Source organism: Heterocephalus glaber, unplaced genomic scaffold (genome assembly GCF_053883595.1).
Source record: "Heterocephalus glaber isolate CG9 unplaced genomic scaffold, H.glaber_assembly_v1.0 deba00000546, whole genome shotgun sequence".
NCBI classification, from domain to species: domain Eukaryota; kingdom Metazoa; phylum Chordata; class Mammalia; order Rodentia; family Bathyergidae; genus Heterocephalus; species Heterocephalus glaber.
In genome coordinates this window covers 40,684,579-40,972,936 of record NW_028258147.1, presented here as the reverse complement: position 1 = coordinate 40,972,936, position 288,358 = coordinate 40,684,579, and the positions used below count along the sequence as shown (strand labels likewise).

Genomic DNA, 288,358 nt, shown 5'->3' with positions numbered 1-288,358 from the left:
GTGTTCTATGTATTCCTTGCTTTCTAAACAATAGAGTATACAGTATTCTAAAAAGATGAAAGACCACAAGGCTGTCTATAAAGCAGAAGCATAGTGTGGTTTTAGGTTAATAACTTGTCTCTCTGTGCCTGCAGCTCCATGTTTAACAAGTGGAGGTGATGTTATCAGATGTCTATCTTACAAGGCTCTTAGGTGATTAATTAGATATTGTTTTGAGTGTCTGCAATTTTAAGTCTGAGACTTTATGAGAAGAATATTGTCTGTGAAGTGGCTGTATTGCTTTAACCTCATTTTATAAGTGAACAAAGTCATGCAGTGCAGGCTTAAGTGCACTTCAACAAGGATTGGCAAAGTCACTGTAGCCTGTCCTTCTCAGGATGGAAGGAACAGGTCTCTCTCTCTCTGCCTAAAGAAAGGATTGCACTGTCTCTGGCCATCATGAGATGTGGTAAAGTCCAGAATGACCTCACCTTACCCTAGAAGCAACCTCCAGCTTCCTTGGCTTTGGTATCTTTGACACAACTACAGAACTGGTTGGAAGGACCATGTTACCTGGATCCTTGTCTGCCTTCTCCCCAGCACATATGGTGTCTACTTCCTTCTATAACCCCTATATTTTCTAGATCTTTGTTCTAGATCTGAGCCTAAATGCACATGTGAGACTCAAGCCCATCTGTTCAGCACAGGATTCAAGACCCTGAGTAGAGCCAAATTTTAAAACAAAACAAAACACGAAACACTTGTATTTATTTTTAATCTCTTTCCTACCATCGTCACTCTTCTTGATTACTGTTTATTTTTTGGTATTTCTCAGCAACACAGTAATTTTGTTTGTACTCTGTTTCCTATCACTTTTCTCCAGACAGCCAGCCACAGGGAATGAAGCAGATGTAAGACTGCCATCTTGTGCTCAAGATGGTTATCATTCTTATCACTATTTCTTCTAAAATCAAAGGTGATTTGTGGGGTTTGAAAGAGGAAGCCTTGGAGTCCAGCTTTGATGTTCCCTAACCTAGATGTTCCTGGAAATGTTTGAAACTTCCCATCTTTGACATACTCTTTCTTCATCTTCCCTCTCTGGAGCACCACGAATCATCCCTTAGTTGAAAGGCAATTTTTTCAATGATTCCAAGTGTGACTTCGAAGAATCATAGCGCAAATGCCACTATTTACACTTTGCCTCAACTTGGGAGGGTAGGCACTTAATAACTAAGGCATGAGCTATACAGCCCACTCCCACCTGAGAACCAATGACTCACAGATGATGTGCTGCAATGTCTGAACTTCACACTGGCCAGAAATCCTTTGGGGGTCAGCACTCGACAGGACCTACGAACTCAGCAAAAGGCCACTCTTGAGTGACAACTTTATGACCAGGCAAAGTTAAAATTGGACTTGATAACTTAAGAAAGGAAGAGCAAAGGTGAAAGGTAGGGGAAATGGAAAGAAAGCGTACCAATCCAAGAAGAGAACCCTAAGGTGCAAAGGTCCAAAGGAAGTAAAGAGATCTTCACACGGGAACAAGCAGGGGTCAACTAAAACAGTACTGCAAGAAAAACAAAAATGAATGATGCAGAGACAGATCTGTGTTAGGGGGTAGGTAGGGACTGGTGGTAACTGTGGGGAACAGAAGAGTGACTATACTGTCCAGAAGGATACTCCAACTCATAAGCAGGCAGGAATGTGATTCTACTGTCACCAAATCTGATTTTTTTAAAAAAAGAACCCTTAAATCTGTATTTGTACATAAAATCTTGAAGTGTCTTAACTTGGCTTACAATATTTTAAATTTATTTTATTTTAATTTTCTTGTTTGCAATAGACATAATATTTGTGCATATTTATGGAGTACAGTATAATAGTTCAATGCAACTATATGATGTGTAATAATCAAATCAGGATAATTGCATTACCCTCTCCTCTAATATTTTTCATTTCTATATGTTGTTGAATGTCAAACTCTTCCAGTTATTTTGAAATGTATAATAAATATATATAGACTATAGTTACCCTACTGTGCTCTAGAACAGTGGAACTAATTTCTTTTACCTAATGATATGTAAATTAGTACAGCCATTCCAGAAAACAGTATGAAGTTTCCCCCTAAAAATGAAAATATAACTATCATATGATCTACCTCTCCTTCTACTGGGTATATATTCAAAAGAAATGAAGTCATCATTCAAAGTATTTTTTCAAACATTATGTGGGACAAGGGGCTGGGGATTTAGCTCAGTGGTTCTGCTGCCTGCCCTGCAAACACGAGGACCCGAGTTTTATCCCCAGTACCAAAAAACATTATGTGGGCCAAATATAACAGAAGGCTACTTTTGGTCTCTGACTGATTATTTAAGATCCTCCTCTAATTAATTTTATTAATATGTAGGTACATAACTAGATATCATGACTTTCCCTCCATGCAGCTCCCTGTCTCTCATTCAAGAGAGTTTATGAAAACTCAAGTAAGAGAATGTCATGGATATGGAACTAGCTATTCTCATTTCTTTTCATAAAGCATTTGCACAATTGGATAGCCATAAGCCATAACAAAATGAAATGCAACCTAAACCTTATACCTTGCAAAAAAATTTAGACAAAATGGATTGCAGACTTAAACGGAAAATTATAAAGTGTTTAGGAAAAAGGGATGGAAAAAAATCTTGAGAACTATGGTTAAATGAAGAGTTCTTGGTTTTGAAATTAAAAGCATAATTCATAAAAAATGATAAACTAGGTATCATCAACCTAAAAAAATATGTTAGTTCTATGAAAGATCCTGTTAAGAGGATGAAAAGGAAAATTGGAAGAATATATTTGCAAACCACATAGCCAAAAAGAAACTTATTATATTTAGACCATACAAAGAACTCTGAAAATTCAAACAAATAATTCAATTGGAAAATGGAGCAGGCCATAAACAATTATTTCACTGAAGAGGAAATACAGGGAGCAAATAAAGCTGTTGTATTTCACTAACATTAGAAAAAATTAAACCTATCACACTGATAGCAATACATCCCTCTGAAAATGGCTTAAAAATAGTGACAACATCAAATATTGTCAGGGTTGCATGGAAAGTGCTTCACTCATAAATTGTTGGTTGGAATGCAAAATTGCACAGCCACTTTCTAATATAGTTCAGCAGTTTTCTCTAAAACTAAAAAATGCACTTGCTGTATAACTCAATATTTGAATTTTGGGGAATTTATTTTAGAGAGAAATTAAAACCTATGTTCAAACAAAAACTTGTACATAAATGTTCATAGCCACCTTAATCATAATGGCTGAAAAAATAGGAGCACTCCTAATTTTTTCAGTGAGTAAATGGTTAAATAAACTGGTTCCTCTACACTATGGAATACTACTCAGCAATACAAAAAGTTGGACTCTTGATACACATAACAACCTGACTGGCTCCCATGGGAATTATGAGTGACAAAAGTCAAATTCAAATGGTCAACTGCTACATGGTTTCATTTATGAAAGAGTCTCAAAATGAGATATTTTGGGGACCGTTAGAAATTGGCTATGAACTAAGACTGATTCCAGAAGACCGCCAATGTCACTGTGTCCAGTCAAATCACAGGTGTGTAAAGGTCAGGTGAACAGTGGATCTTTGTTCAGGCCCATTTCACAGTGGGTCCAGTAGGTCTTTAAACCCATCCTGTGGCTCTTTCCCCAGTTCCAGAATGCATAGAGTTGATCCAATTAGAGCTCCAAGACCCCCTAAACTGTTTTCCTGAGCTGTAGAATAAAAGCTGCTCTGGTGGAAAAGGCCAAGCAGAAACTATTAGAACTCCACTACCTAGAAAAAATAGTAAATCCGGAGAAATACTACTTAACTAGAGCATTTTCAGCAGTCAGTCCCACCATGGAGGACTGGACAGACATGGAGCCAGTTATTCCCTCCACATCCACTGACTGTGCCAAGGGATCTGACCGAAGACAGTTGAGTCTTAGAGAATGACAGTGAATTATCAGAGGCTTAGCCAGGCACTGCCCCAATTGGTGCTGTGGGTTTCAACACTTTAGCTAATGAATATCGCCCATGGTGTTGGATATGCAGCTGCTAGTTAATAAATGAATGTCCTTGTCTCTAACTCTGTCCATAAAGTCCCCTAGAAACAGCTTGTTGACAAAGTTAGCAACACCAGAAGTAGCCCTCTGCTGTCTTACTCAGGTGCTTAAAAAATCACCAGCCTTGTATGATAATTTAGTATGCAATGACACTTTATTTTTTACTTTTAACTGACATATATTTGTACTGATTTATGGGATGTAATATTACAATTCAGTACATATATTCAATACACAATGAACAAACCAGGGTAATTGGTATATCCTTCTCCTTAAATATTATCATTTCAATATGTTGGAAAACTTGAAACTCTTTTTCCCTAGTTATTTTGAAATGCATAAGAAAATTGTTGTGGACTACAGTTATGCTATTATGCTTCCGAATGCTAGAACTCAGTCCCCCACTTCTTTTTTGGCACCTGTAGTCCACATTCTCTTACCCTCCCTCCTTTCTGTTCTTCTCATCCTCTGGTGTACTCTATTCTACTCTTCTATGCAATCAGTGATTTACCACATGAATTAAAACATGTAGGATGAAGAAAAAAACATGTAGTATGTTTCTTTCTTTGCTTCCTTTACTTCACTTAACATGATGTCCTCCGGTTCTATCTTCATACAAATAATGTAATCTCATCTTTTTCTGATGTGATAATATCCCATTATTGTTCTATACAATTCCGTTTTTTTTGAAACCCATCAGTGGACATCTCAAATGATTCTATATTTTTGTTATTGTGAATAATGCTCAAAAACATAATTGTGCAAGTATGTATTTCATATAATGATTTTATTTCCTTTGGACATTCATCCAATAGTAGGATTGCTGTATTAAAGAGCAGCTTGATTTTCAGATTTTTGGAGAACCTTCATACTATTTTTCAGAATGGCTGTACAAAGTTACATCACCACCAGTAAAATATAGGAACACCATATAAAAGTTCTCCTTTCTCCATACCCTTGCCAGTATTTGTTATTTTTGTCTTCTATGACAATATCTTTTCTAAATGGGACAAAATGATATGTCAGTGTAATTTTGATTAGCACTTACCTGATTATTAGTGATACTGAGATTTTTTAAATGTTTTTGTTGGCACTTTATTTATATTCTTTTAAGAAATACTCAGATCTTTTGCCCATTTTTGTTGTTGTTATTTGGGACAGGGCCTTGCTATGTAGTTCAGGCTAGCCTTGAACCCACCATGTATCCCAGGTTGGCCTTGAACTCACAGCAATCCTCCTGCCTCACCCTCCCGAATGCTGGGATTACAGGCATGTGCCACCATTCCTGGCCTTTTGCCCATTTAAAAACTAGATTATGCCAGGGGAACTGTTGAGATGTCTGTATTTCTTATATATTCTGGATATTAGTTCATCAACAGATGGGTAGTTTGCAAGCATCTTCTCCTATTCTTCAAATTGTCTCTTCCCTTATTTCTGTGCAGAAGGTTTTTGGTTTGACACAATCCCATTCAGTTAGATTTAGTTTTGTTGCCTGTTGGGAATCTTACTCGAATAATCTTTGCCTCTACTAATATATTATGTTAACCTGTAGGGATTTCATAGTTTCAGGTTTTACATTTAGGACCTAGATAAATATTGAGTTGATTTTTGCATATAGTGCAACGTGTGGCTCTAGTTTCATCTTTCTGCATATATATGTCTAGTTTTCCCAATACCACTTATTGAAAAGACTGTCTTTTCTCCAATAGATTGACTACTTTGTCAAAAGCCAGTTAGCTGTAAATACATGAATTAATTTCTGGATATTCTGTTCTGTTCCATTCTTCTATGTGTTGATTTTTATGCCAATAGCATGCTGTTTTAATTATTATCATTTCATAGTATTTTTGAAGTCAGTTATTATGATGCCTCCAGCTTTGTTCATTTTACTCAGGATTGATTTTGTTATTTGAGTTGTTTGGGATTCCACATGGGTTTTGAAATTGTTGCTTCTATGATGGTGAAGAATATCACTGGTGTTTTGATGGCAATTACACTGAATCTGTAGATTGTTTTGGGTAGTGTCGAGAGCAGCTTTACATCATTTTGGGGAAAAATCATTTCACAATTAAAATTATGATTAGGCCTACTTTTCCTGCCTACAGGCTGGCTATGGCATGTTAAGACAACTCCATTTTAGCCTCCAGTCATGGCTAAAACCTCCATGGTCCGGTGATGCTTTGATGCTCCAAGGCGGAATTGTACCAGCTAAAGACATCCCAGGGTGGAACAAAATCTTCATCTGTATAGTTTCTTATTGTTCTAGGATTTTCACCACTGCTGCCCTCTGAGTTACCTATTACCCCGCTGCTCTCTGAGCCACCTGTTCCATTTGTTATTCCTGATGCACTGAATAAATGTGTGGCAAGCTTGGAGGCTTTCTTACTTACTGCTCAGAGCAGCACTGATCAGGCTCAAAGCTCAGCTTCTTCTCTAAGTCTCACTTTTCTGTCTTTTCTCTCTAATTAATTAATTCGCCTTGTGCTGTCATGGCTCACAGGAGACTAGGACTTACTGCAGAGGTTCTAGTAACATCCCCTTTCCCTGTTCCCTATAGGGTAGCATGGACATTTTAACAATATTAATTCTTACAATGCTTAAGCATAGAATTTCTTTGTGAGTGTGTGTGTGTGTGTGTGTGTGTGTTCTATAGTTTCTTTCATCATGTTTTATACCTTTCATTGTAGAGATCTTTCACTTACTTGGTTCAATTTATTTCTAGGCACTGTTTGTACATGTGTTTATTGTAAATGGCATTGGTTTTTAATTTCTCTTTAAACCAGTTCATTATGGGTATATAAAAATGTTACTGTTTTCTGTATGCTGACTTTGTATCCTACAATCTTGATTGCCTTTCCCTTCCAGAAAACATCACATTGATCAATTACATTGGTGAAATTATTCTGATTTGACCTAGTAAGCGAGAAGAGAAGTAGTAACCAGTCTAGGCTATTGATGAGGCATTTGTGTGTCAGATTGTGGGAATTAAATCTGACTGAAATTCAGAGGCCTTTTGAAAATATCCCCACTGAAATACAGATATAAAAATCCTCAAAAAATACTAGCAAATTGGATTCAATAGCAACATACCAAAAGGATCCTTCTCTATGCTCAAGAAGCATATATCTCTGTGATATAAGAATAATTGAACATATGCAAAATTTAAAATTATATACACTTATATATATCAGATTAATCAAATAAAGGACAAAAATCATCATCATCTCAGTATGGTTAAGTGCCAAAAAACATTTGACAAAACTCAATATTCTATCACAATTAAAAGCTATGGACAAATTAAGTATAGAAGGAATGCAACTTATTACCATAAAGTCACATATGACAGGTTCACAGCTAACTATGCAATACTGAAAAGTTGAACATTTCCTCTAAGTTCAGGAACAAAACAAATATTCCCACTCTTACCACTTCCCTCCAACATAGTACTAGAGGTCCTAGCTAATGCAATTAGCAAAGAAAAAGAAATCAAGAGCATTCAAATCATAAAGAAAGTGAAATTGTCCTTGTTTTCAGATGATATGATCATAATGTATATATAACTAAAAGCTCAAAAAAACCTGTAAGAACCAATAAATTTAGTAAAGTTGCAGGACACAAAATTAATATGCAATCAGCATCACTTTCATAAACTACCAATGCACTATCCAAAAAGGAGATGAAAATAATTCCACTTATAATAGCTATCATAACAATAAAATACTTAAAAATAAATTTAACCAAGAAAGTTAAAGATTCATATACTGAAAACTATAAAACACTGATGAAAGGAATTGAAAGAAGATACAAATACAGTGGATCCTTGACTTAAAAACTCAATTCACTTAATGAACAAAAAAACCAAACAACAACAAAAAACACCGAATAGTATACTTTCAAAAGGTAGATTTTATAGTATGTGAGTTATAGCTCAATAGGGTGGTTTAATAAAATAATAGAATAAAAACTCAATTCATTTGTAACTCAGGTTGATCAACTGAAGGCTCAGGCTCCTCAACACAGCCTTCAAAGTCTCTCTCCTTTGTACAGGCAGATCTCAGTGTCATTAGAGAGACACTGGCCCAGGATTTCTCAATTAACCCCACACAGGAAAGAATGTTTTAATGTTTCTTCCAGAATTCTTTAAGGGTTAAATCTGTATCTGAGACCATCTGGAAGCACAAGGGACAGGCATTTGTGTTGCAACTCAAGACTTTGTTTGTAAGTTAAAACTAAAATTCCAGTTATAATCCAAGTTGTTCATACGTTTAGGCGGGTTATAACTCAAAGGTTCACTGAGTGGAAAGATAGCCCATGTTTATGGATTGAAATAATTAACATTGTTAAGACGTTCATACTACCCAAAGTGATCTACAGATTTGACTCAATCCCCATCGCAAGTCAAATGGCGTTTTTCACAGAAAAAAAGCATACTAAATTTTCATGAAATCACGTAAGACCCTGAATAGCTTAAGTAAAAGACAAAGCTTGAGACATCACACTACCTGATTTCAAAATCTACCACAAAACTATAGGAATCAAAACAGCATCCTTCTGGCATAAAAACAGATACATAGACCAATGAAGCAAAGCAGAAAACATAGAAATAAAATCCACACATTCACACTTTTTATAGAAATGCCAAAACACACAATGGAGAATGGAAAGTCTCTTAAAAATATATTTTTTGGGAAAATTGAATATCTATATTCAGAAGAATGAAATTGGACCCTTATCTTACTCCATATACAAAAATCAACTCAAAATAGATAAAGACTTAAAAGATTCAAAACTGTAAAACTACTATGAATTCTAGTGTACATTATGGACCTTATTTACACTTTTGGTTTCTTGCACCAGAGAAACAGTATGATATTTGCACCTGTGTGTTCAATTTTTTTCACTTAAGAATATAGTCTCAAGGTGCATCCATTTACCTAGAAACGTCTCAAGTTTATCCTTCTTTATGACTAAGTAGTACTCCATTGTATTTTTAAAATAATCTTCTTTATTCATTTATTGGTTAATGATCTGTTTGCAAGATTTAGCTACTATGATACAGGAGGAAAATGCTCAAATGGGAAAGGAACTAAGAAAGGGAGAGGGAGAAAGGAAGGAAGGAAAAAGAAAAAATTGAGAAAAGAAGGCAAAAATAGAAACAAAGCTTTTGTAAATAAGGAGAGGGAGAGGGATTAAGTGAAGGGAAGGGGAATGGGAAAAAAAGAGGAAATAAGATAGATCATGTACAGGTACAAATTGCCTATGATGAATGTAATCATTATGTATATCTAAAATGTACCAATAAACTTAATTTTTAAAAACTACCTTGAGAAAACACGTGAAAACACCATAACTTTGATCTGAGCATGAATTTTGGGGGCAGGATTCTAAAGGCACAGGTAACAAAAAGCAAAAATAGACAAATGAGATTATATCAAACTAAAATATTTTTGTACAGGAAAGGAAACAGCAGAATGAAGAGACAAGCTAAAGAACTGCAGCAAATGTTTGTAAAAATATATACCTGATAATAGGTTTACATTCTCTATCAGTTAGGGTTCACTAGAAGAACAGATTTAATATAAAATACATGTAATATATAAAGAATTTACAAGACAGGCTTACAATGGCTACCTGCAGAATCAGAGGTGAAATAATGCAAAAGGCCATCTGCCTGCTGGAGAGCCAAAATGTCCAGTCAAAGGTTGAAGTTCTGGAGCTCAGTGAGTTCATGTGAGTCCAGGTCAGAAGCTGAAGGGTGTTTGCTGCAAAGTCGAAGAGTCCACACTAGAAGCCTGAAGGAAATGGAGATAAGTGTCCAAAGGCAAGGTAAAAACTTGAGCTCCTCCAAAGAAGGAAAGGTGAAGACTTCCTTCTTTTTTATCTTGTATTCTCTCCAGGCAACAAGGTTATTAGTGACACCTACATCCAGGTAGGTCTTCCCTCTTCAATTTGGGGCTTACATGTCAGTTATCCACAGATACAACCAGAGCTTTACTAATCAGCGAGGAGGTTCTTACAAGTCATGTTGATATATCACAACTAACAATCACACATCCCCAAAATATAAGGAACTCAACAATCAGGAAACTAATTTCATTTTAAATGGACTAAGCATCTGAATTAACATTTCTCAAAAGACGATATACAAATGACCAAAAGGTACATAAAAAATGTTCAACATCACGAATTGTCAGGGAAATGCAAATCAAAAACCACAATGAAATATCACCTCACACCTATCAGCATGTCTGCTATTGAAAATACAGAACATAGTAAGTGTTGACGGGGTATGGATAACAGGAAACTCTGCCACACCGTTTGTGGACATGTAAAGTAGTACCGCCATCATGGAAAAACATAGGGTGGCTTCTCAGAAAATTAAAAATAGAACTATCATCTGATCTAGTAAGTCCCAATATTAATTTATACCCCCAAAATGAAACTATTATGTTGGAGAGATATATGCATTCCCATTTATTTTGGGTTTTTTTTTTCTTTTGGTATGGCGGAGTTGAACTCAGGACTTTGCACTTGTGAGGTAGGTGTGACACCCCTGAGCTAAACCCCTGGCCCTGCAATCCTGTTTATGGCAGCATTGTGCATGACAGCCAAAATATGGAATCAACCTATAGATTACAGGATCTAATCCATTCCTTCAATGGATCAATGGATAAAGAAAATGCAGTACATACATGGTATGGTACATATGTGGTATGCAGAATATAATACTATTTGGCCTTTAAAAATAAGAAAATCCCATCATTTGCAAGAACAAATTTGAACTTGGAAGACATTGTGTTAAGTAAGAAAAACAAATACCGTATGAGCTCACATGTATGTAGAGTTTAAAAAGATCAGTTTATAGGAGCAGAGAGGAGAATGGTGATTATCAGAGGCTGGGATGGGAGAGAGAGCTGGGGGGGGGTTGTTCAAGGGATTGGGGAGTTACTGGTCAGATAATACAAAATCTCACTTAGGAGGAATAGGTTTAAGAGATAGTTAATAACAATGAATTGTATACTTAAGAATTGCTAACCGAATAGGTTTTTAAGTTTCCTTACCACAAACAAAAAATCTAGTCTCTCCAACAGGTAGGAAAGAGGCACAGTTCCTGATGGACCTATTTGGATTTGGGAGCCACCATATTCCTTCCTTGGTTGTTGCTTTGGCCCACTTACTGAATGACTGGAACAGTCTTTAGTTTTGTGTAGGGCTCAGAAAAGGAGAAAGCTCTGCAATAGGTCCAGCCCATTGTGTAGATGATCCAGCAGATCCAATGGTGCCTGAAGTGGCAGAGGCAAATAGGACTTCTGTTAGGACCCTTAGATGCTCAGGCCCAATCTTCTGTATACCTCTTCCATTTGATGAGACAATATTGCTATGCATGCTAAACCTAGTGGCTTGGTGGGTCAGACAACATACAGTTCATTATGACCAGTTCAGGTCACTTGATAATTTGACAGCCCATGGTCAAGTGCTCAAGTCTCTACCAACACCCAATAATGGGCCAAGAACTGTTCCTCAAAAGGTGAGTAATTATCTGTGGATGAGGGCACAGGTGCACTCCAAAATCCAAAAACCTCTACCACATCTTGGACTGATCACCCAGCAACCAGGTGACAGACAAATTACATCATGGAACAGGCAGCATCTCACACTTACTAGACACAGCATTACCTCTGAGGAACTTACTTCACAGCAATCAAACTGCCACACTGGGCCATGCTCAGAGTTCATGGATTTTATTGTGCTCCTCATCATCCTGAAGAAGCTAGCTTGATACCAAGTAGTACGGCATTTTGAAGACTCAGCTAGATGGTACTCCTTTGTAGGGCTGGGACCTGGTTCACCAAAAAGTGATCTTCCATAGCTGAGGATTCAAAGGTCCAGGAACCAAGGGGTAGATGTGAGGGTGGCATCACTCTCTATTACCCCTAGTACTTACTAACAGAATGTTTGCTTCCTGTTCCTTCAAGCTTATATTCTGCTGGCCTAGATGTCTTAGTTCCAGAGGAGCAAATGCTTCCCCAAGAGACACAATCATGATTCTACTGAACTTAGAGATAAGACTGCCACCGTGTCCCTTTGGTTGACCTCTGAGTCAACAGGAAAAGAAGATTGTTACAGTGGATCTTTTACTTATGAATTCATTTTGTTCACAAGGGTTGGTTGTAACTCAAGTTGATCAACTGAATGATCAGGCTCCTCTGCACAGCCTTCAAAGTCTCTCTCCTGTATACAGGAAAATCTCAGTGTCCTTAGAGAGACACTGGCCCAGGATTTCTCAATTAACTCCACACAGGAAAGGATGTTGTAATGTTCCTTCCAGAACACTTTAAGGGTTAAATCTGGGTTTTGTTTTGTGGTTTTTTTTGGTACTGGGGATCAAGCTCAGGACCTTGCGTTTGCGAGGTAGGCGGTGGAACCACTGAGCTAAATCCCCAGCCCTTTTAAGGGTTAAATCTGTATCTGAAATCAATTGGAAGTACAAGCAGCAGGCATTAGTGTCATAACTCAAGACTTTGTAAGTTTAAACTAAAATTTCAGTCATAACCCAAGATGTTTGTACGTTAGGCCAGTTGTAACTTGAGGGTCCACGGTATGGTGTTACCTGGGATGATTGATCCAAATTACCAAGGAGAAATTGTGCTACAGTACCACAATGGGGTAAGGAAGGGTCTTTCTGGAATATAGAAGATCCTTTATCACTTTTTGTGACTAAAGACAACCCAATACAAGCAGGTCTATTAGTGATCAGGCCCTCCAGGGATCCAAGTCAGGATCACCCCACCCAGTAAGTCAGTATGACCACTGAGGTGCTTGCTAATAGCAGAGGGGTAGGAGATAATAGTTAGACTATGATTGCATGACCTGTTACAAAAATGAGCACTGTGAGCACTCCCTGTTTTGATGAATATTTGTATATATATATATATATATATATGAGGCAAATATTTTTTGTTTCTCTCATTTCTTTATATGTACTCATAAGATGTATTGGTTTTATGCCAGTATTTCAATTTTACAGAATAATATTTAAATTATGGGCTATCAGGACAAGAATAATCACTACAATATTGTAGCATTCTTTGTGGGGAAGAGATAAGTAAGATACTTGTTTTACACAATATAGTTGTATCCTATTAGGTAGAATTATGACCTTCTTGTCTTTATTTGGAGAATAAATATTGTTTAAGGAAAAGTTAATGGGTTCAAACAGACAGTCCCTGAAATTTTGATGGCTAATTTTAAATGCTAAATTTCCTGGGCTAAGGAGTGCACAAATTGATTAAAAAACACTATTGCTGGGTGTGTCCATGATAGTGGTTCTGGAAGATTAGTATTTGGATTGTTAGGTAAGTATAGAGGACTCACTTGTCAACAGTGTGGGAAGACATCATCTAATCTGGCAGGGACCTGACTAACTAAAAAGGAGAAAAAGCTGAATTCCATCTCTCTGCTTGACCCATTTCTTCTGTGCTTGGACACAGAAGCTCCTTGATTTTGGGTCTTTGGATTCACCCTCAGACTTTTGCCATCCACTTCAGTGGTCTTGAACCTTCAAGTTTGAACTAGAACTCCACCACCAGTTCTCCCCAGTCTCCTGCTTACAGACAGCAAACTTTGGGAGTTCTTAGCATCTGAAATAATATGAGCCAGTCACTTACAATTAATCTTTTTCTATGTCTCTTTTTATATCTGTTCTGTTTTTCTGAAGAACCCTGACTAATACAGACTCAAGGAAAGTATGCTGAATGGCAAAAGTCAATCCCAAAAGATCAAATACTTTATTATTCCAATTCTGTACAATATTCTCAAAATCACTCAGTTAGACAAGGGGCATATTAATGTTACCAAGAATTGGGAGTGGGTGGGTGTTAGATTCCAGGTATAGCTATAAAGGATTAACATGAGAAAGTCTTTTGGTGATGGCACAGTTTTGCATCTTGATCATGAATGGTAGTTACATGAAACTACACATAACTGAATTCCATGGAACCACAACCCAGACACAAAGAGTGCATGCATAAGTGGTGAAATCAAATCAGCTCTGTAGACTGTGCCCATTTTCAATTTCCTGGTTTTGACATTGTTTTATAATTAAACAAAGTGTCAACACCAGAGAAGGCAAGGTGGTGTCCATAGAAATTTCCTGTACATTTCTTTGCAATGTTCACGAAGTCTATAATTACTTCAAACAAACTTTTAAAATTCACAAACTTTAGCAAGTTAACCAGTACTAACAGTAAATCATTTATGCTGTACCTGGCAGCAGAATGCATCATAGTACCTCAATTGAAAATCCAAGCTAGCTCATCTCCTTCCCACCAAGACAGATTATGCTTAACCTCATACAGTGGCTTCCACAACTACTAACTAATCCAGCAGTCTCAGAAAAAACTAAACCAAATACCCAGGGACAAAAGGGACTTCGTGATTCCTAACAATCCAATAGTTTCAGAACTTTCCTTGTGTTAAATGAACTATGAGGCACCTGCTTTAAAGATGAATGGATGAATAATGAATGTTCACAAAGAGAGAGGCATGAGTGGCCTAATGTACTAGACAGGATAAACTCGCTGCTCTAAGACACAACTCCACATTCCAAATGGCCTGACACAATAAAAGTTTTTTTTTCCTCACTGCACAAAGTTCAAAGGCTCAATCACTGATTGGGTGAGTCTCTCCCCATAATGACTCAGGGATCTGAGCCTCTCCTGTGCTATATGTGTCTTACTCTGTCTTCAGTGTGAGTTTGCCTTGACATCATTCCACCTGCAAAGACTGGGGAAGAGAGGAGATGCACTGGCTGGAACAGGGCTTTTTCACCTTTGAGAGGCCTACACCATTGCACTTAGAAGCAGGGGACTGGACAAGGTGTTTCAGCTGAGTGCCCCAGAAGAAGAAAGCGATTTAGTGAACACAGAGCAAATCTCCTCCACACTAACCTTGCTAGGGGCACTTTTCCTGAAAAGTAGAAAATGCCATGCCTAATCTCATATCATAGGTCATAGTAAAAACATAGGTGCACTAAAAATATTGTGTAAAATTATCTTCAGGCTCTTCTAAGGTGTATGTGAAATTTAAATAAATTTTGTGCTTATATTCGGGTCTCATACCCAACATATCTCACTTTGTACATGTAGATATTCCAAAATCTGAAAAAGGCCAAAATCTAAACTATTTCTGGTTTCCAGCATTTAGGTATACTCAGTCTAGACTGTGACCTCAGAAGTCAGACAACAACAGCAGGCAGTAACAACAGCAATGGAAGCCACAGATAAGGAGGATTCTGGGAGGCCCTGCAAGGCAGGAAATGGTGGAGTCACACACTCATCTCATTAGCTGTATCTGTGTGGAACAACCACAATGCAACACATGCATTTTGGAAGAGAGTGGATGAGTCAGTGATCAAAATGGCCCTTTAAGAACCTGACTGGAATTAAGAAAAATGAGCTTAACATGGAAGAGCAGTAGAAAGAAAACTAATAAGATATCACTGGAAGCAAAAAAGAAAAAGAAAAAAAGCTCCCATCCTTAAGAGATTGGGAAATGGTTTTCAATATGTGGCAATCAGTGAGGCCAGAGAGGTAACAGCAAATCATTGTCACCTACAGACAGCCTATATTCCGTGATTGTAGCACAGACTCCAGAAATTTGAGAGTCAATGTACTCTCCATGTATTAGCTTTACTGTTGTGGAACACAGCCCTGAACACTCACAAGAAGAAGAGGTTTAATGTGGCTCTTTTTAAGGGGATTTGATCCATGGTCAGCTGATTACAAAGCAGACACATCCTGGTGGAAAGACATAGTGGAGCAAAGCCCTGGATGGCTTCCAAGCCAATTCAGTTGACACAATTGGCTTTAGCAGTCACACACAAATTGCCCTCTTAAGAACAAAAAAAGCGTCATAGCTTTTGGATGAGAAGCAATGACCTTACAAACAGTAGATGCTCAGGGATTTTTCTTCACATATCTATATATTACATAGATTTTCCTGCTCACTAAAGTTTAAGGTGCCACCTCCTTGTGAAATTGGAGGGATTGGTGAAAATATATAGTGGATATACCAAGTCTACACATACCTAAAGTGATCAGTCAGTCATATCTTGCTACAACAATGCAAAGAAGGGCTATAGCTTGTAATAATTTAACAGAAACATATGAAGATCGATATTGTAGTTTAAATTGTTCTTGTTTTGTTTTGTTTTGTATGCTAAGCTACATCCACAGCCCTTTTCAAAGTTGCTTTATTTTTGAAACAAGTTCTCTCTAAGTCATTCAGTTGCCTAGGTTGGGCTTGAATTTCCCATCCTCATGCCTCAGCTTCCCAGAGTTCACCATTCCTAGCTACTGAAATTGTTTTTAAATGGACATGCAGTTGCTCAATAAAGCCATGAAAAAGTAAGTGAATAAGCAAATCACTCTAAGTCAACATCAGACAATCTCCTTTTCTTCCACTTGTACTGTAACAACATTCACCCAATCGACTGTTTTCTTTTAAGATCTTATTGTGAGAGGGGATGTCAGAGACTTGGCCTGCCATGGAACTCAAGGAACAGAGCAGAGACTTGGGCTTACAAAATTATATGGTGTCTGTTTAAAAAATAGTCCCATTTGCATGTAAAAAAATCAAGCATAGGGAATTCTTGTGTAAACACATATCATTTTCAAATTTCTATCCTTGACTCATAATTGAAAGAATATAATGCTTTTTTTTCTGTATTTTGGTTGTGTGTGTGTGCATGTGTGTATGTGTGTGTTTCTTGGCACACTGACCTCACCAGTGCACTATTGATTAAAATATAAAAATTTACTAGCATTATTTTATAAACTCATTAATCAAAAACTCATTATAGTTCTCTACATCTGTTCAGGTGTCCTCTTAGATACAAAATGGTTTTCCATTATCAAGAAACTCATATCAATGACAATTACTCTGAAAATTTCCTTGTGTAAGACACTGACTCACTCAGCTTGTACTCCAGTGCCCTTCATCATGCCTTCCCATTATGCAGATAATGGGGAGCCAACTACATTTACTAGACTCTCTTGCAGCTAGGGCTCCAGAGGTGATTCTGCTGTTGCTTGGCTATGCCAAAAGGGACAATCCCATGGAGGCCTAGATCTGTCTGTAACTGGAGGAGTCATTCCTGTAAAATCAAGCTATAGCCTGTTTGTCAGTTCTTCCAATGATAATGTGAGCTAGATATATTCATCAATCTAGGCAGACAGAATTCAATTCTGTACCACAAGTTGAACGTTACTAAGTTGAAAATATAAAATCAGAAGTACCTTGAAATATAAAACTTTTCTAGTACTGACATAATGTTCAAACGGTTTCAGATTTGGGGGCATTTGGGATTTTGGATTTTCAAAAGTGTTCAGTGTGTTCCCGGAACTTGGGAGACTGAGGTAGAAAGATTGCTGTAAGTTTGAGGCCAGCCTGGGATACATAGTGAGTTCAAGACCAGCCTGGATTAAACATTGAGACTGTCTCAAAAAAAAAAAAAATAGAAGTGCTCAGTGTTTAAATTTTATGCAGATATTCCAAGGTCCAAACACTCCAAACTCTAAACCACTTCTGGATTCCAATGTTTTGAATAAGGGTTACTGAACATGTACTGTGACTTGACTAATATTAGGAATGATATTAGGAGATTACTATCAAACACCTGTAAAATTATATATATAGAGAAAGAGAGAAAATGAAAGATTAAAATCTGTATCATGTTATATGTAATATGATAGAAATTTTAATGACAATAAATCTTTAAGACCTAAAAAATTTCACTTTTTTCATTTTTAATTTTATTAGTTCAATTTAGATTTACATAATGATCACATTCATCATAAGGAATTTGTACCTTTAAATGATGTATCTTGATTCCTTTTTTTCCCATTCTCCTTCCCTCCCTTCAACCCCTCTTCCTCTTCCTTAGTTACAAATGGGCTGTTTCCATTTTTTCCTTCTTTTCTCATTTAAAAAGAATGTACTTTGATAAAGTTAAATTAAAATTTAAAATTTTAAGAATTTTCTAATTATATCTAATTTAGCAGGTGGCTCCTAACAAGGAATTTTTTAAAAACAAGTTTACTTCAGCCAAATATCAGAAAATGATGGATTTATCACTGCAACCTCAACATTTTCTTATACCAAAATTGCACTAAAGACAACAAAATGACTGGATGACATATCAAATTTTGAGTTTAAAATATCTCTAAGGAGCTAGATGTTGTGAGGAATGAGGCTAAATTCTTAGGCTGATTGGCCCAAGGATCTGGCATGTTCATAAAGAAGTCTCATAGTAGGCAGATGATAAAGACTACAGAAACACTGAATAGGTTCCACAAAGCAGTAGTGTTTTATTGCCACACTTACCTGAATGGTTCTAGAGGCACAAATAAGGCTGTTATATTTGTCCAATCACATATAACATTTACCCAAAGGAATAAATTATACCTATCTCTTGATCAGTAATTTTAATTATCCTCTTATGAATACAGTTATATGATGTTAAGATTATACCTACATCCACCCATAATGACCTTATGCAGAATGCACTAGAACATGCTCCAACTCCTCTTTACCTCTATTACTTCTCTTTTCTTCATGGACATGTCCCAAGCAAGGGAATATGATTATACTACATCAATGGTCACTGTTTTTTCTTTTTTTTACTTAACCCAAGACTTTACATTCCAAATATCTATTCATAATGTGTCAGCCTCAGAACTGGCTTTAACTTTTACCAACAGCCAGTTTCCTGTCTTCAGCAATTCCTAACAAAATGTCAGGAAATTTATTATAGTACATGTTAAAATGCTTATAATTCAATTTCCTGGTTTATAAAATATTAAAATAATTGGTATAATTATTTTCTTAGAACCAGTAATTTAATATTCCTTTTAATACATAAGTTGCATTGTTGCCACATAAGATTGGTTCCCAAGTCCAGGATTGGGAAAGGAACAAAAAAATCCACAATGTGAAGAGAAAAACAAAAGAAAACAAAATTCAAATACCTAAAATTGCAATGGCATTTTGAAGGCATCATTTTTGAGAGAAAGTGTCATCTTTGGAATTGACTACTAATTTCTCAATTGTAACAGTGGTTTCTGAAATGAACTTCAAAAAACACTTGATGTGACTAATGAATAAAAAGAAGGAAAAGCATAATTGTTCCTCATTACTTGGACATAAACACTAAAGTCTGATGTTGCTCATTTCTGATGGCTATGGAATTGCTCTCTGATCACCCGCCACTTATATTCAGAATGAAAATAGGACACAATATACATTATTGACCATTTTTAAAAATCTGGCGAGAATGTTCGCTTCACTGGCAAACTCTGGGGGCTGCACATTTTCACAGTGATCTGCAAATGCACTATGCCCATCTGGTTTAGATTCCCTCAGCCAGTTGAGTCATCCGAATAGTTTGCAGAGTGATATTTTAAATAATTATCTCTAAAACTTGATTTGTTAACATTTATACATTGGTGAAATAAAATCACTGCTAAAATGTTCAGATAAACTTCTAACTCAGTAATTTTAAACAGATTTGGGGGAGCAAAAATCTCCAATTTCTAGTTTACAGCTATAGATTTTAAAATTTATTTTCTATTTTATTTTTTCATTTAACTCATAAAAATTATACTCATTTATAAGGTGCCATGTGATTTTTAAAATACATATATACATTATATAATGTTCAAATCAGGGTAACCATATCTCTTAAAACACTTATCATATCTTTATGGTCAAAACATTCCAAATCCTTTCTTATAGCTTTTTTTGAAATATGCAGTACTATCATGACTTATATCCAGATGTCTCCAAAGAACCTCATGTGCACATAGGTGGAGCTTTTGGAAGGTTGATTATGGGCACACTATAGTTGGCTCGCTGTTAGGAGGTTGGGACTGGTTGCAAGAGACAAGTCACTAGAGGCATGATTTAGAAGGCTATATCTCATTTTTGGCTCCTCCTTCCACTCTCTGCTTCCTATCTGCCATGATGTGAGCACCTTTTCTTCTTCTGTGCTGTTTCTTCTTTGGAGCCAGGCAACCACAGACTAAAATGTGAGTCAAAAGAAATCTCTCCTACTTTAAGTTGTGAATGTCAGGTATTGTGTTTCAGTGACAAGAAAAGTGCTTAAGAGAAGTACATACCATTATCTAAAGACACTTTATGTTGCAACTGAACAACAGAACTTATTCATCTTATCTAACTATAACTTAGAACCGATTGACCAACCTTTCCCTGATGTTTTCATTCTTATACTTTCCCTAGTCTCTGGTAACCACTATTCTACTCTAAACTTCTTATGAGATCAACTATTTTTCTTAAGATTGCACATATTAGGGACATCACACAGAATTTGTATTCTGGGCCTCTAATTTAACAGAATGTCCTCCAGTTACATCCATGTGTCACAAATGAGAGGACTTTATGCATTGTTATAGCTGAATAGCATTCCATTGTGTTTACAGACATTTTCTGTGTTCATCAGTTGATGGACTTGTAGCTATTATGAACAGTGCTGCCATAAACACAAAAGTGCAGATGCCTCTTCAGCAAACTAAGAAGACATTCCTTTCAGATGTATACTCAGTAGTAGGATTTCAAGATCATACAGAGTCTTCTAATTTTTTGAAGAACCTCTATATTGTTTTCCATAATGTCTGTACTTTTTATGTTCCCATAAATAGATCATAAGAGTTCTGTTTTTACACATCCTCACCAGACCTTTATATTTTTTATCATTTATAGTATCCATTGTAACTGTAATGAGGATGTATCTTATTGTGGTTTTGATTTGCATTTCTTTGATGATTAGTGATATTGAGCATTTTTCATATAGCTGCTGGTCATTCGTATGTCTTCTTTTGAGAAATGTCTAGTTAGGTCTGTTGTCCATTTTTAATAAGATTATGATGTTTTCCTACTGAGTTGTTTACATTCCTTATACATCTTCAATGTTAACCCCCATCAGACATATAACTTAAATTTTTAGATTTTAAAATAGCCAGTTAAAAGTTCAACAATTTGAAAATCTTTTCACTTTCTTATCTTCTTATTAATTCAACTTGATATTCCATAAATGATCTACAATAGGCCCATTTTGATGAGGCATTAATAAAACCCTCTAATCTCTGGATTTTGATTTCCAATGTACTATCTGGAAAAAGGTCTCTCGTCAACACATCGAACTCAACAAGACCAAAATTGAGCTCATCTTTGTCCTAAATCTGACTCTCTCTCTGATCATATCTCTGTTTGCTCAAGAGACCTCTGCTTATCTTCAACATTTTTTGTTCTTCTATATCAAAATAACTGACAATTCCTATTAATTGTTTCTTTGAAATAGCTCTTAAATTTACTTGTTTGTTTCTGGCCCACTGCTATTGCTTCAATTCAAGACTTTATTACGTCACCAAAAGAAACTTCTTACTTGTTGTCTCTTTTTCCTTTCCATTTAACTACTGACTCAGTTCTTATCTGCTGCTCATTATTGGTTTCTCATTCCTATAAAAACTTAACCTGGCCTCAAGACTTGCCAAGATCCAGTGATAACATCTTAATACATTATTTCCACTCTGTCTCTACGCACACCCTCACCCAAACTCAGCAAATCATGGCTCAATTGACTCTGACAAAGAATTGTTAGCATGACATTAGGATTCAGAAAAATTCCAATCACTGATGAAGAATGATCAACACATTTTTAAAGTCTGTTAAAATTACTGAAGAAAAAGTTTGCTATTCAAAGCTAATGTTTATATATAAGAAAACGGGAACAGCAGATCAATGAGAATGAAGAGATGAGATGTTGTCATGGAAACAGCCTTTTCTAACATTTACCTTTGGAGGACTTTTGAGGATCTCATCTACATTGAATTTTTAATAATTTTCCAGATGTTACCCTTTTGATGGACACTGTTCATAATTGGAAGAACAGAGTGCTGTGTTGAGTTTGGGTGTCAATAGCTATAATTATAAGACTCTCAATGAATTTCTTTGAAGTAAAATTTTGGGCACAACACTGCTTGGAGATAGAGACAAATGTATATGGAAAAGATAGTTTATTAACCCATATTTCCTTTAACCCAAGAACAACAGCAAAAGGAGATGGGGAAGGGTGTGGAAACAGTAAAGGCCTCAGGGAGTTGGTTGTAAGTTCAAGGGACTTCTCAGGACATATGACAGGCAAAATGGGGTTTCCCTCCCAATCTACATGAAGCATCCTTTCAGCCTCCAAGAGAAAGCTGCTCCATTGGAGGAACTGAAGTTCCCATTCAACGGAGATCATCTAACAGATGAGGGGCTAATGAAGGTTAAGCCCATCTTGGGCCTGCCCATTCCCAGCCACAGCCAAAGCCTCCCAGTCCATTCCTGGGGTGTCAGGTAGGTCACCTCTCTTGATATATGGTCCTTACCTAATATGCACATGCCTCTTCTCTGCTTCTGCTGCTTCTTTTTCTGCTCTGCTTATGCTGACAGCCCCAAGGTATTCTGAACAAACTTAGTTCACTGAAGAGAAACTTTATTGTGTTATTCACGAATATGGACTCTGAGCTAAACTCCTTGGACTCAGATCTTGGCTCCACCACAAGTTGAGTGACTAGGAGAGCAACTCAGCCACTCAATGCCTCAGTTCCCTTATTTAGTAAAAGGGGTGAATAATGCTAACTTCCTCAGAGGGGTGTTGTGAGGAGGAAACGTGAGTTAATAGAAAGATGTTTATGTGTTTAAGGGCTTGAAATTTATATTTTTTCCAATATCTTCTCGGAAATCATTTGGAGATGTTCACAAAAGTAAAGTGGTATCCATCTACAGTACTGACTAATTATATACAAGTTTATCCTTTGGAATACACAAAAACCCGCTTCTTAACATTACTTTCATCCTACAGCTGAAGTGAAAGTGAGATAGTAAAAACAATACGGATAGAAGAAAGTGGCCCAGGAAAAGCTGAGGCTGTCCTCCAAACCATCTTTGCCATAAGTGTTGCTGCCAGACGGAAGAGGCAGCCTGGCAGAAGCTCAGCTCAGATCTATACAGCGAAGAACTGGCCTGAGGCATACAGAAGCTGGGAGCTAACTGCCCTCAGAGTTGGCTCTGGGCTCACCTTGTTCTCCCACCCAGGTCATCTCTCGTGGGGCCAGGCTCCTGGACCAGGGATGTGCAAGGCAGGGGCACAGGGCTCAGCAGGGCCCAACGTGATACCTGTTGAATGGGCATCTGGGCTCCAGTGCTTCCCAGGTGCAATCAGGTCCATGCCAGGAGGGGGTGCCTTCTTCTGCCCAGTGCTGCTTCCTCCTCTACTTCTGCAGATGTCACTGCACCCCTAGGACTGCCCTAGCCCTACTTCCATGGAAACCCAAGCCAGCGCAGGGTCTTTTACCCATCATGTCACCAGACACACATTTTAAAACACCTCAACCAGTCTTGCTACTGCAGGAAAAAAAAAAATCTCCCAAAAGGAAGTGTTCAGCATTTTATTGTTTAAACCTTTAAAATTTGCTGATTAAGAAAGTAATTGTTTTCTTTATAGGAAATTCAAACACAGCAGAAACTCATAATGTAGAAAGTGAATGTGTTTTGTGATCTCAAACATAACCATGAGGTGCACATCTTTCCAGGGTTATTTCACATGCATATGCTAATGTGTCTGCTTGGTATTATTTTAGAAAACAGAATAAAACTATCATGTTTTGTAATATGCTTAAACAGATATATGCCACCAGTACATATTATTATCTATCCCCATATATACATATCTACCTCATTTGACTGCTAATCACAAAGTGTCCCTTTGTATGAAAAGTCCACTATTTATGTGAACATTTCTGCACTAATGGGCATCTGCATGCTCAGTTCTCCATTATTACAAAAGAGCTTTAATTCTATTTAGTTTGAGTCAACATAGTGAAATGTCTGTGCAAACATATACTTTAGATCCATTTTAATTTATTTGCAATCATCTATTTTGTTCTTTCAGGGGAAGGGATATAAAACAGGATTCCAGCAACTTAGCTCACCTGTGTAATTTGCACCTTTAGGCAGTAAGTGTTTGTGATCATTTTCTGCTGAATGGGGTTTTGTCTGTAGTGGTGAGCAGTTCTAAGGTCCATCCACCCTCTTTCCCTCACATACACTGGACTTCTGAGGGCAGATTCCTGAGGGCTGGGACAGCAGTGTGGCCCCGTGCAGAGGGACAGGTTTGGATTGCTACCAAATTGAAAGATAGACCCAGTCCCTGGCTACATAAAGGGCTCCTCCCTGACAGATCTTAAGGGGTTTGTTTTTACAGAGCTCTCCTGCAAACACAGTGTGTGCAATAATATTCTAGATTCTATGGAGAATGTGTTGACCTCTTCTTAGAAAAGTAAGTTTGTTCCCTTAAGAACTTCTATTGCTCAGAAAACTCATTTCATCAAACCTTCAGGCAAGAAAACAATGACCAATGGCAAGGATATTAAAGCTACAAGCTCAATCATTGTTGGTGTCACCACCAATTGAATTTGTTTGACCAGTGGATCCAGTGATTTTGCCAAGGTGAATTCAACATGTCAGACATCCCCAGTTTTAGAGATAGCTTAAGAGCTGCTGCACAATTTCTGGCAGAGCAAAAATGTCTTTGACTTGCAAATATCATGGGCCTTTGTTTGGTTAAAGAACACAGACAACCCTTGGGACCAGCAGAAGGGGTCTCTCAAGAGAGGATGGAGGGCTGAAAGGCAAAACTATACAAATACCAATAAATAGAGACCAGGAAGTTGACAGCATTTACTCATCAGTGACTCATAGATGGCTTCATTTTCTTTAAACAGCTCTTTGGAAATAATTAGAAGCATTTAAAAGTCTATTTTTTAAAAACCTAAGCCAGTATTGTATTGCTTTTAGTTTCTTCCCTAATTGACTCAGATAAAACAGCTACGTAGATTCTAAATTTTTAAATTTATGTATCCATGGAGCCAAATACAATATAGACTAGGAAAAAAGCTACACCTACGGAGATCCTCAGGTTTCAACTTGCTAAGATCTACCCAAAGATCTCACCATCATGGCAGATGTAATGGTCTCAATGCCAGAACTCTGATTTAGTATGCCTACAGTGGGACCCGGGAATCAGCATTCAATAACCCCAGGTGATTCTCATATGAGACAAGGAGACCACACCTTGAATTGGCTGAACACTGCCCTAGAGCTTGCATAACTCTTTTTTCTCTTCTTAATCTGCTAGTGAGTTTCTGCATAGCTTTCAGCCAAGTCACATTTATAGGGTCCCAATTTCAGTCTATAAAGTAGGCTGATCATAATTGCCACTTACCTCATTACCATCACATGAGATAATGCCTGCGAAGTAGTTTAAATTCCTCAGTAGAAAGGCACTATATTTCAAGTATTATCAAGTACTTATTTCTAGTATTACAGTTACACTTTGTCAGGGACCCACACAAAGTGATACCATTGCTATAAAAATGTGCTATTAAGACTACTACTCTACAGGCAGAAGCCCATTAAATAACTTGAAAGAGAATGGATATCTGCATCAAATTTGACTTAAAATCTCACTGGGAGCATGATCAATATCATCTTTTAGCTATACATGTGGCATATCAGAAGTCTACCAGAGAAATAGAACCAGGAAAACACACACACACACACATACACACACACACACACATACACATACATGCATGTGGGAGGGGTGGAGATTCTGTTATGGCGAGTCTGCCTGGGTTAGTTGGCAGGCTGGAAATGGGCAAGATCTCATTCTGCAATCTTCAGGTGGAATTCCCTCTTCCTCAGGGAAATTTGGTTTTGCCATTTATGCCCTTTCTACTGATTAGATAAGGTCCACCTACACTCAAGGACAATTTCTTTTACTTAAAGTCAGTTGATTGTGAATGTTTGTTAGTCCAAAATACCTTCATAGGAAAACCAGGGTTAGCCACTGAATAACTGGATGCTAATGTTCAGCCAAGGTGATATGTGAAAGTAACCCACACACATAGTTTCCTAGTCTTTTTTTTTTTTTTTGCTTGCCTAAACAAATTTGAGTTATGTGCTCGTAATTTGCCACTAAGAGTTTCTCATCACATTAAGCTCCTTCCAGTTCTGCCTCTTTACATGTGGGACACATTCCTGATGAGCTTGCTCTGAAGAGAACTGAAAAAATAAACATTTCTTCTCCCTCACCCTTGGGCCCACTTTTCAGCCAGTACTGTGATGTTCCCAGGAGTTCAGCTCCCAAGGGGCAGCCAAGGTCATCCCTAGGTCTGTGGCTGAGCCAAGCAGAGACCTGCTTTGAGGGGTCACCCTCACTTCTAGATGGCATCTCTGCTGGGCACTCACTTCTGCAGGTGACTCAACAGGGAGTGAAAAAGATGTGCAGATAGGACAATTGCCACATCTTATATCTACCTCTGTGGGTACCTAGACCAGCACCAGCCACCCCAAAGTTGTGCTAGAAGGGAGAGAAAGGGGAAACATAGAAGAAAGGGAGGAAAAGGAAGGGACAATTTGATGGAAATAAAATTGTATTAAGTTTCTACTCTATGCCAGGTACTGTGCCAAATACTTCTCACATACATCATCTTGGATCTGCGCCATGTTCTGTAAAGTTCTATGAAGTATTTCTACATAGTACTTATTATCATCTTCACTCTAATCAGTGACCAAATAGTCCTGTAGAACCTAACAGATTTTTGTAGTCACATACTTACAGTGGCAGTGACAGATCGAAATTTAGACATGACTGTTGGATTCCAGTATCTTTGTGTGTATCTTGCTCTTTGAAAACAGTCTTTGAAGAATTCCAAGATGAAAAAAACACAAAAATCGGGGTGGCTGACAGCTCTCCCTTGCCTGCTCAACTCCACAAAAGAGATGATCAACAACAGCACAGCTGCAAAAACACAGTCAAGTTTGATGGCAAAATATCTGGACTGTTAGGACTCAGCTGAGACACTAGACATTTTTCTGTAGTAGCAGAAGGTAAGGAGGATAGAACAAATTTTTTAAAAGAGGTCTCATATTCCTTCCAATTCCTTCCAACTATATAAAGCTAGATACATTGTAGGTGCTTAATCAATATTTGTTGAATGAATACATAAACAGCACCAAATGATAAACTTGAATATTTATAGTAAGAATAAAGGAAAATATTTACTTTCCTGGTTTTATTTCTCCTTGCAATAACAATTTTCCTCAAATTTTGCATTGGACAGTATTCTCTAATGCTGGGGTTTTGGAGATGGTTTGCTGGAAGATTGCCTGATAAGATATGGCGTGTGCATTATCCACACTCCATCTCTGGTCTTCCTATCAGATGAAAGGATGTGGAAGGCTTTTAAATCACTGAGGGAATATGATAAGTAGGAGTGGAAGGAAGTACTGAATAAAAAGCAAGGTATGAATGTATTTTCTTGCAATTCTAATGACAGCATCTATTATCTTATTAAACAAAGTTCTTATATGCCCTTCCAGTTGGCACAATTATGAGAAACATGTTTCAGAATGGCATTCCATGTGTTTGGATGCCAGAACAGGACTGGAGCTACCTACCATGTATGGAGTGCATCCCGTGGGCTGGCCACTACTGTGGCAATTGTCCTGGTATCCACCTACCTGTCTCCTCAAGGGCAAGCATCCAGATTTTTATAAAAGGAAACACCTTTCCTCTACTATTAGCTCCATTCCCTCTCAGGAACCATTGACTCCACCCCTGGCTACAGGACAGGGCAAACACCTGACTAATAAAAGCAGCCAATTGCCCCAGGTCTTAGTGATAGCATCAAGGTGAGGCACTTGACTCCATACACAACAATGAGCTCTAATCCCACTCATCCCCAGATCTGAGCTCTTTTGCACTCACATAAAAACTGAGAAGTAAGCCAACATATGGAAGAGAATGAAATGGCACTGAAAAGTGGAGAAACCACAGAAATAAAACAGGTTAGACCCTTTGGCCATGAGTCCATCTGAGGACTGAGACTGAGTCCACCTGAGAATTGTCAGGTACGGGAACAAACAACTCTCACTTTTTTACTAAAATCAATTTAAACTGGGTTTTTAGTCATCTGACAAAAAGGATTTTTTATTTATTGGTTCAATTAATATTGACTGCTGATCTTTAAAAAATTTTATTAGTATATATTTGAGATACATATTGATTACATTCATCTTAGGGAGCTTCATACTTGACAGCCCTGTAAGGAGAAAATTATTATTTCAATTTTACAAATAAGAAAATCAAACCTTGGAAAGTTTAATTTATGTGTCTGAAGTCACACAGATGGTGTCAAATCTAATGTTAAGAAATGAAGATAATTCCTAATATCCTTGACTATTCAAAATCCATGTACATGGTGCTGTCAATTACTGCTAAGAAGAATTATCTGTTCTGATTTTAAGGATGGATAACTTGACACTTCACTTTGAGATTCTTAAAGTAACAATGTGCATGTATGTGTGCATGCGTGTGTGTGTGTGTGTGTGTTCAATAATAACATATGGTCTGGGATATGGTTAAGACGTTGGACACTAGAACCAAGCCCCCTAGTTCAAATTCTAGCTGTGCTTTATACTAAAAATCTGACTTTTTAACTTTGGACAAAATCATCTCCGTCCTTGGTTTCACAGTCTAAAAATTGGGATAATAATAGCATTCGCTTGTGTTACTATTGAATTAGCTGAGCTAACATTTGTGAAGTGTTTGGAAAGTATCTTGCATAGAATCTGTGCTCGTATTATCCTTAATATAAGCTGTGTTCCCCATATATATTACAAACTATAAAAATTTATGCTCTGTTATTATTATGTTGCCCTAAAAGACATAATGATGCACATACTTGCCACTTATTTCTCCCAAGGCCTAGTCTTCCATAAGCCTTTTGTACACCAAATACAAGACCGGTATTGTCAAAAGGTGTCCAAGTTATGGAACCATTCCAAGACTCTCATAATGTATTGTCTTTATCCATAAATTAGAAATATTTTCCAAGTGCTGTATCAGCTTCTAAGTAGGAGTCATTTTCAAGAGACACTATCACTTGCATGAAGAGGAAGCGACTACATCCCACCCCAGAAGGCAGTGATGAGATCCCTTACTACTGCAGTAAGTGCAAATAATTTCAAATCCTTCAGTGTAACTGCCATCCTGCTGCAATGTACAATTTCCTATTCTTAATATGTCCATGGACTTCAATTCTATCTACTCACAGAAGCTCTTAGCTTCTCTCCCAGTACACTCACAGAGGTAGCTTATCAAAGGAAGCCTATATTGCTATCAAAGATCAAAGTGGACATCTTTCCCAAAGCATCCTTCCTGCCCCTACCATCCTCATCATCTTCATTTTTGACAGCCTGTCTCTCTAACTGGACCAGGAAGTGAGACTGTTGCAGAGCTTGGCCTCTGCTGATAGCAGAGACCCATGTCCCAACCCCTCAGTTCCAGGAAGTCCAAGTACCTCTGTACCACTGCCCACACTATCTTGGCCCCCAGACTCTTCAAAGCAGCGACTCCTTGGCCCAACACCCACCAACCACCTCACATGCCCAACAAACCCTCCAAAAAACCTTTTGCTTTCTTCCGGCTCAGGGCTGACTCTTTTTTCATACTCAGCCCACTCACACCAAAGTATAATAAACAGCCTCATTGCTCACACAAAGCCTGCCCAAGTGGTCTCTCTACTGTCCATGCCTTCACTACACTCTCCCTCTGGGGTAAGAATAAAGCTCACTTTATAAGCACCCCAAGACCTTCCCACTCACCCTGTTGGGGTGCAGGGGGAAGACCCTACCTAATTCTTATTATCCATCACAGGAAATGTAGCAATCTGATTCTCTAATCAGAATAGTAAAGGCCCTTAGAAGAGGTACAAATAATTGCAAATCCTTCAGTGTAACTGTCATCCTGTTGCAATGTGCAATTTCCTATTCTTAATATGTTCATGGACTTCAATTACATCCACTCACAGAAGCTCTCTTAGCTTCTCTCCCAATACACTCACTGAGGTGGCTTAGAGACCAAGAAATGGAAACACCTAGAAAAGTGGGAAACTTCCCCTCTTCCTCTAACATGATGGGAAGGAGTCAGTTGGGTTAAGGAATTGAGGGAGAAAATTCAAGCAGACTGATCATCTCCACTGTGATTTAGATAGGATTTCTCCAAGCTGAGTTGCTAGCCACAAAATGATTTAATTGTTCAGTGGGTTTTGCTTCTTCCCAATTTAAACTGGATAATACACTAGGGGTCATTTGGTATAACATAGATCAGCTATGATTTGTTTTAGCTGTATGTGATATAAAACACAATTTAATTGTCACTTAAAGTAGCTGAAAGTACATTTTGCTATTTAGCAAACCAGGACCCATATTACTTTGAATGAGGACAAGGATTGAGGCACTTTCTCATATTTTGCTCTATCATAGTTCCTCGTGATCCAAGATGGCTGCTTGTTCACCAATCATTATTTCAACTGCAGCCAATGGGAGGGAGTTACACCAGAAGATGGGACAAGGAATACATGTTAATTTTTTCTTTTACAAAAAAAAAATTTATTTGAGACTATCTCATGACTTCTATGTAATCTTCTTTATGAACACAGAGTAGTCACATGCTATAATGAATAGTGTCTGGTCCAATAGATCCTACACAGAGCACGTACATGTGCCCAGGGCAACTTCCTCTCTGAATGACAGTGCTGCCTTAGCCAAATTTTCTTTCCTAAGGTGCTAGACATGGCCCACATGGAACAGCTGGCCTTTAAAGCCTGCATTAAAGTTAACAATCTCTCTCTCTCTCTCTCTCTCTCTCTCTCTCTCCCTTTCTCTCTCTCCACCTGTCTTTCTCTCTTTCATTATAAAATAGACTTACTCTCATCTCAAAACTTCGTCTTTTTCAAACTATTACTATATCTTTATAATATCAATATAAATAATATTGCCACCATGACATTTTAAAAATATCACCTTTATCATTTAGAAACCAAGAAGGAAATATAAGATGTTTAGACCACAAATCCTTCATAGTGACCAAAGCTTTCATATTCATATTTGCCATAGAAAACCTAATTGTTTAAATCCCCCAGCTACCTCCCGAATCTGCAAGGCTGGAAGGGGAAGAGGGGCCCAGCACTTTCTAATCCTCTATAGCACTTGTGAATAAAAAATAAAGATTCAAATTTATATTGAGCCTAGTGGACATTCCTACATGAATGGTTACTTAGCGATGGATGTTGTGTGAAGTGTGGCATACTGATTATGATAAGAAGCTTTACAGATAAACAATCTGGGCTCAGAGCTCAACTCTGCCCTTTGCAGAGTATGTGATCTGGAATGAATTACTCTCTATTACTACTTATTACTTTTATCTGTTCTCTGTCTCAGGTGTGTAATTTACAATATATATATATATATATATATATATATATATTTGTATATCCTTTAATTGGTACATTTTAGGTGTACAATATAATGACATTCATCATTGGAGATATGCACCGTTACATACTCTCTTGGTTCCTATTTTTTCTCCCTTCCCCTGCCCTCCCTTCAACACCTCCGTCCCTCCCTATTTACAAAGGCTTTGTTCCCATTTTTTCATTTTCTCATATTAATTCCATTCCCTTCTTTCCTTTCCCCTACCCCTCCCACTTTCCCCTCCCCTTTGCCCCTTTTCTTCCTATTTCACATTATCTATTATACCTTTTAGTCCTTATTAACCCTTTTAGTTTCTCACACTAGAGAAACTATTCGGTATTTACACGTGTGTCCTGCCTATTTCACTTAAGAGTATTGCCTCAATGTGCATCCATTTAGCAATAAATGCTCTAATTTCTCATTTTTGATAGCTGAGTAGCACTCCATTTTATAAAAAAACTCACATTTTCTTCATCCAGTCTCCAGTTGATGGGCATTTGGGCTGTTTCCAAGTTTTAGCTATTACAAACTGTGCTGCTATGAACATGGGTGCACATATATCACTGTGGTATGATTCTTTTAATTCTTTGGGGAAGATCTCCAGCAGTGGAATAGCGGGGTCAAATGGGACTTCCAGTCCTAGTTCTTTGAGGTATCTCCATACTGATTTCCACAGTGGTTGCACCAGTCTACACTCCTACCAGCAGTGGAGCAGGGTTCCTCTTTCCCCACAGCCCCGTCACCATTTGTTGTTGGTTGATTTCATGATAGCAGCCATTCTTTCTGGATTGAGGTGGAATCTCAGCTTTGTTTTCATTTGCATCTCTCGAATGACAAGCGATGTTGAACATTTTTTCATATGTTTATTTGCCATGTCTACTTCTTTGACTGAGAAATGTCTGTTCATTTCAGATGCCCATTTTCGGATTGGGTCTTTAAATTCAGAAGGTCTGATCTTTTTAAGTTCTTTATAGATTCGAGATAGTAGACCTTTGTCTGAGGAAGAGTAGGTGAAGATTTTTTCCCACATTGTGGGTTGTCTCTTTACACAGCTGGTGGTTTCTCTTGCTGTGTAGAAGCTTTTTAATAAGAAGAGATATCACTTGTTGATTGTTTGTGCTAGTTCACTGGCAACTAAGGTTTTGTTCATAAAGTCTTTTCCTACCCCAATGTCTTAAAGAGTTCTATCTAAGCTCTGTTCCAGCCTGTTCAGTGTTTCTGTTTTTATATTTAGGTCTTTAATCCATTTCAATTTTAGATTAGTGCATGGTGAGAGATATAGGTCTAGTTTTAGTTTTTGGCAAGTTGAAGCCCAATTTTTCAAGCACCATTTATTGAAGAGACTATCTTTCCTCCAGAGAGGATGTTTGACTCCTTTGTCAAAGATGATGTGGCTGAGTGTGTCTGGAGTTGTTTCTGCATTTTCTAATGTGTTCCACTGGTCTTCAGGTCTGTTTCTTTGCCAGTACCATGCTGTTTTTATCACAGTAGCTTTGGAGTATAGTTTCAAGTTGGGGGTTGTAATACCCCCTACCATGTCTCTGTTACCTAGAATTGCTTTTACTATGCTAGGACTCTTCTCATTCCAAATGAATTCTTGGACTGTTTTCTCAAGGTCTATGAAGTATGCTGCTGAGATTTCAATTGGGATTGCATTGAACCTATATAGCAATTTTGGAAGTATGACCATTTTCACTATACTGATCCTTCCTACCCAGGAGTAAGGGATGTCTTTCCATTTTCTGATATCCTATTCAATATCTTTTTTCAAAGTGCTATAGTTTTCAGAGAAGAGGTCTTTGATTTCTTTTGTTAGGTTGATTCCTAGGTATTTCAGTTTTTTGGATGCTATTGTGAAAGGAATTGTTTGCCCTATTTCTCTCTCAGTGACTTTGTTGTTGGTTCAAAGGAAAGCTATTGATTTTTGTGTGTTGACCTTGTATCCAGCTACTTGACTGAATTTGGTTAATAAGCCTAGAAGACTTTTGGTGGAGTTCTTGGGGTCTTCTATGTAGAGTATCATGTCATTTGCAAATAATGACATTTTGACTTCTTCATTTCCTATCTTTATTCCTTTTATTTCTTTCTCTTGTCTCATTGCTATGGCTAATGTTTCCAGAACTATATTGAACAGGAGTGGTGACAGTGGACATCCTTGTCTTGTTCCTGATTTTAGTGTGAAAGATTTCAGTTTTTGACCATTTAGTGTGATATTGGTTGTTGGTTTTTCATAGATGGCTTTTATCAGACTGAGGTAGAGACCATCTAGTCTGATTTTTTGTAGGGTTTTTATCATAAATGCATGTTGGATTTTATCAAATGCTTTTTCTGCATCTATTGAGATGATCATATGGTTTTTGTCCCTGGCTCTATTGATACAGTGTATTACATTAATTGATTTGCATATATTGAACCATCCCTGCATCCCTGGGATGAATTCCACTTGGTCAGGGTGTATGATCTTCTTGATGATCTTCTACATTCTGTTTGCCAGTATCTTATTAAGGATTTTTGCAACTATGTTCATTAGTGAGATTGGCCTATAGTTCTCTTTTTCAGTAGGGTCTTTCTCTGCTTTGGGGATCAAGGTGATGCTTGCTTCCAGGAATGATTTTGGGAGTATTGCTTCCCTTTCAATTTCATTGAAGAGTTTAAACAGTAATGGCATTAGTTCCTCTCTAAATGTCTTATAGAATTCAGTGGTGAAGCCATCAGGACCCAGGCTTTTCTTGGTTGGTAAGCTTTTAATTACATTTTCAATTTCATTGATTGGTATTGGGTTGTTTAGAAGTTTTAGGTCTTCTTCATTCAACTTTGGTAATTCATATGTATCTAGGAATCTGTCTATTTCTTCTGTGTTTTCCATCTTATTGGCATATAGGTTCTGGAAGTAGGTATTAATGATTCTCTGGATTTCTGCTGGGTCTGTTGTAATTTCACCCTTTTCATTCCTAATTGCATGGATTTGGGCCTTTTCTTTCCTTTTTCTGATAAGGTTGGCTAAGGGTTTGTCAATTTTGTTGATTCTTTCGAAGAACCAACTCTTGGTTTCATTGATTTTTTGTATTGTTTTCTTAGTCTCCATTGGATTGATGTCTACCCTGATTTTCATAATTTCCTCCCTTGTATGAGCTTTGGGTTTGTCCTGCTCTTCTCATTCTAGATGGTTGAGGTTCAGCATCAGGTTGTTTAATTGGGCTCATTCTGTTTTCCTAATATGCATATTCACTGCTATGAATTTCCCTCATAAGACTGCTTTCATTGTGTCCCATAGATTCCGATATGCTGTATTTTCATTGTCATTTAATTGAAGGAACTGTCTGATTGCTTCTTTAATTCTCTCTGTGACCCATTGGTTATTCAGAAGTGTGTTGTTCAATTTCCACGTGTTTATGAAATTTTTTGAGTTTCTTTTGCTATGGATCTCCAATTTCATCGCACTATGGTCTGATAATATACAGGGGATAACTTCAATTCCTTTGCACTTAAGTAAATATGTTCTATGAGCAACTATGTGGTCTAGTTTGGAGAATGACCCATGTGCAGCTGAAAAGAATGTGTATTCTGATTTTGTGGGGTGGAAAACTCTGTAAACATCTATTAGGTTCATATACCTTCAATAGTTTGATTGAGTTCTAGTATTTCATTACTTGTTTTTTGTCTAGTTGATCTATCTATTTGTGACAATGGGGTATTGAGGTCCCCCACTACTATTATATTAGTGCTTATATGGTTTTTCATGTCCATTAGTATTTGTTTTATATAGTTGGGTGCACTAGTGTTTGGTGTATAGATATTTATGATTGTCATCTCTTCCTCTTGGATTGTTCCCTTTACAAGGATATAGTGTCCTTCTTTGTCTCTCTTAATCAGTGTGGGTTTGAAATCTGCTTGGGTCTGCAAAGAGGATAGCTAGTCCTGCTTTTTTTCAGGCTCCTGTCACATGGAGTATTGTTTTCCACCCTTTAACTTTCAGTCTATGAGTTTCTTTTCAAACTAAGTGTGTTGCTTGTACAAAACATATTTTTGGATCTTACTTCTTGACCCATTCTGCCAGTCTATTTCTTTTGATTGATGAGTTGAAACCATTAACATTGATGGTTATAACTGATATGTATTGAATTATCATTGCCATGACTTTTTCTTTTTGTTTGATCCTCCCCCTTTGCTTTTAATTTCTTGTCATGCCCAGTAGATTCATTCTGCTGGGCTTCCTCACATTGTGATCCTTGTTGTCTTTTCCTAGGATTTTGTCTAAAATTTTTTGGAGTGCTGGTTTGGTATTCATGAAGTTCCTAAGGTGCTCTTTGTCATGAAAGTATCTTATTTCACCATCAATTTTGAGAGATAGTTTTGTTGGATACATCAATCTGGGTTGGAGGTTGTTTTTCTTTAGGGCTTGAAACACATCAGTCCAGGTTCTTCTTGCCTTGAGGGTTTGCACTGAAAAGTCTGCTGTGATTCTGGTGGGCTTTCCTTTGTATGCGATTTGTTTCTTTTCTCTAACTACTTGTAGAATTTTGTTCTTCTGTTGGGTTTCTGGAATCTTAACAGTTGTATGCCTATGTGTAGATTTTTTTGATCAAGGCTATTTGGAGTCCTATATGCCTCGCTTATCTGTATGTCAAATTCTTTTCCCCTGCTTGAGAAGTTTTCTGCCATCACTTCTGTAAACAGTTTTTTTTATGTCATCTGCAGTCTCTCCTGTTTCTTCATTGATTCCAATCAGTCTTACGTTATTTTTCTTTGCATCATCTAGCAGCTGCTGGATTGATTTCTCATGGTCCCTTAAAATTTTAAAAATTTTTTTCTTTTCCTGGTCACTAATTGCAATCTTGTCTTCTATATCTGAAATTCTGTCTTCACATTGGCTCATTCTGCTGCATAGACTTTCAATGGAGTTTTTGATCTCCTGGAAATCTGTTTGCATCTGTTTTATGGATTCAGTTTGTTTCCTATGTTGGGATTCCATCATGTTCCTCAGATCCTATATTTTTTTATCTATATCCTCTCTAGATTTATTAATCATGTCTTGCACTATGGGCACAATCTTTGCTGATATATGAGAAATTATTTCTGATTTCATTTTGTCCAGATCCTCTTTTGTTGCTAGTTCTGGGAGTCCAGGTAGTTGAGTATCAGAGTGTTCCATCTCGTTTCCCTTTGGGGTTGCTGTAGGTGATCTGGAAGATCTGGAAGTCTGGTTCTGTGGCTTGTTTATCTGTCTTCTCATTTTGACATGGGGGGGGTAGAGTGGGTGTGTGTTCCTGGCACCTGTGTGGCTCACCTCCTCTGGGCTCGGAGCCATGGCATGTCTACCCAGAAGCTTCCTCTATGCTGGGAGCCACAGCACGCCTACCTGGAAGCCTCCTGCTGCCTGGGAGTGGTGGCACACTGATCTGGAGGTCTCCTCTGGGCTCAGAGCCATGGCATGCCTACCCGGAAGCTTCCTCTATGCTGGGAGTTCAATATATTTTTAATATCTCCCCATCTTACAGTCATTGGAGAGAGGAAATGATTCCACAGGTGTAAAATGTTTACCAACAAGTACCTGACAGATAATGATGTGCTTAGTAAATGTTTGATGCCATCATTAGTGTATACCCTGGATGCTGCCTCTATATGAAAACCTTAGCTAGACAAATTTTTCATCTTTGGGATAATTTAAAAAATTCAATCAAAAATATTTATTGATAAATTACCTTAGGTTTTCTCAGTTAAGCACTAGGAAGGATCACTTCATCTATTATGGTAAAAAGGAGAAAGACGGTAGAGAGGAAGAAGTAAGAAGAAGCAAAGGGCTGGCAGCTGGGCAAGCAGAGCTTGTGGCAGATGGCCTTAGAATGTGTACTGGTGACCTGAGGCCATTGCTGAGGAAAAGAAAGCATCCCTTCTTCAAATTGTTCTACACTTTCAGTCCCTCAGGAGAGGATTCTCTGCAGCTAATGGCTGTGTGCACATCCAGGCAGGGAGCAGGTTGATGTACATGGACTATTTAATAGCCACCAACAACCTTTAAAAATTCAATAAAACAAAGACTTTTTAAAAAAGAATTAAGTTGTGTTCTGTACATGTACCAACTCCCACAATGAAAGTAATCATTATGTACCACAAACGTGTACTAATAAAAAGAAAAAATTTGAAAGAAAAAAAGAAGTTTCTAGGTATACATAACAAAACCAGAATCACTTAAGGCCCTTCTTGGTGTGGGAGAACACATTATCAGCATGACTGTCATCATTATTGTCACCTGTATCACCAATAACAAGGCTCCCTGATAAATAACCAATAACCAAGACATGTCCTATCCAATCCTATGTGTGAGGCAGTTCCAGACAAAAGATAAAAGCATCAGAAGCCTGTGGTGGTGAAGGCAGAGACGTTTGTAATGAAGCACAGTAGAGTATGGTGAGGATTACATAAGGAAAATGAACTCAGGTCCATGGAAGAATATGGTTAACAGTCTGTTTCTTGCTTGAGGTGGGATCTTTTTAACATCAAATATTCAAGAGCAAAGGAAACACCCAACAATATTGCAGTGGTGGGACAAAACAGATGAACACACCTAAGTGCAAAGGAATATCCTGCCCCCCCCCGCAACGCCCAGGTATAGATTCAATCAAATGGCATACAGAAGAGCTAGAGAGGACAGGCTTTTTTCTCTTGCTCTAAACAAATAGTGGATTAAAAATAACCATTTATAAACACATTCTAAGCTGAATTCAAACTACAGTCTTAAATATCCTCAGGCACCAGAAATAAAAGGTGAAATTAAGAGCTACAGAGTTATATCGCAGAGATGGTGCCATGGCTTTTGAAGGAGGAATGATATATCAGATGGGACCTGGAAATGCTTATGCCCACAAGGGGACAAAATTGGGCTTGTGCAGGCCCTAGAAGACTTATTTGCTTCAAGAAGAGGCCACTAGGAAAATACTCTCTAGTTGTGCTTACCCATGGCAAGGAAGTACATCTTCTGGATCATTGGTGGATGGAACTAAAAACTACAGACCTGAAAAGTCACCCTTTGGTGTTTGTGGAGGACAGTTCTAGGGTCCAGCAAATATCAAGATCCATGGATGCTTGAGTTTTGTATAAAATGGCATGGTATTTGCATACAAGCTACACACATGTTCCCATATACTTCTAAAAATGTATAGGTTACTTGCAATACATAATACAATGAAAATGTTATCCAAGTAGGTATTGTACTGTGTTTAGGAAATAATGAAAAAATCTGTACATATTCAGCATGGGTGCAATTTTCCCTTTTCCAAATATTTTTGGTTTGCAGTTGGTTGAATCCATGAATGCAAAACCAATGGATAGAGAGAGACTGACTCTAACATGTGTAAACTAGGGATTCTCTGCATGGTACCATAATGGAAATACCAGAAAAAATAGTTCTATGAAAGTAAAAGCAATTAGACATCTAGCAAAACCAAGGATGCCTACTCTGTAAGGACACTTACACATTTCAGGGTTCAGCAACTTTCACACAGGAAAAAAAAAAACACTAAAGTGAGCATATAACCAAAAATAGTGACCCATAGTAGGGAACTCCCCCCATGAGGGAAACCCAGCAGATGCAGATACGGCCATGGAATAGTCCAGACTACCATCCAAAAGAGACTTTAAAAACTGACAAAACTACTCATACATGGGTGTTTGTGTACACACCAACTTTGCATACTGGTTTATTTTACACAGCTGAAAAGCTGAACAAGCAAAGTTGATCCAATTAGAAAAGTCTTCATCCAAAGACCACCACCCCTTTGGTGTTTAAATTCCAGCTTTACATAAATCATTTCTTTGTATGAAACAATTCTTTCCTTCAGGTATCCTTTTAAAATATACAAATGTTCCATGGAAAATTAATACAAAGGTTTTTTTGTGTAAATTTCACTGTGCTCTTTCAAAATGGATCCTACCCATGATGTTCCGATTTAAGTAGATTGCAGGGAATAGGAATCTGCATATTTAACTAGTGTCCCACATGATTTCCTGTGGCTCAGGAAAGAAGTACAGAGAAAGTTTGAGCTGCTGGCCAAGTAGTCTATTTTAAAAACTGTGTAAAGGGTGAGAACCAACTTGGATGGGAACACTTAATTAAGAACTCTATATTCTGGTTCAGAATAATTTTTTATATAGAGCTACATATAGTCCATAGTTATTCTTCTATGTGAATATTTTTAAGTTATATTGGCTTTTTGCCTTTCATTTAAGGTTATATTTTAGCATATTCTTATAGCTATTGATACTAGAAAAAAGAATGGTAAAAGTGTGAAGGGGAAAGTTGCTAAACTAAAAGTTAAGAATTAGTAGGTACAGTGAAGAATACTATGTTTATTATGTCTACTTCAAGAACTGCTTCAAGTGTCAGAGACTTGTTGCTTACCAAAGAGATTCTTCCATGCTTCCAAACTCGCTGGAGTGAATGGGGCCATATTGCTAGTTCTGGCCAATGGGAAGCAAACAAAGTACTACATGTCTCTTACAGAACTAAACTTACAAGCTGCATGCATGCAACTGTCTGGCACTGTGGTCTCCTCTTCCCCAGCATGAGGGTCAGTTGCCTGGAGATTCACTTGCCCCAATCAGGCCTGCATGAACCAGAAATAAATATTTGTAGTGTTAAGTCACTAAAAATGGCTAGAGGGTGTGGAATGCAGGTGTGTGTTTGTTATAACAGCATATCTTAGCCTTACACATCAATCTTTAAGAAAGGGAAATAGGGCCAGGGATTTAGCACACAGTGGTTCCACTGCCTGCTGTGCAAGCGCAAGGACCCAAGTTCGATCTCTGGTACCAAAAAAAAAAAAAAAAAGAAAGAAAGAAAGAAAGAAAGGGAAATAGAGTCTTGTTAAAGAAAATGGCTCCCCATGCTCAACCTGGTGCCTACCAATGAAAAATTCTTGCCTTCTTCCCTCATTAGCTAATTTCTATCACTGCTTCCAATACCTTTAAATTTCTAAAGATACATAATGATCGCAATAAAGTCCAGGATAATAGCTTTTCATTTGCTTTTCCTACCACCTTCTCCTTTAGGCAGAGTTCCATGAAGTATGATGAGTATCTGTGAGAAGGTTCAAGTTTTTTATAGGAGGTGAAAGTCCTGCAATTTTTGGTTCATGTAGTGGGAAAAATAATACAAGCGCTTACTAGCAATGTGCACATTTTACTGACCTCTCTAGAGTGAGTTTCCTTTTGGTATAAAGAGAATAACAGAACCAAGCAGATGTCCAGGCCACTCTGCAGCTGTTTGATTTACAATGTGCCTGAAAATTTATGGAATCAGCTGGGGAACCCTATGACATCCTAAGGCTTCAGAAAGGGAAATTCATATGTTTGAGTCAATGCCGGTTCCATGTTGTCAAGTTTTCTGCAATGGGAAGTTGTCAGGTGGTCCCCAAAGGACAGCCATGGAAGCCCAGGAAGAGGGTGCAAAAGAAACATAAAACAACATCCTCCTTTCCTTGACAGGACCCATAGAAGGAGCAAGTGGAGGAGGAAGCACGGAGCAGAATCTCAAAAAGGAAGGAGAGAAAGGCCATTATTCAAATTGATGGCTTCCCCTCAGTTTGCTTCTCCACTCCTACACTATTATGGGTGAGTTCAGGAAACATTTTTAATGCAGTGAGAGAATGTCTGCCCTGGGGTTCATAAAAGTTTGCACCATTCCTACTCTTACTGCACTCACAATTAAAAATGGGGTCTCTGTGGGCTGAAAAGTGGTCTGCTTTGGATATTAGTTAGCAAAAGAGAAACAAATAAAGTTTGAAAACATCAAAGTGGAGAAGCCTGTCACTAGGCAACATACAGAGTCATTCATAATGAGTTTCAGTGCGGAAACTTGCAAAGATGTACCTTTAGCAATCTAGCATCTTCTGCTGCTAAGTGAAGAGCATGATCATTGTGCTTTAGAAGGTCCCTCTGAACTATCTTGCTTTTTAAAAAACTTACAACATCATCAGCCATAAAGGTTGCCCATCACCTTTGTGACTAAAAAGAAAACCAAAAACTAAATGTCACCTATGCATTATATGTATTAAATAATGAAATGGGTGAAGATCCAAGAAGAGAAAATAGTAGAAAATACAGTTTTAGATGCACTGAGCTGGAGATGCTAATTGAAATATCCTATAATAGACTGACAGATTTGAATACATAGAAATTTTACTTCGGTATGACAGAACCACAGATAAAATTGAGAGGCAAGCAATGCATTAGAGGAAAGCACTCAGTGTCCTAGATAAAGGGCTACTATCCAAAACAAGTAAATACCTACAGTCTATAAAAGGCCCATATCTTTTCTTCTACCCCTTTACTAAAGGAAAGAAGGGAATGGAATTAATATGAGAAGATGAAAACATGGAAACAAAGTCTTTGTAAATAGGGAGGGATGGAGGGGTTGAAGGGAGGGCAGGGAAAGGAGGAAAAATAAGAACCAAGAGAGATTATGTAAAGGTGCAAATTTCCAATGATGAATGTCATTATACTGTATACCTAAAATATACCAATAAAATAAAATTTTTAAAATAAAGTGAAAAAAGCCCATGTTTCAATAGTTAAATGATCAAAATCTATAAAGCAGTAATTTTCAGAAGAATTACAAATGTGAAAAAACAGGTGGTGAAATGTCAAGAAAAAGATGACAAATCTTATGAATAATAAAAGAAATGCCTATGAACAACCAAGATATTCTTGGCTGTGTTGTAACAGTGAAAAGTGGAAACAATTCAAATATCTATCAGTTGCTGGAGTGATTAAGTACATTGTGGTATATCCACATAAAAATTTATACTGCTAATTCAAAAAAATTCAGATTTTTATATGCTGAGATGGAAAGATATTTCAATCAAAAGGCAAGTCAATTGGTAAACTACAGAACACATGAGCTTATTAATTACATATAAAAAGTACTGGAAATAGAGCATAAAGCTATTAATATCAGTTTCCTTTGGGATAGGCAATGGTTATTGGAAAGGTTGTACTTTGTGATACTTTGATATTTTACTTCAACCATTTCTGTATATACCATATATTATGGTGTATTCCTGAATAAAACTGGGAACTTTAGGCAACAGGACACCAATGTAATAGAAGGCAAAAGAATCCATTTGGTTTTGTTGCTAAAAGTGTCAGAACAGTGCAGTAGTTAAAATCATGGACTAGATCAGACTACCTGTCCTGTGTTCTACTTAAATAGTAGTGCCCCCATGGAGCTGGGGATTTAGCCCAGTGGTTCTGCCGCCTGCCTTGCAAGCGCTAGGACCCGAGTTTGATCCCTGGTACCAAAGAAAAAAAAAAACCAGTAGTGCCCCCAACACACTGCTATCCTCAGAAAATATTTTCCAAGACCTCCTATAGAGTCTGGAAACACAGGCAGAACCAAACCTTCTATCTTCCATGTTATTTTCCTGTGTATCCATAGCTTTGCTGAAGTTTAACTTATAAACTATGTACAGTAAAAGATTAATAATGATTAATAATAAAATAGAATAGTTATAACAATGTGCTATAAAACAGGTATATAAATGTGGTGTCTCTCTCCTCTCCCAAGACATGGTATTAACTGTACTCACATATCTTCTTGTGATATTATGAGCTGATGAGACATCTTCATGACAACACAGGGTGAGGTTATTGGTAAAGAGATTGTAGTGTGATGTAGGCTACCACTGATTTCTCCACTGCTCATCAGGAAGCTACTCCATCTTGCCCAAGATGTATGTCACTCCTTTATCCAAACTATCCACATTGTGTACACAATCCACCCATTAGTCACTTAGACGCCATCCTGATATTTTCATGGTATTGTAGTACTTGTGTACAAGTTATCTTCAGAACAGCACATAACTTAAATGTGGAATTCACCATTCACTGTTTGGACTGCAGCTGAACATGGGTAATGAAACCACTGGTAAGAGGTTTTATACTGTGGGATCCTTGGACAACGTTCTTGGGTCTCTGTACCATCTTTAAGTGGGCCCGGTGCCTTCCCAAAAGTATCATCATCATTATTATTGTTATTGTTGTTATTGTTGTTGTTCTGAGTGGCAGAAGTTTAGTTTATATTTCCTTTTCTTGGAGTTCAATCACAACATCTTGGCAATAAATAATACATTAAAATATAATAAATTTTTATCATTATTAATATTTAGAATGACAAATTATAATTAATGATGATTAATTATTCTTAGAGAGTTGAAAACATGTTATTAACATTGATACTATAAAATAATCATTACTTTTTTACTTCACCTATTTTTATTAAAGTAATCCATCAAGTTTTACTAGCTCTTTTTTTTATTAGTCCATGTTTGCAATACATAATGCTTACATTCCTCATGTGAAGTTGGTTCATGTACTCAACCCATCTTAATTCCTTTTTTCATCCACTTTCCTTCCCTCATCTCTCCTTCCTCCATCTGTAAAAATAATCAAAAGAGAAATTAAATTTAAAAGAATAATTGAAAAATGGAAAAAGAGGAGTTTACTTACATTAGTTAATTTGGGTTGTTTCAGCTAAAACATTCCATGTTCAAGGGTCACGAGATCCTACCTAGAGTCAGTCAGTCAAGAAATAGAGGTGTAAGTACTTTATGTAAAGTACAGAGCTAGACACCAAAAGCACTAACAAATGATTGATTCAAAGAGTTTCCTAAAAGGAGAAGGATCAAGGAAATCTTTATTTTTTAACTAATATCTTCTCATGCAATTTGAATTTTGTAATGCAATGAATTATTTTCATAATGTTTAAAAAATAAGAGGTTCTTGCAATAGTGGGAACTTATTATGTGTGTGGCAACTATTAATTGTATACATATTCAATAAATCAGAATTAAATTCCCAAGACTGGTAGCAGTTGACTCTGGTGAAGGAAGTTGGGTGCCTAAAGGAGAGATATAAGGTAAATACTTTATCCTGAATTTCTTTCATATTTTTTAAATTTTATGCACTATAACTGTATCACTTATATCCAAAATAATGATTTTGTAAAGCTTCATCTTTCCAGTATGTGGCCTCACCTACAAAGGCAGAACTCTGAAACTTCCAGATGAACAGTCTTGCCAGGATTTATATCATTTGTTCCAGTTCTTCGGTCCAGAATCACTGTGCCCCTCCCTCAACCCCATTGGTGTCCTAATTCACAGAAGCTTCCAGGAACTCCAGGAAAAACAGACTGCACCACTTTGGACAAGGGTAAAGACTCTCACTTGACCTGTTGCATTGGACAGACTTTCACTGCTATGATAAAACACCATGTTTCAGCTCATGTTTTCCAAGGTGTGGGCTTCATTTCTTTGAGGCTTGAGGTGAGGCAGAATATCATGGCAGTGGGAGCATGTAGGAGGAGAGGCTGCTCATCTTAGGGTAGCCAGGAAGTACAGAGAGAGGGAAGGAGCCAAAGACAAATACACCCAGAAGGATATATGGTGTAAGATTGAAAAATATGGCACATTTTAAAGAATGTATTACAGTAAAAGACTCGTTAATCTCCCTCAGAGTGCTCCACTTCACATAGACCTATCTCATCATTCTTGCCACATTCTGAAGCAGTTCTGCAGGGCCCTTTGCCTGAGTGTCTTTATTTGTGCTATCATGGCTGCTTTAATGTCCTGAATGAATTCAAAGCATTTATCTTTCATGGTCATTTTGACTTTGAGGAAGACGCAGAAGTCACACAATGCCAGATCTGGTGAATATAGTGGACAAAAACAGACCAAAATCTTTTCACAAACCTGCTTTTCCACCAGATGGCACACAGCAACATTCACTGTGCTATTGATCATGCCTCATGAAGACCCTCACAAGGGAGGACTTCCAGAAGTACTGCAGAAAGTGATAAAAATGATGGCATAAGTGTGTTCAAAGCAAAGGGAAGTATTTTGACAGATAGCAATGCAACTTTTACTCTAATCAATTTTTAAAACTGATTTATTTAGTTTTATTCACTGTATTTTTAATCACCCCTTGTATGCCCCCAGTGACCTATTTCCTCCAATAAGCTTCCCCTTCTTAACGTAGCCCACTCAGCTATAAACTAACAAACAATTCATCTACTGATGAAATTGACACCCTCATGATCCAATCACCTTCCAGAAGCTGTACATCTGAACACATGAACCTTTTGGGGGCATTTTTGGTCCACTTGTCCACCTTTCAAAACATCAAACAATGAAAATAACTTACCTTGTCCTACAGTTTGGTTAATCAACAGTACAGAATAGACAATAATGCAAAGTTATCCCTGTGAATGGTGACAAAATGAGAACACAAGACTGATGGGCTGGCAGCAGAACCTGACCTGTGACAGAATTCCTGGATAACTACCCAGTTATGTAAGACGTGTGGCTGCAAACAGGAATACTATGTTCACATGCCATCCATAGCATGTCTGATAACTACTACATTTCACAGTAGTGCTGAGAACAGACGGTATTTCAAGATACCTGCAGCTGTAATAACACAAAAATATCATTGTCTTTATTTGCTAGTGTAGTCCCAGGGTACTGATAATATTTGTGGACTTTTTGTCTACATTCATAATTGAAGGAAATACTGTACTTCATTTAGAGATTGGTGAAAATAAATACTGCATAAAATTGCGCCACTCCAAGACCATGAACACCCAGACTGCTACCTAAGCTCAGATGAGGATTCCCTGACATAAATGCAAGTGGACCCCATAATCTTGAGTCTTGTTTGAAGTGGTCTGTTTGAGGCCTAGACACATTTTGGGAGCTGTTGCATAGGAAACCACATGTCAGATTAAAGAAGATTTCAGCCTAGAGAGGATTCCATGAAGTCTCAAAGTCTAATTCATTAGAATTCAGACGAAATCTGGACTTCCAGAGGGATTTCCTGGGATGTGTAGACTATCTCAATGTTTTGAGTGATTAAAATTTTTTGGTTCACTTTCATTCCCTAGATTGGTGATTAAAGAAACCACAACTAAGAGATATTTTGAACTTTTTATGAAAATTTACTCCTTTAACTGAATAGCCTGTTTTAGCTATGTGCACAGGAATGACTATTAGGGCCAATTTGTACACCATTTAAAATATGCCTCTAGGTTTTTGAAGTTCTTCCCATTAAGAGGTGGGGTCTAGGTCCCTTCCTCTTGAATCAAGGGAGGGTTGCAGCTATTTTTGACCTATGGCAACAGAATTGACACCACTCAAATTCTGGTAGTAGATCATAAAAGATTATGGAGCTTCTGCCTTAAGTGCTAAAATACTTGTTTTTTTTGGTTTTTGTTCTTTTTTAGAATAGGAAAAATTTATTGAGAGAAATATAGCTTCTGTCTAAGAGAGACAGAAGGGGGACCAGAAAGTGGGTTGCCCACCCACCCCACTTTTCAAAGACGTTTTATACAGCAAAGCCATGTGGTGAGGTGGGTACAAAGTGGAACAAAACTATAAGACCCAATGGAAATTTACAAGATGGGCATGAGGTGGGACAAAACCATGACCAACCAATAAGATTACATGTACAGTCACCCTGGTAATATTGATTAAATGGGGGTCAAGTGGGGGAGCAAGTCATGTAGCAAGCATACAGGGATTTTCAGTAAGGGTGGGGGTCAGAGATATTTCCTGGAGAGGCTGAGTTAAGACCTTGACCCCCCATCCAGGTCATTGATACCTATTTAGAATATCAATCACTGCTATTTATCCCCAGGGGAAGCACAAGGGTGTGTAGTTTCTCTCCTACAATTCTGGCGTTCAGTGAAGGTGTCTTGATTGTCCTCCATGTTGGCTCCTCCTGGGCTGGCCCTGTCTAACTGCCTAATATCTAATTATCTAATTAAGTTACCTAACTGCAATAAAGCCACAGCCACAAGTCCAAGTGCCTAAAACAACATGTTACGTTTTACTCATGAGTTACCTTACTCCTGGCTAAAACAACATAGCAGGGATGTCATCCCCTAACAGGGATGACAGCTTGTTCACTAAGATTTATACTCATTGTTCCATAATACAGTTGTTCCTGGAGAGTAGTTACCTGGAATGTTTTTTTATCTCCTTTGAAATTAAGTGGGACTATTAACCAGGCCCTGCCAATAGAATAGGTGTAGAAGTGACGGCTGTTGCTCCTGAGTTAAAACAGTTGAAAAGCTGCCCCTTCTAGAACCGTGCTCACCTCCCCATCCACCAGCTGTATACATGAGACTCCAAGCCCACATTGCTGAGCCATGAGAGAGAAACAACCTCTGTCCTGGAGGACTGTGTAGACAGAGGATGTGCACTCTCCAGGGATCCTCCATTGGAGGACCCACATGTGTGGGTGTGTGCTTCTGTACATTAGATACTGAGCCACTGAAATGTCACAGTTTATTTGTCACAACACCTGCCATTTAACAGATACAACAATGATACATAGTGGCTCACACTGAACTTCAGTGTCAACAGAGAAAGACTATGAGAAACCTGAATATATCAGTCCCAATTCAGTGCCACCTGATTTTTGCCATGTGAGGGAAGCTATCAATACAGATATTCTATTTGCCACTTTAATGGTAAATTCCATTCAAAAAATTTCCATGAAACCAAGCAAAACACACCTTAAGTCCATTATGCAGCAATGCCCTTTGAGCTCTTCATCAGGATCGCTGAGATTCCCATGTAATTTCAGGGTTAAATGACAGAATGCTCTTTTCTGAATGTCTATGTATGCCCCAAATTCATAAGTTGAAACCTAATCACCAACATAATGGGCCACAGAGGAAAGACATTTAGGAGGTGAGTAGCCCATGAATGCTCTGCCTGAATGAATGGGAGGAGTCTGTATACAAAGGGAGACTGCTTTCCCCTGCCACCCTGTGAGGGTACAGCAAGGAGTCATCCATTAACCAGAGAGCCTTCACCAGACTTTGATTCAGTTGGTGCCTTGATCTTGGGCATCCCAGCCTCCAGAACTGTGAAAAGCAATTGTTACAGCAGCCCCAGAAGACTAAGATATATCTCTGACTTCTATTAATAATCAACCATGCCATATAAGACATGCATCCCATATGCCATACCTTCAGTAAGTTGCATCTCAGAGCAGCTCATCTCCTCAAAAGCCTTCCATTTCTTCAGAAAGAAGATGTTAGCTCAGCATTTGAGGCATTCCAAACCCTTTCCCAACCTAATGTACAAGATCTTTTCCAGCTGCATCAGACACCTTCTCCCACATACCTCCCAACTCTGTGCTTCGCTCATGCTGCCCCATGCACCAGTATAATGCTTCTGCTGCTGTCACTCAAAAGCAGCCCAATCAGTGCCCAAGCAATTAGCTTTATCTGTATTACAATAACATTTTTAGGAACAGTGAAAATTGAATTTCATATATGACATAAAAGATTTTTCTTTTGACTTTTTCAACCATTTAAAATGTAAAAATCATTCTTCCTTTGTAGACTGAACAAAACTATTTGGCTGGAAGATGTAACCATTTGCCTACTGAACTAGTCCTTGGCTTTGTGACCCAATCCTAGAGTTTTTCTGAGTGGCTTCTGGGAAACCTGCCCTGCCTATTTCAAAGAGATACAGGGCAGGAGCACACTTTTCTTGAACCAGACATTGTCTCATCTCTACCTCATGTAGTCTTGAGCCCCAAGAAGCAAGGTTGTTAGCCAAGATGTTCAGGGGGGAGTGAAGAACAGGAAGCTCCCTGGTTTTGTCATTTTTGTTAAGCTGCCAAAGCAACCCTGAAAATAACTGACTCCAGACCGTGTTTTGTGAGACAGTGAAGTTTCCTCATTGCTTATGCTACATATAGGTGCCTATTTTACAGGTGTACCAAGTAAGGTGAAGAGTGGGGGGGGGGGGATCTGCTTGGGTGCCTGACACACAGCTACTTTAAAAACAATATAAAACCATTTAAAAATCCGTCATCTATTTATTATCACTCTGCATCAGCCATTCTAAAGCATGTCAATGATGAATACTTGCCCTTGTCCTGGTCAACTCCCATCACACCCCATCACTCAGCACAGTGTCAGCTTCACAAACATTTTGCTGAAAGATGGAACAACCCATGAGCCACACATGCTCTGGAGACATATATGACTCCATGTCACAGTGAGTCATGTTATAATTGCTTATACTGGCTTAAGGAAGTGAAGAGGGTCTTAGGTTTCTGCCACTGGACATCTCTAAAATCCACAGTGAAATCATGAAGCCTCTACCTATAGAGATCCCCAGAGCTCAACATCATTTCTCAAGACATTCCTGAAAAGGCTGCACATCGATAAACATGTGCACATATGTAAACTCATAACACACAAACACAAACACATGGAAACACACTCATATGCACAGACATAAATACAAAGACACATGCATGTGCACATTACACAAAATAAATTTCACAGTCCTCAGCCCCTGCATATTAATGTTGTTGTTTAACTTAACATAATAGAGGTGCTAAGAGAGACTCAAAGCTCAGAACAACCTGATTTGAAACCTGACCCTTTATGGCCTTAATTGAGTAATTACTCAACTTCTTTGAACCTTAGTTCACTAGTATAAAGTGGGAACAACAAAAGTCCCTCTCTGACAGAATGACTGTGAGGATTACAGAAGTTGATGTTCATAAATAGCACAGTCCCTGTTACTAAAGTACTAAAATGTTCTGCTCTTCCTCATCCTCATCCTCACTCTCACTTCCTCTCTTCCTCTTCCTCTTCTCCTCCCTCTCCTTTTCCTCCTCCTCCTCCTCCTTTTCTTCTTCTTCTCTCATTCACTTCTAGGAAACCACATACAATAATCAGGGATAAGACTTGAGACAGTGGCTGTGGCTTACCTGGTTCATAATGACAAAAGAACCGTGCGGTTTTGTATGGCCTATTTATGGAGTCACTAAGGGCACATTCCTCATTGGCAGAAATCTGCTGATGCCCCCTTCCTTCCCAGGATGCTCCACCTTCTCTATGTTCAGGCGCTGCATACACCTGCAGAGTAGCTGCTCAGGCTGTGCACAATGTTGTATAGATGCTTCTCCCAAGCATGGGACTATCTGCCTCCAGATTGACTCCACTGATACACATTTCCATGGGCCAGAGCAAGCAGTTCTTACCTTCGAAGGGCAATGTGGTTTTACCTAGAAAGAGAGCAGATGTCCAGCTTGAAGTCTTTGGGCTTTCAGCAAGAGTAGCTGAGCAAGAAGGAGGGGACATGGGGACTCTCATCCTGTGGCCTAATGGTCAAGGGAAGATGCAGACATCAGCCAGAAAAGCCCATTCCACATTGAGGGATCAGTCCACACCAGCAAAAAGAATCAAGGAATGAGAGAGAAGAAATGGTGAAAGGCAAGTTAGGAAGTGATGATGAGAAAAAAACACAGAATTGTCATGGAAATGTCTTAAAACCAGTTTAGGGTGGATGCTTTTATTGCCAGAGATGTATCTATTTATTTTCAAAACAGCAGATTCTTTCTGTATCTCTCTGTCTCTGTCTGTCTCTGTCTCTGTCTCTGTCTCTCTGGCTCTCTCCCTCCCTCCCCCGCCCTCCCTCTCTCTCTGTCCTCATTTTCTCTCTCTTCTCCTATTCTTCCCTGGAAAACACATTCAAAATCTTGCTATGTTTTCCTATTTATTCCTGAACTAAAATTAAAAATAGGTTTAAAGAATAGTTTATTATTAAGTGAGCCAAAACATTTGCACTTTAAGCAAAAATTCTGCAATAAATAATCTGATGCTATTTTACCTTTTGGGAGTTTTTTCCTACCTAAAAGTGCATTCTGTCTTAAAATTTTGTTTAAGACAGATACACACTAAATAAATAAATATATCAAAAATAAACTATTGAAAAATAAAATTCAGTGAGGCAAATCCCAAAATAAATTGGCTCTCTTAGCCTCCTGAAGGGCAAGAAGGATTATTGTCTTTTGGAAATTGCCTTAATGCCTTCTATTTATCTGAGGCTCATTAGCCTTCCTGAAATTTACAACCATTTCAAAATGTTTAGTGAATATGGATAAAACATGACTGAAATGCAACAGCAAAGTACTTTCAATTCGAGATAATGGATCCTGAGCTCCTTCTGAGCCAAGGAAGAGCTTCAGCTGGACCCTCCCAGGAGACAGACAGAAAAGCTAGAGGACAGACATTTGTGCCTAGGGAGCAGTGGAAGCCTCCAAACAAAGGCAGGAGGGACTCATTTTTATTGATTGTTTTCCATTTTAAAACAATAAGCAAATGTGGAATTTGAGAGTCATCTAGAAAAATATGGTTGCAGACACAAATTTCCTCTTTTTCTGTGACTCTGCTCCATAAGCTGAGTTCCATCCACCCCATCAACTGATCAGTACTTCTGCCTGGCACCCATGAAGGCCCTGCATGCTAGCTTTACATTAAGAATGATAAATGCCTCCACTTATCTACCCACAGCCATGAAAATCTTTACATCTCAACTAGGTGACTTACCTGACTAGTATAGCCAAGACTGTCTTACCCAGGAGAGATAAAACAGGGCCTGCAAAACTGTTCCCCTGCAGGAATTTTTTCCATTAAAGACTTAGCAAAGAGCTAGGTGTGGTAGCATGTGTGTAACTCAGCTATTCAGAATGTTCAGGCAGGAAGATCACAAGTTCAAAGTCAGCCTGCAGGGCTTAGCAAGACCTAGTCTCAGAATTTAAAAAAAAAAAAGACCTGGAACTATAGCTCAATGGTAGAGCACTTGCTTAGCATTCATGGGGCCCTGGGCACAATCCCCAATACCAGAAAAGGAGGCCAGGAGACTTAGCTAGGATCTGGTAAGCAGCAGCAAAATTAATCTCTTCCGTCAAACTCAGCAAAGGCCCTCTGGAAATCTGTAGAGAAAAGAATGTGGTACTGTACACATTAAAAGGAACAGAATTAAAGATTTCACTTTAGAAACTGAGTGGTAGTCTTGACATGATATAATGAGAATATATCAATACCTCACTTCTGGGGTCTTTCTCCCAGTACACAGAACCCTGGGATTAAACATGAGGAAACATATGACAGAGCCAAATCAAGAAAGTCTGCAAAATTCCTTCCCAGTACTTCTCAGTGTTGTGAAGGTCATGGACAACAAGAGAAGTCTGAGAAATTGACACAGGTTAGAGGAACCCAAGGAGATGTAACAGCTAAATATAAAATGGTATCCTGGTTGGGATCTTGGAACAGAATAAGAATGCTGAGAGAAGCTAATGAAATCTGAATAAAGTGTAGAGTATAGTATTAAAATGTAACGTTGATTCCTTAGCTGGGACAAATGTACTACAGCAATGTAGGTGTAAACAGCACAAGAAACTGAGTGAGGATGTACAGGAACTCTGATCATCTTTGCAGATTCTCTATACATCTAAAACTGTTAAAGTAAGAAGTTTATTTTTTAAAAATTGGTGGTAGTAACTTGGTGCCCAATGTGGGGCACATTTTTTGAAAACAGAAATTCTCTGTAGGAGGTGAAAACCTTCTGTTGCCACTCAGCATGTTGAGATCTTCTTGAAACTCACTGTATGAGGGCAGAAAGCAGAACTTGTGAGGTGAAAAACTAAGAGAGAAAAAGTGAAATAACCTACAGGTACAATTCAGCATAGAAGTTGGACCTCCCTAGTCTGGAAAAGGTCAAGGACATGTCCAACTCAACCTGGAAAGGGATCAAAGATGACTATGAAGCAGCCTGGCACATCTTCAACAAGGCTTCAGCCTAGGTCTTTTCAACCCAGAGATCATCAATGTCTAATTACTGGATAACATTTCTTCACATACTCTCTCTTATCTTTAGTTCTTGTTTTCTTATTTGTGTTACTATCATGGGTCAAACTTTGTCTAAAGAGGAAAAGCATTTTAAGCAACACTTATAATGTCTTTTTAAAATATCTAGATGCAAGGTTTCAAAGCCTCAGCTTACTGAATTGTTAATTGTCATTAACCAGTACTGTTCTTGGTTCCTGTTGGAGGGTAGCTTGGACGCAGAGGACTAGAAACAAATTGGTCGCAAATTGAAACAATATTTCATCTTAATGAAGGATACTCACCCTGCTCCTTGGAGTCTTTGCAAGCTCACTATTTACTCTATTCAAACAAAGGAGGTTCCTTTACAAAGCTTCCTCCCTCCCTCTGTTCCCTCTTAAAGTCCCCTTCTACCACTGATCCCCTAAGGAATCAAAAGAGGTGTCCAAATTAGGGGATCTCTAAGTTACCATACCATACACCAATTATCTGTTTAATTTGTGCCAGAAACTAGTTACAACACCAGCTGCTTTGCTTGAACTCAACAATTTCTTTCCTTTTTTTGTGACTCTTTTGAAATTTCCATAAAAACGATTTGTATGGGCTTTCAGATACATCTCATCTCAAATGCTTGATATCAAGACAATTGATTTTGAAAATGCACTGGTTATTATTGTCTATATGCAATAGTTTAAAAGTTTCTTATTAGTTACTTTTTAAAACTCCAGAGATAAACACAGAAAAAAAAAGAAACTAAACATCCTATGATAGGGGAAGGACTCTTATGAACTAAAAATACACACACACAGTTTCTCAACTCTGGCATGCTTATCAGCACCACTCTTATAGTAGTATAAATCAAACCCTGGCTTTTGCTGCCCCTGGAGTCCAATTTGGATCCAAACAAGTAAATTAATTCCTTTCACAAACAGATTTTCCCAGAATATTCTGTGCATGTGTGTACTGGGTCCTGGGAAAGAAGGAGACACATCCCATCCCATCATCAGGTGACCCAATTTATCTAGGACTTTTCATCTCTGCACTGAAGCTATAGAACACCTGAGGCAGTTATTTTAAGAACAGTGAAACAAACACAAGGAAAATAAAACAGACACTTGCAGTGACCAAATAACTTCATGCACAAGCCAATATCAACAATTAGACTATAAATACTGCCTCTTAAATGTAAGAGAAAGCTGCTATCAGAGTACACATGAAAACTTCATTGCAAGAGATTACAGAAAAACTCAGTCACAGGAACAAACCAAAAAATAGACATTCTAAGTCTTAGGAAACAAAAATTAAAAAACAATTCTTCCTAGGACTTTGCCTGAGATAAATGCCATTTCCTGAATTTACAAGAGCCCATTGTTACAAATCTTACCTAATTTATGAATTTACTTTTGGCTTTCAATTTAAGTTGGTATTTTTGTTTAATTGATGTGCTTAAAACATTTCTTGTGATTTGTAACTTCTTAAACTGAAATTAGAGGGTCAATTGGTTCTGCTGCTGCTTCAGTACAGAAAAGATCACCTGATACATTGGCAGTCAACAGAAGTTTGTTGGCCAAATTTATAATGTAACAATTTGAGAAAACACACAGGCACTGTGGGTCCCAAATAGCCACAACCAAGTTTGTTATAGACAGAAATAAGCAAGTAGAACAGAGAGAAGCATATGGAAAAGTGGTTTAAGTATAATAGATGTATTTTGATGTGAAAATATTTTTAATAAGATTTTTGATGGCAATGAAACTAGAAGGCTTAAGTATGTCAAAAACAGGTTTGTAGAGGGTGAAGTTTATAGAAAGAAATATGTACATTTGCATGTTGGTCTAGTGAAGCCCAAACTACTCCTTCCAAAAGCTCCTTGTTACTCAAAGATGATTAGGTGGCTATGGCCCTGATTCTTATTAGTCACTTCTCCCCGTGTCTCAGTCCTCTTCTCCAGTTTAACTGATGACAATGGCTTTCAGACAATGGATATAACTCTCATTTTTGAGATTACTATTAAACATGAGCTTTTCTGCATAACTAACAGAGATACCTATATTGGTCAATAACAAAAAACTCAAGACAAACCTGCCCCCTGGGCAATTCCAACCTAGTTTTTAACATCCATTATTACTAGCTTTATAGTATAGTAAACATATGTATATCTTCCAAATGTACAGGTCTTCAAAGATACAAAACTAAAAATATCTTATCACATTTGTGATAACCAGACTAAAATTATTTATGATGATAAACTTTTACACTCAATAGTCTGAGTTTCTTGTACTGTGTTCCAAATATTGGTGATAAAGTAAGCATGCCGATCCAGTATGAACAGCCATCTCTTCTTGGCCTTTTGGCTAAGATCAAGTGCAGTATGGACAGCCAGCCAAATAATACATATACTTTTTTAAGGTTTACAACATTTGAGGATGCTCAAACACTGTGTAGTCCAAACAATGACACATAAAATACATCTATAGACAAATGCATTCTTCTCAGATAATGCTCTATTTAAAAATCTCAAATTTGGATAAAAATTTCTCCATGTCATTTAATAAAATGATGTTACCATGACTGTTATGCTAATATGTTATATTTCCCTTGATCTCAAGTTTACTCTATAAAGGTTTATACTTGTTATCTGTTAACATCCTACAGAAGTTCAACTTCTAGGACAGCCATGATTGATAGCAAATAACAAATCCCGAAATGACCCCTCAATATTGTCAATATTTGGCTTATGTTGTGAGAATCCTACAGTTTATTAAAACCACCCTTATTCACAATGGTAATTATGAAATCTCTTCCACATGTTTATATACCTGCATGAATTAATTAGACACCACACTACACCTTTTTCTGTTATACACATAATGCTGTCATTTTAATCTTCCTGTTCTCTTAATAAGAGGACAATACTCATGTTGATACTCTGGTTATGCTTTCTACTTTTTTAAAAGAGACTCTTACCTCACATCAATTTTTTTCACAAAAAAATTGCTAAAAGTACTCATTCTTTCTTTTAATCTTACACATATATAAACAGACAGACTCAAAAAATCATTCACATTTGCCCTGACTGCCAAAGACAGATATAATTCACTACTTCTACAAGTATCAATCCCCATGGTTTAGAAGGTAATGAAATTTGACTAAATAAACTAACTCATCATAACCCTTTGGTAAACTTAAATATATTTTTATAAATATCTAATATATGTAGATATAGATTTATGGTTATAGATCTTTACAATCAAGTGAACCTGTAAAACACGTTAAATGATATTTACTCTCATGTTTTTCAGTAATGGGATTGCCTTTATGAATTAAAACTGATAATAGACCTGCATGTGTTTCCAATTGTCTTTGAGCTTTCTTTCAATTCTGCCATATTAAACATATCACAGGTATACCTTATAACCCTACAGGTCAAGCAATAGTAAAACAAGCTAATGGGCCTAAAAACACAATTATTAAAGCAGAAAAGGGGGAATACAGAGACACTCCCTCAACAAGAGCAAGTATCTAAAGCACTATTTTAAATTTTTTAAAATTGTGATTCAGAAGTTTTCACTGCAGTAGAGAAACATTTTATTCCCACAAAGGACAACTCTAAACCATTGGTCCTTTAACATTACCCATTGTCCAGCCCACAATGGCTGGTCCAACAGAATTATTAACCCAGGGGAGGGGATATACATCTGTTTTATCACCCACAGGCCCTCTTTGGGTTCCTGCAAGGACTATACATCAATACCACATGGCACCAAGTGATGCACTATAAAACATGAGAAATCTCTTCACTTCTGTAAACCTGTTTCCTCCAGTGATCATGCAAGTCACTTGTCACTTCAAAATTACAAAGGTAAAAAGATTCCTTAGCTTTCAAGTTTGCTGACATATATTCTTCAAGTAAGTGACATGATTTATTGGGCTCGTGTTCCTGCCTCACCTATTTTTGACAAAATTACATGGGGAGATCCAAAACCTCTTTTTCCTCTAATGACATCTCATATACAGCCATATACAGGCAGAGTTTAACTACCACCTCCAGAAGCCCTAAAGGGACTATGGCTACTCTGTCTATTCCACTGGTTAATACCACTGGCATAGTATTTCCTGGCAGAAAAAAATCTCCATTATGTATAGTCACCAATACCACCAATAATAGTTACTGTGTTTCCTTTTGTCCCCAATGGTATATGACCTATAGGGGATGGCTTAGATTTGGAGTGGACCTCATGCTGTTCCACCAATCTCTCCATTATTCATCTTGCTTATAACCTAACCCTGGAAAATTGAGACCCTGTAATTTTACAGTATTAGAGTCTAGTTCTTCCTGGAACTATGTTTTGCTTTTTAATACTATGGCAACCCATCTTCATGGAATCCTGGGCTTATTGGACCTTTGTTACACCTCTCCTCAGGCATTCAGTTTTCCCTATCAAAAAATCCTTCTGGCACCTAGCCATTACCTTTTTCCCTCACACAATTAGAATTGGTAATTATCAACACATAGATAAGCTCAGATGGATTGCTCACAATACTTCTGACCATGTTATGATCTGCACTTGCTGCCCACATATTCTAGCCCTCATTAATCAGGAACCCAAGATAACTGAATATAATTCCTCTGATCATTGTTATAGACCCTTAGAAGCACTTAATATCTCTTTGCCCACTAATGCCACCTGATTAACTATTTGTACTGCAAACAATAATATTTCTTAACTGAATATTACATACAACATGACAACAAACCAAAGCCTGACCCCCCATCAGTCTCACTGACTCCTTATCTGGCCTGGTTAACCTGACCAAAACTCCTATAAATATATTGTAATTGATTTTCTTCTACATCTTTGTTCTCATGTCCTTGAGTTAGAAATAACCACAGAGGTCTCAGCTGGCTGCTGTTGCCCTGAGGCTGTCTTCTGCCCAACAGGCAGCCCCTCTGAGTCCTTGGTGCTTGAACTAGATCTTGTCTCTGAGTACACTGGTACCTCGGTTCACAAACATAATTCTTTCCATGATTCTGGTTGCAAATCAAATTGGATGACCACCAAATCAAATTTCCCCCGAGGTCAACATTAAACCAAACCACTGAATTTGATTCAGTTCTCAGTTTGTGACCAGAATTTTGGAAAGAATTAAGTTCGTGAACTGAGGTACCAGGAATCTTCATCCTCTGTGCAGACCTGGTCACACACTGTGACAGTAACTGATGGGAAGTAAAGTTTATCACTTCTCGGCCTTTTGGCTAAGATCAAGTGTAGGAAGTAAAGTTTGGTTAAAAATAAACAAAATTTTAAGAGCTAGCAAATTGTTCCTACATCCTTGTTTTCCAAATTTTTCTCCTGGCCTTTCTGTGGTTTAACTCACTCACCTGATAGCCAAGACCTCAAGCTGTGGTCTCCCGAGCCGAGCTTTCTCCTCTGTGCCCACACCATGGTCACACTGGGTGGCGCCCCCATTCCCCTCCTGTTTTTCTGCCCCTCGGGACTGCTGAGCTCACTCTAAGTCCTGTGTGTGGAGCGTTTGTACTGCACAGAGCCTCCCTTCCTGGCTCTCTGTGTGGCTGGCTTTCACGGTCACATTTTACAGGCAGTTTTTCTTATAAAATGAAATCCATTTTCCCTACTTTCCAACCCTCTCTCTGTTCTTCTCTGAAGATGCATACCACTCTCTCTCTAATTGTGGGGATCTATCTTATTCTAGCCCAGGGTTATAAGCTGGTTTAGGTTTTAATTCATTTCCAACCCCAGCTCTTTGCCATTCACAGCATTTTCCACACGGGCTTTGCATAAACTTTGTTGGCACCTGACAGCCAGCACACACAAAAACTGTAGAATATGATGTTATCACTCAGTCAGCTCCACATACCTGCACCACAGGGAAAAGGGCAGCAAAGGTGAATGCTGTGGCAGCTGTTGGAATTAGCTGCACAACCTTCCTGTCAGCTAAGGAAAGCAAAGCTGGACCATGGGGTGTCACCACAGCAGAATCAAAGGGGGCTCCCCCAGCTTGCTGAGCCTTTGAGAGAGCTCAGAGGTCTGGCACTAACCTCTTCCTCAGGTGGCCACTGCAGAACATCGTAAATCAAGGATCGGGCTGAACCGGACTCCTAGGGCCACAGTGACACGTTTCGACCACTCTGCCTTGGACTTGGGTGAAGACGAAAAGAATTGTTTAAAAAAAACTGTTTAATCCTCCATCTCCCCCATCTATGAGCAAGTCTACCATTCCTTCCATATTGAGAAATATTTTTAATGTGGAAAGAAGAAAGGGAGGGAGGGAGGAAGGGAGGGAAGGACAGAAAGAAGGAAGGAAGAAGGAAAGGAAGGAGGGAGGGAGGCAAAATTTAGCTGATGATGTGTTCTTATATCCACCACTTCTTGACTTCCGATCTGTTTTGTCCACCATTTGATGGGTCAGAGCTAACTGCTATGCATTTTCACCTGGAGTCTAATGATGCCCTTACTATATCCAGCTGTTCAGATATTTTAAGTTGAGAAAACTGACATTGTCTGTTTATAAAATCACAGGCACTTCTAGCACTTCTGAATGGACTTATTAGAGCCCTGTAGGACCCTGATTGCTGCCCACCTTGGCTTTATAGAAAGAGTCTTCCTGCATCTCACTCGGCAGAAGAGTGGAGAAGCTGCTCTTAGGTTAATGCCACCGGACAAGCAAAACAGCCAGTGAAGAGGGGGCTTCCCTCGGGCTTTAGGATGCATTTTGGGCAAGTTGAGGAGTAGTTCCAGTCTCCCAAAACTTTGTCTAGTTTCAAATAATATTCTCCCCTTCATTTACACCCTTATTTCTTTTCAAAAGGAACTAAATTTAAACAATGTGTTATAGTAATTAAATAAAGGTCTCAGTGATACAAACACTAACATTCTTGTCTGAAAGTAAATCTCTCTTGGCTTCTAACACCTCCAGAAAACTTTTAAAAGAACTGCATTGCCTTAGAACTAAATTTTCACAAAGCCAGAGAGAGAAAATTCCATAGGAATTTTCATCTCAACAGGTCATGTGGAGTCTGTGGCGGGTGGACTTGCTTTCCTTGCCCTCATCTACTCCAGCTCATGTGTATGCTGAGGAATGACATTCTGTGACAGCTCCGAAGCCAAGCAACCCTTCATCTATGGTAAGCCCACAGCACAGCCCATCACATCTACTGCAGAATTATGTCACATTGTTCCATAAATCCCCACACCAGCCAGGCCACATGAAAAAAGTGCTGGGAATGTAGCTGTGTTAGTTAATCAGCATCGATGCTCATGAAAGCCACTGACAACCGAAATGATTGGTTAAAGGTTTCACTCCTGGAAAGATATGAATTTTTAAATGAAAACACAGGATGAAATGAGAATGCTTGGAGATAATTGAAAAACAATGAAGAAAAGGTTTTGAACTCTCATCTCAAAGGAAGAGGATTTACTTACTCAAACACTTCGAACCTTTTAATTCCAACTTCCAACACAAATAATCTAATTTCAATTCTTCCCTGACTTATGGAAGTGTTATTGTATCCCATTTTACAGGTAAAGATTTGGCAAGTCTAAAGGAGTTCATGAGTTGCCCCCAGATTATACGGAAGTGAAACTTGAAAACAAGTCCTTCTATTTTAAATCCAACTCCTTTTCTGTTGTCCCGCAGTATCTTGGACTTGAGTGGAAATTTCTGTTATTTCTAGTAGTCATTATTGTTGATTTATTACCTATCTGCTTTTCATGGGATCCAGAACAAAGGTCAAAATCTGGGAACACCCATTACAGATTCAACTTCAACTCAGAAAGTGTTTGTTCTCCAGGAGACACTGTGACTCAGTCTGAGGTCTCGGAAGGTGCCACATCCAGCACACTAAAAGAACTATGAATTCCTGGGGTGAGCAGGACAAGCATCCTCAGAGAATTATCATCTACTCAGAAGATTCTGGATTTTTCCTTTAGGATCTGATCACATGCGTGATTCCATAAATATAAATATGTACTTTAATGGCAGTCTCCTCTAGTTCTATGTTTTAAAGGAAAAAACCTTTTAATTTCATGTTCACGCCTTTGTGTTGAGCTCAGAGCATACAGTATGGAATATAGTATACCTCAAAGTCTTTTCGATAGATAAACAAATCCACAGCTGAAGTGTAAGCTCCTTAAAGGCATGAAATATGTCTTATTCACCGTTTCATCTTGCACACCTACCACACAGCCAAGAACACATTAAGCTCAAAATAAACATTTTTCAATGAATGAACTCTGTTCCATGGTGTTAGCTTTATATTTTACAAATGTTCAGAAATAAGAAAGTAGTAAGTAGGGAGGTTTGAAATAAGAAACATTATATAATGGAGTTCTTTTTTAAATGAAACCTTCAGGTTGATTAGTTTGAGTACATGATTTGTATTTACCGCCACTGCTGAGAGAGCTGAGCATTGGGTTCACATGTGAAAATATAATCTTCAGCTTAGCAATTCTTAAATAAAATATGATCCTGACCTAAAGTTTAGACTTCATCTATGAATATAGATAGGAATTTTCTATGCTGAAGATGGCTTAAAGGTCAGTTATTGTTTGGTTGTTGAATTGTATGTTCTTCCATTACAGTGCTATAAAAATAAGCAGGACATTTGTTTTGAGTTATCAGAGAATTTAAATCTTGGCAGATTTCACCTCTGTTATACATAGGATCTCACAGCCATAAGTTACTATCTTAGACATTTTCTAAAGCTGCACTAACTTGTTCAGGCAAGTGGGATGTGCCAAAAACAAATGGAGATGCTTCCTTGGGAAAACTATATGGCTGAATATGTCTGGAGGTCTAAGCTCAAGAAGAGAAAGCCCTGGGTGTGTGCTGCATGTAGAAGAGTAATCATACCTTAGTGGTAAAATACAACTAAATGTGAAGCCGCAATACAACCTTAAAATTTCTAAAAGTAAATTTCTCTATGTATACTTAGGGACATGGCATGTGTCCATAAAGAGACTGGTCTGCTGAGACTAAGTATGAGAAAAAGTCTTGTTACTTTGAATTAGTGAGTCATAATGTATTCTGTGGAACCCTCCTCCAGGACAATCAAGAAGGAAGGAGATCTTACAGTCCTTCCTGGAGATTCTTTCTGCATGCAATCACATTAAAAACGCCTCTGGTAAGGAAACCTGAATTTCCCAAAATTAATGAGAAAGAAACCTTTCCCAATGAAACATCCTGCTGTCATTTGTCATATTTTGAACACTGGGCATCTGAAGCATTTTCTTACATTTGGAGACTTCCCAGCAGCATGAGTCTTACTGGGAGGCAAGACCCAACTCTTACTGCAGAAGGTCGAAAGAGAGTCATCCTGCTCCACTTCATGTGAACCAGGTATCATAGCCACTAGACAAGACAAGTTGGACATGCCTTCCTAGGGTGTTGATTCTGGAGAAAGCAGCAGAGAAGCAGGGGCAACAGTGATTTACTAGGATGGCATGAAGGAGGCAGTAAGCTCAGAATTCAGTGCTATCGGTACCACAAAGGAAAGGTTAGGTGTCTATAGGTGGTGGCAGGAATGTTCCCACCAGACCGTCCTCAGGGAGTGATTTGGGCTGTGATTCTGGCTACCTGCTTCTCCTTTGACTCTTGCCTATTTTCTTATCCTTGATTTCCCTGAATTGACATATCTTCTTTGCCTATTTAGTCATCCAGGATCAGCTTCTGCTACCCATTACTTATCTATCATTTAACATCTGGCAAAATTGGTATTTAGCAGGATGACTTTGAAATATGATGCATTCTTATTTAATAAGACTGACCTAGTAAGTTAGATACTACTAAGATCCAAGATGATGTATACCTTTACCAACTTCGTGATGGACATGTTAACATAGCTTCCAAAAGCCATCTTTAATAAAAATAGCTATGTCTAGCTCATGAAAAAAATGGCTCAAAAATACCTCAGAAAGGATTTCATTGTCTATCTCACCCCAAATTGTTTAATAAATAGGTCCCATTTAGGCACTCACTTGGATGCCTCTGATTTGACCATGACTGATGCTCCTCACCCTGCCCCACACCAGGATCATTTAGTAATGATCATTCCTTCTGTCCTTAAACACAGTCTACCCCTTCTGCCTTCATGCTTAAGTAATGTGAGGCCTGTTCTGATTATGTAGACTTCAAAACCAAAAAAAAAAGATAATTGTGCAAGATAGATATTGCAGCCAAAGGAAGACTATAAGCTATTGAATTCCAAAATGCTGAAATTAAAAACAAAATATAGCAAAAAAAAAAAAAAACTTTCTAAGAGTAAAATCCAAGTTCCAATGGACCACGTGAGAAGCAAAAGGAGTTGAAACCCACCAGCATTGCTGACAAAGGCTGGGAGATAGAAACATACAGGTGAATATAAACATGAGCACTAGGGATGTATTTTTTCTCTTTTCCTGCTGGTGAAAACAATCTCATAAACTTCTGCTTATCTTGTACAATGACATGAGGGTAAATATGACATTTTTTGTCGAGTGACTAACATCTGGACTTCTGTTTGAAATAAGCTCTTGTGAAGTCTGCTCACCATCCATAGTGCTAACTTTGTCACTTGGTCTACCATTTCTCTTATTAAAAGGAAGTGTTCCCATCTCCACTCTTAACTTTGGCAAACCTTGATTTCTGAGCATCATCTATCATTTCTATCATCAATACACATGAGGTGACTTCAACCTACTCCCTCATCCCACTGGTTCTTACAAGAACACAAGGAATTCTAAGCTTTATCCTTTGAAAAGCTCCAACTAAAACAAAACATCGCTATCCAGTTCAGCTTTTTACTTTACACTCACAATATAAGCACTAGAAGAATTTGTTTATTTGGAGAGGTGATACTTTGAGATGTTAACTAGAATGTCCTTTTTCTTTCTCCTTTATCACCTTCACTTGTGTGTAAAAGATAAGGTTCTGAGAGAAAACATAGAACAAAATCCTCCAGTTACTAAATGTTGAGATCTAATGCTAGGGGTTGTGGAACAAAGAAAAGAGAATTGGGAGGTAGATGTAGGAGGCATAGCTGGTGTCTTTTCCCTTTCAAGCACCGCTGAGCACTTGATAAGCACAAGGCTGCATCCTGGGCAGAGTGGCTGGTTTTCAGAACCAGACAGTACAGACTCAAAGATAGTAGTAGGTAACCTTCCTAGGTGTAGCAAAATGGCCCTCAACCCTTCTCAAAGCTCAACAGCAAACTGAGGGACAATAAGAAAAAGCAAATCCCAAAGGCAGCTCTCTTTTTAACCTGAAGTTGACTAAACTTGGAAGAAACAAGATCCCAGTTCCTGAATTAAGAAAAATAACAGCTCAAAGGCAGAAATAACATTTTAATTAGCAAAACTATGCTCTACTTTATATAACTGAACTTGAGAGCTGTGGAGCCCATTTAAGATGTAAAGTGCCTAGGTGCAAGTTCAGTTTGGTCAGAAGCAGCCTTCCCATCAGCCTGAACTTCTCAAGGCCTCAAAGTTGTTCAATTGCAAAAAGAAGAGAGATGGGAAGGGTGTAGTGGGACACAGCAGCACCTGAAAAAGCTGCAGTACATCCAAACTGGAAACCAGGGAAGGAGGGAAAGGGGGACATGGAGAAGGCTGCAGCAGCATCTGTCGTCTCTGAAATCCCACAGGGAGGGGACGACTCCCTTGCTCAGCACTTACCCAGGCTGTGGGACAGCATGGAAGGGAAAGGTCAGGAGTTCCTGGCCAGTGCAGCAATGAATGCAAATGATGAGGTGGGGATCGGGGGAGATTGAACATGGGCTTGGGCTTGGCAGAAAGCATGTAGCTAGGACATTGTTTGAGAAACTTGGTAATAAAACATTTTCATGCATAATAATGTAATAAATACATTCGGTGAAAATGGGCAATCAAAATAAGCCCAATTCTCCCTCAAATAGAGCAGACAGAGGGATATTATCATCACCCTGGACCAAAAGTCCGATCATTCATTTCTGGCATTCTGGCCCAGACACAAGACAGGTGATTACATTCTACTTACCTAACTGCCCCAGGACACCTGTTAAGTATGTTTCCCATCCCTCTGCCCCATGGTTATTCCCGATTCTAAATCTGTTGTACCAATGGGATGGTAAGCCAGTATTCATCATATACCTGGAGATGTCACAATGAGAAGTGCCATAAAGTGCAAATTGATCTTAGCAAGAGCAAGCCAGCATTCCTTAGGTGTTAGACAATGCAACTCATTTCTCCTTACATATGTCTCCCCTCCTTATTTTGAGTACTCCATATTTATCTGAATCCTTTCCAATTCCCTTAGCTGCAAGTATAGCAAATTGACAGAGTGAACTTGCCCTTTATTTGTTAGCTGCCAGCAAATGAGAAATATGCCATAAAGCTCAGTGACAGATTACTTAATCACATGTTCACAGATCCACAGCAGGGTCCTGCCTCCTAAGCCCCATCATAAAATCATAGCCCAGGATCTTCTTTCCCAACAGCTTCCAACACATCTGCACTAAGGTAGATATTAAATGCTGGTTTTCCTTGTTATCTGTAGAAAACTAAACAGTAAAGAGAAAAACATGAAAAGATGGATGGATATTGTGAGCAGGATGGGAAAGAGAAAGCTCGCTAAGGCATGAGACTTAGGGAATATTGGTAACTATTTGAGATTTTTTTTTTTTTTTTTGGTACCGGGGATCAAACTCGGGTCCTTGCGCTTGCGCAGCAGGCAGTGAAACCACTGAGCTAAATCCCCAGCTACTTGGTAACTATTCTATTTGTATCCAAGAATGAATGAAGAGGGCCCTTAATCAATGGGCTCTTTCTAGTTACAGTGACTGATACCCAGTTAGAGCACACACAAAAATGTACTGGCCCATAGAATCTAAGGAAAGCCACATTCCCCAGACTGCGCTGAACAAGATATAGTCAGCTGGGCTTCCAGAGCAAAGGGAACCAACCATACATGCAGCTTCATTCTGCTTTCTTCTGTTGAATTTCTAGACATACTCTACAATAACTCCTACATTATACCCATAGTTCATTCATCGCCTGGAGAGACTGATCCTAAAATGAACCTCAGTAAAAATGACTTTGAAAAGTGTTTCTTGGCCCAGCTTGGATTGGGTGTTCATTCAGGGTCAATCAACTGTGACAAAGAGGTGGATACAGTACTGTTAAGTGGCAGCAGCTCTCTCTGACACCATATAAAGCAGTTCCATGAAAGCATGAAGGAGGAGACAGGGTGGAAGAAGATGCTGGGTGTATAATCTCAAAAGCCAAGGGTTAACTAGAGGAGTAAGCAAAGAGTTACAAATGGATTAAACAAAGGCTAAAACCCTAGAAAGGATTGGTTACACTTTAGCCTAACATTCTGGCCATATCAGATGGATAAGGAAGTCTTGATGGCTTGGCCTTGTCTTTGTGCTCACAGATGCTAGCTGGAGAACACCAAAACTTCAGGTCACACTGTGCAGGCTTGACGGGACACTAGAGAAGCCTCCATCTCTTGCCTTTCCCAGATGCTTAGATGATGAGTGAAGAGGGGAGGAAACTCCAGCAGAAACTGAGATCAGGAGAGGCTGCCTTCTGGGAGCGGTAAGGTGTTGGCAGGGACACAGCAGACACACATTTACTGCTAGCTCTGAATCTCTCTTGCCTTCCTTTAGCCCTGGGACTCCCAAAGGTTTTGAGAACCACAAACCGAGGCTCCAAGAGATGCTGAGCTTCCATGAGGGAACAAGTCACATCCTTGACTTCAAAGTCCTCCTTTATAAAACTGCAGACTGCTCTTCATAATTCCTGTGGACTCTTCTCTCGCTGTATAGTTATAGACATTTTCCTTGTGATACCAGCTGACCTGGGCAGGTGGAAAGATGTATAAATTAACAAGAAACATTGCAACAAAGACAAGAAAGATGGCAGGCAATGTTTTAAAACTCTTTTAAGGTACCATTAAAATCTATGGCCAATTCTGCCTCTGTTAAATTCTGACCGCATTTCACGGTCACCCCATTCCTACGACTGTAAAATCTTTGGTAAAAGTAGAGAATTCTGAGACCTGTATACAAGCCCTGCAATGATTTTGGTTTCATGAGATAAAGCATAAAAATTACTGGTCCCACAGTGATTAACTAGGGTTTTATAGGCAGCGTTTCAAACAAGCACTGGGCTGCATGTGTTCAGTTACTGTAGTTATGATTTCATTAGCTTCTCTGATAAATAATGCAACAAATTTAATGATGCATTTCCTCTTTTGAAAAAACCCACCATGGAAATTCCATTTCATAAAGCAAGGAAGAACAATGGCTTCTGTTTTCTTTTTATTACTTTTAAATTAATCTGTAAGGTTTTAAGAAATGAATGAAGGGGAAAAATGGAAAGAAAAAAGTTAACCTGTTTAAAAGGTGCAATCATTTCTGGGTGAGTGCAGAATGGATGTAGGTCAAGAATCAGCATGAAAGCCCCACCTTCCTCCACCAAGCCCTCTCTCAATCACAAAAGGAAAGTGGTCCTGCCAAATTAAAATGCTCCATAACAATAAAACCTGATTTAATGCAGTCATTATTTGTACATTAAACCTGAATATCATCTAATGCATGGGTGTTATTTTAAACCTGCCACACTAATGCAAATCCACTATTTCTTATAAATCAGACCAAACATCCCATCGGTTGTCATTACTGCTATTGACAATCACCATCCCTCATCCCCAAAGACATCATCCCCTCAGCCTTGACTCCTGAGACGGGGAGGGGAGGATAGAGGAGCTGCACTGTATCATTCCTAGTGCAGAGCTGCTTACTAGAGTGTAGTGACGCTGTCAGTAACCCCCTGGAAGTCTCAGCTTAATTTGGTTCACCATGTAACCCTTGTTTCTCCAGATCACACTGGGCAGAGGGAAAAATGTAATGCTCGGATTAGGAAGAGAGAAATCCTGCAAGTATGCAATGCAGAGGAAAGGCAGTGCTGGGAACTGGTGACGTGGGGGAGAGGATGTGTACAAAAGAGTTGAGAAGCCAAACGGGAGGGGAGCGACGCGGGCGTCTGTTACCACCCTGTGGCTGGCCAGACAGAGAGAAGAGGAAGTGGACCAGGATCCACGAGGCAGGAGCACTGGGAGGACCCTGGGATCACAGCAGGCCTGTGTGGACTCAGAGGAGTATTGCCACTGATTGACAAGGCCCAAGCACAGGGCAGGACCAGTTCTGCGACTTCTTCCTTTTCCCTACCCTTTGTCTCCTTCCAGCACCTCCATGGGCCAAACCCAACTCAGAGCCAACTGCCACAAGAGCCTGGGAAATGCAGTCTAGGGACGTCTGTTCTCCAGAGACAGGAGCCAAGCAAAAGAGTAAGGAGGGGCATGAGGAAAAACACCTTTGCTCTGACTTGAGAGTCTGCATGCCTATGCAGGGCAGCTCCAGACCTGGCTTCTAGCTCCACCACACACCCTCTGCTGAGAAGTGCAGATATTTGTGGGGGGTCTGGCCCCCAGTGGCAACCCTTCCAATCAATATTAAGCTGCTGAACTTCCATGTATTACAGTTCTTTCTACTCCCAAGGAATCTGGGATAGTGGGTTTCATGGTTGATGCCCCAGTGCTTAGTCTGTCCTCTATGGAAAAACCATATGATCTGGGCAGAATTGTCCCTGGCCTCCAGAGTTGGGACTCAATTGCTTCTGCATAAGTTGCAGCCCACCCCCAGGGACAGAGTGAGGGGTGGTCACAAAGTGCAGGTCTGGGCAGGCCAGAGCATAGCATCACCTCATCCTGGAGGCTGAGCCAGGGCAGAACCTGTGTGGATTCAATCAGGGTATACATAATATATTTATATATGGTATGTATATAATATATATATAATATATATATGTGTGTGTGTGTGTGTGTGTGTGTGTATAGTACTTATATGTTTTCCCAGGAGGTTGTGGAACAGTTGATGCACAGGACAGAGTTGGAGGATGAGCCTGATGCTTCATGTCCAGCCTGGTTCTGGCACTGACTCCCTGTGGGAACCATGCAAGCCATTTAACCATAAGTAAACTCATTTCATCAAAAACCTACATTTCATCACCTGTAGATATGAGTGTTGGGTCAGGTGGATATTTTTTTTTTCTTTTTAAACTTTCTGTTCCCTATTAAACACATCTGAATGAGCACTTACGTGTGTAGGTACAGGGAATAAAAAGACGAACACTTAAGAAGGCTAACCACTCTTCAGACCCCTCCCTAGTCCACGTCCCTCACATACTTTCATTGCCATCATTTTCGTGCTTCTTAGAAATTTGACCTAAGTTGATATATTGCATAATATATAAACACAATGCTTAGTTTCCCAGGTTTTGAAACATGCCTAGTTGGATTTGTGCTATGCATGCCTCTCTTAGTGCACATTTGTAAAAGCTTTGTCATTGAATATGCCTTAGGAGTGAAATTGCTGAATATTTGGGTTTATAATTTCTAAAATTTACTATAGTATGACCAATTGTCTTTCAAATGATGGATTTTTGGATGAAAATGTAAACTACTCCTCAACCACTCTATTAGTTGAAATTTTGAAATATATTTTCATACAAATATAGGCCATCTTACTCTCCTTTTCTGGGAAATTTCTACTGTGCTGTCTTTTCCTTATTGAGTCATAAGTTTTTTTTTAATATATTCTTCATAAGCACCCTGTTGTCTGTGGGCTGTGTGCTTCTTTTCTCCTGTGGCTTTTCTTTTCCCTTCCTTCCTTCCTTCCTTCCTCCCTTTCTTTCCTTCTTTCCTTCTTTCTTTCTTCCTCCCTTTTTCTTTCTGCATTTCCCTCCCCCCTTTCTCTTTCCCTGAATAAATGAAAATTCTAAATTTTAATGTAGAAGAATTGTTCTTTTCATTTGTTTTGACTTGTATCTTAAGAAAATTGTTCTTGATCTCTGGGAATACTTCCAAATGTTTGGTGCATTTGCCTTTCATTTCCACATTGAGACTACCCCGAACTAGTTTAGTATTTGGTATAGAGAAGGTCTCAGCTTCCTTATTATTCATATGGATAACCAAATGTCCTTATACCCATTAATGAAAACTCTTTTTATCCACTGAACTATAATATTATTCCTGCCAAATGTCTAGTGCTCATACGTGTGGCTCTATTCCTGGGTTCTCTTTCTATTCCAGTTGTCTGTGTCTTTATTGCTATGCCAATATCACATTGGTCTCATTTCTATTGCTTTGCAATAAAGGTTGCTACTTCATAGGCTAGTCCCTAATCTTCTTCTTTTAAGGAATTCTCTGGCTATTCATGGCCCTGTGCATTTCCATATACACTTTAGAGTTAGTCAAGTTCCATTTAAATAAAAAATGATGACAATAGCAAGAAAAGGAAACCTGTAACATTGCTTATCTATAGAACAATCTAGATATCAATTTTAGACTTGAAATTTGATAATGTTAAGTCCTGAAAACTATGAAAATATACTCTGCCTTCATTTAAGTGGATTTTTTTCTGTAAAGATTTATACTTTTCTCACTAGAGATATTACCTCTATTATAATAGGGTTCTCAGTTACTTGGTATTTGTTGATACTGTATGTTTTAAAATGCTTAATTTTTTTCTGTTGCTTGTGTACAGAATAGCAGTTAGTTTAGTCTTCATCAACTTTGCTAGTATATCTTATTAATAACTATGTATAGTTACTTTTCATTTTTTACGTCAACATTTCTACAGTTATGTGCTTCCTGTCTATTTGTTATATGTGTGATTTCTCCATATTGCCTTGTTTCAGTAGCTAAGCCCTCATACACAGTAGAGAAAGAAAATAATAAAGAATGGTGCCCTTTCTTCTTTTCTTTCTTTCTTTGTATGAAGTATGGTGTTGGCTGCAAGCTTTTTTCTAGTTATTTTCCCCAGGTAGAGAAAAGTTTTAGTCTATTCTAGTATGATAAGCATTCTTTAAAATCATAAATGGGTGTTAAATTCTATCAAGTGTTTTCTCCTACATCTATAGAGATGATTAGTTTTACCTATTTTTCTATTGCACTGAATCACACTAATCAATGTTCTAATGTTAACCCAAACTTTCACATCTATCACAGACCAAATTAGATAAATGCTGTGTTTCTTATTACATGGAATTTAATTCACTGATACTTTGCAAAGGGTCTCTTCTTCTACATACATGTGCAAGAGTGAGAGCAGCCTGTGGTTCTTTTTTCATTTAATTTCCTTTTCTGGTTTGGCATCAACATTATGCTAGCCTCCTTAAAAGAACTCAAAAAGGTTCCCAACTCTGTATTTTTGGAAACATTTGGGTAAGATTGAAAAAATCCCTTCCTTGTGAGTTAGAATCTATCAAATCATGTAGGCATCTTGCTATCCTTGAGAAGATTTTTCACTACTAACTAATGGTTACCAGGCTACTTAGCTTTTCCATTTCTTGACTTGTTTGTGGTAAGTTTTATATTTTGAGTAGTTTTCCTATTTCATCTAACTTTTTAAACATTTTTATTATAAGGTGCATTCACATTTTCTTATTCTTCATAAGCTCTGACCTATCTGTAGCTATTTACATATTTGGCTTATATCTTCTTTCTTGTTCCTCTTGCCAGGATTTTATCAATCTTATTGGTATTTATAAACAAACATCTTTTGGTTTTATTGATTCTTCCTCTCTGTTCTTAGTTTATATTTCTACTGCCTTGGGTTTGCTTCACTGTGCTTTAGCTCTTAAATTTTATACTGGACTCGTTAATTCTGGGCCTTGTTTTTCCTGAAACATAAATTTATGACTTTAAACTTACCCTCAAATCCTAGTTCAGCTGTGTGTAATAAATTCAGATATCTTATTAATATTTAATTTCATATATATGAATTACTTAATAAATATATTTTTCAAAAAATTCTACATATATGAATTTTTCTACTTTTTATAATATTGAAGAGTAACAAAACATTAATTTTGTAGTCAGCATGCTCTGTATGTTTTCAGTCTTTTGAAATTTGTTAAGACTTGCTTTACAGGCTAATAGATGAGAATTTTTCACAAATTTCCATATGTGCATTAAAAGAATGTTGATTTTGGAGTTAATTATAAATATAACATTTGATCCAGTTTAATTATGTTATTCAAACATTCTATTTGTTTATTGGTTTTTAATCTGTTTATTGATTACTAAAACTGGTGAGTTAAAACTCCCACTCTGGTGGTAGACTTACCTTTTATTCTTCATATTGTTTTTTCTCCTCATATTCTTATCAGCCTTTGCTTTAGATATGATCTGATTAAATTATGTAAGTTTAAAATTTAGTGTCTTCTTGGTGATTTAGATCTTATATATTATGTTGTGACTAGTTTTGTCTCTACTAAACATTGTTTCAAGTTCATTCTGTTAAATAATTATGTAGTTCTGCCCGCTTTGTTGTTGTTGTTGTTGCTACTTGCCTTTTTTCTCCCTTAGTGCTGGAGATCAAAGTCAGGGCCTTGCACATGCTAGGAAAGCAATCTATCACTGAGCTGCACTGCCACAAGTGCTTTTACACAATCAAATAATCTTTGTCTTTTATCAAGATTCATGTTTGCATTGATTAGGGTGACTAGTATCTGGATTTATTGCTATTATTTTATTTTGTGCATTCTATTTGTTCTAGTCTATCTTTCCCTCTGGTCCATCCCAGCATAACTTGGAAATTACAGGATATATGATATTTTTTCTTTTTTGAGAGGTAAAAGATGATGATTTCCCTAGAATTTCAAGCATGAAAACTTAAGAAATCTAAAACTGATCACTATTCTTACCTTTGTCAGAATGAATTCAAGAACTCCAGAACACTTGAATTTTGATCATCTTAGCAGTGAGCCACTTGCAGTCCGTGCTTTGTTCTATTGTTTAATCCCATTTCGACATCATCAGTGTTTGATCCAGTCAATATGTCTTTATACTGACTTTCATATTTGCCAATTTGCATGTTTTCTTTTCTTCCTGCACCTCAGATCTTCTATCTGGAATCATTTGTATTCTTTCTGAAATATATATTTCCAAATTTCCTTCATACCCGTCTGTGGATAATAAGCCCAATTTTTGTTTTTCAATAGTTTTATTACATATATATTGTTATAAATATATTTATAATAAATTATATATAAATATAGTGCATATACAAATACATGTAAAATGTAGTGCACAGATAGTCACTAGATATATAGTCAACATTTTATAATATTGGTTTTTAATCTGTTTGGCTTCCATTGATACTATTAAGTAAGCTATAAGTCCAGTATCATTCTTTTGTAGATCATTTGATTTTCTCTCTAGCCTTGGGTTGGTTTTTTTTGGGGGGGGGGGTACTGGGGATTGAACTCAGGACTTCGTGCTTGGCCTGCTGAGCTACATCCCTGGCTTCTCTTTAGCTTCTTTTGATTTTTTTTATCAGTATATGATTCCTGAAGTTCCCTTGTGTTGCTTCTAGATACAGATTTTCCTTCATGTTTCCCATTTGGGATTTATCAGGCTTCCTGAAAATGGGAATTGGTGTTTTATTCTTGAAATACTGTCATTTTTCACTTTGAATGTTACTTCTTACTCATATTCTTTCATGTATTTAACTTATATTAAATCTTTGTTTTCCATTTTCCACATTTTATTTTATTATCTTCTACACCAACATACTTCAAGACTTTTGTTTTTAACACTTTATCTTATATCAAATCCACAAACAAATCGTGTTGGCTTGACTTTTTCATTTACTTTATTAGTACATATTTGTAGTATACAATGTTTACATTCCTTTTTGGTTCATGGGCATAACACATCTTAATTTCTCTTTACTTCCCCTTTCACTCCTCCTCCCTCCATCTCTTCATCCCCTCTCCTTTGAGAAAGATTTACCTCCCATTTCTTATTATCTATCTTTTATTTTGCTCTTTATTTATACATTGAGTTTCTCATATAAGAGAACCCATGTGATATTTAACCTTGTGTGTCTGATTTATTTCAATTAGCATTGTGGTCTCAAGGTTAATCCCTTTTCCTACAAATGACTGAAGTTTATCCTTCTTTATAGCAGAGTGGCACTCTGTTGTGTGTAAATACTGCATTGTCTGTATCTGTTCACCTGTTGATGGACATATAGGCCACTTCCAAGATTTAGCTATTGTGAATTGTGCTGCTATGAACATGGGTATACATGTGATACTGTAATACGACATCTTTAATTCTTTTGGGTAAATACCTAGAAGGGGAATATCTGGGTCAAATGGAATTTCTAGCTTCAGCTTTTTGAGGAATCGTCTACCAATTTCCATAGTGGTTGTACTAGTTTACATGCCCACCAACAGTACAGAAGGGTTTCTTTTCCCCACAGCCTCACCAGCATTTGTTATTACCTGATTTCTTGATGATGGCCATTCTTTCTGGGGTATGATGGAAACTCGGTGTTACCCTAATTTGCATTTCTCTAATGGCCAGCGATGTTGAGCATTTCTTCATGTATTTATTCATCATTTGCACTTCTTCTGTGAAGTGTCTATTCATTCCTTTGTTTTTCTTTGCTATAATTACAGAATTTCTTCAGCTGTCTCTCTGATTTCACTTATTTTCTCTCCAACTGTGTTTTAATCTTGTATTGAAACCATCTAAGACCTCTTGAATATCAACTGTGACATTTTTCAGTCATAGAATTTCCATATGACTCATTTTCATATCTGCTTACTGACTTTAACAGTGTTTCTTCATCCTTGTAGTTCGGTCCCTTTTTAAATTTTCACTGACTCTCTGATCTGTTACTCTACCTCTCCCCCTTGCTTACTTCACCTTCCACTCCTGACCATCTATGCCAGACCCGCGCCCACCCCAAACCCTTGCTCTGGCTCCCACTCCCCTCCTCTCCTCTCCTCCCTCTCCTCAAGTAGAGTGCTGCAGCATGAATACCCTCTGAGGCCACAGGACTTGCTTTATCCTTTCCTTCAAGTTCATGTTTACCTCTTACCTTGTCCTGCACACACCATATATGCATGCCACACTATACTTTTCTTTTTGGCATTTTTCATTCTGAGATTACTATATAGTTTATTTATTTAACCTGAATGTTAATATATAAAGGCAGGGCTATTTTTTGTGTTTTATCTTCAATATGTGGAACAGTGCCTTACATGCAGTGGACATGATATAAGTGTTTGTGAGTGAGTCAATACTAAATATGCTTCTTTCCTCCTCTCAATCATGATTCTTTGTTTCCTTGTGTGTTTCATGATGTCTGTGGGTTCATGTTTCTTGAATGTGTGTATATATATATGTATATATATATATATATAGAGAGAGAGAGAGAGAGAGATGTGCATATATATATGTATATATGCATTTTTTGTCAGCCCTAAGATTCACATTTGCTCCTGCCAGACTCTTAGATTGCAACAAACTCATAGCCTTTCTTAAATAATTTATTTGTTTGCAATTTTTCAGACCACATACATATTAGTTAGCTTTTCACCAACATAATGAAATACTGGAGACAGCTAACCTAATAAGAAAAAAGAAAGAAAGAGATGATTTATTTAACGCACAACTATGGAGGCTTGAAGTCCAAGCAGCATGTCATAGACTCTGGCGAAGACTCAGTGTCAAATAGTGGGAGCTGGTGGGGCAGTTGAGTCCCATGATGAGTCAGCAAACACAGAGGAAGGGGTAACACTTGCTCCTTTCATAACAACTCTCTCATGAGGACTCAAGGGTCACCTGAGAAATGCCTTACTCCCTTTGAGGGCAGGGCCCTGGTGACCCAACAACCTTCCACTGGTCCCCACTCTTAATTAAGAGTTTCATATCACTTTCAGCACTGCCAGCCTTCTCCAATAACATGGACCCACAGGGGCATACAAACCATAACCAAATCACACAGAATACAGTGTTCTTGCTGGATGTCTAAATAAAAACTTGGAAAAATACAAATAGCAGGGTATTCAATATATCTCAGGATACACCTTAAAGTCAAAACATAAGTAAAAATATAGAGTAATTAGTACATATGTAATATCTCACATCACTGAATAGAAAATATTCTTATTTGTATGTCCAAAATAAATCCTTGGTTACAAAGAAAACTTTCATAAAAGTTGAAGTAGGAATTGTAGAACTCACGTATTCAACAATAAGCTAATAATTTCAACTTGTAAATTAATAAATATTCCTAACCCTTGCAGCAAATATGAATTAAAACTGAATCTTCAAACTATCTACAAAGCCATTAAAATAAAAGTATTTCTAGCAAAATCTATATGACCCAGCAAAAGAAAAAAATGCCTTAGTTTCAAATATTAAAGATTCTTAGGACTTACTGCTTGCTGACTACTTCTACCTGCCATGAACTGTTTCTCCTCTGTGATAGCCTTCTGCCTAGGAGCCAGCCAACTATGGATTTAAACCTCTAGAAACTATAGATACTTAGGAGTGAAGCTAAGCCAGTCCCAGCACCCGGAAGGAAGCTCCCCACCTCCATCCCAGGCTCATAGGGCAGTGAAGCTCAGCCACTCCCAGCACCCGGAAGGAAGCTCCCTGCCTCCATCCCAGGCTCCCAGGGCCAAGAAGGTGAGCCGGTCCCAGCATCTGGAAGAAAGCTTCCCCGCTACCATCCCAAGCTCCTAGGGCAGAGAAGGTGAGCCACATGGGTGCCAGAAGCACCCCTCCTCCATGGAAATGAGAAGACACATAAACAAGCCTCAAAAACAGACTTCCAGATCACCTACAGCAACCCCAAAGGGAAATAAGATGGAACACTCTGATACTCAACCACCTGGACTCTCTGAACTGGCAACAAAAGAGGATCTGGGAAAAATGAAATCAGAAATAATTACTCAGATAACAGCAAAGATTGTGCTCATGGTGCAAGACATGATTAATAGATCTAGAGAGGACACAGATAAAAAAATAGAGGATCTAAGGAACATGATGGAATCCCAACATAGGAAACAAATGGAATCCATAAAACAGATACAAACAGATTTCCAGGAGATTAAAAACTCCATCGAAAGTCTGTGCAGCAGAATAAACCAATGTGAGGATAGAATTTCAGATATAGAAGATAAGATTGCAATTAGTGAGGAAGAAAAGAAAACTTGCTTTAAAATTGTAAGGGAACACGAGAAATCAATCCAGCAGCTCCTAGATGATGCAAAGAAGGATAACATAAAACTGATTGGAGTCAATGAAGAAACAGGAGAGAGTGCAGATGGCATAAAAAAACTCTTCACAGAAGTGATGGCAGAAAACTTCCCAAGGAGGGGAAAAGAACTTGACATACAGATAAGTGAGGCATATAGGACTCCAGCTAGCCTTAATCAAAAAAAATCTACACATAGGCATATAATAGTGAGGATTCCAGAAATCCAACAGAAGAATAAAATTCTACAAGCAGTGAGAGAAAAGAAACAAATCACATACAAAGGAAAGCCCATCAGAATCACAGCAGACTTCTCAATGCAAACCCTTAAGGCAAGAAGAGCTTGGAGAGATGTATTTCAAGCCCTAAAGGAAAACAGCCTCCAACCCAGATTGATGTACCCTGCAAAACTATCTTTCAAAATTGATGGAGAAATAAGATACTTTCATGATAAAGAGCACCTCAGGAACTTCATGAATACCAAACCAGCACTCCAAAAAATTTTAGACAATGCCCTAGGAAAAAACAATGAGGATCACAACCCCAGGAAACCCAGCAGAATGAATCCATTGGGCATGACAAATTAATGCAAAGGGGGAGAATCCAACAAAAAGAAAAACTCATGACAAGGCTTTTAAAACTTTTGACTTCATCTCCCTAATGAGAGTATAATTCAATCTTGTTATTGTACTGATTAGTATTTTTCTGATTCTAGAGTTGCACACCATTCCTTGTGCTATACTGGCTATTTATCATCTTCTTATGTCTACATTTTAATTGGGTTGTCTGTTAATGAGCTCTAAGAATTCTTTGTATATTCTTCTCATAGATTATATGTATTGTAAATATGGTCTGTTTAGGGACTACTTTTCATTTTAATGATGTCATTTAAAGTTCTAAATTTTGATGGAATCTCATTTATCAATTTTTTTCTTTTATACATCAAGTTTTTGTATCCTAGGTAGTTCTTGCCTACCCTAAATTCATAAATATTTTCCCTTATAATTTCTTCTTAAGGTTTATACTTTTAGGCTTTCTTATTTAGGTTCATAGATCCCTTCAAGTTATTTTCATGTATGGAAAAAAAGGGTTGAGATTAATTTTTTATATATGGATACCAGGTGTTCCAGTGCCGTTTGCTGAAGATACTATCTCTTCCTTGGCTCTTGAATTGAGTTTATATTCTATAAAATTCTAATATTAAATAATCTTTCAAAACTCAGTGGACCATATATGTGTGGTTCTATTTCTAGATTCTCTGTTTTATTCCAATGATCTATATGTCTTTCCTTACACCAACACTGCCTTAATTACTGTAGCTTTAGAAGAAGTCTTAAAATTGGGTACTAAACATCTTCCAACAGTGTTTTTGTTTTTGTTTTTGGCTTTTCTGGGTCCTTTGTACTCCTATATAACTTTTAAATTTCAATATCCAGTTCTTCATTTATAGCAAGTATACACAGACCTGAACTTTTATATATACCTTGTGTTTTCTAATCCTGCTAAATTCAAGTAGAAGTTCTAGGGGCTCCTAGAGATTTCTTAGTATTTTCTCTGCAGATGATCATTTCATCTACATATAAAGATTTTGCTTCTGCTGTGCCAATCTTATCCTAGTTGTGTCATTTTATTGCCAGACTATTTTGGTTTAGACCTATGTTTCAAAGTCTAATGGACAGATGAAGAGTAGGCATTATCTGCCCTTGTTCCCCACTTTAGGGAGAAAACATTGTATCATCTCTATTCATAGAAGGAGTTTTTGTTGGAAGTATGGAGTACATGTCTTTGATCTGTTGAGAAGGTTCTGTTCTACTTCTAATCTCCTGATAGCTTTTACCATGAACAGCTGTAGTATTCAGTCCAATACTCTTTCTCCAGCTAGTGACAGGATCATATGGCTTTTTCCTTTCCTCTGTTAAAATCATGACTTCTGGGGGTGGATCTTCCAATGCTGAACCAACACTGCCATCCCTATAATAAAGCCACTTTCTACATACTGCCAGATCTGACTTCTAAGAGTTTGTTTTGTTAAACAAATTTCTATCTATGTTCATACATTTTTCTTCTATTATCTTTATCCAGTTTAAGGATTAGCACAATGTTGATTTCCTAAAATGAGGAGAGAAGTGTTCCTTCTTTTTTCTGCTTTAAATGTTTGATATAATTTATCAGTTAAAATGTTTATGAGCCTGCTGTTGTCATATAGGTAGGTTTTCAAGCTAGGAATATACTTTCTTTAATAGGTGCTATTCAAATTTTGTATTTCCTCCAGAGTTAATTTCATTAATTTGTCTTCTAAGTTACTTCTTAGAAGTTGTCAAATTTATTTCAAAACAGATTTTTGTAATATGCTTTCTATATCCTTTTAAATTCTGTAAAATCTGTGATAATGTCTCCTAGATCTTAATATTGTAATTTTAAAAATGTATACCTGATATTGTGTAACAGGAAGAAAAGGTCTAAAAGAGCAGGGGAATTGGGAGGGGTAGGGGAAGGGAAAAAAGGGAAAGGAAAAAATATAAGAGGAAAAAAATGGAAACTAGGTCTTTGCAAATAGGGAAAGGTGGAGGGGTTGAAGAGAGGGCAAGGGAAGGGGGAAAAAAATAAGAACCAAGAGACTTATGTAATGGTACAAGATCCCAATGATGAATGTAACTATATTTTATACCTAAAATGTACCAATAAAGTTAATGGAAAAAAAAAAGATTCTTAGAGTACACAGAAAAAAATAGCAAAAGGACAATAAAATTAACTGGAGCTAGAGAAAGAGAATTTATGAAAAAAGAAAAAAAGACAAATAAAACCAAAACTGGTCTTTTTCTGAAAAGACCAATAATAAAAGATAAGCCCTGTGAGGAGAGAGAAAAATATTTAAGAATAAGAAATAAGACACAATCACAGATATAGAAGAGATCAAAATAAGAACACAGAATATTCTGTTCAATTTAATAGCAATGAATTTTAATTTCCTAGCAAACTTTCAACAGAAAACTTGTTTAGAGCAGTTAGAATGGAAAAACTGGAAAAGGAGTCCAAGATCCTCTTTCAGATGTGACTTCACCACAATAAAACCCTGCAATTTGGGGTGGGGGGAGCTGGAGAGAGGCAGCAGGGTGACTCCAAAGATAACATCTCCATAGAATAATGACGAGCACTTGTCTCTGAAACACCATGTGACTGTTAATTGTGAACTTGACTTGGGTAAGGAAGGGATGACTAGAAAAACCCTGGTTGTGTCTGTGGACGATTAATACGTAGACTGAAAACTGAGAGCAGAAGACCCAACCTTGACGTGGATGGCACCAACTAATAGGCTTATAGTCTGGATGGAACAAAAAGGGAAAAGTAAGGAAATGTTCCCTTTTTGGAAGAGCTTCTGTCTCTGGTCTCCAGTTTCTTCAGACTTCAAACACAGATTCTTCAGCCTCCCGATGCAGACTCACACTCAAGGCACTACAGTGAACTTCCAGGCCTCCAGCCTTTGACCGCTGATGGATCCTCTGGCTCTCCAGTGCACAGATGGTCATTTTGGATCCTTCAGCCTCTGAACCCACAGGTGGCCATAGTGGCTTTTCCACCTCAGATCCTGTAAGCAGACCTAATAAATCCTTTTGTATGATTGTACATATATTTTATATTGATTCTGTTTCTCTACAGAAATTTAGTGCACTGTGCAAATCCAAATTAGGATTGTCCATTTCAAGAATACATAACATTGCATCTTACTGAAAGCCCTGGATATACCAGAGCCTGCTCTAAACAGGTTAATTGGAAGACCTTGAGAAGATAATCTATGATGATGTTGATTCCCTATGGAATCAATACAAAGAATAAGTTATAAGCTTCAAAGAAATCCGAAAGTTTGATTCCTCTGTCTCCAAGGTCTCACTTGACAATTCCAACAGTTTCTCAAGATTTACAAAGCATCAAATCCAACCTTGTCAAAATTTACATTCCTAAGCTTTTGTTGATATTGGCCACATCTTGGGAGAGTGCCAACACCATGTTCTTTTCATGACTGTTCAGATGGAGACATTTAGGAACTCATGGAAGGAGAGATCCGTGACAACACAGTCTCCAAAATCAATGGGACGCATTTCAGTAAAAGTTTACTTCCTTCCAAAACAGAAAGTGACACTGAACCATAGTTTTTGGTGAGCAGTTGGAAAAGTAAATTGAAAAGCATATCAAAATGTGCTATCGAGCATATTCACTACAAGGGGAAATAATTTTTCATGAATACACTCTCACCACTAAACTATAAGTATTGTGATCCTGAAGCAATGAATCCAGTTAAATTGTGCCCAGAGTCCCAAATCACATAAATATGAGACAATAAATATGTGCATTGCTTTAAACTGATGGATTTATGATAATTTGCTATGCAGCAATACAAAAGTAACGCACATCTCCCTAACTCTCTTTCCATACTATTCTCACTCCCCATACAGCCTCTTCCTCTTCCTTCAAGACAAATAATTTCTACTTGCCATTTAAGGTTCAGTTCAAATGTCATCTCTTCCAAGAACACTATTCTTTATTTCTTAACCCTCCACCCTTCTTCTTAAGCTCTATAATACCTACAGGTAATTATTATTATCCCCATATATTACAACTATATTTGAATCATCTCACTTATCTGTCTTCTTCATCAAATGTGTACCCCTTTGAAGCAAGACGCTATGTCCTTGCTCTATTTATATTGTCAATGTCGAGCACAATGCCTGCCACATAGAAAATATGCAATAAATGTCTGTGTGGTGTATGCATCTAAGTCCAAAAGTATCTCATTTGGAATAAGTCAATAAAATTACAAACTTCAAGTCCCTACTTCACTATGCTGGCAGGAAATATACCCTCAATCTACCCTTCATTTCCTTTCTCCTTCCTAAGTATCACATCAAAAACCTCATATCTCACCTTGTCGCACAGGACTATACAGAGAATTCGGCCATCTGTCAACCCTGGTTACTGGCGTCTCTGATTCTTCTGCACCCAGCTTGGAGGCAGGGATTGGGTGTATCACCCAACCATTCCACTCTGAAGACATCTTATCCTGGGAATCCCTCACAGGAGAGAAGACCTGGGTCCCCAGCACTCCCTGTCCATCATTCACTCATCTCTTTCTCCCCCCAGCCAAATCTCCTTTCCATCTAGGGAAGACATGCTATCGAGAGTCACTCCACCCTTTGTATCTCCTTGGCAAAGCCTCTAAACCCCTAAGGGATTAGAATTTTAGGGGTAAAAAAGCCAGAAATCCATTCCAGCTTCTTCTGCTTTCAAACCTAAGGGGAATCTTCTCAAGGGAAACAAGTATAAGCTCCTTGTGTACTTGAAAGGAAGGAAAGCAAGAGAGAGAAATTGCATAAGTATTCATTTGAACATATGAACCAGCCTCACTTTGGACTATCGCAATTCATTGATTTAGAGAAAAAATGATAACAATGCAAGGATATCTAAGCAGAAGAAAATCAGTATCAATAGAGTAGTAATCATCTATTCCAAGATATAAATCATTGAAAAAAAATCATTGTAGACAATCAGATCAACTTCTTTCCCAAATGTAAGAGGAGGAACAGTGATAACACGGACAGGTCAAAATCTCCAGGTGCCTGCTGTGGCGATGAGTTTAATTGAACATTATTTACTGGTTTCTTTCCCCGTCTCTATCTAACTTTTGATACTCTGGATTCTAGGAAGCACTTCCAAAGAAACTACCTGTCTCAGGCTCTGCTTTTTGAGAAAACCAAACTAGCACTACCATACACAAGGTACTTCTGGGAAAGTATCAGTGAAAACTGACACACCCAAAAGTAAGTACAGACTGCAGTGGGCATGGGGAGGTGAGGTAGGGATGGATAGCTAACATAGGAAAATTGGATGATCAGCTACACAGCCACCCAGTGATGGACTGTAACTGGCCTCAAAAAGTTCATCTGTGCAGTGTCAAGTTTAAGAGCAGGAGCACACTGCCTGCAGGATCCTGGTATCCACAGACCACAGACCACTGACCACTGACCACAGGTGGATGGGGGAAGTGCAAGCTCAGGCCCTGACAGTGCTGCTGAAGCAATGCAAATGCTGATGCACCAGCTACACTCTGACCTCACCCAGGCCTCTCAAAGTGGGGCAGTGAGAGGAGAAGATGTTTAGGCAGCTCTCTGGGAAGAGGAGCAATGCCAGCATGTGCTGAGAGGTGTAAGCAGTGAGCTGCTGGGAAGGATTAGAGTGCTGGAGCAAGTCAATGAGCTCCCAGTCAAGGAAGGGTAGAGAAGGAAGGCCTGGGGTGGGGTGCTTACCGAGCCTCTCCAAGGTGTTCACTGTGTAGCCCAGGTTTCCCAGGCCACAACAGTCCAGGGTTAACCATGGGCACAATAGAAAGAACTGCATTTAACCTCTCTGCCACCTGTCTGTTATTGCAGAAGATCCAGCTCCCTGAAATGGTTGCCAGTTTACTTCTGGTATGTCCAGTGAAGTAAAACACACTCAGCAATCAGTTTTGGCATTTTCCCACAACAACTGCCACTCTCTTCCTCTCCTGCTTTAAGCACTGTGCCAGTGAAAGCCTACTTGAAGACTCCATATTTGGCCATAGCCTCCGGGTTCCCATCAAGCTACCTTCCACTAGCTCCAAGCCCACTAGCACCATGGCCAGTTCTGCTAAGTATCAGAACTTTTGCTGTCCCCAGTATGCACATTAGATATCTCTGTTTCTATCAGAGACTTTCTTTCAAAAGGCAAGGAAATGGAATCTCTCCAGATCCTCCAGAAAGAATGTGGCTCTGTCAGCAACTTGATGATAGACCAATTTCTGACTTCTGACCTCAAAAACGGGAAGATGCTACAGTTGTGTTGTTTGGACTGCTAAGTTTGTGTTGCTTGGCTACTGTAACCATAGGCAACTAATTCAACCAACTTCTCATCCAAGAACTCTACACACATTATCTCTCTTAATCCTCCATGCAACCAGAAACAAGGAAAGTAGAACAACCACTGTCATATTCCCTGGAAGTAAAACAAATAGGGAAGTACATAAATTTAAGCACGGAAAGTTGGGGTTAATTGTTTACAGTATCACAAGTATCAAATAGCAGTGCCCAGGCCCTCACCCAACCCTCACCCAAGCTGTCTCTCTCCAGAATCACTTACTACATGACAGGGCCTCCTAGCCACATAGGAGACTGCGCCCTCCGTTTTGCAGCATTTTCCATGAAACAGTGGTGGCTGCAGCATGCCCAGGCCTCACCTGGATCTCAAAGGATGTACCTTACCAAGCCAGGTCAAAACTAAGGGAGTCAGCCCTCTATTCCTATGGCCTTCAATTGTTTCATTTCCACCCTTTTTAGCCAAAGTCTTCTAAAGAAAACAGGACTGTAACTGCTGCCCTACCTTTAGCCTTACCCATCTTATCTTGACCAATCTTGTGCAGTGTGTACAGTTCTTTACTGATGATGGCTGGGAAGATCTCAGAGGGAAGAACCAGCACTGGAGCTTTATTGAACTTACTGTTCTTTTGGAACTCTCAGGGGAAAGTCTTACAACCTGACACCTTTTAAAGATGAGAGCCCAAGGCTTGTGCTCCCTTCTCTCATGGTTTCTGGCCAGCCTCACCATCCCTCTGTGTGGTCTCCTCTTCCAAGTCTCCATGGATCCACGGTCCCCCTCCCTTAGGATACTCTGCCTTCCCTCATTCCTTCTTATTGTGTCCACAGGGAGAGAATGAACGTGTATAGGTTGCCTTCCTGGCCACTCTCTCGGCTAAACATGTGGTTCCAAAAGTGTGAAACCAAAAATGTAGTTCCTCATTCATTTAGCTTACCAAAAAGAATGCTATTGTTCTTAGAGCCAGCCCTGTCTAGTCTGATTTGAGGGGCTTGTTCGTCTTGGCAAGGCCCTGATTACCCCTAGGCAAGTGAATGTTATAGTTGAATCTGGGACATCTCCCAGAGGTCCATGGGCAGAAGCCACAGTGCAACAGTTTTGGGAGGTGGTGGAGTCTTCAGGAGGAAGTGGGCCTAATGGAATCAGGTCATGACCTTAAAGGGGACTGCAGGACCTTAGCCCCTTTCTGTTCCTTTTTGCTTTCCATCCCTCATACGGTAAACAGACTACCTCCACCCTCCCACCATGACATACAGCCTGGTCACAGACCCAAAGCCAACAGAGCCAAGAGCCCGTGGAGTGAAGCTGTGAGCCAAAATAAAGCTGTCCTCCTTTTAAGTTGTTTATCTCAGGTATTTGTTGCACCTATGGAAAGCTGACTAAATCAACCACCCTTCTTCATCCTCGGGCTGAGGATCACCAGGCATTGTCTGAGGTCTGACTTAGATGAAACATCAGACTAGCTGTAATGGTTCTTCTTTGGACATCCTGAAATGCAACAAGATGCTACTTTTGTTGCTATAGGAGACAGGTAGGTGGGTTGCAGAAAGGTTTTGCAGTTCATCCTTACTCACCTTCCTACAGTGTCTCTTTGTAGGCTTGGCCAGGAAACAGATGTGCTGTCCTTGGACGGGGCCTTCAGTTCTGGGCCAAACTTGCCTCCATATTCTTCCTGACTTTGAGCTGTGTGCTCTGGGGAAGCTTCTTATCTTCTCATGTAACACAGATGACCACAGGCCTTGTAAATCTTTGAAGTTCCTTACACAGGTCTTTAGTCCTACACTTCTTAGAAGGTAGAGAAATTAACCTTTGCTGTGATTGTTGCTAAATTAGTGGTGGCTGTCATTTTTAATCACTCAGGTGATTATCTTGGACTCTGCTTCTGGGGATACTGATTTTCCTACACTAAGAAGCCCTAAGATAAGAGTGTGAGTGCATGTGCATGTGCGTGTGCGTGTGTGTGTGTGTGTCTATGTCTGTGTAAAATCTTCTTCCAACACCCCAAGAATCCTGTGAGTTGGTTTTGACAGTGGCCATACTTCTAGATTCCCTACATGGGAATCTGATGCCCACCAGAGCCACCTGCTGAGGAACCACTATCCTTACCAAGCCTCCCTCAAGTGCTGGCTTTGGCACCCTGAGGTGAGGACAGGGGGAAAGGAGAAGCAGCTCTCTTAGCTCAAAGGCCTGAGCTTGTACCCACACGAGTTGGTCATGTGAACTTTCCGTATCACATCTTCCTCCCTCAAGTTCACCCTATTGGCTTCCTCCCTGAAAATCACTCACCTGCCTCTCACCTTCTGGCTGAGCCTTACTTCCATGTTTGGGACAAGAGAGACTGGGTGAAGACCAGCTTCTGGCCAGGACCTAGTGGTCAGAAACAGTGCCTCCCACCATCCTGGACCTTGAGTCTCATGTTGGCATGAGTGACATGGCTGTGAATCTGGTGGGCTTAGCAGAAGTTGTGGGGGAGACAGGAAGTTCAAAGGAGGACCTCAGAGGGTTGGAACATAGGAAAGGATGGGCTGAATCCACGTCAGACACTAAGTGGGGCCACTTTTTATGCTCCAACCTGAACTTAGGAGTGCAGGCGGGTTTATTCTCACAACAAATCACCACACTTCCTCCTAAATTGCTTCAGATTCTTCCTCCTTGCTGTAAGCATGCTTTTCTTTATTCGACATTCTTTCTCTTTTTAATTCTTATACACCATAAGAATTGGTGGGAGAGCTTATCTGTTACCTGTGGCTGCTCTAACAAATTACCATGACCTTGATGGGCCTAAGCAGCACAATGTGTCCTCTCTCGGTTTTCAAGGCCAGCAGTCTGAATCAGTTTCTCTTGGCTGAGGAAGGGACACCTGCACCCTACATTCCCTCCGGGTGCATTACTCTGCCTTGTCTGGTACCCTCCAGCACTCCTTACATCCCTCATCTCATGGTCCTTCCCTCCATCTTTTCTCCTTCTCTTTCCATCATCATTATCAATTGCCTTCTTCCTCTTCTACATCAAATATCTCTTTGCATCCTTCTTATAAGGACACTTGTAGCCAGGCATGGTGTCTCATGCCTAAAATCCCAGCACTCTGGGAAGCTAAGGCAGGAAGATTACAAGTTTGAGCCCTCTCCAGGCAATTTAATGACTGAGTGCAACTCTCACAAAACAGAAAGAATAAAAAAATAGAAAGAAGAAAAAGGGCTTGGGAGGCATCGCAGTGTGAGATGCCTTCAATCCCCAGTACACCCCCCACCCAAATGACACTTGTGATTGCATTTGGGAGCCATCTGATAATGCAGGACAACCTCCCCATGTTACCATCTTTAACTCATTTGTATTTCCACAGGCTCTTTTTCCAAATAAAGTAACATTCCTGGGATCCAGAGATTAAGACCTGCTTATCTTCAAGGTCCACCACTCAACTGCCACAGAGATAATCCCACCCCCCAGAGGCCCAGAGGGGCAGATTCACACCACGATTGCCTCATACATGGCAGCACTCAAAGCCCCTCCTTTAGCCTTTCAAGCCCAAGCTTTTCTCCTCCATCATACTACTTCTCATGCAATCATTGTGAACTTCTGGATGTAAGGAACTACAAATTGACCTAGGATCCCCAGGTGGAATGGATCCCTGAGCTCTGGAACCACTTAGAAGCAAGTGCTTTCTTCTTACCCCTGGGGTAACAGAACACCCAAAATCCCTCTGTGGTCTGTGACCATGGCAGTTGAGGGGAAGTTGTTCCAAATCCCCAATGGTCAGCAGAGCTTCACCCTGGCCTTAAAGATACAATAGTGTCAGTTATCCTGAGAGGAGTATGTCAGGAGAATCCTTTTCACTGAGGCAAGAGAGTACATTTATTACATTATAAAAATACCTGCATGGGCTAAAATGCTAAGTCAAATCATACTGTGTCCAGGCTCTGCCCTTTCTGTATGTCATCACATGCAAATCTTACTTTCATCAATCTCACATGTATTCAGTTTACCCCTTTAAATTGTTCCCAGACCTGCAATTTCTCTCCATCTGTGTGAGCAAAGCAAAAGCAAGCAGTGCCTCCCTCCCGATCATTTGGAATTTCCAGTAAACATAAATTCGATGTAGTCTATGAGCTTTTTTCTGCTGCTATCATTGTAAAAGAAACAACAGAGCTTGACTTATAAATATCATTACCTACAATGGATCTGCAAGCAGTGTGGAGAAATGTTGGCAATAATATTCCATCTCAAGGAGTCTTATTTTCCATCAGACAGGTGTACTTAGCTTTAACAGAAGCATTCCTAAAGACTTGGCCCTTCTGTATATTTTGTAAAGCAAATCTCATTTTAACATTGATTTCCATTATGTCGGGGACGTTCTCCCAAATCTTTTGCTATTACTGCTTAGCTTTGATGACTGCGCACACAAAGAGAGAGGGAAGAGATTCTTAAGCTCCAGATGCCTGCCTGGAAAGGACAGTCCAGCAGACAGGCAGCCTTGAGCTGCAGTATGCTTCTGAATGCTCTTATAGAACCCAAGGCCCACTACAAGTCAGAACCTTCAGTTCCTTTGCTCTACCATGATACTGATGGTGAGGAGAAAGGAAGCAGAGACTTATCCTGCACAGATATCAGACTAAGTGATATTCTGGTTTCCGCAGAGATGCAGGAGCTGGGGGCAGCTCAGAGGGCGCAGAGTCATGTAGGGCAGCGGTTGCAGTCACCTGAGTTGTTGAATTAGGAGGGCAGAAAGATGCAGTGAGAACTCTTGGAGTTGGGTCAGAGTAGCTAGAAGTCATGTGCAAATTTCCTTCTGGCCTGTTGTGCTCATTGTCAGGCAAATCAGATTCCTGTCTGAGCCAGTTCCCCCATAAGTATTTTTTAAAACTGCTTACCTAGCAAGTAGTTGTGGAGACTGGACGTATTCTGCAACAGAAGGTAGCAATTTCATCGTAAAGGGCCAAACAATGAATATCTTATGCTTTGGAGAATGTATAATCAGTCTGTGCCACAACTACCCAGCCACACATTGCAGCGCAAAGGTAGCACAGGCTATATATAAATGAATAGGTGTGGCTGTGTTGAGTAGAAGAAAGAAGATTGGACATGACCCATGGGCCACGGTTTGCCAGTCCTCCTAGAGTGCTTGGTACACAGCTTCGTCGTGATGCTGGGCCCAAGCCTGTTTGCTCTTAGATCCATTCTCTGACCTTCTGTGCACCTGTCTGAGCCTCTGAGGGCTAAATCCCTGCCAGATGACTGCCACATGGATGTACCCAGTTGAAGGTGGGGAGCAGAGCTGGCAAAGCCAATCCCTCTTCCACATCCCCAACTCTCAGCCCCGGTAGGGGGGCCTGGCCTTGGGGCTATGGCAGCACCAGGCCTTGCTTTTCTTCCACCCACCTTGGAGTGCCAGTGGTTCATCTCTGGGCTGCCTCACGTCACCTGCTGGCTTACTGCCTCTGCTGTAACCATGTCCAATATTCAGTTGCATCTGTCAAACAAACTAGATTGAGCTCATTGATTTTTCAGACTGAACCATAACTAAAAGAGTTAGTTCTCTAAAAGTGGTTGATTTCTTAATGTATGCCTCTTAATAGTCTAGATATTTCAAATTTTGTGAAGTAGCATTTCTGCATGATAAATGTCTATGAACATGTTCTTACACAGTAGCTATGTGAAAAAATGCAGAATCTCAGTCATTTAGTAAACAAATACACCATGAGCACCTACTGTGTGCAAGGCACTATTCTAAGCCCTAGAAACACAACAATACATCCAAGAGTATACAGTTGAATGAACAAGTCAATGACTTTATCTTTCACTCCATCCAACCTTTACATATCACATGTTACTGAAAATGGCCCCCTAGGTAATCTTAACTAATGTTTATTGGGACTTTCATTTGTGCCAGGTTGTCGTCTAAGCATATTACATAATTTAACTTATTTAACTCTTTTTTTATAATGTGAGATTACTATTTCTTTTATTTTTTATGTTTTAACTCTTACAGTAACCAGTGAAGTAGATGATATTATTTTTATTGAATAGATGATAAACTAAAACATAGAGGTAAAATAACTTATCCAAAAACATATGTTTAGTATCTAGTATCATATCTCAAGCACATAACTGGAACATATACTGCCTTCCTCCCAAAAGAGTGAAAGCTGTGTTCAAGGCCATGGTTAGTGACAAAGTCATGACAAGATCCAGGTTCTAAAGTTCTAATTATACATTCCAACGATTAGTAAACTGGCAGCCACTGATTGAATCACCAAGATAGCAGCAAGCCCCAAGAGAAGGAGCAATGAGAAGGAATAAAAAGTCATTACATTTCACTTTATAGTCTTCAACAGACTCCACAGGAGAATGTAAAAATCAATAAGGAAGCTGCCATACCAGCCATCAACACTTTTCAAAAGGTCCAAAACCTAACAAACACTGGAAAATCACAAAATCAGAATTTGGTAGGTAGGAGATGGTCTAGTTTAGGTGTTTTTGTAAATACTTAAGCCATGTATTCTTTTTTCAAATGGATCCCAATATGTGTAACAGTTCACAGTCTAAAATGGATCTCCATTTTTTGGAAGGGTGGAAGATTCTAGAAACCAGTTCCCCTAACTCTAGTTCCCAACAGCTTCTGAAGAAGACCCCATAGAGCCCAGTTTTAAGGCCGTCATTCTAGTTCACTTTAGTCTCTTTGAACCCCTGAGAAGTAACATGATTCACCAAGGTCATTCGAGGACATCACAGTAGCTTCAAGGTCCAAGCTAGGGCTCTGAGTCCCCTGCCAATGCTCTTTTCTACATCACCTCTGTATACTCTTTAGATTGGTTTTCCAGGAACCATGAAAATCTTGGCAGCAGGTAATTGTGTGTCTTTTGAGCCCACTCACATGGGCAGTGATAAAAAAAGCTGAAATGGCCAGCAGAGAGTTGGCAAACTCAATGGTCCAAGCTTAATTCCTGAGAGTCTCATGTTCCTCAGCTATGTGGTCAAGGTTGCCCTGAGATAGATAGAGAAGAAATCAGCTCTCTCATCTACTTGGGGGAGCACTTAAAACTGCCCAGCAAGAATCATTTCCCACAATATCAAAAGCTCTCCTTCCTAAGACTGCTGTGAGCTGTGCAAGTTGCTGATGCAAATCTCTGTCCCCAGGCTTGTTGCTCACAGTTGTGTTTAAGATGGAACAGCAGGACTCCAACAGCACTGGAGCCCAAGTGGGAGGGCCGCCTTTCTCAGAGGCTTTCCCTTAATGGAGCCAACAAGCTCTATCTGCCATCTAGGCTATGTGGGGTGTCCAGTTCTCAGAATGGAGAAAGGAAAGCCCTGGAAACCTCAACTCTGAGACAGCACACTTAGCCCAGGATGCCAACAACTCAGAAACAAATTCCTGAGCACAGATGGCTAGATATAGGTAGCAAGGGATAAAACTTGGTCACCCTTAACCTTGTAGGGTAAGTTTTTTATCTGGGGATGTATACTCCAGCTCAATGGCCAGAGCAAGGTCATCATAATAAACCAAGGGAGTTTCACCTCCAAAACCACCAGCTGGGTTTCACATCTGCAGACATATCCCAACTCTTTGTTCACATCTCTTGTCCTTCTAAATAAATTATATTATCCAGATTCAATTGCTGCAGATACTAGAGTGAGGTCCACTGTTCCTTTTAGGATTCTTTTCTTGGAAAGGTTTATTTTCCTTGCAATTAAGTGAAACTCAGGAGTTGTGCTTGAATTACCATCCAGCCAAGTGTTATAAAGACATAGGGACTGACAGTTTTCCATTGATGGATTAGACACTCATTATTTTTCCTGGCTTTTAACAGCTTTTCAATCTCACTTGTCATTCTGATCTCTCTTCTTCCAAGATGACAGTACAAATTGGACACAGACTGCACTTACAGCTGCCCTTCCAGAAACCCTGAGCACCTAATGGTTTGTCAAGTTATTGGCTTTTTTTGTTTTGTTTTTTCTAGTAAATTCTTTTTTATATTCCAGGAAATTGGTTAAGTTCATTCCTTAAAGAGAAAAAAAGTCAATGTCCTTAATTGTTCCCTCCTTTTAGGGTGTCTCATTCCCAGAGGAACGAGCTGTATTGGTTTTGGCCAAGGGTCCAACATCATCTGCTTTCCTGTAGTGCTTCAAATGCCCCACTTCCTTTGGACAGAAGCCTGCATGGAGTCACCAGCCTGACTTGGAAGAAATGCACTCACCCTGCAACACAGCAGGATCTACTGTGCCCCACCCTCAATGTACCTGGGTCATTGCTCAGCTCCAGATTCTTCCTTTCTTGGAAAGATACAAAAAAAGGCAGTGTTTATCTCTAATACATGGAATTTGGGGAAGGTTTTGATTTTCTTTTATTTTTTTTAATTCTTTCATGTATTTTCCAATGAAATAAAGAAATCACTGTCCTTCCCTTTGTGACAATCATTCCCTTGCATCTCATTCTGAGCTTACAAACTATTTATACATCCCCAATGTGTTAATGTAAGTCATTTTTGAAATTTCTTATGAAAACCATCATACTTTTTCTAAGGTTTTTAAAATAAAAGACAAAAGTGTGATGCTGTCTAGAATAACACTGTTCCATACCACAGCCACCAGCCATAAGTGGCTGCTGAGCACTTGTCCAGTAGAGAAGCACTTGATGTCCAGCAGAGATGAGCGGGAAAAGTCAAGCTGCACTGTCACACTATTTGTTTTGCAGGGTGAAGAAGAACATAGTTAAATCATGGTAGGTTCTTACTGACTAGGTAGCTTTCCGTATTTTCCTGGCCCACATGGTATAACCAATTCTTTCCTCCCTCTGGGCTGTTGTCCTGAGTATGAAGTCAACAGACAGAGCAGTGGGGAATGAACCATGTATATTTTATTAAAGACCAAAGAAGAACTCACATTAACCGAGAGGGCCTCCAGGGGAGGATACCAAGGAGCACCCAAGTTCAAGGGTATATATGCACTTTGTTGTTAGGTTACTCAGGTCCCTATCCTAGCTGGCTAATGTTTGTTCATCTCCTTGTCTCGATCCCCTTCAACAGCGGTGTCCTTAACTACCGTAGGGATAAGGGGCCATCAGTCAATTTGGCTGCTTCTAGCTGAGAGGGGCCATGGCAGGGCTACAATCAAGGTCCTCCACCATGGGGTCTATCTAAGAGCCCTGAGTAGGAACCAAGAGGAACATCTATCAATGGGTCTGACTGCACCACCATTTTTAGCTTCAAAGCTGTCAAACAGGAAGAAACAAATCTGACTAAGAGAATGAGTGTGCATGGTCCAAACAATAAAGCTTTTGGCAATGGCCCAGCTAAGGCAAGAACTGGGCAAGTCCAGTCCAGATTTCTGACCAGGATCTCCATGACACAAATAACTTTTGGCAGATCTTAGTGGTAGGTCAGCTAGCTGTCATGCTGTAATAGCTTTTGTGTGTTCTGGGAACACTCTTTCCCCCAAATCCCTTTTTGGAACACTCACTTTCACAACACTGTCCATAACTGTCTCCTATTGAAAACCTTCTCCTGGGCCTAACAAAGAGGGAGGGGAGAATCTAAAACTAGAAATAAGGGGAACTAATCTAAAATTAACAGTCACTTTTGGATACAACTGGGAGCTGAAAAGACCTTCTGATATCATCTTTCTAGTTTTGACTGTGATCATGGTATGTGACAAGTTTAATTTTCTGCACTCTCTGTGTTCTATGTGAATGAATACCACTGCTCCTAAAATTCCAACCATCTTTTCATTTACCAAATATATATTTTGTTTTCTAAACAGGCTCACATAGAACTATATTGTCACCAAAATGACTGAAACAAGGGAATTGGAGGTGGTTTATATCTGGGATATACTACATAGTACTTTGAAATTGCAAGTTATTTTTTTTTACCTAGGAGTAAATTCTCATCATTATTATTTGCTAGCTTGGGTTTTTCTTAAAGTGAAATAAAATGCCTCTGAGTCATCTACCTCTACCTTGGACTTACAAGTTTCTGTAAGGATTGCTACTGTCTTCAACTTCTTGAGGCTGTTTTTCAGACCTGGCTAACTGGAAATTCAACAGAATAACCAAGAAAGGGGCTGTTAGGAGCAAATGGGATGCAGGGCTTCTTGTCTGGTACAGGACAGGGAATATGTTACCAGACTTGAGAGCATCCCACGTGTTTCCTGAAGCTTATGTTTTGGTAATTCCATCTTAATGGGAAAAATGGCTACCATACTTAGTCTACTCCGACAGTCCAATTCAAATGTCTGTGGCAGAAAAATCTACACAGGGAAACTCTGTCCTTGGTCATGGCCCTTGGCCAGAGATCAGAAAACTGTGTGATTAGTTAAAAAGAGACCAGGACAAAAATGTATGAATTGGTCATATGACCCATCCTCTCAGTCAGGGAAATAAGTCAGGTATCAGTCCCACTGGCAGTGGCCACCTCAGGAGGGAGACAGCCCACTCTGTGGGGAGGCAGCTCAGGTCCTGCGAGGGTCTTTTCAACCACATCCATGCACCTGGCTGCTGGATTTCATCAGCCGCACCATCGGGAGTATGAAAGGCCAGAAGTATAATAGAAACCACTTGTCCCTGCAGTCGAGAAGAATGGGGTCTGAAAAGCAGTGCAGAGTTGGTTCTTGTCCGGACCAGTGACTCACTGCGACGCAGAGAAAAGGGAAATTGTCTGTTATTATTTGTGGGAAATAAAACAGGAGTCATTATACCTAGAAACAGCACCAAAGCTCCCACTGGTACAAAGCATTCCTAAATGTTCACATCCCTTCTTCAGTTCATAGAGGATCCCCAGGGGAAGCTGCAGTCTCACCCTTTGATTGCTCTGCTGATACGGTTCCTCAACTCCTGCCTATTGTTCAGCATCTTTGCCCTTTGTGCCCAGAAAGATACCCTGTGCTAACCTTTGCCTGCAGGAAGCACTTTTAGAAACTTCCTCTTCCCACACTGACTCCACTTACCTAGACCAGTTTGTGTTACAGGAGGAGAAATAGGCAACAGGAGATCCTTCCAACACACACACACACACACACACACACACACACACACACACACACACACGAAGAGCCTTGGCCTAAAAGCCTCAGGGCAAAGAAGAACATTTCCAAGCCCAGCCACTATCTGAGTAAAAATAACTTTACAATTAGAATTCCCACTTCATGCTTTACACAGTGTTGTAATGGCAGAGACTTGTGGAAACTGCCTGACACACAACAACACATGTGAAATGGAGGTAAAAAAGAAAAGATTAAATGAAAATACATATTTGAGCTGCTTATTAGGAACAGTAACATTTCCAGGAATGGGCCACATGGGGAAACAGTTGATTTGGCTGGGGATAAGCAGGGCCTCTTAGGTACGCCCTGCAAAGATGTGATCATAACTTAATTTTAAATCTGAGGATTGTAATAAGGACTGGATTTTTAAAGTCATTGCCAAAGAAAAGAGAGCAAGCACAAGCCAGCCCCCAGAGGACGAATTGTGAAATGTGTGGCATTATCTGAAGGTTAGGAGGAGGGGCAGGGACTAGCTAAAAGCTAATTTCCACTTGTCTTTTCAAAGGCTCTAGCAGTGGGAACTCTGATTATATGGTCATCTGCTGCAGAGGATGCAACAGTGAGCTCCTGAGATCAGTTAATCAGGGGGCAAAAAGGAGGGGAAAAGATTTTTCTTCTCTGCAGAGAGTGCTCTGCTCTGCTTGCTAAGAGGTTTCTATTAGATGTTGGTAATCTGATGCTTTAGGTCTTAATCTTCCCATTTATGGGCTGATTTCACATTGCTGGAGACAGTGTCCCTCCCCAACAGATGTTATTTTTGCAGAAAGAAGGCTACACAATAGACAGCAAGACAGTTCTCTTTCACCCAAGTTGGACTCTCAAATTTGAAACAGTGGCTGTTTTCTTTCCTCCTTAAAGAGCTAAATCACAGCTTTGGTACTTACACTTAGTACTAACAATGCACTAAAATGAGCATATTTGATCTCTGCCGAGGGTGGGAAGTGATGGCTTGGTGAGGACCTCCTTGAGAAACCATTTCCTGCAACTGTGCTGGGAAGACCACAGGACAGCCAAGTGTTCAGGAGTGCTTGGAAATGAATTTAGAACGAACACTTCCTTGGTTACAAACTTGAGATCAAGGGAAAGCCAGTGAAAGAGTAATTTTACCTTTTATATCAGATTCATTCATAATCAAGGCCTTAATTTTATATAATGTTATAGAGTATAAATAAATAATATTTCGTATAAACTTCCCAGAGATTAAAACTGACCATAATAATCTCTCTTTAAAATATATTTGTATTTCTAGAAACACAAAAGAAAATGCTATAAGTCACAAAAGTATGAAATTTTAAAGTCAGTTGATACTATTACTCGGGGTTCCTAGATACCAAATAAAAATATCCCATTAATCTGTGTGTGTGTGTGTGTGTGTGTTAATATCCTGCTTCCCTTGCCTGGCTACAATTCAATGACCTTCACATGCAATATCTATTGTTGCAGTTACTTTCATCTTTACCTGAGTAAAGCACAATCAATGTTCTTGTCCAGCAATTCCAATTAAGCCACTATAGACAACCATGCTGAATCTGCAAACTTTGGATTTACACTGAATTAATGAAAGCTGAAAGAGGTTTCCATGTTATAGCCACACTTAATGCATCCTTGTCAAAAGGAGATGTAATTACAGTATTGCCTACACATAGCAGGTTGATCAACTTAAGCAAGGTGACAACCATGAATTGATCATGTGGGAGTGTCAATAAACATCCCAGGAGCTATTATAAAATGTGCCACTTTTAAATTAATTCCCTAGAGCCTGAATGGTTCAGGTAATTAGTAAGGAATATACATTTAGAGTCATTTATTTCATGTCAGTGATTTAAATAGACCTAAGGGTGCACCACCGGCAACTACCCCTACCAATTAGTCTTCAGTAGTTAGATAAACCATAGGTCTTAACTTAAGCATTTTTTTCTACATGTAGAAACAAAAAAATATTGTTCACATTTAATATTTAGGGGAAAAGTACATTATCTGAAAATAAAGCAAGGTAATTGACAAGACAGAGAAGGTAAAGCAATATTCACATCTGCTGTTTTAGGACTTTCCTGACTTAGACATTAGACACACCTTACAACATTAGCTTTTATATGAGTTTTTTTTACTTACTGGATTTAATTAAAGAAAGAAAAAATACAAACTTTAAAGTGGAAGGAGAAAAAAAGAGGTACATCTGGTTACTTAATTGCTGACATACACTAACCTATGTAATAATGTTGATTGTTGTTTGGCAAACTTGACTACTTTTTTCATCAACAATATTTGTTAACTTCTTATTTAACATAATAGAGAAAAGATATCTCTAGTTGCTCTTCTCCTCTAAACTAACAATGAAAACCAGGAATCACTCCTGTCCCAAGCCACGGTGCATAAAGGGCTGCTGAATGCACGGAGAGTGTACCCATGGAATGGAGGACTTAGAAAGAAAACATGAGTTTTGCAAGTTCAGAGCTAACAAGGGGTTCTCCCTAGCAGATGGCCCAGTGGAGGAGTAAACTGAGGTACTTTGATGGAAGCAAAAATCTCAGAATGTGTAGGCAACTGGAGGGAGCTCCCCACAGATAGGTAGAAAAGTTATGTTTGTAAGAAATAGGCTGTTTGTAAGAAATCAGCGAGGCTAGATTTAGAAACAATCTGGAGGCACATAGAGCAGCAGCCTTGATTACCTAAAGGTAAACAAAATTTAATTACCAACCAATACCTGTGACCATGGGCTTAAAGTGATTTTCCCCCACAGGAGTTGAAAGTCACATCAACAAAGCAGGAGGCTAGTGATGAAACATTCAGAGATGATTTAACAAATGTTTCTGGTATTCCACCTTATCCTTCTTCTTTTGTTCTACAAACAGTTGGTCTAAGCATTCAATAGTGGGAAAAAGCATGGAATTCATACAAACAAACTTCCAGGACTGTTTTAGTTACTTTCCCATTACTGGGACAAAATACCAACACCTGCAATTTAGAGGAGGAGAGCTTTATTTTATTTTGACTCACAATTTCAGAAGTTTCAGTCCCTGGTTGACTGGCTCAAACCCAGAAACAGCATGGAAGGGCCTGCTGGGAGGAAAGTTGCTCAAGACATGGTGGTGGCCAGGAAATAGGAAGCAAAGGGAGGGAAGGTGATGCACCCTTCCGGTCATCCCCCAGTGACCACCTCTTTAGACCAGGCTGGGCCCCTAACAGCACACTCAGCTGCTGAACTCATTAGCAGATGAATCCTCTGATGAGTCTGGCCCCCTAAGATCCTATCACCTTCCAAAAGCTCTGCCTTTGAGCACATGAGGCTTTGGGGAACGTTCTTGATTTAAATTATTAACAAGAACCGAAGGAGGAAGTAACAGTATGAAACAAGGTGAGTGAAGAATAAATATCAGAAAATTATGTTCCAGATCAGATTACAATCAAATATCTTCATAGAAATCAAAGGAATTAAATAAACATGGCTGCAAATAAGGGCAAAAAAGAGAAAACAAGGACTTAGAGGAAAAAAGTTTTTTTCAACGCTGAGGATGGAACTAAGAGGCTCTATACTACTGAGCTACATCTCTAGCCATTTTTATTTTTTATTTTGAGACAGGCCCTGGCTCAGTTGCTTATATGGGACTTGAATTTGCAATCCTTTTGCCCCATCATCCCTCAGTGCTGGGATAATAGGTGTGTGCCACTGGGACTGACTAAAGTAATACATTTTTTTTAAAAAAAACATAAGATGATAGATAAAATAAAAACATAATAACAGTAACATTACAAATAAAAATTACTAAAGAAGAGCTAAGAACACATAAGGAAAAGCTTTAGAAAACTGAGTATATTAAAAGGAAATAAAGTAGGCTTTTTAAATTACTAATGTAAATATTAATTGCAAAAGATAGCTAAAGGAGAGATGCCACTGTATTTTGAAGAAGATAACTAAAAATCAAACAGAAGAAAATTCAAAGATAAACCAGAAGACTCCCATACAGGAACTTAAATAACTTAAAATTAAACAAATTGATTAATTTGTTTATTTGATGAAAGACCACACCAAGTCACTAGAAAGCAACTGGGTATGGAACACTTTTCATAAACCTTTCCAGAAAAAAAGTACTATGGTACAATCTGCAGCCACTTAAGAGAGGAATAAAGAACTTCATTAAAAAGAATGGCAGTGATTAGTGCATCAACTTAATTGTCAAAGTACTGTAATTATAAACATGTATAAAAATTACTGTTATACTGCAGAACATAAATATTAGTAAGAATTTTTGACAAAGCAGAAATAATAATCCAATTAGAAAAACAGGAAGAAAAGTTGGAAAAAATGGCCAGAAGAAATACTCAAAGAAACAATGGTTGAAAGTTTTCCAGAATTAAAGAAAAGCAGTATTACAAAGAACATGTCAAACCTAAAGAAGGTAAATATGCAGAAATTAACACTTACTGAAAAATTGCAAGATAGCTAAACCACTATTAAAGAAGTATTAGGTAGGAGGATAGGCCTTACTAGATTGTGTGTGTGTGTGTGTGTGTGTGTGTGTGTGTGTGTGTGTAGTGGGATCAAACCAGGGCCTTATACATGCTAGGTAAATACTCTACCCCTAAGCTATCCTGCTAGCCCCAGATATAGTAAGTTCTAAAAGTGTATTATTGGCAGAGGGATAAATATCTAACAAAATGAAATAAAGAGACCAGAAACAAATTAAGAATGTATCGAAACTTGACATATAATTATGTGATAAGCCATCTCTATGGTAAAAAGAAATGACTATTCAATAAATGGGGTTGACATCACTGGTCATTTGAGAGATGCAGATGAAAACAACACTGAGATTCCACCTCACCCCAGAAAGAATGGGTGCTATCAAGATATCAACCAATAACAAATGCTGGCGAGGGTGTGGAAAAAAAGGAACCCTTCTCCATTGTTGGTGGGAGTGCAGACGGGTACAACCACTGTGGAAATCAGCATGCAGCTACCTCAAAGAACTAGGACTAGAGGTCCCATTTGACCCAGCTATTTCCCTGCTGGGGATCTTCTCAAAAGAATTAAAAGAATCATATCACAGCGATACATGTGCACTCATGTTCATAGCAGCACAGTTTGTAATAGCTAAAGCTTGGAAACAGCCCAAGTCCCCATCAAATGGAAACTGGATAAAGAAAATGTGATTTTTTTTTTATAAAATGGAGTACTACTCAGCCATTAAGAATGAGAAACTAGAGACATTTATAGCTAAATGGATGCACATTGAGGCGATACTCTTAAGTGAAATAAATAAGACACACGTGTAAATACCGAATAGTTTCTCTAGTGTGAGAAACTGAAAATGTAAATAAGGACTAAAAAGTATAATCGATAATGTGAAATAGGAAGAAAATGCCCAAAGGGGTAGGGGTGGTGGGAGGGGAAGGGGAAAGGAAAGAAGGGAACAGAAAAATTATGAGAAAAGAAAAAAAAGTGGCAATGAAATCTATGTAAATAGGGAAGGGTGGAGGGGGTGAAGGGTGAACAGGTAATGGGGAAAAACTAAGAACCAAGATATCATGTACGGGGACAAACACCCAGTGATAAATGTAAATGTATTGTATACCTAAAATGTACCAATTAAAGAATTTAAGAAAAAAATAAAATAAAATAAATGAGGTTGACGATGTTTTATCCACATGAAGAAAAATAAATGAGCCTTGCTTCACACCATTCTCAAATATTAATTCCAGATGGATCAAGGAATTAAATGTGAGGAGGAGAAAACCTCTTGTAGAGGACTTCAGCTTTCAACTCTGACACAAAAAGAGCTTACAAGTCATTAGTGCTAGAATGAAAAATTCCATAGGCCTGCAGTCCAGGATACCTCACAATTTCCTGAGCTTTACTTCTAGGAACTCTATAACACTCTCACAGTGAAAAGTCAAGGAAAACTTTTATTTCAAGCATAAAGATAATTTAAAAATCTCCAAATATACCCACCGCATTCTCCATAACAAAGGCTTACTCTGAAAGGGAAGAGAATTCACCAGAGCCTTATCAAATGTAGGGGAGAGAAATCACCCCACTTCATCCTTCTACTCTCTTTGTCTCCCCAAAGGGAAAAAATGTTGAGCAACACTAGTGCAGCTCACAGCTATACCCTCCACGTGACAGAAACCAAATCGCAGGACCATCGAGTGTTCCTCTTCCTCTCATCTCATCATATCATCAGGGCACACTGACTATGTTTAAGGAGATATTAGGGAAACTCAAACACAAGGTGAGGGACAAAAACAAAGACACTAAACGAGACTGAAGCTTCTGAAACCACCAGCTACAGCAACACTAAGCATGGCAAACTTCTAGTCAGATAAACATACAACCTCACACTAAAGGTCTATTGACTTTTATTCTCACTGCTGAATATTGGATACCCAGCTTCAATAAATAAATACAGGTCCTACATACTAACAGGCAAAAGACAAACTGAAGAAACAAAGCAAGTATCAGAACTAGATTTGGATATGGCAGTGGTTTTTGAATTAGCAGATGAGGAATGTTTTTAAATCTATGATTAAAGATTCTAACAGAAAAAGTCACCAACATGCAAGAACAGAGGAGTGACGTGAGCAGAGAGGAAAACCTTAAGAAAGTGTTAAATTAAATGCTGGAAATTAAAAAAATGCCCTAGAGAAGTGAAGAAAGTGAAAGGTCTATGGAAAGTGAGTTGAAAAAATATCAATAGACAATTCCTGAACTGAAAGTAAAACAAAAAAGTGAATGAAAAATAGCAGACATTCCAAGGACTGTAGCACAATTTCAAAAGGTATAACCCATTGGCTTAATATTGAATTAATAAAGGAAAAGAAAGATACTGGAGAAGAAAAAATTGAAAGAATAATGCAGAAGAATTTTTCAAAACTAATGATAATACACCAAACCACAGATCCAAGAAGTTCAAAAAACTGAACAGGATAAATTTTTAATATCTATACCTAATCATATTATGGCAAACTAAAGAAAATGAAAACCAAAAAAAAATATTAAAAGCAACATACTGGCCCGGGGATTTAGCTCAGTGGTGCTGCCACCTGCCTTGCAGCAGAAGGTCCCGAGTTTGATCCTGGGTACCAAAAAAATAAAAATAATAAAGCTCCGTACCTTCTGCCTTTTACAAAAATTACTAAAACTTCAGTCTGGGCTGTTGAGGTAGAAGGATTGAAACTTGCAGCCCAGTCCAGGCAACTTAATGACTTAGTGAGACTCTGTCTCAAAATAAAAACAAAAAAGGGCTGCAGATGTAGCTTAGTGCAAAGACCCTGAATTCAATATCCAGAACCACCAATAAACAAATAAATAAATCTGAAAATGAGCATAGCCTTAAAAATAAAACAATACTATAAAAATTTTAGAAAAAAATATAGGAAAATGTAGATAAATTTTTACATACACTCAAATGTACAATATATGAATTTTTTCAATAGTTAAAGTGAAGTTGTAAAAATTCTATCCACAATGTCTTCAAAGACTCTTTTAAGACAATAAAAACATAAGTCACACGCAGGGAGCAGGTATTTGCAAAACACATCTGTTAAAGCATATGAATCCAAAATATACAAAAAATTCTTAAAACTAAATAGTAGAAAACAACCCAGTTTTTTACAGTTTTGAAAAAAAACTGAACAAATAGCTCACCAAAGAAGCAAAGAGTTGCCAGATACAGATATGAGTGTGAAAAGATGTTCTTCAACTGCTATCAGTGGAAAATTGCAAGCTAAAACATGACCAGCATTGCATATCTATAAGAAGAGCCGAAGCCCCAAAAATCTGAACACCAATGTTAGTGAAGATACTGAGGAACTTTCACTCAGTGTCTGTAGAAAGGCCAAATTCTGCTTTGGAAGACTGTGGCAGTTTCTTAGAGAACTAAACATAATCTGATTATATGATCCAGCAATCACATTCCTAGTATGTACCCACTAGAATTGAAAATTTAAGTCTATACAAAAGTCTGTTCACAGATATTTATAGCAGCTGTATTCATAATTTCCAAAAGTTCGAAGTGACCAAGGAGTCCTTCAACAATGTATTATAAATTTCAAGCAGGATAAACAAGCATAACTCCACACAAAAACCTATAAAAGTGCAGTCATAAAACTCAAACATTTTTTAAATCTCAGAAGCTTCCAAAAAGGGAAAAATAATCTTTCAAATAATCCAAACAATCAGACTGATTTCAGACTCCCACCCACAATAGATAGCAGAAAACAATTAATACAAAAAATTTTAAAATTATTTTAAAATTATTTTTAAGAATTATTAACAATTATTAAAATTATTTTAAAATTATTTTTTAAATTAAAATTAAAATTATTTAAATTTATTTAAAATTATTTTTAAAATTATTTTTAAGAATTCTTAAAATTATTTTAGTTTATTAGTCCCTGTGTGTACTATATAATGTTTTCATTCCTTGTGGAAAGTTGGTATACAGACATATCACATCTTAAACAATTAAGTAATATCTTAAACAAACTGATGGAAATAACTGCCTGACTATAACTCTATCAATCAAGCAGGAAGAGAAAATAAAAGCATTTTCAGAAGTATGACAATCAAATAGTTCACACCTCATGGACCTACCATGAAAGATTATTAACAACTAACACAATAAGAAGGAATTTGGAAGGAGAAACTAACTAGATGCAAGGTGCACATCTGAGGAAAGCATATTGTTAGCCTTAGACTTCTTAGATGAGGAATGACTAAATTTATAAAATAATCACCAAGAAATTAAAATAAAATTTATAACTTACAAGTCTGTACAAGGGGGAAAAGTTAACCTAAAACAATAGACAAGTAGTAGCTAAAATGGATGCCATCTGAAATCTGGGAAACTGAACTTTTTAAAAATTCATTAATTTTATTGGTACATTCTAGGTATACAATATGCTGACATTCACTATTGGAAATTTGTACTTTTACATAATATATCTTGGTTCTGATTTATTTCCCCATTCCCCTGCCTGCCCTTCAACCCCTCCACCCCTCCCTATTTACAAAGACTTTGTTCCCATTTTTTCCTTTTCCCATATTTATTCTTTTCCCTTCTTTCCTTTCCCCTACTTCTCCCACTTTCCCTTCCCTTTTGACCTTTTCTTCCTATTTCACATTATCTATTACACATTTTGATCCTTATTTACACTCTCAGTTTCTCACACAAGAGAAACATGATACTCTATATACAAGACCCCAAGAACTCCACCAAAAGTCTTCTAGACTTAATAACCAAATTCAGTAGAGTAGCTGGATACAAAGTCAACACACAAAAATCAATACCCTTCCTGTACATGAACAATAGACTCACTGAGAAAGAAACTGGAGAAACAACTCCCTTCACAATAGCATCCCCCCAAAATGAAATACCTAGGAATCAATCTAACAAAAGAAATCAAAGACCTCAACTCTGAAAACTACAGCTCTCTGAAAAGAGAGATCGAAGAGGATATCAGAAAATGGAGAGATCTCTTTTGCTCCTGGGTTGGAAGAACGAATATAGTGAAAATGGCCATACTTCCAAAACTGCTATATGGATTCAATGCAATCCCACTTGAAATTTCAACAGCATACTTCACAGAACTTGAGAAAACAATCCAAACATTCATTTGGAACCAGAAGAGATCTACAATAGTAAAAGCAATTCTAGGCAAGAAAGACAAGGTAAAGGGTATCACAATCCCCAACTTGAAACTATACAACAAAGCTACTGTGATTTTAAAAAAAAAAATCAGCGTGGTACCGGCAAACAGATCCGAGGATCAGTGGAACAGATTAGCAGATACAGAAACTGAACTTTTTTTTTTTATATGCCCATTCTTTCTAGAGCATTCCAGAGCATTTGCTTCACTTTGCATTTGTAAACAGGCTGAAAGTGAAATACCAATGCTAGACCCTAATGGCTGTCTACCTGGCTCATTTGAGAGAGCATGTGAGTCTTCATACTCATATCCTGCACATCAGTTTATGAGTAGAAAATCGTAAGTGAAAGTAAACCCATTTAGTGGGAAAGTATATATGAGGTCTGAGTAAGATTGTGTACATAACAGAAACTCAATAAATGTATGATCCCTCCCACTGTGTAGCAGAGACCACTAACTGTACTCAATGTTCATTCTGCCCATTCTGCTTAGTAACAGAACCCCCAAGTTTTTACTTGACATCTAGGATGGAAATGACTGATTGTAGTTTCTACTACAGCTGAGTGTGGCCATGTAAATTCCAGTCAGTGACATGCAACTGGAGGACACATGAGTGAATGTGGAAAGTGGACTTAGCAGAACAAGTGTGCTCTTTCCTCTGCTTTTCTCCTTCCTATTGGCTGGGAAATGGATAGGATAGAAGCTCACAGTTACCTTGGAAATGAAAGTCACAAACCATAGAGCAGAAAGCTGAAAACAACCTGCATCTTTGACAAGTTTGGATGCCATCCAAGCCCTAAATCACCTGCCTGGACTTGGACAAGAAAAATGTACTTTTGTCCTCTCTAAGCTATTATTATTTGGATTAAACAAATATTAGCCACTTGCAACCAAATCTAATGAAAATAATATATTCATAAATATTAGTTCTTTTTAAAATATATGTTTGGCTCTTTTATTGTATATTTCTTCTAAGAAACTTCAAAATAATTGTAGGATAAAATAGGGTTTATGATTTACTTAATTTTTACCCAAATAAGAAGATAATGCCTTAGAAATGTGCCTAATTATTAGAAGAGAAGTGACTGTCTAATATGTCTTTGAGCACAGCTCCAATATTTATATTCATGTTTCTCCTCTATTTCAATGCAATTTTATTATATAATGGAAAACACAGTGTATGTTATGAGAACACAAGGTACTATGGGAACACAGTCATTTATGGGGTTAGGGTAGGCTTTATAAAAGAAAAAAGGTATGAACTTGATCAAGACAAGGAGTAATTCACTGGGCAGAAACGAAGGAAAGACACCCAGGGAAAACAGCATGGTTGGACCTGAGAGACAGAAGCAAAGCAGAAAAAGTACCTGAAGAGGAAAATTGCTGTGAGAATGGGTTCGAAATCCTGTTACAGAGTACAGATCACCACAGAGTAGGAGATCAGTATGTAACACTGAGTCCACTCACTGAATTAAATATCATGGCAGCACACAAAGATTTGCAAAAGCCATTGTAAGATGGAAAATCTTAGTATTATAATTGTTAAATGAAAATTGCAGGAATTTGAATTACATATTCTGGGTAATTATAATTCTGGAAAATTACAGTTCCGACAGGAGACAGGTTTCTTCTGGCTAGGCATCAATGAGAACTGAATCATGCACTGCAGTAGTCTCTGTCTGCCTATTAGAAGAATTTTCCACAAACACGCTAACTTTTGATTTGAAAAACACTGTTTCCCAGCCAGCACTCACTTGTCACTGAGTTAGGCACCAGAGAACATGTGTATAGCAATACAACTTCTGACCCTCCAGTGCTGAGTCACAACACAAGACAGGTCAGCAAAAAGCTGCATTCCTGGGTGTCACATCCACAGAAGTGGCTGCTAGCCATTTAAACATAGCCCACTAAACCCCATATCAAATGCAATACACAACTCAACTGCACTTAGCTGGGTCCCCCAAATCCCTTCTGCCCCCTCATCACCACTTAATGTGAGAAGAAGTGAGATGGATGGAAGACTAATTGGAAAAACAGCATTTCTAAACATTTCAGTCCATTATTTCACTTTTGGAAAGTTTGCAGAAATATGTAACCATGTGAATACATTGCTAGTGTCTCTTCCCAGCCCGGAGAAGGGTTATCTGCAAGTGAGACCCCCGAAGTTAGAGATCTATGGCCTTCACAGTAAATACACCTCCAACTTCTTGAGGAACAAAGGAAGTAATGCATAAGAAACAATGAAAAGGAAGTACTCCTAAAACATTAGTAATGTTTATAGTTAAGTGGTATTTTATTTTTTGAGTGGATTTTATTTTTTTTACCTACTTTTCTATATCATCAAAATTTTTTAAATGACTGTCTTTTAATACTAGAGCAATTAAATTAGTTTAAGTAATATTTCTTCTGGCTTTTGTTATGCCATGGGCTATAATCTTTTGATTTATTTTTATCCAGGTAAGGTTCATGAAAGATGTTTAGGTTCCCAAGAAATCTCAGCCCTTTAAATAATGTTGTTTCCAGTCTTATGAATTACTTATTTATAAGTAATAACTTCTTAACTAAGTCTTTGCTAAAACACTGTATAGTAGCATACACAGTTGCAATAGTACAACTCCACTGATAACTAATAATGAAGAGTAATAAAGACAAGACTTTATGAACAGATTGCCATAATTTTCATTTGTTAAGAAATAAATATATTCAAAACTTTCTCCTCTGATGCATGTGTAAAATGTTTATAAGGAGCAAAAGTGACCTCAAGTTTTCTTTCATGAAACACAGTAATATTCATGTCCAACTACATGTACCAAAGTTCTCCTGGATGAATCCAAGAACAGTTTTATTTAATCTTAGAATGAAGTTTAGATCATTTTGCTTAAACTACATAAAAATGCTATACTTTCTCATCATGAATACATTAATAAAGCCTACAAATGTTTATATATGGTCATCATTAGTCAATGAGTTTAGAGAAAATTTCTCAAACTAATACAATAGACCCTTGACTTACAAACTCAATTCATTCATGGGGGCTGGTTGTAACTCATGTTGGTCAAGTGAAGCCTCGGACTCTCCTCTACACAGCCTTCAAAGTCTCTCTCCTGTATAATTTTAGGCCAACATTTCTTCCAGGCGGATCTCAGTGTCCATAGAGAGACACTGGCCCCAGATTTCTCATTTAACTCCTCACGAGAAAGGAGGTTGCCATGTTCCTTGCAGAACTCTTTAAGGGTTAAATCTGTATCTGAGACCATCTGGAAGCACAAGCAGCCAGTATTCGGGTTGTAACTCAAGACTTTGGTCATAATTTAATACTAAAATTCCAGTGTAACCCAAATTGTTCATGTATCAGGCCAGTCATAACTCGAGGGTCCACTGTATTACACGGAACATTTTTTCAAAAGGTTTTGCACATATGGTGTGAAAAAAAAATTCCTTCTCAGACTATTTAGTAAACACTGGGTTAAATGGGCAGGAGTTTTGTTAGCATTTTTTTATTAACTACCTGACTACTGACTTTGGTGGGTAAAGAAGTATTGTAAATTGTTTTAAAAGAATTATGAATTGTAAATTAAGGATCACCATGGACTTAGATTGTTGATTTAAGTTACGATGTTTGTTCTAATGTTGAATTTTATTCTGATGTATGTTCCAGGGTCCTATGAAGTGTAGCATATAGAATTGTTGAAAATATTTATCATTTGTTAACATTGAAAACCAAACACAACATTGCTACTAGAGAATTTGTTTACCTTTGCTTGAAGGTAAATCCCATATTTTAGCATAATTCAGTCTGGAACATTGATTCCAAGATAGGGGAGAAATCAATCACTCCAGGGAAGTTACTGTGGAGACATACTAAAAATAAAAGGAGGGGAGAAGGGAAGTTTGAAACAGAATTAATAATATTCAAGATAAAACTATAAGATGCATTTACAAGTATATTTAGTTAAAGGCATGTCTACCAGTTACCTACCACTTTCAAGTATATAAAAACTTTCTAAAGGAAAAAGAAGGAAAAATTTCACATTTATTTTTCTCCAAGATTTTCAGATACTGGTATGTAGAATTTCATGGAGTAAATGCTGCCACTTAATTAAGTAACAGAATACTATCAACAACACAATTTAACATTCAGGAAAACCTTATGACATGCTCAAATGAAAAGAAAAAAAAATGTATCATTCCATCATATCTATGAAAATAATATAGTGGTAAGGCAACCCAGCTATGAGGTCCAGTGTGCACTACATTACAAGACTGAATATGATACCAAATAGATGAAATGTAAAAGCACTTGGTTAGCAAAATTATTCTAGAAAGGCAAACAAATACCAGATGGAGATAGCAAAGATAATCAAAATTCCAGTGAAAAAGGACACTTCATATTGGAAAACAGAAAATATGCAAGGGCCCACAGTAATTTATTTGAAAGCCATTTATAGTTTTCTAAATACAAGTTATATATCCTTTTCAAAATAAGATTCCTGGGACCATTTATCTCTATGTATTGTGCATTAGATGACTTGTAGGCAGATTTTATCACTTGCCATTAGATCTCTCTCCTGCAGCTATCAATTGTCTGGTATCTGTCCAACACTCAAGCTCAAGACCTCAAGTTTGTTTACTTACTGGTTATTTTTTTGGACTGCCAACTCTTTGAACTTTGAAAATTCAGTTTCAGAATTATCAGCCATAAGTGAAATAAAAGCATCAATTCATATTTTAAGTGATACCTGTATAAAGTAATCTAATGGTGGATTAGAGATAGTCTTATGTCTTCCCAACTCCATTCTCAGTAACATGGAACCAGCAATAGCTTGAAATCAACTGTGTTGAAAACAGTTACATTACAGAAATCAGCAAGCACTATAAATACAGACTTCACCTTTTGGAGAGCTGATTGTGCAACACTGAACCTGCACAACTCTGGCAATATCTATTAGTGTTCCACAGTTTCCTTGACTGTTTATGAGCTTTCATTAAAATGTCCAGGTTGGGCCGGGGATTTAGCTCAGTAGTTCTGTCACTTGCCTTGCAAGTGCAAGGACCTGAGTTCGATCCCTGGTACCAAAACTAAATAAATAAATAAAATAAAATAAAATAAAATGTCCAGGTTGACCTGATGCTTTTACCTAGATTTACATTTAGAAAATAATGCAAAGGAGTAAAGTTATGTTAAAAGGTCTGGCATTTCTCCAGAGTTCTGCTAGAGGGGATCCTGAAGGTATCCTTTCTAAAAACCACAGTATCATCTAACACAAAAAAATAACAAACTTCTCTGACCAGAGTCCAAGCACCAGGAGAATTCTCGCTATTGGTGGAGGCACCAAATAGGAAACTCTTTACTGAGGCATAACAAGCAGGTATTTGGACAAGAACTCTAGAAGTACCACTGGTGAATTTTAATAAAGTAGCAATTATGTATAAGCATCGATTATGTTAATCATCACTATTAGTGACCCTTAATAATTCACTTAGTAAGGTTACCGGAGCAGGAACTGGGTGTTATACTGGTCTTACGTGCTTCCCAAAAGTGCCTGCACAAAGGAGTAAGTAGGCTCTGAAATGCATCTGTCTCCACTTGCAAAGTGTAGGGTATAGCCACCAGAAATCTTGTAATTTTTACAAAGGTGTATTCTGTCCTAAGTACTACCCTGATGAAAAAGAGCCACTGATTACAGGTAAAAGACTGTATATTGTGAAGGACTGTAGTTTATATACTAAAGGACTACAGAATTGGGAGTCATTGGAACAATCATCTACCACATAACGTTCAGTCAAGGACAGATGGCATATACAGATGATTATGTTTCTTAGTGATGTCGCAGCCATCCTGGAGTGGTCCACCACTAAGAGTGGTGTCTTAGAGTAAGTACATGCCAAAGAGTTGGCACAATGACAAAATCATTCAGTAACCCATTTTCAGGAGGCATTATATTGTTAAGTGATGCATGACTATATGCAAGGTGTGATCAAGTCATATGGTGAATCTTTAAATTTTTTAAAGTTTATTACAGTAAAAAAAAAAAAACACATTGCCTTTAATTCCTCTCAAAATACTGGCCCTTGCTTCAAACACTTATCCCATCATTCTTGCCACTTTCTGAAGCAGTCCTGGAAGTCCTTCCAAGTGTCTTTAGTTGTGTCGTGGCTGCCTCAGAGCCCTGAACTGCTTCAAAAAGTTTACCTTTCATGGTCATTTTGACCTTGGGGAAGAGCCAGAAGTTGCACAGCACAGTATTTGGTAAATAAGGTGGATGAGGACATGTAATAATGTCTTTATTTGACAGAAATTGCCATAAAAATTTTGAATCAATTCAGAACATCAAGGCAGCATGAAAAGACACTCTCAAAAGAGGACTTCCAGAACTCCTTCAGAAAGGGGAAAAATGATGAAATAAGTGTTTGAAGTGAGGAAGAGTATTTGAGGGGTATTAATGGTAATGTATTTTTTACTGTAATAATGTTTTATTTATACTTTAAACATCTACCATATTTTTATAGTGCTGCCTAAGAACAACAAGCAACAGCAAAATACTTGAACTTTGCAATCAGGACTCCTATCAACTCCTTAAGATATTTTTTAAATTATTCTGGAGAGGGCTGGGAATTTAGCTCGTTTGCCCCACACCTGCCTCGCAAGTGCATCATCCAGAGTTTGATCCCCGGTACCAAAAAAAAAAAAATTACTCTGGAAAATTCCACCAAGTAGAGGTTAGATATTTCAAGCTCTGACATACTTCTGCCCCTGAATACACAACAATAATAGATCATAAAAGAAAAAGTAAGAAGTCACAGCCAGATCCAAACACAAGACAAACATGTCTGCAGGATAGACATGGATGAGAGTTACAAACAATGGACAGTGCTGTAGTCCTGGCAAAGGAGCAGGCATGAAGGGCAAGCAGAGGAGGAGTGAGACATGGATGAATGGAGAGAGGTGCGCCAAGGGCTGGATCTGCAGATACAGATGTGCGGACAGGCAGACAGCACAGAAGGTACAACTATATCCTATACAAACTGACAAGACAGGGTGTCAGTCAATGAATTGCTCCAGCATATGGAGGTTCGTGTCACCTCTAGCAGAAGGATATACACATGTAGCTGGGTGTGGTGGCACACACCTATAATCGCAGGGCTCGGAAGGCTAAAGCAAAAGGATCTCCACAAGTTCCAGGCCAGCCTGGGCTACACAGTGAGTTCAAGGCCAGTCTGAACTACATAGTGAGACTCGATCTCAAAAAAACAAACCAAAAGGATAGACCTGGCAAATAAGCCATGTTGTTAACAAATCATATTGTTAAATATGTACATGAAAATGCTAAAGGTAGCCACTAAAAGAAGAGAGATATAATTAAAGTTGCAAACCAATAGAGGAATAAAAGAAAATACAGCAAAGTTTATTGGTTCATTTATCTGAAGTCATTGAAAGAGGAAAAAGAAGGATGAAGTAAAAGAATATGAGAGCACAAAAGAAGGTGGCAAAAATAAGTCCAACCTCAGCAGGATGCACAATTAAACTCTCTATTAAAAAGCATTTATCTGAATGCATTAATATTAAAGAACTTGTGCTGGTTACAAAATGCATACCTAATACAAAATCACACCAAAAGGCATAAAATGAGATGATAGGAAAATAAATATATAGCAAGCAAAAAAATCTAGCCAAAGTAAAGCTGGTATACCAGTATTAGGATTAGATGAGTAGAAGCTAAGGGGAAGTATTGAGAGGAACAATGAACAATTTCACTTGTGACTAGAAAATATGATGCAAAGGCATTTTATATATATATATATATCTCCATATACAGTTACACCTCGGTTCACGAACTTAATTCTTTCCATGATTTTGGTCACAAATTGAATTGGACAAGAGCCAAATCAAATTTCCCATAAGGTCAACGTTGAACCTGACCATTGAATTTGATATTTATACAAGTATATAACTAATAACATCCAAAGACAAACAAAATATATAGTGACTGTGGGTAATCTTAACTCCCTCTGATAGATCGAGTACACTAAAAGTTAGAAAAGATACAAAAAGAAAGTAGACAAAGAAAAGACACTGCAGATTGGAACACCAGATTGAGAAATTTGACCTAGTGGATATATAATTCTGTACTAGCAAGAATATACAATCTCTTCAAGTAAACATGGAATATTCATGGAAATGCACCATGTATGGTCACAGAGGAATCCTCAACAAATTAAAAAACTAGATGTCGGGTCAAGGATTTAGCTCAGTGGTTTTGCCCCCTGCCTTACAAGCGCAAGGTCCCGAGTTCGATCCCCAGTACCAAAACAAAACCAAAACAAAATTAGATGTCATATCAGCCATGATCTTCTACAACAAAGCAATTAAATTACAGAGAAATAATAAATTTAAAAAAGAGTCACTGCTAAAATGAGAGGGGGAAAACAGACTGTGAATTCTAAGACATATCCTGTACCTATGAATTCCAAGTCCAGTGCTTGCTTGCTAAGGGTCCTTTAGCAAGTCACTTCCCTTCAGTTTCTTGATATGTCATAGGCTATGATAAGATTAAGTGAGGAACTATCTGTAAAAGAGCCCAGCACAGGACTTGCCAGAAATTCAAATGTTAACTTCAGCCCTTTCACATAATGTGTGTTCAGTAAACATCTATTGAATAAATGAATACCAAGTAGAGGTAAATATACATTCTTTTGCAAATGGAATATAGAATAGAATTAAATTAATCAACAAGGTCCTATTTTAAACAGAGACAAGAAAAAATATGACACATTTTATGTTTTTAATTATCCTCCAATTCAAAAAGAAAGAAAAGATTTTTTTTTTCTGGGCCTATGGAAAAATCTGATGCTACAGCCTGTTTGTCCCTCTCCTGTTAATTTTTATAATATCCTTCAATCTTGAGGTTACTTTATCCAAATAAAAGAGATTTCACTTGAGAACAAAGAGTTTAGAGGGCAATTTCTGGTGTCATGCAGCATGCAAAAGGGATCAGTTTGCAGAGGAAACACAACAGAATTCAGGGAGCGTAAGTCATGGACATGAAGGAGAACTCCCTGACAATCAGGCCTGCCGACATCCTGGCAGGCAGGGCCTGTTCAATTGCTTTCCAAGTGTGATCTTGCCAGGCACCCTGAACCTGACACAGACAGCGTGGCAAGCTTGAATCCACCCACCTGCCGTATGGAGTTGGAGTTAATGAGGTGTGTGCAGGAACAGGACACTCAGACAGCCTCATGGCTGTCACCCTTTTGTTAGCTCTGCTCCCCAGAAGGCTTTCCACATGTGTTCAAGACAGTTATTTGTTTAGGTACTTCACTTCTACACGTCTCAGAAGAATGGTTTTGCTCCCTTCATTTCTTCACTGATGCCAAGAGCATTTCAATTTAATTGTTCTATAGAACACAAAATTCCCAAGGTCAACATCAAGACTTTGGTCAAAGAAGAAAATGTTTCCAGATCTTAGAGAAAGATGACAGCAGTGTCAGGTTGACAAGAACAAGATGGACAGCTGAGGCATTCGGTACTGCCACTGTGAGCTACAGCTGATGGTTAACTCTGTTCTCAGCCAAAACACACGATATTTGGGGTTTTTTAACCCCACTGAAAGCGCTAAACATTTAAAATCATCAGAAAACACAGCTTAATTTGGAGAAAAAATAAGCATGGCTTATTGGTCTTAGATAAAAATAAATGTTGGGTATACAAAATATTTTAATATAAAATTAATATAAGTAACTACTTTTATATTCTCATTGTTGCAGGGGGAACCTTCAAAGCTTACGAGAAAATACAGAACCTAAAAGGAAAGTTTTAAGCACATAAAACTTAAAACATTCATGTGGTTAGAAAATTACACAAAAAGTCAAGACAAATAACAAATGGAAAAATGTTTTGACATCTATGACAAAATTCATAGTGTTACTATATAATATGATCAAAAATACAAGGAAAATGGAAAGTAAGCATGCTCAGTCACTTCCCAAGCACAAAGTAATGAACAAGAAAATGCGTTAAAACAGCAAAATGTTTTAGTTTACTTATTGCCTTGGTGAAAACTCAATATGGCATCGATTGTTGGTAACAATGTAGAGAAAGGAACACTCTTTACCAGGCTGATGAGAGCACAATTTTTGTTGGGGAAGGAAACATGAAATAACATGGTATATTAAAATGCTTAAGAACAGGCACAATCTTTGATTAAAGAGTTTCACCTCCAGGAACTTATCCTAGGAAAATAATAAAACAAGACTACATAGGTCTACTTTTAATCATCCCTTATTTATTGTACCAATAAATCAAATACCCTAAATGTCAGTCAATAGTATAGCTTTAAAGTAAATTGTGAGACACACAATACAGCACTTTGTAACAATTAAACAGGAAGATTTAGAACTCTATGGACATGGGAAAGTCTACATTGCATAGAGAAAAATACAGGTAACAAGGATTTGTATAATTTGATCTATTTTCTCCAAAACTGTAATCTACATGTATATGCATATCGCTATAAATGCACAAGAAAAAAATTTAAGGGATATATAGTGAAATTTGCATAGCCACCTTTTTCTCAGTAGGATTATAGGGAATTTTCATTTCTTAATATTTTTCTATTTGTCTAATTCTTTTGCAATGAACATGTTGTGCTTCAGAAAGCAGAAAACTCAAATCAGGTAATTTATTCCAAGGACTATCAAGAAAGCTGGAGTTCAATTGAGCAAAGAAATTCTAAATTTGGGGACTTCTGGGTTTTGCTAAATCTCTTCAGTCTATGAACTTTAAAAAATATTTTTATTTTTCAACTGACAAATAGTAATTGAATAATTGCATGTATTTTTGGAGTACAGTGTGACATTTCAATACATGTATATGACGGGCAATGAACAGGAGCCCTATTTTTAAAATATCTTAAGGTATCTCATGTAGCTCAAGAACATTTTTCTACTTTTTCTTTTTCATGGAGCAGTAACTCTGTGCACTTAGTAGATGACTTCTCATCCATTCCCACTAACTGCACTTTGAGGCAGAGGTTGGGCTCCATTTAGCCTTAGAAGAGCTTGGGGATGCACACTGAAGTGCTGTACCCTGAGTAGGTGGGGGGAAAGCCCAAAAAGCATCTCTTTTTACCTCCCTTTCTGGGAAAGATGCTTGGTGTGACGTTCATCACAGACTCCCAGATACTTCAGGTAATCACTTTACCTGGCAGTGTGTGAAATAAAGGTGACAGAAAGAGTGCAGCTGATTGGCTCCAGGGCCATCCACCCTCCTTCAGGATACTCAAGTCCTCAGATCCTTAAGTCTCTTCTATAAACAAGCACAGGATTTGGATATCCAGTGTTATAATTTATATTATCCCTAGATTACTTATAGAACCCAATACAGTGTAGTGCTATGGTTGATATACCATCTTGTTTAGGGAACAATGGCAAGAAAAAGTCTTTACATGTTCAGTACAGAATCAATTATTTCAAAACATTTTCAATCCATGGTTGGTTGAATCCAATGATACAGAGTCAGAAGATATAGAGGACCATGTATGCCTTCCTTACTAGTTTGTTGCCAGGGCTGAGTATATGTTAGGGACTTAGATCAGCACTTGGCACATTGGAAGTGCTCTTGGCTTGTTGTGGTATTATCCCATCCTGACTCAGTCTCCTTGCTTCCTCTCACAAGGGCTGCAAGCCAAATCTATCTATTACCTTTGAGTTACCACCAAAGCCCTGTTACTGCAAAGGAAATGTTTGCAGGGAGCTGCTCACCCTGTTCCTCCCATTGTCCCCTCACCTACCAGTCCTGAATGCTAAGTGTAAATGCCTGCATTCCGCATTCATTCAATAAAATGCAGGTCAGGGGCCATGCAGCTAGCAGCAACAGAGCTCAAACGCATGGCCACCTGCTTCCCCACACCCACCATCTTTGTTTGACCCCTGGTTCTATGAAAGAAGGTGAAAGTAGTAGCAGACTGGCAGGTCAACAGAAACAAACATTCAATGTGTACAATAGCTTGCAGCATGCATCCTGTCTTGTGCTTGTTCTTTGTGGCACCTTAGTTCTTCGTGACAACTACTTGTGGGATTACCAAAGAATTACCTTTTAAAAGATAATATAAAGAAGTGGATTTGTGTAAAGGGCCCCAACTGATAAACAAAACAGAGGCAGCCCCACACTGGCTGCCTGGGGACAGCTTCCTGTAGCCCTTAGGGTCCTATTTTGGAAACACTAGCCATGGATATTTTATAGATCATGGCTAAGACTTCAAAAAAGCTTTTGATTCATGTTTCGTGTTTTTTAAAAATTGATACAATTGGGCCGGGGATTTAGCTCAGTGGGAGCGTGCCTGCCTTACAAGCCCAAGGTCCTGAGTTCAATCCCCAGTACCAAAAAAAAAAAAAAAAAAAACTGATACATTTACTGACTGCTGGAAAATGTTCTAGTTCACCCCCATCACACTGATATCCAGTAGTTTCTATGGACATGTGTTCTATCATATAAAGCCTACAACTTTTGAAACAAAAATCAGGACATGCAGTTTGACAATCAGGAGTCTATTTATAGGAGCAGGATAGTTAGCCAACCATAAAATTCAGGCCATGTGCACACCATTAACTATATATGATAAGTGATTCATATGAATAATGTATGGCTATACAGGCTGGAGAATGTCTTTCAACTGATCATTAGACAAAAACCACCTTTCCGAGGCCAGATAATAGTCACTGTATTGCTTTTTCTCTTCTTTCCAATTTTTTATTTAATTGATTCAACTGTCTTCATTAAGTTATTTAATCTGAATAGTGATAAGTTGTCCTTGTATTAGGTCTTCTCTAACACAAATACAAAATTATGTTTTTAAATCTGTTAAACCTGCCAGAAGACTCACAAGAATTGTTACATGTCTAAGCCATTAGTTTGACAATTGTGACTAGAGGAATAGTGCACTGATTTTCTGATCTCTAATGGATAAAATAAAATCATGGTGACCTTCTGACATATTTTGAAATTACACATATTTTAATAGAAAATAAACATGCCTGTGTATGTCTATGTTCTGACCCCTTGATCTAAACAGGAGTGCATATTAGCCAAAGAGCAGATGAATGCTGCCTAGGAGGGAAAGAGGGGGCAGTCATTACAAGCCAAAATCCGCATGCTGTTCTGTGGGTTTACTGAGGTGATATTTGTAATGTGCTTAAAACTCATAAATGCTAAGTAAATACTGTCAGCAGTGTTGGCTTGAAGGTGAGATATTAGCCTTCTTTTCAAAAGTCTTTTTGAAAGACTTGTAAAAAATTTAGCTAAAGCTCAATTTTGATACAAAGTGTTTTTCTACCTTTTAAGTGTAAACTCTGTGAATTATCATCATGGAGCAAAACTCACAACCTACAACTCTGTGTGTAATGGCCTGGAACCAAATCTTTGCCTAAACATGATCTGCCATTCCCTTATTCTGGCCAGTGCCCTGTCAAGACACAACAAGTATTCACACAGGCCTCTCCTGTGTCTAAACATGGACCCAGAGCAAACAAGACACATATAGGAAATCTTGAATACACTAAACATTTTAAATAAGTTTGGTTAATTACAATACAAACAGGCTTCCGCTGTACTAAATGAGTCACTGATTCTCCCAGATGGTCTGAATAAAGTTCAAGCAACATTAAGAGAAAACAAAGTCTGTTCTTAGATGTGCACAGAGCTGAGGTGGATGGGTGGCCAGGGAGGGGTAGTCAACATGTTCTGCCCTGGGGAAGAAATGTTTGAGCCTGTCTGATAAACTAGTTGGGTGTGGCCTCCAAGAAAAATTTATTCCAGGAGGCCCTAAAAAGTTTCATGGGAAAGGCTTTGAGGGATGAGGCACTGGGTCTCCTTGAGCATGCAGAAAAAGCACACATAGTTCTCCAAAGATGTGTCTCCAAACCTTAATCTGCATCCAAATGCTTTGTGGGTGTGTGACTGTGTAGTTGTGTTAGCTTTTCAACATGGTGGCAAAATGCCTATCACAAACAATTTAAAGGAAGAGAGATTTATTTTGGCTCCTAGTTTCAGAGGTTCCAGTCCATAGTTGGGAGGCTCCATTGCTGTGGGCCTGAGTGAGGCAAAACACCATGGCAGAAGGGTATGGGAAAACAGAGCTGCTCACTTCTTGGTAGCCAGGAAGCAGGGAAGGTGAGACAGAGAGAGAGAGAGAGAGAGAAAGCGCCAGAAACAAGATACACTTCTACATAATGACACCATGATCTACATTCTTCAGTGAGGCCCCAACTACAGGCTGTCTAGCTAATGGATGAATTCGTTTATTAGCCCATCAGTGAGGTTAGCATCTTCATTACCCAATCACCTGTCTAGGCTCTACCTCTGAACACAGCTGCACTGTGGATCCAGCCAGGGATGCACAAGTCTTTGGGGACACTTCATATTTAAATCATAGCAGTGGGTGGGGGAACATAAGCAATGAATACAAAGAGTATCCCCCTCATCCACTGTTTCACTTTCTGCAGTAACCTGCGGTCAACTGTGCTCTGAAAATATTCAATGGGAAATTCTTCATTTCCAGAGAGGGAGAGTCTATGTAAATATAACTTATTACAGTGTGTTCTTATAATTGTTCTTTTTTATTATTAGTTACTGCTAATCTCTGACTGTGCCTAATCTATAAATTAACTTTATTGTAAATATATATAAATACAGGAAGGACACTGATGCAAGTGCTATCCCAGCAAACAACGTGGGAGCCTGAGGCATGAGATGCACAGCCAGGATATTTCTCTAACAAATCCACCATAAGGAAGTTGGGGTTCCTTTCCCATGGATTCACATAATGTCAACCAGTTGGGCAACTTGAGGTGTGTGTTCCAGGACAGGTAGCTTCTAGGTAAGGCAGAGGAGGAACAAAGAGGCAGCCTATACATAGGAGTAGAGAGAGTGATGCCAAAGTGGCCATGTCCAGCAGATGGGCCCAGAAGAAAACGACCTGTGAGAATACATAGACATCACCAGCAGCAATGTCAATGGATGAAGATCTGCTTCACCTAGCAGAGCAATGGCCCACAGAGGGGGTCACCAGCAGGCAGAAAATGGATCAGCAAAGTTGAAGATGGGACAATTGAAATTATCAAGTCTGAGGAGCAGAAAGAATGAAGAAAAGTGAACATATACATGTAACACACTGAACATCTAATATAACCTTCCCTTCCATTTAAATATGTGCATACAAATATTTATGCACGGTGGTTTCAAAAGTCAATAGAATTTTTAAAAATGAAATAATCAAATGAGTCACTTATTATAAAAATTTTGGACCAAATAATAACATTCTACAAGTAGTTTATCCAGTGTCCATCCCACATAAGTTATTCTGTGCCCTGGGGGTGCAGAAGTGCACAAGACAGAGAGATGGGGGCCAGGGTGGGGTCACAGAGTGTAGCCTGTGTGGCTTCATACTGCACTCTACTGTCACTGTCTTGAAATTCTTACTTTTTAAACAAGCGCTCTGCATATTCATTTTGCCCTGGGACACTACAAGATATGTAGCCAATCCTGAGGCTCACACAAATAAATGAGTAAGAGAGAGAAAGGGCCAACACAGATAAATGATGAGAGCCCCAAAGCGGGTTGCCTGATCCAGCCTGAAAGACAAGGCTGGGTCAGGCCCAGGTGGGGCGTGAGGTGAGGGACTTTCCTGGAGCAAGTCCTTGCTTAAGCGCAAGAGGAATTAGCCAGAACTCTGAGTCTTTATTGCGAGTTAAGCTGCAAACAGTTTAGCTTTGAGATTAAATGGCCTTTGCCACAACCACTCAGCTTTAGCAGAGGAGAACAGAAGTAGCCACAAACAACACAGAAATCAACAGGCTGCACAGAGCAGTCTGCTGGCCAGAGTGCAGCTTACCACCCTGCCAGGGCATTCAATTCTGACTCCCCAGCTTCCCTTAATTCCCCTACATGTAGTTAGGATTTTCAAAGTAATGTTTTCCTCTAAAGCCAAAGGAAAGCTACAATAGAAAGCAGATCACCTGCAAGGGAAGCTGCCACCCACGCTCCTGGGATTTCAGCCTGCATGCACTGTGCTGACTTTTCTCAGAGACAGGTACAGAAGGCAGGGCAAAAGAAGCAGTGGTGTGGACTGTACCCTGTGTTGCCCACTCGCAGGCTGGTGTTCACAGTGACTCCTCACCAGGACAGAAAGAAGCACAAGGGTTTTATGACATGTGCTTGGATAAGGTAGGCTGAAAACTACTCTGGACAATAGACATCTAGCCAGGAATATAAAGGAAGGGACAGGTTGCTGATGGCTTCTCTATTCCTGTCCATTACTCTCCACACCTACACCAATAAACCAACAAAAACTCATACATAGTAGCTTTCTATCAAAACTAGAAGGTAATAATAAATAAATTAGAAGGAAAGAATTTCCGCAGAATATCCATTAGTTGCTTTCATTTTACATTGTCACCATGGGTTTCTGACATGATTGTTTTAAACCAATAAGTTGAAAAAGAAAAGAAAAAAGATAAGATGGAGAGGGCAGTACTGGGGATTGAACCCAGGGCTTTCACACTGAACTATATCCTCAGCCCTTTTTAAAACTTTTTTTTTTGAGACAGGGTCTCACCAAGTTGCATTGGCTCAGCTTGAATTTGTGATCCTTCTGCCTTAGCTTCCTGGATTGCTGGGGTTACAGGTGTGCACCACTCTGTATGCCTCAAGCTTTAAAAAAGACAGAGGGGCAGCTCCATGTTTATCATCATACATGATACTGCTTGTGTGGATCATTTTAAATGAGAAAATCCTAAGCATCCCTCTTTACTTTAAATCTCCCTCCCCCAAAGGCATCTCACAGATAGAACACAAGGCTCTTACATCTTAATTAGTTTGTTCCAGTTTTGTTACAATTCAGCTCACTTGCCCTCCTTATGTACTCCTGCTCTGGGTGTTTCCACAAGCTTATTTTCAAGTGTTCCTCTTAACTACAAGTGCAAGGGGCAAGAATTTCAAACTGGTAGCAACAATCAAAACACAGCAGATTGCATTAACTGAGCATGAAAAAAGCCGAATGCATCCACCTTGTTGCTGTCTTTGAAACTACTTCCTTTTTTGAAAAGTTATACAATAAACAATACACAGTGAATTAAAAGGGTATTTAAATTTATTTATGCACACATATATTTACATACATGTTATATATAAGTATATATATGATATGGGTGTACAGCCTGCCATGGCTTCTGAAGTTGCATATTCAATGAAACTTTGAGAATATTAAAATAAATTGGCATTTGTACTCAACAAGTACAGATTTTTTTTTGTCATGATTCTTTAAATGATACAGTATAAAAATTCTTTAGATAGTGCTGGCATTGTATTGGTAATACAAATAGTATGGAGGGGAATTGAAGTATACAGAAGATTCCTATACATTACATGTAAATACTACACTGTTTTATACATGCGACTCTTGGATCCGTGGATTTAGATATCTATGGGAAAGGGGACTAGGGGCCCTGAAATGAATCCCTACAGACATCAGGAACAATGGGTAATGTAAAATTCAGCTGACTACACCACACAGTCTTTCTCACAGTCTGAAAGATGTGTATGCCTCTAGGCCAAGGAGCTCAAATAGAGTAACCTAATGGCATTCTAGACCCATGGCAGGTAGAGTCCCATACCACAAGCTTCCTCAACCAGAGAGCACCCTCTCTTGTTATCCCAAATTGTATGTGTTCTATCCTATATCTTGCTTACTTTACATGCATTTGTATTCTGGTGATCAATACTTATCCATTCTGCTAATGAAAGTTGTGCAGGTCACTCAAGATGTGAAAATGCAAATTTTATGGCAAGTGAAAGAGCCTTCAAGAAAATTTTCAAGGAAACAAAGTTCTAAGAGTCTTAAAGGCTTACCAAGATTTTTGCTATTAAGCTAATGCCAAGGAAAGCCTGAAAGCAGATGTCCATTTCCATATCAGAAATTCCCAGTGCTACATGAAAATTAGAAGAACGTCTTCCCACTGCAGGGGACCTCAAAGAAAGGTACCTGCACAGTTGCCAAATACAATTCAAATTTAAGAGACTCGGTGCATGTGAAATCACAGAATTTCCCTTGATCAGCTTGACCTGATTTCCAAATCCTCACAACTTGTGCACAACATACTCTGAGATTACAACCACTGCCTGTGCCAGGTGCTACGCTTTTGGCATGCTGTGGGCCCCGGGCTTCTGCACTGAGCTAATCAACAGTGGTGTAGTATTTTCTTAATTTTTTAAAGTTTGATTGAACTTGGATTTCAGAGTGCAGTTTAACTTTACATATGCACACACAAAGAAGTACTGTGATACTGCTTTTTTCCTTTGTAATTGTTTGTGTAGTGCCTTCTTATGCTGAATATAGTTTGTACAGAAAAACATATATACACATTGAAAATGCACACAGAAATACTTAATGAAGAGCCAGGGTTATAATTCACCAAAATTTCCTTTGTCCCCTTTTGATGAGGAAAGTAAGACAAATACTCCTTCACTTCTTCACTGGAGCAGATCAGATGGCACAGCCTAACTTTTGAAAGATCGAGTGTTCCTGTTTGTTTACATGGCTCCTCTAGGTCATCAACAAAGTCCCCCTTGGCCAACCCTTTTCTCTGAGCTCACCTGTGGGTGTTCTCTGAAGCACCAGCTACTTCAATCCCCTTTCTCCATCTGCTTTCCTGACTTCAGTGTTCTGGTTCCTTTCAACATCTGTATCTACTCCTCAGGTCTTCCTGAGCTTCCTCCTTCTTCTCTTGGTATATTAAATCCAGATACTCCCTGAAAGATAGTACAGTAATGGTCCTATTTATTATTTACGCTAGGGTGTACTTTTGCTCTTTGCCATGTCACTTCAAATTCCTCAGCATTATTAAATTATCATGTTAAGGGGAGCATGAAAAGGAAGGAATAAAATCCTATGTAATAATGCATCATGGAAGTCATAGCTATGAGCAACATAGGATCTTTTCTGCCAATACTGTACCTCTGGATCCCCCTGCATTTATCTCCTGGTTTCCACCTCCTTTGAGAATCTTCAGGGACCACTGGCTACTATGTATCCTGCTAGTTGAGTGCTGTGCCGTGACTGCACTTGAGGCAGAACATTGAGCATTAACTGAAACTATCCTCTGCTACTGCAGAAACCAGGACATGGCCCACAGATGTAACGCAGGACACAAGGTTGTGCAAGATCCTGACACTGCTCACCCAAAATCGACACATTTGCCACCACACCTATCCTTAGCATGGCTTGGAATTTGAGATTTGATTTTAGGTAACAATTCTAGTGTATTTCTAATCCACTTCTCCCAAATTACGTGTCCCTTATCCAATGCTTAGTTCTTGCAGTTACTCCCTTGCAGGGCTGTCGTACTGAATGCACAGCGCAAAGTATGTCCTGGCCAGAGTGCACAGCTGCTCTTTAAAGTATAAATGTTACCACGGTTAGCCATCAGGCAGCAATAAGTTAGAAAACAGGGTCCTAAAAGGAGTTCAGGAAAAGATTGGGGTCAGGAACAGTGCCTCCCAGATGCAGACAGATGGAAAAGAACTTGCCAGGTCAACCTGAAGGTCATTCTAGATGAGGTCCCGTATTGGGTGGAAGTGTGTTCACTTCATGTGAAGTCATCACTTACTAAAACTGTCTAGGATTTCCACTCTGTCAGGGACATCTAAACCCAGCTTCCCTATCTCCAAATCTCACCTTTTTTCCCCTACTCCTGAATGAGTCCTTCTCCTGTGGCATGTTTGGGGTTTTCAGGATGAATGGGCAGCCTCTGGCCCTCTCTGTGATTGTTCCAAGACTCATCTGTGGGGAAGGGCTCACTTGAGGGGAACCAGCCTCCAGGGACAGAGCAGGAGCCAGATTTGCAGAGCAGGAGAGGGTATCCTGGGGATCACAGTTCTCACTGGTCAGCCTGCTGCAGGGGTGAAAGCCTCTCTAAGATGCCTGGGGTGTTCCTGCTCCTTTTCTGGGACAGTTTGCCTCTGTGTCTCTCCCTCCACCTGTGTGGAGCTCTCTGGGAGCTTCTTCAACCCAGGGCTGCAACTCTTCTTTCCCAAGTCTGCCCAGCAGGATTCAACGTTACTGTATTTTCCTGGGTATTTCCAAAACAAAAGCGCCTGATCCTTTTCTGATCACTTTCCCTGCCAGTCCTCAAGCTCCTAGAAGAAAAAGAGCATAGCAAATGCAAAGCTCCTACAAGAAAGGAAATTATAAAGATCCAAGCAGAAATCAATGCAATGCAGACTAAAAGAATGATACAAAAAAATCAATGAATCAGAGGGTTTTTTTGAAAGAATAAATAAAATCAATAAACCTTTAGCAAACCATGTCAAAAAAAGGAAAGAAAAGGCTGAAATCCGTGCAATTAAGAATGAAAAAGGTGAAGTCACAATGGACCCAGTAGAAATCCAGAGGATCATCAATACCTACTTCGAGAACCTGTACTCTAATAAAATGGAAAACACAGAAGACATGGACAGATTCCTAGATACATATGAATTGCAAAAGTTAAATGAAGAAGTTATAGAAATTCTAAACACCCCAATTACAATCAGTGAAATTGAAAATATAACAAAAAATTTACCAATAAAGAAAATCCCGGGTCCTGATGGCTTCACTGCTGAATCTACAAGATATTTAAAGAACTATTACCATTACCCTTTAAACTCATCAAAGAAATTGAAAGGGAATACTTCCAAATTCATTCCTGGAAGCAAGTGTTACTTTGATTCCAAAACCAAGGAAAGACCCAGCCCAAAAAGAGAACTACAGGCCAATCTCCCTAATGAACATAGATGCAAAAACCCTCAACAAGATACTGGCAAACAGAATGCAGAGGGTCATCAAGAAGATCATACACCCTGACCAAGTTGGACTTGTCCCAGGGATGCAAGTATGGTTCAATATACATAAATCAATAAATGTAATACACTATATTAACAAAGTCAAGGACAAAAGCCATGAGATCATTTCCATAGATGCTGGAAAAGCATTTGACAAAATCCAACACCCATTCACAATAAAAAAATCCTACAGAAAATTGGAATAGGAGGTCTTTATCTCAACCTGATTAAGGCTATCTATGAAAAATCAACAGGCAACATCATACTAAATGGTCAAAAACTGAAAACTTTCGTGCTAAAAGCAGGAAAAAGAAAAGAACGCCCACTATCACCACTCCTGTTCAATATAGTTCTGGAAACATTAGCCACAGCAATTAGACAAGAGAAAGAAATAAAAGGAATAAAGATAGGAAAAGAAGAAGTTAAATTGTCATTATTTGCTGACGATACAGTACTTTACATAGAAGACCCAAAAAACTCTGCCAAAAGATTTTTAGACTTAATTGACAGATTCAGTAGAGTAGCTGGATATAAGATCAACACTCAAAAAACAATAGCCTTCTTATACATAAATAACAGACTCACTGAGAGAGAAATTAGGGAAACAATTTCTTTTACAATAGCATCCAAAAAAATGAAATATTTAAGAATTAATCTAACAATATCAAAATTTAGAGGACATTGCCACAGATTTTACAGAATTTAAAAGGATGTAGAAAGCATATTACAAAAATCCTTTTTGAAGTAAATTTGACAACTTCTAAGAAGTACCTTGGAAGACAAATTAATGAAACTGACTCTGGAGGAAATATGAAATTTCAATAGTATCTATTAAAGAAAGTATATTCCTAGCTTGAAAACCTACCTATATGACAACAAGAGGCTCATATGCATTTTAACTGATGAATTATATCAAATATTTAAAGCAGAACAAAGAAGGAACACTTCTCCCCTCATTTTAGGAAATCAACATTGTGCTAATGTTAAAACTGGATAAAGATAATAGAAGGAAAAATTATGAATATAGATAGAAATTTGTTTAATAAAATACACTGTTAAAAGTCAGATCTGGCAGTATGTAGAAAGTGGTTTTGTTATAGGGATGGCAGTGTTGGTTCAGCACTGGAAGATCCACCCCCATAAGTCATCATTTTAACAGAGGAAAGGAAAAAGCCATGTGATCCTGTCAGTAGTTGCAGAAAAAGTATTGGACTAAATTCCACAGCTGTTCCTGGTAAAAGCTATCAGGAGACTAAAAGTAGAACAGAACCTTCTCAACAGAAAAAACATGAACTCCGTACTTCAGCAAAAACTCCTTATATGAATGAAAAAGATACAATGCTTTCTCCCTAAGATGGGGAACAAGGGCAGATATGCCTACTCTTCATCTGTCCAATAAACTTTGAAACATAGGCCCAAACAAAAATAGTCTGATAATAAAAAGAAATAATTAGCATAGGATTGGGAAGGTATAAGTAAAATCTTTATATGTAGATGAAATGATCATCTACAGAGAAAACACTAAGAAATCTCTAGGAGCCCCTAGAACTTGTATTTGAATTTAGCAAGATTAGAAAACACAAAGTATATATAAAAATTCAGATCTATGTATACTTGCTATAAATGAAGAACTGCATATTGAAATTTAAGTTATGTGAGAGTACAAAAGACCTAGAAAAGTAAAAAGAAAAAAACAGTGTTGGAAGACATTTATTACCTATTTATTTTATTTTGGTAACGGGGATCAAACTCAGGACCTTGTGCTTGTGAGGCAGGCATCAGAAGCACTGAGCTAAACCCCTGGCCCTTACTACCTAATTTTAAGACTTCTTCTAAAGCTACAGTAATCAAGGCAGTATTGGTGTAAGGAAAGACATATAGATCATGGGAATAAAAGACAAAATCTGGAAATAGAACCACACATATATGGTCCAATGAGTTTTGAAACATTATTTAACATTAACATTTTATAGAACATAAACTCAACTCAAAAGCAGAGGAAAAGATAGTGTTTTCAGCACATGATACTAGAACACCTGTTATCTGTATGAAAAAATTAATCTCAACCCATTATTTTCATACATAAAGATACCTTGAAAGAATCTATGAACCTAAATATGAAAGACTAAAACCATAAAACTTTTAGAAGAAATTATAAGGAAAAATATTCATGAATTTAGTGTAGGCAAAAATTTCCTAGGATACAAAAAACATGATGTATAAAAAAAATTAATAAATGAGATTTCATCAAAATTTAGGACTTTAAATGACATCATTAAGAAAATGAAAAGTAGTCCTTAAACAGACCATATTTGTAATACATATAACCTATGACCAGAATATATAAAGAACTCTTACAGCTCGTTAATAGACAACGCAATTAAAACTTAAACACAAGAAGATGACAAATAGCCAGTATGGCACAAGGAAAGATGTGCAACACTAGAATCAGAAAAATACTAATCAGTACAATAACAAGATTATATTATACACTCATTAGGGAGATGAAGTTAAAAGTTTTAAAAAAACAGATGTCAGCTTAGGTGTGAACCAGTTAGAACTTTTGAATACTGCAAATGTGAATGTAAAATGATAAAACCATTTTGGAAAACAATATAGAAATTACTTGTATTACTGTTAAGAACCAACAGTTCTGTTCTTAAGTTTTTACTTAAGAGGAATGAAAACACATGTTCACAATAGATTTGTACATACAAGTTGACTATCCCTTATCTGAAATTCTTGGGACCAGAAGTGTTTCAGATTTTCATTTGAAATCCACTTGATCTGCAAAAAGGATAGCTACTCCTTTTTTTTTTCAGGTTCCTGTCACATGGAGTATTGTTTTCCACCCTTTAACTTTCGGTCTATGAGTTTCTTTTCAAATCAAGTGTGTTTCTTGTATGCAGCATATTGTTGGATCTCACTTCTGGTCCCATTCTGCCAGTCTCTTTCTTTAGGATGGTGAATTGAGACCATTAACATTGATGGTCATAACTGATACGTATTGATTTATCATTGTCATGACTTTTTCTTTTCATTGGATTCTCCCCCTTTGGATTTAATTTTTTGTCGTGCCCAATGGATTCATTCTGCTGGCCTTCCTGGGGTTGTGATCCTCTTTGTCTTTTCCTAGGATATTGTCTAAAAGTTTTTGGAGTGCCAGTTTGCTATTCATGAACTTCCTAAGGTGCTCTTTGTCATGGAAGTATCTTATTTCTCCATCAATTTTGAAAGATAGTTTTGTGGGGTACATCAATCTGGGTTGGAGGCTGTTTTCCTTTAGGGCTTGAAATACATCACTCCGTGCTCTTCTCACCTTGAGGGTTTGCGTTGAGAAGTCTTCTGTGATACTGATGGGCTTTCCTTTGTATGTGACTTGTTTCTTTTCTCTAACTGCTTGTAAAATTTTGTTTTTCTGTTGGGTTTCTGAATCCTAACTATTATATGCCTATGTCAAGTTCTTTTCCCTTGCTTGGGAAGTTTTCTGCCATCACTTCTGTAAACAGCTTTTTTTAATGTCATCTGCATTCTCTCCTGTTTCTTTGTTGACTCCAATCAGTCTTATGTTAGTCTTCTCTGCATTACCTAGCAGCAGATGGATTGATTTCTCATGGTCCCTTACTATTTTGAAGCAATTTTTCTTTTCCTGGTCACTAATTGCAATCTTATCTTCTATATCTGAAATTCTGTCCTCACATTGGCTCATTCTGCTGTGTAGACTTTCAATGGAGTTTTTAATCTCCTGGAAATCTGTTTGCATCTGTTTTATGGATTCCATTTGTTTCCTATGTTGAGATTCCATCTTGTTCCTCAACTCCTCTGTAGATTTATTAATCATATCTTGCAGTGTGAGCACAGACTCTGCTGTTACGTGAGAAATTATTTCTGATTTCATTTTTTGCAAATCCTCTTTTGTTACTAGTTCAGGGAGCCCAGGTGGTTGAGTATCACAATGTTTCATCTTGTTTCCCTTTGGGATTGCTGTAGGTGATCTGGAAGTCTGATTTTGAGGCTTGTTTATGTGTCTTCTCATTTCGATTGGGGGGGGTTGCTGCTGGTGCCCACACAGCTCACCTCCTCTGCACTGGGAGCAGTGCTATGGCAGTCCAGGAGCCTCCTCCTGGGTGCTGGGAGTTGCTCACCTCTTCTGCCCTGGGAGCAGTGGTATGGTGATGTGGAAGCTTCCTCCTGGGCAATGGCACTACTATATAGATTTAATGCAATGACAATTGAAATTCCAACAATATACTTCACAGAACTAGAGAAAATAATCCAAAAATTCATTTGGAACCAGAAGAGACCTAAAATAGCAAAAGCAATTCTAGGCAACAGAGACATGGCAGGAGGTATCACAGCCCTCAACTTGAAACTATACTACAAAGCTACTGTGATCAAACAGCATGGTACTGACAAAATAACAGAACTGAGGATCAGTGAAATAGATTAGAAGATGCAGAAACCACTCCAGACATACTCAGCTACCGCATCTTTGACAAAGGAGCCAACCACCATCATTGGAGGAAAGATACCCTGTTTAATAAATGGTGCTGGAAAAACTGGATTTCAACTTGCCAAAGATTAAAACTAGACCCATATCTATCACCATGCACTAAACTAAGATCAAAGTGTATTAAAGATCTAAGAAACACTAAACTTGCTGGAAAATAAGTTAGGTAGAACTCTTGAAGACCTTGGCATAGGGAAAGACTTTATGAACAAAAACTCAGTAGCACGAGAACTAGCCCAAAGATTCAACAACTGGGATCTCATCTTATTAAAAACTTCTGCACTGCAAGAGAAACCACCAACAGAGCTAAAAGACAACCTACAATGTGGGAAAAATTTTTAGCAGCTGTACCTCAGACAAAGGACTACTATTTAGAATATATAAAGAACTGAAAAAGATCAGACCTCCCAAATTCAATGACCCAATTCAAAATGGGCATCTGAAATGAACAGACATTTCTCAGACAAAGAAGTACAAGCAGCAAATAAATATATGAAAAAATTTTCAACATCACTGGTCATTCGAGAGATGCAGATGAAAACAACACTGAGATTCCACCTCATCCCAGAAAGAATGGCTGCTATCAAAAAATCAACCCGTAACAAATGCTTCTCCATTGTTTGTGGGAGTGCAGACTGGTGCAACCACTGTGGAAATCAGTATGGAGATACCTCAAAGAACTAGGACTAGTTGTCCCATTTGACCCAACTATTCCCCTGCTGGTTGTCTTCCCAAAAGAATTAAAAGAATCATACCACAGCAAAATATGTGCACCCACATTTATAGTGGCATAGTTTGTAATAGCTAAAGCTTGGAAACAGCTCAAGTGCCCATCAGCTGGAAACTGGATAAGGAAGATGTGGTTTTTCTTATAAAATGGAGTACTACTCAGCCATAAGGAATGAGAAACTAGAGAGATTTATAGCTAAATGGATGCATAGGAAACACATGTGTAAATACTGAGTAGTTTCTCTAGTGTGAGAAACTGAAAGTGTAAATAAGGGTTAAAATGATTAAAATAAATAATTGATAATTTGAAATAGGAAGAAAAGCTCCAAAGGCATAGGGGTGGTGGGAGGGGAAGGGAAAAGGAAAGAAAGGAAAGGAAAAATTATGAGAAAAGACAAAAATGGCAATGAAGTCTATGTAAATAGGGAAGGGTGGAGGGGGTGAAGGGCTCACAGGTAGTGGGGAACAAATAAGAACCAAGATCCATCATGTACAGGTACAAGCACCCAATGATAAATGTAAACATATTGTATACCTAAAATGTACTAATAAAAGAATTTAAGAAAAAAATTTTAAAAAGAGTACGGAGGGCAAAGACTGGATTTTTAGAGAGAAATTATGAATTCCTGGAGGCTGAGTGAGGTGGAAACAGTGGGGGTAGGCATGAGAGGTGAAGATGGGCAGCCAACATCGGTACCTGTACACCTCACCTTCTGAGAAGTACCTTTCTGAAGTACCTTCTCAGCAGGAAGCACGGCTCAAGTAGAGATGTAAGAAGTAGCCTCTTTGAGCAAAGGGTTGTCCCTTATTACCCATCACATTTCATGAACACTTTCTTATGGGTGGGTCTGTACCATGATACCTCCACAAGGCCATCTGATTTCTGGCTAACACTAGCATCAGCAGACTCTAAGGTTTGTCAGTAACATAGTCATGGAAATGGCCACTGGCTACCTGCCCTAGCCAAATAATACTTCACACTGGCAACTAAAAAATTGTAGCTAGTTTCCTTTATGGAACATCCAAAGCACTACACTGAGGAAACAGACTATGAGGTTGGAAATTTTTAAAGTTGATCTAGTGACATTTATTTTGGAGTCATTTCACCAGGAATTACAAACCCTGCAAAGAGTAATGAGAGTATTAGAAATCCTAAAGAGTGATATATTCAGACTAACACCCAGGCTGAGGAACAAGTATGTGTCTGTAACACTTTGACATCTTACTTGGATCACTGTTTGACTCTGCTTTCTTTACCAAACTGTGACCTCAGGCTGCACCTGGGCTCCTACATGCATTTTCCAGGACTCATGCAATCACTGTCTTGCTCTTTCCAGGATTTTGGATGCAAACACTATGATGGTCCCACATCTTTACTGTTTCTGCTGTTGAGAGATGGGGTCCAGTTCCCATCCCCTTGAACCAGGCTGACCTTGATAATTTGCTTGACAAACAGGATGTGGCAAGAGTGGTGTTCTGGAACTTCTGAGACTAGATCCTAAGAAGCTTTGAAACCTCCACTTACATGACATGGGACATGCTGTGAGGGGGCCTGTGCCATAGCACAAAGGCTTCCTACAAAAAGAACATGTAATTTTATTCATATCATGAACAAAATGATGGATTCTTTGTTTTTAATTTGTTAATTAATTTGTATTTATTAGTACATGTTTGCAGTGCATAATGATTACATTCATTGTAGGGAGTTGGTACTTGTACATAACACTTCTTAATTATTTTTTTATCTCCTACCCCCTCCTCCCTCCTTGCTCCTTCCATCTGTTGGTCCCCTTCCTATTTGCAAAATATCTCCCCATTTCCTATTATCTGTCTTTTATTTTGCTTTTTATTTATGATTTGGGTTTCCCATATAAGATAAACCATGCAATATTTAAACTTGTACATCTGATTTATTTCACTTAACATTATGGTCTCAAGGTTCATCCATTTTTCCTACAAATGCCTTAACTTTATCTTTCTGTATGGCAGAGAAGTACTCCATTGTATATAATTTTCTTTATCCATTCATCTGTTGCTGGACATATAGTTCACTTCTAAGATTTAACTATTATGAATTGTGCAGTTACAAACATGGGTATACATGTGTCACTGTAATGTGATTATTTTACACTTTCAGGAAAAAAAACTTAGAAGGAGAATAGCTGGGTCGAGTGGAATTTCTATTTTTAGTTTTTGAGGAATCTCCACATTGATTTCAATAGTGGTTGTACTAGTTTACATTGCTACCAACAGTGTAGAAGGGTTCCATTTTCCCCCACAGCCTCTCCAGCATTTGTTATTATTTGATTTCTTATTGACTGCCATTCTTCCTGTGTAAGATGAAGTCCAAATGTTGTTTTAATTTAATTTAATTTCTAATGGTCAGTGATTTTGAGCATTTCTTCATATATTTATTTGGTCATTTATACTTCTTCTGAGAAGTGTTTAATCATTTCACTTGCTCAGTTTTTGATTAGGTATTTATTTTAGGGAGTCTGATTTTTTTGAGTTTTGTACATATTCTACACATGAGTCCTTTGCAAAATAGCTAGCAAATATTTTTCTTATTCTGTAGGTTGTCTTTTCCATCTGTTTATTGTTTCTTTTGCTGTGCAGAAACATTTTAATTTGATATTATCTCATTTGCTGCTTCTTGGTACTATTTTCTGTGCAACTGGTGTTCTGTTCAGAAAGTCTTTCTCTACACTTAGAATTTTAAGAGATTTCCTATTTTATCTTCCAACAGGTTAAGTGGGTTTTTAAAAAATATTTGGTTCTTTCTCCATTTTAATTTTAGATTAGCACATGGTGAGATGGGTCTAGACTTTTACATGTGTATCAGCAGTTTTCCCAACAGTGTTTATTGAAGAGGCTGTCTTTTTTCCAATGTATGATTTTGGCTCCCTCGACAAAGATCAAATAGTTAAATCCACTTAGGGTTGCTTCTGCATCCCCTCTTCTGTTCCATTAACCCTCATGTCTGTTTTTGTGACTTCTTGATAATACCGTTATTTCCAGAGAAAAATGGAAACTCGGTGTTATTTCAATTTGCATTTTCCTAATTGCCAGTGGTGTTGAACATGTTTTCATGTATTTATTGTCTATTTGTACTTCTTCTGAGAAGTGTCTATTTCAATTGCTCATTTTTTGATTGGGTCTTTTATTTGAGGAGATCAAATTCTTTTGAGTTCTTCATATATTCTAACATTAGTTCTCTGCCTGAGGAATAGCTGACAAAAAGTTTTCCCATTCGGTAGGTTGTCTCTTCTTCTTTTGGTTGTTTCTTTTGCTGTGCAGAAGCATTTTAATTTGACATTATCCCATCTGTTGATTCTTATATTATTTCTTATGCTATCGGGGTTCTGGTCAGAAAGTCCTTGCCTGCACCTATGTCTTTAAGAGTGTTACCTATTTTATTTTCCAACAGGTTCAGTGTTACTAATTTAACATTTAGATCTTTGATCTATTCTAATTTTAGTTTAGTACACAGTGAGACAGATGGGTTGAAACTCAATTTTCTGCATGTAGATAGCCAGACTTTGCAGCACCATTTTTTTCCATAAAGTTTATTGGTACATTTCAGGTATACAATACAGTTACATTCATCATTGGGATCTTGCACCTTTACATGATGTATCTTGGTTCTTATTTTTTCCCTATTCCCTTCCCTATTTACAAAAACTTTGTTTCCATTTTTTTCCTTTTCTAGCATTTTTTTCTTTTTTCTTCCCCCTAATGCTCCCACTTCCTCTACTCCTTTAGATCTTTGCTTCCTGTTTCACAATATCAATTATACATTTTGATTCTTATTTATACTTTTAGTCTTTCACACCAGAGAGACTATTCGGTATTTACACATGTTTCCTATTTATTTCACTTAAGAGTATGGCTTCAATGTGCACTACATAGCTATAAATGTCTCTAGTTTCTCATTCTTTATGGCTGAGCAGTACTTCATTTTATTAAATATATATATATATATATATATATATATCTTCTTTATCCAGTTTCCAGTTGATGGGCACTAGGGCTGTTTCCAAGCTTTAGCTATTACAAACTGTGCAGCTATAAACATGGGTGGGCATATATCACTGTGGTATGATTCTTTTAATTCATTTGGGAACATACCTACACAGCAGGGGAATAGCTGGGTCAAATGGAAACTCTAGTCCTAGTTCTTTGAGGTATCTCCATACTGATTTCCATAGTGGGTGCACCATTTTGCACTCCCACCAAGAATGAAGAAGTGTTCCTTTCTCCCCACAACCCCACCAGCACTTATTATTCGTTGATTTCTTGATAGCAGCCATTCTTTGTGGGGTGAGGTGGAATCTCAGCTTTGTTTTCATCTGCATCTCTTGAATGACCAGTGATGTTGAACATTTTTTCATATATTTATTTGCTGCTTGTACTTCTTTGTCTGAGAAATGTCTGTTCATTTCAGATGCCCATTTTGAATTGGGCCATTGAATTTGGGAGGTCTGATTTTTTTCAGTTCTTTATATATTCTAGATAGTAGTCCTTTGTCTGAGGTGCAGCTGCTAAAATTTTTTCCCACATTGTAGGTTGTCTTTTAGCTCTGTTGGTGGTTTCTCTTGCAATGCAGAAGTTTTTAATAAGATGAGATCCCAGTTGTTGATTCTTTAGGCTAGTTCTCGTGCTACTGAGGTTTTGTTCATAAAGTCTTTTCCTATGCCAATGTCTTCAAGAGTTCTACCTAACTTATTTTCCAGCGAGTTTAGTGTTTCTTTTTAAATGTTTAGATCTTTAATCCACTTCGATCTTAGTATAGTGCATGGTGATAGATATGGGTCTAGTTTTAATCTTTGGCAAGTTGAAATCCAGTTTTTCCAACACCATTTATTAAAGAGGCTATCTTTCCTCCAATGATGGTGGTTGGTTCCTTTGTCAAAGATGAGGTAGCTGAGTATGTCTGGAGTTGTTTCTGCATGTTCTAATCTATTCCACTGATCCTCGGGTCTGTTTCTATGCAGTACCATGCTATTTTTATCACAGTAGCTTTGTAGTATAGTTTCAAGTTGAGGGCTGTGATACCTCCTACCATGTCTCTGTTGCCTAGAATTGCTTTTGCTAGTCTAAGTCTCTTCTGATTCCAAATGAATTTTTGGATTTTTTTTTCTCTAGATCTGTGAAATATACTGTTGGGATTTCAATCGGGATTGCATTGAGTCTGTGTAGCAGTTTTGGAAGTATGGTCATTTTCACTATATTGGTTCTTCCTACCCAGGAACAAGGGATGTCTTTCCATTTTCTTATATCCTCTTCAGTCTCTTTTTTAGAGTGTTGTAGTTCTCAATGTACAGGTCTTTTGCTTCCTTCATTAGATGGATTTCTAGATATTTCATTTTTTGGATGCTATTTGAAAGTGATTGTTTCCCTAATTTCTCTCTCAGTGAGTCTGTTATTTGTGTTTAAGAAGGCTATTGTTTCTTGAGTGTTGACCTTGTACCCAGCTACTCTACTGAATCTGTCAATTAAGTCTAGAAGTCTTTTGGTGGAGGTTTTTGGGTCTTCTATGTAAAGTACTGTATCATCAACAAATAATGACAGTTTAACTTCTTCCTTTCCTATCTTTATTCCTTTTATTTCTTTCTCTTTTCTAATTACTGTGGCTAATGTTTCCAGAACTATATTGAACAGAAGTGGTGATAGTGGGCATCCTTGTCTTATTCCTGATTTTAGCATGAAGGTTTTCAGTTTTTGACCATTTAGTATGATGTTGGCTGTTGGTTTTCATAGATAGCCTTTATCATGTTGAGATAAAGACCCTCTATTCCAATTTTCCGTAGGGTTTTTATCATGAATGGGTGTTGGATTTTGTCAAATGCCTTTTCAGCATCTATTGAGATGATCATAGGTTTTTGTCCTTGGCTCTGTTAATGTAGTGTATTACATTTATTGACTTATGTATGTTGAACCATCCTTGCATCCTGGGGATAAATCTGACTTGGTCAAGGTGTATGATCTTCTTGATGACCCCCTGTATTCTGCTTGTCAGTATCTTTTTGAGGCTTTTTGCATTTATGTTCATTAGGGAGATTGGCCTGTAGTTCCCTTTTTGGGTTGGGTCTTTCCCTGGTTTTGGAATCAAAGTAACACTTGCTTCCAGGAATGAATTTGGAAGTATTGTTTCCCTTTCAATTTCATTGAAAAGTTTAAAGAGTAATGGCATATTGCTTCTCTAAATATCTTGTAGTTTCAGCAGTGAAACCATCTGGACCTGGGCTGTTCTTTGTTGGTAAATTTTTAATTACATTTTCAATTTCACTGATTGTAATTGGGGTGTTTAGAATTTTTATATCTTCTTTGTTCAACTTTGGTAATTCATATGTATCTAGAAATCTGTCCATGTCTTCTGTGTTTTCCTTTTTATTAGAGTACAGGTTCTCGAAGTAAGTACTGATGATCCTCTGGATTTCTGCTGGATCTGTGGTGACTTCACCTTTTTCATTCTTCATTGCATGTATTTGCACCTTTTCTTTCCTTTTTTTGATAAGGTTGGCTAAGGATTTATTGATTTATTTATTCTTTAAAAAAAACAATTGTTCAATTCATTGATTTTTTTTGTATCATTCACTTAGTCTGCATTGTATTGATTTCTGCTCTGATCTTTATAATTTCCTTTCTTGTAGGAGCTTTGGGTTTGTCTTGCTCTTCCTTTTCTAGGAGCTTAAGATTCAGCATTAGGTTGTTTATTTGAGCTCACTCTATTTTCCTAGTGTGGGCATTCGTTGCTATGAATTTCCCTTGTGGAACTGCTTTCACTGTGTCCCATAGATTCCTGTATGTTGTACTGGAATTATCATTTAATGAAGCACCACTTATTAAAGAGGGTATTTTTCCTCTAGTGTATTTTTTCAGCCTGTTTGTCAAAGATAAAATAGCTTCTGGCATTGTTTCTGCCTCCTCTATTCTGTTCCATTGGTCTACACACCTGTTTTTATGTCAGCACCATGCTATTTTTCTCAGTGTACCTTGGCAATACAACTTGAATTCCAGAATTGAGGTGCCTCCTGCTTTGCTCTTCTTATCCAGGATCACTTTTGCTGTGCTGGGTCTCTTCTAATTCCATATGAATTTTAGGATTGTTTTCTTTTATCTGTCAGGGATGCTAATTTTGATTAGGGTTGCATTAAATCCATATTTTGGTTTGGGGAGTATGGCCATTTTGACTACATTGGTTCTGCCTATCCAGAACTAGGGCCATCTTTCCATTTTCAAATGTTCTGTTTGATCTCCTCTATCAGAGTGCTGTAGTTTCTGTTGTAGAAGTATTTTTACTTCATTAGTTAGGTTAATTCCTAAGTACTTAATGTTTTTGAGGCTACTGTGAATGGTATTGCTTCCTAGTTTCTTTCTCAGTGAGTTTATTATTGATATACAGAAATGCTATTGATTTTTGTGTATTTGTTTTGTATATTGTTACATTCCTGAATTTCGCTATTAATTCTAGGCATCTTTGGGGGGAATTTTTGGATTTTCTATGGAGAGGATCATGTCATCTGCAAATAATGATACTTTGACTTCATCCTGTCCTACATATATCCATTTCATTTCTTTCTCTTGCTTGATTGCTTTAGCTAATGTCTTGAGGACTATGTTGATCAGGAATAGTGATAATGGACATCCTTGTCTTGCTCCTTATTTTACAGTGAAAGCTTTTAGTTTTTCCCCATTTAATATGAAGTTGGCAGAAGGTGGCTCATAAATGCTTTTATCATATTGAGATAAGGTCCTTCTATATCTATTTTCTTCAGGGTTTTTTAACATGAATGTGTGTTGAATTTTACCAAAGGCTTTTTCTACATCTATTGAGATGATCATGTGATTTTTGCCTTTGCTTCTGTTTATGTGATGAATTACATTTATTGATTTCTGTATGTTGAACCATCTCTGCATCACTTCAATAAAACCTACTTGGTCATAGTGTGTGGAGCTTTTGATAATTTGTTGTATTCTGTTTGCCAGTAGCTTGTTGAGGATTTTTCTATTTAAATTTATTAGAGAGATTGGCCTGTAGTGCTCTTTTTTGGTTGGATCCTTGTCTAGTTTTGGAATCAGGGTAGTGCTAGCTTCCAAGAATGAGTTTAGGTGTATTCCTTCTCTTTTGAATTCCTTAATGATTTTGAGGAATATTAGCATTATATTTTCCCTGAAGTTCTTGTACAATTTGACAGTAACTGTAACAGAACCCGAGCTTTTCTTGGTTGTCAGTTTTTTTATTTTGCTTTTGTTTCCTGCTTCTATTTCATTGTCTGCCATTAGATTATTCAGGGGTATTTTTTTAATCATCTTGGTTTAGTGTTGGTAATTCATAAGTATCTAGGAATCTTCTCATTTCTTCTGGATTCAATTTACTGAAGTACAGATTCTCAAAGTAGTTACTAATAATCTGGATTTTAGTCATGTCTGTTGTGATTTTACCTTCTTCACTTCTAATTGCACTGATTTGAGTCTTTTCTTTCCTTATTTTGGTCAGATTGGTTAAGGGTTTATCTAGTTTGTTTATTTTTTCAAAGAACAGACTTTTCCTTTCATTGATTCTTTGTGTTTTTGTTTTTGGTTTTGGCCTCAGTTTCATTGATTTCTGCTCTGATCCTGTCATTTCCTTCCTTGTACTAGCTTTTGGTTTGGATTGTTCTTCTTTTTCTAGGACCTTAAGGTGCTTCGGTGCATCATTAGTTTATTTATTTGGGCTCTCTGTTTTTGTAATGTGGGCATTCGCAGCTATAAACCTTCTTCTTAAGACAGCTTTTATTATGACCCATAAATTCTAGTATGTTGTATCAGCACCTGATTTCCTCTATGACCCATTAATTATGCAAAAGTGTATTGTTTAATTTCCAAGTATTTGGATAATTTTGTGGTTTCATTTGCCATTAAGTTCAAGTTTTATTAAACTATCGTGTGATAATATACATGACATAATTTTTATTCTTTTCCATTATTGGTTTTATGGGCTAGCATGTGGTCTATTTTAGAGAAAGTTTCATGTGTTCCTGAAAAGAATGTGCAATCTGGCTGGGGATTTTTTAGCTCAATGGTTCCAGCGCCTGCCTTGCAAGTGAAAGGTCCCAAGTTTGATCCCCGGTACCAAAAAAAAAAAGAATGTGCAATCTGTTGTTGTTGGGTAGAACAATCTGTGGATATCTATTAAGCCCATTTGTTCAAAGGTTTGGTTTAACTCTGATATTTCTTTGTTGATTTTTTTTTTTGTCTAATTGATCTGTGTATTTGTGACAGTGGGGTATTGAGGTCCCCTATTATAATTGTGATGTCTTTATCTGATTTTTAATGTCCAGTGGTGTTCATTCTATTAGAATTTTGACATTATTGACTTGTCTCTTTCTAGGACACCCTTGAGAATTTTTTGTAGTGCTGGTTTGGTGGTCATGAAGTTCTTGAGGTTCTCTTTGTCATGGAAATACTATATTTCTTTGTCAATTTTGAAAGATAGTTTTACAAGATATATCAGTCTGAGTTGAAAGTTGTTATCTTTTAGGGCTTGAAATATTTTACTTCAGGCTCTCCTGGCCTTTTAAGTTTGTGTTGAGAAGTCTGCTGTAATTCTAATGTGTTTACTTTTATATGTGATTCATTGCTTTTCCCTTTAAGATTCTGTACCTGTGTTGTACTTCTGGGATTTTGACTATGATGTGACCTGAAGAGAATTTTTCTTTGATCATAGCTATTTGAAGTTCTATATGCCCCTAGCCCTGTCTTCTCTGCTGACATTCTGTCCTTATACTAGTTGCTTCTGCTGCTCATGATTTCAGTAGAATGCTTAATCTTCTGAATTTCTGTTTGGTATCTTTTCATGGGCTGTATTTCTTTGCTAAATTGGTCATCCATGTTTTTGCATCATTTTGTTTAGCTCAGCTAGCTTTTTATTAGTGTCTTCTAGTGGACTTGCTGATTGTTTTGCTTATTATATTCATTATCTGTTTAACTATACCTTCTTTGAACTCACCAAACTCCTTAGTGATCTGTTCGGTCTTCTCCTCTGTTGTCATTCTAAATAGTTCCACTGTGGGGCCAGTGATTTAGCTCAGTGGTGCTGCCACCTGCCTTGCAAGCACAAGGTCCCAAGTTCAATCCTTGGTACCAAAAACTAAAATTTAAAAATAATAATAATAATTCCACTGTGTGGCTTTTTATTTCCTCCCCCTCGATGCTCCCTGGATTGACTTTGGGGGAGTTGGGAGTTTGGGAATGCATTTTGTTTCCTGTCTTCTCATGTTTTCATTGTTTTTTGTTTATTTTCTGTGCTTAGGCTTGCAGATTGCTTGTAGTGGAAGACTTTGTTGCTAGTATGGAAACCTCTTTAGTTAGGGTGTGGGGAGTGGGACCATGAAAAAGGTAGAATTTGAAAAATTAAGCAATGAAAGATGAGAAGGAGGTGAGAAAAGTGAAATAATAATAATAATGGACCCTGTTAAGGAATAAAAGGAAATTAATAGTATTAGATAAAAGTAACAGAAATAAAATACAAGAAAGAGGAGAAAAATAAAAAAGAGACCAAACTAAAGAAAAAATAAAGGAAAAATAAAGAGAGAGAGAGAGAGAGAGAGAGAGAGAGAGAGAGGAACAAAAAGGGGAAAAAAGGAGGACACCCAAATATCATTTTAAAATCCAATAAAAGAGAAAAAATGGGTCCAAAAGATTCCTCTGTATTTTCAAATGAATGTTTTCCTTCCAGGACATGCACTCTTGGATTCTAGCAAGCCACCAGCAAACCAGCTTTATACCTGTGGGTTTGTGAGATGTCCACGTTCCACAGGCTCTTCTGTCTGTAAACCGCAGATCATGGCAATGGTCCAAGCCAAGGTACACCCTGCTCAGCTTAGTAAGTGGGAAGCCATGAGACCAGCACAGTCTCTTGGACACAGACAGTGAGATAGGGGCCCAAGTAGATGGCAGGGCTCAATGCCATCACCTTCACACCCAGCCTCTCCTGAAAGCCACACCCATAAGGCCTTGGCTTTCACCACGGAGTGCAGGGCCTCTTGTCCTTCTTGGCCTGAGCTTGGACTTCTCAGGGGGTTATGTTTAGCCCTTACCTTTTCTATGGCTGTCTCTTGTGGCTCCTCTCACCCAGTTACTGTGGTAAGGCAGCACTGAAAGCCCTGGAGTGAAGCTGTCATGTAGTTGTTCTGTGCCTCAGTCCCACACAATCACCCCTGCCCAAAATGGCATTTGATTAAAGTCTCTGGAAATAAGGTGAATGCTGTGCTGGATTTCTTCTCCAACTCTATCCCAACATGAAGCAGTCACTCTTGCAGTCAAACCCCATACTGGGTTTGCAGTTTACGAAAGCTGTGGGCTTCTCTTGGGACCAGCACTGCTGGCCCACCCATTATTCCTCCCTGAAGCTGTTGACTCTTTAGGGGCTTCCTTCTCTCTTGGGGGATTGGCCTCATCTTCAGTCAGGTTGGCACCTCTGCAGCCCTGTGTGCTGATGCGAACCAAAATGCATTGGCAGTTTGAGTGGCCAGGGCATGAATTCCACAGCACAGAGTTGGTGAGGGCTGAATGTGTTGCCACAGGATGGCTGGTTTCCCATCACTCAACAGAGCATCTAACTTTTACGTATCCTTTAGTTCACTTCCATTATATGGGAACATTTGAAAGCCAAGTATAACGGCTAACCAAAATAAAATAAAGCCATAAATTAACAATGAAAAGAGAATGTAGCCAAAGTAATGTTTGCTTTAAGGAATTTAATAAGATTTTTGTAAGTCTAATAGACTACTACGCAGTATATTGTAAGCACTCAATAAATACTAGCTACTACTGGTATTAAAGAGATACATAATTTTCAAATCCAGTTTTAACTCCCCAGGAGGTAACTAATGACACTCTGCTGAGTTCTACAACTTACAGTCAAAATGCTAAGAAACATAATGTTTCCGTAAGCCTGTGCATTCTCATCAACAAATAACAATATTTCTGATAGATTTTTGAAAGTCTTATGCCCAGTTTAAGTACCCACTTTGTTAAGTTCTAACTAGGAATCATTAACATGGACTCAGTCTTTTACCTACAAATGAAGCCAAGTTCCATAAGCAATCTGCCTGACCACAGAGCCTATTACTCTTAACCTCCTATGTGCGATTCTGCCATTCTTACTACCTCCCTTGGACCAAATCAGAATGAGCCAGCATCTCTGTTTTTTGGAAAACAAAGAGGGAATTGGGGGGAGGTAAAATAAACTTCCCTGGCTGGGGATTTAGCTCAGTGGTCCCACTGCCTGCCTGGAAAGCGCAAGGTCCCAAGTTCAATCCCCGGTTACAAAAAAAAAAAAAAAAAAGAACAAAAAATTTCCCTGAACTCTGCTGTTTTGTCTTGGAGCAATAATGGCAGAACATAGGTCTTTGTACTTGATTTTTTACAGTGTACCAAATCAAGAACTCAAAAGTATATCTTTTATAAGCTATAAAAACTTTCTATAAAATTACTTCCAGCTGTGCCCTTAGACATCTAGAAAATATATAAAGCCTGGGTCTCCAATGAACACCTTCTATCACAGGAAATATAAATTATCAAGAGAAAAGGAAATTTTAACTAGCATCTCACATAGGTCATTTCCTAGGTTCTAGATTTGAACCTTGCACCAACAAATTTTCATCCTCTAACTATAGCACTGTACTTTGAAACATCAATATTTACAAATCTTTGTACAAGTATATCCAAATGATATGTACCCAAATATGAGGTGAGCTTATCTCCCAAAATCAACCTTCAAACAACAAAGAAGTATTTCTTTCCAGTTCTAGGATACTGAGGATTGAACTCAGGGATTTTGCACCCACACCCCTAGCCCTTCTTTTTACTTTTCATTTTGAGACAGGGTCACATTAAGTCACTAAGTTGCCCAGGTTGGCCTCGAACTTGCAATCCTCCTCCATCAGCCTTCATGAGTGTTGGGATTACAGGCATGTGCCACCACACTGGATACCTGAGAGGACTTGTATGCTGTCTTTACAAATTCTCTGTTATAGGAGTACTTTTGCAATTACTTTATTTTGGCAGAAAATAGAAACACTTGGATATTTTTTAAAAGAGAGCCTTTTTCATACAGAGAGTTGGTTACATGAATTATGGGAGACCTGAGTCAAGCAGGGGATGATGTCAAAAAGAAGGTGAGGGTACAATAGGGATGTAAGATGCCTACTTTTGCCTGTCACTGAATACCACAAGAGCCCCCAAAGTGGGCCTATTCTCTGCTGATTTGGAGACAGAACAACGATTGCCAAGATGTCATATTCACAATTAACCCCAACTTTAGTCCACTCCTAAAAGAGGCCAAGATAAAAGCTTGGAGGGACCGAAATGGTCCAGGGCCAAAGTAAACAAGCAGATTGTAGTTCTAGCAGGTCCATGCAGGACTGAGAAGAATGTGGCCCATGGTGACAGCTTTCCTGTATCCACAGACTTCCCACGGGGCACTCTAGGATCCAGACTTTTCTGATTTCCAAAGTCTAAACAGAACTGAACTCTAGAGGCCAATTTTAAGAGATGCCTGCTGGTCCCAAATCTAGGGCCCAGATGTATGTGTATTAGTGGGTCAAAAACATGTTTAAAGACAGGGTTGCACATAGAAATTCATATTTTTGGCTTCCTCGGCAAGTTCAGAAGCTCGAGAAAGACAGTTCTATCATCTGGCGTGCTTGAAGAGCAGCTGCCCACTGGAGACAGAGCACACATTCTCCACTGTGGTGGAGATGTGGCACTCCCTGTTATTACATCTTTCCTGCTTAACTCATTTATGACTTTTGCTCCCTCTCCCAGTCCTTGTCTTATCCCTAACAGGTAGCTTTTGACTTCCTCTGCTTTCTGAAAATTTGGTCAAAACAAATTGCTGTGCTACTAGCAGAATGTGCTCTCTAGCAAGCATCTAAATGGTCAATACCACCCTGTCAGTCCTCCTGCCTACCTCTTCCCACCAATTAATGCTACTCCTCTCACTATCAAAGTCTTTGGCTTATATTTCCACAGTCAGGGAAATATTAATGAGTCCAGGAACAGGAAAGCCACTTACTTGGCACCAGGCATACAGTCGGTAATGACTAACTCTCCTCCATTTCCTTCCCTTCAGATGACCCTTAACTTGATCTTCCCAAATCAGCTATGAGTGGTCCAGACACTTACCAATAAGCTGTAAGGATGTGCTCTTTTATACAACATTTCTAAGTAAAACCAAACTCGAACGAAAAGCTAAAGAGGTTTAGATGACATCCACTAAATCCCCAAAGCCAAATTGAAAGATGTGTTGAAAATTTATCAGTATAAAGCAAAGAACATGGCTTTCCAGCTGAAGAGCAAATAATTTTATTATCTCTTAGAGTTTCCCCTACAAGGATTTGTGGTAACTGTTTTATCAGCTTCTCTCTACAATGTTGAGACCTAATTTAGTTGTCAAAATCTTTAAGGTAAATCAAAGTTAGGGGGAAGTCATGCATAAAGTCAAGAAATAGCCTCGGGGGAAGCCAGGGCTCAGGGACACTGCCACGGAATTCTGTCTGTTGTGTCCTGAAGTTGCCTTATTACACAGGTTCCCACGGCTCCTCCAGCCTATAGACCAGGAACTCAGGCTTCCTGGGTTTATACCAAGCACTGCTGGGCACCATGGGTTGGTGCTTCTCTGAAGTTTCCAAACTCGACTGAGCCCTCTCCTAATTGTCATCACATTCTTTGCAACCTGGTCTGAATAGTCAAAAGGGTTCCGATCCTTATTGCATATATGTAACTTGATATTTATAAATCTTAGAGGTCCTTTCCCAACTGAAGTGCACCAACAGCTTTATCAAACATTTTATATAGGGCCGGGGATTTAGCTCAGTGGTTTTGCCGCTTGCCGTGCAAGTGCAAGGACCCAAGTTTGATCCCCGGTACCAAAAAAAACCCACATTTTATATAAGCAGTAATTTATGTTTTAAAAATATTGATCTGCTTTTATGGATTTGCAATAACATCTTAAAAGGAATTTGTATCCATGACAAGCTGCATGGTGCAGATGTCTGCATGGGCACAAACTCCTCTTTTATTGACAAAGCTTTCCTTCTTATTAATCTGCCCTTCCATCTAGCCACAATTTGCTAAATTGTCTGTAAAATTACTTCACTGCCACTGGTTGTCAGTGTTAAGTAGGACAAAGAATAGGTCCACAGTCCACCCTAACCAAATAATCTTTACATAATGTATGTTTCTCCTTGAAATGTGAGAAATGATACAGTCAGAATGAAGTCAGTATTGTACCCAAAGATCTATTGAACATTTTATTATTACAAATTGCACATTTAACACAAGCAAAAGCAATTATAATATTTTTGTTACGTATGTTAACATAGTTCATTGCTTCATTTTTATTGTCCCAAACTTCCATTAAACAATGTAAGTTGCTTTTCCCACCTATAGTACAATGAGTTTTTATTAGGCAACTTGGTCAAGAGTCAAGAGACTGAATTTATAAGAAGACTGAAGTCCTAATCCAATTCTGCCTCTAACCGATTGTTTGGAACTAGGAAAACCACTTAAGCATCAGGGGTCAATTTTCTTAATTGCAAAATGAGATGGGTAGACTATTAAAGCATAAAGGGCCATTCCAGCTGTTAAAAGAGAAAATTAGAACAAATCTAGTTTCAAAGAGCTCAGCTGGCTTTGTGATTCTGGAATCAGGCAGCATTACAGAAACAAAAACAGTTCAGAAAGCTCTGCTTGCCACATGGTCTAGAAAGCCTTTGTTTAAAGAAAAATGGAAATGATGTACAGAAAGTGGAAGTGAAGTACAAAGGTAACTCGACTGATTGAACTTTGGTGTTTGCTTCATTTGAACCTGTTTGAAATGGTTGGCTGCCCATGCTTGATTAATAATTGGCTACTGTGACCGGGCTGCTTTTTACAGGAGTAGGCTTCAGTCTGTTTACCCATCAAGTTCAGTTACCAAGTTGGATATAGTTCATGATGTATAGACACCACTAAGCCAAGCTAAAAATATGTATGGAGACAGCTTTAGTCCAGACTTGACTCAATTTAAACAATTCTAAATGTCTAAAATTTTGTCATCAGTGGTCCTTTGTTTCTTTCAACAATTACCACTCCCTCCTGTGTGGGCCCTATGTTCAAAATTCAGTATGCAAGCGAACCAAATCACTGCGGGTGCCTAGGACTTGCTAGTCTGGTGAGGAGAGAGTGTGAGGTACATAGATATCTGATTAATAACAAGGCAAACCCAGAGCTCTCCCATGGTATAGGACAATCAGACATAGCTAAGAAAAGTCTCTGGTGTTTGTGGAAGCTTCAAAAATACATATTGTTCCTTTATCAAAAACCATCAGAATATTAGTTTTATAATGTAATTTTAGTGTCAGACACTTGAGGACCTCAACGTTATAGACTTAATTACATTTAGTTTCTATTATAACTACTAACTGGTTTAAGTCTGCTAATTTGAAATCAGTATCAACAGTAGACAAGTTAAGTTCTACTGGCCTAGAAATTCAAAGAGTGTTGAACTAATGAGGAGCAATGATGCTCAACCTTGCCTGGTTTGTTGTTTTTGTTTGTTTGTTTGTTGGTTGGTACTGGGGATCGAACTCGGGACCTTACACTTGCAAGGCAGACGGTGGAACCACTGAGCTAAATCCCCGGACCCTCAACCTTGATTGTTGAGAGTCACCTGGAAATTCTTTGTACTGGGAGTACTTCAGACTGGGCTCACTCCTGAGAAACTGATTTCATAGGTCTTGAAAAGGGCCCAGCCTCAGTATGATTTTCAAGCTCTCCACATTCTTATATACAGTCTAGATTGACAATCATTTTTTAAAAAACAGTGCTTTGACCGAAATATTAGGTGAGCTATAATCCAGAGCAAAACAGATCACGTTTGATTCCTAATAGAATCCTTAGGGCTTCTCTTCCTAAGATCCGACCTTTAAACCAACTTAATACAGTAGATGAGAATCTAGCTGATTTCGTGCAAAAGGTTGTTTTTCTGCCTAAACTATTCCCTTAGGGATTCTAAGTAGCCAGCTCAAAGCTATGTGGTGAAATCACAGTTCAGTTTAGCATAAACGTGTATAATACATGCAAATTCTCAGCATACCACTCTGTGAAGCTATTGGTGGTTTAAAAATAGCCACCAGCTGCCTTTCATTTGTGCAGCACATCAGAAGAAAAGTGGCTTACTTTTAAAAATCACCCCTATATTTGAATTGAAGACAATTTACTACCCCGGGATGGATTAAATAGTCAGTCTGTCCAACTGCCAGGCCTAGAAAGCCAACTGGGTAAGTAACTCAGTTCCCCAACACAAGCCACTAAACCAGCTAACGGGGAATGTGGTTGACACTTGCTAATGACTGGATCCAATACATTCAGCTTGTGAACCTGCAGAGTTCTGAGACCACAGCAAGCAATCCTCTTAAACTTTTTGGGACTAGACATTGTTAGGGAAAATTCTACTTGTAGGAATACAGAATCTCAGGTCTCATCCCCATCTGCTGAATTATGTGACATGAGCTAATGTTTACAGAAGGTTGGAAAAGAGAAATGGGTACAAGACAATTAAGGAGGCAGAATTCACAAGATTTGGTTTCTCTGGGATGTGAGGAAAAGTGAAGTTGGTAACCCTCAAGTTTCTGGCTACTGTTCTCACTAATGAGACACCAGAGAAGAAACAGCTCTTGTGAAGTCCTCCTCTGCTTCCAAATCCTAAATTTTTGTTCCCTGGGATTGTTTGACCTGTGTTGCTTCTCTTTTGAATACACTTGATTTCAAAGATTTCGTCTACTCTCTGGCATGTTCATACACATAGACAAGCTGCTCAAGGTCCCAGAGGTGCATCAAGCTCAGCTCACCATTTTTCTCTCAAAGCCTACTCCACTTTGCTTAATCTTCCACCAAATAGAATTGACCTGCTGACTAAAAGGAGAGACCTGGAATCAGAGCTAACCATCTCTCTTAACTGCGTGCGAGATCAATCACCAAGTCCTACTTTCCCACTTCATTGTATCTCTAACATGTGCCCCTCTGCTCCTAGGTGATCCCATTTTTGCCCACCTGATCTGCAACTTGTGCCTATGTTTTACCTGTCTCCCTTTTGTTAATCTGCCTTTGCCTGCCCCCCTTCATGCCTCTTCCCTACTACTGTTGTACACCACTCAGTAACAAGGGCATGTTCTAAGAACTACATTCTTATGAAACTTCATCATTGTGGGAATATCCTCGGGTGTACTTACACAGACCTGCATGGTATAGATCAATTACCTAATGTAGTTTTGGATGAAATCAGGAAAGCAATAAGTACAAGTTGTGTGAAGCTGATGCTGTCATAACACAGCTTACTATTTATGATAAAGTTTCTTTTTATAAACAGGAGCACACTGTAAATAACAATAAAAGTAGAGGATAGTAAACACAAAAACTAGTAACAGTCATGATTACTTTATCAAGTATTGAGTGTTGCACGTGGCTGCGTGTGCTGTGTTTTCAGACAGCTGGCACTGCAGTGAGTTTGCTTACATCAACATCACCACGCATCACTATGTGGTGGAGATTTCTCAACTACATTGTAGCCCTAGAAGACCATCGTGGCATACACTGCCATCACCCGCCAAAACATTGCCATGTGTGCACGACTGTGTATCTAAAAAGATATTTCTGAAACACAAATGCAGTTATGTCATTCTCCCGCTGAGCTCTGTTGGGTGGCTCTTTGGCATGTTGTTCCAGCCCTCCCATGGCCCTGCCTCTGCCCACCTTTGCAATTTGTCTCCTGATGCTTACTCCACACACTTCACATTCCTCTCACCTGTCAACTTGCCACTGTGAATAAAAATTCGGACCAGGTATCCTACACTGCTTTTAGTTCGCTGATTCCTCAGGAAGGAACTTTAACTGCAAAATTTGGAGTTTCTTTTTGGGTCCTTAATAGACTTACCATTGAAAGGATAAAACTCTTCATCAGCAGAGGTTTGTTGAGCACCTTTTTGTAGGCAGTGTTTTCTACTGCCCTGGGCAGTTACAGAACATGAAAAAATAAATTCCCTTAATTTTGAATGCCCAAGAAACACCTTTAACCTCTTATTGCTTAAACTACCACACTTTCTTGTATGCCAGAAGTAGAAACGACCACCAAATCCTGTGCCAGTAGGAACATTTATATGTATGTATGGAGTTAAGTAATTCCTGCAAAGGGATCAAAAATAGCTACAATTATTGAACATCTCCTAGCTCATTTATCCCTTGCCTCCATCCTAGGAGTTTGAGATTATTATCCCACTTCACAGATAAGGAACCAAGGCTGCAGCCATTTGACTTGTATCCATTATAGAAGCAAGTGCAGATGCCATAAGACTGGTAAATATTTGGAGTCTAGCTCACTGTTCTGGGCACATGGGGCCCTGCATATGTGCAATGTGAGGGAAATGACAGAAGGAAGCAGGAAGCTGGTGAGCGGGGAGCTGATGTCAAACCCAGGGTGATCTGCTCATCAAGGAACCCCAGCAAAGGCAGACCCTGGGTCCCTGAGGTGCCAGCAAACCTCCTGTTTGTCCAAGCTCTCTGGGCTACCTAGTGTGAAGAGAAGAGGGGAAATTTTTGACTGATCTCGTAACTGTAGGAACAAAATTTAAGAAATGTTTTAAGAAGCCTTGTAAATATGTAGCATTATAAAAGAATTAAATTTATTCCTAAATTTATTCTTTTTCAGCATTTAAAGTCCATTCTTTATTTCTTTTTGGATGTTGCAAGTGCGTGCTTTTCTAAGACAAAGGGAACAAATGAATAAAATGCCCTGGTTCCATTCTGCATCATTATTACTATTTCACATCTCTCTTGGCATCTGTGTGGTAATGGGAATGTGAGTGATTCTTATGTCACCTCCAGAAGGGCCTTCAGGTCACAGAGATCCACGCACGCCTGCTGTATTTACTTCTAGCAAACCTGGTAGGGAAAATTACATTAACTAAATGAGTTGAATTAGGTCTAGGTTTAGACATCACCTATTAAACAAAATCTATTACACTGTCAAGAACACTAAATTGTTTAATTCAATATTTTAAGTGTGAGAAGTTAATGTTGTGGAATAGTTAGATGTCTTCTACATTTATCACCCTAAAGACAGAGATATGAAAATGTCTAAGCCATTAGCCACTTAATAGCTTCGAATGTTTTATTCTGCTATCCATAAATTGGTCAAATTATGGAACCACAGTTAGGAATAATTATCCACGCGGTAGTCAAGTAGATGGGGATTCCCCAAGAAGTAGACAACTTGGCTCAGTAATGCACCGACAACCAGAGGCAGCCTGAATAGTGATGAACTCACCAGTTTCATATTTTTGTAATAATTTCATAAATCACCAGAAACTGATTGGAGACAATGACCAAAGAAAAATTTCAAGATCCTAATCTAAACTTACATCCATCTAACACTGAAAGTGCAAAGTCCTCCAGAAATGATGTTTTCTTGTTTAAATTAATACTGATGACATTAAAGTCTTTATTTTCTAAGTTATAAAATGAGTCTGTAAATCTTAGATTTTAAATATTTTATCTGATAATTTCAATAAATAAGCCAGTATTTTTGAGTTCATCAAAGCTAGCTGGTTTCTAAATAGTAGTTCTATTTTCAATATTTTAGAAACTTCCAAATTGTTTTCCACCATGACTGTACCAATATGATCTAGGTATCCCACTTCTAGTTCTATATCCAGAAAAAACAAAATCACTACCTCCAAGAGAAATCTCTGACCTCTGTTCATAGCAGCATTGTTCATTATAGCCAAGATATGGAAACAACCTAAGTATTCATAAACAGATGAATAAATAAAATGTGGGATATAATATAATATATAGTATAATCTATGCTATAGATAGTGTATGGAATATTATTCAGACATAAAAAAGGAGGAAATTTCCTCCATTTCCGACTGTATGGATGTACCTGGAAGATATTTTGCTAAGTGAAATGAGCCAAACACAGATACACTATGACCTTACTTATATATAGAACTGAAAATTTTTAATTATGGCTTATACATAAGAACGTTTTACTCTCCGTGAACCAGTTCCTCCCTTCAGGGGCCATACCATTCACACAGAGAATGTATGCTTAGTCTACACCTAAAGAACTGGTTTTGCCCAGGTACCCACATATCAGGCTCTAACACAAATGCTTTCACACGGAGGCAGAGGGTCAGCCACCAAGAGCTGGGCTGGAGAGAAGCTTTACCAGGGCTACCAGGTCAATACACCCATGACTTTTGCGTCCAAAGCTGTGGCTGGCTACACAGCCTGACAGTCCTTTGTGCTTACTGCCACCTCTTTGGCTATAGTCACAGAGGGTAATATATGTCTTGCCCAATTCAAACAACCAAGCTATGGTGTTTGCCAGTACATACCTACCTGTGTTCACAAACCAAGCTTTCCTTTATATCCCTAATAGCAACATCTGCCCAGAGATGAACACGCTCTCCCTCATAGGTAGAGAAAATAGTTTGCAGAGGACATTTTAAAGCATGTGTAATTCCTAACACTTGCTCCAATTATACCAAAACTTGTGTGAATTGTGTAGGAAGTGTGGGTCACAGCTTCCATGGGGAAAAAACAATGTACTCTAAAGTCAGAGGAAGTTAAACTCTAATCCAGGTATATAAAGTCTGGGCTACAGGGAAGGCACATGGAAATATGGTAACCAATGGGGGAAAATAGGGATAAAAAGAAAGAGAAGGAGAAAGAAACTAATATTGGTATCCCTTTTGCTGCAGGTGGAGCCTTTTCCCTGACATACTGGAGTTTAACTTCAGCATGAGCCTAGGAGGTAGGTATTGTTTTCCTCATATCATATACAAGACCCTTGAAACCCTGAAACTGCCCAAAGGCCACCCCTAGAGAGTAGGGGAGCCAGCATTTAAGTTCTTGTCTGTGGGCTCCAAATCCTGTGCTTTTTCTATCCTATCTTGCTACCCTCACTACCTCATGACAAAAACACAAGAAAGAGCCACTGTGACCAGTGAGGACAGCCTTCCACATTTCACGTGAGGAAGATCCGGGTGACTCTGATGTGACAACAGGAACCTGGGTCCTCTCGGGAGCTGCAGAATCAGAGGCTAACATGGGTACTCAAAATCAGCAGGAAGCCTTCTGCAATTAGTGTCTTCAGAGAGGAAAAGTTCAGGGCCCGGGCTGCAGTGACGAAGTAGAAGTCCCAAGGACTATAATGTAAAGGGAAGAGGGAAACAGCGAGGGGCAAGGACTGGCCATATCTAACTTAACCATAGACAAGTGTGGTCCCCGAGGACCCAGCGACACCAGAGACTGCTGGGGACAGAGAAGGGGGACGGGTAAGAATTCCAGGAAGTGAACAGCCCCCAGAGAAAAGTAACTGACTCACCTTGAGAAGGAGAGGCCCTGACCCAGAGCAGACCTTAGGCAGGCACGGAGACTAAAGAGAAACCCAGAGATGCTAGAACATGAGTCTCTCCTTAGAGAAAGATGGCAGAGTATCCCCTTTCCCCACCCTAGACTCGATGCCTGGCCTCACCAAGAGCCCCTTTCTCTCTCTGGAGCTGAACTGAATCAGGCCCAAATACTGCAGAATGAAGGGAAAGGGGCTGAGGAATTTGAGCGGATCTGTGCACACAGGGATGCAGATCTCATCAGAAATAAAGTTGATCATTACCATCTCTGCCTTTACCCTACAGAGGCTCCCTTGGTCCCATCTAACTGAGCAGCCTGAAACCCGTCCCGCAGGGTGACAGGTCACCCCATGTGAGTCCAGGGCTGGCCCACACCTCCCTCCACAGTGTGCCCAGGAAACCTCATGAGGGAACCATGTGTCTGACATCACCCACTGTGCCGCCAGCCGCAGCCTGCGCCCGGGCCCTGCATCTCCAGAGTGGGTGAGTCCGCTTCCCGTGCAAGCCCACATACCAAGTCATTCTTCAAACTGTCCTTGTCATGTGAAGGGGGAAACTCATTAAGAGCCAGACCTCCACAGCTTTGCTAGTCATAGCAACTGGAGCCAGAAACCCTCAAGGATGGCAGAGCTCCTTCAGGTGCAGAGGTAATGCTGACCCCCAGCACCTCTCTTTTTTTAAATTAATTTTATTGGTACGTTTTAGGTATACAATATAATGACATTCATCATTGGAAATTTGCACCTTTACATAGTCTCTCTTGGTTCTTATTTTTCCCCCTTCCCCTGCCCTCCCTTCAACCCCTCCATCCCTCCCTATTTACAAAGACTTTGTTTCCATTTTTTTCATTTTCTCATATTAATCTCATTCCCTTCTTTCCTTTCCCCTACCCCTCCCGCTTCCCCTTCCCCTTTGCCCCTTTTCTTCCTATTTCACATTATCTATTATACCTTTTACTCCTTATTACACTTTCAGTTTCTCACACTACAGAAACCATTCGGCATTTATATATGTGTGACCTATTCATTTCACTTAAGAGTATCACTTAAATGTGCATTCATTTAGCTATAAATGTCTCTAATTTCTCATTTTTTATGGCTGAGTAGTACTCCACTTTATTTTTTAAAAACCACATTTTCTTGATCCAGTCTCCAGTTGATGGGCAATTGGGCTACTTCCAAGTTTTGCCAGCACCTCTCTTTAAGGCATAACTTCCTTAGAGGCCTAACGGGCTTATAGGAGGACCCAGCCATCCAAGGAAGGAGAAAAGGCCCACTATGGAAAAGTTGTCTCTTCCAAGGAATTTGTTCAGATTATTGCCAAAGGATACCTACAGTGCTGAATGGACTAAATATACATTTGCCTCCAATAGCCCCTAAGGGTCAGCTGTCTGGCACGTCAGGTATCAAACTGAACTAGTCTACAGAGCAGAGAGACGGGAATTGTCCCCAGTGCGGGGATGAGGGAGGAGTTCCTGTCCCCTTCCTCACTTTGCTGCATTGCTCATACTCCCCAATCCATTACACTCTGCAAAGTACCTGGTTTCTTTAATGCACTTGTATTAAAATACTGAGTAAGAAGTGGCAGTACCGGTTAGTGGTGGCCCTGGCAGAAGAATCCCCATGTGGTGTTTCGATAAGAGCAGTTCAAAGTATTCCTCTGAACCCACATCACCAAGGTGTGCATTCCCAGCAGTAGTAAAGCAGAAATAGCTTGATGATTTGCTGAGCGTTTACCCAAGCACAATGACACTTGATAGGCAGACTGACTCCAAGAGGCACGCGCTTCACTTTGCACCTCTCACTAAAGCTGATGGGAAAGTATTTCGACTGAAGATGATCTGTCAACAGAGACCCATGTAGGTTTGGCATAAGGATTGCAATGCAGTAAAGCCAAACTAGGGGAAGTTGCTCAGTGAGAGCCTCTTGTCTCAGCAGCAAAGATCAAAGTGAGCAGTGTCTGGGAAGATCAGGATACTGGCAGATACCAAGAGGATTTACCCACAGAGATTGTGAAAGGGAGAGAAAGGGGAAGGAAGAGAGGAAGGGAAAGACAGAAGAAAGAAGGAGAGGAGGGAGAGAGAAGGAGGGAGGGAGAGCAAAGGAAGGAAGGCAAAAAATTAAAATTAAAATAAATGAAGTCTAACACATTCTTACTAGTCTGAACTAGCAGACATTCCCCAGAGTCACCACTCTATAAATTCACTAAGTAATTGTGCAAATTCCCTGGACAGCTGTCAACTGTTCTTCTCCTCTCCTTTTCCTCTGCCATGGAAAAATGCATTAAATTAGAAGCACAGGAAGGTCTGTAGAGAGTGGCACCATATTTGGTAAATTAGACATAAATGTGTGTGGTGATTGCTTATAACCTAGTGGATGCCCATGCAGACAAACTGGAAGTATACATGAGCAATAATATGAGATGCCCTGGGAGGAGGCTGGGGATGCAAGAGACTGGGTGGGGGCAGGGTGGGGGGCAGAGCCTTCTTCATTACATTTTTATGCATCTTGATAGTTGAACCATGAATCTGCTGCCTATCTACTAAATTAAAAGAAAGAATAGTAACATGAAAAACAAATATCAGTCATCCCAATGACAGCTGCCAGAAGCCCAGGAACTGGAGCTCATATCAGACCAAGAAAGGAAGACCCAACTGGCTTTCCCCTTTCCCTCCACTCCACCTCTCCCTTTTCCCTCCCTCTCCCAGTCGAGCCTGGGTGTTGAGTCTGCTTGTCACTGGGACATCCCAGAGTGCAGCTGAGCTGAGACTGTGACAGCTGTCTGGTCCTGGGGGTAGTGATATCAAAGTCCCAAACCCATAATCTGAAAGCAAAGAAATCTACACTTTTCCATAGAGACTGGGAATGGAAATGGTCCTCGGGGGAGCTGCAAACTGGGGCCTGACCACTGCATGGTTAAGAGCAGCTCCTCATGCTCAGACCATATGGGCTCAGGATCACTGGCGATGCTTTTTCTGGAGGTTGACGGTCCTCCTCTGTGAAGCTGGCATGGTGAGGACTCAAAGTTGGGGTGCAGAGACACCCCCGACTCGGGGCCTCGGTGAGGGAAGTACTCACAGTGGCAGTGATTGATAATTCTCCTTCCCCAAGCCTGTGACTGTTGCCTGAAGCACTCTGCCATCCTAAGCAGTAGCAAAGTATGGATGAAAAGAACTGCCACGAGACCAGCTTTTACAGAGCTTTGGCTCTGTAAGTGGTGTTTTGACAATCAGCAGTGATAAATGCTCTTCAGAGACTGGGCCAGGAAACAGAAGCCCCAGCTTGGAACCAGAAAGGCAGCTTCAGGCCCAGTCACTCTAAACTGGTGTGTGACTTCAGACAAATGGCACTGTCTGCCCTCCAGGTTCCTTGTCTGAGAAATGGGATGCCATCAGTATCTACTCCCAGGCCCACCGTGAGGAGTCGGTGGGACAGCAACGTGACACAGCATCTAGCAGAGCTGGCCCTTTTCTTGGTTTTGGTTCATTGAAGTGGGAGCCTAGTGGGGATGGTAACAAATCAGGATCCAAATGAATAACTTCTGTCCAGTATTTTGTTAGTGCTACTATTACTAATCTCATGTTTAGCTCTTTACATCACAGAGAAGCTCTGGTTTGTTTATTTTCTGTTTGTTTTTAGGTGTAGTGTGGACACGAACAAGAAAGAGTGCCAAAGGCCAATGTTGAATGCATCACACTCACTGTGTCCTCATGAAAATAGAGTAAACCATCAGTGTTGTTATCCCAACCCTCAGGACCCTTGAAGAGCGCCTTACACAGGCCTTGTACGTGCAGCACTCAGGACAGGCCACTGCTAAGCACCCCTTTCTCTGTAGGACAAAATCATTTTCAGTTTTAATCATGCTGTATGAGTAATAATCATTATTTTTATGCGTTCTTTAGTTTTAAAGCAATTAACTGCATAAAAAGAAATTTCTATTACAAAGATATTCAAAATTTAATATAAAGTATTTCATTTATGAACTAATGTTTGCAATCTCCAGGCAAAATATTAAAATTTTCAGTTACTCTTTAAAATTTTAAGCACAAATAAAAGTTCCAAGTGGTCACATAGGAGGACAGGACTACAATAATTCATGTTCTGAGGTTTTGTCCTTTTATTCACTGGGATCCCACTGTTCATTCCAAATCAGTGATTTGTACACAGAGATGTGCAGTCTGGAAGGAGTTGGAGACACACACTGTGCTGAGAGAGAATGTGAACAGTTCCAGACCATTAGTCTCTCCCTGCATCCACTCGAGTTCCACCATGTTCAGGAGTTCCCCAAACCAACTTCCACACAGAATAGTCTTCATTAAAGAACAAGAAACCAACATGTGCTGATTTGAAGCTGATCTATGCTTACTCTCTCAACAGTAATGCTAATAATTCTTTGGACTATGGACTAGAAAAGTATATTTAGGTACAAGTGTTTTATCACTGACATTTTTAGAAATATCCACATATGGTGATAATGAAAAGCAAACCAACTTTTAGTTGGTTTTACTGTTTTTAAATTCTCTACAGACATTGCCTATGCTGGGACAGACTGTTCCCACCCATGTACATCCCAGCCTGCACACACATACCCACTTGCCCACTTATCACCATTCAGATGGGAATGGAGGGCTCTCAAGATTTAGACAGACTGAAGAGGAGACAGAGTCAGGCAAATGTCTGAACAGGCCTTTCATCCCAGATGCCCCACAGCTGTACATACGGCAGTCCCTTGCCTGTCCATTCTAACAGTGGTCCTCAGCTGCTTGGTCTCCCTCAGCCCTCATGCCAGGCTACATTTATACCAAAATATACCACATGGTCACATTCCAGTAACGATCTTGGCTATATTAGCTATTTATACCAGCCAGCATCAACCTTGGCTATAGAAGTCACTCGCATTGCAGTATAGGGAGATGTGCCTGCCAGGAGTTCTGTTGACTGGGGCTCAATGTCTGCTGGGAATCACCCTCCCAAGTCCCAAACCAAAGTACAGCCATCTTAGGGTTCATTTTTCCCTACACCGCTGATCCAGCTGAGATGGTCTCCATCTCCCAACTTTAGCATATTTAAAGCATAGATTCATGTTAGTCAGAGCAACATCTGTTGACAAAGCTATTCCTGAAGTTCTGTTTTTGTATTTCAGCCAATTAACCTGGGGATTGATTTACATATGACCTAAGATGGCTTTGGTGCAACAGGGCAGGAACAAGAGGGTGTCACTGGGGGACAGCTGGCTGGCTGGCTGGCAGCCAAGAGCCTCACCCAGGATGGCCGCAGAAGGATGAGCTTATCATGACTCAAGTTTGCTCCATGGCCTGGAGACCTAGAAAATGGGCTTCTTCACAACTTTCAGAGGAAGTCAGATGCTCTAGAATTAAAACCAATGAATAATACAGCACGGCTAGCCCATTCATTTACCATGGGAAAAATGGCGTTCTCAGCACTACAAGGCTAATGCCTCTGGCTGGCTCTTCCCTAAGGTGGACCTTTGTTGCCCTCTCTATTCTAAGTGACTTTGTCCATTATGCCTGGCTTCTCCTAGATTCCCTAGAAGTTAAGGTGAAACCATGAGACCCAGATTTTTCCAGTAAGGTATGTTCACATGAGATTTGACCTAGCACTACTCAGAATCTGATTTCTTTAAGAGAATAGAATTGAAAGTGTTTTTAAGGCATCTGGGGCCGATGACAGGAAATCAACTTTCAGGCATCTATAGTGAACAATACCTTTAACCAAGGGTAGCAGCATGGGATCACCACAGGTGCTGTCCCACCCTGAGATCTGCTCCAGGCTGCAAAGCACCCAAGCATAACCCTCTACCCTCTAGCAAAGAGCTCATAATAATCTCCATTTCTGCTGAATTTAACAAGAAGGGGTTTTGTTATTTCCAGTGTCCCTTGATGCCAGATTAGAAATGAGAAGATTTAGAATATAATAACTTGTTAGATAGTCCTGAGGAATGTTTTGTGAAGAGATATTTATGAGGACACCTCTCTATGACTTCACTGTCACCTTGAAGAACAATCCTATTCTTCTCCCCTTGAGAAGAATCCTACCCCAGGCAGTGATGTCCAGGTATTGAGAGACTTTGCCTCACTTAACTCCACTTTTTATGCTGTAATAAAAGTTCTTTATTACAATATTAATATCACTGCCTTAATGACAAGTCAAGGAGTTATACCCATGGGCTGATTCTTTTCATTTAATTTTATTTAAGTACTCTAATTTATTTCTACTTAATTCAGCAACCCTATTTCTAGACTCCCATGGGCCAACTCCTCCCTTTTTATTTAATTAGCATAATTTATTTCTATTTAATTAATCCACCTTAGTTCTAAGTTATTTGTGGGCATCTCACCTCCTAATACCATCTATAGCTGATGAACACTTTTGGAGTCTTTTTTCTCAGATTTCTAAAGAGAAGGTGATGCAGTGTGAACTAAAAACCCCTCTCAAAGCAATTAAGTTTCTCCATATTCACTAAAAGCTGGTCAATTGTACAGGAAATTAATCTGTTTGAACACTTTAAGAACTGCTATTTTATTTTAACAAAATACACCAAATCACAAATCAAAGGTAAGGCTCTACTACATCGAGTAATAATGACTCACTGACTTCCAAAGATGTTGTAACGTACACCTAAACATTAACAGGGAGGTTCTGGTGGGACAGAGACTTCACATCTGGCCATTCAGCTCCTTCAAGTGGCCCCTTGAATTCCTCAGATTCTGAAATTCTATAATTTTACATAAACAGACTCTTATCTGAACTCTAGAAATTTGGATGTATTTAAATTAGTTTGCTACTCTATTAAGCTGCTGCTAGGCAGAATAACAGTTGGCAGTACAAAATTCTAACTTCTAACACAGCTCCATACCAATATAGTTTTGTCTATTGTGCTGTCTTAGTTTCATGGGATCACCTGAAGCTTACCTAGAAAGATGTTTTTGACAAACTCACTGCACTCAAGATTTGTCAGCTGTCAAAAGTTATTCCTGGACTTTCAATCATCCTGCTATCTTTTTATAAGAATATGTTTACTAAGCTATTTAAATGATATACCAGGGGTCAACCAAAAGTTTTGAAGCAAATATTCTCCACCAGGAAAAAATGAATCTTTCTTAAAAGGAGATGTATACTTAGATCTGAAGAAGTTTTATTGTACTCACTTCCATGAAGAAAATTTTAAATGATACCTTTTAAAAATAGAGTTTTCTGGGTGTTAATTTTTCCTATCCTACATTTTAAGAGGCAGATTGACTAAAAAACTAAAAAAAAAAAAAAAAAAAAAAAAAAAAAAAACACTTAAAATCATAAGCTGGCAGACCCAACACTTATAGAAGACTGTGGTGTGGATGTGCTCATACCATCATCACAGAAGCATGTGACAACTGAAAAATCTCTGTACCTATTTTTTGGTCCAGGGTTTTCCAAACTTCATTTATTCCCCCTGACATTTTCAGGATTTTTCTCATATTATATATTGCTCACATTCCTATTTACTTTTGGCTTGCAATATCTTTCTTTACACCAGCACACTTTATTAGACTTATGTAAATTTGACTTGCCTTAAGCATTAATATCCATGAAGTCTAGGATTTGATGTGTATGATAAAGACTAGTTAGATGTCTACCAATTTTGTTTCCTCTTCTTGGTAAGACAGGATTAACACTCATCCAAAACTCCCTTGCATTAAGTTTGGCACCATGAATTATGGCCCATGGACATGGGCAGAACTGATACTGAAAATTCTCCAGCCTGGTCCTCAAAACATCCTCCATGTTCTTTCCTGCTCTCCTTCTACCATTGTGTGACTAGAAACAACAGATTCTTGAGACACCAGAGTCCATTTTCCTAACTTCTCAGAGAAGGATTGCCCAGAAGAGACCCCAGTTCTGCACTATCTGCATGTGAACAGCAATTCAACATTCATTTTGTTGAGACATTGAGATTTGGTAGTTGTGTTTAGCCCCTCCAAGCACTGTCTGCTTGTTAGTTTGTTATAGTGAACGGATAGATATGTAAAGCACCAACTGAGAAGGCACAGACTCTGAGACAGACCAGACACCAGGTTATAATTGCCCTCCTGAGCTGAGTCATGTGGACAGTAGAGCCATGCACCACTTAAAGGCATGGATATGCTCTGAGAATTGCATCAAGTCTGTTGTTGTCCAAACATAGAGTGTACTTTAACAAACTAAAAGGGCTTTGACATCGCTAAGTGATATGATGTATGGAATGACCACTGAATATGAGGCTTGCCACTGACTAAAGAGCATCATCATGTGGTTCATTATGGTTCCATAGTCTCCCAGCAGTGGTATGTGACAACATGAAGTACATACTGTCAACTGGGAAGCTCACATGAGTCTGGATGTCCAGGGATTTTATAAAGTAATCACACAGACATGGCTGACCCACCCATGTGGATGATCTTAATTGCATTATTTGCAAAGATTGGGCTAGTTTTTGGTGGCTCAAAAACACACTGATAGCAGGAACAATCCAGGCCACCATACCACCACCCCAGAGCAAAGGAGGTGAGCTGTGCAGGCACCAGAAGCAAACATCACCCCGCCCCCCTGCACATTGAAATAAGAAGACACATAAACAAGTCTCAAAACCAGACTTCCAGATCACCTACAGCAACCCCAAAGGGAAACGAGCTGAAACAATCTGATACTCAACCACCTGGACTCCCTGAACTGGCAACAAAAGAGGATCTAGAAAAAATGAAATCAAATAATTTCTCAGATAATAGCAGAGATTGTGCCCATAGTGAAAGATATAATTAATAAATCTAGAGAAGACACAGGTAAAAGAATAGAGAAGCTGAGGAACATGATGGAATCCCAACGTAGGAAAAAAATGGAATCCATAAAACAAATGAAAACAGATTTCCAGGAGATTAAAAACTCCATTGAAACTTTACACAGCAGAATGAGCCAATGTGAGGACAGTATTTCAGATGTAGAAGATAAGTTTATAATTAGTGACCAGGAAAAGAAAAATTGCTTTATAATAGTAAGAGACCATGAGAAATCAATCCAGTAGCTGCAAGACAATGCCAAGAAGAATAACATAAGACTTATCAGGGTCAATGAAGAAAAAAGAGAGAGTGCAGATGACATAGGAAAAAAAAAAACTGTTCACAGAAGTGATGGCAGAAAATTTCCCAAGCAGGGGAAAACAACTTGGCATACAGGTAAGTGAGGCATATAGGACTCCAGCTAGCCTTGATCAAAAAAAAATGTACACATAGACATATAATTGTTGAGATTCCAGAAACCCAATGGAAGAACAAAATTTTACAAGCAGTTAGAGAAAAGAAACGAATCGCATACAAAGGAAAGCCCATCAGAATCACAGCCGACTTCTCAATGCAAACCCTCAAGGCAAGAAGAGCTTGGAGTGATGTATTTCAAGCCCTAAAGGAAAACAGCCTCCAACCCAGATTGATATACCCTGCAAAACTATCTTTCAAAATTGATGGAGAAATAAGATACTTTCATGACAAAGAGCATCTTAGGAACTTCATGAATACAAAATCAACACTCCAATAAATATTGGACAATGTCCTAGGAAAAGACAGTGAGGATCACAACCCCAGAAACACAGCAGAATGAATCCATTGGGCACAACAAGAAATTAAACACAAAGGGGGAGAATCCAACAAGAAGAAAAAGTCATGACAAGGATAAGTCAGTACATATCAGTTATAACCATCAATGTTAATGGTCTCAATTCACCAATCAAAAGAAATAGACTGGCAGAATGGGTCAAGAAGCAAGATCTAACAATATGCTCCATACAAGAAACACACTTAATTCGAAAAGAAACTCATAGACTGAAAGGTAAAGGGTGAAAAATAATACTCCATGTGATATGAACCTGAAAAAAAGGAGTAACTATCCTCTTTCCAGATCAAGTGGATTTCAAACCAACACTGGTTCAGAGAGACAAAGAAGGACACTACATCCTTGTAAAGGGAACAATCCAAGAAGATATGACGATCATAAACATCTATACACCAAACACTAGTGCACCCAACTATATAAAACAAATACTAATGGACACGAAAAATCAAATAAGCACTAATACAATAGTAGTGGGGGACCACATTACCCCACTGTCACAAATAAATACACAAACTACACAAAAAATAAACAAAGAAATAGTAGAACTCAATCAAACTCTTCAACAAATGAAATTAAAGGATATTTACAGAGTGTTCTACCCCACAAAATCAGAATACATATGCTTTTCAGCCCCACACAGGTCATTCTCCAAAATAGACCATATACTCTCTCATAGAACATATTTAGGAAAGTGCAAAGGAATTGAAGTTATCCCCTGTATATTATCAGACCAGAGTATGAAGAAATTGGAGATCAATAAAAAAATAAACTGCAAGATTTTCACAAATACATGGAAACTGAACAACACACTTCTGAATAAACAATGGGTCACAGAGGAAATTAATGAAGAAATCAGCCACTTTCTCCAATTAAATGACAATGACAATACAACATACTGGAATCTATGAGACACAATGAAAGCAGTCTTAAGAGGGAAATTCATAGCAGTGAATACGCATATTAGGAAAACAGAGTGAGCTCAATTAAACAACCCAATGTTGAACCTCAAGCTTCTAGAAAAGAAGAGCAGGACAAACCCAAAGCTCATACAAGGGTGGAAATTATAAAGATCAGAGGAGAAATCAATACAATGGAGACTAAGAGAACGATACAAAATATCAATGAAGCCAAGAGTTAGTTCTTCAAAAGAATAAACAAAATTGACAAACCCTTAGCCAACCTTATCAGAAAAAGGAAAGAAAAGGCCCAAATCCATGGAGTTAGGAATGAAAAGGGTGAAATTACAACAGGCCCAGCAGAAATCCAGAGGATCATCAGTACTTTCTTCAAGAATCTATATGCCAATAAGATGGAAAACACAGAAGAAATGGACAGATTCCTAGATACATATGAATTACCAAAGTTGAACAAAGAAGACCTAGAAATTCTAAACTACCCAATATCAATCAATGAAATTGAAAATGTAATTGAAAATTTACCAACTAAGAAAAGCCCAGGTTCTGATGGCTTCACTGCTGAATTCTACAAGACATTTAGAGAGGAACTACTGCTACTACTGTTTAAACTCTTCAATGAAATTGAAAGGGAAGGAATACTCCCGAATTCATTCCTGGAAGGAAGCATCACTTTGATCCCCAAAGCAGAGAAACACCCAATCAAAAAAGAGAACTATAGGCCAATCTCACTAATGAACATAGATGCAAAAATCCTTAATAAGATACTGGCAAATACAATGTAAAAGAACATCAAGAAGATCATAGACCCTCACCAAGTGGGATTCATCCCAGAGATGCAGGAATGGTTCAACATATGCAAAACAATCAATGTAATACACTATATCAATAGAGCCAAGGACAAAAACCATATGATCATCTTATAGATGCAGAAAATAGATGCAGAAAAAGCATTTGACAAAATCCAACATGCATTTATGATAAAAACCCTACAAAAAATTGGAATACATGGTCTCTACCTCAAACTGATAGAAGCCATCTATGAAAAACCAACAGCCAATATCATACTAAATGGTCAAAAACTGAAATCCTTCACACTAAAAGCAGGAACAAGACAAGGATTCCACTATCACCACTCTTGTTCAATATACTTCTGGAAACATTACCCATGGCAATTAGACAGGAGGAAGAAATAAAAGGAATAAAGACAGGTAATGAAGAAGTCAAATTGTCATTATTTGCAGATGACATGATACTCTATATAGAAGACACCAAGAACTCCACCAAAAGTCTTCTAGACTTAATAACCAAATTTAGTCAAGTAGCTGGTTACAAGGTCAACACACAACAATCAATAGCTTTCCTCTACACAAATGACAGACTCACTGAGAGAGAAATAGGGCAAACAATTCCTTTCATAATAGCATCCAAAAAAACTGAAATACCTAGGAACTGACCTAACAAAAGAAATCAAAGCCTCTTCTCTGAAAACTATAGCACTCTGAAAAAAGAGATTGAAGATGATATCAGAAAATGGAAGGACATCCCTTGCTCCTGGGTAGGAAGGATCAACATAGTGAAAATGGCCATACTTCCAAAACTGCTGTATAGATTCAATACAATCCCAAATGAAATTCCAGCAGCATACTTCACTGACTTTGAGAAAACAATCCAAAAATTCATTTGGAACAAAAGAGACCCAGAATAACAAAGGCAATTCTAGGCAACAGAGATGGCAGGGGATATCACAGCCCCCAATTTGAAACTATACTACAAAGCTACTGTGATAAAAAAAAAAAAAACTGCTTGTTACTGGCAAAGAAACAGACCTGAGGACCAGTGGAATCAATTAGAAGATGCCGAAACAACTCCATACACACTCAGCAACCTCATCTTTGACAAAGGAGCCAAACACCCTCACTGGAGGAAAGATAGCCTCTTTAATAAATGGTGCTGACAAAATTGGGCTTCAATTTGCCAAAGATTAAAACTAGATCTGTATCTCTCAGCATGCACTAAACTAAAATCAAAATGGATTAAAGATCTAAGTATTAAAATAGAAACTCTGAACCGGTTGGAACAGAGGTTAGGTAGAATTCTTGAAGACATTGATGTGGGAAAAGATTTTATAAACAAAACCTCAGTTTCCCATGAACTAGCACAAACAATCAACAAGTGGGATCTCTTCTTATTAAAAAGCTTCTGCACAACAAGAGAAACCACCAGCAGTGTGAAGAGACAACCCACAATGTGGGAAAAAATTTTCACCTGCTGTTCCTCAGACAAAGGTCTACTGTCTTGAATCTATAAAGAATTTTAAAAAATCAGAACTCCCAAATTTAAAGACCCAATCTAAAAATGGGCATCTGAAATGACCAGACATTTCTCATCCAAAGATCTAGAAATAACAAATAAACATATGAAAAAATTTTCAATATCATTGGTCATTCGAGAGATGCAGATGAAAACAACACTGAGATTCTACCTCACCCCAGAAAGAATGGCTGCTATCATGAAATCAACCAATAACAAATGCTGGGGGGTCCTGGAGGGGGGAAAGAGGAACACTGCTCCACTGCTCGTGGGGGTGTAGACTGGTGCAACCACTGTGGAAATTAGTATGGAGATACCTCAAAGAACTAGGACTGGAAGTCTCACTTGACCCAGCTATTCCCCTGCTAGGTATCTTCCCCAATGAATTAAAAGAATCATACCATAGTGATATATGTGCACCCATGTTCATAGCAGCACAATTTGTAATAGCTAAAAGTTGGAAACAGCCCAATTGTCCATCAACTGGAGAATGGATAAAGATGATGGGGGGGTATAAAATGGAGTACTACTCACCCATAAAAATGAGAAATTAGAAACATTTATAGCTAAATGGTACACATTGAGGTGATACTCTTAAGTGAAATAAATAGGACATACATGTGTAAATACTGAAGTTTCTCTAGTGTGAGACACTGAAAGTGTAAATAAGGACTAAAAAGTATAATAGATAATATGAAATAGGAAGAAAGGGGGCAAAGGGGAAGGGGAGGTTGGAGGGGTGGGGGAAAGGAAAGAAGGGAATGGAATTAATATGAGAAAATGAAAACGAAGTCTTTGTAAATAGGGAGGGATGGAGGGGTTGAAGGGAGGGCAGGGAAACGGGGGAAAAATAAGAACCAAGAGAGATTATGTAAAGATGCAAATTTCCAATGATGAACGTCTTTGTATTGTATACCTAAACTGTACCAATAAAATTAATTTTAAATAAAAGAACACATTGATACCATAAACTTTCTTATGTGTCCCAACACCTCAGGTGGCGAGGCTGTAGGGGAAATGAAATCCTTCTCCATTATTTGTGAGAGTGTAAATTGGTACAACCACTATGAAAAACATCATGGAGATTACTCAGAAACTAAAACTACAGGTCCCATTCCTGAAAGAATTAAAATCATCATACCACAACGATACATGCATACACATGTTTACAGCAGCACAATTTATAATAGCTAAATCTTGCAAACAAGGACATTCTTAACTGCAGGATATTCCAAGGGTTTAGCGGTTATCTCCCAGGGTCTGCACAAAACCAAAGCTTTCTTAACCAGCCTAGACCTGCTTAGCTAATCCTTTTTTTAAAAATTCTTTTTATTGGTACATTTTAGGTATACAATATGTTTACATTTATCATTGGGTGCTTGTACCTATACATGATGGATCTTGGTTCTTATTTTTTCCCCACTACCTGTGAGCCCTTCAGCCCCTCCACCCTTCCTTATTTACATAGATTTTGTTTCCATTTTTTTCTTTCTTATAATTTTTCCTTTCCCTTCTTTCCTTTCCCCTTCCTTTTCTGCCACCCCTACCCCTTTGGACCTTTTCCTATTTCAAATTATCAATTATTCATTTTAATCATTTTAATCCTTAATTACACTTTCAGTTTCTCACACCAGAGAAGCTATTCGGTATTTACACGTGTGTCCTATTTATTTCACTTAAGAGCTAATTCTTTTAGTCCACTGCAGAGTATTTGTTATGCAGCATGGCCTAATCTACCCTGACTAAAATATAATGTACATTTTAATATAAAGTATAAAAACTAAAGATTTGTCTAATACACATGAAAACAAATATCCAGGCAATAAAAGAAATGTGTTCTGCTGTAGCAAGTATTCCATACATTGGGGAACGTTAGTCTCATAATGTAAGAAAATCGCGGAGGTCAACTATACTGCTGAGCTTCTCCAGAGGAAAGGCCAATGGCATGGGAGAGAGCAATGGGGCAGCATGGGTTTGAAACAGCAGCTTGTAGACAAATTAGAGCAGCTGCCCTACCAGAGACATTCAAGACAAGGGTAAGATGCTTCAGGAGCCGCCAACCTCTCCCACAAGCCCCTGGCCTCTGGGTCGCTTAGGTAATCTTGCAGTTCTCTCTCTCTCTCTCTCTCTCTCTCTCTCTCTCTCTCTCTCTCTCTCTCTCTCTCTCTCTCTCTCCCCGACCTTCAGATCTCCTCCATGTGAGTCAGTTTCTTGGGTTCTGCCCCTTACAGCACAGCAGGGTAAGGGGAATACCAAGGTATGGACTAAGGCTGTGACTTACAAACCAGAGTCCTTAACCGCCTGACTTCCTGATTTTATCTTAGAATTTAAAAAAAAGAGAGAAAATTGAGCTTGGTCTAGCCCGACCCAACCAGTTGTGACTACAGGGTGTCAAGAAGGTGGTCAAACGGCACCAAAGCAGAAATCAGAGCTCCTAGAGCTACACAGATGGGGCAGAAACAATCTGCTTATTCTGTACAATAGAGAACCTTGAAATAGCAGAACAAGGGCTGAAAACTCATCCTCCAAATAAACTACAGATATTCCAGAATGGGAAGCTGGCCCTTCACTTAAAAATTACATTTCATCTGAACTACCCTTTATTGCTAAGGGTCAATCTAATTACTCAGGACAAATACCAGTGGCTCTGTAATGCCTCCATCAATCCTCAAAGGAGTAGTCTGTAAAGGGAGGGCTGAAAAGAGAAGCAGAGCCTCCATTTCAGAGGTGGTCCAAATGGCTACGCTGTGGACTGTAGTTTAGTCACGGCTCAGTGGGCCCTCAGTGAGGCTTGTCATCAAGACTACAGGACTATCCCTTGTCTTCTTGTTTTTCTGTATCTAGTAGTTTGTGAAGGGTTACTATGATTCTGCTTCCAATTATTCCTTAAGGCAAATCTCAACTGTTTATAAAGCTGGTCAATGATAAACAGTATTGCTTTTTGTTTTGTTTTTTGTTTTGTTTTAGTTCTAGCTTGCTCCATTATAGAGTTTCCTGAGAAAGAGAACAAATGTATGCAAGCTTGATACCTGAAGCTAGTTTGGTACAGGCTCACAATTCCTCATCCAAAATTAAGAAATCTAAAAGCTCTGAAAGTAGAAAAATACACATATATATCTATAATTAGTGCAAAATAATCTGGCAACCAAAAAAATGAAATTTCTGTATTTTTAAATTTACCCCATTTTGTTTGAATGTTGCTACATTGCACTGCTAAGATATTAATGAGATCGATTGCAGGGTGCTGCTTCAGGCCCATGGGGAGTATTAAGTAAAAGTCAGAAGATGCATCACTCCCCATTCCATACCTTACTGAATTTCAAAACACATCTGCCTCCCAACCCTTTAGATAAAGGGCAATAGATTTGTTTAGTAGACAAAGAAAGACCTTTCAGTTCAACTAACAGATCTAGATTTGAATCCCCTCTAGTTATGAGGCAGGAGACTCAACCTCTCTGAGTGTGTGACATGCAGCTCACAATAGTGTTTTCCTCATGGGCACATGGAGTGGGAGATGGGACTGAATGAGACAAGTTACATGAGGGATTTGAGGTCCTCCCAGCGCCTCCTAGTCTGTGCACAACAAAGAATATTTTTCTTCACCTTTTAACTCCTGCCTTTCCACTGAATCCAAGCATAGTACTATGATAATCAAAGCATAGAAAGTACAAAAAGAAAAAGCTCACTTCCAATCAAAGGAAAGCACAGAAGTGAAGACTGGTAGGGTGACTTATCAGAAATGCTTCCCTACTTTCAACAAGTGAGGTGCTTATATGTGGCTGTAGATGAAGACAGCAATCAGAAAGACCCCTCATATGTATCCTCCAGGGTTCTCTTGGATTGATTTTTTTTACAGGCTATTAATGCATTGTAGCAATCGGTGCGATTATGTGGGCGGGCAGGTAATTTCCTTTTTCCATTGGTCCTGTCATCCTGGTAAGTGATGGTTATAAACAATTTCAACATTTTTGACTGTATCCACACCAGAAGCCCACACTTGGCTTTATTTTCTGTTCCCCTTTTGAGATGGACTCTTTAGGTACAAGCTCTACCACCCTCCAGCCAACTGCAAAAGCTATAAAGCATCAAGATACATACAATAATGCCTCAGTTCACAAACGCTTCTGTTCACAAAACAATTTGAGTTTAAGAGCAGAAGTGTTTGGCAAAATTTTGCCTCCATTGGCAAACTCATAGCCATCTTCCCCAGAATAGTGGAATGAATTAAGCTCGTGAACTGAGGTACCATTTTACACTTGAAATCTATGGACATGAAAAGCACAGGAACCTGAATACAGGTTTTATGACTTTGTCTAAACCTATAGAATAAAAAGTGATACACAAAGCAATTATAGGCAGGAACTGAACTTCTATTTTAAGAATATTTTTTAATAAATTGAAGTAACAAAAAAAGGCTTTGCACTTTTAGTCCTTTCAAGTACAAATATAATCAATATAGTTTTAGGTTTTTTTAAAAAAACAAAGGCCATGGTAAGAGAGCCTCTGTGATCTCCAGGGTACTGGGATCATTAGCCACACCTTCCGTGCAAGCAGAATTGGGGAACAGCGGCGCATGTGCCACCATTTCACAAATTCCACTCTGTATTTTCCAAGTGCTTCTCCTCGCTCATTCATTTCCCCACCATCTAATTTTCCACACACTGAAAGCCTCTCCCCAGCGAAGCACTTCACTGACCTAGGAATGCAAAGATGAACAGGATACAGCCCCTAGAGGGTGAGATCAGCAAGCTTCTCATTGGACAGTTTGTGCTTAGCTGGAGGAATGCTTTCTCATTATATTAAAAAAAACTTCACCCCTGGAACACAAACCCTGCTCTGAAGAAGGGTGATGTTTGTCCTTCTGCAGCTAGAAAGCTGAGGCGGGTGTGGTTCTGCAGGCTAGAAAGCAGGAGCAGCACACAGTGGATTCTGCTTGAGGAAGGGACGGGAAATTGGAAGCTCAGAGAACTGAGAAATGGGAGCCTGGGGCCAACAACTCTGAGCTCTGGATGGCAAAAAATGCTGAGAATGGGCACTGAGTGTCTCAGGAAAAAGGGGAGCTTTAGGTGGGAAGTCATGAAGATTTCACAGGGGAGTAACCCTGGGCAAAGGTTTAAAGCAGCCCAGTTATTATTGTTACATAATGAGGCACCCTAAAACTGAGCATCTTTAATACACACCCACTTTATGGCTGCTCACCATCTGTACGTGTCTGGAGTTCACCAACTACATGGTTGGCTGGGGTTAGAGACGAAACATTGCAAGCTGAGAGACAGGGACCAGGAGCAGCCTGCAATGCCCTGGCATCTCTGTTCACACAGACTTGGCCTTCTCTTTATGGTCTCTCCACATGAGCTACTTTGAGCTTCCTCACAAGTGATAGCTCCAAGACAACTGGACAGCTTTGTGGTGGTGCTGGGCTCCAGAACAAGTCTCCAGCCGCATCATACATGATGTAACCAGCATTGCTTTTCATTATTTAGCCCTGGCCTTGTGCAAGAGCATCGCCTTCCCTGACTCAGAGGGCAGGGAATTAAACATCACCATGAGATGGGGTAAGAGCGGGATTCCAAAGGGCAAATAAAATGGATGTCATTGTCTGGACTCTTTGAAAAATACAATGTCAGAAAAAGTAACAGAGGTTGGGAGTTGGGAAACCCGACCTTCCCTGAGCACGTCAATACCAGCTTCTCCAGCAGCCAACCAAATAGCCCTCCCTTGGTCCAATTGCCTGAAAATCAGCTACCCCTCCCCGGTGTCCTCTGTGGTAAAGCACCTGGCACCTGTCCCCAGCTGCCTGACCTGAGGGTCTCCTCACCTCCCAACCCCTCTCCACCTTCACTCATCACCTGTCACCCCACCTCTGCCCCCTTTCCCACTGCCCCAGGGCCAACCCTGATGGCCTTGCACATTGCTTCCTAAAGCTGCCACACCAAACCCACAGCCTGCGTAGCTTGAAGCAACAGAAATTTATTCTCGTACTTCTGGAGGCCAAAAATCTGATGTGAAGGTTCTGTAGGACCACGGTCCCACTGAGGTTTCCAGGCAGGAATGTTTCCCGGCCTCTCCACTGCCTGGTGCTGTGGGCAATTCCTATTCTCAGTGGCAGTGCCATTCCGGCCTCTGCCTCCAGTCCTGCCCGTCTGCTTCCTTCTTGTTCAGAAGGACACAGTCATCGGTTTAGAGCCCACCTGCTGCAGTCCTTTCTATTATCAAATGCAATGAACTGGATGGCTTAGAAGCATCAGGAATTTATTACTCAGAGTTCTGGAAGGCAGGGGGTCCAACATCAAGCCCCTGGCTGATCTGATGCCTGGTGAGGGCCACTTCTGGGACAGCAGGCTTGTGCTGGAATCTCACATGGCGAAGGAAGGCAGCGAGGTCTCTTGTGCCCCATTGTAAGGTCATTATTCCCACTCCTGAGGGCTCCTCCCTGATGAATAAACCACATTTTCAGGGCCCCACCAATCCCTTCCGCCTCTAGAGCACCACCTCCCATCAGCAGGGCTTGCCTGCTTCACAGGACTCAGGTAAGAAACATCAGTCTCTTTGCCATCACCTCTGATCTATTCCAACCCTCTCCTGCGGCACTAGGGAGTGTATCCACACACACACACACACACGCACACACACACACACGCACACACACCAACACATGAACACATGTACTCACACAATAAAGCCACCTGGCTCCTGACCACAGAGATGGTGATCAGAGAGCCGCACGAGGGATTACTGGTTCTCTCTTCTCTCAGTTTTTCGTCAGTGCCCCTGTCTTTGTGAGCATGGCCTCCTTTGCCTAGCTTTCTTTAGAATAAGATTCGTGAGCAGAATGACTCCCACTTTTTCTATCCTGCTCAGAGAATGTGGTCAAAGCTCCCAGGAACTGGAACTTTTGATATGTATTTAAGACCACCCCTTCATGAGTCCAAATCTAGATCTTAATTACAATAAAGAAGGACAGGTATGTAGAAGAAAGACTAACCTGTGTTTTATGAGTTTCAATCTAAGAGAGAAATAAAACTACAAATTCAGTTTGCGAGAATCCCTGAGCTATCAAATGAAGCTTGAAACACTGAAAAGCACCATGTCTTTCAAGGGCTGCATCCTGACCCCAATCTGGGAGAAATTGCCTGTCCCTGTCCTGTTCTGCTCTGAAACATGGGCAAAATGTAAATAAATTAAACCCCACCTTTAAATTTGTTCATTCATGTGGCATCACAGGAAATACATGTGTTTACATTCATACACATGTAACAGCTAATATCCTGAAATAAACCCAGTACTATAGAGAACATTTCCTCCTGAAAATATAATAACTGAATATCATAAATTTGTACAAGTAGCTTTCTTCATGTTTGAACAAACCTCTGCTTGCCTGGATACTAAGAGGCCCCTCTCCCCTAACTTGAAAATTGGATTCAAATCATGACTGATCTAAGCAGAAATATAAAAACCATTGTGGAAACCGAGATGGCCAGGACAACAGGCCCAATCTCTTACCTGATTAAATAAAAGAGGCTGTCAGTTCCAAAAATGTAGAAACAGGAGTGTCACCCTCATCCACCCACCAGCCCTGTGCTGGGTTTTCATGTGCAGGGTGGCCGTCTCTGCTGCAGTCTGAAGCTTGAAGCCATGTGCCTGAGGCCCTCTGCTGTCCACTCCAGTCCACAACCTCCCATGGCCCTCAGATGGTCTGACTTCTTCTAAGCTTACGTGTAGGGAGAGAATAAGCCAGGCCTGCTAAAATGGTCTTATTGGTTTGCTTTAAAATGTATCTTTTTTGTTTTTAGGAAAGGCTGCTGGGGTTTTCAAAACTCCTCCATGGAGACAAGTGGAATAACTAAAATCCTCCCAAAGTGGGAGCTCTCCTTTCAAAGTCATTAAACCCAAATTATCTTCTAGGGAGGGAGGGTTAAATGTTTAATTCATTGTAAATGCTGACAATCAGAGAAAACTCCACACTTGCAGTCCTGGTGATCTTCCCTCTAGACTGCTGCCGTGTCACATGACTGTGAAAGGACTTAGTGGTCTCTAGCTCAGAACAAGCCCACTGTAGCTCCTCTGAGCATCTTTGCGTGTGGACTGTAACGTATTCAGTACTGCAAGAATGGTCAGAAAAACCACAACTTCTTTATCCAGTTTCCAGTTGATGGGAAAGTTTATGTTTCAGAGAACCAGCTGCCAGATCAGCCAGAACTGGGCTCTCATTTTCAGTTCTGCCACTTAGTAGTTATGTGACTTTGGGCAAATTGTGATTACTCTGTGAGACCAGTTTCCACAGTGTAAATGGGAATCACAACTACCACTCACAGACCATATAAAGATTCAATAAGATTATGTGGATAACCCATATGAGGTGGGGCTTCACTATGTCACAAACAAATGGTTGAAAACCACAAAGCTGTAGTTCTACCTGCTGCTCCACGTCCAGCTCAGGCTGGTAGGAGAGCTCCAGCCCATGCCATTCTGCTCAAGGATCAGGGTGGACACAGTCACCACTGTCTAGGACATCGTCGCTTGCCATGGAAGGGAGAAAGGAGCCTGTGAAATTGCACACTCTTTAGGGCTCCCCTGGAAGTGACGCAGATCCCCTCTGCTCAATTTTCATCAGCCAGTCACATCCTTCGGCCACACCTATCTTCAGGAGAAAAGGGAAGTTGGATCCCATCACAAGCCCAGAAGGAAGCAAATTAGAGCTTCTGTTAACAGCTCCAAGTCAGCCACCCTTGCTGAGCAGGGGTTCTGGTGATGCCAGATATGTGACCCTCTTCTATAAGTAGACTTAGAGGACATTCTGTTTGACCCAGGGAAAATGTGGCTCCGGGTTAAGAAAGACAAAGATTCTGCTGTAGTTCAAATCACAAATGTCCTCCGAAGGTCACGGGTTGAAGACTTGGTCCCCGGCCTGTGGCGCTCTTGGGAAATGGCGAAACCTCTGGGATTGAGGCTCCCGGAAGGAAGGTAGGTCACTGGGGGTGCCCTTGAAGGGGGCGTTTGGTCCCTTGCACCTTTCAGTTTCTTTCTTTGGCTTCTAGGCCGCCACTACATGCTCCCGCTGCCATGGTGTACTGTGCCACACAACAGAGCCAAGCAACATGGACTAAAACCTTTGAAACCATGAGAAAATAAATCTTTCCTCTCTTAAACTGTTTCTATTTTATCATAGTGACAGAAAGCTAACATGCGTTCTACAATTTATTTGACCGGTATTAGTTGTGCATTCTGCATAGCCAATTCTCTTTCCGACACTGCAGAGTGGCCGGTGGACCAAACCCTTTGGAATTCATGTTCTAGTGCAGGAAGAAGTAAAATAAACAGACAGGTATACTGCAACAATGTCAGGAAATAGTAACTACCATGTGACAAAAGAAAGCAAGGTGAGTGTGGACAGTGAGTGTGGTGGCCCGAGAAGTTCTCTGTGAAAAGCGAGGGTTGAGTGGAGACCACCACGAAGCCACAGAATGAGCAAAGCAGCCCCTGATGGAAGAGGAACCAGCAAGGCCAAGGAGCAGTGCTTGGCATGTGTGAGAGGCAGAAAGGAAGGTCATACTGCTAGAGTGAAACAGGGAAGCAGAGCAGTTTTCAAGGTTTGCTATATAACTACCAAGCTGTAATTATTCCGCTACAGCTTTGGTAGATGATTGTTTTATCCTGTTTCATTTTACATGGATTACCTAACAGTAATATTCATCATAAATTGGATTTCAAAACAAAGTTTCTGGTTTCTTGGAGCAAAGAGCAAAGTATAAGACCTGAGTGAACCAAAGAGCAAAATAATGAAGCTGAAACTTCCTACTGCTAGTATACCTAAGTGCTCAACAAACCTTAGCCATGATTGGCCCCATGTTACAGGTGAGAACAATATTACATACTTGAATTAGAAGACCACACACCTGAATTCCCATCTATGCACTCTCAAGTTAAGATCTGTGCTTATATTTTTGTTGCAAGAGAAGAGAAGCAAACAGAAGAGAACAGAAGAGAAAATCAGAAGGGAGGGGAGGGGAGGAGAGGAGGGCATCATTAGTTCCATGCTCTAAATTCATACATGAGAGTAAGAAAGTACTCATATGAGAAACAAGATGTAAAAAAGAAAATTTACCTAAAGAGTTTTTATGTTGTTGTTATTATTTTTTGTTTTACTCACAGGTACAAATGATTCTGCTCAGTCTTGATACTGGCAGTCTCATCAACTACAGACCTAATTAACTGCACATCAACAGGGTTCTCTCTCTGACCTATGCCTTCTGCGCTGCTCTCTAAATGCTGCAAGGCCTCTGAGACTGCCTGGCTGGAAGCTGCTTGCGGACTCTGTTTCCACAAAAGTACAAGGAGAGCAGCCTAAGGTTATTGGACTCCTACATAGGTGGGTATCAAATCTCCTCTGCAAAATATCCTTGTGAGGCAAGAATTTCCTCCTCATCGTAGAGACGAAGAAACTGGTACTCTGAATGGTTAAAGCCGCCAGTATATCAGTGGCAGGGCCAGGAAATAAACCTCAGAAATCAACCTGTCTCTAGAAGGCAGGCATTTTAACCCCATCTAACCAGATTCATGATTCTATTTCCCAGCTCTGAGGTTTTCAAACACCAGAGGGCACCTTTTCCTCTGATGCTACTAAGCTTCCCAGACCCCTGCAAACTTTCGATGCCTGGATCATCGCTCTCCTCACATCAGACAAAATTATTACGAAGAGACAGCACCTGGTTGTGAGCCAACATAGTGCATGCATGACAGACATGGGAAGTTTTAGGTAAATCACTCACAAAAACCACGCCCCGGCTAAACAGTGTAACACATGAAAGGGCACTCCAGATACACTGTGCTCATTGCTGAGTTGGAATTATGTTATGTTCCTAAACTATACTGGCCCAGATTTTCAATTCAAGAAAATAAATTCTAATTTTACTAACTCTGACATATGTAACGTATCAAGCAACCTAAGACCTCCCGTATCAGTCAGCCTGTTATACACATTACAACTCAAGTTCACTCACTTTGTCATAATAAATCATACCTTTGAAATAAATTGCAATAACTTTTTTGAAAAGCAGAGAACAATTTTTTCTGTGTGTCTTTATCCAAGCAGGGACATCTATTTTAAACAGCCACTCAAATTGTATTAATAATAAAGGCTTTCTCGGACTTTATGATCTGAAAAGCTACAGTTAATTGCAGTCACCAATTTTCAGCCTTCCTCCCTAGTAGATTGACCATAAAAGACTGGGCTTGGCTGTCTGATTTATTTCTTCCATCCCATATTGTCAATTACTCCTAAGTACTGCAAATGCTGAAATTTTACATACATGGGAATGCTATACTAAATCACCAATGGCAGTGTTGAGAAGCATAACGTACAAGGTCTCACCCACGCCAAGGCAGAGAGCAACCTTTCAAATAAAATCTTTGTTTTAAGGAACACCAAAGGCCTGTCCACATTTACTTTATGAACTTGAGAAAAATAAATCAGAGGATCACAATTTACAAATCAAAAGGGCTCCAGAAAGTTTGAGAAGAACCTAATTACTGAGTTCAAAAGGCAAAGACAATTCAGCATGTTAATAATACAAAATATGACATGATACTGACTTAAGTATCCTTGAGAAGCCTTTGCACTCACTGGAAAGTTCAGTATCAGTCAAGTATGAGAATGTATATAAAGAATGAGTAAGCTGAAGATGAGGGTCTTGAGTGCACTCCCTAAGACATAAGACTATAGAGCTGGAGAGTAGGAGGGGCCAGGGTGGAGCAATAAGGAATGCAATTCTGGGACCTCTTTGTGCTGTGTACGTAAATCATTAAACAGTAGACCCATGACTTAACACTAATACAAACAAAGATTTCCAGAGAATTAAATTTCTCTTCCCACATGACTCAGAATGCAAGTGAATTGGGCCACACCGTCACCTCAGCAAATGCCAGGAAATATGACCCCAGCATAAAATCACCTCCTAGGAAGTGATGAGCTAGGCTGTCTCCAGAACCATCCAGGCCCCAATTGAATTCCTCAATCCCTACAGGACCTTTCCCAAATAGACTAATGAAGTCAGTTCTTGTTCAACACACAGGGTCCTCAAAGGCCAGTCCTATGCTTGGGTTGACCATGACGCCATCTAAGACACTGCAGAGCAAGAGCCCAGGCAGAGGGTCACAACTGGGCTTCTCAGGAAGGACCATCCTTTATTCTAAGATTGTACCCTCCCAATATTTAGGATAAAAAATGCTATTTTTTAAATGATGACAATCAGTTTGTAGTTGTCAAGGTCTTTTTCTTCCCATGTCCTTAATTCAGCTACATAAACTTAATGACTCTCAGTTTTTAAGAATTTATCAACCCATAAAATCAGAAAGTCTAAACATTGTCATCTTCTAAGGAAGCCCAGCTTCATCAGTCAACACATAGCCAAGTAAGAATAAAGGACCAGCTTTGCTCACTTTGCTACTTGAGTGCAGCTGAAGGAAGGAGCCCTGGGGTGACTAACTCAGGCGTCCCTGTGCAATGAATGCAGTAAGCATGGCTCTGTCAAGCGTTCACACCCACGCACAGAGTGTGGTCCTCTGTGCATGCTGGGGGTGCGTGCTTCATTTCCGGCCCTGACTCAGGGTCTCAGACAAGATGAGCATCCCTCCCACTCTCTGGACTGACAGTTTCTTGACCTCCTTAAAGTAATTTCCCCTTCCCGCCAGCTACCTCTGGGCAGTGCCCCTCCATTTCACTTGTACCTGGAACTACCCTTTCCTTTGATCTTAAGACAAGGCAGGGGATCCTGGGAATTGAAATGAGGTGTTTGGGTCTCCCAAAGCTTGGTCAACAGAAGACTTTGAAGTGAACCTCACATTCGAGAAGGAGAATTTTCTATGGACTTCTTGCATGCTATGGAACAAAGATTATGTGAGCAGGGACTGAGTCTCTCATGCTCAGAGCTGCATGAGATAGTTGATTTGTTTCAGAAATTTCAGGTTGATTCAACGCAAAAACTTAAGTCACACAGAAAAATGGAAAAAGCAGACTCTATACTGGAGCACAAGCCACATTAAAGGTCAGGGAACTTTAAATTACAAGAGGATGTGGAGGCATTTGAAAATGGAGAAGAGAAGCTCATCCCTCCTCAGGCCCATCCTCGGCCTAGATGCCCTTCCCTCCCTCCACCTCATCTCTGTTCAGATTCTCCCCATGCTTCCCCTTGCTGATAAACTGTCTTTCCTCAGATCACCCACAGTAGTGTGACTATGTCTGTCTAACAGTAGTAGCACTTGTCATTTTCTACATTGTATTAAGGGTTTTAAGATGCTGCACTACTTCTCTTAACCACCTAGAAAGAATCACAAAAGGAGATCTATGCCTGATTCATGGTTGTATATGACTGATGTTCCAAAATTCCTTGTGAGGTGGAAAAATGAATGAACAAATGAATGGATGAATATTAAACAACATATTTTCATTTCAGACATCCTGCAGTTCTCCCATGCCTCTTGCTATAGTTTGAATACATCCTCAAAACTTTATGTGTTGTAAACTCAACCCCCAATTTCATAGGTTCATGATATTTGGTGACAAGACCTTCAGCATGTGATTGGGTGGTGAGCGCTCTGCCCTCATGCACAGATTAATGCATTGTCGAAGGAGCATCTTTGTTAGGAAATGGCTCTCTTGGGCACACCATGTGATGCCTTCTGCCAAGTTATGGTGAACCAAGGGGGCCCTCAGCAGATGCCAAAAAGAAGAGATGCTGGTGTGATTCTCTAGGCCCTCTCTGTCTGCAGAACCTTGAGCTAAATACGCCTCTGTTCTTTATGAAGTACTAGTATTCAGTTATGACAACAGAAAGTGCAGTAGGACTCTCTGCTACCCAGGATCAAATAAGTCAAAAAAAATCAGAGAGCAGGAAAAGAGTCTCTAGACAGTGTGGAATTTCACCATTGCCAACAATGTTTTAATTCTCTGATTCTTTTCTATTTCCATATGTGGCACCTTTGAGCATCTGTAGCTGGGAAAACAAACACACTTGAAAGTTGATGGTGTTGGTGAGTGATGCTGACAGCAACCTAACCTTAGTTCCTACTGGGTTCTCAGCACTGTCCTGCCATAGGAGTGACAAAAATAACTCAGGCATATTCTCCCCAAGTAGCTTATAAAGAAGCTAAAGACTGAGAGACACAATAACTCACGCAAGTGATATAAATTCCCAGTGGCAAAAAAGTTTCAAACCTGGCTTGGTCTTTGGCCAGGCATGGTGGCACATGTCACCAGCACTCTGGGAGACTGAAGCAGGAGGATAGAAAGTTTGAGGCAACTCAGTGAAACCCTGTCTCAAAATAAAAATAAAAATTTTTCAAAGGTAAAGGATGGAGCTCACTGAGAAAGCCCAAGGTCAACCCCCAGTATTGGGAAGAATCCTGGCTCAACCCTTTGGCAGAGAAACCCCCCTGAAGATGCTCACCTGGCTGGCCCCAGGATGAGGAGGGCATCTTCAGGAAGGGAGCAGTGTCAGGACAGCCTTTGACCCCATGCCCAGTCCACCTGAGCTATTCAAGGGCTGCCCATGCAAATTCCCCCAAGTGGTTTCCACCTTGAAGAAAGGCCAGGCCTAATGACAAACCCCTCTCCATGGGGGCCAAGTTGTGACTTCGAAGACACCTTGGATGTCTGTGCAGGTGCTGACCCAAAGACAAAATCAAACTTTTGCACTGTGCTTCCTCCACTTGCTCAACAAGCATGATTAGTGGACTTCTTTTAGAAGAAGTCCTGTTTCTGAGTTCAAGGACACCAAGCTCCAGGGAAGACACTAAATGACTTCTAAGAGAGGGAAACAGAGCTTCTGAAGGCTGAACTTCTCTCAACTGTACATAGTGAAGCCTGTCTGAGTCCCATGTTTCCTGACACCTCAGTCCTTGGTTGATGCTCTGCTTTTATAGAAAGGGAACTGCAGCAGGGTAGAGCTAACCCAGCTGAAGCCCCAAGTTAGGTCACTGGTAGAGAACAGTGAGGCCTTACGAAAGTGAGCCACGATTGCAGTACAGCCATTTTCAAGGCCTCCCCTAAAGAGCATATGCAATGGGGACGTTGCCTTCTTCTCTTTATAGCAAAAAGGCTGAAGGCCAAACCCCTGTCTAGCTGGACGCCCCTTACCTGGTGGCCCCCTCAGCTGCCCACAGCGCATTCACTTGGCAGATCTCTCCTCATCAGAGTTGCACAGATTCTCTGCATAGACAGCTGTTCATTTGCCTAGAAGTCAATTTACTAATTGTCTTTTTATACATGACATGTTCTGGGAAAATGAATTTTGAAAAACTATGCTCTGCTAGCAAATAGAAACATAAAAGCCAATTCACATATAATATTCTAGTTTTCGTCCTGTATCAGGAAGCTCTTTGCTTGACTCTCAATGTTAATCTGCAGACAATTTTCTGCTCTTTCTGCTTCTCTCTCTGAGCAGAGAGGGTCTTGTTCAGTGCTGCCTCCTTGGCACTCAGCACAGTGGGCAGCTTGCAGCAGAAGTCCACTAAGTATTTTCTGAACATTAATGCAGACATGAATTTAAAAGCTCTTCTATAGCCCACCCTTGGAATACTTATTCCTCATGGAAAGGCCACTTGATTTCCACAGTGACTCCCAAAGTTAGGCAGGCAGGAGGCAGGAGGTAGGTATTGCCTGTGTCACTGTTTCTGAGAAATTCCTATAACAATGCAAGTGATGTTGGAGATGCTCAAGGACCTAAATACTGCTGTCCACACTGATGGGAAGATTTGTATGCCTCTGCCTCCTGTAGGAGACTTTGATCTAGCCAATTAAGCCAGTTGGAATAGCCACACACAGACCGACCTTGGGATCCCTGGACATGGGGTGGCTTGCAGAAATCTGCTCCACCATCCAAGAAAAGCAGGAAATTGTGCCACAAACCCACCAAGACTCTTCTGCCTTGGTGCAATGAAAAAGAAAAGTCCCCAGGAGGAAGGGGCACAGAGTCATCATTCATTTGCCATTGGCTTTGTGCCAGGCACTTTGAAATTGGCAGTGTCACAAAGTCTCTGTAAATAGGGAAGGGTGAAGGGGTGAAGGGTGCACAGGGAATGGGGGAAAAATAAGAACCAAGATACATCATGTACAGGGACAAGTACCCAATGATAAATGTAAATGTATTGCATACCTAAAATGTACCGATAAAAGAATTTAAGCAAAAGAAAGAAAAAGAAAGAGAGAGAGAGAGAGAGAGAGAGAGAGAGAGAGAGAGAGAGAGAGAGAAAGAAGAAAGAAAGAAAGAAAGAAAGAAAGAAAGAAAGAAAGAAAGAAAGAAAGAGAGGGAGAGAGGGAGGGAGGGAGGGAGGGGGAAATTGGTGGTGTTAGGAGGTTTCCAATGGGGATTTAGGAAATTAGGAAGTTGAGGCTTTGGATACTCACCCTATTCACTTTGGTGGTTTGCCCAGGGTTGCTCAGCCCAGAAGGGGCAGAGCTGAAGAACAAGCTCGGGTTTATTGGAATCCAAGCACCATGGTTTCTTCATTACTCCTTTCTGTGTGCTGCAAGGGGCACTAGCTTCTATGCACAACTCTGATTCTGCTTTTTGAGGACACTTTCCCCTGGATGCACAGACAATGCTCCTGTTCTAATGACAGCCTATTGCTCAGTTGAATGTCTGGTATAATATTTCCCATAGAAAGTACCAGAATTCAGGGCCGTGACATTCCTTTAAATGGACACATTGCTCCATACTGTCCCATTGCTTTAATCTCTGATTCTCTTCATTGTTCTAACTTCCTGTCCCTTTCTGCCTATGCATCGGGCTTTTGGTAACATCCCTGTGATCCTCAGTGGTAAGCATGTGCCAAGCCCTGGCTCTAAACTGCTTGATTTAATTAGTTGTCGAGGTGGCCAAGTCCACAGCTGGCATCATTTCTCAGAATCCAAGTAGGCACAGCCCCATTGGCCTTGATGCCATGGAACATGGTGTGAGAGTCCAGAACCGGGAACAGACCTTGCCGTGGGGGACAGGCTTCAGGAATAGCCTCTCCCATGGCTCTAGCGGTCCTCTCTGGAAGGCTAGGCATGCTGTCTAAGCACATGGCGTAGCTATTCCACAAAGTAAGCAACACCAGGGGCCAGGGATTTAGCTCCGTGGTTCCAGTGCCTGCCTCACAAGCGCAAGGTCCCAAGTTCGATCCCTGGTACCAAAAAAAAAAAAGCAACACCAAGTAGTTCTCATAGTGGGAAAAGGCATTCTAGGGATGTGGACAGAGGACAACAGTAGGAAATAGGACAGTAGACAGTGCTTGAAATCAACCAGGAATTAGGCTTATGGGTGCCACCAGGCTGATGGCCAGATCTAAGACTGCAGGTCCTGGGAGGCTCAACAGGAACAAAGGAGGAGCCTGCATATACAGGGGTTGCAATAGGGCAAGTTCACCAAACCCAGACAGGTGAAAATGTGGAGCTGCCAAACAGGGGTCAGGATGGAGTCAACTCTAGAGATAAAAGCTGGTAGGATATTTGCTCCAGCAAACTAATTCTCTGACACCAACTAGATATGCTACAATTCAATTCAATTCAGACTCTAACTACCCAGAGTTAGTGCAAACTGCATGGGTTTAAGGACTGTAAGTCTCAGTTCTCCTGTCTCTAGGTTATACACCCATAGTTCTGTCTGACTGGGGTATGAAGTTAGGAGTTCCCCACAACCTCGCCTTTGATTTTGATAATATGCAGGAATGACTCACAAAATTTAAGGAAATGCTATACCTAATATTACAGTTTATTATACAATATACAAGTAAGCATCCCGATGAAGGGGTATATGAAGGCTCAGAAGGGTTGCCAGTAGAGGGGCTTCTGTCTCCGTACCATTAGGGTACACCACTGTCCCAGCACATAGATATGTTTACCCACTCAGAACCTTCTGAAACTCCAATCGTCTTGTGGGGGTTTCGAGGCAGGTTTCATTGCCCAGGCATGACCATGGCCATTGGTGACTGACACAGTGTTGAGCCTCAGTTCCTTGGCAGCAGACTGATGATAGGACTGGTAGTTCCTAGCCAAGGTCTGGGCGCTCCAGCCTCCAGTCCCTCCTGCAGCTGTTTAATTGCCCATCTGCCAAGAGTCTCTCATCACTCAGCCTATTCCAAGGCTTTTAGGGCCTCTGTGCTGGAAATCAGATAGATACAAAGACAAAGTATTTTTATTATAACATGAAGGCAAAAGCCTAGCCATCAGAATAAATGCCAGAGCCACACGTGTAGCTGGGACAACTTAGCACTGTACTTTCCACATCCAACCAGAGCCTCAGGAACCTGCCTGTGAGCAACAAGACTGAGCTTAGAGAAAAAGACAGAAAGGAATCTCAGCACAAGGCCCTGGAGCAATTCAGAAATGAAAGATGGAGAGTTTTGCCAATAATGGGAGACCAACAAGAGGTGTCTGGAAAAGCCCTCCACTGCTCATGTTGCTTCTAGGCTCCAGATAAGTCATGATGGTCGCTGTGGTTGCTCTGCTTTCCCCAGATGCTTTAGAAAATCAACAGTAATCATCAAGTTCCTGTAAATGTCTGCTACAATAATGGATGGTTAACTCTTAGGAAGTAGCCCCTACCTCCTGGGTTTTTTATTCTACATATTTAAAGACTTGAAATAAACATACATAAAATAAAGGATCTAGAAGACAACTCAGGACTTCTACTAGTTTCCTACAACTGCTGAAATAAATTACTTCATTGCTTAAGACCATACAAATTTTTTATCTCTTAGTCCTGCTGGTCAAATGTCTGAAAAGTTTCTTACACAATAGAATTCAGGTGTTGTTTAAGCTGCCTTTTCCTTCGGAGGCTCCAAAGGGGAATCCTTACATTATCCCATGGTGAGAAGCCACTTCATCTCCTGGATCATGATCCCTTTCTCCTTCTCCAAAGGGCAGCACTTCAACCTCAGCTCAACTCTGACTTCAGGTCAACTCTGACCCTCTTGCCTCCCTCTTGTAGAGGTTTCTGTGATTATTCTAGATAATCCAGGCAATCCTTCATCTCAGGGTTCCAAACTTAATCACATTTGTACAATCTCTCTTCCCAAGTAGAGGAATATATTCACAAGTTTCAAGGACTACGGCATGGTGCAAAACTAAATAAATACAAATCATTATAATGGTAAGTACAAATTTTGTGACCTGGGATATAAGTGTATAAAAACATACAGGACTGGAGAGTCAGTGCTTAGAGGATCATAGAAGTGTGCATGTCCACCTGGTATGGCCCTGGCCACATTTATATGTTTCAGTATATCCAGGTATGGTGAACCTGGTCCTTTCCAAAGCAATGCACAGCCTGTTTCTGAAAGTGCTAACTGTTAGGAAAGCGTTCCTTGAATAACTGGATTGTCCACTTCACAGGAGGACAATGCACACTGTACTCCGTCTCCTGAGGACAACACTAGAAGCCTCACAAGTCAAGCCCTTCTCTAGGAACTCTCTCCCTGACACAGACAAGATTTCTCCTGAGTACTGGTTCTAGCCTCAAGGTCAGTCCCTTAGTTCTCAGTTTCCTGCCAGGACCAGAACCCAGATGGTGCCTGAGGCAAACACTGACAGACATGTGTCCAATGATAGACATTCCCTAGTGGTCTTTGCACATCTCTGTAGGCATTTATAATTTGGAGAAATGTTATAAGGGGAATCTTGAAAGCCATCGTAAAAAGTCAATTCATGTTGTAGAACAATGGCATTGATGGATTCTGACCAGATAAGTATTCTGACCTAAACACTGAAGAAAGTAAATTTGGCATTGATGTAGCAGGAAAGACCAAAGGAAGTGCTATGGCAAGAACTGTGGAGCAAGGAAATGAGAGACATATCTAGGACACTTATAAGAACACATAGAAGGAAAGATAAATAGTAAGTGATTCCAGGGATATGATGCAGTACTGGTTGGACTCCAAGATCCATTTTCAAAATTTAGCAATGGGAGAACAATGACAGAGATTTGACATCAATGGAAACCTACTTGATTTGGAGAAGGAAGGGTTCCTTTGAGTATGTCAAGTTTGAGGCAACAGAAAAGTATCATCATCAGAATCCCTGGTAAGCAGCTGAAGATATAGGACTAACACTTGATTGAAAGAACTAGTATAGAAGTAGGGTCAGAAGTTACCACCATGGTAATGGTAATAGAGGAAGAAAAATGGATGGCCCATCCATTGGACCAAGTGGCTGATTGAATAATTAAAGGAAAAAAGTAATAAAACAAGACAGACAACTATTCACTCAGAAGTCAGTAGCACCTACTGTGGTCCAGGTACTGTCCTAGGTGCTGGGAATGGGGAGCAGCTTCCTTTAGCCCCCAAAACCACAACAGGTCCTGGGGCCCAACTATGACAAGCTTTTGGGTAATTACCATCAGCCCATGCTTTTTTCTGCATTCAGAACATGGGCTTAATCAGAAGGGTGACTTTGCACTTCTAGAGTTTACTTCTTGTTTCTTCACCTTCATGGAACTCTTTTTGCTCATGGTTCTGGGGATGGAACCCAGGGTCACACATATGTGAGGCAAACAGTCCCCACTGAGCTACACTTCATCAGAGTGCTGTCATATACTCTAAAACTGACATAATTTTTCAAGAGTGTACATCTGGAGTCTAGCCCGTTGTAGAGATGTATATTCCAGCCCTCATACTCCTCTCTTCAGAGGACCCTACTGAGCAGTTTTGGGTGAGGAGTCAACAGGTAAAGTCATTCTCTGCTGGAGGTGGAGGCAAGGACAAATCAGAAAACTATGAGAACTTGAGCTCCAACTGTCAAAAATGAGACTCAGGGCTGGGGATTTAGCTCAGTGGTTCCAGCGCCTGCTTCGCAAGCAAAAGGACCCAAGTTTGATCCCTGGTACCAAAAAAATAGAGACTCAGATTGCTTATATCAAAAACTAGAGAGTCTTATTACTTTTATATTAACCTTTCTTTGTCTCAGAATATGGAAAGGGCTAATATAAATATGTGTATGTTAAAGGAGGAAATGATTCCCAACTTGATGGTGCTTCTGCTACACAGAACACTGCAGCTTTGCTCCACCTTTGGGGATCATCTGTGTGCTGCAGTTAGGGGTCCTGCACTCTGTTTTCAGTTGTCACAGGGCACAAGAACCTCCTGGGTCATTGCTGCGGTTATAACAGGGTGCCTACTTCCTAGCCCTGCCACTGTCACCCACGTAGAAAGAGACCCAATGCTCACATAAGATGTGATTTGATTTTTTTAAAAGAACACCAGGAAAAGTGGTTTGAAAAACAGAAAGAAAAATCCTTGAGTTTTCACTTATCATGAGAATTCCTGAGACTTTTCGACTGACAATTATTAATACCTTCTCGGCAAAATCCTTAGTGATCTTCAGCTCAATTTTGGCTAAAGTGGTATATTTTTCAAAAACCATTCACCAGGCTGAGTTTGTTTAAAGATAGAATAAGAAGTCTTGACAATCACCAGCATTGATATATATTTGGCTATGGTGATTTTTGTTATTAAATATAGATTTTAGAAAATGAAATACTCAAGAGAGAATGTAGGTGAGACATTAAAAACAAGACTTACTCTTTATTCAGTGTGATTTTGCCTATGCACAGAAAGGTGTTTTATCCAAGCATGGCTGGTACACACCTGTAATACCAGCACTCAGGAGGCTGAAGCAGAAATATTGCAAGTTTGAGGCTAGCCTGAGGTACATAGTGAGACTCTGTCAAGAAAGGAAGGAAGGAAGGAAGGAAGGAAGGAAGGAAGGAAGGAAGGAAGGAAGAAAGAAAGAAAGAAAGGAGGGAAGGAGGGAAGGAGGGAGGAAGAGAGGAAGGAAAGACAGAAGGAAGGAGTAAAGAAAGAAGGAGGAAAGGTGTCTTTTCTATCATCATAGTGTTTTCCTACTAAAACACTGTGATTAAGAGAACAAAGAATAATTCAATTAAATATTTATTTCTAGGAAAACTGAGATTAAGTTTTTAAAAGCAAATATGAAAAGAGATTCTGACTTGCTCCAGTGTTTTCTCTGTGAAAATTTTGGAGAAGTTTAGATGCAGTTTGTATTCCATTGTATATAAAATAAGATAAGTTTTGTTCATGGCCAAACCCTGGCAACCTTGTTAGCAATAGCAAAAGGCTGAAAACAACCTAAATGCCACCACTAAAGGGCTGGTTAAACCAAGAGTCACATCTGCATGCAACAAGCTGTTTTCATTGTTAGGAAGATACACACACACTCATTAAGTTATAGAAAGATCTTCAAGATATCTTAAGTTTTAAAAAGGTAGGTGCAGAACAACATATGAGGTATGATAACATTTTTATAAAAGTAAGAACATATGAATTTTTAAATGCCTGGACTATACTGGGAGGTTAGAATATCTCCCTCCAGTTACTGGCTATTTAGTGGATAAGGAGAGCAAATTTGTTTTCCTTTCATCTTTTCCCTTTTGTATCTATGGAATTTTGCACCATGCACAAGTAATACCTATGAGCAACACCACATTAAAAATAATAACTTAAAACATCAAAAACAAAAATTAGAAATAAATTATTTATGTGCAACCATACCCATAAACTGGCATCTGCCTTCAGACTTCCATGTGGAATCTGGCACAGTGCCCTGCATTCAATATTTGTTAGGTTATTGATCTAAAAGTAATAGCACATACAGAATTTAATATACCTTCAAAAAAAGGATCATTCAATATTTATCATTTCAATGATATATTTTGAAAGACTACAGCCATTTTAGCTAAGATCAACAAACTACATTAAGAAAAGAGATGAAATCTTTAAAACTGCTGAAAAATTCTAGCATCAACTTTAAAAGGAACTTCTTCATACAAATGGGGCGATTTACTGTGATAAATTTAATCAATGAATTATGAACATTTACTTATAATTACACTGTATTCTGAACAGGAAATATAGGAATTAGATGCCAGCCACTGGCTGCTTTTTCATTAATTTGACATAAATCCACAGATTTGAAGAAGACTCTGTCATATTTGTTAGTATATAAGTGGATAAAATAACATTGTTTTCAATGAAAATACAGCTAACAACAGAAAATAAAGGAAATAATAGGGAATCAAATATTAGGCATCATTATGGCTTGTATCTAGATATCCCCCCAAAGTCTCATGTGGTCATAGGCAGTGCTTTTCTGAGGTGGCTGGATCTAGGGTGTTTGATTCATGGTGTGATACTAGGATTTACAGTGTGAGGTAAAATATAAGGGTCAGAAAGAGGGTTGCTTGTCACTTGCTTGTTGCCTTCTTCCCACCATGAACTGTTTCTCCTCTGTGATACCCCTCTGTCATGCCACCCTGCCTTGGAGCCAGCCAACTATGAACAGAAACCTCTACAAACTGTGCATCAAATTAACTCCTCCTTTAACTTTGGGTGTCAGGTATATTGTCTCAGCAATTAAAGAAGTAAATAAGACAAAAATTTTCTTAAGGAAGTACAGAACTCTGCTACTCAGTCAGTGTGTAAGATAGGAAAGTAACTCTGAAAGTGTTGTGATATCATAAACATTAGCCTGAGTGTATTTCTCTTTTTCTTCCTGTTACAGATGGTTTGACATCTTAATTATATAATGACCAATTATGATCTCAGCTATATTTGTGTGTGTTCTTGGTGTTAATTCTATTTGGTCTTCTCACATCTCACAGATAGGTTCACATCCTCATTAGATATTCTCAGTATTATCCTAAGAATTTCAATTTCCACCAAACTAAATTGCTTACTTTTCTAGTATTACACTCAGACAGTAGTGAGAGTCCTTAACACATTTTCATGCAACCCTCTGCCTCGCTCCCAAATTCCATATTTGTCACTGTGGGTCATTCAACTCCCTCAATGAGGAAATAACTTTAAGTCACTAGAGGAGAATGAAATGAGAGTCATTTTAATTTAAAATCACTCCTCTATATAAAAAGGCAAGATTTGAAAACATGAAATAATCCTAAGGATGAGATATCAACCCCAGCACAGACACCTCAGGAGAAAATACAACATTTTTATTGGAGAAAATTCACCCTTTCTTCTAAGAAATTTTCTTTGCTCTCCCTTCTCTTCCAGGGAGCCCTTCCAACACAGCAAAGTCTTATTACTCTTCTCACAATTTCATCCTCTGACAGGGGGACACAGGCTCCCCAAAACAGGAACCTGGAGAAACAACAGATGATGACAGAGAAAAGTTTACTTCAAACATGTGTAAATCCCTCAAGTCTGTATGGACAAAATCCATCAATCCTTACCAATGCCCTCAAGAGAAATCCATCCTCTGAGTAAAGAGTTTTGACCCTTCCACTTCCCACATGTCACTTTTCTTTTTCTTAATGAGTAACTGTTTTAACTTAATTTCACTTGAATAAAAATACCTAGCCTGTTAGTTGGCTGTTGTTGTGTAAAACTGTTCCGAAAATGTAATGGCTGAAAACATTTCCTCAAAGTTCCTTGGCTAAAATAACATCACTTGTTGTTTCTAAGAGCCTATTGGTTGACTGGCCTTGGCTCATGCAGCTGGGGCTGTCTGAGAGTCAGAGAGGGTAGCTGGGTTAAGACAGTCTTGGCTGGAGTGACATGGCACTTCTCACAAATTGTTCACATCACCTAGCAGGCTAGCCTGGGATACTTCTCATGGCAGCAGCAGGGTCCAAGAAAGAAGAAATAAAGAAATAACATGTGCTTCTTCAAGCCTCTATTTGTGCTAAGTTTGTTTTGTCCATTATCTAAGTCTCATCCCCAATCCTAGATTCAGCATAAGTCACCACCAAAGGACTTAGATAAAGGGAAGTGTGAAAAACTGAGTGCATCCTTGCTATCATTTATACCTAGAGATAAACAGCATGGGGTGGTGTGTTTAGAGAGTCCCCAGAATGATCCCAGCCCTAACTTTGTACTCTAATCACCTATCTTTACAGTTAAAATACAATTGCTCAGCTGATCATCAATGAGAAACAGAGTCAGCTTGGACTTGTTGGAGCATGGCATGACTGGCTGAGTTATAAGAAAGGTGATTTTTGGCAGTGCCAAGACTGGTAGCTGGAGTCCAGGAGCAGGGCCCCCACACACCAGTTGTTGGAAAGAGATGACCACTACACAGTGTAGAAGGCAGTGATCCAAATGGGGAAGAAAAGTATACATGGAGGGAGAAAAACTATGGTAGTCAAGCTGGAAGGGGAGCAAGGAGGATAGTTTTGAGTTCTGTAAAACATGCTAGAAGTTGAATTCTTCCTGGTCTATAGCCTAGGAAACTTGTAAAGTTTCCCAAGCTGAGGGCAACTATAATGAACTGGCTTAAAACTTTACCCCTAGGAGCTTCAACATGGAAAGCACAAAAAAGTTATATTTAAAGAGCAAATCACAGAATCTCAAGGATGAGGAGAACTTTTACCTGGTGACAGTCAGGGCAGGACAGAAGAGCTGCAGCAGCTAACAAGGGCAAGCACAGCTAATCAGGAGAAAGAATAACAGCACAGTGCAGGGAGAGGTAGGAGATGACTAAGAGGAGCGCTTGTGAGCACACCTGAGGTACTCCATCAGTTCCCTAAATGACTTAGGAAGCCTTGGCAGGGCTGGAATTTCAGTAAGTTAGCTCATATGGAATGAATGAGGGAGGCTGGTGCTTCTCAAACCATCAGTAGACTTATGGTTTATACCTAGCTGTCTCCCAGGAGTCTCACGCTCTTGAAGCTGGGGCTTTTGGAGGATAATTGTACCATGGGAGGGGGGGTATAGCTGACTTGCTGTTAGGAGAGGGGTCTGGTGGGAAGAAGCAGGTCACTGGGGGTGTGACCTGGAAGGGTTTCCCTAACCATAGACCAAAAATCAGCCTCTCTTCCTACAAGTTGTAGGTGCTGGGGAGGAGGGTGACTAAGACAGTAGGAAAAGATGAGTTTCCTACATCTCCAAACACTTGCAGAACTAGATTTCTATAAACACTAAAACGATTAATGACCAAAAAGTAAAACTTTTGTTAAAAACACAAATAGAACAATTTACAAGACCAGTCATTTCATCGCTAGATTCAAAAGACATAAAATTACTCTTAAATTATCAAAATTATAAAGTCTCTCTCCATTTCAGGATTATGTAATTGGGAACTAGTAACAATTCACCATTTAGCAAAGGTCCAAGACTAGTACTGAGTTAGACAGCTGTCAGTTTTTGTTTGATGATGTAAAAAATGGTCACTACCAGGTTTGAGCATCTACTGTGTTCCTAAGTTCTGTATTCAGCACTTTGCATATATTACCTTTATTTTTTCGTAATTATCCTCCCCATTTAAAGATAAGGGCATCAAAACCAATGGGGCTAGGAACTCCCTCTGAACTGCATGTTTAGTGTGAGTCCTGAAAGTGGGACTTTCTTCTATCGTTAGCCTTGTTCATGGGGATTGGATAATCACAGGTCTAAACACAAGCACTTACAGTATTCTCCTCTCTCTAAGGCTCACATAAGGCTAGGAGGTGCCCAAGAAATTTTCCAAATTACTTGAATATAAATTGCCTTTTATGTTTGCTCATCTTTGCTGCTGCCATTGTTCCTTCCTAAATGCCAACTTTGGAGTTTCATCAGATCCGTTATATGAACTCAGAACTCAGAAGGGTGCTCTGCTCTGATCCATCCTGTAGCTCTGCCCCACAAGTGCAGCAACACTCCTGGTACCTCAAGCTTCAATTATTCTGGCTGCACTCGTCTTTGTTAGGTATAAAACTACCATCAGGGCTCATCACAGCTATGACTGACTCCTGACAGACTTGTTCTGAGTTTAGAGGGGGCGTTGTACTACGTTACATTGTGTGCTGCTTTCTTTGTTTTCATTTGTCCACTCAGTTGAGTGGAGTGAGCTGAGCCTGAACAACTCATCTCACCCCATCTAGAAAACACACGGGAAAGTATGGGGTTCCGAGCCAGCACCATGGACAGCAGTGTTCCTGCCTGTGTGCCTGCTGTGACACTGATACCAAAGGCCTCTTAATAGCAAGCCACAAGAAACAGTTTCCAGGGCTAAGCTCAACACAATTACCAGATGAAGAAGGTGAGATGGAATCACAACCCTGATTACAGATTGAGATGGGAAAGAGAAAAGGTGGTGTCCTATTCACCATGACTACCTTTCATGACCTCCCCTGCCAAATGCACCCTCATTCCCTGTACTACTTGTCTAAACCTCAGTGTTCTGCCATACTAGTCTTCTCATCATACAGGAAAATTGTGTGTTTATATATTACTGTGATCTGAATGTTTATACCAAAAAAATTCAGATGTTGAAATCCTAACCCCCAACGTGACAAAGTTGGAAGGTGAGGTCTTCGGAAGGTGATTCGTCATGAAAGCAAAGTCATTGTGAATGAGATTAGTGTCTTCATAAAAGAACCCCCTGAAAGAGACCATTATCTTTCCCACCAATGAGGACACAGCAAGAAGATACTCTTTATGAGCCAGAAAAGAGACTCTCACCAAATCTGCTGGTGTTTTGATCTTGGTCTTCTCAGACTTCAGAACTGTGAGAAATAAGTTTCTATCATTTCTAACTGCCAAATTTATTGACTTTTATCACAGCATCCTAGACAAGCTAAGACACATATTCAACTCCCACAGGAGTCTTTTAAGACAAGGACTCCCTGTTCATTTTGCTTTCAGAACCATGCCTGACTGACCATAGGAACTGAACAAAGGTTAGCGTGAACCAGTGCTAGCTGAGTCTTAAGCATGTGAACCAGAGTAAAGCAAGTGAAAGTGTTGTAGAAATCTTGGTTCCATTCAAGACCTAAAAGTACAGGCTAAGGGTTTAGAAAGCTAAACTCTACATGTCAAAACAATCTTGCACTGGGAGCTCAACAAAATAAACCATAATTATGAATATTTTTAAAGTCCTTATGGATATCATTGTTAGGATCAAGCTTTCTTAGTTCTTGATATCACTCAGAGCACTAGTCAGCTGGGATAAATCCTAGCAGTTCATTCTCAAGAGCCATGTTAGCTCCCTACTCAACTTAAGATTTTTTTAAAAGACTCAAGCCCACAAAGAAGCTTAAATTCAGATATGAATGCAAAATCATACCATTTCCTTACAAGATTTAGAATTTAAGGAAGAAAATTATTTTCAGATAGAGATGGGCATATAGACAAAGAAAAGCAAATGCTCTCAGAAATCAAAAGGGGTTTCAGCTGAGATTTTCCATCTACTCCGGCACCATGACTTCCTGCCCAATAACCCCACCATGTGTGAACCTAAGCCTGGACTCCTGCACTGAAAAACCAATGAAATTACCAGGAAGCCTGGACACTGAAAACTGCTCCTGACATTGCTTCCAAGAGTCACAAGCCAAATGTACAAAATAAAGTTACATTGCTGCTCTTGTAAGAGCCATACAATTTTCTTAAATGTATACCTGTAACTGCAGCAGTTCACTTATTTCAAAAATTTGGAATTATGTTCATTTGTTATCTTTAAGACCACTTCGAATTTAAAGGCTATCTTATTGTACGTTTAAAGTGTATTATAACAGTGTGGCAGTTAATAAAACACTATTTTTTTCCTTTTGAAAAGAAGAGTCATAAACCAATAGAGATACCCCACCACTTGATATGGCTGTGATCTTCACAGGGAGGCTGAAGTGTGAGCAATGTGAACTTGTTAGTATCACAGTGAACACCTCTGGAAACTGATTTCCCTGCACTTCCCATGCCTGTTGTGCAGAAAATTAGCCCTGCCACCAGTGAACCCTGTAACTATGCTAAGACCATGTGGCTGTACCTCACAGCCATAGCAATGGGCTCAGGGATAGACACCAGGCCCACTGGACCAGTCAAGTCTCTATCCCAGAGGCCTCACACAGGAATCAGGAACTCCTGGCTCACATCATTCTGGTAAGTTACTTTTTCTGCTTATGCCAATTTGAGGTAAGTTCCTATTACTCTCAACCAAAAGAAACGACCAAGATAAGAGTTTATCAATGAATCCAAGGGTGATTTTAAGGAACAAAAGTCTAACAGGTTCTCAGTTATCAAGAGTGTGTTCAGATTGTTTTGCTGGAGAAAAAACAGTGGTTCTAATATCTATAATTTTAAAGAGACTAATTTCTCCCTTAATCCAAGAACTGAGTTAACAATCCTGCAAAGTAACTCTCTCTACAAGAGTCGTATGAACAATACCAGTGATTACTCTAGAAAAGTATGTTTAGATGTAAAGTTTACTCAAATATATCTGAAGTATTCAGAAAATAGGTTCTAGGTTCTTTCTTCTTAACCTAAAGCCTTAGTGACAAGGACAATCATTAATTAGACTTAGAAAACATACTGTTTAGGAGTGTGTGTTTTCATTATCATTTCTAGATGCACTTTTTTATGATTCAGTAAACTTCACACCCATTTACAATTCCAGTTGATCACGTATTAAATGAGAACAGGCCCGTACAAATGGACCATCAGTCTGGCAGGTATGAATATTTCATTTTAGTTTAGTTTTAATTTTACAGTTGTGGGGAAGAGATCAGTCTTGATGATCTCTATTTATCTGGTTGGTAATGTAACCTGAAATATGTATCTATAAAAATGCAAAGTGTCTTTTTAGATTTCAATCTGCTTTTGGGTTTTGCTATTGCTCCTTTTCCTAGATGTTGGTGTTAAGATATATTCCATTAGGTATGTCCTCCTGCCTTTCACTCATACGCTGTCTCTGCATGATGGCTGCCTTGACCTTTTGAAGGTCAGATGAGTTTTATCTTTCATCTGTGCCCCTGCTAAAAGTGTGGATCTCTTAGGTCAGCAAGAACTCATTCTTTCCCAACTCCAAATGGCTCTGCCCCATTAAGCCATTAGTAGCCAGCTAGAGGTTATATTCTTAACATCCATAAGTACAATGCACATATGAAATAGGGAGAAAGATGACATTGATTCTCTCATTCTATCTTACAAAGCATTCTTTATGTTGCAAAGATCCAGGCAGAGACTGGCTTACATTTTAATGGTCACCAGACATACTCTTAGTCCTAAAAATTAATATCAAATTTGTGTAAGGCCACTCCTGACCTGTGCCTTTCAGTATAAATTAGAACAGGTCTATTTGTAAAGGTCAGGAAAGGTGGCCCTATGGGTGGACTCTGCTGTCAGGTGCTGAGCTTAGCAAGTGGCCTCAGCACTGGACTCTAGTTCCCATTCACTTTATGAAGTGAAGGATAGGATAGTCATAGATATGACTCTTCCCTTGTGGTTGACAATCTGTCTTTACATATATGTTCAGCTATCCATTTACGAGAAGTGATGTAATAAAAGTACACAATTGCTACTAACCTGAAAACTACAATTTCAAAAGTGCCATACTTTTGAGAACATTCATTTCAAAGTCCTTTTCCAGTAGACATGTAAAGAAGAGAAGAAGCAAGAAGTTTACCTTTAGTAGTTCACCTTTTTAGGGGAAGGGTATCTACATGGTGCTGTGGCTTGAAGAAGTATCCCCCAAGGGCCCATGTGTGAGAAGCTCAGTTCTCAGCCCCTAGTGTTAGTGGAATATAGTAGAACTTTCAGACATGGCAGCTTACTGAGATCCTGTATCAAAACAAAAATGGAGGGGCAGTGAATATGGCTCAGTGCAAAGGCTCTAAGTTCAATCCCCAGGAACATAAAATAAAGATGTGGGACCTAGAGGAAGTTTTAGGTCATTGCCCTCAAAAGGGACTGAAGGGCCGTGATCTCTGCTGCTGCTCTCTCCTTCTCACTTTCCAGCCACCAGGGGGTGAGTGGCTCCCTCTGCCAGGACGCACTATGCCAGCACAAGCCCAGAGCAATAGGACCAACTGACCATGGACTTAAACTTCCAAAACTATAATCCAAAATAAACTTTTACCCTTTCTAAGTTGATTATCTCATGTATTGTATTACTGTAACAGAAAATGAATACACACATATAGTAAAGTACATAAAGCGTACTAAGCCCAAGTCTGTGCTTCAGTGATGTTTTACATATAAAAGGGATGATCACAATGTACAATGAGTGTTTACATTCTTAAAACTTTATTACAGAAAAAGACACATTGCCATTAATCCCCCTCAAAATACTCCTTCTTATTTTGAGAATGTTTATCCCATCATTCTTGCCACTCTGAAGCAATTCTGAATTTGTGAGTGTCTTTACAAGGCGTGGTTTAAAAAAAATACAATGAATGCTGCTGCTAAGTCCCACCCAAGAGAAAGGCAGGCTCATAAACACATTCCAGGGTGTGTCACCAACCTTATTCACAGGATCTGGCACAGTATGACTTCTGGCTCTTCCCTAAAGTCAAAATAAGCCTGAGAGGTAAATGTTTTAAATTAATTTATGACGTTGAGGCAGCTACAACAACACAACTGAAGACACAAAAGACTTCCAGAGTGTTTTAGAAAAGGCAAGAATGATGAGATAAGAGTAATCTACATAGGGAAGAATACTTTGAGGGGAATTAATGAAAATGTGTCTTTTACTGTATGTTTTTTTAATTTAAGCATTTACATATATTTTGATCACTGATACATAGACACTCAATAGAGCTCAGTGAGTGACATAGGATATTGCTAAGCCCACAAGATTTGTCTTGAAACTGCCCAGGAAGTGCCATTGCTTTCTGACTTCCTTCACCTTCAATTCATTTTACCTGCCCTTGGACTGAATAAAAACAGAATCACACAGTCCCCAAATATTTTGTGCCTGGCTTTGTCGGCTCAGTACAATACTGATGAGCTTCTTCCATATTGTGGTATGTATCAATAGTTTGATCTTTTGGTTGCTGCGTAAAATTTTATCACCTGATTAAACCATGATTCACTAATTCTCCCTTGATGGATATTTGGGCTATCATGAAAACAAACTCAGTGGTTCCTTCACTTCAGTGAACAAGAACTCATATTTTTACCCAATGTTATCCCACAAAAGAGTTGACACAATAAAATAACAGTAAATTAGAGAAACGCAGAAAATCAAAATAAGGCTAACATATCATGCCTGGGCAGGTAAGTACAACATAGTTATAAAATTAGGCTTCATGTTAGATTTTGAACTTCCTGAAAGCCAAAGCATGAGAGGTAAGATGGTGGGTTATATAACTTTTGTGAAAGGAAAAATATCCATTCACCACAGAAAGCAGAACTTTTATTGGCACTAAATTCCAAAGAAAGTTCTTCACATGGAGCTTTATGTCACTGATTACTGAGAGAAAGCAACTCTATTAGAAATACATTAATAGATCTTCAGGTCCTTCTTTTATATATTGCCCATAAGACTTAAGGTCAACCCAGTAGGTTACAAAACAATATCATAATCAGAGGCATTGTCTGTAGGTATTTGTGTTTTTCTTTTTGTGATACTTGCACCAAACTACATCCTCAACCCTTTTAATTTTTTAAGACAAGTTCTCGCTAAGTCACTGAGCTCCCCAGGCTGGTCTTAAGCTTGTGATCCTCCAGCCTTAGCCTCCCAGAGTGCTGAGATTACAGGAACGTAACACCACAGCTGGCTGCGGCTGTGTTTTTAAAAAGAGAAAAGTATTTTACACTATCGTATACGCTAACTCAAGGGGCCACAAACTAGGGGCCACTGACTGAACGGGCCCACTCCCTGTTTTCATAATTACACGTGGCTCCCACACATGTTGGCTTGGGTTAAATGATTTTTCTAGTTGAAGATGGTGCAGATCGTGTGCAGACAACCATTCTGTTCTTAACTTTCAGTACAAGATTCGATAAATTACATGAAGTTTTCAGCACTTTACCGTAAAACATGTTTTGTGTGAGACAGCTTTGCCCAACTACAGGCTAGTGCCAGTTTTCTAAGCATGTTCAAGCTGGGCCAGGGTACACTATGATTTCTGGAAGCTAGGTGTATTAAATTTGCTTTGGACTCACTGTGTTTTCAACTTACAGAAGGGTTTACCGGAGGGTTAGTCAGGACATAACCCCATCAGAAGGCGACCACCATCTGTGGCTCTGTTGACACACAGCCATGCCTGTTTATCTACATGCTTTCTGTGGCTGTTTTCCCTGCTACTGCAGCAGAGTCCAACCATTGCAACTGAGACCATCTGTCCCACAAATGCCTAAAATATTTATTATCCAACCCCTTACAGAAGTGTGCCAGCTATTATGGGTTGGATCTAAATGGCCTCCAAAAGCTCATGTGAAAGGCTTGATTCTAGCTGGATGGTGCTATAGGGAGTTGGGGAGACCCCCGGGAGCTGGGGCTCGGCTGCAGGAAGCAGATCTCTGGAGTGCTATGGCGGGTGTGCCTTCCCCTTCCCCTCACTCTCTGCTTCCTGGCTGCCTTGAGGTGAGCAGCTTTCCTCCACCACAGTCTCCCACAGGGAGCTTCTGCCTTGCCACAGACTTTAAAAACGGAGTCAGTGGGTGAATCACAGGCTAAAACCTCTGAAACCATGAGCCAAAATACATTTTCCTGCTTTAAGTTATTTATCTTGGGTATTTCAACACAGTGATGGAAAGCTAATATATCAACTCTTGCACTTAAATAATAATAGGGTGGAAGTCCTGGTATTGTTTTCCTTCTTGGTTATTGTTGATGCCTTTATATTGTCTCCACCCTTTCAGTATAAGGGAACTGTGACTTCCAGCCAATAGAATACGATAAAACTGAATAATTCTGCACATGTGGTTAAAGTCCTAAATCAGTGTTTTTACCTAATAAAGAGAATGATTACCCTGTATGAGCCTGGTTGATCAGGTGGCAGGTCTTAAAAGCGCTCATGCCCTCCCTGACATCACAGGTGTCTTCTCTCCCTCGCTGGTTTAAAGAAGCAAACTGCAGGTTGTGAGAGGGTTATCAGGATGGATACATTGCAGGGGTCTGTGGGTGACCTCAGCCCTACAACCACAGGAATTGAATCCTACCAGCAACCAGGGGAGCTAGCTGTGGTGCACTCATCTGTGATCCCAGCTACTTGGGAACCTTAAGAGGAGGATCACAAGTTCATGTCCAGCCTAGACAACTTAGCAAGACCCTATCTCAAAGTAAAAAAAAAAAAGTTTAAAGGGAATGCAGCTTAGTGGTAAAGCACATCTGGATTCTATCTGTAGTAATACACACACACGCACATGTGCACACACACACACACACAATAAATACCCCAAACCTCAGATGAGACTTCAACCCCAGTCAATACCTTAACTGCAGCCTTCTGAGAACCTAAAGAGCTCCATTAAACCATCCTGGACTCCTGACCAAGAAAAATGTGAGATAATAAATATGTGCCATTTCAACCCACTGAGTTAGCAGTTGAGTTCTGCACCACAAGAAAACACTGGGATCATCAGCTTGCACCTAGATGGTGAGGGTCCCATGACACCACATCACATGGCAGTGTCTCAGCCATCTTTGTTGTGTGAGTCCTCTGTGATGTTCACACAAACAAAATCACCTAACAGCATATTTCTCAGCATTGTTCAGAAACACAAGACTAGCATAACATGCAGCAAGAAAGCTAATAGTTACCTAGTCTTCCTCAGTTTTTCTCCACTTCACATATGGAGTAAACACAAGAAACTACTAGTTTTTATAATAAGTTCTTACCTTTCAAAAGTGCACTCTGAAGGGTCTAAGATTCAAGTGCCTGGATACCTAGGATTTGCTTCAAACACCTGGAAGAGGTCAATGGAACAGTATAGATGACAGGAGATTAGCCATGTTTTGGCAATTGCTGATATTAATTCATGGACTCGTGGGGATTTATTCTATTCCTTCCACTTTTGTGTGTGTTTGAGGTTTTCCATAATAAAAGTGTTTTTTAAAAGTGGACTTATACATACAGAGTTAACTAACAGGATGTTACTCGTTTTGCTACAGGAAAACTAAACAAAGTTAAATACCCCTCACAGGGAACTACTTTCATTAATTGCTAAAGATGTACAGTACATTTATGTATATCTTAAAATTTGTTGCACAGAAAAGAATGATGGTGTGAATATTTTTCTATGGTATTAATTTGATGTAAAGACAAAATATCCACAAATTTAAAAAACTTACACTTTTTTTGAAAACTCAACTGAGTCAATTTGGTTCTGTGAGACAGTGACAGAGCTGAGACTAAATGCCATGGTGAAGGAGCAGAGTGGGGCCTAGGGAGGAGGCAAGTGGCCGTGAAGCCCTTGTAACCCTGCCCATCTCTGGCCACTGTTCTTTTGCTGGAGAGTAAGAGACTCTAGGTCCACTTGGTCTGTGAAGTCCTCAAATCTTCCTTGAACATACAGGGGTCAGGGAAGAACAGGGTCAAGAAAAATAGTGTTAGTGCACTTTGAATACATATAGTCAGGATCTTCATTTCCAGGCGTCTTCAGTTTTTACTCTGGCTGATATGACCTCAGATTCAGACAGTCACCGATTTCTTCATTTTTGTGTTCATCACACAGTTCTCCAAACCACCTGCGTCCCTTGTCTGCAAGATTAGGAGATGGGCTAGACCCACACCAAAATGGTTCTGGGTCTCATTCTTTGCAATTCCAGACCTCTTGGGGCAGAATGTTCAACAGACAGAAAAGGCATGGTGAATGTTCTGCCAAAGTGTGTGCAATCTCAAAAAGCAGCCTTAGAAATTGTTTTAAATTTATTTTACAAGAAAGAGCACATGTGGTAAAGACATCGCACAAAAACCACGGAGTTCACAAGGGCAGGCAGACCAGAAAGTAGACCCAGGAGATGGCAACTCTCGGCCAGTTTTTTCCCCAGAGCCAGGCGGTCTGAGTCAGTTATTTTCAATCTTATTAATAGCACTAGTTCAGGCTAACAGTAGGCCTGCAAGGTGGTAGCACAGAACCTGAAATATATGTGTGTCCAGTGAATGTGGAAGGGAAAGAGTGAGAGGGAAGGAAAGAGAAAGAAAAAATCTGAGAGATCGGTAAACAAGTTAAAGGTGTTTAACCTTATTGATCATTACAAAAAACACGACAAGACACGACTGCCTGCCTATCAGAATAACTGAAATTTAAACATTGTCTATACTAAGTGTGGCACAGACAGTACAACTGAAATGCTCATAACAACATGAAAGAATTTCATTTTTTAAAAGTTGAGTGAAAGAAAGCAATCATAAAAATAGTATACTTCAATTTTATTAGGTTCAAAGTGGTGATTATCTGGGGAGAGAAAAGTGATAACAATTGGGAATAACATTAGGGAGTTTTAGGGGTGCTGGCAAAGATCTACAACTTTTTCTGAGTGGTAATTACAGAAGCATTTACACTGTGATCACTTAGTTGCTGTGTAGTTATAATATGTGCAGTTTTCCAAATGTATGCTATCTACCGATATGTCCTTCTCTATACATATGTATATAGATATATATATATGAGTCAGCCCTCTGTAGCCACCTCTCAGTGGATTCAACAAACCACTGTTGCTGGCATGTACTGCATAGTTATGCCTGCAATGACTGCACCTCTGTGGAACATGTGCAGACAATTTACCTCGTCATTCTCCCCTAAACAATACAGTGTAACTATTTACTTACCACTTACACTGTACCTGCTATTACAAGTAGTCCAGAGATGATTTAAAGTATGTGGGCAGATATACAAGGGTCATTTACAAATAACATTTCTATATGAGGGATTGGAGCACTTGCAGACTTTGGTATTTACAGGGATTCCTAGAACGAACCCAACCTGGATACTAGAGGACAAATTTTTTTTTTACCTTGGTTATATATTTTTTAATTTTTTTCTTTTTATTTTATGAAAAAATAAAACATTTTCATAGTCAAATAATAAGAGAATAACAACATTTATTACATTGCGTCTTTATTTTCAAAGCAGTTAATCAAGACAAGACTTAAACCAAAAATATTCTTACAAAAAGGAAAGAAACAGACACGTATACTTGTAATGAAAGCAAAAGAAGCTGCTTTAATAGAATTCCTCTAAGGATCCCAAGACTCTTGATTGATGCAGCTTTCTTTTACTTTCTAAAACCTCTGAAGAACATGTATTCATTTGTGGTCTCAAGCATCTCTGTGTTTCACAGCCATGAAAGAAGACATCACTAAATAGTGATACCAAGGAAATATCAGAGACACTTTACGAGATTGCAGATCACATTAAGAAGGAGGAAAGGAACTAACATGTTACTAGTTAGGTGCTTTATATATATCTTATAAAAATTATCTTCAGGAATTAACTCAGTAACTCCTCAAAATAGGCATTGTTTATTAATCTCACTTTACAAGAGGAGGAACTTGTGAGGGAAATTCCCTTTTAAGGGAATTTAAGTAATTTATCCAAGGTTTCAAAACTCCTTAGTAGTAGCAGCACCTAGACTAAATCTGGAGTTGCTTTGCTCCAAAAACACAAAGTTTTTCTACCACACCCCACATAATACCTTACACAGGCGTGGACCATTAGTGACCTTGATTGTTACCAATAAAACAACCTCATAAAACTTTCACCTTTGTAAATATCTCATATATACGAAGTAGCTCTCAATGATTTCTTAGGAATATTCTTGAACTGTGCTCTGTTGTCATTTACAACCCAGAAAATGGCCCACAACCTTTACCCCAATAAGAAAAAAAAAAAAAAAAGAAAGAAAAGAAAAGATAGGGTTGAGATTTTCTAAATCTCAAATAATGATTTATTGCCCTTGCTAGAATACAGCCAACTCACCCACACAAAGGGGGGCTACGAAGGCCATGTTACTCTTCTGAAACTTTCCTTATTGCAGCTGTTTTATTATTCATATACTTTTAATAGCATCCCAATGATTGCTTTATAGGCCTACTATAGCTTAAGTTAATGCTAATGACATTGCAAGTAGCTCCCTTTTAAATTTTTAACCAGAACAAAAGTTTACAAAAAGTGCACAGGCTTCTGACAGCATAAGTCCTTGTACCAAGCAGAAACTGAGACTTTTACCAGGAGGCTTTAGATGTTATTGGCCCCTCCTGTATCAGATGTTCATTATAACTACAGAAACCAGTCTCAATGACAGCCAAGAAAGTGATGTTTTCTGAAAGTAATGTTTATATAAGAAGATGAAGAAAGCAATTATTCTGGGATTTTGCTTTTATTAAAACAAGAAAACCAACAGAATCAGCTGGAGAGGTAAGACACCAATAGGATACTGTTAGGAGCAGCACTGCGTGACTACTAAAAAGTACACTTAAACTACCAGAGTTGACGCGCTTAGTTTAGAAAAGGCTAATGGTTGTCTTTTACTGAAAGAAAATGAATTTTGTTAGATGTGTTAATAATAATGCTAATGTATTAATAATTAAACCATAAATCTTCCCCAATATCCCATTAGACATACTCTATCATATACACAATGATGAATTCTAATGCTTTGTTCATATATACATATATATCATATAATATATATGATACATATTTTATATATATATATATATATATATATATATATATCAGAATCTTTCCCAAATCTAGATGATTAGGTTCCTGAAAAATCCCTCTGGTAGAATAGTAAGACATTTTGAGAAGAACAGGCTTAAGGAAATAAAGTCCTGAGTGAATCTTTAATAAACATTTTTAAATTTACCAATACATCATGATAAGCCAATCAACATACTGTAGTCAATAACAATGTTTTACACATCTTAAATCAGTAATAATGGTCTCCGTGTGATTAATCTCCATTCCCTACCTTTTGACTCCACTGATATTTATTAAGATCTCCTTCCTTCAAGTTTCAAAAAAATGCTAATGAATTCATTATGGTCTTTCAGATAAGCTATAGTCTAAGAGGGAGCTTTTCCTGTCTTTAGTCTTCCAGCCAAATGCATTTTACCATTTGGATTTTGCAATCCAGAGCTGTTGCCACCTCCTTCTCCGAAAGGCTATCTTCCTTCAGCCTAGAAATGCCAGAATTTATTTTTTAATAGAAAACTCTTTAGACAATCTGAATTGATTTATGTGTTCCAGCTGAGCACCATTACTTCATTCCTCCCAAGACTGAGAATTACAGCTCCAATGTCAACATACACGTTTCCCCTCCCACTTCACCATACCGCAAGAGTGGACCTTGGGAATCCAGCTTCCCTTTCCTGCTTTACATACTCTGATGTTCATGTTATATGTCAACTTGGCTATTTTCCCCATTATTCAATTAAACACTAATTTCAATGTTGCTGAAATTAGAAGATTATTTTTTAGCTGTGGTAACAACTGAAATTAGCTGAATTTCAGGACAGGAAATTGTCTTTGATCATGTGAAAGGGCCTCATCCAACAGGTTGAAGGTCTTAAGAGAAAGACGCATTCCATACAAGAAAAAACGCTGCCTTATGACTGCAGAAGGCTCCCTGATCAACAGGGGACACATTCTAAGAACACCAGTCAATATCTGAAACCATGGATAGCACTGAACACCATGTATACTGCTTTGTTCCTAGGCATACATACCTATGACAAAGTTTAATTTATAGCATAGTAATAAATTAATTATTAAATAAAACTACTATAACAACAAACTGTAATAAAAATAATGTGTCTCTCCCTCTCAAAAATGTCATTTTACTTGCAGTGTCTTTGATATAGAATGCCCCACATGTGGAAGGCTTGGTCCTCCAATGCACCCCTGGAAGGCAGTGGAACCTTACAGAGTGGGCTCTGTGGGAGGCTCTGGTCACTGGGGTCACGCCCTGGAAGGGCACAGTGCTGCCCCAGCCCTTTGTCTTCCTTCCCTACTCCACTTCCCTGCTGTGGTGGGCCATCTGGCCACAGAGAAAATCAATCATGGACTGAAATTCCCAAAGCCAGAAGCCAAAATTAATCTTGTTCCTCTCTAAGTTGATTATATCAGGTTGTTACAGTAATGGAAATTACTTTTCACTCAATGTTACAGCTTTTTTCTTGATATATGCCAATCTCCAGCATTACTACTCTTGGATTTTAGGTCATTACTAGGCGAAATAATAGTTCCTTGAACATGAGCACTATGGCACCACAACAGCTGATCTGCATGGACAGGGCAGGCATGCAGGACAAGATGATCCACACCCTGCAGGAGGGAGCAGGACAGTGAGAGATCGCCTCATGTTACTGTATTTCTAGAACTTACAGTACTTAGCACTGTACTTTCTGACCACGCGAGAGTAACTGAAACTGTATAAAACAGAACCATGGATAATGGAGGACTACTGTACAATGCCAGCACCTGCCTCAGCTTCTAGCCTGTCACCCTACCCTGAAGACTGCAGATTGCAGCATAGCATACCTCATCATCACATGAGGCAGGCCTGGCCAACACGGCTACCTTCTTCCCTCCTCTATTCCTGCTGCTGCTAATTCTCTCAAAATCAGGGACTCGTGAGTCTGGGAAAGGGAATCTGGAGATGAGAATCCAGTTAGCACTTGTGGGAGTGTGATACAAAGCCCCAGAAGCATTCTCTGACTGGTGAGGCTGAACCTGTCAGGGCAGCCTAAGATCTGGGCCTGAGCCTCCCACATGAGGAAGTTGGCTGGGATTCTCCTGATATGCCTGGCTGCAGAGGGAGAATGCAGGCTCTAGCTGAACTGGCACCTTTCTGAACTGAGCGACACAAATCTTTTCAGTGATGGTTACATTCAGTTATGAGCAGTTTGTTCTAGTAAGAAGTCAGCTTGAAAATGGAAGACATAACATTAAATTATAGCAATATCTATGTGAATTAAAATTCCGCTTTCATGAGATACTAGTATATACAATTTACCACTAAGTGGTAAGATTTCCTTTCCAAGATGTTGACCCATGGGTCCCATGAGTCCCTTGTTGTGAGAAAAATAGCAGCTGTAGGAATAAAAGAAGAAGAAGAACGGAGTGTCAGCTATCCCTGGCTCATGCATTTGTGGGGTCTGGCAAGTTCAAAATCTGAAATCTTCAGGGGTCAGATTACAGATGTTAGGAAAGTAAACCCCTGCTCAGCAGCAAAGTATATTCTGTAGGAAAGACACAAAATAACTCAGAAATTTCTTACTGCTTAAGATTCAGACTCCTCTAAGAAATTCTTTTTCTTAAAAATACTTCAGTCTTCTAATCAGAAGGGAAATTACATAAAACTTTTCTTTTTTCCAACAGAAGAATGCCCACATGTAATCATGATCACCATGGCATTTGGATGGGTGGTTATTGATGGGAAAGCCCAACAATAACAAGTGTCACTCATGAGACTGCTCTGCCTACCTGTGTCCTGTCAGGACATGCAACCAGCCATTAGAATCCTTCATTTGAATAACTGCCGGCCAGCCCTACTTGACAAAAGGGTCCCTTGTGGAACTGGCTAAATTGAACCCTGGTGCCATGACCAATGGTAATGAAAGGCAATTTTAGAAAGCCCTCCGGTCACTGGTAAGGACACAGTATCACAAAGCAACAGGGCAGAGGTGAAGGTCCCATAACCTTTCATCCCCTGCGGAAAAGCAAAGCCACACCAGTGACCATCCCTTCACTGGTGTTCCCTGTGTGTGCAACATTCCAGCCCCACCCACTTGTTACCCCGGCTTCTGCAAGCACCTTTCACAAGTGGGGTTGCTTTGCCTCTCCCAGAAAGGGAAGCAGGGATCCAATAGCTAAAGCCATGAGTGTCACACAGCATTTACCTCCATGGTTCCCCATGACTGGAAGAACAGCTATTAGAAATAGCTTATGAATGAAGAAACTACTACACAGGGCTAAAATGAAACTGCATTTTTGCAAAGCCCTAGGCCTTCAGTCTATCCAATAATTTATTCAGATGGTTACTGTGAAACATTATGCTTCAGATCATCACCGTGAAACAGTATGCTTTGTTATATAAACATAAATAAGTCGAGCTTCTCAACCCCATGGGGCTTGGTAGAGAAGACTGGTAAGTCCACAGCTGAGACATGGTGGGAAAATCTGCTTAACTGAGCAAGGTGATCCTATAGAAACCCACAGGCAGGGACTGGGGAGGGGCAGAGCAATAGCCTAGCATGGGCCCTGAGTTTAACCCTCAGCACAAATATATAAATAGCTGGCAGAAATAATTTCAAAGTGGAAAATTAAAATTTAATTTGGGTGGTTTACCTAAAACTCTAAAGGAAGGAAGTATAGGGTGTACTTAGACTTTGGAGAAGAAAAGAAATGGGGAGAATTTATATGGCAGCGAGACTCTCCCAGCAACATGGCGACAGGCAGAGGCTCCAGGAAAAAGAATAGACTTTTTCTGGACATCCAGGCTGAGCTGCAGTGAAGGTCCATCACATACAGCATCAGAGTGCTTGGGCACAAGAACAGAAAAGGCCTGGGTCAGTGTTTGGAGCAAGATAGACAGGGCTTTTTTTCCTCTGGGACACACTAATCTTAGAAATCATAGCTGGAGGATTGTGTTTGGATATTTAGAAACTGAGGCCAAAGGACTTCGCTTCATTTTGGTTTCACACATAAAAATGGTAAAGCAGTAAATTTTAAGATACCAATGGGAGCACAAAGGAAGGAAATGACTGCGTGTTCTCCAACACGGAGCAGGGCCAGTGAACCCTGACCCACACCTTCCTTCTGTCACACCCTGTTAACTTCAGCTGGTCCCTCTGGCTCACACAGCTTTGTGGGATTCACCCAAAGGCTGCCTCCTCCAGAAGTCTCTCTCACTCTCCCAGGCAGGCTTAGGCACGTGTCTCAGGCAGTGCAGGCTCCCGTCACTACTTACAATAGACCAGGTGGCTTAAACCACGGGAAGTCATTGCTCTCAGTTTGGAAGCTGAGAAGTTGCAGATGAAGGTTCCAGCACAGCCGCAATCTGGTGAGGGACCTCTTCCTACTTCTTCCATGGTGCCTTCTTCCTGTGTCTTCACCATACAGGAAGCACAAGCCACCTCTGTGGAACCTCTCTTATAAAGACATAAATCCTATTCCTAAGGATTCCACACTCACAGCCTAATCAACTTCTTGAAGTGCCACTTCCTCCCTCTGTCACACTGGAGGTGATGGAATTCAACATACAAATTTGGGGGTCACAGAAACATGCAGAGCACAGCAGCACTTCCTCAGGTACTTACCTTGGTTAATTCTAATATCCATCAAACAAATTCTCACTCCCTAAACAGTCTTTCCATTGAACATAAGCAACAGGAAAAAACAAGAGGGAGATCAAAGGAGGGAAAGTGGAAGAAAAGGAGGAGAAGCAGGCAAAGGACACAACTGAAAAGAAAATATAATCTAAAGAAGAGAAGACTAATTCCCTTCAAGGGCTTTTTGCTATAAAGAATTTTTTAAAATATAAATTTAATAAAACTATAATTAGAGTCAAAATGGTAAGTAAAGAAAAAAAGGGGGAACAGGGACCAAAACGACATCATTACAGAAATAATAAGTAGGAATGATGAGAAAAAGAGAACAATCAAAACCAAAATACTAACAAAAAATAAAGCTTTGAGTTCATCATAGAAGATGAAAGCTATCAAAACAGCTGAGAAAATTAGACAGGAATGGAGACAATAATGTGTGTTCTTTAAAGAAAATTCAATATTGTATATGGAACAGGAAAAGAATGAAAAACAAAATAGAAGAAAACCCCCACAACACAAAGGGAGAACTGAACTTGGAGCACAACAGAGACTGTGCTACTCAGCTTTCTGTTGCTATGACAAAACACCTGAGACAATCAACTTATAGGAGCAAAGGTTGATTTTGGATCAGTTTCAGGAATTTCAGTCCATAGAGGAGAGGGAGATCCTGGAACAAATGCCCCAAAGGACAACTACATGAAATTCCAACAACAAAGGTAATTTTAACATGAAGGGGGGAATACTCCTAAGGGATGAAAATGAAGCATGCTCAACCTTCCCAAAATCAATACCCAGTGGTGGGAGGCAAAGGGCAGTGCATACACAGTTCTAAAAGAGTGTCCCTAAGTCTGATATACACAGCCAATCCCACCAGCACAAGTCCCAAGATGGACTATTTCCAACAGAAAAGGATGGACAAAACGAAGCATTCCACACATTGCTGCGGGATGAGAGAGAGAGATTCTCAGCCATAAAATACAATCTATCAAAGATCTATACAAAAACTGTGATTTTAAAATGACACAATACTTGATAGAAAGTGTGACCCAGAAGTCTTGAAGTCTTATGACTAAATAAACTGTGCTGGTCTGGTATGAAGCTGAGAGAGGAAGCAGGAATAAAGCACCCAGGTGTAAAAAATTGAGGGCCTGGGGTGTTGCTCAGTGGTAGAGCATTTGCCTGGCATGCACAAAGCTCTCTATTCCATCCTCAGTGCCAAAAGAGAGAGAGAGAGAGAGAGAGAGAGAGAGAGAATAAATTACATTACTAGACAATTAAATATAGCTCATTTTTAAAAAGAACCTTGATAAGAGAACTAAAAATGAACATAAGCCCATCTGTATAAATATCTGAGACCAGAGAACTTGTGTAATTGTGGTTATAGAAGACACTGTAAATACTCAGCCATGAAAATTCAAAAATAATCAAATGAGTAAGGAGCCTGCTAAGAAGCATGAGAAATGGAAGTGTTCATATTTCCTTGTTTGTAGCAGGAGGAAATCAACTGCCCCGTCCAAATTGAAAACTGGAATTTATAAAAGCAAGAGATCTTCAAGCTTTTCATCACTTTTTTCCTCATAATTTCCAAGAATTATTTTAGGAACTAATCACTAGTGGTGAAGAAATGGGCCTGAATCTCAGTGGTTCCTGCATACTCATTTAATTTCATTATCTTCTGTTAAATTCAAGTAAAATTGAATTTGAAATATTTCTAAATATAGCTTTCATTTTTATAAAAGTGGTATAAAAAAGTGCTTTCATTTATATTAAATTACTTCTTTCTCTTTTCCTCCGTGACTATATCCACAAAGATATGAGGAGGAAAAATAAAAGATGTAGAAATGATCTGCTCCCAATAGAAATAAGGATTATTTTAGATCAATGTTGGCAAACTGCAGCCTGTGGGACAAACTTGACCCTAAATAAAGTTTTATTGGAACACAGGAGCACTTGTTTGTTTACATATTGTTCATAACAGCTTTCATGTTGCAACTACAAGTTTAGTCATGACATAGACATCTGGCTGACAGAGGCTAAAATATTTACTCTCTGTGTATTTATGACAAAATTTTCTGATCCCTGAATATAGATCCTAAGAACTGGGGACAAGGTGTTTGTTTTTGTTTGTTTTACTTTCTTCTCCATTGTATGTTCTATTTGCATATATTGTTAATGTGTATTATACATTTTAATAAAGTAATGGAGCCATTCTGTACTTGAAAAAATATCACCTTCCCCTTGGAAATCAAGATACCAGTCTACTAGAAACAGGCTGCATTTTCCATCATTTTTCCCTCACTGGGACACAATACTTGACAACCAGGACTTAAAGGAGGAGAGACTTACTTTGACTCACAGTTTCAAAATGCTCAGTCCATGTTTGGCTGGCTCCAAGGCAGAAACATCAGGGTAGAGGGCATGGTGGAGGAACGCTGCACAGCCCATGGCAGCCAGAAGGCAGAAGAGAAGGGAGTATGCCTCCAGGTGAGGCTAGCAGTGAGCCTCCTCCTCCAATTAGACCTCACCTCCTAGTAGTGCATTCTGCTATGACCCAGCAATGGATCCATCCATTCAATGATGAGTATAGTGCCCACCGGGACCAATCACCTTCTAAAAGCCCACCTCTGACATAGGATTTGGGGGAACATGTGAGATCTAAACCATGACTCCAGTAGTTAAGCCAAATGACTTCCTAGTTCACCTCAAGCTTCATTCTCTCCACAAGCATTGCTCTGCCATCTGGGAGGCTCAGTTTCTGTCAAGAAGACTTAAAACAAAGAGAGCTGGAGTCGGTAGAAATCTCTGCGAGGCAGTCAGGTGCCTGTCTGAAGAAGCCAGTGGTACCACTGTTTTGGGGAACAGTTTGAGAGCATTGTCCAGATAATAAGATGAGGGGTAAGGAAAGGCAGGCAAAGAGAAGGGAAAAATGCTTCTATTTAGCATTTGCCAAAATTGCAACCTTCAATAAATATCACACAACTCATTAAAAAATTCCTCACTTACTGAAACTAAAATGAAGTTCCCCAAGAATCAGAAGCAAAGAAAAGCTAATGGGTCTTGCTTATGTGTTTAAAACTATTTCTCAACTAATTTTCCTGGACCTAAGTAAGGCCTGTTTCAAGGACTCAAATTATTAAATGTTGCAGAGTCTGCACAATCCAGAGAAGGCCTGTCAGAGTCTGAAATCCCATCTGGTCCGCGTACCAGAGAGCTTGTCAAGTTGAAAGCCATGAGAGAGAAGAATCCGGCCACATATGCCCCTACTTTGAGCCATGCCCTGCAGGCTTTGGGCCACCTGCACCTTTCCACTGTTTCACCAAGAAAACTTTGCTGATTATGTGAGCAGCCCAGCATAGGGTGACCACCCATGTCCATTCCACACACCACTTCCCCGCATACGTGATTAATTAATTACAGAGCATTCTAAGGGCACAGAAGCATAAGGGCAACATTAGAAGAAGGAGAGGGACGAAGACCCATGAATTAAAGTTTTCATGATTCTAGATGTTTTCTTTCTTAAAATAATTAATAATTTTTATTTTCTTCCCTCATTGAATAAATGTGCTTATTCCAGAACCATAAATCTCTCCAAGTTCAATAGGAATCAGAATAAAAAGGCTTCCAACAAACCTTCTGCTTCCTTTCTGATTAGGAACCAACTTTGATTTTTAGAGAAAGGGGAAAAATGAGAGTAACAGAGCTGTTTTTTACCAAAAATGCTTAACTGGTCCACTAACTATATCTAAACACAGAGGAATACAGTTTTTCTTCATACTGCATTAAGTTTCTTATACAACCAAAGGTTTTAAATCAGTTTAACAAATAAATTAAATTAATTGCATATACAACACAGATTGAAATTGTCTGAGAAATGCTTATAAATTCCCATCATGAATCAGAAAACTAAATCCTGAAGGTTTTACAAATTTTGCTGAACCACAAGGATTCCTCCCTATTTTATGATCAGTCATCCAGACGTTCAGCAAAATTTAAGATATTCTCCTAAATACATATAATATTCTCTGTCTGCCCCCATCATGCATCCCACTCCCAGAAAGCCCTTCTGGGAGTTAAGGAAAAAAATAAATAACCCCAACCATGTGACAATTAATTCTTGACCCATTTCCAAAGGACAACCCTCAACTGAGCCCCCAGGGCTGAGGTTCCATTATAGGGAGGCCAGTCTTCCTACTCAGGTGCATTCTCCTAGCAATGCTCAGGGAAGAAAGACACTGCCAGCAATTTGAGAACAACCAACTTGTGATTCTATATGAGAAATCCAATCCCATGGCTGAAACATTCTGTGTTTCATTAATCACTGAAATCAAGCTAAAATACCCCCAAAGAAAAAAGGAGTCAATGGAGAGTCTTCAGGGTTTCAAATATATTAAATTTGATTCTTCACATATCTAGACATTTATAATTATATGCTGCCATGGCATGAATATATGTACCCCTCCAAAATTTATGTATTATAACCTAATACCTAATGCAACAGTCTTGAGAGTTGTTCTTTGGGAAGATGCATATCATAGCCTCTGGATTTGTCTTCCCCTAAGAAGTGTGGCACCTGATTCTGTAAGCAGTTAAGATACTAACGTGCCATCTTCAGCCTCCTTAGTCTCCTGCTGTGACTTTCAGGCAGGTCTATTTCATCTCTGCTCTGAGTCCTGGAGGGTATCGTTGATTCCTGGGCCCTAGCCCTCCCTCCTAATGTGGGTCTTCTAGGGTCTCAACTTAATGTCCTATTCTGCTCTGGCTGGATGGGAAGTCACTGCTGGGCTGCCAGGCCAGAGAGCTGTTCCCAGCTGTACTTTGCAGACTCACTCAGCACATCTGCGACTAAGGATTTACTGAGGACCCAAAGGAAACTCAACAGAATTCTGGTGCTATTTCTCTTCAACTGCCTCCTGTCTGCTACCCAACCCACAAGTCCCTGCAGTTTAGCAACCTCCACCTTTTGTCTTGTTTCCCCCATCCAGTGACACAGCCACTCTCTGCTTGGGCTCCACTTCCTTTCTATGTGGGAAACAAAGACAGCACAAAAAGGAAGTGTACCCCACCCTCTGCTTCCCTTCTCTTCAGAGACACAGCCAATGAGGTCCATTGTTCAAGGCCTATGAGAGGAGTTCAAATGTTTCACACAGTAGTTGTGTTCTGCTGTGTTTTGGTTTGGTTCAGTTTGAGGTGCAGTTCTGGGGATTAAACTCGCTGAACTACATTCCCAATCCTTTTTATTTCTTTATTTTGAGACTGGTCTTGCTAAATCACTAAGTTACTCAAGCTGGGTTCAAATTTATGATCCTCTGTCTCAGCCTCCCAAAGTGCTGGGATTACAGGTGCATGCCACCAAGCCTAGTTATTCAGTTTGCTAGCTATTAAATGTGGCAGAAAAATAAACCTGTTATTCTGCCGTGACAAGAACAGGAAGTCCTGAGTATGTTAACACTTTAATAATTTTCATTATTCTAAGAATAACACAGAGTTCTAGATTATGCATGTTTTGGGGGATTTTTTTGTTTTTTCTGGTACCAGGGATTGAACTCAGGACCTAGCACTTGCCAGGCAGGCATGGTGCCACTGACTACATCCGCAGCCTCACAGAGCTCTAGGTTAAAGTCATCAACAACCAGTTTGAAGGAAGTCTCAGCTGGGAATGGGAGACTGAGTATCCCTGCAGCTCTCCCTCTGCCTGTAGTCCTGTGTGCTCTGACTCTCACTGAGAAAACAAGAGAAGCTGTCTGTGGGCCACTGTCTCCCATAACTCTAGCATATTATGTTAGTCCATTAATGGGATGCCCTACTCGGAAATGAGACCAGCGGCTCCCAGGGAAAGACAAGCTGTTTCTGAGGCTCTCAGTCCTTAAAGTGCTCCTTGAGGTCCCCTCTGCTGCCCACAAGATGGACCAGGGAGGTCTGGGTCAGGACTAAGGGTGAGAGCCTGGGGCCAGATGGAGACATGTGTCCCAGCAAAGGCACAGGGCTCAGACTTCAGAGTCCTGCTGAGCCCACTTCCAAACTCACTTGCTATGAGGTCCTGCCACTTCTGACCCTGCTTTCTCATCCGTGAGATGACCAAATGATGCTGCCCACAAGGCTGCTTAGGGCTCAGATGAGATGATGTATATGTTCAGAGTAATGCATGCAAGACCTTTTATTTTCCACTGATAAAGATGCACAGAAATCCCTTGGAAGCCCCTGAGAAATGGCAAACCACATATTAAGGTATGAATTGTCTTCCTCTCCACCCTATCCCTAACAACCATGCTACATGATGAGAAGCAGTCAGTGGTCAGCAACACCTGCCCCCCACGTGGCACTCTGTCCTGTCACTCCTTCCTTACAATGATCAGGTTTTCACTTTAGACCAAAAAGAATCAGGGGCACTTTTACAATTAACATTACCTCGAAAAGGGAGTAGAATAAATCTTCTATTTGAGGGTTGCAAGGGGAAAACATGTCAGCTCTAGTCTCCTCAATCTCTCTGCCTACCCATCCTAAGTGTTCTCAGAACTAAAGAAAGGCTGAGTTCAGATCTAAAGGCAGCCCCCTGAGCTGTTCCTGGGAATCAGCCCCAAAGGAGAATGGCTGAGAACTAGGAATAGCTCCAGAGTACACATCCAGGAGCTCCCTGGATGCAGCAAGGCACAGGAGGAGAATCATCTTCCATGAAGGGCTGGACTGCCAGGCACAGATGACTGGGTCCAATGGCTGGAGGACAAGCTGCGTTCAGCAGAGCCCCTACATGGCAAGAAATAGCATCCACAGCGCTGCAGACAGACTTCCCCCCCGGGAAAATCAGTCCGTAGAAATTCCTCTTTAGATTGCAGATGTTTCTGAAGAAAGTGTATGGATGATCCTTGAAGAAGAGGGGACTGACCCCAAGAGTACAACAGTGGACTTTTTGCCAGTCTCCCAGGTGGACATCTGTGTTCCAGATCCATTCATACCTATTACATGTGTGAAGATCAGTAACAGGGCTCAACACACAGTAAATATTCAACTGGTTGTCATTATGAATCAATGTGAGATTAATTAAATAAGGAAAAATGTATATGTGATGAGAATGCAACATGTGTTCTTAGTCAAAATCATATCCGCTAAAAAGTAAGCTTCACAAGAGTGGAATTTTTTGTTTTGCCCACTGCTGACTTGCCAGAGTTTAAAACAATGCCTGGAACATGTAACTTAATAAATATTTGTTTAAGCAAATGTTAATGAACTGGGGAGAGAGAAGAGCAAGCCCTCATAATGTTCCACATGGCTGTGTCTCGATGCATCACTGCCCAGTATGCAGCCTCGAACTGGGTGCAGTGGTGCACACTTGTAATCTCAGCACTCTGGGAGGCTGAAGCAGGAGGATCAAAAGTTCAAGCCTACCCTGGGCAATTTAGCAACTTGGTGAGACCCTGTCTCAAAATAAAAACAGGCTAGGGATATAGATCAGTGTGAAGGCCATATGTTCAGGACCCAGTACCACAAAAAAAAAAGAAAAGAAAGAAAAATTACAGCTATGGTCCTTTTAAGTCTATTTCAACCAAAACAGGCCACATAGATGCTAGTGATTCCTGACTGTATCATCTAGTGACGTCATAGCTATGTAAGTTTGTGTAAATATACTCTATGATGTTTGGACAATAAAAACGCCAAATGATACATTTCTCAGAAGCTGTACATTAACAAGCTGTAAGCTGTAGTAGCGGTGGAAGACGCCGAATCACACTGCTGCAGACAGGCAGCCACCTGGTTCCACACTACAAAGACGCAGAGGACACCAGACCACCAGACCAAGGTACTGAGGCCCGCTGCTTCCAGCCCAGAGGGAGGGGTTTCTGAGCCGCCGTCCCATTGCTCCTGGTCCAGAGGAAGGGGCTTCCCAGTCACCATCCCTCCTGCTGCTCCCATCACAGAGGAAAGGGATTTTGGGCCACCTTCTTTAGCACTGCTCCTGGCCCAGAGGAAGGGGCTTCTGGGCCACCAACCCTCCCAATGCTCCCGGGACAGAGGTAGGGGATTCTGAGCCACCATCCCACTGTTCCTGGTCCAGAGGAAGGCACTTCCCGGCCACCATCCCTCCCCCTGCTCCCAGGCCACAGGAAAAGTCTTTTGGGCCACGATCCCTACCACTGCTCCCGGCCCCTGTCCCACCTCTCCCAGCTCAGAGGAGGTAATCCATGCAGGCACCAACAGCTCCCCGCCCCAGTTGAAATGAGAAAACACATAAATAAGTCTCAAAACCACACTTCCAGATCACCTACAGCAATCCCAAAGGGAAATGAGATGGAACACTCTGATACTCAACAACCTGGACCCACTGAACTGGCAACAAAAGGGGATCTGGAAAAAATGAAATCAGAGATAATTTCTCAGATAACAGGAGAAATTGTGCCCCTAGTGCAAGACATGATTAATAAATCTAGAGAGGAGCTCAGGAACATGATGGAATCCCAACATAGGAAACAAATGGAATCCATAAAACAGAGGCAAATAGATTTCCAGGACATGAAAAACTCCACTGAAAGTCTACACAGCAGAATGAACCAATGTGAGGACAGAATTTCAGATATAGAAGATAAGATTGCAATTAGTGACCAGGAAAAGAAAAATTGCTTCAAAATTATAAGGGAACATGAGAAATCAATCCAGCAGCTGCTAGATGATGCAAAGAAGAATAACATAAGACTGATTGGGCTCAATGAAGAAACAGGAGAGAGTGGAGATGACATAAAAAAATCTCTTCACAGAAAGAATGGCAGAAAACTTCCCAAGCAGGGGAAAAGAGCTTGACATACAGATAAGTGAGGCATATAGGACTCCAAATAGCCTTGATCAAAAAAATCTACACATAGGCATATAATTGTTAAGATTCCAGAAACTGAACAGGAGAACAAAGTTCTCCAAGCAGTTAGAGAAAAGAAACAAATCACATACAAAGGAAAGCCCATAAGAATCACAGCAGACTTCTCAACACAAACCATCAAGGCAAGAAGAGTTTGGAGTGACATATTCCAAGCCCTAAAAGAAAACAGCCTCCAACCCAGATTGATGTACCCTGAAAAACTATCTTTCAAAATGGATGGAGAAATAAGATACTTTCATGACAAAGAGCACCTTAGGAACTACGTGAATACAAACCAGCACCCCAAAGAATTTTACACAATATCCTAGAAACAGACATTGAGGATCACAACCCCAGGAAGCAAAGCAGAATGAACCCATCTGGCATGACAAGAAATTAAATGTAAAGGGGGAGAACCCAACAAAAAGAAAAAGTCATGGCAATGACAAGTCAATATGTTTCAGTTATAACCATCAATGTTAATGGTCTCAATTCACCAATCAAAAGAAATAGACTGGCAGAATGGGTCAAGAAGCAAAATCCAACAATATGCTGCATACAAGAAACACACTTAATTCAAGAGGAAACTCATAGACTGAAAGCTGGGTGGAAAACAATACTCCATGTGACGGGAACCCAAAAAAAAGCAGGAGTAGCTATCCTCTTTGCAGATCAAGTAGATTTCAAACCAACACTGATTAAGAGAGAAGAAGAAAGGCACGACAGCCTTGTAAAGGGAAGAATCCAAGAGGAAGAGATGACAATCATAAATATCTATGCACCAAACACTAGTGCACCCAACTATATAAAACAAATACTAACAGACATGAAAAGTCATATGTGCACTAATACAATTGTAGTGGGGGACCTCAGCACCCCACTATCACAAATAGATAGATCAACTAGACTAAAAATAAGTAATGAAATACTAAAACTCAATCGAACTCTTGAACAAATGAACTTAACAGATGTTTACAGAGTCTTCCACCCCATAAAATCAGAATACACATTCTTCTCAGCTACACATGGGTCATTCTCAAAAATAGACCACATATTCACACATAGAACATGTTTAAGTAAGTGCAAAGGAATTGAAGTTATCCCATGTATATTATCAGACCATAGTGTGATGAAATTGGAGATCCATAGCAAAAGAAACTCAAAAAATTTCATAAAAATGTAGAAATTTTACAACACACTTCTGAATAACCAATGGGTCACAGAGGAAATTAAAGAAGAAATCAGACAGTTCCTTCAATTAAATGACAATGACAATACAACATATCGGAATCCATGGTACACAATGAAAGCAGTCTTACAAGGGAAATTCATAGCAGTGAATACGCATATTAGGAAAACAGAATGAGCCCAATTAACCTGATGCTGAACCTCAAGCTTCTAGAAAAAGAGGAGCAGGACAACCCCAAAGCTCATACAAGGGAGGAAATTATAAAGATCAGAGGAGAAATCAATGCAATGGAGACTAAGAGAATGATACAAAAAATCAATGAAGCCAAGAGTTGATTCTTCGAAAGAATCAACAAAATTGACAAACCTTTAGCCAACCTTGTCAGAAAAAGGAAAGAAAAGGCCCAAATCCATGCAATTAGGAATGAAAAGGGTGAAATTACAATAGACCCAGCAGAAAGCCAGAGGATCATCAATACCTACTTCCAGAACCTATACGCCAATAAGGTGGACAACACAGAAGAAATGGACAGATTCCTAGATACATATGAATTACCAAAGTTGAACAAAGAAGACCTAAAAATTCTGAACAACCCAATATCAACCAATGAAATTGAAAATGGAATTAAAAACTTATCAACTAAGAAAAGCCCGGGCCCTGATGGCTTCACTGCTGAATTCTATTAGACATTTGGAGAGGAACTGCTGCCACTACTGTTTAAACTCTCCAATGAAATTGAAAGGGAACCAATACTCCCAAATTCATTCCTGGAAGCAAGCATCACCTTGATCCCCAAAGCAGAGAAAGACCCTACTGAAAAAGAGAACTATAGGCCAATCTCACTAATCAACATAGATGCAAAAATCCTTAATAAGATAATGGCAAACAGAATGCAGAAGATCATCAAGAAGATCATACATTCTGATCAAGTGGGATCCATCCCAGGGATCCAGGGATGGTTCAATATATGAAAATCAATCAATGTAATACACTATATCAATAGAGCCAAGGACAAAAACCATATGATTATCTCCATAGACACAGAAAAATCATTTGACAAAATCCAACATGCATTTATGATAAAAACCCTACAAAAAATTGGAATAGATGGTCTCTACCTCAAACTGATAGAAGCCATCTATGAAAAACCAACAGCCAATATCATACTAAATGGTCAAAAACTGAAATCCTTCACTCTAAAATCAGGAACAAGACAAGGATTCCACTATCACCACTCTTGTTCAATATAGTTCTGGAAACATTAGCCACAGCAATTAGACAAGAGAAAGAAATAAAAGGAATAAAGATAGGAAATGAAGAAGTCAAATTGTCATTATTTGCAGATGACATAATACTCTATATAAAAGACCCCAAGAACTCAACCAAAAGTCTTGTAGACTTAATAACCAAATTCAGTCAAGCAGCTGGTTACAAGGTCAACACACAAAAATCAATAGCTTTCCTCTACACCAATGACAGACTTACTGAGAGAGAAATAGGGCAAATAATTCCTTTCACAATAGCATCCAAAAAACTGAAATACCTAGCAATCATTCTAACGAAAGAAATCAAAGACCTCTTCTCTGAAAACTATGGCACTCTGAAAAGAGAGATTGAAGATGATATCAGAAAATGGACAGACATCCCCTGCTCCTGGGTAGGAAGGATTAGTATAGTGAAAATGGCCATACTTCCAAAACTGCTATATAGATTTAATGCAATTCCAATTGAGATCCCAGCAGCATACTTCATGGACCTTGAGAAAACAATCCAAAAATTCATTTGGAACCAGAAGAGACCCAGAAGAGCAAAAGCAATTCTAGATAACAGAGACATGGCAGGGGGTATCACAATCCCCAACCTGCAACTATACTACAAAGCTACTATGATAAAAACAGCATGATACTGGCAAAGAAACAGACTTGAGGACCAGTGGAACAGATTAGAAGATGCAGAAACAACGCCGGACACACCCAGCCATCTCATCTTTGATAAAGCAGCCAAACACCCTCACTGGAGGAAAGATAGCCTCTTTAATAAATGATGCTGGAAAAATTGGGCTTCAACTTGCCAAAAATTAAAACTAGACCTGTATCTCTCACCATGCACTAAACTAAAATCAAAATGGATTAAAGATCTAAATATTAAAATAGAAACACTGAACCAGTTGGAAAAGAGGTTAGGTAGAACCCTTGAAGACATCGGTGTAGGAAAAGATTTTATCAACAAAACCTCAGTTGCCCGTGAACTAGCACAAACAATCAACAGATGGGATCTCTTCTTATTAAAAGGCTTCTCTGCACAGCAAGAGAAACCACCAGCAGTGTGAAGAGACAACCCACAATGTGGGAAAATATCTTCACCTGCTCTTCCTCAGACAAAGGTCTACTATCTCGAATCTATAAAGAACTTCAAAAGATCAGACCTCCCAAATTTAATGACCCAATCCAAAAATGGGCATCTGAAATGAACAGACATTTCTCAGACAAAGAAGGAGAAATAGCAAATAAATACATGAAAAAATGTTCAACATCACTGGTCATTCAAGAGATGCAAATGAAAACAACACTGAGATTCCACTTCACTCCAGAAAGAATGGCTGCTATCATGAAATCAACCAATAACAAATGCTGGTGGGGCTGTGGGGAAAGAGGAACCGTGCTCCACTGCTGGTGGGAGTGTAGACTGGTGCAAGCACTGTGGAAATCACTATGGAGATACCTCAAAGAACTAGGACTGGAAGTCCCATTTGACCCCACTATTCCACTGCTGGAGATCTTCCCCAAAGAATTAAAAGAATCATACCACAGTGATATATGTGTGCCCATGTTCATAGCAGCACAGTTTGTAATAGCTAAAACTTGGAAACAGCCCAAATGCCCATCAAATGGAGACTGGATAAAGAAAATGTGGTTTTTTTATAAAATGGAGTACTACTCAGCCACAAAAAATGAGAAATTAGAGACATTTATAGCTAAGTGGATGCACATTGAGGCAATACTCTTAAGTGAAATAAATAGGACACACATGTATAAATACTGAATCATTTCTCTGGTGTGAGAAACTGAAAGTGTAAATAAGGACTAAATGTATAATAGGTAATGTGAAATAGGAAGAAAAGGGGCAAAGGGGAAGGAAGTGGAAGGGCTAGGGGAAAGGATAGAAGGGAATGGGATTAATATGAGAAAATGGAAAAATAGGAACAAAATCTTTGTAAATAGGGAGGGATAGAAGGGTTGAAGGGAGGGCTGGGCAAGGGTGAAAAATAAGAACCAAGAGAGATAATGTAAAGGTGCAAATTTCCAATGATGAATGTCATTATATTGTATACCTAAAATGTACCAATGAGTATAATGAATAATCGATAATGTAAAATAGGAAGAAAAGGTCCAAAGGGGTAGGGGTAGCGGGAGGGGCAGGGGAAAGGAAAGAAGGGAAAGGAAAAATGATGAGAAATGGAAAAAATGGAAATAAAGTCTTTGTAAATAGGGAAGGGTGGAGGGGGTGAAGGGAGGGCTAGGAATGGGGAAAAAATAAGAACCAAGATGCATTATGTAAAGGTACAATTCCCAATGAGAAATGTAATTGTGTTGTATACCTACAATGTACCAATAAAAGAATTTAATAAAAAAAATTTTAAAAAACAAGCTGTAAGCTGTATTTACCAATACCCTGAAGACAGACAACAAAGGCCTGTTTACTAAATTAGCCAACATCAAGCTGGGAGAAGTAGGTAATATGCTGAATGACTTACCTTAAAATATCACATAAGGAAAAAAAGATATCACACAAGGAGCTCAAAGCTAGAGAACTAGTGTTGTATGGAAGGAGGGAAAGTTAGCCAGAAAACTGGGTTGAAACTAACATGAGACATAATTCACATGAATCCCAACATACGGGCTGACAAAATGAAAGGAAAGGTTCCTGGCCAGCGATGCCCAAGGGAGGCCTGGAAGGCTGACATCGGCAGCAGGGCCTGTCTCATGACATCTGACCCACCTGGGTGCAAGGACATGCCCAGAACAGGGGCAGAGTTAGGGTGGTTCTCTGGGGCCACAAATAGAATGTCTCAGTCATCACAGCCTCCCGAGGAGACTGGCCATGTGGAGGTTGGCCAGGGCAGAGTGAACAAAACGGCCAACAAGGAAACTGGAAAATGCATCTCATGAAGGACAGTCACAAACAACTCAGGTTGCTGTCAAGGAAAAGAGACTCACAAAGAACACAACACTTATAGAAGTGCCCGTGGTTCTGTGCACAAGCTGAGGTGGTTCTCAGACAAGCTGAGGGCCCACCGAAATTATGAGCAGGCTTTCCACAGGTTTTCTAACAACCTGAGCTGTTGAGAAATAAGACTAGCTAGCTGAGGAGGCTATGGGTTCTCTGTATTGAAAGGAAAGAGAGGCACATGAGAATGTCAATTTATCACGTATCTGTTGGACTCAAAGTGCCAGACCAGAAAAAGTGTCTGATCTCGTTTCTTCCTCCCAGCCATCCTCAGTTCCAAGCATTTGTTCATGCAGAACGTCATGAACCAGCACACTCTGTCTCTACAGGAGGGCAGCATGTGGAGCCGGCATGGCTCCGAACCAGATGACCTGAGTTGGGCACTTCTTACCTCAGATGGGTGGGACCAATGTTTTCAATTTAGAACTTTGTTTTGGATTTTGGAATATCTGAATATACATAATGGCACATCTTGTTATGAAACCCATGTGTCTACAGGAAATTCACATATATTCCATACACACTTTCTAGGCAGAGCCAAGTGCTCACTTTAGTTTTTTCTTTATTCAGTGTTGGAGCCCCAGATGTGCTAGGACCTGACCGGTGCTATCACTGAGCTACATTCTACGTTCCCCAGGCCCCTTTCCTTCCTTCCTTCCTTCCTTCCTTCCTTCCTTCCTTCCTTCCTTCCTTCCTCTTTCTTTCTTTCTTTCTTTCTTTCTGACAGTGTCTCACTAAGTTATCTTGGAGAAGCGCTGGAATTACAGGCGTGCACTACCACACCCAGGAATTTTATACAATACTTTTAGTAACTGTGTACACGAAAGAAACTTTCACGGTATAGATTCTTTCCACTTGTGGTATTAAACTTTGAGGATTTGGAGCCCTTCCGGTTTTTGACTTCCAAGCTAGCGATGCTCAATCTGTACGAAGAGATGATTATCAACGTCTGAAAATGGCACGGACATGAAGGAAAGCAATTTCTAGATTTAATTTTTGCTTGAAAATATTTCAACAAAGACAAAAGGGAAAAATATGATTAAGCAAAATAATTAGCAAAATCTTGATAATGGTTGGATTTAAGCAATGGATGAGCGAGGACTCTTATGTGTTCACTTTTTCACGCGTGTGCATGTTTTTCACAATCAACACCCACAGTTCCATTCTGCAGCGCCCCGGGTGAGCGGCGCTGCCCACTTAGACTGCACCCCGGGCTCCGCAGCCCCAGCGCCCCCTCCGCGGTCAACTACAGCCGAGCCGACCTCTCCTGTGGGTCTGGAGCTAGAGGCGTCCTCCAAAATGCCCGAGGTCACCCCACTGCCCTCCCGGAGGCCCTCTCCCCAGGAGCACGGCCGGGAGCTCCCGGGCACCCGCGTGCTTCGGCCTGCGCAGGGTCGACCGCTGCCCGCCGCCGGAAGCGTGAGGGAAGCTTTCGAGCAGGAAGGAGGACTGGAGGAGCCAGAAGAGGCCCGGGTTTTCCATGCAGGATCTAGAAATCCTCGGCGGGCGTCTGGGCCGCGGGGCGCCGGGCATGCGCGGGGGAACACTGCCACCTAGTGGCCCCGGGCACCCGGCCGCCCTGCCAGGCACCGGCCTCCACCAGGCGGAAGAACCGGGGGCGCGCCCGCTCGCCAGGGCCTTCTGCTGGCCTAACCGGTGCGTGCATGCGCTGTATGAAATGCCTGAGGCGCTGGTGGCCCGGGTTGCGTCCCCTGCTTCAGTGGACCTGCTGAACATTTAGCTAGGGACCCCACCGTGTCCGTAACCCCAGGCCTGCTGTGTAGTCGGCCTGCGCCCTGCTCCTGGTCCAAAAGAGCCCTGCGCCCCCCGTGCCCCGTGCTGGCATCTCAGCATTTGTCACCAACCCCAGCTGACTCAGACGCACACAAACCCGGAGGCGAAACTGCAGCTTCCAGGAGACCCCGGTCCGGAACAGCTGCCAACAGCAGCCCGTGAGCGGGTGAGCCGCCACCTAGCAGCCCCAGCCCAGGGTGCCCAGGGCTGCCGCACAGGCGAGGCTGCGGGAGAGGCGGGGATCAAGGCCCGGGGACGCAGAAGGAAGCTCCTCTGGAGAGCTTGGCAGTTGGATTAGTCAGAGGCAAGCCGGGTAGAGTGGTTAATCTATAACCCCAGAAAGACAGAAGGTGATTAACAAGGAATCCTGAGGGTTAGGAATATTTCATTAACTCCCTGGAGAGTGTGTGTGTGTGTGTGTGCGCGCGCGCGCGCGCGCACTAGCGCCACACTTTGCACAGCTTTTAACACAATGGTAATATGAATACTATCAGGAAAAATATTTAACTTTTCACATCATGAGGGAAAGAACCAAAACATTAGCTGCTTTATTTTTACTTCACTAAAAATTTAGATAATTAATTGGATGCATTGGGAGTTTTAAATTTTTTCTTTGCTACATAATGGATCAGTCTAAACTCAACCAAGGAACTGGCCTCTTGATTTTAATGATGAGTAAATGCAAGTAAAGCTGGTTGGTAGTATTTGATTTTAAGGAATCAAATTGCACGTTTCAGAAAAATGGAAAAGCCAGAGGGTGTGTACCAAAGGAAGCTGGGATTGGGAAATGTTAGAACTAGTGTCTGAGAGATGAAATCCTGGTGCAGGTCTTCTCCGGGATGGGGAGATGGAGGCCCCAGAGTGGCTTGACACTGGCCCCTTATTCGTCTTGCCCTCCCCGTCCTGAGGGTCTCAGAGTTCTCATCATTCAGCACCTTCCTGGCTCTGAAACCCCAGGAACCCTTTCTCCCTCAGCCTCAGTCTCCTCATCCTAAGGAGAAATGGGGAGGTCAGGCAAGAGGGCTCCCCGACAGATTTGCCACAAACTGGTCACACCCTCCCCACACTGGTTTTCTAAGGACCCTCCCATCCACCACAGTCCTGATGGTCTGTGGTTCTTCATCTTGCTGCAGCTGTGATGCAGCGTCTTCCACAGTTGGGCCCAACCCCAGGCACCTTCCCACCAGCAGGCCCAAGTTGAGGTTTAGCCTCAGAACTCTTCAAAGCCGGCTGAAGCTCCTTCCCAAGCAGCTTGCTCCTGCAGACACATGCACATGTGTCCACTGTGATAGGGTGGAGAGAACTGTGCATCCTCGGAGTCACACAAAAGTGCTTCAATGAGCAACGGTAGAGGACTAAGTAAAGCCCATTACCCCTGAGGCCCATAGATGAGCCGAAAGGTGCAGGGAGCCATCAGCAGCCCTCCCTTGGTCAGTGCCATCTTGTCCATTCCCAGAGAGATTTAAGGAAGCTGAACTCTGCCTAAAGAAGTCTAGCTGTGATTCGAGTACCCTGTAAGTTCCCAGGTTGGGATCTAGGGGATGTCTTGCCATCTTCCTGCTCTGCTTTAACTAAACAAACACCCCTGAAGCAGAGAGAGCAGCCTGCTCACTCTCAGCATGGGAAAGCATACCCTCCTGGCTTCCAATCCCCACTCCTAACTTCACACCCTCTTCCCAGATCCACTGTTAAAGAAAAATCCATTCATGACCCTGTAAGGAGGGTAAGGCAGACTTCATGTAAGGGGTACAGGGACCACTGCAGTCTCTTTTGCCTTGGCAGAAGGCCTGGGCTTGGCTCCATGCCTTATGCCCATTCCATCAGCATGCTGGGCCTTCTTTGGAAGGCGGCAACTTCTCTTCCACAAAAGAGACTTCTAATTCAAAATTGCACCTCCTGGGGCTGAGGTCACCCTTTTAAAATTTGTTCAACCTAAAATGCATGTGCACATGGAGGCCAGCAGAGCCTGGGCTCTGTGGAGGTGTTGTGGTTTAGATCTAAAATGTCCCCTAGGGGAGAAAGGGAATTAAAAAGAATTAAAATGTGTTATGTACATGTACCAACTCCCTACAGTGAATGCAAGCAATCCTTATGTACTACAAACATGTACTAATAGAGATAAAAATTTAAAAAAGAAAATGTCTCCTAAAAGTCTCATGTGTTCATAGGTAGAGTATTTGGAAGGTGATTGGATCGTGGGGGCACTTTACTCATCACTGGATTAATCCATTCATGAGTTCATCACTAAAGGTACAATTTGGAGGTGGAAGCTGTTCAGAAGAGACAGGTCACTGGGGTGTGACCTGGAAGTGTGTATTCTTCTCACTTCTCACAAGCGCTCTCTCTCCCTCTCCCTCCCTCTCTCTCTCTCTCTCTCTCTCTCTCTCTCTCTCTCTCTCTCTCTCTCTCTCTGTCTCTCTGCTTCCTGCCCACCATGGTGTGAGCCGCTTTCCTCCTTTATCATTGCCCTTTCACCATGCTGCCTTGGAGCCAGCTTACCATGAACTGAACCCACTGAAACTCTGAGCCAAATTAAACCTCTCATCCTTTAAGTTGAGGTGTCAGGTACTTTGTCCCAGTGACAGGAAAATGACTACTACGGAATTTCTCCTTCCTCCAAACCTGGGCTATGACCTATCCCTGCCTCCCTGAAGCCTGCCAGGGAATGTGATCTGTACTCAGCACCCTGTGCCTGCTGTCCCCTGCAGGCTATACAAAGGTAAGGGCCACTCCCTGCCCTTTCCACCATCAGGGGACAAGGGACTGGAGGTACCGGTAGTGACAAGACAGCCTTACAGAACATGGAACCTCCTGCTGAATGACCATGTCAGTGCCACACACACGCGCGCGCACACACACACACACACCTTTTGTGAGGTGAGCTCCACAGGGCTTAATGATCCCCTTCCCAGGGGTCAATACCTGGACTGAGCCATCCCCTAGCCGTGAAGGCAGGTGATGGAAACTGAACCCAAGTTTTCTGTCTCCACACCTTCCTCAGATAGAACATCCTGGCATCGTTTCAAGAAAGACCATGAAATCTTTTTCACAGAACTGGGGGATGAATCCAGGATGTGATAAGCTGCATCACCAGCATTTTTGTTTTTGAGACAGTCTTGCTAAATTGGCCAGGCTGCCTCAAAAGGCATATGGAAGGCCAGTGATGTGGGCAGTAAAAAAATTTTCCAAGAGTAGAACAAGTGCAGAAGGAAATTTCTTGAAGCGAGAGACAGCAGAGAAGTTGGGAGAATGGACCGTACTTCGTGGAAGGGAAGCTTCTGTAGAGGTGGACAGGGAGGTCTGATGTAGGCCATTGGCAGCAGCATTTTAAGTTGCAAAAGGCAACCTAGCATGGAGTGTGCCTGTGTTCCTGGGAAGCTTTGTGTTTTGGTGTCTTGGTTGACAGGCACACACCCGGACCCCAAAGTATGAGGAATGTCCTCATTGTCTTTCTGTCTGTGATGAAAAATGTTTCCATTGTACTGTTGGCCACACTCCTGCATCAATGCCCCTGGTAGCTGGGCTTGCAGCATGCCACCGTGCCCAGCTGAAATGTGCTTCTGAATTAAAACAAAGCTTTGTCCTGTGAGGGAGACTAGAAATAGACAATGAGGTGGAGATTATTGGCCTCCTTTCCCATCCCCAGGTTCTGATGATCATACTTGTGCTCAAGTCCACCCCCGACTCATGCCTCATTCCACCACTGCCCAAGCCTCCAACACCTCCTGCTGAGAAAGCTGTGGCAGCTCTTCAGACACGCACGCACGCATGCACGCTACTGCCCCTGTGCCTCCAAGCCTCTCACACAGTGTATTGTGGGAGCTCTTTGGGGGTCAGAAAGCTGGGCTTCCTTGGCCAAATTTCTGCTCCCGGGGAGCTCGTGCTCTACAGCAGTAAATTCTATAGGGCTGGTTCCATTCCACCTAAACTTCACTCTTATACAACAGTGATCAGAACAAAGGCTGCTCAAAACCTGTGATAGTGTCAGTATGTCTTAGTTCATTTTCTGTTGCTGTAACTGAATTTCCCAGGCTGGGTTGTTTACAAAGAATGAGTTACTTGGTTTAGGTTTCTGAAGGCTGAGATGCTATGAAACAAGTGCTTCCAGGGAAGTCCTTCCTGCAGAGTCACAATGGGATAAAAGGTCCACATGGTGGACAGAACATTCCAGCTCAGGCCTCTCCTCTCTACAAATCCACAACAGACTGGTTAGAGACCCACCCAATGGCCTCATTCCATCCAAATTACTCCAAAGCTCCTGCCTCCAGAAACCTAAGTTTGATTAAATTTCCACTCTTATTACCTCACAGTAAAGACTGAATGTCTGCTTGGATTTTGTGGGGACACTAGAGCCACAGCCCCACCCTCACCCCAGGGTCCTTTCCATGATTCTGTGCCACACTCCACCTGTCCTCAGTGACCACTCATCTGCACTGCTAGGGCTGGTGTCTCAAATCCCAGCTCCACTGTCCCAGGTTTGCCCTACTCTGAGATAAGCCTTATACCCCAGAGCTCCCGATGGAACTAAGTTGCTGCCCCCAGTGCCAGGCAGGTGATGCTGCCTAACCTGGCTTTCTCCTTGGCCGTGGGCCCAAGCAAATTCTCACTTGGGTCTGTTTCTCACAGCCATCTAGCCAGCAGCAAATGCCTTTGTACCAGCAAGCTAGGGGGATTCCCTGAGTATGGGAGCACCTGGGCACTGTGCTCAGTTGTGGCAATCTGAATATAACCTTGTCCCAGACAGGGAGCTTGCACTGCAGCGTGGCATGATGCTCACTGAGTTCAGAGAAGTGGCACCTGGCAGGCTCTGGGGTGGGGAAGTGGGTGAGGATGTGAGGGGATGCTTCTTGCTTAGAGTAAGCCAGCAAGACAAGGTGAGTGCAAAACCCTCCCTCCAGACCTCAACCCCTCTTCTTTTACTGGCTCCTTTCTTGCCCATCTAATCCCATCTTGCTTTCCTCACTATCTGTCCTGGATGAAACTCATTCTGGGAACCAAATCTTTGCTTCTAAACTAGACTCAGCATTCTGACAAGTTTCCAGAGAAGGCATGTTCCTTCCAGGATGGGCCTTGCAGGATGAGTGGGCTGTTCATACAGACTCCAGGGGAAGGGGTCCCACTGAGGCAGCCCAGAGAGGGGCAGCTGAGCAGGGCCCACCTGGCCACAGAGAGCGAGGCAGGCAAAAGACAGGAGAGAAGGGCTAGAAGGTGAGCCAGAATGCACAGGGACCCGAGGCCCAGGCTCAGAAGTGTGGCTCCAGGCACCAGAAAGTGGGCATGAAAGGGGTGGAAAGAGGGAGGGGTGAGCACTGAGACATCGTGAATGACAGGCTGGACACTGATTCATTCAACAAGGAGGAGGGGCTCAGAAACCTCAAAGAAAGCCTGAGGATTGGAGAGCCCAGGAGAACTATGGCATCACCTTCAGAGGTGGGCGTGGGGGTGGTTAGGGTACTGGCTAATTCACTGTGTGCTGTGGCCTTGTGACTGCCCCGCTCTCGGCCCGAGTTTTGTTGGTCTGTATGGTGGTAAGGGTTCTTTTTGTGTGTCAACTTGCCTGGACCACAGGCTGTCCAGACATATGGGCAAACATGTTTCCCTGTGCTTTGGAGTAGGTGCTTTTGATGAGGTTAATGTCCTAATCAGTAGACCGAGTAAAGCAGATGGCCAGCGGGAGTGCAGGTGAGCCTCGTCTGAGCAGGTGAAGGTCTGAACAGAGCAAAAGGACCAGTCTTCCCAGGTAAAAAGGAAGTTCCCTGAGAGTCTGCCCTCGGACTCCGTCAGTTCTCTCAGTCTCAAGCCTGCCAGCTGGCTTGGCAGGTGTGGACTTGCCGGTCTCTATGACCATGAGTCCATTCCTTGCCGTGATCCGTTTCTATACGCCTTCTCTTAGTCACTATGGGGAGTGGGCTCCAGGACCTCGTCAGACACCAACATCTGCAGATGCCCAAGTGCTCCCATACATAGATGTGTATTTGCACGTAACCTATACACATCCTCCTGTATGCTTTAAACCAACTCTGTATCACTTATACCACCTCACACAGTGTGGATGCCATGTGAACAGCTGTTACACTGTGTGGTTTAGGGAGTAGTAAGGAAAAAAACAAGTCCACTCACGTTCCGTTCAGACGCCATTATCTTTCCTAAGTATTTTTGATCCGTAGTTGATTAAATCTGGACACAGAACCTGCCCGTGCAGAGATCCAACTGTGACCCCCTCCTGTTCGTTCTGTGTCTCTGGGAAACCCTTACCAGTGCGTGTACCTTATGGCATTGTGACACAAAGTCAGTGAGATTACGCCTGGGGACCATTAAAGCACCACCTCCCGTGTGTAGATCAGCATTGCTGTCCACCTTGGGGAGTGGTTATCATTTGAAGTCCCCCAGTCAGGAATCCACACTTCAGCAGTGTTTAGTCAGCAATAAACAGAGCAGTAACCCTAACTCCACACTCCCGTCGCCAAGCCTGCGGGAGGCCGGGGTGACTGACTGCTCTGCATTGTGTGCACGGGAAGCATTTCCTGGTCAGCCTGCCTCAGACTCCCAGACGCCACCAGGGCTGGCACAAACATCCACAAGAGAGTCGCAAGTCAAGTTCAACGCTGTAAGCTTAGACATTTGCCCCACAGAAACTGACTCATTCTTCTGATTTGGTAGTCTGGTAGAAAAGCAGACCCCAGTGCCCCAGTAGTTCCCTGTGGACAGCAAGGCAAAATCCTGTGTCTAACCTGGTGACCCAAAGGGATACCTGTGTTCCAGATGGCCACGTGGATCTCTCCTTCAAATGCTTTCCAAACCGGTGTTTTGTCCCCTGCTGCTTCCCTCATCACAGGCCTAACTCAAACCCTGACTCCAGGCATTGTCCTTTTGTAGAACTGTGTTGCCAGCAGCTTAGAAGGAGCCATGTTGAGCACATCAAGTGCAAACCTCTAGCTCTTTGCCAGGACCTTCCCAATTCACATCTGAAGTGCTTCAAATAATGTGTCCTGTACGACAAGGGCTGCCTGAGAAATGCGGCAGACACACTCTTTATCAGCCAGTCTGGGTATTATTGTCCCCCTTGTGGACGCTTGTTAGAAATCTTTCCCCAACCACCATCTTTCCTGTGAAATTTTAATACAATAAATATACTGTAATATCGGTTTACATTCTGATGAGATCCTTCAGACGCCCGCAAACTATTGTTATAGCTGCTATTTCCCCACCCCCTCCACAACCCCATGTGTTCTTGACAGAGTAATATCACCCCCAAATGGGGGCTTTAAGCTCCTCCAGACCTTGGGGAAATTTATTCCTTTCTCATAAGGCTGCTGTGGCGTGACAAGGAGATGGTGTCTGAAGAGTGAGGATCGCTCTTCCCAGGGATCTCTGGGCAAAGTAATTAGACTGCAGCACCTGCCTGCTGCACAGACACATGGCCATTTCCATGCAGAATGGTGTTGTTGTTTTTATTTTTCTTCATCTGTTTTTTCAGCACTTAAGATCAGGATGCCTTGAAGAATTTTTAAAATATTTTTTCATTTTTTAAAACAAAAACTATTGCTGACTATAAATTCCTCATTTTAGTTGAATGTTGTGTCCCTTACAAGTATGAGGCACTGAGTTAGGACACCAGACTGCCTGTCCACGTGCCTGCTTTCCATGCACACCCTCCCTCTGGTGCTCTGTGTAAGTGACAATGTCTGTGCAGGAGACAATTTCTGTCACCCAAGGTAATGTGTGGCCAGAGTCTGGAAGACCTACAAATAATTGTTCTAAAACAGTGATGTCCATGATGGTGATGAAGTCACAGCCTCAGAGATAATCCTCATAAAACTTATTCAGTGTGACTTCAAACTTAGATGATTTTTTGCCCTCAAAATTTAAAATGTTTCTTTGGTCCAGATTCACAGAGTCCCTGGCTTCCCAAAGCTGCAAAGAATAGGCAGATTCACCCTGCTCCCTGCAAACCAGTTAGGGACAGGCTTGGTCATGTTTCCATCCAGGCAGTTCCTCTGCCTGGAAAACAAGCCCAAGCATCACCTGCAGGTGGAAGGGAGGAATGGTGTACTTCATTTGACCCCAGAGAGTAGGCCAGGGTCTCCTTTCTGACCTTTTCTCATCTCCCTGGTTATCAGGGAGGCTTTTTCCTTTACTAGAGAATGAACTTCAAAAATTTCATAGAGAAAAGCAGAACAGAAAATTCAGACAGACAACAAATAAATACTTAAACATTTTTAAAAAGTCCCAAACTAGCTACAAATTGATAAATTATTTAGCTAGGAAGTCGTAAGCATGTCACTAGTTCTGAGAGCAGTTAAATGATGCAGAAAGCTCTTGCAGGGAAGTCCTTTTTTTTTTTTAAGTTTCAAGCTAAACAAAGCAATGGAAGAAAAAGAAGTCAACCCATCCAGATTCCACAGACCTCTGTGGTTTTCTCCTCAGCTCCTCTGTCCTTTACATCAAGCATCTTCGAGAGGCTTTTGTGATCCAGTGTATCTTCCACTGGATCCCACTTAAACCAGATCATTTCAGTCAGGGATCTTCTGGCAGGGGCTCAGACCACCAGTCACCTACATGCACTTCTAGCACAACGTGAAAGTTGAAAGTGGTTTTCTTAAAATGAGGAGAATGTCCCTCCTCAGTATAAGCAAAGGAAAATATGTAATGAGTGAAGATTACAACCACTGTCTGGGGTCCAATAAAGTGCAACATTCCTGATATCCTAGAAAGAAGCGTTATCTAACCCATCCCATGTCCTGAGTCTGCAGGTTGAAGAAATCCCCTTTCTCCTATAGCATGGTGCACATAGAAGCCTTGGATCCCTGGCTCTGAGGCTGGGTTCAGGTCAGGAGCATGGATTCCTGAGGCTCTGGGAACCTGCTACTTCAGTCACCCACAGCCCCTGAGCGTATCTTCAACCAGTGTCCCAGCTTCTTCGTCACCAGACTGGGTCCCAGAAGTCCTGGAGGCTGAAATAAGGATCCTATCCAATCCCTTTAAAGTAAATTTGCAGGCTCACTGATACTCATTGGGAGAAAAGAATTTTCATGTGTCAGTAAAAGAGACGTGAGAAGGTTTTATTAGACAGAGATGCTGGATGCACTCAGGAGAGGAGTGCAGTGCTCAGAGAAATGAGATGCATTATGAGCAGGAGCAGGGTACATTTAAGGGGTGTCTTCAGGACGGATAGCCTAGGATGCATATTCCCACTGGCTGTCAGGTTCCGGTGCAAGCCATCTACGTGTGTTTGAAGATGAGATATGCTGCCCCCCAATGTTGCTGCTTCCTGAGGACAGAGGAAGTGCAATTTACAGGTGAAAAGGACAGGCCTGGAGCCTAGATATACAGGATTATTATAAAAGGACCTTTGAGATTTTTTCAGTGAGTTTTCTGGAAAGGAATAAAGCTTGAGTAACTTGTGTCTTGAGGCTGCAGTTTTTCTTAATTTTAAAATCTTGACGACTTTCTTATCTCCTTTCTACCTAGAGTTTATTTCTTCTATCCTACCTCATTTCGAATTGAGTTTTCCTAAAGTAGGTCTGTTTAAGCTATTTTTAAAACTTAACTATAACTATAAATTAACTGTAAGTAAAAACTAGAAACAATCTGTATCTTTGATTAAGTCACAAACCTTCAAACGCAGTAGAAATAATTTAGTGGGATTCATCATAATAAAGAATTAACACCTAGTAGAAGATGAAAACGTTGGAGACATGAGGAGCTTTAAACTGAATAGTAGACCCTTGCTCCAATTGTTCTTCCCAGCATGACAGGCACAACCATCCCTGGAGGTCCACAAGACAAGAGTAACAGTATCCACAGGTGCTTGAGTCCTTGGTACAGAATGACATGGCATTTGTATGTAACTGATGCACACTTTCCTAAAATAATTTCTAGATTACTTACAATACCTAACTCAGTGCAAATGCTACATAAATAATTGCTCCACTATATCATGCATGGAATAATAACAAGGAAAAAGCCTGTACCTGCTCAGTACAGCCACAGTCCTTGTAGGCCTAACTATACAATACCCTGCCAGCAGCAACTGCACAGCTTCCTTGATCTGAGGTTGGTTGAATTCATGGATACAGAGGGCTGACTAAACACTCAGGGATGCTTTGAAAGCCCAGAACTTCTTTCAGCTGATCACCCTTTATCTGCTCTCCTCTGCTACTGTACCTCAGAACCTCATCAGAATCAGAACATGCTTTGAAACTACTTTCCAGACTGTTTTTGACAAATGTAGAATGATCACAGTACCTTGCCACCCTGTGCCAAGCAACGGTGATAATAATGACAAAGTTTGCTCTCAGATATTACTAACTACTTCAGTAAGAAGCTTAAACTGGCTAGAAAGCCCTTCAGAGGAAGAGACTTGATACAAAGGGTACAGGAAATAATCTCATCCTCAGATGAGCTCTTTAAGCTCATGCTGAATAAACCCCACATAAAAGAAACTGAGAACAATCAACATATCCCTCCATACTGGCCAGCTCCATGGTCTTCCCTGGACAGAATTAGCCAGAGCACCTGCTAGAGGACACCATGGGCCTCTCCAGTTCCCTCTCCAACTTGGACCCAGCTTGGATTGTCTCATTGTCTATTTGTTACCTTGTGATGCGGAAAAATAGCTATCAGCCTGCTAGTTATCAGATGTGCTGAGTTTATGTTCCCTGAAAATCAAATAATAAATTCCAAAGGACAAAGTAGGTTAAGAGTAGAAAAGGTTTATTGAGAGAAAGCTCCTGAGAGACAGGAGGGGTCCTGAAAGGGATTGCTACAGAGGCCTTTCATCAGGGGTAATTTTATAGCAAAGTCACAATGTGGGAACAACATGGGTCAAACTACCATTAACCTATAGGATAACAAGTATAGTCACTAAGTTGATATTGATCCAATAGAAAAGCAAAGCATGTAGCAAGGGTACATGGCATGCATCATTAACTTTAACTCATCTATAATTTCTAACATAAAAAAGAACGAAGGCAGCCCTGGAAAGGATGAGGCCAGATGTTTTCATCACCCATCTGTGTATGTCATGCCTAGCTGGCCCTACTGGACAGGTGGTGCTAATTACAGTACACAGTGATCTCAAGTTACTGTTTATCTCTTGGGAGTCATACAGGTCTGGCTATTGCATCTCCATCTTGAGGCCTGGCCTTCTTCAGATATGCCTCCAGCACAATTGTGATGTCTTTTCATCTTTTGCACTGACTTCCTTGAGGGTCCAACCCTGTCTGAATGCCTATTAATTTCTATTTAGCTTAGCTGTCTATAATAATCTCATCAGTAGTAGCTGCAGGGGTTATTCCTCCCCATCCTATAGATAAGGAACATTGAGTTAAATAAAAACAAAAAAGTCGAGTGTCTTGCCCTATGTGGTCAATGTTTGTATGATGGTTTGTAACTAGATGTTCCCCCAAAACTTTCAGGGGTGGCTGGACTGGAGTGTGTGATGCTGGGATTAAGGATATGAGGCTGGGATTAAGGGTGCCTCAACCTGGGTGTGAGTGCTACCCACTCTAAGGGCAAGTAGCCTGGATGGAATACAAAGAACAGAAAGAGGGCTGTTCCAGTTGCTCACTGCTTGTTGCCTTCTACCTGCCCTGCTTTGCCATGGGCTGTTTCTCCTCTGTGATGCCCCTCTGCCATGCAACACTGCCTTAGAGCCAGCTGACTATGGACTAAAACCTGTACAAAATGTGAGCTACAACAAACCTTTCCTCCTTTAACTTTGGGTGCCAGGTATTTTGTCTCAGCAATGAAAAAAGTAATGACAGTGATAAATGAATGTAAGCACTAGACTAAGTCCCTCCCTCCTGGCTGGCTGGGGAGATCTGCAATATTCTCATAGACTCTCAAGAGAAGATTGCATGTTCCAAGACACATTTTCATAATAGCTCTCTTGTATGCCCCTGATAAAGTGTATTCCTTTATCTCATCTTCAGGAATAATGTGGGCAAAAATAGAATTACTTTTACAAGTTATTGAATTCTTAAAATTTGCTAGCCTTTATATATACCATAAGGGTAGAAGCTACCATAGTAAAATCTTGGATTGTGAATAACTTGCTCTGTGAGTGTTCCACAAGAGAAACTAACACTTTTAATAAATTTTTACTTGATAAATGAATGATGTCTTGTAATATGAGTAGTGGGTGACACCAAATGATACATGATTACAGTTGAGCTGTTTCTCCCCCACCACCACCACCACCAAAGCATTACAGGTACTTGTCTCCCAACACCAAAAGGTTATGGAGGAGATCTCATCTGCAGAGGAGCAGGAGAAAAAGCTGGAGGAATCCCTCACTTCAAATGAGATTAGAGAAATTTGTAAAATGTGGGAAACCGTGCAAAATTCTGTAGAAAAGCACCACCCAAGTGAGACTGTACAGTGTGAACAGTGAATCTGTCCAAGGAAAGTGCAATGTCACATTTCCAGGAAATCCTCAAAAGGAGGCAAAACCAAGTGTCACTGGATAGGTTTGTAAAAGTTGCACATAAAGAAAAGGATTCCATTGAGCCAATTGACAGCACTGATTCTGCTAGTGATAGTAAAACTCTTCCTACACAATAGCCCTCCTCTCTCTTGTCTCTTTCACATAAGCCACAGAGGTTTTCAAAGGTAACTACAGGCTAATTTGTTTTTCTTTATATTTTGTGTTTTCTTTATTATTTTGTGTTATATTAAAGTATTTTGATCATTTTATATGAATATTTTTGGGTTGGTTATGGAACAAATCATCTGAGTTTCCATTATTTCTTGATGTACAAGTGCTTTGGGTAACAACATGTTTCCAGAACAAATTATGCTCACAAACCAAAGTTCTACTGTACAGTGGACCCCCGAAATGCACAAGGGTTACATTCCTAGAGCACTTGTGAATTGTGAAAAACCATGAATTTCAGATATGGTCAGAAAAATACCTATAAATGCTATGATGGTTCTGCACCATAACTTTTTAGTTCCTGGAGAAAATCCAGCAGTTCAATCTTGTCCTGGAGTGTCTTAAACTTCTTCTGGTGCTTATGTTCATTGCCAGAAGCCTTAGAAGGTGCACGGCATTTTGGTGGCATCTGTGGGCTCTCAGGGCCTTAGGAAGAACAAAACTGAGAACACTCATAGCTACATGCAGTACAGCACCCTGTTATGATGTGGGAATGTTGACTCATCTGCAGAGATGGGTTACAGGGCAGCAGCCAATCAGCACCAAGGAGAACTGAACAACACTCTCAGATTGGCTACTTTCACATCCTCCAAATTCCTCAAAAAAAAAACAATTTTGGAGGATATTTGTGGTCCAAGAAATTGCAGAGGTTTTCCCAAACAATTATTGCTTAGGAAAAATCCATGAACAAGTGAAGCTGCAAACTCTGAACCGTGACATCTCCAGCCTATACTGTATGTACACTTTATAGATGGGGAAGCTGAGTGCTGAAGGAAAAGTGGCCTGTCCAAGTCACATCTCTGTAAGTTTGGACCCAGATCTGCTTGAGTCCATAGCACCCATAGTTGCCCATAGTCCATGTATGAGCCATGCTGCTGCACTCCTCTTGCTTCTGTAGGTGAAACATAACCACACGGCCCGCAAGTGTCCACAGGTCCCCGTCACCCAGATCAAAGGCAGAAGGTTTCTCTGGTTCCAGAACCCCCTGGGCTTCCTCCCAGGGCAGCCACTCCCCTGCCTCCCAACATTGCTATTTTCCCACTAGTCAGCAGATGGCAAGGTGCTTGAGCATGTGTGCTTTCCTCTCCATCAGGACCTGTACAAGAAACCAGTACAGGCATTGATAGGTCTCCCACCACCTCAGCAGCTATTATGTATCGTAGCTGCCCTCTTCCTATGGTGCCTTGCCCCCTCCCCTGTGTGACGTCATGCCAAGATGGCTGCTCCCACCAAAGAACAAACCCTTCTTCCCAGCATGCCCCTGTTCCCGCCTAAAGAATAACCTAATACTGGCTCACCTCCTACCACCTAGTGACATCACCGGCTCCTCCACTCCCTAGTCACTACTTCACTCAACCCCACCTCAGCCCCTACAAACCCCACCCCAGTCTCTATAAAAGACTCTCCCTGCCCCGGCCATATTGTTTTTGTCTCTCCTTTGTTCAGAGACAGCCCGGCAGATCTATTCCCCTAATAAAGGCTTGTTGTGGCCTGGTCTGGTCTTGGTCTTTGGCCCTTTTACCTGACACCCTGAAAGGAGATACTTCTCAGACAGGATGGTAGTCAAAGACAGTTGATATAAAGGGAGTGACATCTGAGCCTCAGTTGGAGTAAAGGAGATGGTGGCTATTAGCTTATGCAGGAGGCCTCACCCCAGCAAGGGGAAGGGGCAGTCTGGTATCACCAGAAAAGAGTAACTTGTTTCAATCCCAGGCTCACCAGTTGCTCACTCATAAGCAGGCAGTTTTGGATAGCTCCTGTGTGACCCCGTGGATGGGAATGATTTGTGATGAAAGCTTTCCCAGGGGATTTGTTAATACTGACCTCTCAGTGCCAGTGTCCACCAAGAAACGGACTCATTGGCCCCTACTCCAACATTTACCATGGTCTCCCAGGGGCCAAGACAGAAGGAGCCCTGGCCTCCTCAGTCTGAATCTTCCTTTCCCCTGGATGTGGGGAGGATAGTACCTTGGCAGAGGCCCTGTGGGACATTCATTTTTCCAGTGCCTTTCCTCCTTGCAGTAGGCACACTGCTTTCTCCCCAGTGCAGGTGTCCTCCCGGCTTTCTAGGCACCTGCCCTGTGGGCTTCCCAGGGATGAGTCCCATGGGGTCCCTTCTGATGTCTGCTGCCAAGATCTTTGCTTGTTTCTTTGCCGACCGCTCAGCCATGGCTGTGGCCCATTTTTGTCTTTCTGAATCCCTACTGTCAAATGCCTTTTGAGCCACTTCCAACAGCTGAGATGTGTTCATTCTCGGAAAGCTTTTTTTTTTTTTTTTGTAATTTTCTCCTAATATCAGGTGCAGACTGAGTAACATAAACCAAATTTATAGCTCCACTGTTCTCCAGAGCAGAGGGGTTGAACGGGGTGTAAGCCCAGAAGGCTTCTCTGAGTCTCTCCAGGAACACACTGGGGGACTCCTCTGGGCCCTGTGTCACTTCAGTGGTTTTGACAGATTTATGGGTTTCTGAACCGCTGCTTGAATCCCATTTAACAAGTTTTGGGGAAAGCTGAGAAAAGCCTGCCTCCCCCCTAAGGAATTTGGATCCCATTCAGGCAGCTCTGAGGGGAACCTTGCTTCAGCAATTCCAGCAATTCGTGGGCCTCCTCTTCTGAGCTCCCCCCCACCCACCCACAAGAGCCTTCTAGCTTCAAACCTCATCCCGTCCCACTCCTCAGCCGTGAGCAGGGTCAATAACAACTGCAGACAGTCATCCCAGGTCAGTAGATGAGTCCTACAGATGGACTCCATCAGGGAAATCAGAACCTGGGGCTTCTCAGGGAATGGTGGATTCTGAATTTTCCAGTTGTAGAGGTCAGAAGTGGAAAAGGGGACATATACCAGGAACAGGCAGGTTCCTGGTCCTGCTCCATGGGGAGGAGGGGCCTCCCTCAAAGGCAAGAGAATCTCTGGACTGCATCTTCCTGAGGTGGTGACCTCTTGCCCTGAGATGCTCTCATATGGGGAGAGAGGTAGCAGGGGAAGTAGAGGAAGAAACAAGGGAGTTGGGGGCAGATGGGTCAGGATGGACAGGAGGGGGTGAGCAGGATTATATGGAGGTGGATGGGGGAGGACTTCCTCAGCATCTGACTGCTGCAGAACCACTTTCAGTCTTTCCGTGAGGGAGAGAACAGCTTCTGGAAACAAGCAACATTGAATAGGCCTTTGCAGCACAAGACTTTAGCCATGGAGGAGGGTGCTGCACTAGAGTAAACCAGGAATCAATGTAAGGGAACTGATCAGGGTGTCCTACTGACTCAGTAACAACCTTCCAAACCACCTGAACCAAGGCAGGGTCCAGGGAGCCCTCAGAGAGCCACCCCACACCAAAAAAGGGCCAGTGAAGCTCACAAAAAGTGTGGAGTTTGTCCTTTGACAATTTCACTCCACAATCATCAGAAAATCCTGAGGAAAAATTTCTAAGCATGCAGACCAGGGGTGTAACAGGTTGTGAAGGTGATAACCCCATGGTAGAGAGACCTAGGACAGGCAGGAGATGCCCAAGAATAGGAGCTGCAAGACCAAATAAAAAGAAAAGAAGATAAAGCAGCATGAGGGAAAAGATATCAAAAGGGTCCCCAGTTAGAGGGACCAGACAGTACATTGACTGGGGGTTAAAGGAAAGGACTAGGACACCTATATCTATGTCAAAGGCTCAGAAGCCACTGATGTTTCCACTGGAAAAGGTGAAGAGGCTCCAAAATGCTTCCTCCTGTAAAGGTCATAGGGTAGTCTCAACTGAAAGGTCAACAAGGGTCCAGGTTTCAAACAGAGGGGGGAAAAATGTCCTTAGAACAACAATGCCACCGATGGTCAGAGGATGTCCTCAAAACTCAGTTTAAGGAGTCAAAAACCCAGGATGGAAAGCACTGATGAACATCAGGCAGGGGCAGCCCAAGATGGAAGTCAATAAAAAGCAGATGAGTGAGAACTGACTGAATTAAATACTCACCTGTGCTCGGCTGCCCGCAGGACACAGGGAAGACAGAAATGTGACAAAAGATATGGACCAGGAGACAAGACGCAAATTTAGGCTGACCACAAAACTGAAAGGCACCTCAGTAATGCCAATTAGTCAGCCTCAGGTCAAGGGAAGAATGCCATGGACATGAGCCCAGAAAATAGAGAATTTGGCCCTGTCAGAGCCAGTGAGGTTTGTCCCAAAATATGACCTGTGAGGCACAGAAAGGGCAGTGTTGGGGAGAATAAGACAGGTGGGAAAGCAGTCAGGAGAGTCCCAGTGCAAGAAGTCAGTTGAAATTTGGAGAAAGAAAGTGTTCAGGGACAGTGAGGGTGTCTGGACATAAAGAAAGAGGGCTTAGGGTTTATGTGGTGCATCCTTGAACAATGCAAGATAGACAAAGGGAAAGGGTGTTCCTCTGTGGGAGGAACCAGTCAGTTGACTGGCCTCAGGCCTCTCAGCCACTTTAAGGACCATCCAGGCTTTAGGATGTATTTATCTCATCAAAAGAGCACCCACTTGGCCTTTCTTAGATGTGTCCATGGAACCACAGTATGACCCCAAACAAGTCCCATGACTCCAAGAGGGAATTCCCCCTTGTCGTGGGACATGGACAGAGCAGTCTATTGCTTCCACTGCTCATTGCCAGTCATCCATTCATTCATTCATTCAGCAATCATTCAGAGGTTAAAGACATTCCAACCCTATCCCCAGGGATTTACCAGATTGGCTGGCTTACAGCCAGACCAGACCAGACCGGGGTGTCACCTCAGTCAGCATCCTGACCTTATGGAGGGGCCTGGGAACACCTTCATCAAGGACTACTGTTCCCCACCAGAATGAGTTGGATCCTTACCAGACCAGATGGGCTTCAGAAAATTTGGAGGGAATCTCAGGTGTCTCTGCAGTCTTTTCAGTGTCAACAGTGAGACTACAGGGCCCTGGAACATCTCAGAGGGTTCCTCCCCTGTAGTTTGCTTCCCCAGATGGGAGGGATCACAGCAAGGCCAGGCCACCTGGTGTGCCATCTTGCTGGGGCCTCCAGCTGTTGTGGACTAGTGAGTTTGGACAATAGAGATGTACCACACTCTGTGCCAAATTCATGCCCATTTATTATAGTTGGCAATTGAGACAGGCTAGCAACCTAGAAAGGTTCCTCAGCAATAGGAAGCAGTTTGATTTCTCCTTTTAAATAATGCTTTCCATGGGGAGGGCTCAGGGTACAGCAAGTGGAATCTTACAGAAGCAAAATCATGCCAGATTAGTGGGGAGTACAAGGAAGTTCCACACACACTAGGTGAGCTACAAAACATCCTGCAACTGCAGCAAGTTTACTGCCAAGCAGGATGTGGGGGTTTTGGGTGCTTTGTTCATGTGCAAGCACTTTGTTCAAGCACAGGTACAAAGTGACATTGAGGCACAACATGGGGTCAGATTGGCCATCACAAGGCGAGCGTCAATGGCAAAGTCAGATTGATTGCAGTTTTCAAGTTATTGAAAGAACAAAAACAGGTTGATATTAAAGAGGCACACAAGCATGTGTGGGCACAACCATGGTGAGCCATGTACCAGAGCACAGGATGCACTGAAAGACATTGGTAGTGCATGGCCCTGCTGAAGAGTGCTATCAGGAAAAGCCAGTGGTTAGCACTGTCCAGGAACAGGAGGGAGACCTTGAGCAGAAAGGGTCTGAGGACAGAAGTCTCCACAAAGGAGCTCATCAGGGTGTTGAGTTTGCCTAAATGCAAGGGAGAGCCTTTGATGAGGTTATAGGGCCATGGGATTGGTGAAGCATCCTGGGGATTCCCGGAAACACCAAGTGAAATAGCAAGAGCTACAAGGTCAGCAAAATGTCACTAGAACCCACTTATGACTTCAGACAAGGTGGCCTGAGGGAGTTCAGGTTATGTATGTGACTCACAATCTCAGGTTTGACTCAAAAACTGACTTTCTGTGGACAGAGGCCAAAGAAAGAGTCTGCCTTTGGGATTATCTATTGTGAACAATTTCTCATAACCATATACAAGGAAGTGGCTATGCACCTTTGCAATGCATTTACCACCACATTACTTATCCTACAAAACCAGGAAGATGTTAAATATTTAATACCTGGCTCCCCCAGACATGTGTATACACACATGCTCATGTGCACATGCACCTGAGATTATTGTAAACAATCTAATATAAATATATGTACATAATTTACATAAAAGAATAAAATATATACTCTGTTGTAATTTCATATAGCCAATCAATTCTCATGAATGCTTTTGTTGCTTTTGCCATACTTTTCTCCATAGCCAACCTGGGCTTGAAATTTACCCTGATTTGGCAAATGAGAGCTTAACAACCAATTCATGAGATTCAGAAAAATTAAACCCATTTGGGAAAATCTGTGAGCTGAAAAAGTAGCTCTTGCAAGTCTTCTGAGCTGGCTACAAACAATCCTATAGGAGGCAAAGGGGGAAGCAGGGCCAGCAAGCAGTGGCAAGAACTGGGATGGGCTTCTGGGTGCAGGGATGATTGAAGCAGAGTTCCTAGACCAGAGTTCTTACCAGTTCAGTTCACTCAAATGAACAGATCTGCAGAATCTCCTAGGTCAGATGTCAAAAGGAGAAAGAGGCAGGGGTTGGGAGAGGGAGAGGGAGAGAGAGAGAATGGAAGAGAGGGAAGGAGGGAGGAATTCTAATTCAGGGGGACTTGCACTTTCCTGTGTCATATTTAACAAACTTGGAAGCCACTGCTCTGTCCTGTTAACAAGTAAAAAGCTACATGCATACACATATACATACATACATATATACATACATACATACATACATACATACATACATACAAACTCTTCTTGGATCTGTCACTGGGAAGCCAGGTCCTAACAGCGTGAGAAATGTGTTTCCTTGGTTCCTTGTGTCTTTGACAACAGAATTCAGACCAAGACACCTCAGCTGCCATACAGAGTATAGGCAAAGTTTACTGAAAAGTGATGGATTTCAGACAGAGAGAATATACCTTTAAGTGTAGGGTGGGCAAGTGGCAAGATGGCAGTTGGGCTGAGTGAAGACTTGGCTACATTAATATGATTAACTGGGTCTTCCAAGAATATCATTTCTTTTCTTCAAGACCATTGTTCTTTTACAAGAAGAATGGGGACCAAGGTGCCAAGTCCTGCAGAACATGCCAAATCATCCCGCTGCAGACAGGCAGGTCTGCCCATGCCCTACCAAGGTCCTGAGTAACGTGGAAAATGCCAAATCACCCCGCTGCAGACAGGCAGCCACCTGGTTCCACACTACAAAGATGCAGAGGACACCAGACCACCAGACCACTGTACTGAGTCCCGCTGCTCCCGGCCCAGAGGTAGGGGCTTCTGAGCTGCTGTCCCACTGCTCCTGGTCCAGAGGAAAGGGGTTTTGGGCCACCTTCTGTCCCACTGTTCCTGGCCCAGAGGAAGGGGCTTCCGGGCCACCATCCCTCCCACCACTCCCAGCCCAGAGGTAGGGGTTTCTGAGCCGCCATCTTACTGCTCCTGGTCCAGAGGAAGGGACTTCCCGGCCACCATCCCTCCTGCTGCTCCCAGCCCACAGGAAAGGGCTTTTGGGTCACCATCCCTATGGCTGCTCCTGGCCCCTGTCCCACCTCTCCCAGCTCAGAGGAGGTAATCTGTGCAGGCGCTAACAGCCCTCCACCCCAGTTGAAATGAGAAAACACATAAATAAGTCTCAAAACCACACTTCCAGATCACCTACAGCAATCCCAAAGGGAATTGAGATGGAACACTCTGATACTCAACCACCTGGACCCACTGAACTGGCAACAAAAGGGGATCTGGAAAAAATGAAATCAGAGATAATTTCTCAGATAACAGGAGAAATTGTGCCCCTAGTGCAAGACATGATTAATAAATCTAGAGAGGAGCTGAGGAACATGATGGAATCCTAACATAAGAGACAAATGGAATCCATAAAACAGATGCAAATAGATTTCCAGGACATGAAAAACTCCACTGAAAGTCTACACAGCAGAATGAACCAATGTGAGGACAGAATTTCAGATATAGAAGATAAGATTGCAATTAGTGACCAGGAAAAGAAAAATTGCTTCAAAATTATAAGGGAACATGAGAAATCAATCCAGCAGCTGCTAGATGATGCAGAGAAGAATAACATAAGGCTGATTGGGCTCAATGAAGAAACAGGGGAGAGTGCAGATGACATAAAAAATCTCTTCACAGAAAGAATGGCAGAAAACTTCCCAAGCAGGGGAAAAGAGCTTGACATACAGATAAGTGAGGCATATAGGACTCGAAATAGCCTTGATCAAAAAAAAAATCTACACATAGGCATATAATTGTTAAGATTCCAGAAACTCAACAGAAGAACAAAGTTCTCCAAGCAGTCAGAGAAAAGAAACAAATCACATACAAAGGAAAGCCCATCAGAATCACAGCAGACTTCTCAACACAAACCATCAAGGCAAGAGGAGCTTGGAGTGACATATTCCAAGCCCTAAAAGAAAACAGCCTCCAACCCAGATTGATGGACCCTGCAAAACTATCTTTCAAAATTGATGGAGAAATAAGATACTTTCATGACAAAGAGCACCTTAGGAACTTCGTGAATACCAAACCAGCACTCCAAAGAATTTTACACAATAGCCTAGGAACAGACATTGAGGATCACAACCCCAGGAAGCAAAGCAGAATGAACTCATCTGGCATGACAAGAAATTAAATGGAAAGGGGGAGAACCCAACAAAAAGAAAAAGTCATGGCAATGACAAGTCAACATGTTTCAGTTATAACCATCAGTGTTAATGGTCTCAATTCACCAATCAAAAGAAACAGACTGGCAGAATGAGTCAAGAAGCAAAATCCAACATATGCTGCATACAAGAAACACACTTAATTCAAAAGGAAACTCATAGACTGAAAGTTAAAGGGTGGAAAACAATACTGCATGCGACAGGAACCCAAAAAAAAGCAGGAGTAGATATCCTCTTTTTAGATCAAGTAGATTTCACACCAACACTGATTAAGAGAGACTAAGAAGGACACTACATCCTTGTAAAGGGAACAATCCAAGAGGAAGAGATGACAATCATAAATATCTATACACCAAACACTAGTGCACCCAACTATATAAAACAAATAATAACAGACATGAAAAGTCATATATGCACTAATACAATTGTAGTGGGGGACCTCAACACCCCACTGTCACAAATAGATAGATAAGCTAGACTAAAAATAAGTAATGAAATACTAGAACTCAATCGAACTCTTGAACAAATGAACTTAACAGATGTTTACAGAGTCTTCCACCCCACAAAATCAGAATACACATTCTTCTCAGCTGCACATGGGTCATTCTCCAAAATAGACCACATACTCACACATAGAATATGTTTAAATAAGTGCAAAGGAATTGAAGTTATCCCCTGTATGTTATCAGACCATAGTGCAATGAAATTGGAGGTCCATAGCAAAAGAAACTCAAAAACTTTCATAAACATGTAGAAATTGAACAACACACTTCTGAATAACCAATGGGTCACAGAGGAAATTAAAGAAGAAATCAGACAGTTCCTTCAATTAAATGACAATGACAATACAACATATTGGAATCCATGGTACACAATGAAAGTAGTCTTACAAGGGAAATTCATAGCAGTGAATAAGCATATTAGGAAAACAGAATGAGCCCAATTAAACAAACTGATGCTGAACCTCAAGCTTGTAGAAAAAGAAGAGCAGGACAAACCCAAAGCTCATACAAGGGAGGAAGTTATAAAGATCAGAGGAGAAATCAATACAATGGAGACTAAGAGAATGATACAAAAAAATCAATGAAGCCAAGAGTTAGTTCTTTAAAAGAATCAACAAAATTGGCAAACCCTTAGCCAACCTTGTCAGAAAAAGGAAAGAAAAGGCCCAAATCCATGCAATTAGGAATGAAAAGGGTGAAATTACAATAGACCCAGCAGAAAGCCAGAGGATCATCAATACCTACTTCCAGAACTTATACGCCAATAAGATGGACAACACAGAAGAAATGGACAGATTCCTAGATACATATGAATTACCAAAGTTGAACAAAGAAGACCTAAAAATTCTGAACAACCCAAAATCAACCAATGAAATTGAAAATGGAATTAAAAACTTATCAACTAAGAAAAGCCCGGGCCCTGATGGCTTCACTGCTGAATTCTATTAGACATTTAGAGAGGAACTGCTGCCACTACTGTTTAAACTCTCCAATGAAATTGAAAGGGAACCAATACTCCCAAATTCATTCCTGGAAGCAAGCATCACCTTGATCCCCAAAGTAGAGAAAGACCCTACTGAAAAAGAGAACTATAGGCCAATCTCACTAATCAACATAGATGCAAAAATCCTTAATAAGATAATGGCAAACAGAATGCAGAAGATCATCAAGAAGATCATACACCCTGATCAAGTGGGATCCATCCCAGGGATCCAGGGATGGTTCAATATATGAAAATCAATCAATGTAATACACTATATCAATAGAGCCAAGGACAAAAACCATATGATTATCTCCATAGACACAGAAAAATCATTTGACAAAATCCAACATGCATTTATGATAAAAACCCTACAAAAAATTGGAATACATGGTCTCTACCTCAAACTGATAGAAGCCATCTATGAAAAACCAACAGCCAATATCAAACTAAATGGTCAAAAACTGAAATCCTTCACACTAAATTCAGGAACAAGTCAAGGATATCCACTATCACCACTCTTGTTCAATATAGTTCTGGAAACATTAGCCAGGGCAATTAGACAAGAGAAAGAAATAAGAGGAATAAAGATAGGTAATGAAGAAGTCAAATTGTCATTATTGGCAGATGACATGATACTCTATATAGAAGACCCCAAGGACTCCACCAAAAGCCTTCTAGACTTAATAACCAAATTCAATCAAGCAGCTGGTTACAAGGTCAACACACAAAAAACAATAGCTTTCCTCTACACGAATGACAGACTCACTGAGAGAGAAATAGGGCAAATAATTCCTTTCACAATAGCATCCAAAAAACTGAAATACCTAGCAATCATTCTAACGAAAGAAATCAAAGACCTCTTCTCTGAAAACTATGGCACTCTGAAAAGAGAGATTGAAAATGATATCAAAAAATGGACAGACATCCCCTGCTCCTGGGTAGGAAGGATCAATATAGTGCAATTGGCCATACTTCCAAAACTGCTATATAGATTTAATGCAATTCCAATTGAGATCCCAGCAGCATACTTCATAGACCTTGAGAAAACAATCCAAAAATTCATTTGGAACCAGAAGAGACCCAGAAGAGCAAAAGCAATTCTAGATAACAGAGACACAGCAGGGGGTATCACAATCCCCAACCTGCAACTATACTACAAAGCTACTGTGATAAAAATAGCATGGTACTGGCAAAGAAACAGACTTGAGGACCAGTGGAACAGATTAGAAGATGCAGAAACAACTCCAGACACACTCAGCCATCTCATCTTTGATAAAGGAGCCAAACACTGTCACTGGAGGAAAGATAGCCTCTTTAATAAATGGTGCTGGAAAAATTGGGCTTCAACTTGCCAAAGATTAAAACTAGATCTGTATCTCTCACCATGCACTAAACTAAAATCAAAATGGATTAAAGATCTAAATATGAAAATAGAAAGTCTGAACCAGTTGGAACACAGGTTTAGGTAGAACCCTTGAAGACATCGGTGTAGGAAAAGATTTTATCAACAAAACCTCAGTTGCCCGTGAACTAGCACAAACAATCAACAAGTGGGATCTCTTCTTATTAAAAGGCTTCTCTGCACAGCAAGAGAAACCACCAGCAGTGTGAAGAGACAACCCACAATGTGGGAAAAAATCTTCACCTGCTCTTCCTCAGACAAAGGTCTACTATCTCGAATCTATAAAGAACTTCAAAAGATCAGACCTCCCAAATTTAATGGCCCAATCCAAAAATGGGCATCTGAAATGAACAGACATTTCTCAGACAAAGAAGTAGAAACAGCAAATAAATACATGAAAAAATGTTCAACATCACTGGTCATTCGAGAGATGCAAATGAAAACAATGCTGAGATTCCACTTCACTCCAGAAAGAATGGCTGCTCTCATGAAATCAACCAACAACAAATGCTGGTGGGGCTGTGGGGAAAGAGGAACCCTGCTCCACTGCTGGTGGGAGTGTAGACTGGTGCAAGCACTGTGGAAATCAGTATGGAGATACCTCAAAGAACTAGGACTGGAAATCCCATTTGACCCCGCTATTCCACTGCTGGGGATCTTCCCCAAAGAATTAAAAGAATCATATCACAGTGATATATGTGCACCCATGTTCACAGCAGCACAGTTTGTAATAGCTAAAACTTGGAAACAGCCCAAATGCCCATCAACTGGAGACTGGATAAAGAAAATGTGGTTCTTTTATAAAATGGAGTACTACTCAGCCATCAAAAATGAGAAATTAGAGACATTTATAGCTAAGTGGATGCACATTGAGGCAATACTCTTAAGTGAAATAAATAGGACACACATGTGTAAATACCAAATAGTTTCTCTGGTGTGAGAAACTGAAAGTGTAAATTAGGACTAAATGTATAATAGGTAATGTGAAATAGGAAGAAAAGGGGCAAAGAGGAAGGAAGTGGGAGGGCTAGGGGAAAGGATAGAAGGGAATGGGATTAATATGAGAAAATGGAAAAATAGGAACAAAATCTTTGTAAATAGGGAGGATTGGAGGGGTTGAAGGGAGGGCTGGGCAAGGGTGAAAAATAAGAACCAAGAGAGACTATGTAAAGGTGCAAATTTCCAATGATGAACGTCATTATATTGTATACCTAAAATGTACCAATGATTAGAATGAATAATCAATAATGCAAAATAGGAAGAAAAGGTCCAAAGGGGTAGGGGTAGTGGGTGGGGCAGGGGAAAGGAAAGAAGGGAAAGGAAAAATGATGAGAAATGGAAAAATGGAAATAAAGTCTTTGTAAATAGGGAAGGGTGGAGGGGGTGAAGGGAGGGCTAGGAATGGGGAAAAAATAAGAACCAAGATGCATTATGTAAAGGTCCAATTCCCAATGAGAAATGTAATTGTGTTGTATACCTACAATGTACCGATAAAAGAATTTAATTTAAAAAAAAAAGAAGAAGAATGGGACTGTTTCTGGCTTACTTTAGCGGGAAGGAGTTTCCTGTTTACTCTCCAGGTGAAATAAACCCCAACCTTATCAGCATGCTCAGAGGAGGTAACGTTCTCTTGGGCTATAGCTGGAAATCACAAGCTAATGATTAAGAAAATGAAGGTAAAAAGGGAAAACATGTCTGTTTTGCTTTTCAAGTAGCCCCCAGGTGTCTATCTCTGGGCCTGCTAATGTCTAACATTTTGCCTAATAGATAATTAGAAGTAAGGTCACTGGGGCAAAAAACTGGAAAGGCAGCCAGGCAAATACAGGCAACCACAATGCCCTGAAGTAGAACAGAATCCTCTCAGGGAACCAGAGAAGAAACCTTGAGCTACAACTGAGGAATTTGCCATTTGATGTGAACTCAAGGCAGAGTTAAAATCTCCAGGAACCAGCCCCGGGGGAAGAGATTTGCAGGTTGTACTTCCTGGGGCTACCAAGCTCTCACAGTTAGTACTACAGAAGAGCCCCTTTGTATTTCCAGCCGAGAAGGGAAGAGGGAGCCATTTTGAAACACCCTAGAGCACTCTATTCTTCTTTACTTTTGTGCTTTCTTCAATACAAAAAAGTATTCACCAGTACCTAACCTGCTGATGTGCTACATGAGCCGAACCTATGTGGGGACAGGGTCTTACCCAGCTGCAGCCCACTGTAGCCATCCTGCCCCACCCTAAAGGGCAGGTAGAGGGGACTGAGAAGGCTTGTACAGTTCCCAGCCCAGACACACAGGCTCACTAAAAACCACATCACAGGACTATAGAACATGTCCCTCTGCCCACATTGTACTGACATAGGATAGAAGAAACAAAGCACAGGTGAAAAGGAAGCAAGAAGATCATAACTAAAAGTTGTACCTTTAACAAGACTACAACCTCCGAGATCCAGTCAAGTCACTCAGGGCAACACTTATCAGCATTCCCTTGCTTAAATTTAGGGTTCCTTTCTTCCATCACATCCAAAATTCCTTCAGGATAATAAAACTTCACAAATTGGCCTATTTGAGAAAGAAGATGTACCTGATCATAGAATAAAGGAACAGATTGGGGGAATTCAAAGAATGCTTAAATTATCGATCTAATAAAAGAAAGATTCTTCCAGGAAAATGGCACGTGGTAAGCAATGACTCAGTATCATATATTTGGAATCCAGACACAAGAAAATAATAGCTTGGGGAACTAAAAAGAGAGAGAAGTAGATCCCTGAGAACCAGGAAGGCTCTGACAAGAATTTAAAACCTACCGAGAAATCGAAGAGACAGAACATAATGTGGAGAGCAAAGGACAGTCTGCACTTTGTCCCAGGCTCCCAGCTTGTGGCTTGTGGGAAAGGGAGACCCTGTCTCCAGAGACACAGGGAAAGCTGGGGATTCTGAAAGCCTTCAGGGAGAAACATGGCAGTGCTGCGGACCAGTGGATCCTGTCAGCTCCAGGGAGAGCACAGGATGTGGCTCCCATATGGGTCCTTCCACAGGCAACAGCTGGTGAGTGACTCCATGCCAAATGCCAAAGTGCACACCGTATCCCTTGGAGAAAGTGCTTGGTTGGATGCCATGCTGGGAAGGGTTAATGTTTGAACCTGGGACTCAGAGTAACTGTGGGATAGCTTGACTCAGGGCTCCCAGTGTTAAATATCTGCAGAGTGGGTGAGAGCCAACCATAGTAGATAGCTGTGGTGAAGCTGGAAAGAGACTGCCTGAGGGTCTTAGCTAAAGTACAAATGAAGTGCACAGGCCCCACCCACAGGGCAGAGGCCAGCTCAGACTAAATTGCTTTGGATTTGAAAATTGCAGCACTGGTGCCCTTGTCCTAACCCTACTGCCTGCTGATGCTGGCATCTAGCACAGATCTGGGGTCTGACTGGCTTCTTTTAACTATTTCTGGACTGAGATACTGCCACAAAATTGTAGATACCAAAGAAAACCAAATCTCAGATACATTCCAAATCTCAGATATATTTTTTCTATTTTTTTAAAATTTTTGTTTATGTTTAGTTTTCTTAGGTTGTTTTTGTTATTTGTTGTTTTTAAGGGGAGGGGTTGCTTTTTTTTTCTTTCCTTTGCTCTTTTCTTCTTCACTAGTTTATTTAGACATGGAAAATTTTCCTTTGCCATTCTGCTTGGCTTCTTAGCTCTTTTTGCTGATCTTTTTTTTTTTCTTCATTTTTTCCTCTCTTCCTTTTAAATTTTTCTCCCTTCAATTTTTTTCTCTCATTTTTACTCCTCTATAATTTTTCTCTTCCTCTTTTTGTTTTATCTTCTATTTCTCGTAAATTTTTCTCCTACTTCTACCTAATTCTATGAATACCCTTCTACTCCCCAATTAGATCCTTTATACTCTTCTCTCTACTTCTTTTCATATAATAGAATTTAAGGTTTCTAAGGTTTCCTTATCCATTCCCCCTTGTCTGCAAAATGCTATATATTTAATAGTGTAACCTTAAAGTTTTATCTTTTGGTAGTTATTTAACTCTGCAAAATTACTGTTAAATTCTTTTCTACCATTAGCAGAGAGATAGCTGTCACATCTAGAACATATTAGCTATAATATTTAGGCTATCTGAATGTTTATACCATAATTGTGGATTTATTATCTAGGGTTAAAGGTGGTACATAATTGGTTCATATGTTAATATCTAATTTGGTGTTTGATGATAATACTATAGATTTGCTTCATATTACCAGGGTGACATAATTGTCATGAATTTTTTGCAAACCAACACTCAGATTGCCTTTGGGACATTACAAATACTAAATTCTGAGAACTTGTCTGTTGGGCTAATTACACTGCATCCTCCTCTCCCAAACTAACTAAAGTGGTCAGATCTTGAGGCAGGGCCAAGGGACTATAGTTAGTCAGGCCCAAAGTGCATCACTGAACAGCAACTGAAGAGATGTCTGTACTTGCAATAAAGGCTTTACACTACAAGCCTCACAAGCCTCAGCACAAAATAAAACAAAACAAACAATACAACCTTGAGAAGACAAGGCAACAAAATGCCTCCCCAAACTCCCAACTCCCCCAAGGTCAGTCCAGGGCCACCAAGAAGCAGAATAGCAGTAATCCACACACTCAAATTACTCTAAAGGTTAAAAGAGGAGGTTAGAAAAGTAATCAAAGGAGGATTCAGCAAGATCACAGATAACATATAATGGAACTAATAACCAAAATGATGCAGGAGCTTTCAGAAGACACTAATAAAAAGCTAGTTAAGCAAAATGATACTAAACATAAATGACCAGTTTACCAAGGAATTAGAATCCATGTAAAGGTTTGAATTAGAAATCCAGGAGATTAAAAATTATATTGAAAGTGTGGGAAGCAGAAGTGTGAGGACAAAATTTCTAAAAGAACTAAAAGATAATGATGCCTTCAAAGAACAATTGCTTAAAATAACCAACAGCTGCTAGATGACACAAAGAAGACTAATCTAAGAGTAATTGGAATAACTGAAAAATCAGAAGACAATACAAATGGCATAAAAAAACAGTTCACAGAGATAATAGCAAAAAATTTCCCAAGTATAGGGCAAATAAATGAGGCATAGAGAACCCAAATAGGCATGACCAAAAGAGAACCTCTCCACGCCACATTATACTCAATGTACTGAAACTGCCTTATAGGGACAAAATATTCAAAGCTGTTAGAGAAAACAATGAATCACATATAAATATAAATTCATTAGAATTACAACACACTTCTTTGCACGAACATTAAAGGCCAGAAAGGCTTATGGTGTAGTGTTTCAACTCCTAAAAGATGAAAATTTTCAATTCTGACTTATGTCAATTAAGGAAAATATGCAAATACGCAAAACATCACTTCAGAATTGATGGAGACTGTAATCCCAGCACTTGGGAGGCTGCGGCAGGAAGATCACAGTGAGTTTGAGGCCAGCCTGGGCTATACAGTGAGTTCAAGCCCAGCCTAAACTAAATAGTGAGACCCTGTCTCAAAAATCAACAACAAAAACTGATGGAGAAATAAGGTATTTCCATGACAAGGAGTTCCTCAAATCATGACCACCAAATCAGCATTACAAGAAATTCTCAAGGATATCTTAGAAAGAGATAATGAAGTCAGTAATAAGTCAAAAAGAATGAATATACCTGACAGGATAAGCAGCTAAAGAGAAAAAATAAATCAGGAACAGGAAAATGACAGAAATAAGTCAATAATTCTAAGTAATAACTCTCAATGTGAATCCTCTCAGTTCCCCAATCAAAAGACATAGATTCACAGAACAGATCAAGAAACAAAACCCAATGTTATGCAGTATACAAGAAATACTTATTTCAGGGCCGGGGATTTAGCTCAGTGGTTCCACCGCCTGCCTTGAAAACACAAGGTCCCAAATTCGAATCCTGGTACCAAAAAACAAAAAAATTAAGTGTGACAAGAAATGCTTATTTCAAAAGGAAACTCACAGATTAAATAATCAAAGGGTGGATAACAATATTCCATGCAACAGAAACCCAGAAAAATGCAGGAGTAACTATCCTAATTTCAGACAGCAATAATGTGAAGTAAATCAGACACACAGGCTTCAATATTGCTTGAATATTTAAACATTTAATATTTCTTAAATATGTATGTATTCAATACATAATCAAAGTCCAAAATAAAAGGTAGACAATAGTACAAAAAGAGGTAAAATATCCATGTGGGTTTTACTCCATAAAACTCCCCTGTAGAGTAGAGTCCCCAGCTACTCATTTGGGACCCCTCCTGACTCTCAGGTGCTATCCTATCAATAAATATCTTCCCACTCTTAACCTCCATTGTTCCTAGAATTCATTCTTCCACTTTTAGAAAACACAAGCTCAGCATATCAGACGTCTCGAGGAGACCACCCCTCCACATGGAATTGGGCGACTATGGGTTAACTAGGTAACTATGCTCTTTGTGGAATGTAACTGAGTAGCCATGAATACTTCTGTAATCTGTCACCAAAGGAGTGTAACAGACTCAGAAAGTCCTGCTAGAACTCTTTGTTCTCCCCCTCTCCACTGCTTTGCTTTGTGTAAATCCTGCTTGCTATATTCCCAGGGAAACCCCAATGAAAGTAAGCCTCATAGGTGTAAAAAGAGGTATATAAAGAAGAACAACCTTCTCTTCAGTGCTCTTGAGACTGACAGGAGTCAGTCGCTGTCGGGAGCAATGCTACATAATTTTAGGGTAAAATCATTTGGTTAGCCTAGTTCTCCTGCCTATAGCCCAGCTATGGAATTCTGAGACATAATTCCATTTTGGGCTCTGGTCACAACTGAGACCTCAATGATCCAGTGATGCTGTGATTCTCCAGGACAACATTACACCAGCTGAAGACATCCTGGGAGGAACAAAATCTTCATCTGCTCAGTTCCTCATTGGTCTTGGATTGTTACATCTTGTTTACGCAGATGTACTGAACTCTCTGCAAGTCATTTGTTACATTTGTTTCTCCTGATGTACTGAGTACTGAATAAAAGGTGCAGTATGCTGGGGCCTTTCGTCTTTGCTGCCCAGAGCAGCACTGATCAGATCCAGAGCTCAGCTTCTTCTCACTGTCATTTTTCTACCTTTCCTGTAATTTGCCTTGTGCTGCTATGGCTCACAGGAGACTAGGACTCACTGCAGAGGATCTAGTAATGTCCCCTTTCCCTGGTCCCTACAAGTCACTGATCCACCAGCATTAAAAGCCTCTTTTTGCTCCTATCTTCATGTTAAGAATGGTCTGCCCAGTGTCCTCATAGTTTCCTGCTTCAATAATGTTTCATATTTCATCTCCAGTATCATTTCCTGTATCACCATGGCTCCCCTTTTTAGGTGGCTGGGAAGATTTCCTAAGCCCTAAAGATTTAAGAGGTCATTCAGGTGATAACTGATATTATCCCCAGGACATGGTAATCTATGGACTCAAACCAAGAAAGAGCCCACTATTTTTCTTTCCTCCTCTCTCCTCTAAGAAAGCTCCAAACTCCTGCTTGTTCCTTCCCTCCCACTCTGACACTATCATCTGTGAAAAAACTCAAATCTTTGAACTTTCTCTGATATTAATTACCTGGAAAAGGTAGGTCGCTGGGGAACTCAGAAAGTCTCCTCATGGCTCTGGGGAATAGTTCCTAGTGCATTCCATCATGAAGGGCAGGAGCACGTGACCTACAGTGCTTTCCTGCTTGCAGGAGAGGCCCATGGGCCCAAGAAAGGCTCATTGCAGACCCTCTCTGCTGTCTACCCTGCCCTTCCTGAGTCCTAGAGCAGCCTGCCCAGCCCTGTCTATAGGGAATTTCTTTTTCTGGAGCCTCTCAGGTTGCTGCTCTAATACTGACTTGCTTCCTCCCTCCATCTAATTTAGTTCCGTTATTTTTATGATAATTTGGCCTCAAGTTTATCTCCCTATCTAAAGTGGCATGTGATTTGTAGTTGCTAAGTGACATCTCCAGACTTTTTAAACAGTGACTGCATTACATGTATCTATTACAGGTCCCTAGTTACAAAGATTTCTGGGTATATTTTTTAATAAGCCCAGAAGTTGTATACAGCTTCCTTTTCCTGCCTTCCTGTTCAGTTAAAGCAATGAGACTGGTAAATGTTGCCTGATCTCAGAAAAAAGATTTCTGTATGACTGGCAGGGATGCCTAGACTAGTCATGGCAAAAAGTGAAGTGGGCTGCAGTATGACCTCAGCTTGGGACAGGCTACACACACAGCATGACCCCAGATGAGGCAAGTGGTTCATGCAGCCTGACCTCAGGCACCTAAGTAGGATTCCATCTTTTCTCTCTTTTTTTCTCTTCTTTCTCCTTTTATATCTTCCCAAACTACACCATGAAAAACTTAAAGGCACACAGTTCATTTTAAATGATTATGGGTCGTTCAATATCTGTCCCCAAAATGGCACCTTTAGGTTATATTTTACAAACTTGGGACCAACTTAAGATGGAGGATTTTTAAAAGTTGATTTTTTCTCCAAATATAAATTAAAGAGCAAAGATACACAGCCTCAAACTTGGTTTTACAATAAGGAAGAATAGTAAACAAATATCCTAACTAACAATCTACAGCTCTTCTCTCTTTCCCTCTTCTGACTCCTTCTAGTTGCAAGTCTAAGAGGTACACTCACTGGCCAAAATACAAGGAATAGACTTGGAGACATGAAACACAGTGAAAGCAAGACCTTAATGTCACTCTTGCAAGATCAAGTATCTAGTAGAGGGGCACACCCAGGGCAGTTACAGCAATCATTTTATTCCCTGGCCACAGATCCCTCTCCCAGTTCCCCATTAGCTGAGTACTATGAGGTATACAATCTTCCTGGATATAACTAGGTTGTATTATTTCCTTGTAGGGTATTCTTTTCTCTACCTCTCCACTCACATCTATATTTCTCAACAAAGAATTTCTTAATATCTTAGTTCTCCCCCATTATCCTGTTTGTTTAGGGACCTGCCAGACTTTGAGACTAAAGCTAAAAGAAGTAACTGGGCTAAAAAATACTGGCCAATATTTTAGCCCTTGCCTTTCAAGGTCAGCCAAGTCCCAAGGGATGATGGAATCTCTCTAAAAGGATTCTGCAATTTAATGCCCAATTGTCAAAATAAAAGGATGTATTTTTTTAATTTTTTAAAATAAAATAACTATTATCAAACACACACACACATACAAAAAATTAAAACCATTCAATGCAAGGGAAAAAAACTACAATAATATTCAAATACAGTAGAACTCAACCAAAACAAAACTAAAAAGCACTTAAACATGTTTCCATATAACTTAAAATAGCATCTCAAGCACCAAAAAGATACCAGAGGATGTGATTTGTTTCAGAAAGATCCCCAAAACCAACACTGAACAAATAATGATCTGGAAAAAACTCCAGTTAGTTAGCAGGCTCCACATAACCCAAGCTTCTCCCTAATTTAAATTTGGATAGTCATATGACACACAATGGAAACACAATCCAAGAAATATGCTATTAAGCCATTTCAACCATGTGTATCCTTATTTACACTTTCAGTTTCTCACATTAGAGAAATTATTCGGTATTTACACATGTGTGTCCTATTTATTTCACTTAAGAGGATGGCCTCAATATGCATCCTTTTAGCTATAAATGTCTCTAGTTTCTCATTCTTTATGGCAGAGTAGTACTCCATTTTATAAAAAAAAAAACACATCTTCTTTATCCAGTTTTCAGTTGATGGACACTTGGGCTGTTTCCAAGCTTTAGCTATTATGAACTGTGCCCCTATAAACATGGGTGCACATATATCGCTGTGGTAAGATTCTTTTAATTCTTTTGTGAAGATACCCAGTAGGGGAATAGCTCAGTCAAATGGGACCTCTAGGCCTAGTTCTTTGAGGTGTCTCCACACTGATTTCCACAGTGGTTGCACCAGTCTGCACTTCCACCAACAATGGAGAAGGGTTCCTTTCTCCCCACACCCCCGCCAGCATTTGTTACTAAATGATTTCTTGATAGCAGCCATTCTTTGTGGGGTGAAGTGGAATCTCATTGTTGTTTTCACCTGCATCTCTCTAATAACCAGTGATGTTGAACATTTTTTCAGAAAGGATGTATTTATTTAGTGTATTCATTCACCATTGTTATAATTGAAATGAGAGACATCAGATTTCTTATTGACAAAACAGGGAGGAGTCTGTGTGTTCTACCTGTTATATTTGGGCAAATACCTCAAAAAAGAGAGATTAATATTAAAGATAAAGGCTGATTCCAAATATTGCTGACTTCTCCTATTTTTTGGAGCCACTGTCATCAATATTCTACTGTTAATTTCTGACCCTGGTTGTTTAACAAGCTTATTAAATGAAGCTTAGTGTCAATGACTTGTTACTGTCTTCAGCCTCTTTTCCAGACTATCAGAAGATGATCATCAAACAATAAAACCCATCTTTCTTTGTCTTCTTTAACCAGTCGGGATGAGGCATTTGATCCCTGGCTAGGTAAGATGAATGCTCTTCCTCAGCCTAAAGCACTTTTTAAAAGGATAAAATATTGAGTCTTCTGCATCACCTTAACAAAAAAGAGACCAAAGTCTCAGAGTGGGAATGAAATAGGACAGAAAGATAAAAAGGAGACAAGAAAATCATAACTAAAAATTGTACTTTTGATAAGATTGCAACTTCTGAGACATAGTTGAAGTCCCCTAAAGTGATCCATATCAGCAGTTCCTTGCTTAAATGTAGCCTCCTTCCCTTCCATACCCATTACACCCCAAATTCCACAGGGAAGTGGACTAGAAGTCCATAAATTGTCTAAATTGAGAAAATAAAGAGCAGAAACCATGGCAAAGGAACGACCAGGACAAACCTAAGACAAAGGAACAGGTCTACAGGATCCAAGGAATGTTTAAATTATCCATTTTTTTTTAATGGACAAACGCCTGTGGAATGGACTGGTACCCTTCTATGGGATGGACTACTTTGACTGGGGTATCCACCCCTTCAAGTGAAGCATAAAATTCTCTGTTCCAAAGAATAATGCATCTCTCTCCAGGAATACACACTCTATTTCTTTGAGTGCATACTTTTGAATTTCCTTCCCAATAATTCTTTCCAAACCTTTTACTGAAACCCTCAAAAAACTTTTTTTCTGCGATGTGATTGGCAAACCTGTGAGTCCATTCAGTGTTTAGGATGTATTAGGTTCCTTATCTCAATTTAGTGAACCTCCTAAAATCCAGTCCATTGCCATTATCACCATATTACTAAAGTTCTACTTATTTATTGCAGTTCCTTTTACTCAGTATACCAGGTCTACCTATCAGAAATATATCACAAAACATCTCCACATGCCTGTAAACCCAGCTACTTGAAAGGCTGAGGTAGAAGAATCACAAGCTCAAAGCCAGCCTGGGCAACGTAGCAAGATCCTGTCTAAAAATAAAAAATGAAAAGTCTGGACATTTAAAACACTGGTAGAGCATCCCTGGATTCAATTACCAGTACCAAACACACACACACACACACACACACACACACACACACACGTGTGTGTGTGTGTTAAAACAAAATAAAAAGAGGGGAAAAGCAGTTTGAATAGACAGAGAAAGCATCAGATATGGCAGGAATGTTGGAATCACCAGGTGAGGAATTCAGAAATTTAAAACAACTCCTATCAATGCGTTTGAAGCAGAACTTTTACAAAAGGAAAAACAAGTTTCCCTAAACTTATGCAATTTCCCCTTAGATGTCCCCTTCCCTGTGGCTGTTGTTCCTTGTTCTATTACAAATAAAATTAGTACCTTTTCTCCCTTAAGTAAGGTTTTATGACCACCTTGCTTCTATAAGATCCTGATATGCTAAGCTGCAAAACAGTCACTACTCGATTAACTGTCTTTGTCCTGCTTCTGGAAACCTACTTGCTCACCTACCAGTTTCTCATCACTGAAAAGACCAACCCCTTTGGCTACACATATAAAACTAGTGTCTTTTTCTTTGTTCTGGGCTCAGCCTTTGGATAAGAATCTGCTAGGCTGGTGCACACCTTAATAAATCCTTGTTTCATGCATTGGTCTCTCTGGTCTCTTAAATTTTGCAACATTCCTTGGGGACCATGAAGGGACCAGAGATGACAGTCTTGCTATCTTCTTTGCCTGCATCCCCAGAGACTCTGAGCTGGGAGAGACCCCAAGACCCCTAGTGCCACAGGGTAAGACAAACTCAGAGAGGGAATCAGCTCTCCCACTGCCCAGAACCCTCCCTTATCAGCACAATGGAACCTAAGGGCTACAGGAAGATTCTGGAACAGTGCACTACAGGACTGCAGTAAGGTTTTGTGTTCTAAGGCAGGACCCATCCCATAAAAATGGAAGGGGAGCTTGAACACCTTTCAGGGTGTGCTGAGTGGCCTGGCTCATAAGAGTTGGACTACAACCTGCAACCCCAAGTCAGGAATGCAACTGTGACCTGAAACAAGAATGGCTCACAAGAGGTGTACCTAATAATCTGACCCAGGCAAGTTCAGATGAAACCTACACCCAAGTTGGGAAAAGGAACTAAGAACAGTGAGGTGTATGATTGGGTGCAGGTGAGCAGAGTAAAGTGTATGGGGCTGCAGGTCTCTTAGCGTAGCCTGTACACCTCAAACAAGTGTGGGACCGACCAGGACTAACAGTGATATATGTAAGACTTACGGAGTTACCCCACAAATGATAAATAAGTTTTGGGGTTCAAGTTCAGGCTTATATGAACCCTCCAATTGCTAAATGGTATCTGAAAATTCCCACAAAAAGACTGTCTAATCAGCCTAAAGCAAAAGCGATTGAGAGAATGATTCCTGCTGTAACAGGGAGAATACGGGAAGAAAAGTGTCAAAATCCACCCGATTAGAATATATGTTAAGGAACTTTAAGAAAGGCTATACAGCGGTAATGGAGTAAAGCTGACCCCCCCCCCCGCCCCCAGAGGTTGAGAACTCTTTTTGAAGTTGATCGGCCTTCCTTTGATGTTGGATGGCCAACTGAAGGGACAATAGATAGGGGAAAAATCAGGCATGTATACTGGGCAGTGGCCAGGACAGAGGACAGCCAGGGCATCCAGACCAATTTCCTTACATCACCTCATGGCTGAATACAGTGCAGACCCGACCTACATGGCTATAACCCTGTCTGGTGGCATATTACAAAACACTTGTGAGCCTAAAGTGGAAGGGAAAGATAAATCAGCTCTGCCAGAAGCCTTAGGAACAAAGGAAAGGCACCACAAAAGAGCAAGAAAAACTGGTTATACAAGAGCTTCCAGAGGTGGCAGAGATTTCTCCTCCCCTTTACGCCCCAATCTATCCTCCCTTACCAAGTTCAGACTGCAGGGAAGCAGTATCAGATGACAGTGAGTCCAAGGCATCACCCCAGAGGGAAAAATCAGAACTATTCCCTTAGAAGGGAAATAAGGAAAACACAAATGATCAAATGAACCATTTTCCTCAGATGATCCATGCTCCTGGATTCTCCAAACTTCTGGGATCTCCACTGCACCTTTGGCTTCACACTTACATCTTCACACACTGCCCTCTCTGGGCCACACTGCCTGGCCTCCCAGGCTTTCTTCTGAAATCAGGGTGGAACCCTTCCTGACTCCACAACTCTTGAATTCTACATGCACCTAAAAGCAGTGCCACATGGATGATCCCAAGGTCTCTAGCCAGCTGGAGCAGTAACTAGACTTCCCTCTCTCTTGATGGTAGAGGTCGAGTGCCTGGATTGCTGAACACCCTGAATCCAATTCCAAGGAACAAATTCTCTAGGCTGCTGCTATTCTGAAATACAGACCTCTGAGCCTTTCTTCTCAAGGCAAAGTATTTCACTTTTGCAATTTTGAGGCTGCAAAGGGTAGAGTCCTGCTGCTTCTTCTGATGTCCTCAGGCCATCTTTTTTATTCTCCTCTTCCTTGTTTGCAATCAAGATCTCTGCTCTACCTTTGCAGTCCACCACTTTACTGGAGCTTCCCTTCTTGCCAAACTCAAAACTTATTAAATCATTCTGCTGGGCTCTGCTCTTGATTATCAATATAGATCTGGCTAAAAGCCCCCAATGGCAGCCATGCCTCCTCCTCAACATTAGCATGCCTTCAAATTTCTTTCATGAGATAAATTAGTCCACCTTAATCTCAGTCTCAAGCAAAGTCTCTGGACATGAGCAAAATGCAAACAAACTTTCTGCTAAGCCATAATACACATGTTCTAGAGTCCAACAGCCAATGCAGTCCTTCTTCCCAGCTGAAACCTCCCAAGCCTGGTCTTTAATGGCTTCCTGGTCTTCTGAGCTCTGACCAGAACTTCCCATACAGAACAGCCTAAGGCATTCCAGATCTACTTCTACAGCCAACATCTCTGAATCTTTCCTAACTCTTCTCTTTCCCACAAACCTGTTCCAAAGGCTCTTGAACCAAATTTCTGTTATTACTTTTCTCTCATTGCTAAGACAAAATATCTGACACCCAAAGTTAGAGGGGGAAAGGTTTATTTGGTTTATAGTTCATAGAGGTTTCAGTCCATAATTGGCTGGCTCCAAGGCAGAGTGGATCGTAGATAGGCCTTCCAGAGGAGAAACAGCTCATGGTGGCCAGAAATTAACAAAAGCAACAGGGACCTTAACAGCATCTTCCTGCCCCTTTTATCCCATACAGACTATGGGGATTAAACCATTGCCAAAACAATCACATGCAGTGGTTTAGTAACCACACATCCTTAATTCCAGCATCACATACTCCAGATTCAGCCACCTCTGGAAAAGAAAGCCCCATCTCATCTTCATGAGGCTTTGGGCAGCATCTAAATACAAGCCATAAGAGCTGGCATGAATGCAATTCAGCTTTTAGAGGTGACCACCAATGTGTACATTAACTGTGACCAGGAAGTCAGGTGGAAAGCCAATTGGAGGCTCAAAAAAAGGTGGGTCTATTGGCAGTGGTGCTCACAGGGAGGAGAATGAAATTCACAAGAACACAAGGGCATGGACATTATCAGGGAAGGGGCCAAACTCGGCATGGACTCAAAAGCTAGCAAAAGTCCATGAACCAAAGTTCATGAACTCATGAACTGGCCAAAGCTAGACTGGAATCAATGTGCACAACACAAAAAAAAGGGTCACAGGAAAAATTAATGCCCAGAAAATGATGATGAAGATTATGAAAATTATAAAACCAGGAGGCCACCTTCTAGAGACTACTCCCTGCAGAAAGACCAAATGCTGATCTCATTGGACTGGCAGGAATTGAAGGTTATAAAGATTAGGCAAGATTGGGTTCCATTTCCTTAAGCTGTCAGGAGCCCATGGCGACAATGAAAGTAGGGGAGCCAGTTGATTGATCTTATGGTGGACAGCAGGGCTGAACACTCAGTAGTGACACAACCCATTGGGCCATTGCCAAAAAATATGTGACTATTGTTGAAGCCACTGGGGTCCCAGAGAAGAGGCTATTTTACTGACCTAAAAGGTCTGTCATAGGGGCATGAGAGGTACAATATAAATTCCTGTATCTTCCAAACTACCCAATTCCCTTGCTAGGAAGAGACAGGCTCCAAAAACTGTAGGGCCAAATTAGCTTTGAACCACAAGAAAATATGACTTTAAGTCTGACTCATCCAGGGGAAATGCTGTTAATCCTTAACATCCTGCAAGCTGACGAGTGGAAATTGTAGTTAGAAAAGTCACCAAAGCCAAGAATAGATGAGCTACATGGGCTGATACATAAGGTTCCTGGGGTGTGGACCAAAGTTAACCTGGACTGACTATAAATCAAATACCAGTGATAGTGGGACTAAAACTGAGGCAATTCCAGTTTGAGTCCACCAATACACCCCTCCCCCAGGAAGCCATACAAGGCATTCAAGGACATTTAAAATGGCTCCTAGAACATGGAATCTTGGCTAGATGCCAGTCATCTTGGAACAACCCACTTTTGCTAGTACACAAACCAGGAACTAATGAATATATACCAGTACATAACTTATGTGGTATGGATGAGGTAACTGAGACCACTCGCCTAATAGTACCAAATCTGCACACATTAATGGGACTCATACTGGCAAGTGCTGTCTGGTTTACTTCCTTGGACTTGAAAGAAGCCTTTTTCTGTCTTTGCCTTGCACTAGTCAGTCAGCCCATCTTCATATTTCAATGGGAAGATCCTATCATAAAAAACAGCTCACATGAACTAGGCCTCCCCAAGGATTCAAGAACTCTCAAATGATCTTTGAAGAGGTGCTAGCTACCGACCTCAAAGTCTTCATCACACCAGAGGACAATTGCACCTTGCTACAGTATGTAGATGACCTCCTTATGACATCCTCAACTTGTGAGGACTGCTATCAAGGAACTAAAGACCTCCTTCATCTACTTTGGAAGGCCAGATATAAGGTGTCCAAAAGAAAAGGGCACAAATCTGCCAACAAAAGGTCAGATATTTAGGCATCATAGTAACACAATGGGAGTCCCAGTTGGGCACTGAATGAAAACAAGCTGTCTGTGCCTCCAAATCCCAACCACTCAATGCCAGATAAGAGAGTTTGGAGGGGCAGGATTTTACTGTATCTGAATCCCAAATTTCTCACTTATGGCTAAGGCCCTATATGAAGACACCAAAGAGAGGGGAGGAGCCCCTTCTGTAGGAAGCTGACCAGGAAAGAGCATTTAAGCAAATCAAAGAGGCCCTGCCTCAGGCCCCAGATATAACCAAGACTGCCATATATAACCAAGCCTTTCTTCCTGTATGTCCATGAACAGAAGGAAATGGGTGTAGGAGTCCTAACTCATGTCATGGGATCCTGGCATTGCCAGGTGGCATACTCATCAAAACAATTAGACTCTGTGGCCTAAGATGGTCTCCATGCCTTAGAGCACTTGCTGCCACCACCATGCTGACACAGGAGGCTGACAAGCTGACTTTGAAACAACTGATTATTTGAGTACCACAGTCAGTTATAATCTTAATGGACCAGAGAGGGCACCATTGATTATCAAATCCAAAGATGAGTTGGCATCAGGGGCTCCTATACAAAAATCCTCATATAACTCTAGAGACAGTGAATACTCTTAACCCAGCTACTTTGCTCCCAGTTTAACTTCATGACGATGTGGAAACCATGGTTGAAGTATTCTCAAGCCAGGGAGACTTCACAGATCACCCTCTCAGAGACCCAGTTGTTGAATACTTCACAGATGGAAGCAGTTTTATACTAGGAGTCCAATGGGCAGAATATGCAGTGGTGATGTTGGACTCTGTGATGGAGACGCTGCCTCTGCCTACTAGAACCTCAGCCCAGAAAGCAGAACTGATAGCCTTGACAAAGGGCTCTTTTGCTAACAAAAGACAAAAAAAGGCTAATAGCGATACTGATTCCAAATATGCCTTTACTGTTACATGTTTATGGAGTGATATATAAGTAGAAAGGACTCCTAACTGCTTGGGGGAAGAAATAAAGTACAAAGAAGAAATTTTACAGCTCCTAGATGCTGTATGAGCCCCCCAACCCCAAAAATGTCTGTTATACACTACAAGGGACACCAATAGACTGAAACATTGAAAGCCAGAAGAAACCAAAAGGCAGACAAGGAAGCAAAATAGGCTGCTATGTCAGCCCTACAACCTGAAAGAATGGCACTGGCCATGCCGCTCATCCCAGAGCCTCCTCTCCTGGAGACCCCAAATTATTCTTCAGATGAAAAAGCCTGGTTTTCCCAAGAAACTAGACATTATATCAAGGGAGGATAGTAGAAATTCTCCTATGGGAGACTGACCATTCCTGAAATGATGCCCCCCCGGTTTGTAAAACAATTCCTTCAAGGGTCCCACATGGGAAAAATGACACTAGAAACATTACTAGGCTGTCATTTCTATGTGTGTGGCTCATTGCCATCACCTGAGCTGTTTGTGAGCAATGCTTAACCTATGCTCAAAACAACCCAAGGCAAGGGCCCACTCAGCCACTGGCTATTCAAGAAATGGGTGCTACCCCTTATGAGAACTTGCTTATGGACTTCACTGAAGGAGGCTATTGTTATATGCTGATGCTTGTCTGCACCTTTTCAGAATGGATTGAGGCTTTCCCCATCCAAACAGAAAAGGCCCAAGAAGTGGCAAAGGTACTGCTAAGAGACATCTTCCCAAGATTCAGACTGCCCCTGACCTTGGGGTCAGACAATGGACTGGCATTCATAGACAGAAGAGTCCAGGGACTAGCATGGATGTTAAAATTAAAATGAAAACTACACACAGCCTACCAACCACAGAGCTCAGGGGAACTGGAGCACATGAACTGAACACTAAACAATTGTTATAAAAATATTGCCAAGAAACCCACTTGAGATAGGATCAGGTCCTGTCCATGGTCTTCCTCCAAATCTGTGTACCCCCAACCAACAAACTGGGTATTCCACTTAAGAGATCTTGTTTGGCTGGCTACCCCTAATCATAGCTAAAATCAAGAATGATCTCTGCAAATTAGGGGAATTGACCCGAAGAAGGCAGATGCGGGCTTTGGGAATAGCCATGCAAGATATCCATGGCTGAGTACAAAAGAGAATAGCCATAAGTCTGACAGACCCAATAAACCCCTTCAAGCTCCAGGACTTTGTTTGGGTCATGAACTGGAATCTAACCATCCTGGGACCAATATAGGATGAGCCCCATACCATAATTTTGTCCTCAGCTACTGCTGTTAAAGTTGCAGGAATTGTGTGTTGGATCCACCAAAGTTGGCTAAAGCTGGCAGCTCAAAACGAGTGGATCAGCCAACAAGATCCAGATCATCTGAACTGGCTGGTGCTCCAGCAAAACTGGAGCCACCACTAGAAATGGCAGCCCTGCTCCAGTCACCCTGGAAGCTGACTAGTCTTTGCACAGCTGAAGCTTGAGGATCAACATAGAATTATAATGAAAGCATAAGTCTCTATTCCCTTTTGTTATAATTCTCCCTTGCCTTTTTACCCTACTTGTCAGAAACATTCAGTCAGCCATAGAGACCCTGGTAGACAAACACATCACCACGCAGCTAATGGCTCTGACCAAGTACCAACTTCTGCTCCATAGGGAACTACACCCCCCATAACAGGGTAAAAGATAGTAATGATGTTACTCTCTATTATAACTTGTTTCTAGAAAGCGTCAAAGAGAGGAATGAAGCAGAACTTTAAAAAGTAAAAGGAAAAACAAATTTCTCCAACCGTGAGCAATTCTTTAGACTTCCTCCTCTTTATGGCTGTTGTTCTTTGTTCTAGTACAAATAAAATTAGCACCTTTGCTCCTCTAAGTAAGGTTTTATGACCACCTTGCTTCTATAAGATCCTTATATGCTAAGCTGCAAAATAGTCACTACTTGATTAACTGCCTTTGTCCTGCTTCTGGAAACCTACTTGTTTACCTACCAGTTTCTCATCACTAGAAAGACAAACCTCTTTAGTCACAAGTATAAAACCAGAGCCCTTTTCTATGTTCTGGGCTCAGCCTTTGGATAAGAATCTGTTGGGCCGGTGCACACCTGAATAAATCCTTGTGTTTCACCCATTGGTCTCTCTTGTCTCTTAAATTCTGCAACATGCTAAGGACTGTATTGAATAAAGTAGACAACATGCAAGGACAGATGAGCAGTGCATGCAAAAATGGGAATTCTAAAGGAAGAATCACAAATGCTACTAATAAGAACCACTAATAAAATGAAGAATGCCTTTGATGGCTGAGGAAAAAGTCTTCAAGCTTGAGGATATCTAGAATAAATCTTCAATACTGAAAAGCAAAGAGAATATTCAAGAACTGTGGGACAGCTAGAAAAACATAATATACACATTATGAGATGATCCAAAAAAGAAAGACAAAAAAAGAAGAAATAGTTGAAACAATTATGACTGAGAATTTCTCCAAAAAGTATCAACCCACATATTGAAGAAGCTCCAAGAGCACCAAGCAGGATAAATGTCAAAAGCTATGAAGGGAGTGGAGGGGAATGAGAAAAAAAATGAAAATATATTGTGTACAGGTACAAAATCCCCATGGTGAATATGATCAATACGTATGACAAATACATACTAATTTTTTAAAGATTTATTTAAAACCACTGCCTCAACTGTCTGAGAGGGAAGGATGGGCAAGGCTGGTATCAGCAGCATGCTCACAGCCAAGCCAGATGTGAAATGAAAGTCTTAATTACCTGGATGCATGCAGCTGCTGATCCCTTATGTGAGACCATCCTCCATGGACCATAGTTCCAGTGGACAAGGTTTCCAGAGTTATTCCCCAAAACATTTGATGCCTCGGAAAGCTGGCACTCTACTGCCATTCTCTTAGCTTAATGAAGCTGACACTGTGTATGAAAGAAGCTGTGAGTGATGCATTTTGCTGATTGGGAAGGAATGGCCCTGGCTTTTAAGAGAGCTGCTGGTATCCAAGGAGCTTGCTCAAACCTTTGAGCAGTCCAGGATGAATTTTCTGAGTCTTCATTGGTTTTCACTATGGACTCAACTGCACATAATCCTATGACAGGGTCTGCATCACCTCAGGCAATTCCTCCAAAACACTGTTCAAGGTTACTGTTGTTGAGGCAGGATTGGATCAGTTGCTTAGTTACCTTCAGCAAACTGAAGTCACACTGGCACATTGATCTTTCATAACTCTTACCAACTTAGAGGATTTAATTATTTTTCCTGATGTCTCTTAGGAGATACTTTTAGTATTAGAAGTGGTGATGAAATCTACTTTTGTATTAAAAATTATGTTACCATATGGGAAAATTGCACTGATGAAGTTCAAGGCACATAGTTTGCTAACTGGACCACATTTTTCTTGACACAGCTACAGGCTGGACTTAGGAGAGATTTTGTGCAGTTAACAAATGCCCAGAAAGACTCTTAACAGCATTTGATGAAATACCGGCAAAACACTTGGATGAGTGTAAAAACAACCAGCTTCCTCTTTTCCTTGCAGAGCCTGCTGTGGTATTTCTCTGGGATTTCCTGAACCATCAGGAGGATTCCCATACATTCAACATTTTAAGCCATAGGAAGATCAACTTCTCTGAATTTCCAAAGGAAGAAGCAAGTCAGTTGCTTGCATTTTCCACTGTCTTGCTTTTTTTTGGATTCTTTGATGAAGAGTTGCTCTCAATTAAGGAGCAAGAAGTAGTAAGGCTATTGATGAGTTTTTCAGAAGGCTACTGTTCTCCCTGCCACCCAGAGTTTCTGCTTAAAAAGCAGGTGCTGAGCTACAAATAAAAAGCATCAGGATGTGGCCTCTGCTGTCTTTGCTAGAAGAATTCTGTCAGGAGGCAGCCAGGTTGGAAGATAATTCCTCAAAAACATCTACTACTCTTGGATTACAATGATTCTACATGAGCTCTGTGGTCCCTGCCTGGGAATCAGGATGCTCTTTGTGCCTTCAATGACTTTCCCTGAAAATGGGCCCTGCTGCCTAGTGTGCTAGTTCTCCTACAACCTGCACTTCCCCACATTCTTCTACCCAGAGTCCTCCTCCAAGTGTGGGTTGTGCTCTGCAGCCTCACTCCCAAATTCCAGTGAGCATCTGCCAGGTGGGCACCTCCTATCAGCATAAGCCGCACTCCCAGTGGTGGAACCACTTGAGCTTGTGGACAAGTACTAGGCTTCTGTCTCCTGTACTTTACCTGATGTTATTGCTCATCAATAAAATCATGTCCATGTTGTCCATGGGAAAAATACTTATGAATATCAGCAATATCTGAAGTTCTCAGTCAGCCTTGCAGTGTAGTGAGAACCTCATGGCCCAAATCAGCCCAGAGAAGAACAAATGGGAGAAATTATCAGTCTCACACATGCAACTTTAATGGAAATTTGGACATTTAATGAGAAGAAGCAAATCTTAATACATTTATTCAAGAAATCCACAAGTTGCAACCTACAGCACATCTCCCACCACCTGCCTCACAAGCACAAGGTCCCAAGTTTGATCCCCGGCACTAAAAAAGAAATCCACAAGCAAACCCATGAAAACAAAATCAAAAAAAGCTATACTTAGGCATATTATATTCAAACCATTGAAACTAACAAAGGAAAAACCTTGACAGAACCCAAAACTAAAAACACTTAGCCTCTAAAAGTGCAAAGAAAAGAATTATATTCACCTCTTCCTGAGACACTGTGCAAGCAAGAAGAGTGTGGAATATTCAAGTGTTGGAAGAAAAACACTTAAAATTCTGTACCCTGTGAAATGATACTTCAAAGGGGAAGGAGAAATACTTTTTCAAACAAAAAATGAGAGTATTTGCTGCCAGTAGATCTGCTTTTCAAGAAATATTAAAAAGTTCTTTAGAGAGAAGGGAGATGACAAGGGTATGAATGTTGGATCTACATAAAGGATGAGGAATAGAGAAAGAATAAATGAAGGTAAAATAATAAAACATTTTTTTATTCTTAGCCAATCTAATAAAAATTTTCTTCAAAATATTTTTTAAATTTTAATTGAGGTTATTGGTACATTTTAGGTATACATTATGATCACATTTATCATTGGGAATTTGTACCTGTACATGATATATCTTAGTTCTTTTTTTTCCCTATTCCCCTGTCCTCCTTCAACCCCTCCACCCCTCCCTATTTACATAACTTTGCTTTTGTTTTTCCTTTTTTTCATTTGTTTCTTTCCCTTCTTTCCTCTCCCATGCCAGTTCCCTTTCCCCATTGAACATTTTCTTCCTATTTCACAATATCTATTATGCATTTTGTTTTCATTTACTTTCAGTTTCTCACACCAGAGAAACATTTCAATATTTACACATGTGTATCCTATTTATTTCACTTAAGAGTATGGCCTCAAGGTGCATCCATTTAGCTATAAATGTTTCAAATTTATCTTTTTTTATGGCTGAATAGTACACCATTTTATAAAAAAATCTTTATCCACTCACCAGTTGATGAGCATTTGGGCTGTTTCCAAGATTTATCTATTACAAACTGTCCTGCTATAAACATGGATGTGCATACATTGCTGCAGTATGATTCTTTTTGTTCTTTTGGGAACATACCCAGGAGGGGAATAACTGGGTCAAATAGGACCTCCTCAAAATATTAATAACAATGCATTTGATTATGTATGCTGATGTATAAGCAAATTAAATGACAGCTATTGTTCAAAGCACAGGAGAGTGTAAAATAATTTTAATTGTATAAGACATACTTCGTGTGAAATAAGACTTGGATTAGTTGTGTCTAATGAAACTCTATGGCAACCACTAAAAGAAGTTTCTTAAAAAGGATTTTACACTAGGAGATGAATGAAAACAGAGTCATATAAAGTGATCTGGGGTTGGGCTATAACTCAGTAGTACAGCATGTGTCCCTGGAGTGTTGTGGACTGAACAACTTGGGTCCCAGCCTCACAGGCAAAAACCAGGACCAACCTGAACTTCAGTGGAGTTGAAAGTGCAGGCTTGCTAGGATTATCCACCCCTCCACCACAATTCAACTATAGGCTTGCTGGGATCAGCCAACATGGACCTGGGCTCTGTTGGCACTTGTGTCTACCAGTGACAGCAGAGATATGTCCTGAAGTAGACATTCTTTCTTCATTTCTTGCTTTTTTCCTTTTTTATTGTTTGTTCTTGTTTTTGTATATTATAAACAGTTTCTAGTTTTGTTGTTGTTGTTTTGTTCTGTTCTTGTTTCTGTTTTCTCCTTCTTTCTTTCCCTACTGTCTTCTTCACCAGTTTACCAAAGCTTGCATAATCTTCCTTTGTTCTTCAGCCTTGCTTCTAATCTCTTTCTCTTCTATTTCTCTATTTTTTCTTCTTACACCTTTTATATTTTCTCCCCTGAGTAAAATCACCCTATTGGAAGGATATTTACTGTATACAATTTTCTGATTTGTTTCAGATTTTGTTATATAACTACAAATCTTGTTCATACAGATAAAGGTGGCAAATTAACAGTTACCAGCCTGTCATTTTCTAGTCTGTGCTATTGTTATTACTGATAATACTACTTTAGCCAAGGTGATATAGTTGTTTTAATCAGTTGTTCTTCCTTGTATGCTAAGACCAAGTTTGCCTGAGAGTCATACACAATACCAGGGGTGAGTACAAAGAACCAGGGGCTAGTCCAAATAGGGATCAACTTCTCATCCCAACAAATTGAAAAGGTAGGATCTTGCAAGAGATTCCAAAGCCAAAAGTGAGCTACACCTAGAAGACATCTCTGAAAAGTAGTCATTTTGTAAGGAGTTTTCAGTACTAGCAATAAAGCTACCAACCATAACCAATTTAGGGGCATCAACACAAAAACCAAACTAAAAATAAAATTGAAAATGAAAAGATGTGGAAGCAAAATGCAACCCCAGACTTCCACCTCATGCAGGGTAAACCCAGGGGGCATGAGCTGGAAAAATTTGAAAGCCACCCCCTGAACTCTCTGACATGGTAACAGCAGAAGCAACAAAGCAGATGAATGAGGGTCTAGAGAAGAATTAAAAATAATTTCTCAGAAAACTAAAGAAATGATGACCATAATGAAGGACATGGTTAGTGAATCTAGAGAAGAAACAGATTAAAAAAAATAGAAGAGCTTAGGAAAATGATGGAAACCATGCATTTCCAATATAGGAAAGAAATAGAATCCATGAAACAGGTAGAAAAAGATATCCAGGAGATTAAAAATTCTATTGAAAGTATATGCAGCAGAATTAACCAATGTGAAGATATAATATCAGATGTAGAAGACAGGTTTGTTGTTAGTGAACATCAAATGAAAGACTTCTTAAAAATAGCAAGAAGATGGGCATAGTGGTACATGCCTGTAATCCCAGCACATGGGAAGCTGAAGCAGGAAGACAGCTGTGAGTTTCAGGCCAGCCTGGAGTACATGCTCAGTTTAAGGCCAGCCTGAACTACATAGCAAAAACCTATCTCAATGAAAAGCAAGAGAGCCTGCTGCAGACAGGCAGGTCTGCCCACACCCTACAAAGGTCCTGAGTGGCACAGAACACTCCGAGTCACCTCGCTGCAGACAAGCAGGTCTTCCCATGCCCTACTGAGGTCCCCAGTCACGCGGAATACACAAAAGCATCCCACTGCAGACAGGCAGGTCTGTGCATGCCCTACCTAGGTCCTGAGTCAGGCAGAAGATGCCGAATCACCCCGCTGCAGACAGGCAGCCACCTGGTTCCACACTACAAAGATGCAGAGGACACCAGAAAACCAGACCAAGGTACTGAGTCCCGCAGCTCCCAGTCCAGAGACAGGGGCTTCTGAGCCACCTTCCCACTGCTACTGGTCCAGAGGAAGGGGCTTCCCGGCCACCATCCCTCCAGCTGCTCCCAGCCCACAGGAAAGGGCTTTTGGGTCACCATCCCTACGGCTGCTCCCAGCCCCTGTCCCACCTCTCCCAGCTCAGAGGAGGTAATCTGTGCAGGCGCTAACAGCCCTCCACCCCAGTTGAAATAAGACAACACATAAATAAGTCTCAAAACCACACTTCCAGATTACCTACAGCAACCCCAAAGGGAAATGAGATGGAACACTCTGATACTCAACCACCTGGACCCACTGAACTGGCAACAAAAGGGGATCTGGAAAAAATGAAAACAGAAATAGTATCTCAGATAACAGGAGAAATTGTGCCCCTAGTGCAAGACATGATTAATAAATCTAGAGAGAAGCTCAGGAACATGATGGAATCCCAACATAGGAAACAAATGGAATCCATAAAACAGATGCAAATAGATTTCCAGGACATGAAAAACTCCATTGAAAGTCTACACAGCAGAATGAGCCAATGTGAGGCAAGAATTTCAGATATAGAAGATAAGATTGCAATTAGTGACCAGGAAAAGAAAAATTGCTTCAAAATTATAAGGAAACATGAGAAATCAATCCAGCAGCTGCTAGATGATGCAAAGAAGAATAACATAAGACTGATTGGGCTCAATGAAGAAACAGGAGAGAGTGGAGATGACATAAAAAATCTCTTCACAGAAAGAATGGCAGAAAACTTCCCAGGCAGGGGAAAAGAGCTTGACATACAGATAAGTGAGGCATATAGGACTCCAAATAGCCTTGATCAAAAGAAATCTACACATAGGCATATAATAGTTAGGATTCCAGAAATCCAACAGAAGAACAAAGTTCTCCAAGCAGTCAGAGAAAAGAAACAAATCACATACAAAGGAAAGCACATCAGAATCACAGCAGACTTCCCAACACAAACCATCAAGGCAAGAAGAGCTTGGAGGGACATATTCCAAGCCCTAAAAGAAAACAGCCTCCAACCCAGATTGATGAACCCTGCAAAACTATCTTTCAAAATTGACAGAGAAATAAGATACTTTCATGACAAAGAGCACCTTGGGAACTTCATGAATACCAAACCAGCACTCCAAAGAATTTTACACAATATCCTAGGAACAGACATTGAGGATCACAACCCCAGGAAGCAAAGCAGAATGAACCCATCTGGCATGACAAGAAATTAAATGGAAAGGGGGAGAACCCAACAAAAAGAAAAAGTCACGGCAATGACAAGTCAATATGTTTCAGTTATAACCATCAATGTTAATGGTCTCAACTCACCAATCAAAAGAAATAGACTGGCAGAATGGGTCAAGAAGCAAAATCCAACAATATGCTGCATACAAGAAACACACTTCATTCAAAAGGAAACTCATAGACTGAAAGTTAAAGGGTGGAAAACAATACTCCATGTGACAGGAACCGGAAAAAAGCAGGAGTAGCTATCCTCTCTGCAGATCAAGTAGATTTCAAACCAACACAGATTAAGGGAGATGAAGAAGGACACTACAGCCTTGTAAAGGGAAGAATCCAAGAGGAAGAGATGACAATCATAAATATCTATGCACCAAACACTAGTGCACCTAAATATATAAAACAAATAATAACAGACATGAAAAGTCATATGTGCACTACTACAATTGTAGTGGGGGACCTCAACACCCCACTTTCACAAATAGATAGATCAACTAGACTAAAAATAAGTAATGAAATACTAAAACTCAATCGAACTCTTGAACAAATGAACTTAACAGGTGTTTACAGAGCCTTGCACCCCACAAAATCAGAATACACATTTTTCTCAGCTGCAGATGGGTCATTCTCCAAAATAGACCACATACTCACACACAGAACGTGTTTAAGTAAGTGCAAAGGAATTGAAGTTATCCCCTGTATATTATCAGACCATAGTGTGATGAAATTGGAGGTCCATAGCAAAAGAAACTCAAAAAATTTCATAAACATGTGGAAATTGAACAACACACTTCTGAATAACCAATGGGTCACAGAGGAAATTAAAGAAGAAATCAGACAGTTCCTTCAATTAAATGACAAGGACAATGCAACATGTCAGAATCTATGAGACACAATGAAAGTCTTATGATGGAAATTCATAGCAGTGAATAAGCATATTAGGAAAACGGAACGAGCCCAATTAAACAACCTGATGCTGAACCTCAAGGTTGTAGAAAAAGAAGAACAGGACAACCCCAAAGCTCATACAAGGGAGGAAATTATAAAGATCAGAGGAGAAATCAATACAATGGAGACTAAGAGAATGATACAAAATATCAATGAAGCCAAGAGTTGGTTCTTCAAAAGAATCAACAAAAGTGACAAATCCTAAGCCAACCTTGTCAGAAAAAGGAAAGAAAAGGCCCAAATCCATGCAATTAGGAATGAAAAGGGTGAAATTACAACAGATCCAGCAGAAATCCAGAGGATCATCAATACCTACTTCCAGAACCTATATGCCAATAAGATGGAAAACACAGAAGAAATGGACAGATTCCTAGATATATATGAATTACCAAAGTTGAACGAAGAAGACCTAAAAATTCTGAACAACCCAAAATCAACCAATGAAATTGAAAATGTAATTAAAAACTTATCAACTAAGAATTCTACAAGACATTTAGAGAGGAACTGCTGCCAATACTGTTTAAACTCTTCAATGAAATTGAAAGGGAACAAATACTCCCAAATTCATTCCTGGAAGCAAGCATCACCTTGATCCCCAAAGCAGAGAAGACCCAACCAAAAAAGAGAACTATAGGCCAATCTCACTAATGAACATAGATGCAAAAATCCTTAATAAGATACTGGCAAACAGAATGCAGAAGATCATCAAGAAGGTCATACACCCTGATCAAGTGGGATTCATCCCAGGGATGCAGGGATGGTTCAATATACACAAATCAATCAATGTAATACACTATATCAATAGAGCCAAGGACATAAACCATATGATTATCTCTATAGATGCAGAAAAAGCATTTGACAAAATCCAACATGCATTTATGATAAAAACCCTACAAAAAATTCAAATAGATGGTCTCTACCTCAAACTATTAGAAGCCATCTATGAAAAACCAACAGCCAATATCATACTAAATGGTCAAAAACTGAAATCCTTCACTCTAAAATCAGGAACAAGACAAGGATGTCCACTATCACCACTCTTGTTCAATACAACTCAGGAAACATTAGCCAGGGCAATTAGACAACAGAAACAAATAAGAGGAATAAAGATAGGTAATGAAGAAGTCAAATTGTCATTATTTGCAGATGACATGATACGCTATATAGAAGACCCCAAGAACTCCACCAAAAGTCTTCTAGACTTAATAACCAAATTCAGTCAAGTAGCTGGTTACAAGGTCAACACACAAAAATCAATAGCTTTCCTCTACATCAATGACAGACTCACTGAGAGAGAAATAGGGCAAACAATTCCTTTCATAATAGCATCCAAAAAAACTGAAATACCTAGGAATCAACCTAACGAAAGAAATCAAAGACCTCTTCTCTGAAAACTATGGCACTGTTAATAGAGAGATTGAAGATGATATCAGAAAATGGACAGACATCCCCTGCTCCTGGGTAGGAAGGATTAATATAGTGAAAATAGCCATACTTCCAAAACTGCTATATAGATTTAATGCAATTCCAATTGAGATCCTAGCAGCATACTTCATAGACCTTGAGAAAACAATCCAAAAATTCATTTGGAGCAAGAAGAGGCCCAGAAGAGCAAAAGCAATTCTAGGTAACAGAGACACGGCAGGGGGTATCACAATCCCCAACCTGCAACTCTACTACAAAGCTACTGTGATAAAAACAGCATGCTACTGGCAAAGAAACACACTTTAGGACCAGTGGAACAGATTAGAAGATTCAGAAACAGCACCAGACACACTCAGCCATCTCATCTTTGGTAAAGCAGCCAAACACCCTCACTGGAGGAAAGATAGCCTCTTTAATAATTGGTGCTGGAGAAATTGGGTTTCAACCTGCCAAAGACTAAAAATAGACCTGTATCTCTCACCATGCACTAAGCTAAAATCAAAGTGGATTAAAGATCTAAATATTAAAACAGAAACACTGAATCGGCTCGAACAGAGGTTAGGTAGAACTCTTGAAGACATTGGTGTAGGAAAACATTTTATGAACAAAACCTCAGTTGCCCGTGTACTAGCACAAATAATCAACAAGTGGGTTCTCTTCTTAGTAAAAAGCTTCTGCACAGCAAGAGAAACCACCAGCAGTGTGAAGAGACAACCCACAAGGTGGGAAAAAATTTTCACCAGTGGTCCCTCAGACAAAGGTCTACTATCTTGAATCTATAAAGAACTTAAAAAGTTCAGACCTCCCAAATTTAAGACCCAATCCAAAAATGGGCATCTGAAATGAACAGACATTTCTCAGACAAAGAAGTAGAAATAGCAAATAAATACATGAAAAAATGCTCAACATCACTGGTCATTCGAGAGATGCAAATGAAAACAATGCTGAGATTCCACTTCACTCCAGAAAGAATGGCTGCTCTCATGAAATCAACCAATAACAAATGCTGGCGGGGCTGTGGGGAAAGAGGAACCTTGCTCCACTGCTGGTGGGAGTGTAGACTGGTGCAACCTCTGTGGAAATCAGTATGGAGATACCTCAAAGAACTAGGACTGGAAGTCCCGTTTGACCGAGCTATTCCCCTGCTGGGGATCTTCCCCAGAGAATTAAAAGAATCATACCACAGCGATATATGTGCAACCATGTTCATAGCAGCACAATTTGTAATAGCTGAAACTTGGAAGCAGCCCAGTTACCCATCAACCGGACATTGGATAAAGGAAATGAGGGTTTTTAAAAAATAAAATGGAGTTTTACTCAACCATAAAAAATGAGAAATTAGAGACATTTATAGCTAAATGGATGCACATTGAGGTGATACTCTTAAGTGAAATAAGTAGGACACACATGTGTAAATACCAAATAGTTTCTCTATTGTGAGAAACTGAAAGTGTAAATAAGGAGTAAAAGGTATAATAGATAATGTGAAATAGGAAGAAAAGGGGTAAAGGGGAAGAGGAAGTGGGAGGGGTAGGGAAAAGGAAAGAAGGGAATGGAATTAATGTGAGAAAATAAAATGAAGGAAACAAATTCTCTGTAAATGGGGAGGAATGGAAGGGTGGAAGGGAAGGTGGGGGAAGGGGGAAAAATAAGAACCAAGAGAGACTATGTAAAGGTGCAAATTTCCAGTGATGCATATCATTATGTTGTATACCTAAAACTTTATATATCCAGTAAAAGGGTATATCAAATTTAAAAAAAAAAAGAAAAAGATGATCATTTCTCAAACAGCAAAACCCATCTTTCTTTATCTCCTTTAGATCAGTTATAGTGAGACTCTTAATCCCTGATTAGGCAGGATCAACATCCCTCCTTAGCCTGAAGCAGCTACAAAAAGATGGAATGAAGCCAAAAGGAAGAGAAGGGGGTGAGGGAGGGGAAGGAAATGAGATTAAAAGCGGGGCTGGAAGGGCTGTGGACATGCCAAATCCCAGAAGGCAGGTGGTCATCAGGTACTACAAAGAGGGAGGGTAGGAGAAGGGGTTAGAAAGGAATAGGAAATGCACTTGTACCAACCCCCACAATGAACGTCATCCTTAGGTACCACAAATATGCATTAATAAAAAAGTCTCCAAAAAAGAGGCCATTCTTGTTGGGCATTCTGCACTGCATTACAAATAACAGAGTTTGCTCTTGAGGAGGAGGGGGATGAAGTAGGATAGAAGGAATAAAAGATAGGTACAAAGGAAACCAGAAAATCAACTAAAAATTGAACTCTTACAAGATTGCAACTTACCAGAACTAGAGCATTTAGCCAAGGTGATCCATATCAGCACTTCCTTGGTTACATCTAGGCTCCTCCCCTTCCAGACCTATCACAACCAAAATTCCTCAGGAATGCTAAAAGTTGTAAATTGGCATTGTTGAGAAAGTAAAGTGCAGGAACCCGATCCTAAGATAAAGGAGGAAGTTGAAAGTGAGAGAAGTCAAAAAATGTTTAAATTAGCTATTAAAAAAAAAAAAAGCTAGGCCCATACCTGTAGAAAAGGAGCCTTGGGGGGAGAGCACCTTTTCCTGGGGCTTCCACCCCCTCAAAAGAAGCAGTAATGTTCCCTGTTCCAGGAAATAATGTGTCTCATTTCTCTGAGCACCCCCACTCCACTCAGGCACTGCTTAAAATTTCTGCCTAACAAACCTTTCTAGTCCCTCTTTAAAAAATAACAAAAAAGAAACAAAAGAACAAAACAAATACAAAAAAAAAATTAAAAGCAGACAAAATTGAAGGGATAAATCAGTGAATCTACTACTACAGTTGGGGAATCCCACATGCCTCTGCAAGAAATAGATCCAGAAGGAACAGTATAGTTAAATTCACCAACACCATCCATCTGCTAAATATAATGGACACTTATGGACTCTTCATCCAAAATCCATAGGCCACACACTCTCTCAAGCTCATATGAGACTTTCACCAAGATAAGCCAAATTCTGGGACACAAAGCACAGGATAACAAAACAACTTCAGTTTTAAAAGTAATACTATGTCTGCTCTCAGATCTCAATGGAATAAAACTAGAAATCAATAGAAAGACCAAGAAAAGTATCTGGAAAATCCCAAATACTTGGAAATTAAATAGCATACTCCTAAATAACATATGGACCAAAAAAGAAATCTCAAAAGAAATATTTAATGTTTTATACTAAACAAAGAACAACTTATCAAAATTTGTGGGATGGTGAAATCAATGCTTAGAGGGAAATTTATAACATTTGAAGGGTAGAATCTTGCCTTGAGGAATATATACAAGGCCCTGGATTTTATCCCCATGGTATGGATTGGTGGGAGGAAGGAAGGAAGGGGAGAAGAGAAGAGGGAAGAAAACTCTAAAATCAATTATCTACACTTCCAACTTATGACACTAGAAAGAGAAAATTAAATCCAGAGTAAGGCAGAAGACAAGAAATAATAAACATTAGAGAAGAAATCAATGACAATAAAAACAAGAAATCAACAGGAAAAACAATGGAACTAAAGCTGGTTCTTTGAAAACATCAGTAAAATTAATAAGCTTCTACCAGGCCAATTGGGGGTAGGGGGGAAAGGACACAAATTACTCCTCAGATATGGAAAAGGGGACATCACTACTGTTTAAGTCAGCTTTCCCATTGCTGGACAAATACTTGACGCTCACAACTTGAGAAGAGGTTTAATTTGGCTCACAGTTTCAAGGGCTTCAGTCCATGGTCAGCTGGCTCCAAGGCAGAAACATCATGATAGAAGGGCCTGGCAGAGTAAAGCTACTTACTTCATGGCAACTGGGAAGCAGAGCAAGGGAACAGTGCCAGAGAGGAATGGCCAATGACCTAAAACAGTATGCAAAGTCACCCCTCCATGACCCACCCAGCCAGACACACTCAGAAATGTGCTTTATTGAAGCCCTATGTGGCTCCCAAGCCAATCAAGTTGACACAATTAACCATCACAACTACCTATCATATGGGCATTAAAAGAATACTAAAGCAGGGCCAGGGATTTAGCTCAGTGGTTTCACCAGCTACTGTGCAAGCACAAGGACCTGAGTTCGATCCCTGGTACCCAAAAAAGAAAAAAAAAAAAAAAAAAGAATACTAAAGCAGGCCTGGCATGATGGTGCACACTCAAAATTCCAGCAATGGAGAGGCTGAGGCAGGAGGATGGCAGTGAGTTTAAGGCCATCCTGGGTCACATAATGAGTTCAAGATCAACCTGAACTACATAGAGTAACCCTGTCTCAAAACACCAAAGGAAAAAAAGAATAGAGCAATACTACAAATGCCCCATAAACTTAATAAACTACATAAAATGGAACAATTCCTTAAAACACACAGATTTGCCAAAACTCACACAGGAAGAAACAAACTCATTGATTAACATGTGCTCCATCGCTGAGCCACACCCCCATTCCCAAATAATGTCATCAGCTATGCACATGGAGGGAGGAAGGCCAGGCTGAGGCCCTGAGGAACATTAGTTGTCAACTTCTTGCAGTGATCAAGGTTAGAGATACTAAGGTTTGTGAAATAGAGACACACACATTTGAGAAGAAAGTCAGAGGCAGATTGGACAATTCTGGGGTCCCATCTTCTTTTCACAGCCTGCCTGGGTTCCAGCAGCCATCCTCAGCTCTTCTACAGCACACTGCACCTAAGCTGTTCCTGTCCCTGGGCAAGGTCCAAGGGGGTTCCCCAAAGGGAAGATGGGGACCTCAACTTGCCCTTCCTCCCACAGAGTAAGCTCGCCAACTTTTACTTCCGGAGAGAAGTGAGGAGCACTTCCGGACACGCTTGTGAAAGGTGAAGGCACACTTACTCAGCAGAACTGAGGAAGTGTATGCTCAGAAGGGGTGCTGGTGCTCGTGCTCGGGTGAGAAGGACTATGGTGAGGCTAAAGGTATTTATGTGGCCCTGGGACATCCTCAAGACAGATGGATTAGAGTCTGTCAGGTTACCCCTGTATGGGCTAGGTTAAAATGCAAGCCACACCCATAGGATTGGAGTTGAAAGATGCGGTACCCATTAACAGAGCTAAGGGTGGAAGTCTGTAGGGTGTGTGAATCTACAGAAGCAAAGCACAGGCCCAGGTTATGGCAGAAAGACACAAGCTCATTTTACAGGCATATTGGATCTTTTAAAACTCAGGCAAATTTGAAGTTACCTGGAAAGGGGAAAAAGCACAGACTTAGGGATGAAAAAAGACATTGAGAGCTTGGGTAACTTCAATTGTGTTCTCAAGCTCCAATTTTCTTAAAAGTACAATTTTTAAATTACAGTTTTTGTTGCCTCCTTTTGTTTGTGTTTTAGATTTTTTTTTTTTTTTTTTTTTTTTTTTTTGAGACAGGGTCTTGCTATGCAGCTCAGGCTGGCCTTGAACTCACTTTGTGGCTCAGGCTGGCCTCAGTTTCACAGTGATCCTCTTGCCTCAGCTTCTCAAGTGCTGAGATTACAGATGTGCACCACCTTGCCTGGCTCATTGCCTCCTTTACCATCTTTATTTCTTCTATTCTACCTCATCCTTACCACCCTTTATACTGCTCAGTGCCTGGTTTTGTGGCTATAGCAGGCTTCTAGCATTCTTGCTGCTTCCAGCACTAACCCAGTTTCTATGGAGAAAGTGAAATGTTGCTTGGAAATGTTAGGTCAACTCATCCACTCTCCACCTTAACCTCCTTTGGCAGCATCCAGTGACATGTAATGAAATTCCTCTCCCATTTTCTCGCCAATTTCCCCAACCCTGCTACTCTGGCCTCTCTTTTCCAGTGGCTATGCTCAGGCCCACCTGCAATTGCCTGTTTCCTATGCCCAAAAGGTTCCCCATTCTCCCATCTGCATCCTGTTCCCCACCTCCTTCCTTCTCCTTCCTCCTCCCTGCCCCCCTATATTTGCCCCCAGAGAGGTTCTACAGTGGGAGGCAATTGCATTGAACACTCACATCAGTTTCTCTCCTAAATATTTTTCCCAAGAAATTCTTGCACATATGCACCAAATACACATTCAGGGCTGTTCTTATCAGCATTGGACATTCTGTAAAGAACTGCAGCAATTCAAATATCCCCTACCAGAAGACTGGATTAGTACCTGATGGCTGTGGATGCAGTAAAATACTGCACAGCAACAGAAACAGCTGAAGCATAGCTGCAGGCCTCAACGTGGACCACTGCATTTTAGGGAGCAATGTTGAGGAAAAACAAGCACATTAACAAGTTTCAGAAGAATATACATAATTTGACATCATTTTTGTGATGTCAAAGACAAGCAAAACAAATATGTTGTCAAATTTAAAAAGAAAGCAGAGCCAATTTTCTAACAAATCTGGGATAGGCATTATGTTATGCTTTGGTACCTCAAGCACCTTACACAGCTACTTACAGTGCCTTGTACTCACACGGCAGAAATGCTCCTGGAGATCAGAAAAAGCATCTCAGATCAGGTTTCATCCGTGTCTTGCACAGCTTGACACTGGATCAACAAAGCCTGTCATCTCTTGGCAACCACTGTGCTGCAGCTTGCCCGCATTAGCAGCGTGGCAGTCTCTAAACAGGATTAGGATTTCAACCCCCTGAGAACAGAAATGCACGAGGAAGGACTCAATTTCCTTCTTGTTTTCACGTGTCTTAGTCTCAGAACAATATGAAAAAGAAGTGTTTCTTACAAATTTTGCTTTCCGTTCATTTTACTCACATTTCTTACTAAAATATTTTTCTTTTTCAGATGTGAACAACCTTGAGAAGTCATGGGGTAAACGTTCAGTGTCCTGAATACCACTCACTCCTCCCACAGTTATTCTGTGTTTGAGGCTAGGCCAGAAGGTACAGAGAACATAAAGACAAAGATGGCATTGCCCTGTTCTTCAAGAAGTTCATAACTCAGAGGAAGAAACTATAACAATAAAAAAATAACAACAGTCCTAATAGGACTGGAACCATTCACATAGGCAACGAGTTTGGCTTCTAGTCATTCTGTATAAACTTGGACATAAACTTAATTTTTCTGGGTCTCACTTTTCTCTTTTAAAAAGATGGAATAAAAGCCATACTTGTATTGCTAATGGGAGAAATGAATGAAACACACCTCTAACGGGATCTGGTGGACTGTGGGCCCTCCAAAGTGAACCATTTTTACCATTACAGAGTACTCTGGGAACAAATGTGCCGAAGGGACCAACTGATTATGTCATGTGCCTTCAAAACCAAGCACGTTTCACAAAATTGGAGACAGGTGAAGGCAATTAATTTGGAGCCAGCACAGAGGTAGGTTAAGAGAATTCCAATCATGTGGCACTTGTCTTTGGTCCCATCTATGAGGTGGCAGAGGTGGGAGGGCCTTAACCCCAGGATGGAGAGCAGCCTGGGCAACAAGGTGAAACTCTGCCTTAGAAGAAAAAAAGAAAAGTGCAAAGTGCTCAAAGCTATGCTATCTCCCTACCATAAAGACATTCGAGGCCCAGAAGGACAGGGCTTCCTACCTCTCCAGTGTGACTCCAGAGATGGGCCCTCAACTCCTGGATCAGTGAGAAAGCTCAGCACACAGTCTGTTCTGAGTCTCTTTCCAAGGCAATCTTTTCCTTCTGACACCTTATCCCTTGCAGTAACATAAGAGTACAGTAGTCCCCGGGGCCACACCAGCCTCTACCCTTCTGCCCCAGGATGGCACAGGATGCCAAGCAGCTTCTCATAAGAAGACCACTGTCACGTTTACATTTTATTTCCTGAATGCTAACATCCTTCTTCAGGCTGACAGGATAGATAAATCCCTGCCACCTTGCTCTTCCAGCCACATAAATTCTGCTCTGTGTCTCTCTTGAGTGACAGAGGTTAAGAAAATACAATAAAACCATGCCTTCGTTATGCTGTCAGAACACAGGCTCTCTGCACCATTGATCAGGCCTATAAGGTGGAGGAGAGAGAATGGGGAAAGCTGCATTTTCAAAGATTCAAAGATACATAAAATCCATTCTTCATAAGAAACAGATGCACTGTAACTAATTAGAATGGAAAGTCTTCTGAAGATGACAGCCCTGAAGAGAACCCAGTAGGAAAGCCCCGTTTAAAGGTGAGCAAGACATGGGCACAAATGAAGATAAATAGGGGCCACATGGGGGAAGAACAGACCGATGTCACCTCTAACCAGGCCAGACAGGCCCAGTATTTAGAATCGATTAGGCTTGCTTGTGCTAATCAAATGCAGAAGGTGGCCCCAAAGCCTCTCCACTGAGATAATCTTCCTGCAGCTATGTGATACTCTTCAAATGCACACGAGGGGGGCAGAGTCAGGAAGATTGCAAGTTCAAGGCCAAAGCAAGCAACTTAGTGTAGATCCTATCTTAAAAACAAAAATTTTTTTAAGTGGAGGGGAAGCTAAGGGTGTGCGTGCTTACCTACCAAGTGTGAGACCTTAGGTTTGACTCCCAGTGCTGCAAAAATAAAGGAAAATTTAAAAACATGAAATAAAGTGTACATGAGATCTTGCTCCCCTCATCCTTCCTCCTCTGCCTCCTCTCTGCAGCTCCCCCACCCCAGCCCACCTGAAGTTCCTCCTGCTCCTGCCTTAGGGCATTTAAAAAAGCTCTGCCCACTCCCTTGACAACCACAGATGTGGCGGCCCTCATTGTACCTGTGGGGTCCACATCTGTAAGTCCAACTAACCATAAACCAAACATATTATGACTAGAGATTGTGTCTGCAGAAGATGTACAGACTTCCTGTCCCCCTCGTTCACTATAGAATGCGGCATATCAACCACATACATAACATTTACACTGCTAGGTCTAAAGTAGTCTAGAGATAATTTAAAATATATCGGAGGACTACGTGGATTGAATTACATGCCAATATTGAATTGCTTGCCATCTCACACAGGAACCCAAGTGGCTGTGTATCTGGCAGGCATCCTGGGGTGTTGGCCACAAAGGAGAGCTGTACTCCCTGGCAGAGGTCCCAGGGCCGCACCTGGAAAGTGGCGACCTCACCTTTCTCTATGGTTCCCCAACTCCTCATTGCCTGCTCAACTTTTTCTTTTTCCCACACTCTTGTAAGTTTCTAACGTAACACCATAAACCTGTTTATTACATTTGTTTCTTTTCTATTTTGGAAATAATTTCAAAATCTAGTGGTGGTGCAGATCTGGAATCCCAGCACTCTGGGAAGCTGAGGTAGGAGGATCACAAGTCCCAGCCCAGCCCTGGTACCTGAGCAAGACCCTGTCTCAAAGTAAAAAATACAAAGTAGGGCCCGGAATTTAGCTCAGTGGTGCCACTGCCTGCCTCTAAAGTGCAGAGTCCCGAGTTCAATCCCGTGTACCAAGAAAAAAAAAAAAATACAAAGTAATTTTTTTTAAATAAAAGGGCTGGGACATAGCTCCCGTGCAAAGGCCCTGGGTTCAATTCCCAGAATGGACAGATAGATGGATTTTCATTTTTGGATATTAATTTAAAATCTATGAAAAAAATACTTTTTAAAATCAAGGAGACAAATTTTGATCCAAATTTTGTATCCAAGAAAGAAAACACAGTGAGACATGGGACCCAGGTCTCCACCACCTTCTCTGACCCAGAATGAATGATAAGGGATGAAGCCTTTTCTTTTGGTCTGTTTTGCTTTGTTTTGGCTTGGTCTGTTAACAAAATGGATGATTCTGATGCAGCCCAATCACCAAGGCCCTGTGGATTCAATTTCTTCCCATGTCAGAGTCTGCTCCACACCTACAGAGGTTAACATGAGATTAGTCCTTCAGTGTTTTACAGTTTAAAACTTTAAAATGAAGCCCAGCCTGTCCTGTGGCTCCCAGTTTGGTCCCAATGGCACTGTAATCTGGTCATCCTGTTTTAAATCTTGGTTGCTATTCATGTGATGCTTTCTC

The 288,358-nt window shown here is 40.1% G+C and overlaps 2 long non-coding RNA genes and 3 pseudogenes across 7 annotated transcripts; 3 read left to right on the top strand and 2 right to left on the bottom strand.

The window, feature by feature from the left end:
• Window positions 1-53,166: 53,166 nt before the first annotated feature.
• LOC101719806 (uncharacterized) lies at window positions 53,167-225,703 on the bottom strand. 6 transcript variants are annotated; one of them, XR_015448781.1, is made up of 8 exons: window positions 225,430-225,703; window positions 200,844-200,911; window positions 196,683-196,837; window positions 123,526-123,681; window positions 114,057-114,275; window positions 108,635-108,740; window positions 72,961-73,185; window positions 53,167-67,048 (listed from the first exon to the last, which is right to left on the bottom strand). It is a non-coding gene; the product is annotated as an uncharacterized LOC101719806 (long non-coding RNA). The 6 variants fall into 6 exon arrangements; XR_015448779.1 differs by having other exon boundaries at window positions 225,424-225,702; XR_015448782.1 differs by lacking the exon at window positions 225,430-225,703 and adding an exon at window positions 201,297-217,771.
• LOC147829702 (U2 spliceosomal RNA) lies at window positions 55,547-55,634 on the top strand (annotated as a pseudogene).
• Window positions 58,450-58,614, top strand: LOC147829701 (U2 spliceosomal RNA; annotated as a pseudogene).
• A 9,885-nt stretch (window positions 225,704-235,588) lies between the features above and the next one.
• LOC147829700 (uncharacterized) lies at window positions 235,589-252,594 on the bottom strand. Its single transcript, XR_015448778.1, has 3 exons — window positions 252,396-252,594; window positions 252,011-252,150; window positions 235,589-239,086 (listed from the first exon to the last, which is right to left on the bottom strand). It is a non-coding gene; the product is annotated as an uncharacterized LOC147829700 (long non-coding RNA).
• Window positions 252,595-269,923: 17,329 nt separating this feature from the next.
• On the top strand, window positions 269,924-271,084 carry LOC101707548 (endoplasmic reticulum membrane-associated RNA degradation protein pseudogene; annotated as a pseudogene).
• The last annotated feature ends 17,274 nt before the right edge of the window (window positions 271,085-288,358 follow it).